A 288358-nucleotide genomic window follows, 5' to 3' on the forward strand; every position below is an offset into this window, starting at 1 on the left:
ACAGCACACAAAGCTGTACTTGACAAATACAAGAGTACAAAGAGATATTGCAACACTGTACCCGTGAATCAGCAGCCAAGGAACAAAAAAAAATTCTAACCGCCCTCTGCGACATTCTGGCGACTTGAATGTTCGCGGGAGGGTCCGACCCGAAGACTATCTTCGGTTCCCTAGATCATTCGTGGCTCGCAGACAGACTTGTCGCTGCGGAAGTCGTGCGGTAGAGCTTTCTTTTAGGTAGCACTCATACGTGTATACGGATTTTATGCGTGTATAGAGATTTTTCTTAGCGGTATAATTTTTAGCAGTGTCATAGGAACAGCACAGTAAATCAGGCTTGGAAACTCATGTTCTCATCACATATGGGAAATTTGCTCAGCGTGTTTTTATCTTTTTGCTCGGGTAAAGAGCGGGTTTCTTTCCGCATTCAACCTTCTGAGTCGTGAATACTATTCTCTAATGTTTCACAAAACGTTACGTCTGAATTCTGAACTCTTGAATGCGCCTTTGTGAGGTGCCTTGAGCGCTTTAATTAAAATTCTCAAGAATTTTCATAACCTCAAGAGAATTTCCTACCATGGATAATATGGCTTCTCTGGCTATATCGTAGTTTTTCGAAGTTTAGAGAACGGCTATGTATATGACCACCAAGTTGAGTAGTTGAGTCCGATCAGCCACACCATTCGCCCTGGCATCGTCGTTTCGTAGTACGTAGGTACACGAAGCAGAGGCCTGCATTTGTGGATAAAACGCAAACTTGAGAGCAGTTATTTCGTCAGATGGTGTTGTGTACATATTTCAAGGCAACTCTTCTGTTTACGCAGAAAATATCTCCTTTCCCTTAAGCTTGTACTTCACTCGCTCTTTGACACCTAACTGAAGTGGATGCATATTTCCAACTCATATAAATCACGTGTATTCTTTGCGTACGCTTCTCTCTTTGTTTTTTGTTGTATTATTGGTGATAATTTGGATAGTTCTTATAAGCACTTGTACAGTGTATTTTTGGCTTTCATTCATATCGACAGTGTAAAGTTTTCTTTTTATGAATGGCTTGGCTGCAATTTTTTTTATTTCTGAGATCGTGTATTACAGCATTTCACACGAATTTCTGACGCCTCTTAGTTTTGTGCGAAGTGCGTAGACATATTGATCTACTCAGATGAAATACTGATTTCAAAAGTGGCGATCTGAATAATGTGGTGTTAATATAGAATGAATTCTAATGTTCTCTAGTAACTGCGCCACCGCGGTTGCACAGCAGATGTGGAGCTCGGCTGCGGCTACGTTCAAATCGACGCTGGTCGCATTTCTATGGGGGCGGAGTGATACAGGCCCTTGGACTGCCTGATGTCAGTGCACGTTGATCAACCCCAGGTGACCGAAATTATCCGCAGCCCCTCACTACTGCATCCCTCATAACACGAGTCGCATCGGCATGTGAACCCCATAAGACAAAACAAAACTGATGGGCTTCGAAACGATACAACCATTGTACGGTCTAAATTTAAAGGGTGGCCAGAGAAGAGAGTAACCGCGTTCTAATCGGCATACATGTAGCCTGGGGCTACACAGAGTGCGCAAACATCAGACGCTGCCACAGCTATATATTTGCGTTATGCACAATGGGACGAAAAAAGCTATCCACTTCCGAGGGCTATCAGAGCTGCATTTGAAAGCCGGGCAGCCCAAATCGCATTACCGATTGTACGCGTATCGCGGCTTAAAATGCATTGTCCTCGCTTGAAATTTTTTTGATAGTTTGAGTATTCGTCGATGTGGTGCATTTTCTCACTGTGTCTACATACTGTGTGTTGTTTAGTACCAGTTTGTTACAGTGCGTTGTGCCAAATGGTGTGGCATTTTTGAACCATTGCACGAAAATGTCTAATGTGGTGGTACTAAACATCAGATCTTCCCTAAAGTACACTTTTTACCAACGTTGATTTCAGATGTTGCATCCAATCCGGAATACCCTCCTGCGAGTTCTGTTCTACAATCGCCGTCTACCTCTCGGCCCGGATGTGTGATGCATGGAAATTGGAAGCACCAGGGCTCTTCGATGGCTACGAATGAAGAAAACTCTGTTCAGTATCAGAACCCTGGCATAACAGGAGAGCCCTTACGATGCCCCCATTGCCCGTACACTTCTACGAAACACGCCGATGTTAAGAGACACATCAATACGCACGCCCCAGGAGAGAAATTTAAATGCCCCCTGTGCTTAAAGGCGTTCGCTACGTCCAGCAACCTTAAAAGGCATATGTCCTCCCACACTGGGGAAAAACCTTACAAGTGCGAAAACTGCCTTTTTGCAGCTGTTACAAATAGCCAGCTTGTTCGGCACAGGCGTATGCACACAGGCGATAAACCTTACAAGTGCGACAACTGCCCGTTTTCAGCGGTTACAAGTGGCGACCTAGTTCGGCACATGCGTAGGCACACAGGTGAAAGACCCTACAAGTGCGACAGGTGCCCTTATGCAGCAGCTAGAAGTGACGACCTTCTTCGGCACATGCGTGGGCATACAGGCGAAAAACCCCACAAATGTGAAGTGTGTTCGTATTCGACGATTCAGAAAGGGCATTTAGACCGTCACATGCTTACGCATAAAAGCGCTGAAGGCTTTCATTGTAGTCTATGTTCTTTAGTGTTTTCAAGTATCCAGAGCCTCAAACAGCACATCTCCGGCCACAGGCTGTGAATTGTTTAATAATACGCGCGTGTGATGATGAAACTGGGTAGAGGCACAACACTCCACGCAGAAATAATTATCCATTCATTGCAGACACGAGGGAAGTATTAGGTTATATGTGAAATATAAAGTTTACATCCACCGTTTTTGAACGACATTGTTACCACGAGGCGGTGTTAGCAAGAGCTTTGCAGGTTCGAGTCATTAACATCTAATTAATCTGAGCTATTGTAGCCTTAGACAGAGCGCATTAAGTGCACCGATTTTTCTGCAGAACAGCTGTTGGTGTGTATTGTGGATAATTTTGATACCAATAAAGTGGAGACTTCGAATACCACCGTCGTTCAGCGCAAACTCTTTCAAAATTTGACAGTGCAACTTATCGAAAAACATATTCCTCTTTATTTAGAACATTTATTCATTAAATTCAGTATATTTATGGCGTACCATATGCCCTGTGGTAAGGAAGTTTAAAAGCAACCCATAAAGCATTTAGCGCAGTTAATGTTCAACCAGATAAAGCGTTTGGCAAGCCGCTACTGCAGTAGATGTGCTTCTTTCAGCCGCTGCCGCGTCCGGCTAGATTTTCGGTCATATGATAGGAAACATTATTTGCAAACTAGGTAAGCCGATTAACAGATGCTCACTCTACTCCTGCGCGCATAATGTTCTTGCCGAACCAGTCCTATTCATCGCATGCCTTCGTTGTGCAAGGGCCCCTGGCCTTCCCAGATGGCATATTGCGTGTACAAAATTTAGCTCGAATACTTATATTTTGAAAGTCATTGAATACCGCCATCTTTTTCGATAGTGCTGCGCGCGTTCATGCGTAGCGTTGACGAGTGCAGCAGGTGCTCTTCGTGACCTGAGGAGGCTCTAGTCTAAAGAAAAAATCCGGAGGAAAATTGCCCGACAAGTAGACGAGGAGTGAGCACGGACGCCTCGCAATCGTCAATTGATGTCAGATTTCTTTGTAATTAAAAAATTCTGCATCTATAGATATCGCAAATTGGGCTTTCAATATCATGGTACGTATATTCCGCGGGCTCGTAGCCAATGCCTTTGTTTGGAACTGAACTTATAAACACACGACATCGCGCCTGGCTGACTGCACAAGCGAAAGAGAAACAATCGTGTCCTGAGAAGAGCAACACCACAATGTTGCGAAGTACCAATTAAGGGCTGCATAACACAATGGAGACCAATGATTTCATTTAAACCGTCATTCGGGACACATTTTGACCGACTCCGACAAACCGATTGCCTCCTAAGGACAGTATCTTCGGCTTGTAAGGCAAGGGTTAAATGTCTAAGAACAATTCGGGAAAAGGTGTAAACGAGAAGAAAAATCAGCAGGTTCTTAGATTGAATTTTCAAAACAGTAAACTGGCGCCTGGATGGCGCCCTCCCTTTTATCTCGCCTCATTTCCCCCTTCGATCCCCCCTTTCCTATTGGGGGAGGGAGGGGTGGGCTAACCCTGTCGAAAAAGCTCAGATTCGCTATTATGCCCCTCTCCCTTCCTAACCCGATCTTTCCCAACATAAGCTCCCACTCCAGCTAGTCCCTTGCTTTCCCCCTCCCTTCATCTATTTCAGGCTGTTAATCTTGCTGTCAGCCGTCCTAGTCTCCGGGGAGGGATCAGGATTGATTTCAAAACGTAGCCTTGAAATAAGATGTTTGTTGAGCAGGACGCAGATTCCTATTAATTTATATAAAAATGTAACTTTTTCCTTAGGAGCTGTCTGCAGTCGAAGACACCACCACCGAACTTTTATGCGTCAAAACACAAGCTGTCAGTTGCTGACGCAAGGACTGCCGTGCCATCCAGGATAAACGCCTCCGAGGTTACCACCGATTAGGTGGCACATTTCTGAAAGTAGCTGCCATAATCCTTGATCGATTACGGTGTCTAATCTTTCGATTTGCACCGTTTATATGATCGAAGAAAACATGCGAGACTACAGCAGCGGCACACAAAGAAAAAATGCAATTCGTATCGACAGCGACATTCTAAGACTAATAGTTGAGCATGCTGGGCTTAAACGAATGCATTCCGTGAGCAGTTAATCTACACTCTATGCAATTTTTGGTCTTTGTGCAGACTTCAAACACCAAATGTAAAACTGTCAGTTTCAAGCAGACACAGTGAGGCACATATCACACTCTATTTATTCCTCCTGGTCTTCCTCTGCACCGGCGTAATTCTTCAGCTTTCATTTATGTTTGCTGCTCCTGCATTCGTGTTCCTTGTGAACAAAGTCGTCCACGGTGCACAAGAACTGAAACTGATAACCAAGTAATGTTGTTCACGAGCAAAAGCACGCCGCGGTGGCGCTCATTCCGCTTCCGGAAGCCGCAGCGTACGGTCGTGTGATGGGAAGCTCTGTGTGCGCTTTGTTATCGGTCATGCCTGGCCGAGGTTTCAGTGAGCGACGCCCACCAGTGGGCTATCGCTTAGTTTTACCTACGCTGCTTACGGGAGACGCATTGAAGACTACGGTTTTCCTTCACTTCGATATTTCCAAGCACCCTTATCGCATACAGGATTTTCGCGAGCCATTGGAAACTGCCGGTGCTCTACCCTTCGTGGCGGGCATTGGGCCCTTTCAAATGTCGCATGTGTGGATGTTGAAGCTGAAAACTGCGGAAGCGAAGGAACTACTGCTGACAGAAGGAGCACAAGAAGTGAAAAAAACGCTATTGTGCAGTCAATGAACCCAACAAACGCGAGTTGGCTTTCAGGGTGCACTGGGTGCCCTTCTATGTGTCGAATGAGTCTGTGTAGCAGGCTTTTGAAGACTTCGGAGATGTAACAGATGTCACTCGTGAGCAGTGGAACAGTCCGGGTTTGGAAGACGCCGAGTCGACAACCCGGCTGGTGCGTATGGTTCTGAAGGAGGGGCTCTCTATCGATGATTTACCACACATGTTCAAGTTTTACGGAAGGCAAGTGTTAGTGCTGGTGCCTGGTCCGCCAATATGCCTACGGTGCAAGAGGACGGGACATATTCGACGCGTCTGCCGCAAGCCGAGGTGCAGCTTATGTCGGTCCTTCGGACACGAAAGGGACGGATGCGTCCTCACGTATGCGCGTGTGGCTACGGGTACTGCTCCGCCGCATGACGACGGAAGCGAGCTGCTCATGGATCAGGAGGAACTTGAGAACGCCGGAGCCCCGCCCCCATCAGGACTCAGCAACGGCCCTGCTTTCGAGCAGCCGGAGCTGTCTGCTGGCAACGAGAAGTCACAAGGTGACCCCACTGCAGAAACGACTGGCAAGAAGGCGGATGCTGCTGCGCCGCCAGAAGAGCCAACGAAGGGCAGCACTACAGGCGACCACGACTCGGAGGAACCGATGGATACGACAGTCGCTTCCATTAAGCGATCTCGTGACTTCGAAAAGGCACCGGCTACGGACAGAGAACTTCGTCGGCTAGAAAGACATTGTATAGGGGAGTGAGCCAAGAAAGGCAGGTTAGCCTTGTCACGGTCCTCGTCGTGACGAGAGACCCAAGCAGTGAGCTTTGAAAGCACTGTTGTTTGTTTCCTGTGTGTACTCTATGGCTTACTTGAAGAAACCGCTAAAAGTAGGCACGCTGAACGTACGAGGACTTGCCTCGAAGCGTAAGCAAGTGCTGTTGAACCGACTGTTCGGCGAGTTAGATCTAGATATCGCGGCTATTCAAGAAACAAAAGTTGAGGACGACCAGCAAACAGATAACATGGTGCTTGGTTTTCGGTCGCGATTCAATGTTGCTGTAAGCCATGTGGATGGTTTGTCGCCGGGATGCTGTCTTTTCCTGAGGAAAAACATAGGCATATTAAAGGAAAAAATAACTTGTCCAAGGGGGCGGTTTATCGTGTGTTACTTCACATACGAAACACTCGCGGTGACGGTTTTTTCCTGTATGCTCCTACGACACAAAAGGAACGCCGCGGATTTTTTAAACAGTTAGGGTCGTTCCTTGAATGCAGTCGAATGCCCATATTATTGGGTGATTTCAATTGTGCGTTAGACCCTAGAGATCGTTCAAATATAAAGCATGTATAAGACCGGAGTGCTGATTTGTTGAAGCGTGTCCTGAACGAGTGCAGCTTAGAGGACGTAATGGGCCTGGCGAAAAGTCATAAACATGTGCATTTTACGCATTTTCAAGGACGTAGCCATGCACGACTTGACAGAATATAAGTCGCCGGAGTTTTCGCCTTCCTGTGAGCAGTATGAAGTGAAGCAAGTGTCCTTTAGTGACCACTGCCTTGTTACGGTAACTTTGGGAGGAAGGAAGCAGCGTAAAACAAGAATGAACCGGGATATGTGGGAGATAAACTCAAGGCTTATAGAAGACGGCATATGTTTAAGAAAAGTTAAGGAAGGCATGGTTATGTTTAATAATAGTGAAACAGGATGTATTGAATCTTGGGAACGCTTTAAGCAGGAGGTGAAAATTCGTGCCATTGAGCGTTCAAGCATAATAAAGTATGAGGAAAAAAAGAAGAAAAGCAACTGCGAGAGCTTCTGGCGAATTTATGGCGAGAAGAGGAACAAACGCAGGGCATGTACATGCATGACATAAAGGGCGCCAAAGTTAGTCTAGAAGCTTTAAATGCTCAGGAGTACAGAGGGCCAGCGATAAGAGCACGCACAGAAAAATGGCTTACTGGCGAAACGCCAACAAAACGCGCGCTCTCCAGTGAAAAGCGATACGCGCGCTCGAACCAGATCTCAGTTATCGAATACAAAGGGCAAATCCTGAGTGATCAAAGTGGAATTTTGAGTGCATTCGTGGAGCATTACCGTGAGCTGTTTACAAGCAAAGCACCAAGTGCGGAAAGGTTTCGGGAAAACTTTTTGCCTCTTATGCCAGTATTAAGAAATGAGATCACTGAAGAATTACAGAACGAATTAAGTATTGACGAAATAGTGACAGCAATTGGTGAACTGAATGCCGGAAAGTCGCCGGGACCTGACGGTTTGAGCGCGGCCTTTTATAATAGCTTTAAATATGACCTTGCCACTATGCTTTATAAGCTTTTCAAGGAGTGTTTTGAGGTCGGTAGGCTGCCACCTTCGTTTAGCAATGCTCATACGGTCTTAATTCCTAACGCAGATGACCCAGTCAAGCTAATAAAGGTTACAGGATATAGACCGATCACGTTAACAAACGTTGATTATAGAATTCTGATGAAAGTGTTAGCTAAGCAATTGCAATACGTCATTAAGGATATTGTTGGACCTCACCAAACGTGTGGAATAAAAACAAGAAGCATATTTAAAAATATTCATGTAGCACGCAGCGTGCTCGTGTGCTGCGATGCTCTAAATAAGAAAGTGGCTATGGTTCAAATTGACTTTGAAAAAGCGTTCGATCGCGTGTCTCATGAAATACTCTACTGTTTGTTGGAACATATTGGTATTGGTTCAGTTGTCCTCAAAGGGATAAAAATGGCTTATGCATGTTGTTTGACACGTCTTATGATAAATAAACTGTTATGTGAAAGAATTGATGTAAGGGCATCTGTTCGACACGGATGCCCCACTGTCCCCTCTACTTTTTGCAATTTATTTGGAGCCTTTTTGTAGGATGATAACTGCGAGTGGGCACATGCGAGGTTTTAGGTTGGGAGCGTGTGAGGTGAGAATACTGGCATACGCTGATGACGTAGCGCTCTTTCGTGAAGACCGTAAAAGTGTTGTATAAGTGTTACAAATAACCAAAAGGTTTTGCAGGCAAACTGGCAGCGTTGTTAACTTAGACAAATGTCTCTGAGTCTGGCATGGGCAATGGGACTTACAACCAGAATTCTTCTGCGGAGTACGTTGGGCTACAACTTCCGGGGTCTATTTGGGAGTCCCGCTGAACAAATATGGGGAGAATACCAATTACAGGAATGAAAAAGCAGAAGAAATGCTAGACAGGACGAAAGGGTGAATGGGCCGTAATCTTTCCATTTTCGCGTATGCAACTGTATGTCACACCTTTCTTGTTGCAAGGATCATGTATTTACTCCAATAATATATTGTGCACGAAACAATATCCAAAGGTTCCATCGGGGATTTGCTGTTTTCATTTGGGCGTCCGATTGGAAACGAATTCGCAGAGATAATCTCTTCCGGAGAGTAAAGGTTGGCGGACTGCCTCTTATGCATCTATATGTACGGCAGGTGGTTTTAAGGTTTTGTTTCTTGCGTGACGAAAATGACGCCTTCTTGCGAACATTCATACAAACCATGCTGACAGTGCACTTCCAGAATTCCTTGTCTCTTCGTGCAATGCTCGGAGGTACACAGTGTCTCGCTTCCTGTGAGAGGTGGTCTGGTCGTTCAGGTTTTTGCAAGAGCGGTTCTCTCTAGAGTATTTAGCGAGTGTAACGCCGAAGCGACTATAGAAGGTCTTATTGAGCAGTTGTTTCCAGCTCCACTGTACAGAACCTTATAATGTGAAGGCCCTGGAAAAGGCGTTCTCAGGCCAGTTAAGAAGATGACACTTGCACCTGGCGTTAAAACATTATTTTTCGAATTGCATACAGGAACCCTACCAGTAAAAACATGGTTAAAGGAAAAGGGCCTTTTTGTTCTTTGGGGCTCAAACTGTCTCTTGTGTAGAAAGCTAGAGACGGTAGAACACTTGTTCTTGGACTGTTGGGATGCGGTGTTCTTCTGGGACGTTTTGCAAAGAACCCTAAAAAAGACTTGTCATTGACACCGCGCGGAATTCGGTACCTGAACACTGAAAGTGATGTTGCGCAGTATGACCAGATTATGTTATGGGCCTTCACAGCATTTGCAGGAGTAAAATGGCTTTCAGATATTGTGACTTGGATGCACGATCGGTATGTGATTATTTTGTCGAACATATGTATAAATTAAGAGAAGTCCTGAAGCAGTAGGACTATGCAGATGATGTATTGACTCTGATAGACCAACTTGTAATGAAAGTCGATTAGACACGGTTGTCTGCCAAGGGGCATGTCCACTATGATATTTTATTGATGTGTATATTCATGCATTAAGGAAAAAAGCCGTGGTGGCGCTCTGGTTATGGTGCCCGCCTGCCGACTCAAACACGCGGGTTCGATACCCGCCGTGGCGGTCGAATTTCGATGCAGGCAAAATTCTAGCTGCCCGTCTACAATGCGATGTCAGTATACGGTGAAGAACCGCAGGTGACCCCCATAAACCCAGTCGCTTTGGCACGTTCAACCCCCATAAGCCAAACCAAACGAAAAAAACCTTCGTCTCCAAGTAGCACAATGTGGACTCCGAATTGGGGCCCCTTGTCGGCCCCAAGTGATCAGCCCATATGGACCCCATGTGGGATTTGCAACCCGTGCCCAGGAGGAGCCCAAATGGGCAGCCCACTTGGGCTAACCTAAAGAAGCCAGAAGAGAACCAGTTGGGGCAGCCCATTTCGCTTGCCAGAAAAAAAAAACAGATCTGGCCCAACGTGGGCAGCCCATTTCAATGCACTGGTGGGGCTCTTGTTGGGCCCGATTGGGCAGCCCACTTTCAATGTGCTGTTGGGGCCCGTGTTGGGCCCGAGTGGACAGGCCATTTTCAAAGCCCTGGTGGGGCCCTTGTTGCGCCTGAGTGGGCAGCCTACTTTCAATGCCCTTGTGAGGCCCTTGTTGGGCCCGAGTGGGCAGCCCTTATGCAGCCCAGTTCGGCACAAAGTGGGCAGCCCTCTTTAGTTGCCCAGATGTAGCCCAGTCTGGGCACAAGTGCGCTGCCCAATTTGGCCCAGACCAGCATTTATAAGGGCAACCAAACTGAGCTGCCCTGATGAAACCCAGTTTGGGCAACTCATTTCAACTCTACAAAATACTGGCTGCACACACATTATTCATGCATAAACAGGTCAAATTATACAAAATCCCATGTATTCAAAGCAACATCTTATGCAGATGCACCAATATCTTAAGCTTCTCTGCATTAAATTGGCCAGAGTCAGACTCTGGTATGGCAGTGCAAAGCTGAAGTATGATATATCAAATTGAAAAGTAGTTTTCTTGCACGTTTTATTGCATTATTTCACAAAAGCTCCATCAGTGGTCAGGATGGAGTGCCCGCGTAAAGATCATCCTGACCTTCCGGCCACCGTCCCGGTCCCTGGCGCCACACAAAAAGCTTAGAATACGGGAGTTCATGCGGGCCACATCTGCATCAGGCACCCTCCGCTCCACAGCAGCTGTAATCAGACACTTAATTACAAACTGTGGAAAACATGAATTCTCAGCTATGTGGCCAAACCTTGTAATAACATAGAGAATACTGCAGCAAAAACACATTAAGTGTATTTGCATTACCCACAAAAGTAGGCACGAAATTTGTGCAAATCTGAGAAGGCGTGGAAGCTGCACAAACCAAATTGAAGAGCACAATGTTGCTAGCGACTCACAAAATGGACTGTTTTCTGAGAAAGCAAAAGAAAAGGGAAAAATCACAGCATGCTCTATTCAAAATTACGGCAAATTAACTCTACCTCGAAAACTTGAAAGCATTGTTCCATTCGAATGTGCACCATACTTTTTCGTTATGTAAACCAAATAAAACAAATTTGACCAGCTGTCTGTAGCTTCCCAATTATTAGCACATCTTTGTAAACATGACAATAAATTTCAGCAAATGCTAATAAACAATGAGCAGAAATCAGTAAATAAATTTTGCTTCTCGCAAACATGTACTTTTATGTTATAGCCTGTGTATCATACCTTTTATTTCGAACCAGAATATTCAGCTAGAGTCGCATATCATCTATATTATATGTATCTGCTCTACTAAGCCTGTGAAAGAATGTAATTCCAGTTTCCTGTAGTGGCATCACTTTACCTAGAGAACGCTACTGTTAGCCTGTTTGAATAAGTAATGCATGCTGATCCCAAAAAACTCATCCCACTGAAAACAACCTTGGTAAGCTAAAAATAGCCACAAATTAAAATACAGGTACCACTGCTGCTCACTAATTACACAGCTGAAAGCAGCACTAACCAATTTTTAGCACATATTCTACATGCTATGTTACACGGCAACTTGAAGATGGTGACCATGGGATCTTTTCTATTGTAAACATCACAAACTTGGAACAAGAGGTGGAAAAACTTTAAATTTAAATTCGATATTTTCTGCATTCAATGCATTTTTCCATCTCACAGGCATCAACATACCAATGAGTCCCGCAAACTTTTTACTGTTAACAAAAAAAGAACAATGTCCTTAAAGGGTGTACTTCTGCGCGCCAATTTAATGCTGGATTATATACTACAGTAATTACTAATAAAAGATGAGGCTGAATGAAAATGCTATTCTACATTCTCCAGCGGCTGCTCATCATGCATCCACAAAACTATTCACCCATACGACATCTTGGAACTAGACAATGTTATAAGTACTTTGCTATTGGCAGTTTCCACAGAACCAATGCCATACTGTGGCAGTGCACAGGCGATCAATCAGTCTAGAACATTTTCTCTGATGCATAAGTAGTTAACAGTCCATTTGTACATTGTCAGTATTCCAAGGCGGAACTAAATATAGTAAGGGGTACCTTTCACATCGGCATTAGGCAAGCAAGTGACAAGTTGAGTGCCGCTGCACAATTTGTCTAGTGCCAGCATCGCATAGCACGGAAAGTTTCTAGGAGGTAGTGTAACACTGACAGGGTTTTCATTGACAATGTGGCCTGCCACAGATTACCCCAATCTACCGTATTTACTCGAATGTAACGCTAGTTTTTTTACCGAAAGTAGAAAGAAAATGTCATCCCCCGCGTTACCATCGAATACTAGGATTAAAAACGCTATGAAGAGCACCAAACACACACTATTAAAATCATTTCATGTGTCAAACGTGTGCGTTGATCGTACTGGTCATTCGAAATCACGCAGTCCAACTCGCCGGTCAACCAGTACGCGAACCACAGGTCGCAACTGCTAGGAAAAAGCGGCAACCTAATCGCAAACGCAAAAAAAACGACGTCAATGAGAACGAGCCAACAGGAGTTGACGCCAGCTAGTCACTGGCGCGATAAGAGGGCACCACCTCTTGACGAATGCTCGCAACCTGTAGCGAGGTTGTCTAGGAACCATGACCGCAAAATGGAACAGCCATCTCGGAGGCACTGAGCGCTCGCAATCGCCGCCAAGATGCCGGCAAAGGAGCGAGCGATCCCATCGCCATCTGTCTGTTAATCCTTGCAACTGATCCAAAGACGTGGCCACGTGACTAACATGCAGCAAGGCATGGAGCAGCGCGCTTTGTTCGCTGTTTCTCGTGTTTGGTGCCAGTGCGTGCAGTTGTGCGTTCCGTGCTTCGAGTCTTAGGCCTATCCCCATAAAACGGTCGAGTTGTCTTCAAGCGGAATGACGTGCTCACACGTTCAGTATACAGCTGGCATCAAGTGCAACGCTATTGCGCTTGCTGAGAGAAATTCAGCGGCTTCAAGACATTTTTGACGTCAACGAATTGACGATCAGGGGATGGAGGAAACATCGCGAGGAATTGTTTAACTGCAACAGCCTGCGAAAAGGCTTTCAGGGGCCCAAGAAAGGCCGCTTCCCGGCGTTGTAGCGTCGCGTTGCAGAGTTCATTAGCGAGCAACGTTCTTGACTACTTAGAGTAAGCATTGAAATGCTTCAGTGCAATGCACAGGAGTTTGCGCGAAACACGGGTTTGACCCAAAACCAGTTTAAGGCATCACGAGGCTGGGTGCAGAAGTTTATGCGAAGGGCCGGGTTCTCCCTTCGACGCACGACTTCTATTTGCCAGAAGCTGCACGGGGACTTCGAATCAAAACTTCGAGAGTTCCAGCGCTACGTCGTCAATCTTCGTCGTTCTCCCAACATGCCACTTGGACATATCGGCAATGCCGACCAGACCCCCGTGTATCTGGACATGCCTATGTCCAGAACAGTGCACAATTCTGGTGAGCATGAAGTTCGCCTTAGAAGCACAGGCAACGAAAAAAATTGGATTACCATTATGCTGGCATGTTTAGCTGACGGCCGCAAGCTCCCTCCATCATTTTTCGCCGGAAGACGATCCCAAAGGAAACTTCCGAAAGACGTTATCGTGAGCTCTTACGAAAAAGGTTGAATGGACTCGAATCTTGTCATAGATTTGATTCAATGCGTGTGGGACCGAAGGCCAGGCGCATTGCTGCATCTGGAAGCAATATTGGTTCTGGACTCTTTCTAAGGTCACCTGCCACCCGGCGTCAAACAAAAGCTACAGCGTGACTGAACGCATCTCGTTGTTATACCGGGTGGCAAGACCTCCATTCTCCAGCCTCTGGACGTTTGCATGAACAAGCCCTTCAAGGATGGCTTGCGACAATTATACTGGGAGTGGATTGAAAGCGGGTCAACAACACCTGCAGGTAGGCTGAAATGCCCAAGCGCGTCTACCGTTGCCCACTGGGTTTCAGCAGCCTGGTACGGGCTGCCTGATGATTTGGGTTACCGCGCATTTAATAAATGCTCAATTTCAAATGCTCTAGACGGAAGCGAGGACGACCTGCTGTGGGAGGCAGCTAGTGACAAAGAAGAGTCAAGCTATGATGATGAGAGTGACGGCGACAACTGCCGTGAGGAAGAGGGTGTATAGGAACGCCTGTTTGGCTTGTATTTCAATAAAGTTGTCTTTGACCCTCAGAACTATGCGATGTCAGTTCCTCGCGTCATATTCTGGTTCTTTCAGTTTTTCTGTCGCACGCCCGAAGTCCAAGCTCGCCTTACAAACGTAGTTTTTTTCCCCCTTTTCACACCCTAAAAGTCGACCATCGGGTTACAATCATGGTCGCGTTACATTCGAGTAAATACGGAAGAATGCTGCTTCGCCCAATGGTTTACCCCTAATTAGGTTCATCATTGTCATCACGCTAAGAAGAACCTTAGTAGTGCACGCATTTACGCTTAGCCGCATTCTATACGCAACCCCATATCTCAAATTGAACCGCACGGAAATCGAACGCGTGAACGCAATCATCCGCCTTGCGACTAAGGCAGCCCTAAACCTACCTCGTAGCGCTAGCACAGCCAAACTTCTTGCACTAGGCATGCATAATACCATTCAGGAACTAGTTGACGCGCACCTTCAGACACAGTACCTTAGACTTGCCACGAGCGCCACTGGCTGCCATATACTCTCCTCCCTTCACATCAACATACCGCTAACCAGTCAACCCTTATAGCCATCCCTCGACACATCCATTCACCTCTCGTTGTGAAACCCCTTCCTCGAAACGTCCATCCCCAATATCACATCCCTCGCCGCGTACCTCGCTCTAATGCCCTCCATAAGTATTATGGGCAAGCCCACGATGCCGTTTGGGTAGACGCCGCATGTACAGCGCATGAAGCTGTAGCAGTTGCCTACAATCCAACCCTACCTCACCCCCTAACTCACCGTCTTCCCTCGAGCTCTACGCCTGAGGAGGCAGAGGAGACCGCCATCGCCCTAGCCCTTGCACATTCTTACGCCCCAATACATCTTCAGCGACTCCAAAACGGCTCTGTCCAACTTTACCAGGGGCAGGATTCACGCCCCTGCCTGGCAATTGTTGAACACCCCTACCAAAAATTTACCACGCAGGGTAGAGCTTCAGTGGCTGCCGGCTCACTCTGGGAACCATGGAAATGAGGCTGCCGATAAATTGGCCCGAGGTCTGATTTCCCGGGCTCGGGACAGTCTCGATCCAGGATTCTCGAGCGAGCGGGCGCACACATTTGCGGAGCTCACGCAAATACCCCGTTTGGACCGTCGGACTTACCCTCCTCCCCACCCCTCTCTTAAGCATTCCCAACAGATGCTCTTCAGACGCCTCCAGACCCGCTCGTTGTCATCCCCTCAGCTTTTATCCCACTACTGCGGCACATCCCCTGCATGCTCCCTATGCGGTGACCTCCACGCCACACTCTCCCATATCCTTTTCGGCTGCCCTGCTGACCCTCCCCCGCGAGAACAGCACGCCATCTCGAGCTGGGAGGACTGGGAGGTCCTGCTTATGTCTGCAGACCCGACATCGCAGCTTGCTGCGGTGACTCGGGCTGCCGACGACATGTCCCGGCATGACCTACTTGATGCAGTGCGGGACCGCGCAGTGGCCCAGGCACCCAGCTGGGTCTAAAACTCACCTGCTCAATAAAGTTTTTCTGTCTGTCTGTCTGTGTAGTTTTTCACACGATATGTGACAGGCTTACCTCGACCACAAAAGGAAGGAGCAAACAACTGAAACGTTATAAAAAATTTCAAAGCCAATAAAAAGAGGGGGTTGTACCAATACAGGGCCTGATCCCAGAACTGGCCCAGCTAAAAGAGGGCTGGGCAAATGCTAGAAAATATTAGCTAACAAATGTCAGTGTCAAAATTCTTGTGTGCGACTCTCTCAACTGCTGTTTGCATTTTGCAGGGTTTTTTTCGCAAATTACTTTTCTGGCCTCTAACTTAAGGGTGTCCACTTGGAATCGAAGGTGGTCTAGATGTGAGTAACGTTGAAAATTAAAGAGCTCAAATTTAAGCTATAGGGTCGCAAAAGGGGGGGTTGAAAAAGTGGGAATCAAATATGTGCATTATATAGTGGAAATGCCACTGAGCGTTCTTGTCACGTACAAGTCCTCGAGAGCAAGCTGGTAAATTGCAAGACATTTTCGAAAATTCGCGCTCTTGCGCCGCAACTCATGTCACCAGATGTTCGCCAGAGATTGCGCGCATTGCATTGGCTAACGCAAATGACGTCATGATGCAGAGTGCTATCACTGGTTCGCGAGCAATACAGAGAAAAAGGACGGTTGCTTGCCCGGCCCCGAAGGTGACTGCACCATCTCCCCCTTTGTATTCCCTCCTCTGTCTGTAGCTGTGGCGGCTGGTGTACGAGTTGAGAGGTAAAACGTAGAGGCAGTACTTAATTGCAAATATCTCTGCTTTACATAAGCTATAATGAAAATTTTTTGCAGGAGGCTGATAGGCCATTCAGTATCTACCAGTTTCATCAGCATTTCTTACCCTCATTGGGCCCCTCCCCTTTCAGTGCCTTTTTAAGGCTCGAACAAGAATGCCACAATTTGGTGCTTGGTTTTGGTCAGATGATAATCATTTCCTGATAACGAAACAAGCTTGTAAATTCAACAGACCATTAAGCTATGATAATTAAGATTTAGTGTTTTAGAGCAATTCTCAAGAAAAGCATACAAAAAATTTATTTTAGTAATAATCGAAATAAAAAGCTCTTTTAATGCACTGCAAGTTGAGAGAACCAAAGTAATAGTTCAGAGAAATCAAAATTCAAATTAAAGAGTTCTTTTACTTTTTGTTGTCCAGTAAAGCAACTACAGTGGCCCTAAAAGAAATATCAATCATCTCTTCAAGCAGATAATTCTGAAGGCCAAATGCTTGCTGCCAGTTAAATTGAACCAGAAGTACCAGGAAAAAGGGTGCATCTATGGATCATTTCTTCTCAAAACAATTGAATTTACTGCTTAGCACATAAAATCAAAGCCACAGTGAATCAAGCAACCAGTTAAACACAATGCTTAAAGAGAATGCGAGGGACCAGAAACATCACAAAGTGCAAACAAGGACAAACAAACATGGCATGCGAAAACTCCCCAACAACAACACTATACAGGCAAAGCTTCCTAAAAGGTCGCCTGTGCCTTCCACCTTCCAGCGTAAACTGCAAGGCGACTGGAGTCTTTACAAAATTTTTCAGGATGAGGTGTGTAGCCTCGTCCACTGTGTCGCCTCCGATCAAAGAGAAGCCGCTTGATGCGAAAACCATTATAGCACAAATTATAATAAGATGTGGAGTACAAATAAAGAATGAATGAGCATTTATAAATTGTCATATTTATTGCATACAAGGCACAGCAAATAAGGCCTCTATCTATGCTTGGCACCCAGAAATTGTTATACCCTTTTTTCCCCAAAGAATAGCTATTTCATGCACATGATGAAAAAAAAATGCATGTGCAGCCATAATAAATGCAGCGTTACACCTGCCTTCACTGCATTGCTTAGAAGAATGTGCTGGTACCAAGCTGATCGAAACATGCTCAAGCCATGAGCGACAGCTTTTCAGTGTGATGCGACAAAGCATGCCCTATTAACCCCTCAACCCCCTCCCCGAATATTCCTTAACTGTACCGGAAACCTAAGATTCTTTTCATAAAATTTCATGCAAGCAAACTGCAAGACATTGATCAAGAGTGACAAAGGTAAAAAAAGGCACAGCAAAGAGATGAAGACCATGCTGAAACTTCCAAAAAATGCAAATCTGTGAGAACAATACAAATACACTTATCTCGCACTCCATATTTTCATGCCTGCAGGTTCCCGCAAAAGTTCAATTTTCTAGGCGGGTACTTTTAATTTTCGTTACTTCGAGCAGCCATAAATTTAAGTTCAAGCATACTGCATAACTGATAACCTGGCGACATCAAAAATCAGGAAATTTTATTCGTGCTATCCTGGGAGTGGGGGGAGGCACTGCATCAATCTGTGTCGAGACCTTCACGGCACGGACTGTGCTGTCTACACTAGCACCGTGCCATGGCAGCCAATTCGGAAGGCTCACAGGGAAAGCTACACCTCCTCAACTGAAAACTAAACATATTGACAGATTTGCCTGTCTGGTTGGGTTTGAAGACATAACAAACTCACAACTCCAACCAAAATTCAAATTTTTTTCAGGATTCGGGCGACAGCATCGCCCAAATCCTGAAAAAATCGAGCATCCAGGTTACGCACGAGCCCACAAACACTGTTGGGCTTTGCCTACCTGTTCTCAAAGACCAGCCGCGGAGAGAAAGAGCCCAAGGCATTGTCTACAAAATTCCATGCGCCAACTGCGACGCAAGCTACATCGGCAACACCAAAAATTTCAGAAAGAATACGGCAACATAAAAACGACGTCCGCAAATTCGCAAGAGAACGCAATCCAGTAGCCGAACATTCCGAGGACTCCGACCATAGAATCAACCTCGAAGAAACCCGCATCCTCGGAACCGAAACAAATTACCACAAAAGGCTCCTTCTGGAATCCTGGCATATACCGCACAAAATGAAACCTGCCCCCAGTATATGCCCAGGGACTTCGCTCTTCAACCACCTCAATGCAATGCGCCAGCTTGACTAACAGCCTAAACCCCCTCCCCCTCCCCTCCATACATAAAAGACGCTAGCTATACTGCCCTCAGTCACCCCTGATGATGGAGCCGAGTCGGCTTCGAAACGCCGGGTTAAAGTTGAAATTTTCGGTTGGAGTTGTGCAGTTTATTATAAACTTCCTCTGCTGCAGCCTTCTAGAATGCTGTACCCATGCTGTCCCACAAAATAAGCCATAGCCACTTCAGCTTTGGCTTAAAGCTGTACTCAAGGTGATTGTGAGCTCATCTTTTCACCGCGTGAACTCAAGCACCAAGTAACCACATAATTTTGAATAACCAGTGAACACTGCCGACAGATACAATGCTGATTGCAGAATTTCCATGTTTACGAATCAGATTATAAAACTTGCAATGAGAAAAACATTTCTTTACAACAACCACTGAAAAGCCTGGCTTACCAGAACAGCGCTTCTGTCAGGGTCTTCAAGGATTTCTTCTAGCTCCTCAACATCTCCCATGGAACTCAATGGGATCAGCTCTTCTCCAAGACAATGCTACAGACCAGCTGCGTGATTCCCTTTGAGCTCTTTGATGCCAGCTCTGATCTCCATCAGGAGCTGCACTGTCCGACTTTTGAAGCCTGAAATGTTCAAAATCCATGATTAGAGAAAGACTGCTTATATCCCTCTGAGTTCTTTGGTATGACTAAAGGTATCACAATTTGGTTTAGACCAAACACTGATTGCATAGCACAGAAATAATTTTTTTTTAATTCGGTGCCACTTGAAAATGGTCAGTATCCCCGAGATGAACGCACTAGTTGCTGCACTACAAAGTACAAGTTGTCGAGTGTTTTGAAGGAAAAAAAAGTAGAACACGACTGCATTACTGGGTCCCATTCGCATCACGCATTTATTAGGTCTACCTTTATCCAACTTGAACCCAACAAGCTTCTCAGCTTGATAGAGCCGCTGTGTATTCTGAAAAGGTTCGAGGTTTTTGATATGAGCGAAACGCATGTCCACTCATGATTTTGAGAGCGCACTGCACAACATAATCTGTTTGTGACCTGTAGTAAACTGTCAAAACATGCATCAGAGCAAAAAAGAGAAAGCTTCATGGCCTGTGGGTAGCGCGCCTGTCTCACAGGATTCAATTTCCACTACCACCTCTTAAAGAAATTTGGTGTATCTGAACATTGCTGAGCTGTTCCTGAATTTTTTTGTCTATCTGTTTCATTAGGATTTTCCACCCTTGGCCAACGCCACTGCAGAGTTTTCTGTGACAAAGGATCGATAACACTGTTGCATTAAAATTCAGAAATAATGTGGGGCCTGGACAGCAGTTAATGTGGTCACTGTGATGACAGCATTACATGTTATAGCCTTATGCTCCGGGTACTATCAGCAGATATGCCAATCAGTTGTTTTTAAAAACCATAACTTTTAAATTTCTGAGACTGACAAATTGCCCACATATTCACATTTTATGGAACTTCTCTGGAACTGCAATGCCACGACTAAGGGTGATGTCATAGGAAACGACAGGCTATCTCACACAGCCATTCACAGCAGTCATGACATTCTTGACAGTTGTCTGGAAATGAAACAGCACTATACAAAATTGAATGTGGCCCACTCACGTTGCGAACATGGAGTGTCCATATCTCGTGGATATAAAAAATCAATTCAATGATATATTGCCAAATTCATTATATAATCAGCATATAACTTTCCTTCCACTGCTATTGTAGACAAGCAAGCAAGACTGAAGCAAGAAATATTAGAGGTAAGAAAATTCATATTCAAAATTCTGACTAAATTTCAGACAGCATTTGGTATTCGATTCGCACTTTCACTATAGTTTATTCTCGTTATAACGAACATGAATACAGCGACTTATCAGTATAATGAAATGAACAGTGCATAATCTGACACTCTATTGGTTTTAATGGAGCTGTTTTTGTATTCGCATAGCTCAAAATGCACAAGGAGTCGTAAAAACTTCAAGCAATGCAATATTTTGATCATCTGAATAGTCCGCGGTAGTTGTGTGAATGAATTGAGCGTGCATTCACATGCCGCACCATAGAGGGGCAGTACGAACTAGCATCAAGCTGACAGACGCATGACCGGCACGTGATCGAACCATCTTGCCGCACTCCCCTGCCACATGTGCAGACCTGCGCGCAAGTGGGCTGCACTCCATGACTCAATCAACTCCGTTGCGCAAAATGGCAATGCAGAAGCATAAAGTATTCTCATTTGAGTCGATGTTTTGGTAGTCCACAGCGAGCGCAAAAGGCCACATTACTGAGCAATACAGTGTTGCATCTAGCACTCAGTCGGCAATTGTGAACGCAAGACAGAAGATTGCATTTGTTGACAACTGTTCCAAAGGAGACATGAAGAATGATCACCTTGTCATCATGTCGACTGGTGCTTCTGAATGTTACGTTTGAGAACTTAGTCTCTGCTTATGACAAATTGGTGGTGGCACCTGAACTGACCGACCAAGAAATCGCTGACGAGGCCGGTTCTTGCAGATGATGCAAGTAGGGTTGATGACAGTGAACCGGAAAGTGAAAAATGAGCTCTAAAAATTGCAGAGGCTGCCGACACGGAAAGGAAATTGAAGGGCTACCTTGAGAAAGTACCTGTGGCCTGATGTGGAGAAAGCTCTACATTTAATTGATTTCATAGAGAATTTAGTCCTCTGAAATACTGCTCAGTGCCACCAAGCAAAGATTGCATTGTTTCTTAAATAAATCTGGGCGGAGCCAGCATCCCCATCTAGTGTTCATTTCTGCTCTACAACACAGAACAAAGCGATATTTCGCATGCTTATAGCAAGCTCTGAATTCAACAATTGTGCGTTATTACACCTTTCTGTTGTCCCCCTGCGAGAAGCCTTTGCTTGGGTTTATTTGCAGACTTTTGCAGATTTTTAGAACGATTGTTTAGTATAACAAAGTTTAGGCCAAAATTAGGCTTAGTTATAACGGGATTTGACTCTATTCGAAACTCTTTGACCAGAAATTATGAATTTCTGGTTCATCTAAACTACCAGTGAAACATCGCGACATTCTCAGACAGAAGTATCTTGCACTTTTGAATGGAGCCTAGAGACATTGACATCAATGAAAGCATAGGAAATTTTTTTATGTTGATCATTTTAAAATAATAATGTAATCATTGAGATAATTGATTAGAAAGAAAGTGGGATGCATACCTATGAGCGCCGTATCATGTTCTTCGTTCCAACTGCCCGGCGGAAAAAGGGAGCCATCCTGGCGACTCAAGGAGAGGAGACTACGCGGGGGCTATAATACGGCTTCAAGCGGCTGACGTGAACGACGTCGCGGCCACGGCGGCGATGGTCCGAAGAAGGTGTCACCGGTTCGATAATGTAGTTGACCGGTGACGCTCCAAGATGCGGTAAGGGCCGATGTGCTTGGCCGAAAATTTGGACGTATTCGGAACAGAGAGCCAGACTAGTGAGCCAGTGGAGAAGTGAACCGCGAGCGTGTCTTGATCGGAAGCATGGGTACGACGGAGACCTTGACGTTCGGCGGTGAAGGAGCGAGCCAACTGGCGGCACTGCTCAGCATGGCGGGTGATGTCAGAGAGGGAAGCATGTTCCGAGCTGTCGGGGTTGTAGGGAAGGATTGTATCCAACATACAAGAAGGTTCGCGTCCGAATAAAAGAACTGTTTACTGTTTTGAAAGCTGGGCATAGAATATAAACACGCGTACAAAAACAAACCCAGAGACATCATTGGTATTTTTTAAATATGTTTTCAAACATTCTTAGCTGCATCTATCTGGCTTTATTGCTTTACTTTTTGATCTTGGATAGCACTGCAATCGCAGGACCTGATTCTCATAGGCCTTTGTGGTGCCCGTGTGACAGGGGTATTATATGGGCAGGTATGACCAAAACGTAATCAACCAATCCAGGCAACTTGCACAGCTAGCGGAAATAAGCTAAATAACATAGAGAATTAGACGGCGAAAATATTTAATTATTAAAACAAACACTTTAAGAATATCGCTTGTTACATATACAAGGGGGGCTCAGCAAGCATCTATTGAAGTACCTTCTGTCAGCATTACAGAGTTCAGCTTTTTTGTGCTGATTGTGACAAGTCTAAAAATAAACAGATTAGCGGCACAGTCTAATTAAAATATTGGAAGTGACAGGACAGCAAGTGCAGTGAAATATCGGCTACGTGGAAAGGAAACCCCATTTTGCAAGTCAATTGTTTTCAAAGAAAAGAATAAAAATGAAATCTATGAAAGGAACACTCCTGAACGTTCATAAATCGAGGAGGCATCCAATCTTGCATTGTTGTGGGAGATGGAACATGAGTCACACACCATGATCCATAGTCCAAACACGAGTGCACGCTATGGAAAAAGGGTCATCAACTCCAAGAAATTTCATGAGGCATTGTCAGCTGGAAAAACTAGGCAAACAGAAATCCAGATAATAGGAAGTGTCTTTTTTTACTAAAGTTTACGCCACACAAGCAATTAACAGATACTCCTATGCTTCATAACTAAACCTAGGCATTGTGTGGGCAGTCAAAGTGAAATTCTGGGAAGTTGTCAGAAAATTTGCTGCTCTTTCACAACAATGCCCTAACTCACAAGTCTTTCAAATTGCACTATCTGGGAATATGACTACGAAGCTCAACCACTGAACCTGCTGTGCAGGCCTGTGTCCCGGTGGTTACTTTTTCTTCCGTAACATGAAGAAACCTCTGCACAGGCTACAATTGCCTGTTGATAATGCAGTCAAGGATGCAGTAACAGGTTTTCTCCTGCAGCAGAAACACATTTCTTTCTGTTGCAAGAGAAACAATATGTGGTGAATTGAAATTGGCGCGCTAATGTCAAGAAGGTTAGACTGATAAGTGGAAAGTTTAATTTTCGACTAAATACTTTTTATACATTTTGGCAGACAACTAACTGAGTACCCTTTGTAGTAGCCTGGTCAGGAAATAACCGCGTGTATGCAGTCAGTGAATGGCTCCACTAACGCAGATTGTGTATGGAGTAAGAAAAAAAAAAGAAATTTTCTCTTCTTCTGTCCTGGCTTTCAAGCTGATGATTGCTTCTTAAAGGACTGTAGACACCAAATTTTGGTTGCACGTTTCAGTGCTTTTAATGATGCACAAGCTTTTATTATACACAGATCCCCATGTCATATTTGCCTAAGACCGTTTAATAGTTTTTAACCAAGTTTTTTGCTCGTCTGTCTAGGTTTCGATGCGAACAATTCAGCGATGGCTATGATGTCAAAGTCTAGGTCATGTGACGGATAAAAAACTGCGATATATTTGCTGCTTCTTCACTCCTTGCGATTCTTGTTTTTGAAGTAGGCTGGCTTTAGAAATTTAGTGAATCAAAACGGCGAAGCAGCGATTAGATTGCGGCGAATCTTTGCAGTGTTTGTTTGTTTGGTCATTCTTCAATGCTGCCAGCGCGCCGCTTTATCGATTTGTTTGCGATGCAAGACACGACAAGAATTATCTCGATTGATCGCATCCAGGCAGAGCTGATTCTATGTTGTTCCGGATTGTTCTAGTAACTTTGCCCGCTTCATCTCGAATGTTCGTTATCATCTTTAAAATGAGCACGGCCGAGAGCGGCGGGCATTCTGTTCGACGATTGCCGAGCACGCATATTGCTACGCCGCCGCCGTTTGATTCAGTCCATTGTGGGCGCAAGTCGGCCCCAATAAAAAACTTTGTTTAGACGCCATTTTCGCTGCCGTTCTGCTTCCCGTAATGCAGTCACTACTTCGTGACAATATTGCAGTTTTTCATCTGTCACTAGCCCTAGACGTGAAAGCCATCGCTCGGCTGTTGAAACCAAAACCAAAACAGGTGAGCTGAAATTCGATTACAAGTTATACAGCAGCTGTAGGCAAATACCACATGATGATCTTCGTATAGTAAAGTATTGTGCATTGTGATAGCGCGACGCTGTGCTGTGACGTTATCGCGGCCTATGACGAACCATGATTCCGTGCTCTGTTATCACGCCGCTCGGGCCTTTAAATATATATATATCCTGTGTGCGTTTGAATAAACGTTCTTCGCTCGTCGTCCACGTCTGGCGTCAGTCATATCATCTGGCGACGAGGCACTTCGGCCACGCGGGGGAGGCCGGCTCGGCACGGCGGCAGCAACGTTCTGCACGAAGAAAACCAGCGGAAGGAACCGGCACGTTTGTCGAGAGCCTGACCGTGGACTAGCAGTACGTGTTCAAGGAGCACGACAGCGAGCGAAAGCATCGACAGACGCCCAGCGGAACTGCCGACGGAGGAAAGTGACAACGGACGCAACGTGTGATGAGTATTGCCAAAAATGCCTTCGTACGGAAAGATAGCGGAGTTTGATGCTAAGACGCAGAACTTTGAATCATACGTGGAACGTTTTGAACTTTTTGTTGGCGCGAACGAAATCACTGAGGAGAAGAAACTGTCTGTGTTTTTGACTGTTATTGGCGCGGAAGCTTATGAGGTGCTAAAGAGTCTTAGTGTTCCGAAAACGCCCGCTGAACACACGTATACTGAGGTAAAGCGCTTGCTTCAAACCCATTACTGCCCGAAAAGCTCTGTGATTGGCGAACGTTGCAGATTCAATCGCCGCGTGCAACTAGAGCATGAAGGTGTGGAAGAGTTTATTGTTGAATTGAAACACTTGGCCAGGAAGTGCGACTTTGGCACATTCTTGCACAAGATGCGCTGCGGGACAGGTTAGTTGCAGGATTGCGGAACGAGGAAAGCCAGCGCGCATTGTTCGCTGCCGAGAATTTAACGTTCGAGGGGGCGTGCAAAATTGCATTGGACCGGGAACTGGCTGCAAAAGACGCCGCGACAATGCAAGCGAAGGAAGCAAACTTATCGTTGCATTCCTTGCAGGCTAAGAGCAAGAGCGCAAGGAACGAAAGATTGCCGAGATCGACTCCTGACCAAGTGCCAGTGAATTCGTCCTGTGAAAGATGCGGCAGGAAGCATGAATCACAGAAGTGCTGGTACAAAAATTTTAAGTGCCATAAGTGTTCAAAAGTTGGTCACTTGCAGAAAATGTGCCCGAAGGCAAAGCGCGTGAATGCAATGGATGATACTGAGAACGAGGAAGAGGAGTTAGACGTGTACTATTTTAAAAACTTGACGCGATCAAGTTACGAAGTGAATGTTGAAGTGGAAGGCAAGCCATTGAAAATGCAGATCGACACAGGCGTGGCTGTTTCAATTGTTCCAGAGAGTGTGTACTCAGACACCCGGCTCAATGTCAGGTTCCGCTTTGTGGCCTTAGCAACTTCCGCAGCATTTAACGGCAGGCTCTCGAATACTGCTAAGCATTCTTCCGAGACATCAGGGGCGCGATTACGGATCAGTCTCAAAAAACTGTCTCAATATTGAGACAGTGACGTCAAAATGACGACACCGAGAAATGCCGACCGCCGAATCGGCCAATGCGGAGCAAGGAGGCGGTGGGCTCCGCCCCGAAACCACTAATCGCACGACAAGGGACCGTAGACTAATGTTTTGCAGTAAAAACGCAGTGAATAAAAACGAGTAATGTTTTATTTTGCTAAGTAACTGTATTTCAAACCCAACAGCACCAAGCAAAAGAACCAGTGTTTTCATTTTTGCAATTAAGTTTGCTGTTCAGTCACTTTTTTTGCCGCGAAGGTGTGCTGTCAGCGGTATAGCGTGAACATGTTAGTCTGAAAATGAACAAAAACGCAATGAAGAAAACAAGCAATGTTTTATTTTGGTAGTAAACTGTGTTGCAATCTCAACAACACGAGGGAAAATTAGAAGCATTCTCAGTTTTGCAATGAAATTTGCTGCAGGTTAACTTCTTTTGCCATGAGGGCGCGCTGGCAGCGGCATAACGTGAACATGGCGGCCTGCAAGAAAACAGCTGATTCCATGGCTAGTTCCAGTTTTTTCGCGTGTCGTCTAAAATCAAGGCACTTTGCGGATGTCTGAAGTGTGCAGAAAAATCTGATTGAAGGCAGTGAATGCTACGGGCCTGCCGAGATCAACTTACAAGCAGCGCTCGGCTCGAAAATCGACGAAGACAACTTTAGTGTGTGTTCTCGGTCGGCGCCTATCGATCACCGAGTGACGTGTGGTTCTGTTTATTTTCTTTAGAAAATACCAGAAAACCATGAATCATCACATAGAAGCAACTGCCGACAGACAGGTGCAGCTGCTGATAGCTTGCAATCTCGGTGCGGGAAATGAGAGCCGACACGGCCTGCCTCTGTGGCAGCACTCTTCTGCCTCGTAACCAAGTGTTGCCGCCCACATCGGGCTAAGCACTTGATGTTCCGTTTGTATTTTTGTAGCTCCGTTCGGTTTATGTTCAGTTGTTGCCGTAGTTTCTTTTTTTTTTCCTGTGCAAGATGCAGAAATTGTGATGTTTATGCTCCACTTTGTTTAGAGAGAAAGGAAGCACTTGACTTGATAACTTTGCTATTGTCACCGAGGAGAGAACGAGCTTGTTCCATTAACGTTATTTACTGATCATGTAGTAGATCCAGGGTCAACCAGGAAAGAAGTAGTTTGCTTGTATAGAGGCTAATTGCAACTGGGCAGAAAGTTGAGCAAGTTTGTTCATGTTTGCTGGTACACAGCGCTTGAATTGCATATGATCCAGGGCAGTGAGGTAGGTAGGACAGGGCAGTGATGTGTAATATTGTATTTTGCTCAGCAGGCGAAGTGATGTTGGTATAACTGGGTTTGGTGAGGGCAGTGTTTGAAGGGCTTTAAATACTTTGCATAGCTTCTAACATGCACTTTCTTTCAGGTCGGAAGACCACTTTTTTTTTTTAAATTATGGTCCATCATATCTGAGACACCCTGTATACAGGCCACTCCAGTTTGAAAGGGAACAGCCAGTTGAAAATAACTAGGACATTAAATACCTAGGCGAAAAGTAGCTTGAAAGCAGTTGCACTTATCACACATATTATATGATAGCACAAGGAGCTTGTCCGGCCATTCGGCATTGTCACCGTCTCGTGTCATCATGGACAAGACTTCATAGCCCTGTGTTACGCAAACCAAGCTAGGTGTCAGTTACGGGGCAATAACAGAGTGCTCAAAATTTCCCACAATGGAGCTGCCTGTATATTCTTAGAGCTGTAGAGCATTTCCAGTAAAGGTGTTGCATGATTTGTGATTGTAAACTAACCTCTAATCACACACCATCTCCTTGATGATGTGTCTGTGATGTTTACACATCTTTGTCTATCAGTGAAGATGTTCTAGTCATTCAGCAGTCATTGTAGCCACTGCACCTTACAATCTTTATTATGCATTGTTGTACAGCGGTTTCCTTGCAGTAGGTACAGCTTTTAGCACAGAGCGAAACCCCTAGCCACACACCATTACGCTAAAAGCTTAGCTTTGGTATTTACACTACTTATATGTGCCAAAATGTTTTGTAGTCCGGAAAATGCATCATGTACACTGTACTATGCCATATTTATTGTACAGGTAGCCTCTGTATGAAAGAAAACATGCACTTTGAACTCAATTTTTCAGATTTTTTTTCTTAACTGCACTCAGAAATGCCATACGGTAATTGTACATCAAGGTAAAGTATGCTTGTATGTACACTGCCTTTTCTGCAATAGAAACACTCGTGTCAAATGCTGTGCCTAAAAAAATAAACGCGCTTACTGAATGTATGATGCAATAAAAAACAGCTTTTTGATTCCAACAAGCATCACAAATATTTCATGCCTTATTCCAGCACTACACGTTTGGTTCATGCATGTTCGTCACACAGGTAATGACCACAGGCACTCCACCAAGCTGGAAGGAGACAGCAGAGAAGGGGCAGGTGGGCTGACATAAGCATTGACAAAAGAGAGTTCAAAATGATGCTTTTCAGAAATTGGGCGAGCTGCTTCAACACCTTTTCCGTCTTCAGGAAGAGACTGTGCAACACGCTGCTGAGGGACTGGAAGATATACTAGCAAACACACTGAAAATGAAGTGGCAGCCGGTGGGGGGCACTTGTTTGTCACTGCTGGCTTCTCGCTGCACACAGGTTGGCCAAGGGCACAACCACATCACACAATTGCTCACACACTTGCAGATGTGTGTTGTGCAATGACACAAGGAAATGACAGTGGCAACAGGGGAAGAGTGCCTGATATGACTCTCTATGCCAGCATGGTGAGTCATCTCTGGACGCTAGATTTTCCATCGCAACTGCCGCTACACCATCCCTCGGTACGCCTTCCTCTGGAGACGGGTCGTCCTAGAGAGGCCAAAAGTACAGCACCGCATGCTCTTCTCAGGAGGCAGGTGAGGAGGGATCCCGTCTGTACGAGGCAGCCACCATTTAGAGGTGGCCCGTTGTTATCTGGGTCAGAGGCAGTGTCGCCTGCACCCTCTGCTGATATGGGCACATCCAAACAGAGGCTGTGAAGTGCAGCACGTGCGGTGATGATGCGCACTGTCCACTTCCACTGGCACTGGTGCATCCGGTGCCCTTGAAAGCAACGGAAGCAGCTCTTCGGCACACCAATACAGCGCTCAGCCACAAATTGTGTGAAAGCATGTGGCGTGTTGTACAGGCCTTCTGCTGAGTCAGGTCTGTAATGTCATGCAACTGGTGCAGGCAGTCATGGCTCCAGTGGGTAGACATAGTCTCCTGCATAACAAAAAATGATGCGGCTAAGCATGTCCTTTCTCAGTGATCTCAACAGCATTACAGGACACTCTGCTATACAGTAGAAGACTCACGCCAAGTAGCCCACATCCAGGCTTTGCTGAATATGACATTCAAGAGCATACATACATGCAGGATTTAGATGTATAAGTGAGCACTACTGTAAGGTCAGTCTTTTACCACCATATTCATATAAATGATGCGCTATGATTGCCTACAAAACACAAGCGCTGTCAGGTGCATTTTGCTTTGGTTTCTTCAACAGGAAAGGCTATGCATTTCAACAATGTAATATGTGTCCTGTGTTTCTGCTGCAATTATATGTAACAAAAGGAAAGGGTGGCAATACACTGTATCATACTGTAAAGTGTCTGCATTTGTGTAACTGTCCAGACTGATTCTTGTAGCTTTAGCAGATCCGGCCAAATGCATAGTGCTGGAGCTCAATAGATGTGACTGAGTTCGCCCGACGGGTGACACGGCTATTTTACTGCTTACCCAGAAAAAAAATCACCGTCGTCCAGCAGGCCTTCCTCCGCCTCGGAATGCCGCCAGACAAACGCGTCGCGGAAGGATCCGGGTCAGCGCGAGTCCACGGCCAGGATGCACATGTTCGCGCCACAGATCTGAGAAAAAACAAGCACAGCCCGTACTCACTCTCGCTGCCGAGGCCCGCACTTGTAGCTCATGCACTTGTAGCACTTGAACTCATGCGGTCAAAAACAGTGGCCGAGGTATACTCACTATTACGTCCGCAGCGTAGAACCGCTTGCGGCTCGTTCGCAGCACTGCCCCCAGACTCCTTGATAGTGATGAGTGCCCAATCGACACACCCGACGACGCCGGAGATGCTGCCGCGGCAAACGTTTAGGCAAAGGACGCCCTCCTTCGCCGCCGCCTTCTCCTCGGGTCTCCTCGGAAAGCAAACACCCCCCTTCTGTTACCCAACGTTGACATTGGTCTCCGCTGCCCGCCGCAAAGGCTTGTTCACAGTCGGTTGGGCTGCGCCGACGTTTTCTTCATTTCCAACGGCGCCTTGAAACCCACCGGAGCGCGAGGCGAAGAAGCGCAGCGCGCACAGCACCTGCCGCTCCACTGACAGCGCACTCACCCGCGCACTTCCCACTTCAACGGCGAGTTCGTCGCACAGACACTGCGCAGTCTCCTCGAAATAACTCTCCCGCGCGTCAAAGTCGTCTTCATGCACCCTCCGACACCGTTGCTCGCGCGGTCACCCGCGTATACGACGATGTAAACAGCCGCCATTTTCTGTCTCAAACGTGCTGATACTACTTTTTCCAGTCTCAAAAAATCGTCTCAATCTGCCCGCATAATTAGATGGCCAACGTCACCACTTCTGCGCCATTTACGACGTCAGTCAGTGACGAAAAAAATCAAAATGGCCGCCGACCAATAGGAGAGAGGCAAATGATATACTTTTTGAGACAGTTTCGATTGAGACTGATCCGTAATCGCGCCCCAGTTGCCTTCTCTGCCTGCGGTAATCTGGACAGCGCGTCCGCTACTTCCAGGTATCGCAAGGGCAAGAACCTGGAAGTAGCGGACGCGCTGTCCAGATTACCGCAGGCAGAGAAGGCAACTGATGTCTCGGAAGAATGCTTAGCAGTATTCGAGAGCCTGCCGTTAAATGCTGCAGAAGTTGCTAAGGCCACAAAGCGGAACCTGACATTGAGCCGTGTGTCTGAGTACACACTGAATGGTTGGCCAAATCAATACCCTGAAGAAATGAAGGCATATCACGTGCGCCGTTATGAGTTGTCTCTTGAGCAAGGGTGCTTAACATGGGGCACTCGAGTAGTAATACCGGATCAGCTGCGGGAACGTGTATTGGACTTGCTTCGTGACGAACATCCAGGCAGCACACGCATGAAAATGCTAGCTAGAAGCTTTGTATGGTGGCCTGGTATGGATCAAGCTGTCGAGATGTACGTCCGAAAGTGCAAAATCTGTCAGGCAGTTCAACCAGCTGCTCAACCCGTGCCGCTCCATCCGTGGAGCTACCCGTCGAGGTGTTGGGAGCGGGTTCACGTTGATTTTTCTTGCAAACGTTCTAGTGTGTTCCTTGTTTTAGTTGATTCTTTTTCCAAATGGGTGGAAGTTTGGCCGATGTTATCATCGTCTACCACGAAGACAATTGAGAAATTAAGCAATGTGTTTGCGGCCTACGGGCTGCCTGAAACGTTGGTCAGCGACAACGGGCCGCAGTTCACATCTACAGAATTCTCGGATTTCCTGGAGAGCAATGGTGTGAAGCATGTCCGTACCCCGCCATATCACCCCGCGTCCAATGGTGCGGCTGAGCGCACCGTGCAGACGGTCAAACGAGCGCTGTTAAAGCAGGTCATGGAACGCGACGTCACTCGCGTGCGTTCGCTTCAGGAGTGTATTGATAGTTTTCTTTTTGCCTACAGAAATACGCCAAGTTGTGTGACGGGGCAAACACCGGCGCAGTTGTTGCTAAAGCGTCAACCGCGCACGAAGCTTTCTTTGCTCAAGCCCAGCTTTGTCGGGGACATGCAGCAAAAACAAATTGACATGAAAAAGAAGCGTGACGTGGCGCGTGGTGCTGAGCGCGTGTTTTGCGAAGGTGATCGCGTGAACGTGAAAACGGTGCGCGGGGAACATGCCTCTTGGGAGGCAGGTGTGGTGCACCAAGTTGTGAGTGCTGTGACGTATATTGTGGAAGTGCACGGGCACCTTCGATTCACCCACGCTGACCATCTACGGCCACACCATGCGGACCCTGCGGCAGCCTCAGAGCGACCATTTGCAACAGAAACACTGAATGGACGGTCGCCACTCAGCGGTCCTCTGCTTGATGAGGGGGCACAATCATCTCAACTGTCAGCAGAACAGAATCCGACCCCTCTTCCACCGCCTCTAGTGAATGACGCAGTGCCAACCTCTGCTAGTGCAGACCTGCCACCGCAGCAAAGCCCAGGGCGGCTACCAGCATCAGAGCCGACGCCATCCACTGCGAGGGAGGAGCCACCACTTCGTAGAGGCACTCGTTTGCGCAAGCAACCGGACTGGTTCACACATGAGAACTTTAAGTAGAGCCTGTGGGGGGGAAGAAATGTGATAGCGCGACGCTGTGTTGTGACGTTATCGCGGCCTATGACGAACCATGATTCCGTGCTCTGTTATCACGCCGCTCGGGCCTATATATATCCTGTGTGCGTTTGAATAAACGTTCTTCGCTCGTCGTCCACGTCTGGCGTCAGTCATATCATGCATCATTAAAAACAATAAAACAAGCAACCAAAAATTAGGTGTCTATAGAACTTTAAACAAAGATACTTTTTCGCTGTTCGCTAACATATAATACTGCAAGGCCTGAGAACCTAGACATGTAACCATAGTAGAATTCAAATAGGTTATAAGTTTTAAATTAGAACCCCCTGCCCCATCTCTTCATGCCAGAGACAGGAATTATCCTCAAGAACATTTGCAGGTGTAGTGAAAAGGTTGTGTGTGAAACAAAATCCGGATGATTTATGTATCGTCCTGGTCACTTCAACGCCATTACCTGCTGCTCGGTGGTGTCTTCATACCAAATGAAACAGAAGAATGAGAGTTTCGGACTTGAAACAATGAGTTCATACAGAGTTAAGCAAGACCTTTCCACAAGTGCAGTGTCACCACCACTGTCACCGCCCCCCCACTCCTGTGGTGCACTGTATCTCCTTGAGCCATATACCCCTCACCCCTCTAATGTGATGCCACTGCATTAAAACAGTAACATACAGACTCGGATGTTGAACACAGAAAACACAATATGATACTATAGTTGGATGCAACTCAAGCAACAACGCAGCTTTTTCCCATCAAAGGACTTCCCTGCAGCTAGTGGTGTCAGCGGATTCTCATTATGTCATAGATAGTAATCCCCTTAGACCTGCTAGCTTGACACCACAGGGTATGACAGATGATAGAGGGTTCATCATCATCAACCTGACTACGCCCACTTCAGCAAAAACATCTTTTCCTGTATCCGTCCAATTAACCCGGCCTTGTGCCAGCTGCATCCACATAATCCCCGCAAAATTCCTAACCTCATCCTAACACCTGTCTTTCTGCAGCCCCCTCCTACACTTCCCTTCCCTTGGAATTCAGACCATTACCCTTGCCTTCACATCACATGCCCTGCCCACTTCTTCTCGAGTGCAACTATATTATCAGAAACGTACGTTTGTTCCCTGACCCACTCTGCACGTTTGATGTCTCTTAACATTACACCTATCATTTCCCGTTCCATAGCTTTCGGCGTTGACTTCAATTTAAGCAGAACCCGTTTTGTTATGTTGCCCTTCACTTTATGCCCCACATGCGAGTACCGGTAAGACAGAGCTGTCATGTGCTTTCCTCTTAAGTGATACTGATAACTTGCCATTCATGATCTCAGAGTATGTGACAAACGCACTCCATCTCAATCTGATCAGTCTAGTCATTTCCATTTCATGACCTGGCTCTGCGGTCACTACCTGCCCTAAGTAGACGTATTCCCTTACCACTTCCAGTACCTCGCTACCTATCGCAAACTGCTGTTTCCTTCGGAGGCTGTTGAACATTAACGTTACATTAGATAATCATAGATTCCTCAGGCGTTCTCCACTGAAAGGGGGTTCACCATGACTTACTCGGATTAACCGCGACATCACGAAAGTCACAAGACACCAATGGCAGAAGGGCCTTGTTCTAAAGGGCATCTGCTTCTTTTTTCTTGAGTTGTACACAACTACACTGCATTATATATATATATATATATATATATATATATATATATATATATATATATATATATATATATATATATATATATATATATATATATATATATATATATATATATATATATATATATATATATATATATATATGTGTGTGAAGAAGAAGGGCATCATCCCAGCCGCACTGCCATCGCTCAGAGCGAGCGCCTGCTGACCTGAACAGACGAGAGACTCGGTCGCCGTCGTGGTTTCGCTACCGCCTGAACGTTAACCTAAGCCCCCGTTACATTTGGTGGAGGTGCGAGGTACCTAAAACACCGCCATGACGACGGTCAGCTTGATCCGGATTTCCAACCCGGTTCACTCGTCTAGCTGTGGATCCCTTCCACTGCTTCCGGCCTCTCAAAGAAACTTCTTTCGAAATACCATGGCCCCTACTGCGTCCTGGAGCGCACATCCTTCGTGAACTACCTTACTGATCCCCTCGCACCGTCTGCCGACCTCCGCCGACGTGATCGCGAGGCTGTGCATGTCCAACGACTCAAGCCATACTATGACCCGGTTGTGTTGTCGGCACCATGGTCTGCGCTAAGATGGCTCCTTTTCTTCCTGGGGCCATTGTGAAGAAGGGCATCACCCTAGCCGCACTGCCATCGCTCAGAGCGAGCGCATGCTAACCTTAACAAACGAGAGACTGTCGCCGCCGTGGTTTCGCCGCAGCCCGAGTGTTAACCTAAGCTCCCGTTATAGCGCCTACAGTCTACACTCAAGCAAATTTTGATAAATGCACAAAACTTAAAAAAGAAAAAAGATACCCATTCTTGGCGAACACAATCCTCGCCACTAGAGTCTGCAGACTTCAAGTGTGAAGTCTGTTCGGCTAGTGCCATTTTTTCGCAGGCTTTCGCATAGGAGACTAGGTTGTAGGAGATACAAGGCAGCAAAATTAGGCATGGAAAGCATCAAGGGGTGTATTTAAGTAACACTTGGGGCACACTAAACCCAATACCAACCCTGCTGGTTTCCAACACAGCTTGCCTCGCAGAAACTCATGAATTACAGAAACCGGAATTTGTCAGTAATTTGAATTCGGAACTCAGGCAAGAAAAAAAATTGAAAACTGCAGACTCGCTCTCTCTTTTTAAAGTATTCTCCATGCCTACAACTCCATTGAGAATGCCTTCCCAGTTGGTGACTTGTTGCATTAACATTTCAATCAAAAGGGACGAAAGAAATAACATTTGGGTATATGGCGCTGTGGATGATACTTCTGAGCAACTAGCCTGCGGTTTATAATGAATAAAAAGGTGGTTTCCTGGGTCCTAATCTAGGCAGAAATTTTGGTAACAGGCAATCTGCAATGGGTACATGCACAGGGAATAGTGCAAATGAACATAGCTTTGATACCTCGACTACTCTCTCTTTTGCTGAAAACGAAAAAAACCTACAAATGAATTATTAACCAGCTAACTTACTTTATTATGATCCCAGGGGTTACAGTGCCATTTCAGAACTGCATCTGAACTTCAGCTCGGTCTTTCTTCCCAATTACATATCCAAGACATCGTGATGTGGATATAAACTTAATCCAACCCAATTTTTGTGGCTTATGTTTTATTGTCATGAACAAACAGCCACAAATTTATCACGAAAAAGCAAGCAATTCATGTTCCAGCTTAACAATAATAAATGGGTTGAATCGCCAAGGCTCAAACACAATAATAATGCTTACTTAAAATGTAAGGCCTAGGCATCTTGTTTTTTTTAGATTTTAGTTTCGAATGTGGCTAAAAATACATCCTGCAGATCCAGCACATTCATATTTAAGACACGTTTCAGCGATCTGAAGGCTCAGGCTAAAGGCATGCCGGTTGTACCCAGTAACCCAGTACATTTGTTTTTCTTCAAGAGACAGCGAGACTGATTCCATCCTATCTGTGTTTTCTCAAAGAATTGATCCCACAATATTTTCCTAGCAATTTTGACTATGTGAAGCGGATACGTTAGCAACCCTAATCCAGTATGAGTTGTAGCAAAGAAATGAAGTTGATACGCTTTGGTAGCGCGAGTGGTGGCACCACTTCTTGGATATGCCCTGGGCATTTAATCCTTGCACATCTGCTCGATTTTACCCTAAGTTTCCTTCTAGCTGCTTCTTTCACTGTGGCAGTTATATCTCTGATTTGAGAATATTTACCTGCTACCCGGAATGAAGCTACTGGTGTTGAGTATGCAAGCTTCGAGTGTATGCTACGCGCCCTGTTGCACTTACACGGCAAATAACTGGTTACCTGTTGTAGAGCTTGCTTTCCGCTGTTAGTTCCAATGGGATAAATGCAGAACCACTCCTGGTTAACCGCATGTAATCATGATGTGCATGTGTTTGCCCGTGTTTACACTTCAAGCAGGCGACTACTGCTCTGCTATGTCTCCAACTCTTCTGGTGTCTTCGACTGGTAGCTTTAGTTTGCTCTAGGTTGCTCTGAGAGGCGACCGCACATTCCGCTGGTCGAAACTGGCCGCTCTGACGCGCTCCGAGAAAAAAGTCGGAGCGGCTCCGAGATGAGTCCACGTGACAGAGCCACTTCCGCCATTTCGCAAAAGCGGTGCGAGGCCTCGGCGTCCCCTGCGCGTAGGCAGAAGCAAGTGTAGGCTTTTTACGCAGTAGTAGCGTCCTTGCTGTGTTGTGTTTTGCGGGCGCCGCGCTGTGCGAGGCAAAATGTCCAGCAGACGCCGGATAACTACGCAAGGAACGCGGTCTGTGTTGCTGTCGCATGACAACAGCGACTCCAGTAGCAGCACAGACGAGGCCGACAGTGCTATCCACAAGGCGAGGTCAAAAAATGAGTGTCCCGTGGGACGGAAAGCTGGGGTAGCGATTTATACAGGCTAAGCGGCGACAGCCATGCAAACTGTGTGCGGCCACGTGCGGCTAAAGGTAATCAAGGGATCTTACGTGCGGCTACTGTTCACATCAGCAGCGGTGCCACGTAGTGGCTCCGGAAGTTGCGTGCCCCTTCTGCCTCCTGTGCTCCCGCTCTAAAAACTCGCTGACCATTCGACTTGACTAGTCTCGCTATGCGCTCAGAGCGAGAGCGGCTCCCACTCTGCCAGATCCTAACCGGATGACGGGAGCGACCAGTCGAAGACACAATTTTTGAAGTCCATAACTTAAATTTTTTATTCAGCTCTGTGACTAGGGAAGAAAAAACCGAAAAAGAATGTTCTGAGTTTCTCGAAAGCACATCTCTTTTCTTACCTGCATATCCCAACATCTTACAAGGGCATCGCTGCCAGTCCAGTAGTGGCTCTACCCTCTTCCTCGCCATGTGCTCAGTGGCAGACTGTAGTGCCTTGAGGTGGCCACAAGCACCTTTGTCTTGACTTCGTCAGCCAGTTAGTCGGCACTGCACCGACTGAATCCATTTCTTTCGCGAACGCTACCACGCAGAAAACGTACTGCGGTTTTGGCCTCTTCCTTTTTCTGAAACGCAATTATGCAAGGTAAAGCCACAAATATGTAGAGCAAGCTTATGCTTGACTCGTTCCATACTGCTTTTGTCGACACTCGCGAAAATTTTACACGCGTTAGGCGTATTCACTCTCGCTAAAAAATTTACGTTCCCGACAGGATTACTACAGTCCAGCATGACTACTAGGATGAAAAATACGGGTTATGGGGGCCTAACGTCCTTAAGGTTCCAGCTGGTCAGACGTAAGTTATCGTTGCTGTCGACTAATCTAGAAAACGGCCAACCGCTTCACAGCAAAACGCGGCACTACGGTTGCAATATACCGCGTTGTCAGAGCCCGCGGTTGAAAGCAAGGCGGTGGTCACATGTTAGGATTGTCAGCATGCAAACAACGCTAGTCATAATGCACCCGAGAAGTGCAAGAGAGATTTATGTATAACTAGAAATTGCACACAAGCTGATAGTTTAACCACTTGAGAAAGGCACTCGAGCGCATCGGTGCTGCTCCATTGCAGTGCCTGGGTATACATACATATGCGTGTGGTCCCATTTTTACGTGTAGCATCCAAAGTGGCTACTTAAATCCAGCGCTAGTACTGACAAAAATTTACTTACCTATCTTGGCGAGCAGTCTTCCACAAAACGGATGATAAAGCCGACAAAGCTGGTGTTTCACGCTGGACTGCACGCACCTATTCAAGCTCCAACACGGGCACGGCGAGCACACGGGGAAGAAATTTCAAATACGAGCCGTGTTTTTACATGTCACTGCGCTTAGTAGTCCGGGCCGGAAGTTCCTGTTTGTTTCCTTACTGCTGGGCACTGAAGACCAAACGGTTGTCATCACAATTTCTTGAGCATATAGAGTTTTCCATCAGTATTTTAATTTATCGGCATAAAGTGACGCAAACTGTTCTGTACAAATTTCTCAGCTAGGTATTCATCCCCGTCATTATTCGGATTATATTCTGCCACGGAATGACATTGCGCTTCGGTCTTCCAACCTGGTATATGTGGATAGATGATATGTTTGCTTTTTTTTTTAAACAGAGCAGTCGCTGGCGCCACCGTGACTACACTGTGCCATGACCATTCTCTGAAACCATTTTTAATGATTTCTTTCTTAATCTGGATAATCATTCTCATGAAATCCTATACTGATATTAGTTATTTGCTGGCGTCTAAGATTTCTTGACCTGGTAGTGGTGGCTTATCAAAGCAACACCAAATAGAATGAAATAATGTGGCTGGCTGCGGCATTCAGTGCAGAAACCAAATTTTGGCTGCATATTTTCTTCTTGTTAGTGATGCGCAAGACATCTTAGCGATGTAGTAAATCACAACGACGAAGGCGTGATTACACCGCAGTCTTTTCATTCCTAGCATCACCAGTACTGAACTTGGAAGACGTACACTTTTTTTCATCACTCCGCTGTGTAAACCGAAACATAAGAATGGCGAATGCCAAATGGTGATCAGTGTATAGTTATTTGCTTTACGCATCATTGCAAAGAATAAAACGCAATTAAAAGCTATCTATCTATTCTCACTATCAGCCTGACTACACCCACTGCAAAGGCCTCTTCCGTGCTTCTCCAATTAACGCGGTCCTTTGCCGGCTGCGCCCACCCTATTCCTGCAAATTTCTTAACCTCATCCGCCCACCTAACCTTCTGCCGCCCCCTGTTACGCTTACTTTCTCTTGGAATCCACTCCGTTACCCTTAAGGAGCAGCGGTTATCTTGCCTGCGCATTATATGCCCTGCCCAAGCCTATTTCTTCCTCTCGATTTCGACTAGGATATCATTAACCTGCGTTTGTTCCCTCACCTGCTCTGCCGCTTCCGGTCTCATAACGTTACACCAATCATTTTTACATATTTCGAACAAATATAACCAGCAGAAGGACGCAGACAGACACACAGCACGACGCTGGATCGTCCTGTGCGCCTCTCTCTGTGCGATGTTTTTTTTTTATCTTGCCTTTAATAAAAGCTCTCTATATATTCCTTTAAGCACACGAGCTACTGCCTATAGTGTACTACCAGGGTCAGGGAAAGAACGAGAAATACACCAGTGATACAAAAATTGCTTTTTCAGGAAAGGAAAGCGCAGTATATCTCTCTCAATTCTACGTGGACACTTGAACCGCGATGTAAGGAAATTGCCCCGCCGCGGTGGCTCAGTGGTTAGGGCGCTCGACTACTGATCCGGAGTTCCCGGGTTCGAACCCGACCGCGGCGGCTGCGTTTTTATGGAGGAAAAACGGTAAGGCGCCCGTGTGCTGTGCGATGTCAGTGCACGTTAAAGATCCCCAGGTGGTCGAAATTATTCCGGAGCCCTCTACTACAGCACCTATTCTTCCTTTCTTCTTTCACTCCCTCCTTTATCCCTTCCCTTACGGTGCGGTTCAGGTGTCCAAAGATATATGAGACAGATACTTCGCCATTTCCTTTCCCCAAAAAACCAATTATAATTATATAATGTAAGGAAAGAGAGGAAGGTGGGAGTGAAAGAGGCGCCGTAATGGAGGGCTCTGGAATAATTTCGACCACCTGCGGACGTTCATCTTGCACTGATACCGTTTTGGGTTTCGCCTTCATCGAAACACAACCGCCGCTGTCGGGCTGGAACCTGGGTACTCTGGTCAATAGCCCACAGCGTCAGCCACCGTGGTGGTGCAAGTAGACCTAGACCGGCGGTGCAAGAACTCCAGACCGTATAGGGACACTGATCTGGCTGGCATCGACATACCAAAGCGTCTCAATAAAATATATGTTCAGTCATATCTTCCTGGGTATATTTTTCCTGGGTATATTTTCGCTCCTGCATGTCGATCCTCTTTCTCTTCTCTGCGGCTCCTCTACGAAAATTGAGGGTGAGCTTAAGTGCGCGAGGCGAAAGCCATTCTGCACCCACTTTGGCTAATTAATGACTAATTTCTAATTAATGAACGCTTGTTGGGCAGGACGGCTACAAATTCAGGAACACTAAAGGGGACGTTAACGATCGTTTCTTTTTAATTCTTATTTGTTCTTTTTATTTTTATTTCTTTTACCTTTTCCTTTAACGCATCTGCAGCTCCCTTGAAGACCAGGCCATTGATTTTCAAACTATACGACAAGAACTTTCAAGCAACAACTACCCGACCTCATTTGTGCAATCCGTGGAAAAACAGTTATGTCGCCCAGCAAGCGATACTCCTCTGTCACCCTTGAAACGTGCTGCCGTGCCCTATGCTCCCGGACTAAGCGAGGCTTTAGCACGCATCATGCGCACCTTTGGTGTTCATATCGCCCACGTTCCGACAAGAAAACTGCGCCATGCGTTGGTAAATGTCAAAGACCCCCTTCCCAAAGAAAAATATCCAGGCGTAGTGTACAAGGTTCCTTGTTCCGACTGTGACTACGCATACATTGGCGAAACCGGAAATTTCGAGAGGCGGCTAAAGGAACATAGTAACGATGTACGCAACAAAAAAGTGGATTCAAATGCTATCGCCGAGCACGCAGTATCTACAGGCCATGACATCGACTGGGGTCGGGCACACGTGCTTTCAACCGAAAAGAAGCTATACCCTCGCCTGCACTTGGAATCATTAATCATCCAAACTACTAGTCACACCCTAAACCGCAACGATGGAAATCTTAACCCAATCTACGCACGCTCCCTGCGCCCTCTTTTCAAGCATATGTAATGCCACTGAGCTGCTTGCTTCATTTCAATGTGAACAAGGCTCCCGTACGGGAGCCGAAACGTCTGTTTATGTTTTTTTTCTTTGGTCGGCGCTCCTTCTTCTTCGTCAGTATATGCATTATAGCAATTATGCTATTGATAACGTCATAGTGTGACAGAATTCGCAGACGGAGGGACAACGATGAGCTATTAAGGGCTTTCGCCTTAAAAAAAATTACAGGAATGCACTTCAGTCTGTTTAAGAGCGGAAATGCGAAGGCCTTTCTTTTTCGCTTCTCCCTGAATTTTTCATTTTTTAATTTGTTTTCTTTATTACTAGAAGTTTTGTTGGTTTGTTTTATTTATTTTTATTATTTTCCCGTTCTTTACTTTAGTTTTATTTTATTTTTATTATGTTCATTTCCTTTTTTATGCTTGATAAGCCTTTTCACGCGTTTACATCGTTTTTGATCCAATCAGTCACAGAAAACCTCCTTCAAACACAAAACATAAATACCTGAAGAGCGCGCTCAAACTAAGCATTGCCGAGTACCGTAATCGTCGGTCAGTTCCTGGTCGCCAGAAAACGTTATGGAGGGCTTTAAGCACATGTATCACTGAAGAACTTTAAGTAGCCTACAATTTGCGATTTACTCATTTGAGCGTGATCTGAATTTTGCTCATTAATTGTGAGCATAAACAATGCACGTTTCGTCTGGAGCCCAGCACTGGATATTTGCCAGCTTGCTCGTCTAGTAACTCAGTTACAGTCATGGTGGAAGAAAATAATTTAGTAGTAGTAGCTCCGTTAACTTATTGAAAGTGATCACTCAAGTCCTCTTATGAGAGGTCATCATGTTTGACGAAAACATTCCAAAAGCTGAATTTAAGTTTGCCGCTTTAACTTCGCTTCCCAGGTACCTCAGTCCACCCACACGTACTTCCGCCACTTCCGCTTCTACCACTTTTCTTTTTTCGCGCAAGCCGATGACAGCTGAGCCGGCTGAGGAGAAGAGCCGATCGACTCGCCTACCTTCGAAGAGCTCCAGCTCGTTGCGCACTCAGGTTGAGTCTTCTCGATAGCACTCGTTCTCATTTTGAATGGCCAGTAAGTGGCAAAAATACGGGCGGCTGAACCGGGAGGTCACCGAATTTTTACCGCGACATTTCCTCTCCCGCCGAGGGCGGCCTTGGGCCTTCCACGACTGCACGCGAAGACAGTGAAATCGATGCCGACAATGCGGACACACGCAGAAGGCCCGAAGAATGCTCTGAAGCATCCGCAGGACGAATCGGAGTTTCTGAATGGCCTCACTTGCCAGCCGATTCTGATGACAGTGCCAAATATTCGTGGTCGTCCGAGAAGGATCCGTCTACCGCGCAAAAAAGCACAGAAGCAAGCCCCTCAACGACAGAAGCTGCACGAGAGCTAGCGGACATAGCTCAGAAGCATTCACTCACCCATTCGGCAGTCAATGACCTCTGTCTGCTTTTGTGTCGCCTTGTCCATCCATTACCTCGTGGCGCTCGCACGTTACTGACGTCTGAGCGAAAAGCTGATGTTCTTAAAGACTACGGGCATTTTCCCCTACGAAGTCAGATGATCTAAAGAGTGAAGAACGGTCTTCGCGATGTTGCAGGTACTATCGTTGACCTCCACGTGAACATCGACGGATTACCTGTATTCAAGGGCTCTTCGCTGGTCTTCTGGGTTTTGCTGTGTTCAGTGGCGAATGCAGTTGACAGCCGACCATTTGCTGTCTCTATATTGTGGCAAAAAAGAAGCTTACAAATATTGCATAGTTTTTGCGGCCATCTCTATAAGAAATGAAAAATATGGAAACTTCTGGTGTCATCATCAAAGGTGTATGTCACAGTGTTTCACTTGCTGCAGTAATCTGTGATGCGCCAGCCTGTTCGTATGTCAAATGTACCAACTGGTACTGGTTATTAGGTTGTGACCGCTGCACACAGAAAGGAGAAAGAATTGAGCACAGGCAAAGAATCCCATGTGTGCTGCTTTCAAAAATGGAATAGGAGATATGATTCTTGCCGCACAATGGCCGACGCTGGCCACCACAACGCTGCAAGTCCACTTTTGGAGTTGCATGTGGACGTGGTGAAACACTTTCCGCTGGATTAAATACACACGGTGTGCTTGGGAGTGGTCTGTAAGTTGCTGCAGACGTGGACTTTGAACCATTACTGCATTGTCTCGGAGCACAGCAGCAGAGCATTATGAGTTCAAAGACTGCAGCAAACAAGTCTGCCGTCAGAATTTGCTTGGCACCCCAGACACCTTGATGAATTGGACCGACGGAAGGCAGTGGAGTTTAGGTCCTTCCTTCACTACAATGGTCCTGTCGTGCTGCGCGGTTTGCTGGACAACAACCAATACAAACACTTCCTGTGCCTTCATGTGACGATGTGCATTCTGCTCAGTGATGTTCTTGCGACAGAGATGAACAAGTTTGCCTCAGATCTCCTGAAGTATTTTTCACAGCAGTGTGGGGTGCTTTATGAACGTGAGTTTCTGATCTACAATGTACACATGCTGTGTCACATTGCGGAAGACGCCTTAATTTATGGGCCGCTGGAAAATGTTAGTGCCTTCCCATTTGAGCACTGTTTGTGGTGAGTTAAACGGTTGTTGTGCACCAGCAGAAAGCCACTTGGACAGGTGAGCCGCAGAATTTCCGAGTTGGCTTATTCACCGAGAGAACTCCCACCGACTGTGCGCTTGACAGAAGTATCATCCTTGAAAGGAGGTGTAGAGAACGACTCGTGTTGCTTAATAAGCAGTGGCAGCATTGTCAGTCTGACAGAGGTGTCTCCGAAGTTTCTTCTTGGCCGTGAGTTTCTTCATGCAACGAACCTCTATGCTCCGCTTCCATCAGAACAGCTCAAGATTTTCCGCACAGATAATGCTTCACGTGAGATAAGGATGTGGCCTGTGGGTTCATTTCGCTTGAAATGTGTGAAAGTTGTATGGAAGACTGGGTTTATTTTGTTTCCTCTACTTCGTCATAATTAATCGCTAAGACTATATTACAGTTTATCTTGAGCATTGTGTTCCATCTTCATATCCAGCAGAAGTCTATCATGGCAGAAGTGTATTCTCAGTGTTGTTTTTCCGCTCCATTATCATATTTAGCAGAAGTTTATCTTGGCTTAGTGTTTCATAGGTAGTAGCTGTGTACTTTGAGTGTTGTTATATCATAGCTGAATTATCTGAGTGTTTTTCTTAACTGAGTGTTGGGGGTTGCAGGAAGTAAAAATAGCAATTATTGTTCTGTTCAAGCACAATAGCTACTTTTGTGTATCTTCTTCATGAGTTGTAGTGATAACGGTGGGGTACACATGTTACCTGTGCTCTTTCTGTTGCAGACACATGCTTCATGTCTTTCTAATGTCTACTGAACTGAGGACGTCTTCTGGCTAGTGTTCACAGATATGCTATCTCGGTCTGGCCTACATAGGTGTGTTTGAGGTGAACACACTGATGGTTTGTAGAGAAAAAAGACCACAACTTCAGACAGGACGTAAGACCACTTCTCTGTCTTGCGTCCGGTCTGAAGTTGCAGTTTCTTTTTCCTCTACATCATTTCTGACCAAGTGGCCCAAAACTTCCCCTTGTGAAACATGGGTCAGCTGCATAGCAAAATGAGAGGCGACACGCTGAGTAATGTGGGCTGTCTGCTTAGTGTTAACCGCGGTTGCAGGTCGATGCGCATGGCACGTTGCTTCGCTCAAATTGCAACACGGCCGATGCACTGTTGGTGTAGCTGGGACTATCTATGAAGGTTTCTCGTGCCAGAAATAAAAAGCCTCGTCTCTTAGGGTTGTTATCTCTATCTCCAGAGCTTCGGGTAGCACAGCCCTAATATGTCTTGCCTCTGCTATTATTTGGCAGCATCAGTTTGCACAAAATCGGTGTTCAATACCCCTTGTCTGGATTGCCAGTGCCCCTTGTGTTACTACTGTACTGTGATAGTGCCTTCTCTTCTAGTACAAGTGATGATGCATGATTTCCCCTGTTTCACTTTATATGCTACGTGATTGAAGTGCTTTGGTGGTGCGCGTTGCCGCTTTTTGTACTCGGTGATTTTGTGCTTATTGCAGGCTCTGCGTTTTTTGCCTATGCACTGCGTCACAGTGGTCACGGTGTCATTCGCCACTTAACATAGTTGGTGGAGGAGCCGGTTGTATGATTGAGCCATGAAGCTTGAAGTAGTCAGACAGGCACAGAGTCACATAGGATGGCTAGCGCTCCTTTAGTAGTTATGGTGTCACCCTGATACCCCGGCATGTTTGGGATTGACGACACAGGTGTTGATGACTCGCTCTGCTCATACGTGCCAGTCATCATCTATAACATGTAGGACCCTACACCGATGCCGGCGAATGTCATCTTTTACCTTACCGGCACTGCCAGGGTGTAATATGAAACACATGAGAATGAACTCATGAGCCGGGACACCTGTGAGGAAAAACTACGCATATTCAAATTCAAATTCACTTTATTTCTGGTAGAAAGCAAGTATACATCATGAGCAAGAGAGTTTAAAAGAGGATTATTCTACCAAGGAAGACGAGGCAAAAGGCGTTTCATCTACGCCTGACAAGGCCTCGCCTCCTGGCGAGATACATTGCACTCTCTATGCTACAAAAGCCGTTGTAAAAAATATATTGTACCATTCATTACGTGTAGAAAACAGAAGCATTGTGAACAAGCATTATATGAAATTAAAACCGTAAGTACTACAAAAAACAAGAGAAATTTTCTTCAAAAAAAAGAAAAAAAAAGAAAAAAGCTTACTTCACAACCTGTTAGTTATTATTGTGTCAGAAGGTAAGAACCGCAGTTGCATAAATATTTATCTCAACAAAAGATTAGCTCCTAACCAGAAAATTATTACAGAGTCAAAAGCCTGAAGAAGCAACATTTGTAAGGATATATTTCAAGAATCTAACAAGGAACACAGCAATACAAACGAAACACAAACCTAAATGAGATAACAAGGAGACAGGTCATTTTTTTTCTACCAGGAGTACTTTTTTTATCCGTGCTTTATAAGTATACGGTGACTGTACATTCACTGCGATGTCAATAAGCTCTGGAAACAAATTTAAAAGGACAGGAATCTGGTAGTCTAACGATTGTGTACCATAGGAAGTTCTGACTTTTTTCTTAAATGAATTTGCCCTAAAGTTATAGCCGCATTCTTGACGTCGGTACTTCCCAAGAAATGAATTTGCAAGACCTGATGCATGGAAGGTAACCTCGAAACAACAACTGTCGTCGCGCGCCCAGTCCGCCACAGAGGGCTACATACCTATATTCTGGATGTCCTGGCGCTTCGCCACAAAGTGGACGTTGCTTTGACTCAATCAGACAGCGTGGGCTGCAATGGCATTGTGTATGATGCTTTTCATTTGTTTCTCTGCAAGGACTGCACTATATTTGACACCATCAAGGAGTGCCATCGCTTCGAGCAAATTGAAAGCTGCTGCATTCCGCAGCTGTTTTCTCGGCTTCCTAAAACAGTAGCAACCCCTTCCTTTGAGGACCAGCAGCTCCACCACGTCCACTCTTTGAAATGCCTGCCTTCGCAGACGCAGTCGCAAGGATTGTGTGACTTAAATTCTAGGCCTTTGTGCCTATCCCAGTCATATGTCTCTGCCTATCGTGTTGCTTATCCAGGCATTCGTGTAGCAAGAAGTTAGCAATTGGAACCTCAATCCAGCAGTGTGTGTGATCTTGGTTGCTCAGCTGGCACTGAGGTTCCAACCACCAGTATCCACCCCCACTGTTTCTCCGGAATCCCGCAGACAACCGACAAAACCGCTTTTACTACTCTCACATAGCCTATATGGGCAGCTTTGGTAGTCCAAAAATTATGCTTAGTCTATGAAGGATATTGTAGTAAAGTGTTTCTGATAAGACAAGCTGGAGCCCTATAAAGTGCATCAAAATTGCAGGGCAAATGGTTGCTATTGGACTTTGCCTCTATAAAAATTCTGCTACCATATCTGGACTCCATCCCACGATCTTAAGCTTTTCTACTACTTGACATACACGGACAAAATTTATCGCTGAGGATAGTAGTTAGGCAAGACAACTGCACATATTAACCAGCCTGCACTCTTTCTACCTTCCTTCGATCCATCTTTTCTTTCCGGGAAGTATTTACTCATGAAAGAGATGACTAAAATCAATGATTTGCAAACTGACCAGCACATGCTCATAGCAAATGCACCCTTGAGTTAATTTTTAATCTGTGACCTGGTTTGGCTCCACTGCGCAGCAAATTTAGCGAAGTATAGCCAAATTTTTGAGGGACTAAAGTTTTTCATGTATTTCTGCCATGTTAATATGAAAATTTGCAGTGTAGACTATGGCAAAGTGGAAATTCACAGATCCTTTTAGTGTTAATTTATTCCCGCCATGTCACCATAGGCAATGATCAAGACAAAACCTCATTTCCCCCAGCCATATGTTTCCTTTCCTGTACATTGAAATTTTAATGAAAGTATGTATAAACGCGATGATGATGCCTTCATTTTATGTTTTGTGCTTTCCAATGCGAAAGTGGTCCGTCGATGCGGCTTACCATTTGTTACATTGTAAGAATGACTGTGAAGGAAACTTTCTATGCAGAATTTGCCATATCAAACGCCACCTTCAGCACGTATTCGTCGACTGAGTACAAATATGCAGTACCAGCTAGCTTACAGTACATTACCATTCATACTAGAAAATACATATGTTACATGATGAGACGTCATTGTGCATCTTATTACCCGCTCAGCACTTCAGAAAGCATCAAATTACGATAAATAAAATGACCTTCCTGGTGGCGCAGTTGGGCCTTCCAAAATTTTAACCAATTACAACTTCACTGCAAACTACTGTACACAGAAGTGACCTGAAAATTTTTTTGTGAGCATATTTATTGTTTTTTCTCACAATTATTTATTGCAGACAACTTGATTTATGAAGTTTTTTTGAGGAACCTAGTGTACATTATTAAGAAGCCACAACTGTTTATAATATTTATTTTGCATACAGCAGAAACAGATCATTGTTTCGCTGCTGTCTTTATAACTTTTCCTTTATTTTTTGTTCACATCTATGTCATTGCTTCGCAATGCCATTACCTTGATATGCCATTGCCAGCCTTATTCTAATATTCTTGATGGTTTGAAGGAGACTGCACATTGCAAATCTAGAAACTCACTGAAACACCCAGGTTAGGGAAGTAAATACTTAGGTATAATATATAGTTTGGCGCCAGCAGCTCTCGAGAAATATGGCTAGCTGTCTTGCGATCTATGACAGTGTAGCGGCACTAAATTGCCATCATAAGTGTTGCGCCGTCTCGGCTTGCAACACGCGCTAGCTCCGGCTGCGCGGAGCCACGCGCTAAGGAAAATAAGAGCAGTTTCACACCTGGTTCTTAGCTTATTTTCTTCGTCCGCGTCGCACTCGTCTAATTTGTAGGGGTCTCTACAGTCTCCGCCGCCCTAAACTATATAGAGACGGACCCTCCAGCACACCTGTCACAGTGGTTCTCTTGGATAAATTTTAACACATAATATGATTCACATTTCCGTTTTCTATACTGCGTGAACATCACTGAGTACATTCTGAATATAAGGTGTGAACTAGCCTCTAAGAACATTTATTTTCATGCAATTGAGTGCTGCAAACGGAGCTGTTCATTCTGCAATTTTGCCATGCTTAGTATGCTTATATTATTTTTTTTGTAATAATCTACTTAATCTGATTAGCATCTGCCGAGCAGTGTTTCTAAGCACCTCATGCTATTATAGGAACAATGAATAACTGCGCAAAAAGGACGGGACAAGAGAGAAGAATCATACAAAAAGAGCGTGAAGTTATCGAAGCCTTAAAAATCACGAGATTAGGGCCTGACAAATGTGTTAGCCAGGCTTCCATACACCTGTACCGCGAGGGGTTGGAGATTCTTGGTTTGACGTGATGATTATGGCTTTTGTCTTTGCGGTTGGTGCGCATGCGCTTTGTTGCCGAAGGAAGGAGGCGTTGGTGCAATAAACCAGTTGTTAGTCTGCGCTTGCCTCGTGTGATTCTTCTCTCTTGTCCCGTCCTTTTGGCGCAGTTATTCATTGTCTCCATAATTTCGTACCAACTAGCCCCTCACCGCACTCTTTTAGATTACACCTCATGCTGCAGTGAAAGTAGCAGTAATCATCTGCGCCACCCCAAGTGGCATCCTATCCATTTCTGTTCATCTGTTGTTTTTGTTCAGTTGCTGGGCTATCATTGCGGCATATTTAACACACAAATTTTGTCAGCTCTGATTGCTCATTAAAATTTTGAGTAGTGGAGTACACGTCTTGTTGACAACTAGAAAAGACTGAAAAATCACAGCTGAATTGAGATCATGCTACAGATTTCTGAATTATTATTCTGTGCATTGACTTAATGGCTTACCGTGTCAACTGTTGACGAAGATATGACCGTTATGTAACATCTTTGCGGAGAGTTAGTGCATGATCCTGCAAACTGCCCGGATTCTGCAAATAGTATGCAAAATGATTTCCTTACCCCATACAAAGCAAACACAGTTAACAAAATTTGCACTTTGGCGTTTGAGCGAGGAGCTTGCTACAAATTGGTGTTTCAGTCAATCTAACATCCTAAATGATCGTAGGCAAGCCCAACTTGGGCGGCCCCTGTGATACCCCAGTGGATGCCACAAGGGCTCTGCACGGGCTATACAAGCTGGGCTGAGGCCCTATAATACACGCATAGGGTCTCGGTGAAGTAGCTGGGCTGCCTGCAGAAAGAACGCGGGCAGGCCCAACTTGCATGGCCCACTTAATACCCTTGCGGGTCTCACATGGGTCCTGGAGGGGCAAACCGGTGCATGTTTCCATGTAATACACATACATGGCGCTTTGGTAGGTATATGCTTGGGCTAACTTGGTGTGGACCAGCGCTGTGGGATGATAGGCGGAATGCCGAAGTTGGGCTTTCCCCTAGTTTTCCTGCACTGAGCCCAACTCGTTTTCAAGTTTGAATTGTTGCTGGCAAGGGACATATGCGGGCTGAACTTGGCAGCATGGCTCACATTGCCCCATAATTACCAATATGGGGCCCTAGTTGGCTTCTCATGGGCCAGCCCAAATTGTCTGCCCACATGATGCCCACAAGGGTCCAAGCTGGGCACAAGATGGGCTGTCCAAATTAGGGCTGCTCGTCATGTTTCTCTGTATAGCCCAGTTCTGCATCAAATCAGCCCGATCATAGCCGCTTAAGGCCCCATTCGGGTTCTTTTGGGGATGAAAACAAGTTTAGCCCCTTTAAAGCCCATGTTGGACCAATTGTGGTGATAGGCGGGCTGCCCAAGTTGGGCTTGGCCCCAGTTTTCTTGCACTGAGCCCAACTCGTTTTCAAGTTTGCCCTAATGTTGCCGGGAAGGAACCTGTGCGGGCTGAACTTGGCAGCTTGGGCTCACATTGCCCCAAAATTACCAATATGGGGCCCTAATTCGCTTGTCATGGGCCAGCCCAAATTGTCATTGCCCACATGATGCCCGCAAGGGTCCAAGCTGGGTTAAAAATGGGTTTCCCAAGCCCACGATGCCCACATGGGGCCCAGATGGGCCCTAAACGCTGTGCTACTTGGGTCGTTATCAGTACGAGGGCAACACTTGTGTGTAACTGGAGCGATCGGTAGCTAAGCAGGCAGCGGTATGTAGAGGACGATTTTTCGAAACCTGTGTGAGGGGAGGCTGCACCCTGCGAGCAAAGGATATGTGCAATTTCATTCTTTTGTGCTAGGCTCGTGTTTTCTTTTTTTTGCTATCTGAAAGCGAAGTAATGCTTTGATGCTGAGAAGGTGGATGTTCGTCGTGGCATCGAGCATTCGACGGCACCCGGCGCGCTTGTTTATTCTACCTGCATGCACCTTTTTAGAAATGCTGAATTGATTGTAGCGCTAGTAACATTTTTTTATGTCACTGTTAGTTTCAAGCCAAAGGTGCACAACTAATAGGATTGGAAACACACTTCACACGATATAAAACAGCCGAAAACAGGAAGCAGTTGTTGAATTGGTCAACAGGATGTCGAGATCCCTTAACTGTGTGCGTGGTGAGGGGTTCCAAATGATATAGCCACAATGGTATGGGATTGAATTATCTCTAATCGCCGACTCGCCTTGACTGTACTCCCCGACTCCTGCAAATATTCCAGGTGTCGAGCTCCTCGAAGAGCACATGGCCGGTCACTGGCAGTGAGTTCTTCTTTGGTTAAAGCGATATGTGATGATCATGATACTGACAAGTGGCTTGCGACTTGCCTCGAATAACCATTCTCTTAGCCGACATGAAAGTAGTTTTGTCTGAAATTCGGCCGACATCTGTTTTGTACATCCAATTTCTTACTGACTAAAGCTCAGCGGAAGGACTTTGTATTTTTATGTTATTAAAGCGCATCGATAGAGTCATACTTCGTTAACAGTCATTATTTTCGGATTAGATTCAGCATCAACCGCTTCAGTTTTTACCAGTACAGGCACGTTTCCATGGCACATGCAGAAAAAAATACTCACGTGGGAGAAAAGATGTTCAAATGCGCCCAGAGCATACCGGCGTTTTAGGGTTGAAGGATATGTTAAAAGCGGAATACGCACTGCGATACTACAGAAGGACAATACAGACGGACAAGCCATTCTCAAGAGGCGCTAGTGCTAGTTCACAGGAGCCTGGATCCGACGCGGCAATGCTTCATTCTATTTCTTTAGGAAAATGCACCGCCACAAAAGGCAACACGCCGACGTGCTATACCGCTCCTACCGAAATGACCTTTTTATCGGCTTCGCTGATACACGGCCGTATCACGTGACTCATCAGCACCAGTGGGTTCAATACGTGCTGTTATCTAATACAGTGAAGAAAAGGTAACATGAAAATAATATATATTATCAAGGTTTCTTCGGTGCAATAAAAACAAGCGCCCCTTTTATCTTTGGTTGCTTTCTTCAGGCTTCGAACGCAGTAAGTTCAGCTTTGACATTTTCAGAAGCGCTAAAACACCGAGGACGCAGAGGGAACAGACAGGGACGAGCGCTACTTCCAACTGTTTATTTCGTAAAACCGCAAGTGCTTTAAACAGTTCTCGAACGCTTTTATGACACGGCAGTAAACTACACGTGCGAGAATACACAGTATAGCTACCGAGACTAAAAGAACCAAGGAGATAAGTGCACGATTACGTTGATACCCTGAGGAAGGCAAGTTCTTTTTTTGACAATGAAATGGACGGTGAGCTTACACAAGTGCTACCCAGTGATGCTATGTTCTGTGCTTCTATAATCTCTCGGGTTAGTTGATCACGACTACGTCCGATGATGTGGCACTGATTTAACAATGGAGCACAATTGCGGCACTTACTGCAGTGAATGGCTAGGTTGCTTCCGAAGGAATTTTTAACATTGTTGTTGTGATGGCGTAGCCGGTCATTGAGACAACAGCCCGTTTGCCGAACATACTTTTTGCCACAAGATAGAGGGATGCAGTACACAACACAGTCTACACAGTCCACGTACGCTGTTTGGTGTTTGGTACCACATAATTGTTTGACAGAAGAGTAGGGTTTCGTCAGCTTGCAAAGCTTGTTTAGCTTGTTAGGGGCCGTGAAAACAACTCTAACATCTGCTTTCTGCGCTACCTTTTTTGGGTTGTGTGAAACAGTGTGCACGTAAGGGAGCACAGCAACCTTTTTTCTCTCACTAGACTTATTTGCGATTTCGTCGCGACCGTTCAGGTTCCTAAGGACGCGTTCTGCTACCGAGATCTGAAGTGGAACCGGGTAACCAGCGGCGGATGACCGGTTCACTTGTTTATGAAAACTACGGGGCATGCAGTGGTGGCAAGATTTCGTCAACGCATTCCTGAAACAAAGTGCAATCACTCCTCGCTTAACCAGCTTAGAGTGGGCGGAGCGGAAAGCTAAGAGGGGTTTATTGCCGCGAGGTTCGTAGCTCCAGCAAACGTGGTTGTCGGTGAGTGAGAAGTTTATATCAAGGAAGCGGATTTCCCCGCCAGATGGTAGTTCATGGGTTAGTTTTAGTGGGCTGAGATTATTCTGGAAGGCTACTAAAGTCTGGCTAGCTTCGTGTTGAAGGGATTTCTGGTCACAGTCAATAAAAACTAAAAAATCATCCACAAATCTAAACACCTTAAAATCCTTTGACCCCTCCAGGTACCGCTGGAGGGCTCTGTCATGGTAGCTTAAAAACAGATCGCTGAGCACCGGTGCTATACAGGAGCCTATACATACGCCTTCCTTTTGTAGGAAGGGTTGGTTGTTCCAGGAAATAAAAGTATTTTTCAGGTAAAACTGCAAAAGTTCAAGAAAGCCACTACATGAAACCCCGGCATCATTTTGTAAGGGGACAACACCGAAGTGGTCGATGCTGTCTTGAACATATTCTAGTAAAGAAGCATGTGGCAGTGAGTCAAACAATTATGTGGTACCAAACATCAAACAGCGTACGTGGACTGTGTAGACTGTGTTGTGTACTGCATCCCTCTATCTTGTGGCAAAAAGTATGTTGGGCAAACGGGCTGTTGTCTCAATGACCGGCTACGCCAGCACAACAACAATGTTAAAAATTCCTTCGGAAGCAACCTAGCCATTCACTGCAGTAAGTGCCGCAATTGTGCTCCATTGTTAAATCAGTGCCACATCATCGGACGTAGTCGTGATCAACTAACCCGAGAGATTATAGAAGCACAGAACATAGCATCACTGGGTAGCCCTTGTGTAAGCTCACCGTCCATTTCATTGTCAAAAAAAGAACTTGCCTTCCTCAGGGTATCAACGTAATCGTGCACTTATCTCCTTGGTTCTTTTAGTCTCGGTAGCTATACTGTGCATTCTCGCACGTGTAGTTTACTGCCGTGTCATAAAAGCGTTCGCGAACTGTTTAAAGCACTTGCGGTTTTACGAAATAAACAGTTGGAAGTAGCGCTCGTCCCTGTCTGTTCCCTCTGCGTCCTCGGTGTTTTAGCGCTTCTGAAAATGTCAAATCTGCACCAACTAGCCCGATCCGCTACCCTTCTGAAGTTCAGCTTCAAACGTCTGTTATGATTTATGGTTTAGGAGGTTTAACGTCCCAAAGTGACTGAGGTTATGAGAGACGCCGTAGTGAAGGGCTCACGAATTTTTGACCACCTGGGGTTCTTTAACGTGCACTGACATCGCACAGTACACGGACCTCTAGAATTTCGCCTGCATCGAAATTCGACAGCCGCGGCAGGGATCGAACCCGCGTGTTTTGGACCAGCAGGCGAGCGCCATAACCACTCAGCCACCGCGGCGGCTCCAAACGTCGCTTAATCACTGTCCATTGCAAATAACTGTGGCTTTCCGAAGCGCATGGAGCTTCTGCTATTCAGTACAGGACAAAGGCAGAGGCAATCGAATAAATGCTGCACCAACAAACGAAAATAGTTAAGAACAGCTTTGACTTTATTGCTATGTAGTCAAGTTCTCACTCAGGTTTCTCGCTTAGGTAATAATCCATGACCCATGATTAGAATCCATGATACAGTATCGAGTATCCCGGGCTTGTAACTGATATATTTTTCAGGAGTACAATTCTTTATGGAATCGGCTTACGGTATTGAAAGCAGTTTTTTTTACGTATCGCGCCCAGTACTTCATCAAGGAATGCGTGTGCTGAAAGAAAGCATCGCAAGCAGGGAATATTATCAAGAAAGAACTTAACGTGCACTAGTCCCTAGGCATGCGTATAATACAGCGCGGGAATACCGCACCTATGTAAAGAAGACAGACAAGCTACCGCCAGCAATGTGCAGCTAGTTGCTTAATAGTGGCCCGAAAATCGGTTTTTATCAATATTGAAGAAATAAAAAAATTAGTTCCAATAAATTACATCACTTGAGCTTATAAAAGCAATATACTTTAAAGTTTCCTTTTTTTTCTGTGGAAGGTGCAGGGCAACAGGCTTGTACAGCATGACCCATTGGCGAAGCGAATTATACTAACGCTTCACTAGCATTTTCCAGGCTAGGGTTGTTTGCAAGAAATTTTCGACGAAATTAACGGCTCAGCATGAAAACAAAGTTTAATAACGATATGAACAAAACTTGTAAAAGTCTTTTGAACAAACTGAGGTGCTGTATTTACAGAGATGGGCCCTTTGGTAAATTTTGGAAATAGCTCAATTAAGGTTAGCCTTCATGCAGCGTCACATTTCGGTTCTTGTGGACCCCAGTAGGCGGTGTCACGTGAAATGCAAAGCAGCATGGGCGTGACCTTGCAGTGGCAGGAGGGGGGAAATTCGAGCCGTTCGCATTAGCAGGAGTACCCAGCCGCTCCGAAACCGTTACGCGCTCGAGCGGCTTTTAAGTGTCGGGAAGCCCTCAATTCAAGCTGAAGGACCAGGCGGGACCAGGACACCAAGGAGGAAATTCTGAGGAGACCACGTGTGAGTACCGCAGCTTTTCACAGCTCACTTACCTTCGCGTCGTTTGGGTTCCACTTGCGGCCTAGAGCCTTCGAGTTGCTGCGCAATTCTGTAGGAAGAAATAACATCCACAGTTACGAACTGCGTGGAAAAGGCTGCAAAAAACGGGGGGAGAGTCCTGAAACATGCGTCATCATTTTATTTTATGACTCGTGTTTGAAGTACTCTACCGTCAACTCAATGCATGCTCTAAACCTGTGGCGGCAAGAGTAAGAGAAACAATCAAAGCTCTTTCGCGTGCACCCGCTATAATTATCATGTTTAATACCGCCGTCGCCATCGTCCGAACCAGTAAAAGCTTGCCCGCTACTGTGAAGCGCGTAGTTCGCAAGTGGGACTGCCTGAATCGTTGCACCTATCGGAAATAAAGTGAGAATAAAATTAAAAGCTGACAAATATCGAGTCTTGTAGAAAAAAATAATTGAGGAGAACGCATACAGTTTTGTAGTGCACCGGTGACTCGAACCTAAGTGATGAATGGGTGCGTAAAACCCGCATTGCTTTAAGGTGTGAAAGTAAAAGTGCGTTTGTTGATACTACAATAATTGAAGCCGATGTCGAGTGAGCCGCATCAAACCACGCATTTTTTTCTGTTAGGTAAACGCGCCTATGTTTTTCTTTTCGCTGTGGATGGACAAGAGAAAATTTCATGCTATACAGACGTTTTTATTTCTATAATGTACTGGATCACACCAAGAGTAGAAAAGCCTTTCGATTTGGTCAACGACTACGTAAGCACTGGGTGGGGTGTTAACATTGGCAATATTAAAACCCAAGTTATTCAGCCATCGCGTGCCAGCTTACACAAATATTGTGCGAATAAATGTTGAGACAGGTAAGAACAAGGTTTAAAATGGGGTGTGTTAAGAAGTAACTTCAACGAATGTTATAAGAGATACGCGTTATCTCGAATTGGTTTTCCTTCCACTTGCGCAATCCAGGAATTTTGAAACCCGCCGAGTCCTATCATTAGCCAAGAATACCTATGCTAGGGTAGTAGTACAGTCCATCCTCACGATAGCTGAAGTATTGACGTCGACATAAGAGAAATAACTAAGGAATGACGATTCTTGTTGGACGCTCGGCTAACACTGGCTATAACGAATCTGCGGCTATCATGAAGGAATCACTGGTCCCTATTGTCTTCGCTATGAGGTTGACTGTATTTTCTTTATACCCCAGTGCGATTACGAAAGTAGAAGAAGTGGTTGAGACCAATCTATTCAGTATTTTCGGCGGCAACGTAGTTTCTGTTATTTGTTTTCACAGCAATTTAAAAAAAAAAGATTGTAGAATATCAAAGAGATCTCGTGCACTATGCGCTACAGTACTGCAGCCTGCGAAACCGAGTTTTGAATGACTTAACGGGTGTGCTGACCGCGTCGATGTGAGCGCCCGCTACTGAATCCAAATTTGTCCACCAGTGGTATACGCACAAAGAAAAAGTTGCTATGGCAGACTTCAACAACTGAACTGCACCCATTTGGTTTCGCCTTCTCTTTTAGTATATGCGATCGCCGAATAAATTCTACGCTGCAGCCGGCTTTACATTTCCTTGCGGTAATTCTTCTTCTATGGTGTCTGAAAAACCGCGAAAAGCGCTCGACAGCAAGTAGCTGGCAGGTCCGAAACAAACCATGAAAGTCATGAAGGGGCCCGAGGTAGCCGACGCCGGGTTCGTTTTTTCTGTCTCCGGAGGTCGGAGCCCGTTGCGTTTGGTGGATGGTCGGGCATCCCTTCATCAGGGCCGCCCCATTGGGCCATCTTGACGCCCTCCCTGTCCTGGAAGGCAGGCCAGTAATGGAGTCGAGGTATATTAAGGGTCAGAGCAAAAAACTCGCTGTCCCCATTTCCATCCCAATACCCATCACGCAGTTAACCTATCCTCTCCGCTACGTCGCAGGGGAGATCAGGGGAGTATCCCCGGCCCACTTCCCTTGGGCTTGGGTCGCTACCTAGCTTCCCCCCACCCCCTCATTCTTCGATTTTCGCCACATACGGGTGGTAAAAATAAATCCTTGCCTTCGGGCCTTTCCATTTGTCTTCAGATGGCATTAAGCATTGTGCACGTTAGTGGTGTAAGCAGGGGCTTATTTGTCAATCTTTTTAGGTTGCCCCAACCTAACGAATGTAGAGATAGTTGGTTCATGCTATAAAATTGAATGGCGCGAAGGGTTAAATCACTGGAAATACAAGGGCTCAAACAGTGCCTCTTTCTGCCCTTCCTGGTTCCTTTGATCGTGTGTATCGGGGCGTTGAAATTTACCAGTTGCCTACTTATCACTTATCAGGGGCGACGGCACGCATTGTCATTGTCCCTGAGGAAGGCGCCTGCTTATTTCGACATAGCACGTACACTTCTTCCAAGACATGGTTCACAGCATTGTGACGTTGCGTAATGGTGTGCATTTACGTCGGGGTTTTTCTTCACATTTTTGTGGTTCATCTAACGGGAAGAAAAAAAAACAGTAGGCCCCCGCTAAAAATTCAGTAATAACGCGTGGTGTAAAATAATTTGTGAAATATCTGCATTATTATTCTTAAGTAGTAAATAATTCCCCGAAACTGACAAGCAGTATGTATTGCGCAAGCCCACTTCAAGGAACTTAAGAAGCCTCGGTTCCTGTCGCGGGAAATGCGCGATATATCTTAGGCTTGAGCGGCCATGGAATCTTGAATCCGTACACTCAAGCTTATCTCCAGCGATGCCAACAATTTTCCTACGCTTCAACACACCCTTCTCCGCTTCAGTAATAAATCGAAGCCTAAAAACGTATTTCCATATCCGATATTAGATCTGGTAATGTTTTATCGAAGCCTACATATCATACTTCAAGCGCGTCAGTCGCTCGCCCGCTCTTTTTTTGTGAGAAACGTTGAAGGGGATTCAAAGGCTGCTCAGGAGATACGTCTCGAATATCAGGGATATGAGTAGTGAGCGATATCAAATATGTGGCACGTTTCATTCGAAAAGAACTGTAAAAGGCGATGAACAGCTGACAGGAAACTGTCATAAGTAGAAGAGCACTTCAGCGATAAAAGCAAAATACGCTTCCACGTAGACGCCTGTTCTGTCGCGCGTAGGCACAATACGTATAGAAACTTTTTTGCGATAATGTAAAACTTGAAAGTCTTAGAGCATCGCCATATTTTTCCAGATTGCCGCATGTGTAGATGCGTATCATATATGAGTGCAGCAGGCGCACCGTGGGCTTAGGTGACTGTAATCAAGAGAAGGAAGGCAGTGGAAAAATGCTCGACAATTATGCGGGGAGTGAACGCGGACGCATGAAAATTGTCAACTCATTTCCGATTTTTTTGAAAAAAAAAGTTCGGCTTTTATAGATATCTGAAAGTGGGCTTTCACAATCATGGTATGTATATACGGCGGGTTCACAGCGATTGTCTTTGCAACTTTCAGTCATTTAAACAAATTGCCACTGTTGTTTACTTTGTTATTACTCGTTATTTTAGGAATACATACAACATCAAATGCTGCCGTTTTCTGAAAAACAGCCACGTTTTCATTCAGCATGACGTCGAAATCACTAATGTGGAGTCTGTGCATGCCACGGTAGTGCAGCCTATGTACCTCTGTGCCTGAGAGCTTTCCTTTTTGAAAAAATGCAATACCATCGCACCCATGAGGACCGGTGGTAATTTCCCTGAACCGTGCCGTCCTGAACGCTAATTTGTAAATTCTCGGCGATTACCAACTTCCTTGCTGTAATGTATAGGCCTTATGGATGGAAATTCGAAAATGGAAGCAATAGCTTGTCGTAAAGGATTCAACAGCACTTCAGCTGAGAGAAGAACGCCGGCGACGCGACGAGCCATTCGTCTCTAAGCACCCACTAGTAAGTTTAGGGTAAGGAGATATTGCACTTTCGCCGCTATAGACCTATCCAGAAATTATTCTGAGCAGTTTGTTGCTCCTAACGTAGTTGAGCATAACCCATTTAACGCCAACTGAAGATAGGAAACCAATTTAGAATCGATACTTTTCGTTATCAACCATGATGCGCCAAGACGAGTGCAATACATAGGCTAATGACCACACGTTCAACACCCTCAAATCAGACTGCAAATCAAACCACCCTTTCCCGAAAAAGGTTCCTTGAAATCCAGAAGTGTTGCTTGTTAGGCGAGTTGGTGATCCATGAAAATAGAGCAGCGCGTAACAAAACAGGACACAAGGGAGAGACACAGAACGACACGAGCGCTAACTATCAACTGTTTATTTCTTGCTGTCGCTACGTATAAATACATGAGCCACAACTCGAAACGAAAAACAAAAAAGATTGATGAGTCAGCCTTTCGCTGGTTTCCATCGTTCTAGATAGGAGAGCTCTTTAGCTGACAATGCCACTGATGCCACGCTCACACACTTGTTACCAGCACGCAAAATACTACGAGCCTCAATAATCTCTCGAACAATCTTATCATTGTGGCGGGTTATGATTTGGCTCTTCTTAAAAAGTGGCATGCACGAATTTGGAAGGTCCCGTTTCTCAGCCTCGACCTTGCAGTGACGACAGTGTTGGCTTAGGTGGCCCGATTTGCTTTCATTAACATTGTAGTCATGTTCTTTTAGCCTGCTATTCACACATCTCCCTGTTTGCCCAATATACTCATGGCCACAAGACAACGGTACGCGATAGACAACACCCTCCTCACAAGTGACAAATCGTTTCTGATGGTCTATTACACATCTTTTTTTCTCCTGGATACCGCACGGATTGGTCTTTTTGCAAAGCATAGACAGTTTTACGGGTGCTGAAAATACAACTTCAACGCCTGCTCGTTTTCCTAGTTTCTTTAGGTTGTGGGATGTATGATGAATGTAAGGGATGACAGCTACTTTCTTGCGATCCTGCTGTTCATTGGTACCTGCCTGCTTGTTGAACAATCGTGCTTTTTTCATTTTTTGCAGCGGGCCTTCAGCCACAGAAACAATTAGTGGCCCAGGATACCCAGAATCAGACAGTCGTCTAATCTGTGATGCTAAGCATTCTTGCATCATGTGCTCACATGAGCTTTTGAGCGCATTTGTCAGGCAATACTTGATAATGCCTCTCTTTACCAGTTTCGAATGCGCCGATACCGCTGGCAGTAGGCCTTTTTTTTTTGCACGAGGTTCATGCACGAGGTTTTAGGTTGGGGCAACCTAAAAAGATTGACAAATAAGCCCCTGCTTACACCACTAACGTGCACAATGCTTAATGCCATCTGAAGACAAATGGAAAGGCCCGAAGGCAAGGATTTATTTTTACCACCCGTATGTGGCGAAAATCGAAGAATGAGGGGGTGGGGGGAAGCTAGGTAGCGACCCAAGCCCAAGGGAAGTGGGCCGGGGATACTCCCCTGATCTCCCCTGCGACGTAGCGGAGAGGATAGGTTAAATGCGTGATGGGTATTGGGATGGAAATGGGGACAGCGAGTTTTTTGCTCTGACCCTTAATATACCTCGACTCCATTACTGGCCTGCCTTCCAGGACAGGTAGGGCGTCAAGATGGCCCAATGGGGCGGCCCTGATGAAGGGATGCCCGACCATCCACCAAACGCAACGGGCTCCGACCTCCGGAGACAGAAAAAACGAACCCGGCGTCGGCTACCTCGGGCCCCTTCATGACTTTCATGGTTTGTTTCGGACCTGCCAGCTACTTGCTGTCGAGCGCTTTTCGCGGTTTTTCAGACACCATAGAAGAAGAATTACCGCAAGGAAATGTAAAGCCGGCTGCAGCGTAGAATTTATTCGGCGATCGCATATACTAAAAGAGAAGGCGAAACCAAATGGGTGCAGTTCAGTTGTTGAAGTCTGCCATAGAAACTTTTTCTTTGTGCGTATACCACTGGCGGACAAATTTGGATTGAGTAGCGTGCGCTCACATCGACGCGGTCAGCACACCCGTTAAGTCATTCAAAACTCGGTTTCGCAGGCTGCAGTACTGTAGCGCATAGTGCACGAGATCTCTTTGATATTCTACAATCTTTTTTTTTAAATTGCTGTGAAAACAAATAACAGAAACTACGTTGCCGCCGAAAATACTGAATAGATTGGTCTCAACCACTTCTTCTACTTTCGTAATCGCACTGGGGTATAAAGAAAATACAGTCAACCTCATTATAGCGAAGACAATAGGGACCAGTGATTCCTTCATGATAGCCGCAGATTCGTTATAGCCAGTGTTAGCCGAGCTTCCAACAAGAATCGTCATTCCTTAGTTATTTCTCTTATGTCGATGTCAATACTTCAGCTATCGTGAGGATGGACTGTACTACTACCCTAGCATAGGTATTCTTGGCTAATGATAGGACTCGGCGGGTTTCAAAATTCCTGGATTGCGCAAGTGGAAGGAAAACCAATTCGAGATAACGCGTATCTCTTATAACATTCGTTGAAGTTACTTCTTAACACACCCCATTTTAAACCTTGTTCTTACCTGTCTCAACATTTATTCGCACAATATTTGTGTAAGCTGGCACGCGATGGCTGAATAACTTGGGTTTTAATATTGCCAATGTTAACACCCCACCCAGTGCATACGTAGTCGTTGACCAAATCGAAAGGCTTTTCTACTCTTGGTGTGATCCAGTACATTATAGAAATAAAAACGTCTGTATAGCATGAAATTTTCTCTTGTCCATCCACAGCGAAAAGAAAAACATAGGCGCGTTTACCTAACAGAAAAAAATGCGTGGTTTGATGCGGCTCACTCGACATCGGCTTCAATTATTGTAGTATCAACAAACGCACTTTTACTTTCCCACCTTAAAGCAATGCGGGTTTTACGCACCCATTCATCACTTAGGTTCGAGTCACCGGTGCACTACAAAACTGTATGCGTTCTCCTCAATTATTAGTTTCTACAAGACTCGATATTTGTCAGCTTTTAATTTTATTCTCACTTTATTTCCGATAGGTGCAACGATTCAGGCAGTCCCACTTGCGAACTACGCGCTTCACAGTAGCGGGAAAGCTTTTACTGGTTCGGACGATGGCGACGGCGGTATTAAACATGATAATTATAGCGGGTGCACGCGAAAGAGCTTTGATTGTTTCTCTTACTCTTGCCGCCACAGGTTTAGAGCATGCATTGAGTTGACGGTAGAGTACTTCAAACACGAGTCATAAAATAAAATGATGACGCATGTTTCAGGACTCTTCCTCCGTTTTTTGCAGCCTTTTCCACGCAGTTCGTAACTGTGGATGTTATTTCTTCCTACAAAATTGCGCAGCCACTCGAAGGCTCTAGGCCGCAAGTGGAACCCAAACGACGCGAAGGTAAGTGAGCTGTGAAAAGCTGCGGTACTCACACGTGGTCTCCTCAGAATTTCCTCCTTGGTGTCCTGGTCCCGCCTGGTCCTTCAGCTTGAATTGAGGGCTTCCCGACACTTAAAAGCCGCTCGAGCGCGTAACGGTTTCGGAGCGGCTGGGTACTCCTGCTAATGCGAACGGCTCGAATTTCCCCCCTCCTGCCACTGCAAGGTCACGCCCATGCTGCTTTGCATTTCACGTGTCACCGCCTACTGGGGTCCACAAGAACCGAAATGTGACGCTGCATGAAGGCTAACCTTAATTGAGCTATTTCCAAAATTTACCAAAGGGCCCATCTCTGTAAATACAGCACCTCAGTTTGTTCAAAAGACTTTTACAAGTTTTGTTCATATCGTTATTAAACTTTGTTTTCATGCTGAGCCGTTAATTTCGTCGAAAATTTCTTGCAAACAACCCTAGCCTGGAAAATGCTAGTGAAGCGTTAGTATAATTCGCTTCGCCAATGGGTCATGCTGTACAAGCCTGTTGCCCTGCACCTTCCACAGAAAAAAAGGAAACTTTAAAGTATACTGCTTTTATAAGCTCAAGTGATGTAATTTATTGGAACTAATTTTTTTATTTCTTCAATATTGATAAAAACCGATTTTCGGGCCACTATTAAGCAACTAGCTGCACATTGCTGGCGGTATCTTGTCTGTCTTCTTTCGATGGAGGCGGAATTCTAGAGGTCCGTGTACTGTGCGAAGTCAGTGCACGTTAAAGAACCCCAGGTGGTCAAAAATTCGTGAGCCCTTCACTACGGCGTCTCTCATAACCTCAGTCACTTTGGGACGTTAAACCTCCTAAACCATAAATCATAACACACGTTTGAAGCCGAACTTACTGCGTTCGAAGCTTGAAGAAAACAATCAAAGATAAAAGGGGTGCTTGTTTTTATTGCACTGAGGAAACCTTGATAATATATATTATTTTCATGTTACCTTTTCTTCACTGTATTAGATAACAGCACGTATTGAACCCACTGGTCCTGAAGAGTCACGTGATACGGCCGTGTATCAGCGAAGCCGATAAAAAGGTCATTTCGGTAGGAGCGGTAGAGCACGTCGGCGTGTTGCCTTTTGTGGCGGTGCATTTTCCTAAAGAAATAGAATGAAGCATTGCCGCGTCGGATCCAGGCTCCTGTGAACTAGCACTAGCGCCTCTTGAGAATGGCTTGTCCGTCTGTATTGTCCTTCTGTAGTATCGCAGTGCGTATTCCGCTTTTAACATATCCTTCAACCCTAAAACGCCGGTATGCTCTGGGCGCATTTGAACATCTTTTCTCCCACGTGAGTATTTTTTTCTGCATGTGCCATGGAAACGTGGCTGTACTGGTAAAAACTGAAGCGGTTGATGCTGAATCTAATCCAAAAATAATGACCGTTAACGAAGTATGACTCTATCGATGCGCTTTAATAACATAAAAATACAAAGTCCTTCCGCTGAGCTTTAGTCAGTAAGAAATTGGATGTACAAAACAGATGTCGGCCGAATTTCAGACAAAACTACTTTCATGTCGGCTAAGAGAATGGTTATTCGAGGCAAGTCGCAAGCCACTTGTCAGCATCATGATCATCACATATCGCTTTAACCAAAGAAGAACTCACTGCCAGTGACCGGCCATGTGCTCTTCGAGGAGCTCGAAACCTGGAATATTTGCAGGAGTCGGGGAGTACAGTCAAGTCGAGTCGGCGATTAGAGATAATTCAATCCCATACCATTGTGGCTATATCATTTGGAACCCCTCACCACGCACGCAGTTAAGGGATCTCGACATCCTGTTGACCAATTCAACAACTGCTTCCTGTTTTCGGCTGTTTTATATCGTGTGAAGTGTGTTTCCAATCCTATTAGTTGTGCACCTTTGGCTTGAAACTAACAGTGACCTAAAAAAATGTTACCAGCGCTACAATCAATTCAGCATTTCTAAAAAGGTGCATGCAGGTAGAATAAACAAGCGCGCCGGGTGCCGTCGAATGCTCGATGCCACGACGAACATCCACCTTCTCAGCATCAAAGCATTACTTCGCTTTCAGACAGCAAAAAAAAAAAAAGAAAACATGAGCCTAGCACAAAAGAATGAAATTGCACATATCCTTTGCTCGCAGGGTGCAACCTGCCCTCACACAGGTTTCGAAAAATCGTCCTCTACATACCGCTGCCTGCTTAGCTACCGATCGCTCCAGTTACACACAAGTGTTGCCCTCGTACTGATAAGGACCCAAGTAGCACAGCGTTTAGGGCCCATCTGGGCCCCATGTGGGCATCGTGGGCTTGGGAAACCCCTTTTTAACCCAGCTTGGACCCTTGCGGGCATCATGTCGGCAAAGACAATTTGGGCTGGCCCATGACAAGCCACTTAGGGCCCCATATTGGTAATTTTGGGGCAATGTGAGCCCAAGCTGCCAAGTTCAGCCCGCACAGGTTCCTTCCCGGCAACATTAGGGCAAACTTGAAAACGAGTTGGGCTCAGTGCAAAAAAACTGGGGCCAAGCCCAACTTGGGCAGCCCGCCTATCACCACAATTGGTCCAACATGGGCTTTAAAGGGGCTAAACATGTTTTCATCCCCAAAAGAACCCGAATGGGGCCTTAATCGGCTATGATCGGGCTGATTTGATGCAGAACTGGGCTATACAGAGAAATATGACGGGCAGCCCTAATTTGGACAGCCCATCTTGTGCCCAGCTTGGACCCTTGTGGGCATCATGTGGGCAGACAATTTGGGCTGGCCCATGAGAAGCCAACTAGGGCCCCATATTGGTAATTATGGGGCAATGTGAGCCATGCTGCCAAGTTCAGCCCGCATATGTCCCTTGCCAGCAACAATTCAAACTTGAAAACGAGTTGGGCTCAGTGCAGGAAAACTAGGGGAAAGCCCAACTTCGGCATTCCGCCTATCATCCCATAGCGCTGGTCCACACCAAGTTAGCCCAAGCATATACCTACCAAAGCGCCATGTATGTGTATTACATGGAAACATGCACCGGTTTGCCCCTCCAGAACCCATGTGAGACCCGCAAGGGTATTAAGTGGGCCATGCAAGTTGGGCCTGCCCGCGTTCTTTCTGCAGGCAGCCCAGCTACTTCACCGAGACCCTATGCGGGTATTATAGGGCCTCAGCCCAGCTTGTATAGCCCGTGCAGAGCCCTTGTGGCATCCACTGGGGTATCACAGGGGCCGCCCAAGTTGGGCTTGCCTACGATCATTTAGGATGTTAGATTGACTGAAACACCAATTTGTAGCAAGCTCCTCGCTCAAACGCCAAAGTGCAAATTTTGTTAACTGTGTTTGCTTTGTATGGGGTAAGGAAATCATTTTGCATGCTATTTGCAGAATCCCGGCAGTTTGCAGGATCATGCACTAACTCTCCGCAAAGATGTTACATAACGGTCATATCTTCGTCAACAGTTGACACGGTAAGCCATTAAGTCAATGCACAGAATAATAATTCAGAAATCTGTAGCATGATCTCAATTCAGCTGTGATTTTTCAGTCTTTTCTAGTTGTCAACAAGACGTGTACTCCACTACTCAAAATTTTATTGAGCAATCAGAGCTGACAAAATTTGTGTGTTAAATATGCCGCAATGATAGCCCAGCAACTGAACAAAAACAACAGATGAACAGAAATGGATAGGATGCCACTTGGGGTGGCGCAGATGATTACTGCTACTTTCACTGCAGCATGAGGTGTAATCTAAAAGAGTGCGGTGAGGGGCTAGTTGGTACGAAATTATGGAGACAATGAATAACTGCGCCAAAAGGACGGGACAAGAGAGAAGAATCACACGAGGCAAGCGCAGACTAACAACTGGTTTATTGCACCAACGCCTCCTTCCTTCGGCAACAAAGCGCATGCGCACCAACCGCAAAGACAAAAGCCATAATCATCACGTCAAACCAAGAATCTCCAACCCCTCGCGGTACAGGTGTATGGAAGCCTGGCTAACACATTTGTCAGGAACTAATCTCGTGATTTTTAAGGCTTCGATAACTTCACGCTCTTTTTGTATGATTCTTCTCTCTTGTCCCGTCCTTTTTGCGCAGTTATTCATTGTTCCTATAATAGCATGAGGTGCTTAGAAACACTGCTCGGCAGATGCTAATCAGATTAAGTAGATTATTACAAAAAAAATAATATAAGCATACTAAGCATGGCAAAATTGCAGAATGAACAGCTCAGTTTGCAGCACTCAATTGCATGAAAATTAATGTTCTTAGAGGCTAGTTCACACCTTATATTCAGAATGTACTCAGTGATGTCCACGCAGTATAGAAAACGCAAATGTGAATCATATTATGTGTTAAAATTTATCCAAGAGAACCACTGTGACAGGTGTGCTGGAGGGTCCGTCTCTATATAGTTTAGGGCGGCGGAGACTGTAGAGTCCCCTACAAATTAGACGAGTGCGACGCGGACGAAGAAAATAAGCTAAGAACCAGGTGTGAAACTGCTCTTATTTTCCTTAGCGCGTGGCTCCGCGCAGCCGGAGCTAGCGCGTGTTGCAAGCCGAGACGGCGCAACACTTATGATGGCAATTTAGTGCCGCTACACTGTCATAGATCGCAAGACAGCTAGCCATATTTCTCGAGAGCTGCTGGCGCCAAACTATATATTATACCTAAGTATTTACTTCCCTAACCTTCTTGAACAAACAGCGCGAACAAAGACGAGCACAAAAGACAAGAAAGCGAACGACACGGCGCTGTGTCTTTCTTGTCTTTTGTGCTCGTCTTTGTTCGCGCTGTTTGTTCAAGATGCTTAACCAACTAGCCCGCCAAAACGTGTTAACGCAACTTATTCCCTAACCTGGGTGTTTCAGTGAGTTTCTAGATTTGCAATGTGCAGTCTCCTTCAAACCATCAAGAATATTAGAATAAGGCTGGCAATGGCATATCAAGGTAATGGCATTGCGAAGCAATGACATAGATGTGAACAAAAAATAAAGGAAAAGTTATAAAGACAGCAGCGAAACAATGATCTGTTTCTGCTGTATGCAAAATAAATATTATAAACAGTTGTGGCTTCTTAATAATGTACACTAGGTTCCTCAAAAAAACTTCATAAATCAAGTTGTCTGCAATAAATAATTGCGAGAAAAAACAATAAATATGCTCACAAAAAAATTTTCAGGTCGCTTCTGTGTACAGTAGTTTGCAGTGAAGTTGTAATTGGTTAAAATTTTGGAAGGCCCAACTGCGCCACCAGGAAGGTCATTTTATTTATCGTAATTTGATGCTTTCTGAAGTGCTGAGCGGGTAATAAGATGCACAATGACGTCTCATGATGTAACATATGTATTTTCTAGTATGAATGGTAATGTACTGTAAGCTAGGTGGTACTGCATATTTGTACTCAGTGGACGAATACGTGCTGAAGGTGGCGTTCGATATGGCAAATTCTGCATAGAAAGTTTCCTTCACAGTCATTCTTACAATGTAACAAATGGTAAGGCGCATCGACGGACCACTTTCGCATTGGAAAGCACAAAACATAAAATGAAGGCATCATCATCGCGTTTATACATACTTTCATTAAAATTTCAATGTACAGGAAAGGAAACATATGGCTGGGGAAAATGAGGTTTTGTCTTGATGATTGCCTATGGTGACATGGCGGGAATAAATTAACACTAAAAGGATCTGTGAATTTCCACTTTGCCATAGTCTACACTGCAAATTTTCATATTAACATTGCAGAAATACATGAAAAACTTTAGTCCCTCAAAAATTTGGCTATACTTCGCTAAATTTGCTGCGCAGTGGAGCCAAACCAGGTCACAGATTAAAAATTAACTCAAGGGTGCATTTGCTATGAGCATGTGCTGGTCAGTTTGCAAATCATTGATTTTAGTCATCTCTTTCATGAGTAAATACTTCCCGGAAAGAAAAGATGGATTGAAGGAAGGTAGAAAGAGTGCAGGCTAGTTAATATGTGCAGTTGTCTTGCCTAACTACTATCCTCAGCGCTAAATTTTGTCCGTGTATGTCAAGTAGTAGAAAAGCTTAAGATCGTGGGATGGAGTCCAGATATGGTAGCAGAATTTTTATAGAGGCAAAGTCCATTACCAACCATTTGCCCTGCAATTTTGATGCACTTTATAGGGCTCCAGCTTGTCTTATCTGAAACACTTTACTACAATATCCTTCATAGACTAAGCATAATTTTTGGACTACCAAAGCTGCCCATATTGCATATATCTGAATAGCATAAATATCATTCTATAATGAAAGATTACCACTTCAGATGGGGACGAAGAAATACAGACCGGAGGTGCAGTAAAAAGATAACTGAATTTATTACCTTGATGAAAGACCCTCAAGTAGAGTTCATTTGAACATGTGTTCACTGCACTGGAATTAACCGAAAAACAAGAAAAATACAAGTGATATTGCTTTCTAAACACATAAGGCAGACTGCCACTGACATATCCCAACTCCTTTCGTGACAAAGTAATATATCGCTTGCTAAACAATCTTCACCTTCCCTATAATGTGGAAGGTTTTACAGATTTCACATTGTAACTAGGCGCCTCCGTACCAAGCAGATGTGTAGCACCGTTGGTCGGCTCAAACTCACAGTGCCTGCAATTTTGTGCCAGAAATCCACACGTTGTTAATGAATCAATGCCTGTGCTGTGCTCTCGGAGTCCATGATTTAAGCTCTGTCCTGAATACGCGTTTTTCAAGCATTAGGTTTGTTCTTCAGGTCTTGGTGTTGGCACGTTTGACTTGAGTGCAAGCCACGTGCTTCGTCAATCATGATAAGATCTCCGGTCTACAAAAAATTTGGTGTTTATTCACTGCAGGCCGCGCATTATTTTTGTTGAAGAAACAAAACGTTCACGAGTGGCCACCAGTTCAACGTTTCTGAATGGGTGGTGTGTGGGCGTGGCGGCGGTAGTGGCGCAAAATTTTCGACTGTGATGCCATGCGATGAGATTTCCGTGGGACAAAATCTGGACGCTTTTTTGAAGGCAGAGAAGTTACGCCAATAGGGTGATTGAACACACCCTCACGGGCGGCTGTGTGCGGGTGGATACTCTCGGCATGGGCAGCTGTTCCACGTGATGTCATGATACAGTTGTTTGCAAAGTGTGGAATTTCACTCAATGACGAATGTGTTGTGGGCCGCTGCAGTGATGACAAGAGCACTACCAGTGAGGACAACGACACAAGTGGGGAGCTTCTGGATAATAAATTTTCATTGTGGAACGTCCTTTTTTTTCTTTCGGACATTAAATTTCGCGGCTGGGAGGTCGACTTACATTCAAGTTGACTTACTACAGTAAACACGGTACGTGACGCAAGATGCAGTGATGATGCAGGCAATGAACAAAGAACCCGCACTGAGCACAAAAGCAGCGAGCACTGAGAGCAGGAACATGGCCACTGAAACACTACGGTCACTTCGATGTCACTGATTATCCGCAGCATAGCCTTCCGGGCACAAAACATAGTCGCAGTGTAGTCAGATTGGGGCACATCAGGGCACAGCGATTGGTAGGGTCTGAGGCACAAGAGGTGCGCAATATCAGGTTGAGGTAGGTCGAAGGTAGTCTCCAAGAAGGCCGGAGTGATCTCATAGGTGACGGCAGTGACCTAGCACCGCACAGAGAGCTTGATGCAGCGAGATAGTGACCAAAGCAGGACAAGGTAGCTAGGGGTGAAAGAAACCATGTGGTGAAGGCGTTTGTAATAGTCCTGCTGTGATTTCTGCGAGGCGGGTAGTCGGGAGCATGCTAGATGGTGGGCTTGGTCGTAACTGGCAATCACGTCGTGGGCATATTCAGAAAGTACACCAGTAAAGATAGGAAGCAGTGCCCACAGGTAACGGGGGCTCTTCGCCGTACAAAAGATAGACTAGGGAGCAACCAAAGTGCAATGAAGGGAAGAGTTCTTTGCAAATGTTACGTAAGAGAAAGCAGTATTCCCGTCTCGAAGATCCAGTGAAATGTATATTGCGAGCATAACGGTAAGAGTGCTGCTAAGGCGCTAGGTGGGGCTATTTGTGCATATCATGTGTTTGAAGCTGGCAGGGGCATTGCATGAGCCGAAAGGTATAACCTTAAATTCATACAGCCCAGCAGGCACAACAAATGCCATCTTCTCGCGGTCTTGTTCACCCATGGCGATTTGCCTACAGCCAGAGCACAGGCCAGTGGAGGAGAAAAGGAGAAAAATTTGGCACCTTAAGACTATCAAGGGTGCAATTGATTAGTGGCAATGGCTAGACATCTTTTTTGGTTAATATTATTGAGGTATTGGTAATCCGAGCAGAACTGCTAAGAGCCATATTTTTTAGAGGATCATTGGTTAGTCCCAAGAGCTTCGGGAAGGCTCAATAATGTTCTTGGCAAATATCTTTACTAGCTCGTTTCAGATAACCTGGCGCTTGGGGTGAGACATACGGTAGGAGTGCCAGCAGTCAGGAGGGGCACCACCAGTTCCTATGTGACGTGTGACAGCTTGACCGAGGGCAGCTTTATGCAGATTAAAAGCGTGAGAAGCTGGGAAGATTAGGCAGGTGAGGGGTCAGTGGCTTACATGGTAGTGAACACGTCTGTTGAGAAAGGGAAATGCTGGCGGGTGGCATCGGGGCCGCGAACTAGGGTAGCATCTAATGCAGCGACTTGGCAACAAGAAAGGCGAGAAAGCATGGTCACACAGATTGCGGATGGAAGTACTAAAGGGCAGACGCTGAAATTCAGAACTGGTAGGAACAGTGTGTTGGCCTTGACAGCAGCAAACGTAAGGGGCAGCGCAGCGTTGCAGATGAGCAGTATATCGAGAATAGGTAATCTTTCAGATAATCTTTCATGGGCCACACACATTCAATCCATCTGTGCCAAAGCTTCAAGATCACTTGGGTACCTGCGCCGGAACTTGCGAAACGCCCCTAATAACGTGAGAAAAGTCGCTTACTTAACAATCGTGCGTCCTCAACTAGAATTTGCTTCACCTATGTGGTCCCCTTATCAAAATTACCTGATCAACAAGCTTGAATCCGTACAAAATAGAGCCGCTCGTTTCATCACACAAAAGTACCACCCCCAGTCCAGTATCACTAAGATTAAACTTGATATCTCCCTCGAACCATTACATATTCGTCGCTCCATCGCTCTTTTATGCTTACTTCATAAATATCGTCATAGCACCAGGCCATCTCCCTTGCCCCTCGAAGAGCCTTCACGCATTTCACGCCGCCTACATAATCAGTATAGCATTACACGCATTTACGGAAGAACCTTAGCATTCAATTCATCTGCACTTCCACGTGCCATTATTCCTTGGAATGATCTTCCCAACTGTATCGCATCTATCGGCAACCACCAATCATTTCAAGACCAACTGCACAAACATTTTCTTTAACGACATTGTGTCTTGCTTCAGGTTGTTCTGTGTCCTTGGTCCCCTTTTCTTCTCGTTGGTATTTTACAAAGTTTTGGTTTCTTGTGCAATTTCAGCCATCTGTATGTTTTTTATGACTACTGCTTTTTCTTTTTGATGCCTATTGGGCACTTGCGATGCATTCTTGCTACTAATTTAATTTTTGTTGCTCGCGGTGATGTATGTCTTTTAGTTACGTTTTGCCCTGTATATTTATAATTGTGTTTAATTTTTGCCTTGTATCACGCGTTGTTTTTAATTTATTCTTCCTATTTGCTTAATCTATTGTTTTGCCCCCCTTACTCAATGCCCTTCTGGGCCCTGTAAGGTATTTTGAAAAAAAAAAAACAAACCATATAGTCACCATCAGGAACCGGCCGCAATGGGAACAGGGCAACAAAAGATGCAGTTTCAGATGGCAGGAAAACATTATCTTCAGAGAATATTAGAGGTGGGAAGCCCACAAGGAAGTTATCGAATAATGAGACCTCAAGATGGTACTCCTATAACCAGCCAATGAGAAGCGAATATTCCGACAGGAAATCTAAACCGAGAATCAGATCATGGGCGCACATGTGTCAAACGGCCAAACAAGCTGGGGTGCCGTGGCCAGCAGTAGCAGCACGAGCGCTGCATTGGCCGTCAGAAACAAGAAATCCAGTATCCACAATGCACAGACAAAATGTCGCAGAAATAAGGACATTGCGATGACAGAGGTGAAAGTTGGAGCTTATCACGGACTCATGCATGCCAGTGTCCATGAAAGCATATATGCAGCGTCACCTTTGGGGGCTGCATCAGCTAGTTTTCCAGATCGGAGCGCGATGAGGCGACTGTGGGGATTGAGAGCAACAGCCTAGAAGCGACAACAAGAGGAAATATCGGCGAGAAGCATGCCTCCGAGGTGTGTGGTGGAGCTTGTGATGAGAAGCGGCAGGAAAAGTCTGGGCGGGAGCTAGGGGTGAAGACACTGTGGGGAGGTGAAAGGCATGGAGAGCGACTAGTGGAGTTGCCATAAGGATGCGACTAGGGTCTGCAGCAGTGCCGAGCAATGTAGCCTATGTGAGAGTAGTGAAAGCGGTTTTGTCGGTTGTCTGCGGGATTCCGGAGAAACAGTGGGGGTGGATACTGGTGGTTGGAACCTCAGTGCCAGCTGAGCAACCAAGAACACACACACTGCTGGATTGAGGTTCCAATTGCTAACTTCTTGCTACACGAATGCCTGGATGAGCAACACAATAGGCAGAGACATATGACTGGGATAGGCACAAAGGCCTCTAATTTAAGACACACAATCCTTGCGACTGCGTCTGCGAAGGCAGGCATTTCAAAGAGTGGACGTGGTGGTAGCTGCTGGGCCTCAGAGGAAGGGGTTCCTACTGTTTTAGGAAGCCATGAAAACAGCTGCGGAATACAGCAGCTTTCAATTTGCTCGAAGCGATGGCACTCCTTGATGGTGCCAAAGATAGTGCAGTCCTTGCAGAGAAACAAATGAAAAGCATCATACACAATGCCATTGCAGCCCACGCTGTCTGATTGAGTCAAAGCAACGTCCACTTTGTGGCGAAGCGCCAGGACATCCAGAATATAGGTATGTAGAGTTCTGTGTGAATTCGTCGGTTATGTGCGCGCGTTCTGTGCCCGCGTGTATCTATTCTGCGCATTTTAGTCGTGTAGTAAAATCATCGACTGAACTCCCGATTGCACTTTTCACGTGTCTATAACTAAACGAGCTAGATGTAACAGCACAAAATAATGTCAAAACCTAAGCGACCATGCAAAGAGACGCATTCGAGTGCCGCTGTGCAAAGGCGGTTACCGCTCGAACAAGGAGCGTGTATCCTTATGTTTAATGCACAACCTTATGGTACAGGTCTTGCAGAATGGAAACGAAACTTCAAAAGAGAAAAGAGAAGGCATAGGCCGGCAAAATCACTCGTGAATCGGCTCACTCGTCCTCACTCACGTTAATATCAGATCATGATCTGAGCCGTGGAGTAAGTCCGGACTAACATCAGATCACGTTCTGAGCCGCGGGATGAGCCCGGACTCATGTGCATATCATGATCTAAGTTGGGAGTTCGGGCTCGCGTTCAATACAATATACAATACTGCCAGTCTCAGTAAGAGACCGTGGCAGGTGGGCAACCAGTACAATATAATGTTCAAAACACAAAAGAGAAATTACAAGCAGATCAACAAAAAGAACTCTTACAATACATGTTGCATAACTACTAGTAGGCAGGTTACTAAAGAATACCTTTAAGAGTCAGAGCTGTAACAAAAAAGAAAACAAGTACAGCAGCAGCCATTCATGCCAGCAAGCATGCTGGTATTCGAAATATTTAACAATAGGAACTTGAAGAAAGCGATAAAAAGGCAACGGGTGGCAATAGACAATGCAATCATCCTTAAAAGTAACATAGTATCAAGAGATGTAATTGTTGGGCAGTCATCTGGTAAGATGTGGGCCTATTGGCACATTACTGATTCTTGTTACATTCTACTAATCTTGAAGCGAAGGAAGATAGTGAGTCCGACATGGTAATCGATGGATCGAGTCGATTCCATTTGCTGATGGCTAAAGGAAAGAAAGAATGCTTGAGAGTGTTCGTTCGGCATGAGTATTCAGCTAGCGTGTGCGCATGTTTGTGCCGGGATTGTCGTGACTGTGAGAAACATACGTATTTAAACACATCTATACTGTAATTGTTGTGTAGTAATTGATATAAAAACTTCAGGCGGGATTCTTTTGCCCCAGATAATAGTGATGGAAGGCCAGATGATGCGGCAAGATCGGTAGGTGAAACAGAGGGTTTGTATTTGTTATGAATGAACCTTACAGCTTTTCGTTGCACCTTGTCAAGCCGAGTGATGTTAGTGATTGATTGTGGGAACCAAACAGTGCTTGCGTATTCTAAACTTGGCCTTACGAGGGTAGTGTAGGCAAACAGTTTGGTGTTTGAGGGGCCAGACGTAGGCATCTTCTAAGAAAGAACAGCTTTCGCAAAGCCGCAGAGGTAATATTGGCTATATGTGCGTCCCATCTTAGGTCAGGAGTTAAAGTTAACCCTAGGTATTTATGTTCAGAAACCCTTGAAAGAGTTGATTCCTTGATACTGTAGGCATAGTTATGTGGCTGTTTTTTCCTGGTGACTGTCATGCAAGCGGATTTTTTATTGTTTAATGTCATCTGCCAAGTTTTACAACATTCAACAATTGTGTTAAGAGAGCTGCTTAGCATAAAGTAGTCTTCAGGATTTTTTATCGTTTTGTACAGAATGCAATCATCGGCGAAAAGTTTTATGTTACACTCAATATTGTTGGCAATATCGTTGATGAAAACTAAGAACAACACTCGGTCCTAGGACAGATCCTGCGGGACTCCTGATGTAACGGGAACTGGTCTTCATTGAACTTGTTCGAAATTTACAAATTGTGAGCGGTTCGTCAAAAAATCTGTGATCCAGTGTAACACTTGGCATCTCCAATTATGATGCCTAGTTTTGTTATTAGTTTGTTGTGGCTTACACTGTCAAATGCTTTAGAGAAGTCTAGTAGTATTATATCTGTTGGTCTGCAGTCGTCAATACTAAGGGCTAGGTCATGCACAACCTCTGTTAGTTGGGTGACGGTTGATAAGCCACGACGAAAGCCATGTTGATGGGGTGATAATAGGTTTTCCGTCTCCAGAAAGTGCTTTAAGTGTTTTGCTATAATGTGCTCCATGATTTTGCACGACGTACTGGTGAGGAAATGGGTCGATAGTTAGAGGGTGAGTTTGTATCTCTGGATTTATGAATGGGTAGAACCTTTGCTTTTTTCCAATCGTCGGGTAGCTTCGAAGTTGATAAACGTGCTCACATTCAGAGCCTAGGCCAGGCTGTGTGTGTGTGTGTGTGTGTGTCTGTGTGTGTGCGTGTGCGTGTGCGTGTGCGTGTGCGTGCGTGTGCGTGTGCGTGTGTCTGTCTGTCTGTCTGTCTGTCTGTCTGTCTGTCTGTCTGTCTGTCTGTCTGTCTGTCTGTCTGTCTGTCTGTCTGTCTGTCTGTCTGTCTGTCTGTCTGTCTGTCTGTCTGTCTGTCTGTCTGTCTGTCTGTCTGTCTGTCTGTCTGTCTGTCTGTCTGTCTGTCTGTCTTTCTGTCTGTCTGTCTGTCTGTCTGTCCTGTCTGTCTGTCTGTCTGTCTGTCTGTCTGTCTGTCTGTCTGTCTGCGCCTGCGCCTGCGCCTGCGCCTGCGCGTGTGACTGTTTAGGATAGCTGCAGTTAAAAGCTCACCGCATCATCGTGTCTTCGGCATTGTAGGCGCGCAACTTGGGCGGTTGGGAGTAAAACCTATTCATCTGTCCTTGTGCGAGTTTATAGGAGTCCTGCGTCAAGGGGAGCATGGGTTAGTTATGAGTTGAAATGTGCAAGTCTGCAGGAAATAGTGATGCGTAGGTGAGTCACAGGCGAGCTTATCTACCTGAGGAGGATAGAGGAGCCAAAACATATGCCATCACAATTAACTTGCAAAAAGGCCGAATCCTTGATCATGGAGGTTTCCTTCAAAAATTTTAGTGGTGGATGCGGCGTATATAAAGCCGACCTCAGGGAAGAACACAGGGAAGGAGTGTTTATTATCTACGAGGCCCGAAGCAGAGCCCTGAGCTTTCTGTAAGTACCAAATAATTGTGGCTCAAAACCGTACACTCACAACACCTAAATAAAAGCCCATAAAACTAACTGACGCGTTTCACTTGCTTCGTTAGAGAAAATGCTACCGAAAGAGTACTTTTGTAATCGCGTCTAGAAAACAAATTTCCTGTTTCCTTCGGAAGCGCCAGGTGTTCGAACCTCGAAGATGTTCTGAACTTCATAAAGACTTTCTCGCAAGCGACAAGCACAAAATGTGAAGCTTATTGTGGGAGACTCAAAAGAGACACTGAAACCTGCAATCAGCTGCCTCTATGGCAGCTGTGGTCGCTTACGACTTAACAAAAGCAAATTCACAGCGCGCCTTTACCTCATGTCACAAGAGCGAGGCAGCGCGGCCCACACCCTCCCGTCCCGCAGTTCTCCACGCCACGCCGCAGCGGTCCACGCGCTTCGGCCGTCGGCATTCATCGCTTGCGGTGCCACCAGGGAGGCCCCGGTCGGCTCACTAGTCAGTATATTCTAGGCACTAAAACTAGGCCGCCATTTCGTCCCCTGACGTCATACTCACATAGTTGCACTCTATCCACCATATTAGACCTTGACGTGATCATTGGCACGCGGCAGGTGCTTGCTTCTACAATGCTATTGTAGATGTCCCTACAATTCTCAGTGCAAGATGCGGTGTTTTCTAGTTGCTGCCACCGATTGCGCTGTGATCTTTGGGTGGTAGCAGACCCCACGACAACTCGAAATCTGATGAGTAAGAGCTCACTCTCTTAAAATTAGATTGATGAATTCTAATTAGTTAATTAAATAAACTGCGAAACTAATACTTTGGCGTCACAGGAGACAAGTGTACATGTCTCATGTTTCGTCACGATTACGTCGTTCTGTGAAAATAAATGTGCAAATGTTTGATTGTGGTAATGCGTGATGAGATCTTGCTGTGCGAACATTTGGTTGATGAATTGCAATTAGTTAATTACACTTCGACGACACAATAGCTACGCATATGGACATAGCACATGGATGTGAAAACAGCTATGAACGTCGACATAGAATGTGGTCATGAAAATAAAAGCAAAAACAAAGAAAGAAGCAACAATTACAAATTAATAAAAATAAAGATTAAAAAAGAATACATAAAAAGAAACTAAAAAACGAAGAATTAACAATTCCGTTCTGCCGTCGTGGAAAACAACCGCATTCAAGAAGTTCGTGCTTTCGCATTTCTCCCCGTAAGAAAACTTAAGTCCCTTGGTAATTATTGACCATTGACTACGGATATCGTGACGGCATATAGAACAAACATGGTGACACGAGATGGGAACAGGAAGCAGAGTTCTTAAACCTGCGGCAATTATTTTAGCCAGTAACTTGTAATATGAAGTTAACAAAGTGACGGAATGCCAGTCTTGAGAGCAAGACGGGGAATGACTATTTTTAGGGATCAGTAATAGGCTTGTTTTGCGCTCGTGTGTGTGTGTGCGTGTTTCTCCCTCCCGTCCTGTGTTATTCTGCGCAAAGTTTTTAAATATGTCGCTACGCCAACTGGCCCAACGTCCTACCCTAATAGGCTACCTAATAGGCTAAAATGAAAATTGATTGTTGGGGAACGGAAATGGCGCATTATCTGTCTAATGTCGCTGGACATCTGAACTGCGCTGTAATGGAAGATAACTTCGGGAAGGAAATGGCGCAGTATCTGCCTGATGAGGAGAGAATGAAAGAAAGGAAAAATTTGGTGCCGTATTGGAGAGCTCTGGAATTATTTCGTCCACCTGGGGATCTTTGACGTGCACTGACATCGCACAGTACACGGGCGCCTTAGCGTTTTGCCTCCCCAAAAACGCAGCCGCCTCAGGCGTGTTCCAACCCGGGAACTCCGGATCAGTAGCCGAGCACCCTAATCACTGAGCCACGACGGCGGGTCTGTAAGGGACGAGATTTTTTAATTTCAGTTTTCAAACGCAAAACGCGGCCGTGTGCTGTGGCGGTGGCGAAAGACACGCGCAGAGGGCACGCGCAGAGAGGCACGCGCAGAGAGGTATGATTGGACTCACTACTAAGAGGCCGTCCCTAACAAATACTAGGTGGGGCCCCTAGCACGGGACCCCAGTGGCGTCGGCCACGAGCCGCGCGCGCTCAACTAGGGTATTTTGAGCCTGTAGGTCAGAGCAGCCGAGCAGGGCCGCCTCCCAGTCCTCCCGGGTGGAGTTGGTGTGAGGGAGATAACAGGGTTGAAGGGGAGGCAGACACCATCTGAGAGATGTCCAAAGACTTCACCGCACAGTGCGGACAGCTGCCGGAGAAAGCAGACCTGCCGGATGTCAGTGTAACGAAACAATTCAAGGGGGCACTTTGTTGACCTAAATTGCGGTAAGGCAAAAGCCTTTATCGAGCTGTGGCTGCTTGGTCGCTGCTGTTCCTTAGCGCGCGCGCTTGGCTGCTGGAGACACAAGAGAGCGTTTAAACGGCATCCTTCCTTATCGGCGTTCGGGAGGCGTCCGGTAAACTGCCTGGGGAGCGCTCCTCTAGAACGACTGTGGCGCTACTCAGTGACGTCACACGCATGCGCAGTAGGCTAAAGCACAGATGCGTTACTCTGCTTAGGTGTAAGAATGCGAAAGCATGTATCTTGAGGAAAGGAAAGGTTGTTTAGGGAAGGAAAGGACGCCGTAAATCTCAGATTTCGACATCTCAGTGGACACCTCAACCGTGCCTTATACCACGCAACTGAAGGTGTATATAATTCAATAAAGGCCGAGTTTGGGCGAGTTGGTTTACCATGCTGAACGTAAAAGTGCAAAAAACAAGGAAGTAGAATAAGACACGTCCTTGTTTTTTGCGCTTTTACGTTCAGCATAAAGGTGCATATATCATTGGTCCAAACCACTGTCGCAAGCTAGCCCGGAACTTGGCTAAAACATGCAGACTATCATGATGATGATAATATCCAAAGAGATATTCTAAGACACTACTCGGATACCTGCCGCGGAGGCTCAGAGGTTAGAGCGCTCGGCTACTGATCAGGACTACCCGGGTTCGAACCCGACCGCTGCGGCCGCGTTTCGATGGAGGCGAAACGCAAAGGCGCCCCTGTGGTCGAAATTGGTCGAAGATGGTCGAAATTATTCCGGAGCCCTCCACTACGGCACCTCATTCTCCCTTTCACTCCCTCCTTTATCCATTTCCTTGCGCAGAGGTTCAGGTGCCCGCCGATATGAGAGACAGATACTGCGCCATTTCCTTTCCACAAACACCAATTTCCATTTCACTCAGAATGCAGTAGTACGAATGGTTGCTCAAGATTTTGGTGAATGCATTCAGGAATAATGCCACGACATTGAGGTAACCAGTGCCGACATCGCTGGGACTTCGTATGCACTTGCGATATCTGTTGCTCAAGCCAGCGTCGGCGCTGAGGGAGACGCGGTTATGCGCCGTGCCTCTGTTTCCATCATTCAACTTTTGATAAAGATTTCTTTATCGAGTTAATTTAGTCATCGGTGTGACACGATTTGAGACCGGGCATGACCTGAGACCGGACAAGGTCATGGCCGCCACTATCAGCCATTAAATGCTTTCGCCCTAATAGTGCAATTGGTTGCGGACTTGCATATTTCAGTTTTTGCGGCATCTTACTCTCTGGTTTTTTTTTCGCAGCATTTTAAAGAAAAGCTTGAAAAATATGAAGGAAGTGTCATGTTGTTTACGTTGGAGTATTGTAGCCTGCGCAACTGACTTTTTAGACGAACATGGCAGGTGCGCTAAGCGCATTGATGTGGGCCGCCGCCACCGACGTCGAAGATTGCGCAGTGGTGCACACAAAAAAAAAACAAGAAATTACTACGCCTGCCTTGACAACTTCAGCTCACCCACTCAGCTTCTTTCTTTTTGTATATGTGATCACTAAACAAAATCGACGTTTAGGCTGGCTTTATGTTGCCTTGAAGAATTTCATGCTGGACTTCATGCTGGATTTTCAGAGAATTTTTCAGAGGATTTTCAGAGGACTTTCAGAAATAGTGCAATTAAGAAAAGCACACATGCAGCGTCACCTTTCGGTTCACGCGGACTTTACTAGGTGGCGACACATGAAACTCAAAGTGGCATGGGCGTAACCTAGCAGTCCCAGGAGTGTGGCGCATTCGAGCCGTGCGCATTAGCACTAGTGCCCACCCACTCCAAAGCATTTACGCACTCTAGCGGCTTGTAAGCGTCGTGAAGTGCTCATTTCACGTGAAGGACCAGGCGAGATCAGACTACCTAGGAGGAAATTCTGAGGACACCACGTGTAAGTACTGCAGCTCTTCCCAGCTCATCTGCTTCGCGTCCTTTCAGTTCCACTTACAGCCGAGCACCTTCGAATTGCTCCGTATTCGTTTACCAAGAATTTTAATCCACAGTTACGACTTGCGTGCAACAGCTCCCGCTGACACAGGTTGCACAAAACAGTAGAAGTCTCCTGACACATGCGGCCGTTTTGATTTTCTTACTCGCGTTTAGACTATTTTACCGTCAACCTGTTGCATGCAAGCAGATTCCTAGGAGTCCATGATATGAACCTGCGGCAGCAAGTGAAAGAAAAAAGTCAACGCTATTTCGCGTGGACACGCAATAATTAGAAAGTTGAATGTCTCCGTCTACCAACGTCATAACAACTAAAAGCTAACCCGCTATTGTGAAGCTCGTAACTCGCATTAGGACACATAAACAATATCCCATCTGCATTATTTTACCTTGGGAACGCCCGCGTCCGGCGGAGCGAGCGGACGCATCGCGCCTGGGCTCCGTGTTTTTCTTGCGTGAGCCGGAGGGTCGGCGTTCCTGGCTTGGTGTGCAGAGGTGTGTGCGTATGGGCTCCGGCCATTTTTCTTATTTTCACCAACTTTTTACATTCCGCTGAATTTTATTGTGTCTCCCGAAGTTCAAGAAAGTGCCCGGCACCTTCCCAGCCCATTTTCGACTCCGGCACTCTGTTTCTGTGGCGCACATGGACGCTTGTTTCCACTGAGCCCAAGGCAAGCCTCTCTAAGCCTACCGCCGCTGGCGATAGGCTCCGCTTCGCATCCGGGCCCACTGCTTCTCCAAACGTGGACGTCGTCACCGTGAAGGGGAGGATCTAGCTCCTGAACAGTATATACCCACAAACTGGACCTACGTAGACCACTGATATGAACGAGGCTTCGCCACTCCATCATCTTCAAAACGCACTCCCAAGACACCGCTGACGGCGTCACCTTCCGCGTCCGCACAGCATTCCGCGTCCCAACAGCCATCTCCCTCCTCAACACGTAAGCTGCCTCGCCACGCTGCGTCACTGCCACGTCTTCCTCTTGAAGACTTTTAAGTCATCATTCGTCCTCGCGCGGGGGTCAGTCTGCGTGCCTGGGACAGAACTGTCTTCGCAGAGCGATCATCTCAAGCCTTCATTTGACCTAATCCGACACTGCAGACGACAGCCATCGGGTGAATTTCGTTCACAACACCCTCACCTTTAGCACCCCGAACCGGGACCGCGCCATCACCTATGCGAAGCTCCAACCAATCATCCTGCGTTCGACAAGCTACACTGTTGCCGCCTCTTTTGCCCCACCAGGCGCATACGCCCGAGGTATCATTCACCATCAATACGTGGATCAGACACAGAAGGAAATCATAGACTACTGATACCCCAAAATCGAGAACTCTGGATTCTCTCCGCCCGCCGTTTAGGCAAGACCGAATCTGTTCTCATCACTTTCGCAGGGATCAAGTTCCCCCGCCATATCTCCTACGCCAGCAGTGCTGTGCACCGCTACATCTTCAACAACAATGTGGAAGCCTGCCTTAACTGTCGAAAAACGGGACACCGAGACGACGCTTGCCCGTCTCCTATGCACTCCAAGTCTCCTCACTGCGGAGCTCGCGACCATGACGAGGCCCATAAATGCAACCCCCTTTTTTAGTTTGTTCTGTGCCTCACCAGACTGCTTCCTCCAAGTGCAAACGCCGCTACAATGTGTCTGCTGTCGTACTGCAACGCCAGCTACACGCTGCGAACTAAGACAGTGCCCCCACCTCCCGTCGTTCCCGATCCCGGACACGACGCTAAGGGGCGGGGAACACCTAATCCGGCGAGCACAGCTGGCAGCGGCATCAAGCGGAGCCCTGGATTAGGGGCAGACGACCATTGCTAAGAAGACGGACGACACACCTGACTCCGCCAAATTGCTCACCTACTCTCTAGAGCTATATAATTATAATTGGTTTTTTGGGGAAAGGAAATGGCGCAGTATCTGTCTCATATATCGTTGGACACCTGAACCGCGCCGTAAGGGAAGGGATAAGGGAGGGAGTGAAAGAAGAAATGAAGAAAGGGGTGCCGTAGTGGAGGGCTCCGGAATAATTTCGACCACCTGGGGATCTTTAACGTGCACTGACATCGCACAGCGCACGGGCGCCTTAGCGTTTTTCCTCCATAAAAACGCAGCCGCCGCGGTCGGGTTCGAACCCGGGAACTCCGGATCAGTAGTCGAGCGCCCTAACCACTGAGCCACCGCGGCGGGTAATCTCTCTCTAGAGCTCAATAAACGTTTTCCTTCCTTCTTTCCTTCCTTCCATCCTTCCTTCGGCCAAAATGGATTCCGACCACTCCTCCTCCTCTTACCGGCGCTCCAGCCGGAATCCCTCCAGGTCCTTCCCACCCCTGGACTCCAGGTTGTCTCTCACCGAGAGTTCTTCACGAAAATTCAGGTGAGCCGGGCAGTCGCGGCTGCTCACTCTCAGCAGTCTCAGTCTCGCGATTCAGAACAGCATACCCTCCGCGACAAGATAACACCGTTAAAGCTGGCAACCATAGACGACAACAAGAGAACGCTTCTTTAAAGCGTCCACTGTTTGGATCCGATCCACCATCTCAAATAAATTCTACTCTACCCGTTCGACCTGTTTCCACCACCTCGCCTCAGGCGCCCACATCTACTCCCTCGCAACCCAAAGATACTACCTCGAGTCCTCCCTCTAAGCGGAAAGCTATCTGCCGCTCAGAAAGATACGTTAATTTTGATGACTTCGAGGAATGTGGGGCTCGTCTAGAACACAAATTAGGGGCTAAAATTGATCCTCAGCTCGTAGCGAAATGTGCTGAGTTCTCCCGATAAATCCAACAGCAAATGCACCAGTTCCACCAACAAATGCAGCAGCAAATCGAAAATCGAATTAACACCCTCATGCAGCAACTCCAAACACGTGTCACAGGTCTTGAAGCTAGGGTAGACGCACCGGCCGCCCTCCCCACTATGCGAGTTAAACCATACGATTCTAGTCTCGCTAACCTTTTCCTATTAATCTTGGTCACCGTACCTACGAGTATATACGCACCTTCCTCTCTCGTTGTAAAGCTGAAATTAGCTTTGGCTCTCTTCCCTCTTACCATATAGCCTTCGTTAGCAATGACACCCCCGAAGGATCCGTTCTCTCCCCCTTTCTTTTCAATGTCGCCTTGCTCATGCTACCTTCAACATTAGACGCTATCCCCCTGCTGTCCCACACCTTATACGCAGAAGATATCACCCTCTGGGTTTCAACAGGCAACGATGCTGAGGTTGAATCCCCACTTCAACAAGCGGTGGATGTCATTGAGCGCCACGTAGCCGGAGCCGAACTCTCTTGCTCACCACAGCAGTCCGAGCTGCTCTTTCGAGGTCAACCCGGCATCCACGGCCATCCTCCCATCTGCATTACTGCTAGTGGCCAGCCCATACGCGAAGTATCCGCCATTAGGTTATTGGGGCTTCTCATCCAGAGCAATCAGAAAAACCCCGACATTCTGGCTAAACTCATAGCCTCTGTCTCGCAGACCATTCTTCTAATTCGTCGCATTGCTAATAAACATAAAGGCATGCGAGAGATGGACTTACGATGTTTTGTTCAGGCGTTTGTTATCAGTCGCCTGGCATATACCGTCCCTTACCTCTACCTTAGCTGCCAGGAACGGAACCGCGTTGACTGCCTTATTAGACAGGCATACAAGGCTGCTCTCCATCTCCTCCACCGGACCCTCACGTATAAACTAGTGTCATTAGGGGTCTACAACACTGTTACAGAGCTCTCGAAAGCTCATCTCACCTCTCACTAGGAGCGTCTCAACCACATCTCCACGGGACGTCACATACTCGACAAGCTTGGAATAAGCTTGGAAACGACCTTCGCCGACAAGGCCCAGCTTTCGTCCCATATCCGCAGCAACCTTATCGTTACACCTCAACCGAGAAACATGCACCCAGGGTATCATGCCGTTCGCCGCAAGGACAGGGCGAAGTCTCTGCATAAAGAGTATTTAACAGATCAGACAGCGGTCTACGTCGACGCTGTCGAATACTCCGATCGCGATGTTTTTTTGCTCGCGCTTGTAAACTACTGTGGACGGCCTTTGGTTGCGTGCTCCATTCCGTTTAGATCATCTGAAGAATCCGATGAGGCGGCCATAGCCATGGCGATGGTCTCCACTTCTGCAGGAATTATCTTCAGCGACTCTAAATATGCGATTCGCAATTTCACCAAAGGTCGGGTCTCCCCCACCACCCTATCTCTCCTCTGCTCCACCAAGGACCAAATCCGCCCGATCCATTTGATCTGGGTAACTGAGCTCTCATCCCAGACAGGGAACAAGGTGGCCCGAAATCATGTCCGTGGATTCGTCGACCGCGATGTGGTGTCGCCCGTCCTGCGTGCGGCGAGAGATCGTATGGTTACATTTCATGACATGACCATGCACTACCGCTTAGGTAGACTTCTATATGCCCCCGCACATATTTCTCTAATCAAGCCCCAAGAGGGTGCGTGGAGGCAACTCCAAACGAACTCCTTCCCCAGCCCCCCGCGATATATGCCCGCATATACCCTGGACTCTACTCTCCCTCCTGTCAACTATGTAGCCAACATGCCACTCTATTCCACATACTCTGGGCTTGCCTTCAGGTCTCCCCTCCGCGAGGTTTTCAGCTCTCGAATCTAGACCAGCGGGAGGCCGCATTGCTCAGTTCCTACTCGGACACATATATCCGGGTTGTCACAAAAGCCCTAGAAGTCGCCGAACGCCACGGACTCATGGCCACTTAGTGAGGCTATAACTCCAAACCAACTGCTACCTTGGTGGATGAAAATAAAGTTTATCCTCCTTTTCCTCCTCCTGTATCGTGCGCAACTCTGGCCGAGACTGCGCAGTTTCACGTAATTCCTGGAGAGCCATGCTGCGCATGCGCGAGGAGCCCTCCACTACGGCGCCTCTTTCTTCCGGAGTCCTTCCTTTATCTCTTCCTTTTCTTTATTAAAGTTTACCTCCTCCTTCTCCTTCTCCTCCTCCCTTATGGCGCGCTTCAGGTGTCCGCCGACATGTGAGAGAGGTACTGCGCCATTTCCTTTCCTGAAAACCAATTTAAGTTTTTTTATTTATTTAATATAAACCTTAATTTCATTGTTTTTATTTTATTTAATTTAATTTAACGATGGATCAGTGGCCAGGGCGCTCGGCTACTCACCTGGAGTTCCCGGGTTCGAACCCGACCGCGGCGGCTGCGTTTTTATAGAAGCAAAACGCTAAGGCGCCGTGTCCTGTGCGAGATGTCAGTGCACGTTAATGATCCTCAGGTGGTCGAAATTATTCCGGAGCCCTCCACTACGGCACCTATTTCTTCCTTTCTTCTTTCACTCTCTCCTCTATCGCTCCCCTTACGGCGTGGTTCAGGTGCCCAACGATATATCAGACAGATGCTGCGCCGTTTCCTTTCCACCACAACCAATTATTGCGGCCACGGTCCGCGGTGTGGGTCTCCACGGCAGGCGTCGCATGGATCACACCTACCGTTCCGCTGAACGCACGAAAGTGCACCGGCGTGGTGGTGGTGGTGGTAGTGGTTTTATTAAAAATAATAGCAAAAAGGAAGGAAAACATTTTTGCTAGCCCCGGCATCTGCCATCGATACTGAAGCACCTGAGCTGGGGCTGCGGAAATAAACGATAGCAGGCAGAATGGAGAAATGAAATGAAACAGGTGAGGGGAGAGGAAGAGAGGTTAGGGGGAGAAGTAATATTGCCGCGAATATTTGCAGTGTGTTCGTTTTTCAAATCTGCCGCCACATCACTTTATCGCTTTGTTTGCGACGCATGACGCGACTAGATTTATCTCGATTGATCGCAGCCAGGCAGAGCTGATTCTACGTTGTTCCGGAATGTTCTAGTAACTTTGCGCTCTTTATCTCGAAAGTTCGCTATCAGCTTTAAATTGAGCACGGCCGACAGCAGCCGGCATTCAGTTCGACGACCGCCGAGCACGCTTGTCGCTTCGCCGCCGCCGAGTGATTCAGTCCATTTTGGGTGCAAGTCAGCCCAATAAACAGTTCTTTTAGAAGACCCTTTCGTCCGTCTTCATCGCTGCTTCGACTGCCGTCACCGCTACGTGACATTTGGCGGAGGTGCTGGGTAGCCTTCCATGTTCCGGACGCTCCCTTCTAGTCGTGAAGCCAGCCCTGAGCGCTTCGCACCCGAGGACGAGCCAGCCGACGTCTCCAGGGAGAGGAGCCTGAGTTCGGGAAACTGCCGGACCGCACAAGACAGCGAAAAGACGCGGCTACGAGCACCGCAACATCGCCGAAAATGTCGACACCGAGACATACTGCAGCAGCCGCGGGTGCCGCCAACTTTCAATGGATCCCTAGGCGAAGACCCTGAAGAATGGTTGGATCAATTTGAGCGCGTGGCGTCATTCAACGGGTGGGATGATGCGGCAAAAATTGGACACCTGTTCTTCTCATTGGATGGCTCCGCACGCACGTGGTACAAAAACTACGAGTCGTCCCTTACGACATGGGTGTTATTCAAGAGAGAACTATTGAAGGTATTCACCAGTGTCGTGAGGAAAGAAAGAGCCGAACGACTCCTCGAGTCCAGGATCCAGCTTCCGAATGAGCCCGTCCGCGGTTACGTCGAGGAGATGAAGCGCCTATTTCGCCGCGCCGACCCCGGGATGACCGAGGAAAAGAAAGTTCAGTTTTTAATGCGCGGCGTAAAAGAACAACTCTTTGCATGCCTCGTCCGCCACCCGCCAAAAACAGTCGAGGAATTCATGCAAGAAGCATGCACGATTGAGAAGACCCTCGACGTCCGAGCTCGGCAGTACAATCGTCCTTCCTCTGCCGGTGCAATCCTTTCGGACACGCCGGCCACCACCAGCGACAGCTTGCGGGAAGTTATCCGCGAAATCGTCAGAGAGGAGCTACGCCGATTACTGCCATCCTCCCCACAGCGCACAAGCAGCGACTCTGATGGACGTGGTACGGGAAGAAGTGCAACAAGCACTTGGCACCCGACGGCCACAGAACCCCGGGTCATGACCTACGCCGCTGCAGTAAGAACTGCCCAGCCCCAACGACAACCCCCACGTCCTCCCCGAGATGAGCCACTTGTACCACAACGCCGCCTCCCAGCCCCCGCCTGCCCAGCCTATGACCGACGCCCCAGGAAATGCGACGCCTGGAGGACTTCCGACAACCGGCCGTTGTGATTCCATTGCGGTGAGGCCGGCCATATCTTCGTCACTGCCCGTACCGACGTATCGGTCTTCGAGGATTTGCCATTAACGCCCCACGACCACGCTTCCGGCAACGCCCGCAGGAAATCGACGAGTACCTGCTTCGAGAAGAGTACACGCCAAACCGCTTTTCGTGCTCACCATTGCCGTCAACCTCGCGCTTTGCGTCGGCATGCCGCAGCTACGCAGCCGCGGTACGAGGAAGATCTCCCAGCCCCCGTAGGGGAAACTGAAGGCAGCAACCTCTGTAGGTGAGGTTGCTAAAGAGCGAAACGCCGAAGATCCTCCACCGACCACGCCCCATGAAGACGCTGCACCCGCGACGCCACATGAAGAACCGACACTCGCTGCACCGATGCCGCACACAATGAGAACCCCGACCACGACGCAGGCTGCCTTGAAAACGACGCCGCCACCCAGAAGAGCTTCGACCATACGCCCCACCCGCGACTCGCATACGCGACGAAGCCGTGACCCGACGCCAAGAGCGACGTGCAATGCAAGAGCCAGGACCTCTGACTTAAAAGTGACTATCGACGGCCGGAAAGTTACCGCTCTAGTCGACACAGGAGCCGATTACTCGGTGATGAATGGAACATTCGCTGCGCAGCTGAGAAAAGTCACAACGGCTTGGGACGGCCCACAAATTCGCACCGCAGGGGGACACCTCATTACGCCATCAGGACGATGCACAGCGCGAGTGACTGTCAAAGGACATACCTATCCTGCGACCTTTGTTGTGCTACCGCAATGCTCCCGCGAAGTGATCTTGGGTATGGATTTATTTAATGAGCATCAGGCGATCATCGGCCTGCGATGCAAGCTGATCACGCTTTCGACGGACGAAGCCAACGCTTCGATGGAAACTCGGGAAAATCACGTTGCCCTGAGTGTCCTGGAGGAAGAAGTGAGCGTCCTACCCCGATCAAGCGTTATCCTGACCGTAGGCGCCGCGAAAGCCATTAACGCTGAAGCCATCATCGAGGGCAACATGCAGTTGCTCCTAGACCGAGGAATCAGCATCGCAAGAGGCATCGCACATTTACGCAATGGCCAGGCCGAAGTACTGCTGACTAACTTCAGCGAAGAATACCGGCACATTAACAGAGGAACGGCGATTGCTTTCTTCGACGAAATATCTGACGTACGAGACTCCTCCGCCCTCTCCGACCCCTTCGCAGAAGATTCGCCTGACCAAGAGAACTCGCCCACTTTGGACATCAACCCAGCCCTGCACCGGAACAGACAAGACCAGATCCGCAATCTGCTTCAAAGCTACAGCGAGTGTTTTTCGACATCGCCGAAGGTGCGACAGACGCCAATTGCCAAGCATCGCATCATAACGGATCAACACGCTCGACCTCTCCGTCAAAGCCCCTACCGTGTGTCCCCGCGAGAACGACAAGCCATCCGGGACCAAGTCGAAGAAATGCTTCGCGGCGACGTCATCCAGCCTTCAAACAGCCCATGGGCGGCACCGGTTGTTCTAGTGAGAAAGAAAGACGGCTGACTTCGATTCTGCGTGGATTACCGCCGCTTGAACAACATAACAAAGAAGGACGTCTACCCCCTCCCCCGCATCGACGACACACTGGACCGCCTCTGCAATGCCAAATATTTCTCATCGATGGACCTCAATAGCGGCTACTGGCAAATTGAGGTCGACGAAAGAGATCGCGAAAAGACAGCATTCATCACTCCGGATGGGCTGTTTGAATTCAAGGTGATGCCATTTGGTCTCTGTTCCGCACCAGCGACGTTTCAGCGAGTAATGGATGCAGTGCTGGCAGGCCTGAAGTGGCAAATTTGTCTGGTATATTTAGATGACGTTGTTGTCTTCGCCTCAAACTTTGAAGAGCACCTCAAAAGACTTCGAACAGTACTAGACGCAATCAAGTCGTCTGGCCTAACGTTGAAAGCAGAAAAATTCCACTTTGCTTAAGAAGAGCTGCGGTTTATAGGCCACATCGTTAGCAAGGAAGGAGTACGCCCAGGCCAGCAGAAAACAGATGCTATTGAACAGTTTCCACCGCCGGCCGATAAGAAAGCAGTGCGCAGATTTCTCGGACTGTGCGCATACTAACGACGATTTGTGAAAAACTTTTCGCGCATCGCCGTGCCCCTGACCCAACTGACGAAGGCAGACGTGCCGTTTAAATGGGAAGCGCCGCAAGCAGAAGCCTTCAAGGAACTTCAGCGTTGATTACAGTCCCCACCGATCCTTGCGCATTTTGATGAAAACGCCGATACTGAAGTTCATACCGACGCAAGCAGCGTGGGACTAGGCGCCGTCCTCGTTCAAAAAAGTGACAGGCTGGAAAAAGTCATCGCATACGCTAGCCGTTCCCTTTCCAAGGCCGAGGCTAACTATTCGACAACTGAGAAGGAGTGCCTTGCCATCATCTGGGCTACGTCAAAATTCCGCCCCTATCTCTACGGACGGCAGTTCAAGGAGGTCAGCGACCACCACGCGCTCTGCTGGCTTGCCAATTTGAAGGACCCCTCTGGCCGACTCGCTCGATGGAGTCTGCGTCTCCACGAGTTTGACGTCACCGTCGTTTGCAAGTCCGGACGCAAGCACTCTGATGCCGATTGCCTCTCACGAGCCCCTGTAGATGCACCGCCGCCGGACGACGATGAGGACGCCTTCCTGGGACCCATCAGCCCCAGCTCTTTTGCTCAGCAGCAACGCTCGGACCCCGACCTAAGAGGCTCTCATCGAGTACCTGGAAGGCAAGGTTTCTTCACCCCCCGCTTCATTCAAGCGAGGACTGTCTTCCTTCTGTGTGCAGAATGAGGTCCTTGTGAAGAAGAACTTTACAGCGAACAAAACAGCCTACCTCCTTGTTGTACCTACTTGTCTCCGCGAAGAAGTTCTACAGGCTTCACACGACGAGCCGACAGCTAGACATCTCGGGATTACTCGCACCCTCCGCCGCATTTAAGACAAGTATTACTGGCTCCGACTGTCTGCCGATGTCGCACACTATGTGAAAACCTGCCGAGATTGTCAGCGACTAAAGCCTCCTCTCACACGACCAGCAGGATTTCTGAGCCCCATTGAACCTGCCTCAAGGCCCTTTCAGCAGATCGCCATGGACTTGCTTGGCCCTTTTCGAACGTCAACATCTGGAAATAAGTGGATCATCATAGCGACCGACTACCTGGCCCGCTACGCCGAGGGGATAGCCCTACCGAACGGAACAGCAGTAGAAGTCGCCAAATTTTTCGTGGAGTGCATTCTTCTTCGACACAGAGCCCCCGATGCGCTCACCACGGAAAGAGGAACTGCATTCACGGCGGAACTAACGCAAGCCATCCTGCGGTACAGCCAAACCAGCCACCGAAGGATAACTGCATACCATCCGCAGACCAACGGACTGACCGAGCGCCTGAACAAAACCATCGCCGATATGCTCGCTATGTATGTCGATGCCGAACACAAAACCTGGGATGTCATCCTGCCTTACGTCGTTTTCGCCTACAACACCGCAGTGCAGGAGACCACCCAGATGACGCCTTTTAGGCTCGTCCATGACAGGGAGGCCACGACCACGCTAGACGCCATGCTGCCCAACGTTACAGAAGAAGAGAACGTCGACGTTGCCGCCTACCTTCAACGCGCAGAAGAAGCTCGAAGGCTTGCCCGATTACGGATCAAAGATCAGCAGCGGTCCGACGCCAGACGCTACAACCTACGAAGACGCAACGCGGAATACAATCCTGGAGACTAGGTCTGGGTGTGGACGCCCATTCGCCGCCGTGGATTGAGTGAAAAGCTTTTGAGACGCTATTTCGGCCCGTACAAGGTTCTTCGTCGGCTGGGTGAACTGGATTATGGAGTCATCCCTGACGCAATGACAGCATCCCAGCGACGCCGCGTACGACCAGAAGTTGTCCATGTTGTCCGTCTGAAGCCGTATTATGCGCGCTAAAGGCCGCTGCATTTCCATGCTCTATTTTCGCAAGATCCGTTTTTTTTTTCCTTACTAGTCGCATTATTTGTTTTAATGCATCTGGTCGATGCTTCTTTGAGAGGGCAGTAATGCCGCGAATATTTGCAGTGTGTTCGTTTTTCAAATCTGCCGCCACATCACTTTATCGCTTTGTTTGCGACGCAGGACGCGACCAGATTTATCTCGATTGATCGCAGCCAGGCAGAGCTGATTCTACGTTGTTCCGGAATGTTCTAGTAACTTTGCGCTCTTTATCTCGAAAGTTCGCTATCAGCTTTAAATTGAGCACGGCAGACAGCGGCCGGCATTCTGTTCGACGACCGCCGAGCACGATTGTCGCTTCGCCGCCGCCCAGTGATTCAGTCCATTTTGGGTGCAAGTCAGCCCAATAAAAAGTTCTTTTAGAAGGTCCTTTCGTCCGTCTTCATCGCTGCTTCGACTGCCGTCACCACTACGTGACAATATGTACAAACTCTTTACACAATAAGAAATGTGTCGAGGTTGTGCGTGTGATTAGTTCATTTTAGAGGAATTAAATCACACATGCGCACAGCACTGTGTTGGTTACCACTGGAGAGGAGCGCCCAGTTATTAATCGTTCAAGGTAGAACTCGCGGAGCGTTCGGTCACTGCGTGTAACTACCTGACGGAGAACAGGCGGGACGTCAAGCCCGTGTGTTCGAGGAATGAACAGAGGCTAACCAAAGTTCGCTCACGAGTGCGCGCAATGCCCTGCGGCCACAATAGCGTCTTGATGGAGTCTGGTAGTATGCCCTGCGCCCTATAGGCCGCGAGAATATCGCGACGAGCATCGGCGAACGCGGCACAGTGAAGCAGCATGTGTTCTAGTGTTTCCACTGCACCGCATCCGTCACACACATCACTCGTCGCGATTCCGTGACGCAACCGTCGTTCCCCGGGCCACACGCAGCCAATAAGCGCGCGGAGGATCATTGCACGATGTGGCCGTGTAAGTGCGCGACAGCCGGTCACACTGTCGATGCGCTCACCTCCCGCAATGCTTGGGTCGGGGTGCAGCTTTCGGAGATGGTCATGGATGGCCGCACGCACGTCCTCCAGCGCAAGGGGCAGATCGCTGGCAGGTAGTTGGTGTGCAGCGGTCGCGAGGTCGTCAGCTTCTTCGTTGCCTGCGATGCTGCAGTGACCGGGTACCCACTGTGCACGCACGGCACAACCTCTCTGCGCGAGGCGCTCGATGCGCGAGCGAATTTCCCGCACTAGTGGGGTACCGCGGCCGTTAGATTGCAGGCGGCTGAGGGCGGCGCGGGAGTCGCACAGCAGAGCACTCCTGGGCGGCGGAGGGCCGAGGGTGAGCAGCAGGTCCAGCCCGAGCCGGATCCCCATCAACTCCGCCGTGGTGGAGGAGCCCAGGAATGCTGCATGCTGCTGGCTGTGCCGTCGCAGGGCGGGATGGTGGCCGCCGCAGCAAGGGAGCAGCTGTCGCGGGCCGCTGAGCCGTCGGTGTACACGAGGAGATGGTCCTGGAGCTCCTCGTGTATGACGGCTCTGGCCAGCTGCTGCACAGCACAGAGGGGTGTGCTCCGCTTTCCCGCAATGCCGACGATCTCTCGCTGTACCTCCGAGGCAGCAGGCCAGGGCGCGTAGGAGCCGGAGGGGTGTGGGCCTTGTGTCAATTGCTCATACTCAAACAGCGCCGCGCCCATTTGTGATCGCGGGTGCGAGCGCATACGCTGCAGCAGCGAGCCGCCGTCCGGTGCGCGGTGAAGCCGGTCGATGTGATTCAATGCCCTGCGCGCTGCTTGGAGCTCAAGTGGCCACGCTCCTGCCTCGGCCAACGTTGCGGCGCATTGCGAGTTTTTGGGCAGGCCTAGGCACACGCGCAGGGACTTGCGGTGCTGAAGCTCGAGTTTCTTCCAGCACGGCTTGCGCACCATGACGAGCTGCAGCGCATAGAGCACCGCCCCCAAATCTGCGGCATTGTATAGACGCAGCGCGGCTTGCTGAGAGATGCGCTGGCCTCGAGCGGTGAGCTTGTGCACGGCTGCGGTGATCCTCTTCAACTGCAGACAGGCCTTGGTCGCCGCGGGGCGGAAGGAAAGGCGCCAGTCGATGTCCAGGCCAAGGTACCGCACCGATTTACGCCACGGAATCGGAGTCCCGTCCAGTGACAGTGGCGCAAGGTGCACGCGCGAGCTCGAAACGCAGGCCATGGCAACCGATTTGTCCGCGCTCAGCGATAGACCAAGGCCGCGCAAGCTGGCATCGATTGTGGTCAGGGCTCCCTGAAGGCACCCCCGCACGCGGAACGCCTCGCCCGGTGGTCCCCGGCACCACAGAGCTATGTCGTCTGCATATATGGACATGTATACATGATGTCGCCCGCTCGTGTTGAGGGAGGCCGGCACCACCGACATGGCCACATTAAACAGAAATGGTGATAGGAGAGAGCCCTGCGGCACGCCCATGTCGACCGGGCGAGACTTGGAGAGCTTACTCCCTACTCGTACACGCATGGTGCGCCCGCTCAGGAAGCCATGAACGTATCGCAAAAGGCGCCCGCTCACACCAGCCCCCTTAAGCACCGCGAGAATTGGTGCGCGGTGAACGTTGTCAAAAGCGCCCGATACGTCCAGTAGTAGCAGCAGCGCAACCTGGCCTGCCGCCCTGGCATGCTCCAGCGCTGTAACAACGTCCGATATAGAATCAGCCGTGCACCGCATCCCACGGAAACCCGTCTGCCGCTCGTCAAACAAATCAGCCTCCGCAGCCCGCTCGTTCAGACGCTGCAACGCCATATGCTCCATGAGCTTACCTGCCGCCGATGTTAATGCCACTGGCCGGTATCCGCTCAGCTCCATAGGTGGGCGCCCTGCCTTTCGGATGGGACAAACGACCGCGGTTCGCCAATCCTCCGGTAGCTCCCCTCGTTCCCACACCAGGTTGATCTGCGCAGGAGGTTGCTGCGCATCCAGGTTTCGCAGCATCTGGTATGTCACCCCGTCCGGTCCGGGGTGACGCGCACCTTGATTTCCCGGGGCGATGAGATGTGACACAACAGGGCACTGCGGCACAGGTGGGTTCCTCGCACGTGGTGGCTGAGTGGTAGCCAGTGTAGCCAGGTAGCCGCATCTGGGGCTCCCCATCATGTGAACCTACGTCTCCTGCAGCGCGATAACTTCTGGCGAATCCTGTGCGATGCGAACTCGCATTTCGGCGTACCGCGCTGCAAGTGAGCGCACGTTCCACTGCAGGATGGATGGTATGAGGGAGGGATTTCGGCGGCTAGCCATCATGCTGGCTTATCTGTGCGGGAGCACCCGCTGCTTCTAAGCAAGCCCGATGTCCATCGGTGCCCTCCGGGAAAAGTGCGCTGAGGGCGCGCAATGCCAGCTTTAGGCGCGCGATCTCCGCGTCCCGTGCGTCAGGGGGCTGGCCATGAGAAGCGGCCGCAGGCTCGGGCCACGCTGTACGGGACGCCAGGCAACCGGATCGCCGCTGCCGCTGCCGGCGCTGCCGTTGCTTCGGTGACTGCTGCTGCTGGGGTGTTCCCCTGACGGCCTGCGCATAAGAAAGCGCGCGGGGCGTCAGCTGATGTTGCTGGGCTGGGGCCGCTGTCTCAGCCTAGACGACGGTTCGGACAACCTGTCTGGACATCGGTGCCATGGACGTGGCCATTAAAGTGGCAACGTGACGCTCTCGCTGCCAGTGCGGGCACGCTTGGTCAATGGCTGCATGCCGCCCCCCGCAGTTAATGCAGCGGGGCTTCCTCGCGCAGGTACCAGGCTCGTGCGGCCCGCCGCTGCTCGTGCATCGGGCAGGAGCACGACACACCTCAGTGGCATGCCCCAGGCTGGTGCACTTGGCACACTGGAGCGGCCGGGGACGGCAGGGGCGGACCGCGAGCCTGCGCTTGAATATGGTGATGAACGCCGGGGGTGTCGGCGCCGCAAAACGGAGAGCGAGTTTGCTGCCCGACAGAGACGCCGACACCATCGGTACCGTTGACTCCGCCGCCGCTAGCAGCTACTCCGCCGTCCTGCGCCCGTCCACACCGAAGACCAGGCTGGAGCTTTGATTCCGAGGAGGAGGCTCCTTGGCGCAGACCGGCACGCCGCAGATGACGGCTGTGGCTAGCAGGGCCTGGAGAGCATCGCTGCTCCCCGCGTCCACTGCCACCACATTCCGCCGAATGTTTACCCGGAGGGCGAGGACGCCCGGGCGGGATCCGATCTCCTCGGCCAACTCCTAGCCCTGTTCCCTGGTGAAGGCAGTGCCCCGGTTCGCCGGCCGAAACAGCACCGTCCCCACCAGGCTGGACGGGACCTCCACGGCGGCCGCGGCTCGCTCCAGGGCAGCTCTCCGACGCCGCTGCGCCTTGGTAGTGATAATGCGCCACGGGACCAGGCTGACCCCAGCATCAGCGTCGCCGCTGTCTGCGGCGCATTGCTGCGGCGCGCCGCGGAGTTGGGCGCGCTCGCTGCCAGCAGACGAAGCCCCAGCCGCAGCCTGATCTCGTGCTCCGGGATTTGATGAGGTCGCATCCGGTTTTCTTCCGGACGCCGTCGCCCCAGCAGCAACAGCAGCAGCATCAGCAGCAGGCTGGAGGTGGGCTCCATGGGGCTCGTGCTGGGAAGGCCCTGCTCCTTCGAGTGTGGAGGGAGAGGGAACAGTGACGATGGGGGGGCTTCGGGCTTCCCGCTTTGCCACCGCGATGTCCCTTTTGGTTTCCGAGTCCCTCGCCTCCTCGGACCCCGTTGAGCGTCGCCGTTTCCGGAGAGCAGACTTGTCCATTGGGGAGCAGATGCTCTCCTCGGCTGAGTTGTCCGCAGTGTGCCTGCAGCAGCAGCATCAGGGGGAGAGGGCATCACAGCCGGTTCCCCAGGTGTAGCAATGGCGGCAGTAAGCGCAGGGGTGGCCAGAGGTGGGGAGGGAGCCGCCGTGGAGTTCTGCGTCTGGTGAGCGAGCGCCATGGCGTCCCTCAAGGCTAGAACGCGTGGGTCCGCCGGCGACACGTCCAAGGTCCCGATGACGGACTCGAGGTTCTCCGAGGTGGTGATGAGCGCCGCCGTCAGGCACCTCACCGTGTCCCGCAGATCAGCGATCTCGGCCTGCATTCGCCGAATGGTGCTGGACGACCTTGTTCTGGATGGCGTTCGTCTCCGTGATCGTCAGCATGAGCGGCCTGCCCTGCGTTGCTCATTGTCACCGCCGAACACAGGTCTTCGCTCGTTCACGGTGTGTATGGCCTCCATGGGGAGACCCCGCAACGCCGCGAAGCTTTAGGCCCAGCGTCCGAAGGAGCAGAGAGCTAAAAAACGTGTCCGCTCGCTTCAAGCGCCCGCCGAAGAATCCCACCGGCGTTTGATGAAAATTTGGTTTTTGGGGAAAAATGGCGCAGTATCTGTCTCACTGTAACGGCAGACACCTGAACCATGCCGTAATGGAAGGGATGGAGGAGAGACTGAGAGAAGAAAGGAAGAAAGAGGGGCCGTAGTGGAGTGCTACGGAAAAATTTCGACCACCTGGGGATCTTTAACCTGCACTGACATGGCACAGCGCACTGGCGCCGTAACGTTTGGCCTCCATTGAAAGGCAGCCGCCGAGGTCGGGTTCGGACCTACGTACTCCTCCGCATCCTGGGCTGGAACGATTGACCTTGTGTACGCAGCATTGATACAACTGCGTGTTACTTTACCGATCATCGGGCAGTGTTTATCTCTGTCAAATCAATTCAATAAATAACGTGTCTCACCGCATACTTTTTGAATGCTTAACATTTTAATCACCACAACCTCAACAGCATGTGTAACCTGCGGGGAACTTCAGCTCTCGCTACGTATATCCTTGCATAGCTTAGCTAAGCCACTGCTAATGTTTTTAAAGCGAAAGCTATACTATGACAGCCAGCGAGCCATTTCTGCTCGGCGAGCCGTATGCCGTATGCGCTAGCCGACGAATGACCTTGAGCCGCCGTTGCCTAGCAACGCCGCAGCCGCGCTCCAACAGATGACGCCGCCGTCAACGCCGCTGCCGTCACGCTCGCTCCACCAGATGTTCTCCACTGAGGTAGAGAGAGAGGAGGTGTTACCTCCCGGTGATGTATATATATGCGCTTCGCGTCAGTGTAGGAGGTGGCTCTGACACCACCATGATATCTGATACTTGATTTAATATCTGATGCGGGTCCTTGGACTCAAGATATTAAACTTATTTTCGAATATCTCCGAGTGCTGGGCTTGAAGCACTCCGGCACGGGTCTGTCCGGTACTGCACTGCTTCCCGGATTGGCCCTGGGCATATTAGCGCGCGCCTTTTTTTCTATCGTTGCTCTTCTATCCTTTAACTCTCCTACTTCCAGCACGCAGCAGCGACTGTGGCTGGGCTTGAGCCAGTAGGCAGGAACGTGCACTTTCCTTTTGTTCCTTCCTATCAACAACAGCAGCACCAGAAGTGTATGGTAGGCCAGTGGCATTAACATCGGCGGCAGGTAAGCTCATGGAGCATATGGCGTTGCAGCGTCTGAACGAGCGGGCTGCGGAGGCTCATTTGTTTGACGAACGGCAGACGGGTTTCCGTGGGATGCGGTGCACGGCTGACTCTATATCGGACGTTGTTACAGCGCTGCAGCATGCCAGGGCAGCAGGCCAGGTTGCGCTGCTGCTGCTACTGGACGTCTCGGGCGCTTTTGACAACGTTCACCGCGCACCAATTCTCGCGGTGCTTGAGGGGGCTTGTGTGAGCGGGCGCCTTTTGCGATACGTTCATGGCTTCCTGAGCGGGCGCACCATGCGTGTACGAGTAGGGAGTAAGCTCTCCAAGTCTCGCCCGGTCGACGTGAGCGTGCCGCAGGGCTCTCTCCTATCACCATTTCTGTTTAATGTGGCCATGTCGGTGGTGCCGGCCTCCCTCAACACGAGCGGGCGACATCATGTATACATGTCCATATATGCAGACGACATAGCTCTGTGGTGCCGGGGACCACCGGGCGAGGCGTTCCGCGTGCGGGGGTGCCTTCAGAGAGCCCTGACCGCAATCGATGCCAGCTTGCGCGGACTTGGTCTGTCGCTGAGCGCCGACAAATCGGTGGCCATGGCCTGCGTTTCGCGCTCGCGCGCGCACCTTGCGCCACTGTCACTGGACGGGACTCCGATTCCTTGGCGTAAATCGGTGCGGTAAGTTGGCCTGGACATCTACTGGCGCCTTTCCTTCCGCCCCGCGGCGACCAAGGCCTGTCTGCAGATGAAGAGGATCACCGCCGCCGTGCACAAGCTCACCGCTCGAGGCCAGGGCATCTCCCAGCAAGCCGCGCTGCGTCTATACAATACCGCAGCTTTGGGGGCGGTGCTCTATGCGCTGCCGCTCGTCACGGTGCGCAAGCCGTGCTGGAAGAAGCTCGAGCTTCAGCACCGCAAGTCCCTGCGCGTGTGCCTAGGCCTGCCCAAAAACTCGCAGTGCGCCGCAACGTTGGCCGAGGCAGGAGCGTGGCCCCTTGAGCTCCAAGCAGCGCGCAGGGCACTGAATCACATCCACCGGCTTCACCGCGCACCGGACGGCGGCTCGCTGCTGCAGCGTATGCGCTCTCACCCGCGCTCACGAATGGGCGCGGCGATGCCCGAGTATGAGCAATTGACCCAAGGCCCACCCCCCTACGGCTCCTGCGCGCCCTGGCCTGCTGCCTCGGAGGTACAGCGAGAGATCGTCGGCATCGCAGGAAAGCGGAGCACACCCCTCTGCGGTGTGCAGCAGCTGGCCAGAGCCGTCATACACGAGGAGCTCCAGGACCATCTCCTCGTGTACACCGACGGCTAAGTGGCCCGCGACAGCTGCTCCCTTGCTGCGGCGGCCACCATCCCCGCCCTGCGACTGCACAGCCAGCAACACGCAGCCTTCCTGGGCTCCTCCACCACAGCGGAGTTGATGGGGATCCGGCTCGGGCTGGACCTGCTGCTCACCCTCGGCCCTCCGCCGCCCAGGAGTGCTCTGCTGTGCGACTCCCGCGCCGCCCTCAGCCGCCTGCAATCTAACGGCCGCGGTACCCCACTTGTGCGGGAAATTCGCTCGAGCATCGAGCGCCTCGCGCAGAGAGGTTGTGCCGTGCGTGCACAGTGGGTGCCCGGTCACTGCGGCATCGCCGGCAACGAAGAAGCTGACGACCTCGCGACCGCTGCACACCAACTACCTGCCAGCGATCTGCCCCTTGCGCTGGAGGACGTGCGTGCGGCCATTCACGACCGTCTCCGAAAGCAGCACCCCGACCCACGCATCGCGGGAGGTGAGCGCATCGACAGTGTCACCGGCTGTCGCGCACTTACACGGTCACAACGTGCAATGATCCTCCGCGCGCGCATTGGCTGCGTGTGGCCCGTGGAACGACGGGTGCGTCACGGAATCGCGACGAGTGATGTGTGTGACGGATGCGGTGCAGTGGAAACACTAGAACATCTGCTCCTTCGCTGCTCCGCGTTCGCCGATGCTCCTCGCGATATGCTCGCGGCCTATAGGGCGCAGGGCATACTACCAGACTCCATCAAGACGCTATTGTGGCCGCAGGGCAGTGCGCGCACTCGTGAGCGAACTTTAGTGAGCCTCTGTGCATTCCTCGAACACACGGGCTTGACGTCCCGTCTGTTCTCCGTCAGGTAGTTACACGCAGTGACCGAACGCTCCGCGAGCTCTACCTTGAACGATTAATAACTGGACGCCCCACTCCAGTTGTAACCTACACAGTGCTGTGCGCGTGTGTGATTTAATTCCTCTAAATTGAACTAATCACGCGCACAACCTGGACACATTTCTTATTGTGTAAATAGTTTGTACATATTACTTCTCCCCCTCTCCTCTATTCCTGTCCCCTCACCTCTTTCATTTCATTTCTCCATTCTGCCTGCTGTCCTTTATTTCCGCTGCCCCAGCTCAGGTGCTTCAGTATCGATGGCAGATGCCGGGGCTAGCAAAAATTTTTTCCTTCCTTTTTACTATTATTTTTAATAAAACCACTACCACCACCAGTCGTTTTGGAGAGCGTTAAAGAGACGCGAGAACGGCAGAACGAGGAAGAGACAACGCGCTTAACAGATGCAAGAAGAACGCGGCGCACGACTCGAGAAGCGTCGTAACGAAGATGCGGCTGGAAGTCATGCCACGTCCCGGAGTGACTCCTCAACTGTGGAAGAGACCAGCTTGAATTCTCGAAAGCGTGGGAATGAGACGCTGCGTAAACGACGGGCAGAGGAAAGGAAGTTTCCGCAATTCAACTAGGGTTAACCAGCGCTAAACCATAGCCAATTTTTTTTCTTCTTTTAACTTCCGCTTTTTTTAGTCAAACCTTAAAGTGCATCGACCGGATACATGAAGTTTTGTGGACCACCGGGAACCCAAATTCCGACGTAGAGGACCGCTTTTCCCGAATTTAGAGGACTTTGTCTGCCGAGAGGAGCGTCCGCTGCTGGGCCTAACGTCGACTTCGGCCTTAGCGGGGGAGTGATAGGCCCAGCCCGAGCCTCGGTGAAGCAGCCAGCGGAACATCGAACCATCGGAGATTAGGCAAGTGAGCATTGACCTAAGATGATTACCAGTATGTGTGTAGAGGTGGACGGCATCGAAACTCCGCCAGACCAGTGCACAAGATTACAAGGCTGGAAAACTGCCTGGAAAATCCCGTGCTTCAAACGAGCCAAGATGGCGCCAAGGCCACGGCTGATGTCAACTGCCGAAGCAACAGCCACGGCGGTGGCGCCACTGGCAGCGATAACTTCACTTAAGGCCGGAACGTGTAAATAAGGGCAAATTGATGAAGGGCGCGCGCATGTCAGACTCCGCGCGGCGACATAAAGATTGTGTTAAAACCACGAGGCGGGCTTCGCGTGAGCGACGTGACCCGCGTTGAACTAAGTCGTGCAATTGCGGCCGCGACACAGATACCGGCCAATGAAGCATGTCAGGACGTCATGTGCCCCAACCTCCAGCAGAATACCGTCGTGGTGAGCATCTCCAAAAAGAGAGCATTCCGACCTGTACGCTCGAGCAGGAATAATCGACATACGCGGCACGGTGCACGAAACAAGTACCTACGAAGCGGCCCCCCACGGCATGATGAAGGGCATCATAAAGGGCATCCCGCACGACTATACGGCCCAGGAGAATCAGGGCAATGTAGTGCGCAAGCTTCACCCAACAGCCCTACAGGCGAACCGAATCGGTAAGACCCGATCAGTCGTCATTGCCTTCTAAGGGCAAAAAGTACACATTATGTGAGATACGGTAATCTGCTCACGGAGTGCACGTTGCGCAGAAAAGAAGTCGACGTATGCTATGCGTGCGGAAGAGTGGGCCACAAAATGGACGTGTGCGCGGATCCTTCGAACACGATCTGCAGAGGGTGCGGAGTCTCCAACCCCGCCGAAGAGCACGCGTGTGTCCCGAAGTGTGGCTTGTGCGGAGGAAAACACCAGACCGCGAATAAGGCCTGCAAAGCACGCTTCAAGATGCCCTACGTCGTCCGCCATCGTAGCTGGAAACGGCGCCGAGCGGAGGAACACAGCGCTTTGTATGTCTCCTTCTATGCCGCGTCCTTCGTGCCCTGTGCCTTCAGTTAATACCATGTACCGACTAGACCATACAAACACCTTATCGGAGGAAGAACACGCCGGGAGAAGGAACCGAGACAATAGAGGTCCTTCAGGCGGACCCCGATGTAGCTCTTTGAAATAACTGGACGGTCACACACGCCAGGCTACAGCAGCAAAAACAGTGGCGGCGAAAACGGCCGCCACAGTCGCTCCGATCGAATACACTATCCGGGGGCGGCAACGGCTGCGGCAACCGGCGCTCGCGCTTCCGGGCCAGTTCGAGATCCGGGCCAGTTCGAGGGCCCCGAGCGAGTCAACCGGACGCCGAGAGATCACCGAGAAAAGCGTGGGCTGGAGACAACTGGTCGCCCGTCGCTCGAACCAGCGACACCGAATTCAAAGCCCTCATTGCTCTCAATCCCTTTTCCCACAAGCGAATCCGCAAAAGACCGTAGCGAAGTGATATAGCTTAACAGGTTCATAGAGCGCCAAAACGCTAAGATCCAGGAGCAGTACGCCCGAATACGCATATGAATCAGATCAAAACGCTGGAGAGTAACGGCAGCTCGGCAAATGCAAGACCTCAAAACAACCGCACGGCGGCAAGCAACGCCGCAGGCTTGCGCAGGGGGCCGCGGAGGGGCCCCCTCGCCCCGTCTAGAGCGGGCAGCGGGAGAGGCTGGGGCCACACAGCGTTCATCAAATAATCAAGAGGGGATGGACGCCGAAGAGAACCCCGCGAGCGGTGAGGAAGCGCCGACCGCAGAAATCGCGACCACGACAACGGCACAGATCCCGCGAGAAGAGCTGACGGCCATTTTGGTTGCAATTTCCCAACATAACACAAGGCTAGGCAAAATGGACGCCCGAATCGAAGCTTTAGAAAGTCAGCCTGACAAGCCATCGGTGAGACGCAAGCTCCTAGCGACAAAAGTAGGCTCAACATCGGTAAGGAACCGCTTCGCGTCCGTGAAAAATGAGCGGACCAAAAAAATCAAAGACGCGATCGCGAGAAGGCGCAATCGACTCAAGACGTCCAAGAAGTATGATTCAGAGGCCAAGTAAAAGACACAAGAAGAAGACCGGGGGGGGGGGGGGGGGGGACGCCACCGTAGTTTACCAATGAAACTGCCGTGGGGCTTGCAACAAAGAAGCAGAAATAATGTTACACGTTGACGGGCAAGAAAACAAGCCCGATGTAATTGCTCTACAGGAAACAAACAGGAAATCAAGACTCCCAGGGTACGTCACTTACACGGACCCCACGGAGAACGGAACGGCGATGCTCGTACGCAGTAAGGTGGCGGCAACTGAACATATCAAGGCGCAGGGAGGGTGCGAGCACACGCTGGTCGAAATGCATGCCAGAAAATTTGGCAGCTCGGACAATTTATTTGTAATCAGCGCGTACTGCCGGCCGTCACAGCGGCAGTACGAATTTGACCGCATCCTGAGCCAGGCGAACGGGCTGGAGGGGACAAGGCCGCTCCTGTTCCTCGGTGACTTTAATGCCCGTCACACAGCGTGGGGCTGTATGGTTAAGTCCAAGAGAGGAAAAGCATCGGCCAAAGCAATGGAGTATCACGAGATGGCGCTCCTGAACGAGCCGGACGTAACCAGCAGAAGAGGCAACAGTGCCACGAGGGACAACACGCCAGACCTGTCGTGGTTGTCGGGCACGCTAGATGTCTCCTGGAAAAGCGAAGATGTGGACCTGCGGTCTGACTGCAGCTTGATCGGCATCACGATCCGAGGCTCTCGTGATCATGCTGTTATGGGGACTGCGCGGATCACGGATTCGGGCAAGATGACAAAGTTTACTCAAGATCAAGAAGAGGCGTCTGAGGAAGGAACACAACAGACCTACACCTAATGGGCGAAGGACCAGAAGATGGCCCTCCAAACATTTATCCAAGAAATTGCAACGACGTCACAGACACCGTATGTGGACGCCAGACTCGCCCACATGTGGGCGGCCCGGCACTCGTTAACGCGGGAGTGGCAGCGTCAGAGACACAACAGAAAGCTGGTGAAGCGCATTGCAGTCTTGAACAAACAGATCGCCGAGCACGCGGCCAAACTATGTAGGGAGAATTGGCTGAAGACCTGCGATGGTCCGCAGGGCAAGCTCTCGACGTGCTAGACGTGGTGTCTGTTGAGGCATCTGATCGACCCGCTGATTAGCAAAACTGGGACCAATCGCGCCCTCGCGAAAGTATTGAACACGTACAAGGGAGACGGCCGCAGACTCCTGAAAGACTCATGACTGAAGAAAAAGGAACGCCGACCAAAAGGTTGTTGTTTAAAACGAAGACGTTTCGGCTTCCATACGGAAGCCTTGATCATTCCTGGAGGCGAACTACCCAAAGATAGAGAAGGGCCAGTACCCGGTGCCCGAGAGGTACGACGGACACGACAACGAGCAGCTGGACCGGCCGTTTACCATGACGGAACTGTGGACAGCGTTAGATGAAAGTAACAAGACAAGTTCACCCGGAAGCGACGCCATGTCTAACAAACTACTCAACAACATGAGCGGACAAGCGCACCCTCTTAGAGCACATCAAGGAAGCCTGGGAGAGCTCGCGGTTGCCGCAGGAATGGAAAGACGCCCAGGTCCGCTTCACTCCAAACCTCGGCAAGGCCCTCACGATAGACAACATGCGGCCCATCTCCCTCACGTCGTTCGTGGGAAAGGTGATGGAGCGCATCTTTCTTCGCCGGCTGCAGAAGCACCTTGAAGGAACGGATCAGATGACGGAGGTGATGTACGGCTTCAGGCAACATTTCAGCACTCAAGACGCGATGATCCCACTCCACGAACTGGTCGTCAAACCGGCAATGAGGCACGCGAAGCGCGGGATACACGCCCTCAACCTGAAGGGAGCGTTTGACAATGTGTCCCACGTGAGCGTGTTGCAGTCTGAATAAGACCAGGTGTGGCCGAAAGACATTAGGAGCACATAAAATATTTTCTGTCAAACCCAACGGCGACCATCAGGATAGGGAGGAGAAGTCGGACCCTGTAAAGGTCGGCAATAGGGGCACCCCTCAGGGATCGGTCTTGTCGCCCCTGCTCTTTAATCTGGCCCTCCTGATCTCCTCAAGCGAATAGAAGGCATGGACCACACTTTCTACGCCGACGATATTACTGTGTGGACGGCCCGAGCCGGGTTCCATGCCTGTATGGATGAAGCCTTGCAGTGGGAGGCAACTACCGTGCACGAGTACGCAAAGTTGTGCGGACTGAGCTGCGCTCCCCAGAAATCAGAGCTGCTCATGATCCAACCGGGAAAATTCAAGGAGCTGCCGCCGAACGTGATCATCACCATCGGCGGAGCGGCCATCAAGCCAACACAACAGATTAGGCTTCTCGGCCGACTACTTCAGAACGACGTTAAGGCACACACCGCAGTCACAAATATCAAGATGACAACCGAACAGATATTTAGTATCATTCGGAGGGTATCTAACAGAAACCGAGGCCTTAAAGAAGACGATGCCATGCGCCCGGTACGCGCGTTCGTCATGTCGCGGGTTACCTACTCCGCTCCGTACCTCTAGCTGACGAAGGCGAAAAGGGACACCCTAAGCACGATTCTTCGTAAGGCGACGAAGTAAGCACTGGGCATGCCCATACACTCGTCCACGCAAAGACCGCTAGACATGGGCGCCCACAACAAGGTGGAGGAGCTCATCGAAGCCCACCTCTCTAATCAGAGAATCCAACTGAGTCACACGGAACACGGACGAGCCGTCCTACCCAAGATAGGATGGCAGATCGAGCCAGTACCCATTAACGCGGCCCTTCCGGATGCCTGGAAAACAACCATTCCGACTAAACTCCTTCCCCGGAACATGACGCCGGGGGAGGACGACGAGAGGCGCACCGCGCGGGCCAGAGCCATAGCTCCAAAGCTGAAAGAGAACCCCAGGGTCCTCTACGCGGAGGCTTCGCTCCGAAAACACAGTCACCGTGCAGCGGTGGTGCCTACGACAAAAAACAGGCTGATCGTCAGCGCGTCCCTGAAGAAAACAGACCCCGCAGTTGCCGAAGAAGCGGCCATGGCCCTCGCACTCGCAGAGCCGATCCTGGACACCGTGGTCACCGACTCAAAGACTGCCTACGGAAGCTTCCGCAGGGGGATAATCTTATCTGCGGCCCGAGTCATTCTATCCAAGTGCAAGCCTCCGGGTAGAGCCATATAGCTCGTGCTGGTCCCGGCTCAGTCGCAAGTAGCAGGCAACATCATCGCCGACTACCATGACCGAGAAATGTCAACCGGGCCGAGCACGAGCCGGAAGAGCAGCCGCACCCGGTTATCAGCTTTCGGGACATTACCCGATTGTACCGAGATTAAAGGTGCAGACTGCCAGAAGCACACCCTAAACTCACCAGGCAAGAACAGACGATCCTGCGTCGAGCGCAGACGGGATCGCTTGCGCATGCGTACTGATGAACCGCACGTACCCTGCGGAACACGATATGTTCTGTCCTTTCTGGAAAAGAGAAAAGGACACCCAGCCGCACGTCTTGGCAGAGTGCACGGAAATCAAGACCCCCCTCCTCCCTTCCCGCCAGCACCACCAATCGTCAACCCCTTGAGCGATGGGAGACCTTGTTATCCAGCCCCGCCCTACCGATTCAGCTCGCACTGACGGACAGGGGCTAGCAGCCGCATGGAATATATGGGTCCCGTAAATAGGGAACCACCCCGTCTAGCACCTGCGTGCACCACCGATTTATTTAGGGCCCAGCAAAAGTTGATTCATCATCCTCATTATTTTAGCTTTCGGAAATTGTGTACGACCAAAAAAATCTTTACAAAGATCAAGTCGTTACAAAAAGGGAATTGAGGGGAACGCTCGCAGTTTTCTAGTGCACCACTGACTCGAACCTAAGTGATAAATGTTTACGTAAGAACCGCATTGCTTGAAGGCATAGAAGCAAAAAAGCGTTGCTTGTATTACAATTACTGACGCCAGTGTTCAGAGAGGCGCATGAATTCACGAATTTTTTCCCTTTCATAAAAGGGTCTACTTTTTCTTCTGAATGCGGATGAACCAGATTGATTTTCATGATATGCAGACCTTTCTTTCGTGTATATTGTACTGGATCCAATCAAAAGCAGTGGAGCCTTTCGGTTTTGTGAACCAGTACGTAAGCACTGGGTGGGGTGTTAAAATTGGCAAACCAAGAGGCAAGTGATCCACCAATAGCGTGCCAGCTTACGTAAAACTTGTACGAATAAATGTAGAGACAGCTGAGAACGCAGTGTAAAATGCGGATTTATTAACAAGTTACTTGAACCAAAGTTATAAAATAAGAGATATGCGTTATCTGGAATAGGTTTTCCTTCCACTTGCGCCATCCAAGGAAATTATAAATCCCACCGAGTCATATCATTAGCTAAGAACACCTTTGCGAAGGTAGTACTACAGTTGATCCTCATGATAACGTAACGGCTTACAACGAAATAACATAAATAACAAAGGAACGACGCCTCTCCCTAGAAGCTCGGCTAACACTGCCTATAACGAAGATGGGGCTATAACGAAGGAATCGCAGCTCCCCTTTGACTTCGTTATAACGAGGCCTAACTTTACTTTCTTAATGCCCCAGTGCACGTATTGAAATAGTAGATGTGGTTGAGACCTGTCGATTCAGTATTTCTGGCGGCAACATACTTTCTGCGCGTTTTTTCCACAGCAAATTAATAAAGATAGCAAAATATGAAGGAAATCTCGCGCATTCTGCGCTACACAATTGCAGCCTGCGCAACCGTGTTCTGAAGTTGTGCTGAGTGTGCGATATATCGCACAGTACACGGACCTCTAAAATTTCGGCTTCCATCAAAATTCAGCCGCTACGGCAGGGATCGAACCCGCGTCTTTTGTGCCAACAGCCCAGCGCCATAACCACTGAGCCACCGCGGCGGGTTCAAGGTTTACTGTCGCTACAGTAGACTTGTTAAAATAAAACAAAAATTTGGTTTTATTTTGATTAAGCTTAGGTTTCTTGCAACCAGAATACATCTTCCTGCATGCGGAAATCCTTCCGCGAGCTTTATGTGCCAAACGCGTTTCGTCTTCCTATTTGAAACTGCGCAAGGCGATGAAATAACACTTCTTAGCTCGCTGCTTTTTAATATTCGTTTGACGCTACTTGTTCTGATGTGGTGTTTTCATCCCTATTCTATGATTACAGGTTTTATGCTTCCTTTTCAAGATACCCGGTGAGAGTTGAGGAGACACTGCACAGCTAGCCTTTCATTTCGTGTCCTCCAGCGTATCGAGCGAGGCGTCCACTTATCGTTAGAAGTTTATGTAGTCGCGAATCTTTGCAGTGTTTGTCCATTCTTCAAAGCTACTGTAGCACCGCTTTATCTCTTTTTTGCGATGCAAGACGCGACCAGATTTATCTCCACTGATCGCATGCAGGCAGACGTGACTCTACTTTGTTCCAGAATAATCTAGTAACTTTGCACACCGTATCTTGAAAATTCGCTATCAGCTTTAAATTGAGCACGGCTGACAGCGGCGGGTATTCTGTTCGACGACTTCCGAGAACCCTTGTTGCTACGCCGTCGCTGAGTGATTGTCTATTGCGGGAGCAATTTAACCCAAATGAAGAGTTTTGTTAAGGCACGATTTTCGCAGCCTTTCTCCTCTACGGACTGCAGTCACAACTTCATGACAATATCGAAGGAAATTCTTGCACTTTTAAGTGAGCATTTCTCAGCACGACAGGATTTGTCAGTGTATGGTCACCTTTATGTAATTTCTTCGGCGGCTCCATCATTATTCTGAGAGTGAGGACTGTATTAAAAGGGCCTAACGCCAGCACATGGCCTCTCCACCACCTACCCTATTTCTGCGAGACATCAGAGCATATTGTCATTTCTTTCCCATTGGCATCTGGATAAATGGTGGTTGATCTTTTGATGGGATTCACCACCAGCGCAACTGTTTAGAGCTGGAGAATGTGGAGGCTACATGTGAGAGACTGATGGGGTTTGCAACTTTTGCAGAAGTTCCTGCGCTAGCCCGCTCTTGGCAAGAATGGCCCTGTGGATGCTTTAAAGAGGCGCCACTCCCACTTCTTGAAGGAGCGTTTCTATTTCGCCTATACGGTGGGCTTTTCGTTTGGACAATGACGCACTCTGTTTAAAGCCTTTTTACAGCTGAGGCCGCCGCTGTGGCTCAGTGGTTATGTAACTATGCTTCTGACCCCAAAAACGCGGATTCGATCCCGGCTACGGCGGTCGCATTTCGATGAAGGCGAAGTACTAGAGGACCGTGCACTGTGATTATTTCAGTGTACGATAACGAATCTAAGGTGGTCGTAATTATCCGAAGCCCTCCACTACGACGCCCTCATATCCTGAGCTGCTTTGGGATGATAACCCTATAAAGCAAAAACCACCTTTGCGCAGATAACTACAATGACAGCGCGCTCTGCAGCGGTTGCGTTTTAAGAGGAGGGAAAGTTAATCACTTAAAAAGACAGTGGTGTCTTCCTGTGATTATGTGCTCCTGGTGTCACCAATTTACGGGTACACCAGACCCTAAAAAGATTTTACCTCCCCATTAAAAAAGGATCGTGAAATCAAGCTCAGACAGAAACGCGGGACCACGAAAGGATTTTTCAGGTTCTTCGCGGGCAACGCGAGAAAATATATTTCAGGCAATCGCGTGCCGCCTAAACATTTCGTTCCTGGTTTACATCGCAAAGATTTAAATTTTCAAAACATATCATTTTCATTCTTGCAGGTGTTCACAAGGCGTAATCTGAAGAGATCATCGGGGATTTTCGCCATACGGACGGGTGGTGAAGTTAACCAGCAACCCTTAGGCCGAATCAGCCACGCCTCCCCCCCCCCCTCCTCCATAAGCCCTAATTGGAATTACCATGGACTTTCAGCAGGAACCTAACCACCAAGTGAAAAACGGTGAGGGGGATTTGGGGGGAAGTCGCTTTCGCCGCTTCCGGCCTCGAGAATGGGTCGCAGTGAACGAGTTCACTGAACCGCGCTTTCTACACATGGGACGCGGTTCAGAGATTTTACAGATTTGTCATATTTCTACAAAACAGAGCGACAGCACACAAAGCTGTACTTGACAAATACAAGAGTACAAAGAGATATTGCAACACTGTACCCGTGAATCAGCAGCCAAGGAACAAAAAAAAATTCTAACCGCCCTCTGCGACATTCTGGCGACTTGAATGTTCGCGGGAGGGTCCGACCCGAAGACTATCTTCTGTTCCCTAGATCATTCGTGGCTCGCAGACAGACTTGTCGCTGCGGAAGCCGTGCGGTAGAGCTTTCTTCTAGGTAGCACTCATACGTGTATACGGATTTTATGCGTGTACAGAGATTTTTCTTAGCGGTATAATTTTTAGCAGTGTCATAGGAACAGCACAGTAAATCAGGCTTGGAAACTCATGTTCTCATCACATATGGGAAATTTGCGCAGCGTGTTTTTATCTTTTTGCTCGGGTAAAGAGCGGGTTTCTTTCCGCATTCAACCTTCTGAGTCGTGAATACTATTCTCTAATGTTTCACAAAACGTTACGTCTGAATTCTGAACTCTTGAATGCGCCTTTGTGAGGTGCCTTGAGCGCTTTAATTAAAATTCTCAAGAATTTTCATAACCTCAAGAGAATTTCCTACCATGGATAATATGCTTCTCTGGCTATATCGTAGTTTTTCGAAGTTTAGAGAACGGGTATGTATATGACCACCAAGTTGAGTAGTTGAGTCCGATCAGCCACACCATTCGCCCTGGCATCGTCGTTTCGTAGTACGTAGGTACACGAAGCAGAGGCCTGCATTTGTGGATAAAACGCAAACTTGAGAGCAGTTATTTCGTCAGATGGTGTTGTGTACATATTTCCAGGCAACTCTTCTGTTTACGCAGAAAATATCTCCTTTCCCTTAAGCTTGTACTTCACTCGCTCTTTGACACCTAACTGAAGTGGATGCATATTTCCAACCCAGATAAATCACGTGTATTCTTTGCGTACGCTTCTCTCTTTGTTTTTTGTTGCATTATTGGTGATAATTTGGATAGTTCTTATAAACACTTGTACAGTGTATTTTTGGCTTTCATTCATATCGACAGTGTAAAGTTTTCTTTTTATGAATGGCTTGGCTGCAATTTTTTTTATTTCTGAGATCGTGTATTACAGCATTTCACACGAATTTCTGACGCCTCTTAGTTTTGTGCGAAGTGCGTAGACATATTGATCTACTCAGATGAAATACTGATTTCAAAAGTGGCGATCTGAATAATGTGGTGTTAATATAGAATGAATTCTAATGTTCTCTAGTAACTGCGCCACCGCGGTTGCACAGCAGATGTGGAGCTCGGCTGCGGCTACGTTCAAATCGACGCTGGTCGCATTTCTATGGGGGCGGAATGATACAGGCCCTTGGTCTGCCTGATGTCAGTGCACGTTGATCAACCCCAGGTGACCGAAATTATCCGCAGCCCCTCACTACTGCATCCCTCATAACACGAGTCGCATCGGCATGTGAACCCCATAAGACAAAACAAAACTGATGGGCTTCGAAACGATACAACCATTGTACGGTCTAAATTTAAAGGGTGGCCAGAGAAGAGAGTAACCGCGTTTTAATCGGCATACATGTAGCCTGGGGCTACACAGAGTGCGCAAACATCAGACGCTGCCACAGCTATATATTTGCGTTATGCACAATGGGACGAAAAAAGCTATCCCCTTCCGAGGGCTATCAGAGCTGCATTTGAAAGCCGGGCAGCCCAAATCGCATTACCGATTGTGCGCGTATCGCGGCTTAAAATGCATTGTCCTCGCTTGAAATTTTTTTGATAGTTTGAGTATTCGTCGATGTGGTGCATTTTCTCACTGTGTCTACATACTGTGTGTTGTTTAGCACCAGTTTGTTACAGTGCGTTGTGCCAAATGGTGTGGCATTTTTGAACCATTGCACGAAAATGTCTAATGTGGTGGTACTAAACATCAGATCTTCCCTAAAGTACACTTTTTACCAACGTTGATTTCAGATGTTGCATCCAATCCGGAATACCCTCCTGCGAGTTCTGTTCTACAATCGCCGTCTACCTCTCGGCCCGGATGTGTGATGCATGGAAATTGGAAGTACCAGGGCTCTTCGATGGCTACGAATGAAGAAAACTCTGTTCAGTATCAGAACCCTGGCATAACAGGAGAGCCCTTACGATGCCCCCATTGCCCGTACACTTCTACGAAACACGCCGATGTTAAGAGACACATCAATACGCACGCCCCAGGAGAGAAATTTAAATGCCCCCTGTGCTTAAAGGCGTTCGCTACGTCCAGCAACCTTAAAAGGCATATGTCCTCCCACACTGGGGAAAAACCATACAAGTGCGAAAACTGCCTTTTTGCAGCTGTTACAAATAGCCAGCTTGTTCGGCACAGGCGTATGCACACAGGCGATAAACCTTACAAGTGCGACAACTGCCCGTTTTCAGCGGCTACAAGTGGCGACCTAGTTCGGCACATGCGTAGGCACACAGGTGAAAGACCCTACAAGTGCGACAGGTGCCCTTATGCAGCAGCTAGAAGTGACGACCTTCTTCGGCACATGCGTGGGCATACAGGCGAAAAACCCCACAAATGTGAAGTGTGTTCGTATTCGACGATTCAGAAAGGGCATTTAGACCGTCACATGCTTACGCATAAAAGCGCTGAAGGCTTTCATTGTAGTCTATGTTCTTTAGTGTTTTCAAGTATCCAGAGCCTCAAACAGCACATCTCCGGCCACAGGCTGTGAATTGTTTAATAATACGCGCGTGTGATGATGAAACTGGGTAGAGGCACAACACTCCACGCAGAAATAATTATCCATTCATTGCAGACACGAGGGAAGTATTAGGTTATATGTGAAATATAAAGTTTACATCCACCGTTTTTGAACGACATTGTTACCACGAGGCGGTGTTAGCAAGAGCTTTGCAGGTTCGAGTCATTAACATCTAATTAATCTGAGCTATTTTAGCCTTAGACAGAGCGCATTAAGTGCACCGATTTTTCTGCAGAACAGCTGTTGGTGTGTATTGTGGATGATTTTGATACCAATAAAGTGGAGACTTCGAATACCACCGTCGTTCAGCGCAAACTCTTTCAAAATTTGACAGTGCAACTTATCGCAAAACATATTCCTCTTTATTTAGAACATTTATTCACTAAATTCAGTATATTTATGGCGTACCATATGCCCTGTGGTAAGGAAGTTTAAAAGCAACCCATAAAGCATTTAGCGCAGTTAATGTTCAACCAGATAAAGCGTTTGGCAAGCCGCTACTGCAGTAGATGTGCTTCTTTCAGCCGCTGCCGCGTCCGGCTAGATTTTCGGTCATATGATAGGAAACATTATTTGCAAACTAGGTAAGCCGATTAACAGATGCTCACTCTACTCCTGCGCGCATAATGTTCTTGCCGAACCAGTCCTATTCATCGCATGCCTTCGTTGTGCAAGGGCCCCTGGCCTTCCCAGATGGCATATTGCGTGTACAAAATTTAGCTCGAATACTTATATTTTGAAAGTCATTGAATACCGCCATCTTTTTCGATAGTGCTGCGCGCGTTCATGCGTAGCGTTGACGAGTGCAGCAGGTGCTCTTCGTGACCTGAGGAGGCTCTAGTCTAAAGAAGAAATCCGGAGGAAAATTGCCCGACAAGTAGACGAGGAGTGAGCACGGACGCCTCGCAATCGTCAATTGATGTCAGATTTCTTTGTAATTAAAAAATTCTGCATCAATAGATATCGCAAATTGGGCTTTCAATATCATGGTACGTATATTCCGCGGGCTCGTAGCCAATGCCTTTGTTTGGAACTGAACTTATAAACACACGACATCGCGCCTGGCTGACTGCACAAGCGAAAGAGAAACAATCGTGTCCTGAGAAGAGCAACACCATAATGTTGCGAAGTACCAATTAAGGGCTGCATAACACAATGGAGACCAATGATTTCATTCAAACCGTCATTCGGGACACATTTTGACCGACTCCGACAAACCGATTGCCTCCTAAGGACAGTATCTTCGGCTTGTAAGGCAAGGGTTAAATGTCTAAGAACAATTCGGGAAAAGGTGTAAACGAGAAGAAAAATCAGCAGGTTCTTAGATTGAATTTTCAAAACAGTAAACTGGCGCCTGGATGGCGCCCTCCCTTTTATCTCGCCTCATTTCCCCCTTCGATCCCCCCTTTCCTATTGGGGGAGGGAGGGGTGGGCTAACCCTGTCGAAAATGCTCAGATTCGCTATTATGCCCCTCTCCCTTCCTAACCCGATCTTTCCCAACATAAGCTCCCACTCCAGCTAGTCCCTTGCTTTCCCCCTCCCTTCATCTATTTCAGGCTGTTAATCTTGCTGTCAGCCGTCTTAGTCTCCGGGGAGGGATCAGGATTGATTTCAAAACGTAGCCTTGAAATAAGATGTTTGTTGAGCAGGACGCAGATTCCTATTAATTTATATAAAAATTTAACTTTTTCCTTAGGAGCTGTCTGCAGTCGAAGACACCACCACCGAACTTTTATGCGTCAAAACACAAGCTGTCAGTTGCCGACGCAAGGACTGCCGTGCCATCCAGGATAAACGCCTCCGAGGTTACCACCGATTAGGTGGCACATTTCTGAAAGTAGCTGCCATAATCCTTGATCGATTACGGTGTCTAATCTTTCGATTTGCACCGTTTATATGATCGAAGAAAACATGCGAGACTACAGCAGCGGCACACAAAGAAAAAATGCAATTCGTATCGACAGCGACATTCTAAGACTAATAGTTGAGCATGCTGGGCTTAAACGAATGCATTCCGTGAGCAGTTAATCTACACTCTATGCAATTTTTGGTCTTTGTGCAGACTTCAAACACCAAATGTAAAACTGTCAGTTTCAAGCAGACACAGTGAGGCACATATCACACTCTATTTATTCCTCCTGGTCTTCCTCTGCACCGGCGTAATTCTTCAGCTTTCATTTAAGTTTGCTGCTCCTGCAATCGTGTTCCTTGTGAACAAAGTCGTCGACGGGGCACAAGAACTGAAACTGATAACCAAGTAATGTTGTTCACGAGCAAAAGCACGCCGCGGTGGCGCTCATTCCGCTTCCGGAAGCCGCAGCGTACGGTCGTGTGATGGGAAGCTCTGTGTGCGCTTTGTTATCGGTCATGCCTGGCCGAGGTTTCAGTGAGCGACGCCCACCAGTGGGCTATCGCTTAGTTTTACCTACGCTGCTTACGGGAGACGCATTGAAGACTACGGTTTTCCTTCACTCCGATATTTCCGGGCGCCCTTATCGCATACAGGATTTTCGCGAGCCATTGGAAACTGCCGGTGCTCTACCCTTCGTGGCGGGCATTGGGCCCTTTCAAATGTCGCATGTGTGGATGTTGAAGCTGAAAACTGCGGAAGCGAAGGAACTACTGCTGACAGAAGGAGCACAAGAAGTGAAAAAAACGCTATTGTGCAGTCAATGAACCCAACAAACGCGAGTTGGCTTTCAGGGTGCACTGGGTGCCCTTCTATGTGTCGAATGAGACTTCGGAGATGTAACAGATGTCACTCGTGAGCAGTGGAACAGTCCGGGTTTGGAAGACGCCGAGTCGACAACCCGGCTGGTGCGTATGGTTCTGAAGGAGGGGCTCTCTATCGATGATTTACCACACATGTTCAAGTTTTACGGAGGGCAAGTGTTAGTGCTGGTGCCTGGTCCGCCAATATGCCTACGGCGCAAGAGGACGGGACATATTCGACGCGTCTGCCGCAAGCCGAGGTGCAGCTTGTGTCGGTCCTTCGGACACGAAAGGGACGGATGCGTCCTCACGTATGCGCGTGTGGCTACGGGTACTGCTCCGCCGCATGACGACGGAAGCGAGCTGCTCATGGATCAGGAGGAACTTGAGAACGCCGGAGCCCCGCCCCCATCAGGACTCAGCGACGGCCCTGCTTTCGAGCAGCCGGAGCTGTCTGCTGGCAACGAGAAGTCACAAGGTGACCCCACTGCAGAAACGACTGGCAAGAAGGCGGATGCTGCTGCGCCGCCAGAAGAGCCAACGAAGGGCAGCACTACAGGCGACCACGACTCGGAGGAACCGATGGATACGACAGTCGCTTCCATTAAGCGATCTCGTGACTTCGAAAAGGCACCGGCTACGGACAGAGAACTTCGTCGGCTAGAAAGACATTGTATAGGGGAGTGAGCCAAGAAAGGCAGGTTAGCCTTGTCACGGTCCTCGTCGTGACGAGAGACCCAAGCAGGGAACTTTGAAAGCACTGTTGTTTGTTTCCTGTGTGTACTCTATGGCTTACTTGAAGAAACCGCTAAAAGTAGGCACGCTGAACGTACGAGGACTTGCCTCGAAGCGTAAGCAAGTGCTGTTGAACCGACTGTTCGGCGAGTTAGATCTAGATATCGCGGCTATTCAAGAAACAAAAGTTGAGGACGACCAGCAAACAGATAACATGGTGCTTGGTTTTCGGTCGCGATTCAATGTTGCTGTAAGCCATGTGGATGGTTTGTCGCCGGGATGCTGTCTTTTCCTGAGGAAAAACATAGGCATATTAGAGGAAAAAATAACTTGTCCAAGGGGGCGGTTTATCGTGTTACTTCAGATACGAAACACTCGCGGTGACGGTTTTTTCCTGTATGCTCCTACGACACAAAAGGAACGCCGCGGATTTTTTAAACAGTTAGGGTCGTTCCTTGAATGCAGTCGAATGCCCATATTATTGGGTGATTTCAATTGTGCGTTAGACCCTAGAGATCGTTCAAATGTAAAGGATGTATAAGACCGGAGTGCTGATTTGTTGAAGCGTGTCCTGAACGAATGCAGCTTAGAGGACGTAATGGGCCTGGCGAAAAGTCATAAACATGTGCATTTTACGCATTTTCAAGGACGTAGCCGTGCACGACTTGACAGAATATAAGTCGCCGGAGTTTTCGCCTTCCTGTGAGCAGTATGAAGTGAAGCAAGTGTCCTTTAGTGACCACTGCCTTGTTACGGTAACTTTGGGAGGAAGGAAGCAGCGTAAAACAAGAATGAACCGGGATATGTGGGAGATAAACTCAAGGCTTATAGAACACGGCATATGTTTAAGAAAAGTTAAGGAAGGCATGGTTATGTTTAATAATAGTGAAACAGGATGTATTGAATCTTGGGAACGCTTTAAGCAAGAGGTGAAAATTCATGCCATTGAGCGTTCAAGCATAATAAAGTATGAGGAAAAAAAGAAGAAAAGCAACTGCGAGAGCTTCTGGCGAATTTATGGCGAGAAGAGGAACAAACGCAGGGCATGTACATGCATGACATAAAGGGCGTCAAAGTTAGTCTAGAAGCTTTAAATGCTCAGGAGTACAGAGGGGCAGCGATAAGAGCACGCACAGAAAAATGGCTTACTGGCGAAACGCCAACAAAACGCGCGCTCTCCAGTGAAAAGCGATACGCGCGCTCGAACCAGATCTCAGTTATCGAATACAAAGGGCAAATCCTGAGTGATCAAAGTGGAATTTTGAGTGCATTCGTGGAGCATTACCGTGAGCTGTTTACAAGCAAAGCACCAAGTGCGGAAAGGTTTCGGGAAAACTTTTTGCCTCTTATGCCAGTATTAAGAAATGAGATCACTGAAGAATTACAGAACGAATTAAGTATTGACGAAATAGTGACAGCAATTGGTGAACTGAATGCCGGAAAGTCGCCGGGACCTGACGGTTTGAGCGCGGCCTTTTATAATAGCTTTAAATATGACCTTGCCACTATGCTTTATAAGCTTTTCAAGGAGTGTTTTGAGGTCGGTAGGCTGCCACCTTCGTTTAGCAATGCTCATACGGTCTTAATTCCTAACGCAGATGACCCAGTCAAGCTAATAAAGGTTACAGGATATAGACCGATCACGTTAACAAACGTTGATTATAGAATTCTGATGAAAGTGTTAGCTAAGCAATTGCAATACGTCATAAAGGATATTGTTGGACCTCACCAAACGTGTGGAATAAAAACAAGAAGCATATTTAAAAATATTCATGTAGCACGCAGCGTGCTCGTGTGCTGCGATGCTCTAAATAAGAAAGTGGCTATGGTTCAAATTGACTTTGAAAAAGCGTTCGATCGCGTGTCTCATGAAATACTCTACTGTTTGTTGGAACATATTGGTATTGGTTCAGTTGTCCTCAAAGGGATAAAAATGGATTATGCATGTTGTTTGACACGTCTTATGATAAATAAACTGTTATGTGAAAGAATTGATGTAAGGGCATCTGTTCGCCACGGATGCCCCACTGTCCCCTCTACTTTTTGCAATTTATTTGGAGCCTTTTTGTAGGATGATAACTGCGAGTGGGCACATGCGAGGTTTTAGGTTGGGAGCGTGTGAGGTGAGAATACTGGCATACGCTGATGACGTAGCGCTCTTTCGTGAAGACCGTAAAAGTGTTGTATAAGTGTTACAAATAACCAAAAGGTTTTGCAGGCAAACTGGCAGCGTTGTTAACTTAGACAAATGTCTCTGAGTCTGGCATGGGCAATGGGACTTACAACCAGAATTCTTCTGCGGAGTACGTTGGGCTACAACTTCCGGGGTCTATTTGGGAGTCCCGCTGAACAAATATGGGGAGAATACCAATTACAGGAATGAAAAAGCAGAAGAAATGCTGGACAGGACGAAAGGGTGAATGGGCCGCAATCTTTCCATTTTCGCGCATGCAACTGTATGTCACACCTTTCTTGTTGCAAGGATCATGTATTTACTCCAATAATATATTGTGCACGAAACAATATCCAAAGGTTCCATCGGGGTTTGCTGTTTTCATTTGGGCGTCCGATTGGAAACGAATTCGCAGAGATAATCTCTTCCGGAGAGTAAAGGTTGGCGGACTGCCTCTTATGCATCTATATGTACGGCAGGTGGTTTTAAGGTTTTGTTTCTTGCGTGACGAAAATGACGCCTTCTTGCGAACATTCATACAAACCATGCTGACAGTGCACTTCCAGAATTCATTGTCTCTTCGTGCAATGCTCGGAGGTACACAGTGTCTCGCTTCCTGTGAGAGGTGGTCTGGTCGTTCAGGTTTTTGCAAGAGCGGTTCTCTCTAGAGTATTTAGCGAGTGTAACGCCGAAGCGACTATAGAAGGTCTTATTGAGCAGTTGTTTCCAGCTCCACTGTACAGAACCTTATAATGTGAAGGCCCTGGAAAAGGCGTTCTCAGGCGAGTTAAGAAGATGACACTTGCACCTGGCGTTAAAACATTATTTTTCGAATTGCATACAGGAACCCTACCAGTAAAAACATGGTTAAAGGAAAAGGGCCTTTTTGTTCTTTGGGGCTCAAACTGTCTCTTGTGTAGAAAGCTAGAGACGGTAGAACACTTGTTCTTGGACTGTTGGGATGCGGTGTTCTTCTGGGACGTTTTGCAAAGAACCCTAAAAAAGACTTGTCATTGACACCGCGCGGAATTCGGTACCTGAACACTGAAAGTGATGTTGCGCAGTATGACCAGATTATGTTATGGGCCTTCACAGCATTTGCAGGAGTAAAATGGCTTTCAGATATTGTGACTTGGATGCACGATCGGTATGTGATTATTTTGTCGAACATATGTATAAATTAAGAGAAGTCCTGAAGCAGTAGGACTATTCAGATGATGTATTGACTCTGATAGACCAACTTGTAATGAAAGTCGATTAGACACGGTTGTCTGCCAAGGGGCATGTCCACTATGATATTTTATTGATGTGTATATTCATGCATTAAGGAAAAAAGCCGTGGTGGCGCTCTGGTTATGGTGCCCGCCTGCCGACTCAAACACGCGGGTTCGATACCCGCCGTGGCGGTCGAATTTCGATGCAGGCAAAATTCTAGCTGCCCGTCTACAATGCGATGTCAATATACGGTAAAGAACCGCAGGTGACCCCCATAAACCCAGTCGCTTTGGCACGTTCAACCCCCATAAGCCAAACCAAACGAAAAAAACCTTCGTCTCCAAGTAGCACAATGTGGACTCCGAATTGGGGCCCCTTGTCGGCCCCAAGTGATCAGCCCATATGGACCCCATGTGGGATTTGCAACCCGTGCCCAGGAGGAGCCCAAATGGGCAGCCCACTTGGGCTAACCTAAAGAAGCCAGAAGAGAACCAAATTGGGCAGCCCATTTCGCTTGCCAGAAAAAAAAAACAGATCTGGCCCAACGTGGGCAGCCTATTTCAATGCACTGGTGGGGCCCTTGTTGGGCCCGATTGGGCAGCCCACTTTCAATGTGCTGTTGGGGCCCGTGTTGGGCCCGAGTGGACAGGCCATTTTCAAAGCCCTGGTGGGGCCCTTGTTGCGCCTGAGTGGGCAGCCTACTTTCAATGCCCTTGTGAGGCCCTTGTTGGGACCGAGTGGGCAGCCCTTATGCAGCCCAGTTCGGCCCAAAGTGGGCAACCCTCTTTAGTTGCCCAGATGTAGCCCAGTCTGGGCACAAGTGCGCTGCCCAATTTGGCCCAGACCAGCATTTATAAGGGCAACCAAACTGAGCTGCCCTGATGAAACCCAGTTTGGGCAACTCATTTCAACTCTACACAATACTGGCTGCACACACATTATTCATGCATAAACAGGTCAAATTATACAAAATCCCATGTATTCAAAGCAACATCTTATGCAGATGCACCAATATCTTAAGCTTCTCTGCATTAAATTGGCCAGAGTCAGACTCTGGTATGGCAGTGCAAAGCTGAAGTATGATATATCAAATTGAAAAGTAGTTTTCTTGCACGTTTTATTGCATTATTTCACAAAAGCTCCATCAGTGGTCAGGATGGAGTGCCCGCGTAAGGATCATCCTGACCTTCCGGCCACCGTCCCGGTCCCTGGCGCCACACAAAAAGCTTAGAATACGGGAGTTCATGCGGGCCACATCTGCATCAGGCACCCTCCGCTCCACAGCAGCTGTAATCAGACACTTAATTACAAACTGTGGAAAACATGAATTCTCAGCTATGTGGCCAAACCTTGTAATAACATAGAGAATACTGCAGCAAAAACACATTAAGTGTATTTGCATTACCCACAAAAGTAGGCACGAAATTTGTGCAAATCTGAGAAGGCGTGGAAGCTGCACAAACCAAATTGAAGAGCACAATGTTGCTAGCGACTCACAAAATGGACTGTTTTCTGAGAAAGCAAAAGAAAAGGGAAAAATCACAGCATGCTCTATTCAAAATTACGGCAAATTAACTCTACCTCGAAAACTTGAAAGCATTGTTCCATTCGAATGTGCACCATACTTTTTCGTTATGTAAACCGAATAAAACAAATTTGACCAGCTGTCTGTAGCTTCCCAATTATTAGCACATCTTTGTAAACATGACAATAAATTTCAGCAAATGCTAATAAACAATGAGCAGAAATCAGTAAATAAATTTTGCTTCTCGCAAACATGTACTTTTATGTTATAGCCTGTGTATCATACCTTTTATTTCGAACCAGAATATTCAGCTAGAGTCGCATATCATCTATATTATATGTATCTGCTCTACTAAGCCTGTGAAAGAATGTAATTCCAGTTTCCTGTAATGGCATCACTTTACCTAGAGAACGCTACTGTTAGCCTGTTTGAATAAATAATGCATGCTAATCCCAAAAAACTCATCCCACTGAAAACAGCCTTCGTAAGCTAAAAATAGCCACAAATTAAAATACAGGTACCACTGCTGCTCACTAATTACACAGCTGAAAGCAGCACTAACCAATTTTTAGCACATATTCTACATGCTATGTTACACGGCAACTTGAAGATGGTGACCATGGGATCTTTTCTATTGTAAACATCACAAACTTGGAACAAGAGGTGGAAAAACTTTAAATTTAAATTCGATATTTTCTGCATTCAATGCATTTTCCCATCTCACAGGCATCAACATACCAATGAGTCCCGCAAACTTTTTACTGTTAACAAAAAAAGAACAATGTCCTTAAAGGGTGTACTTCTGCGCGCCAATTTAATGCTGGATTATATACTACAGTAATTACTAATAAAAGATGAGGCTGAATGAAAATGCTATTCTACATTCTCCAGCGGCTGCTCATCATGCATCCACAAAACTATTCACCCATACGACATCTTGGAACTAGACAATGTTATAAGTACTTTGCTATTGGCAGTTTCCACAGAACCAATGCCATACTGTGGCAGTGCACAGGCGATCAATCAGTCTAGAACATTTTCTCTGATGCATAAGTAGTTAACAGTCCATTTGTACATTGTCAGTATTCCAAGGCGGAACTAAATATAGTAAGGGGTACCTTTCACATCGGCATTAGGCAAGCAAGTGACAAGTTGAGTGCAGCTGCACAATTTGTCTAGTGCCAGCATCGCATAGCACGGAAAGTTTCTAGGAGGTAGTGTAACACTGACAGGGTTTTCATTGACAATGTGGCCTGCCACAGATTACCCCAATCTACCGTATTTACTCGAATGTAACGCTAGTTTTTTTACCGAAAGTAGAAAGAAAATGTTATCCCCCGCGTTACCATCGAATACTAGGATTAAAAACGTTATGAAGAGCACCAAACACACACTATTAAAATCATTTCATGTGTCAAACGTGTGCGTTGATCGTACTGGTCATTCGAAATCACGCAGTCCAACTCGCCGGTCAACCAGTACGCGAACCACAGGTCACAACTGCTAGGAAAAAGCGGCAACCTAATCGCAAACGCAAAAAAAAACGACGTCAATGAGAACGAGCCAACAGGAGTTGACGCCAGCTAGTCACTGGCGCGATAAGAGGGCACCACCTCTTGACGAATGCTCGCAACCTGTAGCGAGGTTGTCTAGAAACCATGACCGCAAAATGGAACGGCCATCTCGGAGGCACCGAGCGCTCGCAATCGCCGCCAAGATGCCGGCAAAGGAGCGAGCGATCCCATCGCCATCTGTCTGTTAATCCTTGCAACTGATCCAAAGACGTGGCCCCGTGACTAACATGCAGCAGGGCATGGAGCAGCGCGCTTTGTTCGCTGTTTCTCGTGTTTGGTGCCAGTGCGTGCAGTTGTGCGTTCCGTGCTTCGAGTCTTAGGCCTATCCCCATAAAACGGTCGAGTTGTCGTCAAGCGGAATGACGTGCTCACACGTTCAGTATACAGCTGGCATCAAGCGCAACGCTATTTCGCTTGCTGAGAGAAATTCAGCGGCTTCAAGACATTTTTGACGTCAACGAATTGACGATCAGGGGATGGAGGAAACATCGCGAGGAATTGTTTAACTGCAACAGCCTGCGAAAAGGCTTTCAGGGGCCCAAGAAAGGCCGCTTCCCGGTGTTGTAGCGTCGCGTTGCAGAGTTCATTAGCGAGCAACGTCCTTGACTACTTGGAGTAAGCATTGAAATGCTTCAGTGCAATGCACAGGAGTTTGCGCGAAACACGGATTTGACCCAAAACCAGTTTAAGGCATCACGAGGCTGCGTGCAGACGTTTATGCGAAGGGCCGGGTTCTCCCTTCGACGCACGACTTCTATTTGCCAGAAGCTGCCCGGGGACTTCGAATCAAAACTTCGAGAGTTCCAGCGCTACGTCGTCAATCTTCGTCGTTCTCCCAACATGCCACTTGGACATATCGGCAATGCCGACCAGACCCCCGTGTATCTGGACATGCCTGTGTCCAGAACAGTGCACAATTCTGGTGAGCATGAAGTTCGCCTTAGAAGCACAGGCAACGAAAAAAATTGGATTACCATTATGCTGGCATGTTTAGCTGACGGCCGCAAGCTCCCTCCATCATTTTTCGCCGGAAGACGATCCCAAAGGAAACTCCCGAAAGACGTTATCGTGAGCTCTTACGAAAAAGGTTGAATGGACTCGAATCTTGTCATAGATTTGATTCAATGCGTGTGGGACCGAAGGCCAGGCGCATTGCTGCATCTGGAAGCAATATTGGTTCTGGACTCTTTCCAAGGTCACCTGCCACCCGGCGTCAAACAAAAGCTACAGCGTGACTGAACGCATCTCGTTGTTATACCGGGTGGCAAGACCTCCATTCTCCAGCCTCTGGACGTTTGCATGAACAAGCCCTTCAAGGATGGCTTGCGACAATTATACTGGGAGTGGATTGAAAGCGGGTCAACAACACCTGCAGGTAGGCTGAAAAGCCCAAGCGCGTTGCCCACTGGGTTTCAGCAGCCTGGTACGGGCTGCCTGATGATTTGGGTTACCGCGCATTTAATAAATGCTCAATTTCAAATGCTCTAGACGGAAGCGAGGACGACCTGCTGTGGGAGGCAGCTAGTGACAAAGAAGAGTCAAGCTATGATGATGAGAGTGACGGCGACAACTGCCGTGAGGAAGAGGGTGTATAGGAACGCCTGTTTGGCTTGTATTTCAATAAAGTTGTCTTTGACCCTCAGAACAATGCGATGTCAGTTCCTCGCGTCATATTCTGGTTCTTTCAGTTTTTCTGTCGCACGCCCGAAGTCCAAGCACGCCTTACAAACGTAGTTTTTTTCCCCCTTTTCACACCCTAAAAGTCGACCATCGGGTTACAATCATGGTCGCGTTACATTCGAGTAAATACGGAAGAATGCTGCTTCGCCCAATGGTTTACCCCTAATTAGGTTCATCATTGTCATCACGCTAAGAGGAACCTTAGTAGTGCACGCATTTACGCTTAGCCGCATTCTATACGCAACCCCATATCTCAAATTGAACCGCACGGAAATCGAACGCGTGAACGCAATGATCCGCCTTGCGACTAAGGCAGCCCTAAACCTACCTCGTAGCGCTAGCACAGCCAAACTTCTTGCACTAGGCATGCATAATACCATTCAGGAACTAGTTGACGCGCACCTTCAGACACAGTACCTTAGACTTGCCACGAGCGCCACTGGCCGCCATATACTCTCCTCCCTTCACATCAACATACCGCTAACCAGTCAACCCTTATAGCCATCCCTCGACACATCCATTCACCTCTCGTTGTGAAACCCCTTCCTCGAAACGTCCATCCCCAATATCACATCCCTCGCCGCGTACCTCGCTCTAATGCCCTCCATAAGTATTATGGGCAAGCCCACGATGCCGTTTGGGTAGACGCCGCATGTACAGCGCATGAAGCTGTAGCAGTTGCCTACAATCCAACCCTACCTCACCCCCTAACTCACCGTCTTCCCTCGAGCTCTACGCCTGAGGAGGCAGAGGAGACCGCCATCGCCCTAGCCCTTGCACATTCTTACGCCCCAATACATCTTCAGCGGCTCCAAAACGGCTCTGTCCAACTTTACCAGGGGCAGGATTCACGCCCCTGCCTGGCAATTGTTGAACACCCCTACCAAAAATTTACCACGCAGGGTAGAGCTTCAGTGGCTGCCGGCTCACTCTGGGAACCATGGAAACGAGGCTGCCGATAAATTGGCCCGAGGTCTGATTTGCCGGGCTCAGGACAGTCTCGATCCAGGATTCTCGAGGGAGCGGGCGCACACATTTGCGGAGCTCACGCAAATACCCCGTTTGGACCGTCGGACTTACCCTCCTCCCCACCCCTCTCTTAAGCATTCCCAACAGATGCTCTTCAGACGCCTCCAGACCCGCTCGTTGTCATCCCCTCAGCTTATATCCCACTACTGCGGCACATCCCCTGCATGCTCCCTATGCGGTGACCTCCACGCCACACTCTCCCATATCCTTTTCGGCTGCCCTGCTGACCCTCCCCCGTGAGAACAGCACGCCATCTCGAGCTGGGAGGACTGGGAGGTCCTGCTTATGTCTGCAGACCCGACATCGCAGCTTGCTGCGGTGACTCGGGCTGCCGACGACATGTCCCGACATGACCTACTTGATGCAGTGCGGGACCGCGCAGTGGCCCAGGCACCCAGCTGGGTCTAAAACTCACCTGCTCAATAAAGTTTTTCTGTCTATCTGTCTGTGTAGTTTTTCACACGATATGTGACAGGCTTACCTCGACCACAAAAGGAAGGAGCAAACAACTGAAACGTTATAAAAAATTTCAAAGCCAATAAAAAGAGGGGGCTGTACCAATGCAGGGCCTGATCCCAGAACTGGCCCAGCTAAAAGAGGGCTGGGCAAATGCTAGGTAATATTAGCTAACAAATGTCAGTGTCAAAATTCTTGTGTGCGACTCTCTCAACTGCTGTTTGCATTTTGCAGGGTTTTTTTCGCAAATTACTTTTCTGGCCTCTAACTTAAGGGTGTCCACTTGGAATCGAAGGTGGTCTAGATGTGAGTAACGTTGAAAATTAAAGAGCTCAAATTTAAGCTATAGGGTCGCAAAAGGGGGGTTGAAAAAGTGGGAATCAAATATGTGCATTATATAGTGGAAATGCCACTGAGCGTTCTTGTCACGTACAAGTCCTCGAGAGCAAGCTGGTAAATTGCAAGACATTTTCGAAAATTCGCGCTCTTGCTCCGCAACCCATGTCACCAGATGTTCGCCAGAGATTGCGCGCATTGCATTGGCTAACGCAAATGACGTCATGATGCAGAGTGCTATCACTGGTTCGCGAGCAATACAGAGAAAAAGGACGGTTGCTTGCCCGGCCCCGAAGGTGACTGCACCATCTCCCCCTTTGTATTCCCTCCTCTGTCTGTAGCTGTGGCGGCTGGTGTACGAGTTGAGAGGTAAAACGTAGAGGCAGTACTTAATTGCAAATATCTCTGCTTTACATAAGCTATAATGAAAATTTTTTGCAGGAGGTTGATAGGCCATTCAGTATCTACCAGTTTCATCAGCATTTCTTACCCTCATTGGGCCCCTCCCCTTTCAGTGCCTTTTTAAGGCTCGAACAAGAATGCCACAATTTGGTGCTTGGTTTTGGTCAGATGATAATCATTTCCTGATAACGAAACAAGCTTGTAAATTCAACAGACCATTAAGCTATGATAATTAAGATTTAGTGTTTTAGAGCAATTCCCAAGAAAAGCAGACAAAAAATTTATTTTAGTAATAATCGAAATAAAAAGCTCTTTTAATGCACTGCAAGTTGAGAGAACCAAAGTAATAGTTCAGAGAAATCAAAATTCAAATTAAAGAGTTCTTTTACTTTTTGTTGTCCAGTAAAGCAACTACAGTGGCCCTAAAAGAAATATCAATCATCTCTTCAAGCAGATAATTCTGAAGGCCAAATGCTTGCTGCCAGTTAAATTGAACCAGAAGTACCAGGAAAAAGGGTGTATCTATGGATCATTTCTTCTCAAAACAATTGAATTTACTGCTTAGCACATAAAATCAAAGCCACAGTGAATCAAGCAACCAGTTAAACACAATGCCTAAAGAGAATGCGAGGGACCAGAAACATCACAAAGTGCAAACAAGGACAAACAAACATGGCATGCGAAAACTCCCCAACAACAACACTATACAGGCAAAGCTTCCTAAAAGGTCGCCTGTGCCTTCCACCTTCCAGCGTAAACTGCAAGGCGACTGGAGTCTTTACAAAATTTTTCAGGATGAGGTGTGTAGCCTCGTCCACTGTGTCGCCTCCGATCAAAGAGAGGACCCCTTGATGCGAAAACCATTATAGCACAAATTATAATAAGATGTTGATAACAAATAAAGAATGAATGAGCATTTATAAATTTTCATATTTATTGCATACAAGGCACAGCAAATAAGGCCTCTATCTATGCTTGGCACCCAGAAATTGTTATACCCTTTTTTCCCCAAAGAATAGCTATTTCATGCACATGATGAAAAAAAAAATGCATGTGCAGCCATAATAAATGCAGCGTTACACCTGCCTTCACTGCATTGCTTAGAAGAATGTGGCTGGTACCAAGCTGATCGAAACATGCTCAAGCCATGAGCGACAGCTTTTCAGTGTGATGCGACAAAGCATGCCCTATTAACCCCTCAACCCCCTCCCCGAATATTCCTTAACTGTACCGGAAACCTAAGATTCTTTTCATAAAATTTCATGCAAGCAAACTGCAAGACATTGATCAAGAGTGACAAAGGTAAAAAAAGGCACAGCAAAGAGATGAAGACCATGCTGAAACTTCCAAAAAATGCAAATCTGTGAGAACAATACAAATACACTTATCTCGCGCTCCATATTTTCATGCCTGCAGGTTCCCGCAAAAGTTCAATTTTCTAGGCGGGTACTTTTAATTTTCGTTACTTCGAGCAGCCATAAATTTAAGTTCAAGCATACTGCATAACTGATAACCTGGCGACATCAAACATCAGGAAATTTTATTCGTGCTATCCTGGGAGGGGGGGGGGAGGCACTGCATCAATCTGTGTCGAGACCTTCACGGCACGGACTGTGCTGTCTACACTAGCACCGTGCCATGGCCGCCAATTCGGAAGGCTCACAGGAAAAGCTACACCTCCTCAACTGAAAACTAAACATATTGACAGATTTGCCTGTCTGGTTGGGTTTGAAGACATAACAAACTCACAACTCCAACCAAAATTCAAATTTTTTTCAGGATTCGGGCGACAGCATCGCCCAAATCCTGAAAAAATCGAGCATCCAGGTTACGCACGAGCCCACAAACACTGTTGGGCTTTGCCTACCTGTTCTCAAAGACCAGCCGCGGAGAGAAAGAGCCCAAGGCATTGTCTACAAAATTCCATGCGCCAACTGCGACGCAAGCTACATCGGCAACACCAAAAATTTCAGAAAGAATACGGCAACATAAAAACGACGTCCGCAAATTCGCAAGAGAACGCAATCCAGTAGCCGAACATTCCGAGGACTCCGACCATAGAATCAACTTCGAAGAAACCCGCATCCTCGGAACCGAAACAAATTACCACAAAAGGCTCCTTCTGGAATCCTGGCATATACCGCACAAAATGAAACCTGCCCCCAGTATATGCCCAGGGACTTCGCTCTTCAACCACCTCAATGCAATGCGCCAGCTTGACTAACAGCCTAAACCCCCTCCCCCCGCGCCTTTTGCGTCACAGCTGTCGTTCCTTTGACCCCCCCCCCCTCCCCTCCATACATAAAAGACGCTAGCTATACTGCCCTCAGTCACCCCTGATGATGGAGCCGAGTCGGCTTCGAAACGCCGGGTTAAAGTTGAAATTTTCGGTTGGAGTTGTGCAGCTTATTATAAACTTCCTCTGCTGCAGCCTTCTAGAATGCTGTACCCATGCTGTCCCACAAAATAAGCCATAGCCACTTCAGCTTTGGCTTAAAGCTGTACTCAAGGTGATTGTGAGCTCATCTTTTCACCGCGTGAACTCAAGCACCAAGTAACCACATAATTTTGAATAACCAGTGAACACTGCCGACAGATACAATGCTGATTGCAGAATTTCCATGTTTACGAATCAGATTATAAAACTTGCAATGAGAAAAACATTTCTTTACAACAACCACTGAAAAGCCTGGCTTACCAGAACAGCGCTTCTGTCAGGGTCTTCAAGGATTTCTTCTAGCTCCTCAACATCTCCCATGGAACTCAATGGGATCAGCTCTTCTCCAAGACAATGCTACAGACCAGCTGCGTGATTCCCTTTGAGCTCTTTGATGCCAGCTCTGATCTCCATCAGGAGCTGCACTGTCCGACTTTTGAAGCCTGAAATGTTCAAAATCCATGATTAGAGAAAGACTGCTTATATCCCTCTGAGTTCTTTGGTATGACTAAAGGTATCACAATTTGGTTTGGACCAAACACTGATTGCATAGCACAGAAATTATTTTTTTTTAATTCGGTGCCACTTGAAAATGGTCAGTATCCCCGAGATGAACGCACTAGTTGCTGCACTACAAAGTACAAGTTGTCGAGTGTTTTGAAGGAAAAAAAAGTAGAACACGACTGCATTACTGGGTCCCATTCGCATCACGCATTTATTAGGTCTACCTTTATCCAACTTGAACCCAACAAGCTTCTCAGCTTGATAGAGCAGCTGTGTATTCTGAAAAGGTTCGAGGTTTTTGATATGAGCGAAACGCATGTCCACTCATGATTTTGAGAGCGCACTGCACAACATAATCTGTTTGTGACCTGTAGTAAACTGTCAAAACATGCATCAGAGCAAAAAAGAGAAAGCTTCATGGCCTGTGGGTAGCGCGCCTGTCTCACAGGATTCAATTTCCACTACCACCTCTTAAAGAAATTTGGTGTATCTGAACATTGCTGAGCTGTTCCTGAATTTTTTTGTCTATCTGTTTCATTAGGATTTTCCACCCTTGGCCAACGCCACTGCAGAGTTTTCTGTGACAAAGGATCGATAACACTGTTGCATTAAAATTCAGAAATAATGTGGGGCCTGGACAGCAGTTAATGTGGTCACTGTGATGACAGCATTACATGTTATAGCCTTATGCTCCGGGTACTATCAGCAGATATGCCAATCAGTTGTTTTTAAAAACCATAACTTTTAAATTTCTGAGACTGACAAATTGCCCACATATTCACATTTTATGGAACTTCTCTGGAACTGCAATGCCACGACTAAGGGTGATGTCATAGGAAACGACAGGGTATCTCACACAGCCATTCACAGCAGTCATGACATTCTTGACAGTTGTCTGGAAATGAAACAGCACTATACAAAATTGAATGTGGCCCACTCACGTTGCGAACATGGAGGGTCCATATCTCGTGGATATAAAAAATCAATTCAATGATATATTGCCAAATTCATTACATAATCAGCATATAACTTTCCTTCCACTGCTATTGTAGACAAGCAAGCAAGACTGAAGCAAGAAATATTAGAGGTAAGAAAATTCATATTCAAAATTCTGACTAAATTTCAGACAGCATTTGGTATTCGATTCGCACTTTCACTATAGTTTATTCTCGTTATAACGAACATGAATACAGCGACTTATCAGTATAATGAAATGAACAGTGCATAATCTGACACTCTATTGGTTTTAATGGAGCTGTTTTTTGTATTCGCATAGCTCAAAATGCACAAGGAGTCGTAAAAACTTCAAGCAATGCAATATTTTGATCATCTGAATAGTCCGCGGTAGTTGTGTGAATGAATCGAGCGTGCATTCACATGCCGCACCATAGAGGGGCAGTACGAACTAGCATCAAGCTGACAGACGCATGACCGGCACGTGATCGAACCATCTTGCCGCACTCCCCTGCCACATGTGCAGACCTGCGCGCAAGTGGGCTGCACTCCATGACTCAATCAACTCCGTTGCGCAAAATGGCAATGCAGAAGCATAAAGTATTCTCATTTGAGTCGATGTTTTGGTAGTCCACAGCGAGCGCAAAAGGCCACATTACTGAGCAATACAGTGTTGCATCTAGCACTCAGTCGGCAATTGTGAACGCAAGACAGAAGATTGCATTTGTTGACAACTGTTCCAAAGGAGACATGAAGAATGATCACCTTGTCATCATGTCGACTGGTGCTTCTGAATGTTACGTTTGAGAACTTAGTCTCTGCTTATGACAAATTGGTGGTGGCACCTGAACTGACCGACCAAGAAATCGCTGACGAGGCCGGTTCTTGCAGATGATGCAAGTAGGGTTGATGACAGTGAACCGGAAAGTGAAAAATGAGCTCTAAAAATTGCAGAGGCTGCCGACACGGAAAGGAAATTGAAGGGCTACCTTGAGAAAGTACCTGTGGCCTGATGTGGAGAAAGCTCTACATTTAATTGATTTCATAGAGAATTTAGTCCTCTGAAATACTGCTCAGTGCCACCAAGCAAAGATTGCATTGTTTCTTAAATAAATCTGGGCGGAGCCAGCATCCCCATCTAGTGTTCATTTCTGCTCTACAACACAGAACAAAGCGATATTTCGCATGCTTATAGCAAGCTCTGAATTCAACAATTGTGCGTTATTACACCTTTCTGTTGTCCCCCTGCGAGAAGCCTTTGCTTGGGTTTATTTGCAGACTTTTGCAGATTTTTAGAACGATTGTTTAGTATAACAAATTTTAGGCCAAAATTAGGCTTAGTTATAACGGGATTTGACTCTATTCGAAACTCTTTGACCAGAAATTATGAATTTCTGGTTCATCTAAACTACCAGTGAAACTTCGCGACATTCTCAGACAGAAGTATCTTGCACTTTTGAATGGAGCCTAGAGACATTGACATCAATGAAAGCATAGGAAATTTTTTTATGTTGATCATTTTAAAATAATAATGTAATCATTGAGATAATTGATTAGAAAGAAAGTGGGATGCATACCTATGAGCGCCGTATCATCTTCTTCATTCCAAGTGCCCCGGCGGAAAGAGGGAGCCATCCTGGCGACTCAAGGAGAGGAGACTACGAGGGGGCTATAATACGGCTTCAAGCGGCTGACGTGAACGACGTCGCGGCCACGGCGGCCATGGTCCGAAGAAGGTGTCACCGGTTCGATAATGTCGTTGACCGGTGACGTACGCTCCAAGATGCGGTAAGGGCCGATGTGCTTGGCCGAAAATTTGGACGTATTCGGAAGAGAGAGCCAGACCAGTGAGCCAGTGGAGAAGTGAACCGCGGGCGTGTCTTGATCGGAAGCATGGGTACGACGGAGACCTTGACGTTCGGCGGTGAAGGAGCGAGCCAACTGGCGGCACTGCTCAGCATGGCGGGCGATGTCAGAGAGGGAAGCATGTTCCGAGCTGTCGGGGTTGTAGGGAAGGATTGTATCCAACATACAAGAAGGTTCGCGCCCGAATAAAAGAACTGTTTACTGTTTTGAAAGCTGGGCATAGAATATAAACACGCGTACAAAAACAAACCCAGAGACATCATTGGTATTTTTTAAATATGTTTTCAAACATCCTTAGCTGCATCTATCTGGTTTTATTGCTTTACTTTTTGATCTTGGATAGCACTGCAATCGCAGGACCTGATTCTCATAGGCCTTTGTGGTGCCCGTGTGACAGGGGTATTATATGGGCAGGTATGACCAAAACGTAATCAACCAATCCAGGCAACTTGCACAGCTAGCGGAAATAAGCTAAATAACATAGAGAATTACACGGTGCAAATATTTAATTATTAAAACAAACACTTTAAGAATATCGCTTGTTACATATACAAGGGGTGCTCAGCAAGCATCTACTGAAGTACCTTCTGTCAGCATTACAGAGTTCAGCTTTTTTGTGCTGATTGTGACAAGTCTAAAAATAAACAGATTAGCGGCACAGTCTAATTAAAATATTGGAAGTGACAGGACAGCAAGTGCAGTGAAATATCGGCTACGTGGAAAGGAAACCCCATTTTGCAAGTCAATTGTTTTCAAAGAAAAGAATAAAAATGAAATCTATGAAAGGAACACTCCTGAACGTTCATAAATCGAGGAGGCATCCAATCTTGCATTGTTATGGGAGATGGAACATGAGTCACACACCATAATCCATAGTCCAAACAAGAGTGCACGCTATGGAAAAAGGGTCATCAACTCCAAGAAATTTCATGAGGCATTGTCAGCTGGAAAAACTAGGCAAACAGAAATCCAGATAATAGGAAGTGTCTTTTTTTACTAAAGTTTACGCCACACAAGCAATTAACAGATACTCCTATGCTTCATAACTAAACCTAGGCATTGTGTGGGCAGTCAAAGTGAAATTCTGGGAAGTTGTCAGAAAATTTGCTGCTCTTTCACAACAATGCCCTAACTCACAAGTCTTTCAAATTGCACTATCTGGGAATATGACTACGAAGCTCAACCACTGAACCTGCTGTGCAGGCCTGTGTCCCGGTGGTTACTTTTACTTCCGTAACATGAAGAAACCTCTGCACAGGCTACAATTGCCTGTTGATGATGCAGTCAAGGATGCAGTAACAGGTTTCCTCCTGCAGCAGAAACACATTTCTTTCTGTTGCAAGAGAAACAATATGTGGTGAATTGAAATTAGCGCGCTAATGTCAAGAAGGTTAGACTGATAAGTGGAAAGTTTAATTTTCGGCTAAATACTTTTTATACATTTTGGCAGACAACTAACTGAGTACCCTTTGTAGTAGCCTGGTCAGGAAATAACCGCGTGTATGCAGTCAGTGAATGGCTCCACTAACGCAGATTGTGTATGGAGTAAGAAAAAAAAAGAAATTTTCTCTTCTTCTGTCATGGCTTTCAAGCTGATGATTGCTTCTTAAAGGACTGTCGACACCAAATTTTGGTTGCACGTTTCAGTGCTTTTAATGATGCACAAGCTTTTATTATACACAGATCCCCATGTCATATTTGCCTAAGACCGTTTAATAGTTTTTAACCAAGTTTTTTGCTCGTCTGACTAGGTTTCGATGCGAACAATTCAGCGATGGCTATGATGTCAAAGTCTAGGTCATGTGACGGATAAAAAACTGCGATATATTTGCTGCTTCTTCACTCCTTGCGATTCTTGTTTTTGAGGTAGGCTGGCTTTAGAATTTTAGTGAATCAAAACGGCGAAGCAGCGATTAGATTGCGGCGAATCTTTGCAGTGTTTGTTTGTTTGGTCATTCTTCAATGCTGCCAGCGCGCCGCTTTATCGATTTGTTTGCGATGCAAGACACGACAAGAATTATCTCGATTGATCGCATCCAGGCAGAGCTGATTCTATGTTGTTCCGGATTGTTCTAGTAACTTTGCCCGCTTCATCTCGAATGTTCGTTATCATCTTTAAAATGAGCACGGCCAAGAGCGGCGGGCATTCTGTTCGACGATTGCCGAGCACGCATATTGCTACGACGCCGCCGTTTGATTCAGTCCATTGTGGGCGCAAGTCGGCCCCAATAAAAAACTTTGTTTAGACGCCATTTTCGCTGCCGTTCTGCTTCCCGTAATGCAGTCACTACTTCGTGACAATATTGCAGGTTTTCATCTGTCACATGCCCTAGACGTGAAAGCCATCGCTCGGCTGTTGAAACCAAAACCAAAACAGGTGAGCTGAAATTCAAATACAAGTTATACAGCAGCTGTAGGCAAATACCACATGATGATCTTCGTATAGTAAAGTATTGTGCATTGTGATAGCGCGACGCTGTGCTGTGACGTTATCGCGGCCTATGACGAACCATGATTCCGTGCTCTGTTATCACGCCGCTCGAGCCTATATATATATATATATATATATATATATATATATATATATATATATATATATATATATATATATATATATATATATATATATATATATATATATATATATATATATATATATATATCCTGTGTGCGTTTGAATAAACGTTCTTCGCTCGTCGTCCACGTCTGGCGTCAGTCATATCATCTGGCGACGAGGCACTTCGGCCACGCGGGGGAGGCCGGCTCGGCACGGCGGCAGCAACGTTCTGCACGAAGAAAACCAGCGGAAGGAACCGGCACGTTTGTCGAGAGCCTGACCGTGGACTAGCAGTACGTGTTCAAGGAGCACGACAGCGAGCGAAAGCATCGACAGACGCCCAGCGGAACTGCCGACGGAGGAAAGTGACAACGGACGCAACGTGTGATGAGTATTGCCAAAAATGCCTTCGTACGGAAAGATAGCGGAGTTTGATGCTAAGACGCAGAACTTTGAATCATACGTGGAACGTTTTGAACTTTTTGTTGGCGCGAACGAAATCGCTGAGGAGAAAAAACTGTGTTTTTGACTGTTATTGGCGCGGAAGCTTATGAGGTGCTAAAGAGTCTTAGTGTTCCGAAAACGCCCGCTGAACACACGTATACTGAGGTAAATCGCTTGCTTCAAACCCATTACTGCCCGAAAAGCTCTGTGATTGCCGAACGTTGCAAATTCAATCGCCGCGTGCAACTAGAGCATGAAGGTGTGGAAGAGTTTATTGTTGAATTGAAACACTTGGCCAGGAAGTGCGACTTTGGCACATTCTTGCACAAGATGCGCTGCGGGACAGGTTAGTTGCAGGATTGCGGAACGAGGAAAGCCAGCGCGCATTGTTCGCTGCCGAGAATTTAACGTTCGAGGGGGCGTGCAAAATTGCATTGGACCGGGAACTGGCTGCAAAAGACGCCGCGACAATGCAAGCGAAGGAAGCAAACTTATCGTTGCATTCCTTGCAGGCTAAGAGCGCAAGGAACAAAAGATTGCCGAGATCGACTCCTGACCAAGTGCCAGTGAATTCGTCCTGTGAAAGATGCGGCAGGAAGCATGAATCACAGAAGTGCTGGTACAAAAATTTTAAGTGCCATAAGTGTTCAAAAGTTGGTCACTTGCAGAAAATGTGCCCGAAGGCAAAGCGCGTGAATGCAATGGATGATACTGAGAACGAGGAAGAGGAGTTACACGTGTACCATTTTAAAAACTTGACGCGATCAAGTTACGAAGTGAATGTTGAAGTGGAAGGCAAGCCATTGAAAATGCAGATCGACGCAGGCGCGGCTGTTTCAATTGTTCCAGAGAGTGTGTACTCAGACACCCGGCTCAATGTCAGGTTCCGCTTTGTGGCCTTAGCAACTTCCGCAGCATTTAACGGCAGGCTCTCGAATACTGCTAAGCATTCTTCCGAGACATCAGTTGCCTTCTCTGCCTGCGGTAATCTGGACAGCGCGTCCGCTACTTCCAGGTATCGCAAGGGCAAGAACCTGGAAGTAGCGGACGCGCTGTCCAGATTACCGCAGGCAGAGAAGGCAACTGATATCTCGGAAGAATGCTTAGCAGTATTCGAGAGCCTGCCGTTAAATGCTGCAGAAGTTGCGAAGGCCACAAAGCGGAACCTGACATTGAGCCGTGTGTCTGAGTACACACTGAATGGTTGGCCAAATCAATACCCTGAAGAAATGAAGGCATATCACATGCGCCGTTATGAGTTGTCTCTTGAGCAAGGGTGCTTAACATGGGGCACTCGAGTGGTAATACCGGATCAGCTGCGGGAACGTGTATTGGACTTGCTTCGTGACGAACATCCAGGCAGCACACGCATGAAAATGCTAGCTAGAAGCTTTGTATGGTGGCCTGGTATGGATCAAGCTGTCGAGATGTACGTCCGAAAGTGCAAAATCTGTCAGGCAGTTCAACCAGCTGCTCAACCCGTGCCGCTCCATCCGTGGAGCTACCCGTCGAGGTGTTGGGAGCGGGTTCACGTTGATTTTGCTTGCAAACATTCTAGTGTGTTCCTTGTTTTAGTTGATTCTTTTTCCAAATGGGTGGAAGTTTGGCCGATGTTATCATCGTCTACCACGAAGACAATTGAGAAATTAAGCAATGTGTTTGCGGCCTACGGGCTGCCTGAAACGTTGGTCAGCGACAACGGGCCGCAGTTCACATCTACAGAATTCTCGGATTTCCTGGAGAGCAATGGTGTGAAGCATGTCCGTACCCCGCCATATCACCCCGCGTCCAATGGTGCGGCTGAGCGCACCGTGCAGACGGTCAAACGAGCGCTGTTAAAGCAGGTCATGGAACGCGACGTCACTCGCGTGCGTTCGCTTCAGGAGTGTATTGATAGTTTTCTTTTTGCCTACAGAAATACGCCAAGTTGTGTGACGGGGCAAACACCGGCGCAGTTGTTGCTAAAGCGTCAACCGCGCACGAAGCTTTCTTTGCTCAAGCCCAGCTTTGTCGGGGACATGCAGCAAAAACAAATTGACATGAAAAAGAAGCGTGACGTGGCGCGTGGTGCTGAGCGCTTGTTTTGCGAAGGTGATCGCGTGAACGTGAAAACGGTGCGCGGGGAACATGCCTCTTGGGAGGCAGGTGTGGTGCACCAAGTTGTGAGTGCTGTGACGTATATTGTGGAAGTGCACGGGCACCTTCGATTCACCCACGCTGACCATCTACGGCCACACCATGCGGACCCTGCGGCAGCCTCAGAGCGACCATTTGCAACAAACACTGAATGGACGGTCGCCACTCAGCGGTCCTCTGCTTGATGAGGGAGCACAATCATCTCAACTGTCAGCAGAACAGAATCCGACCCCTCTTCCACCGCCTCTAGTGGATGACGCAGTGCCAACCTCTGCTAGTGCAGACCTGCCACCGCAGCAAAGCCCAGGGCGGCTACCAGCATCAGAGCCGACGCCATCCACTGCGAGGGAGGAGCCACCACTTCGTAGAGGCACTCGTTTGCGCAAGCAACCGGACTGGTTCACACATGAGAACTTTAAGTAGAGCCTGTGGGGGGGAAGAAATGTGATAGCGCGACGCTGTGCTGTGACGTTATCGCGGCCTATGACGAACCATGATTCCGTGCTCTGTTATCACGCCGCTCGGGCCTATATATATATATATATATATCCTGTATGCGTTTGAATAAACGTTCTTCGCTCGTCGTCCACGTCTGGCGTCAGTCATATCATGCATCATTAAAAACAATAAAACAAGCAACCAAAAATAGGTGTCTATAGAACTTTAAACAAAGATACTTTTTCGCTGTTCGCTAACATATAATACTGCAAGGCCTGAGAACCTAGACATGTAACCATAGTAGAATTCAAATAGGTTATAAGTTTTAAATTAGAACCCCCTGCCCCATCTCTTCATGCCAGAGACAGGAATTATCCTCAAGAACATTTGCAGGTGTAGTGAAAAGGTTGTGTGTGAAACAAAATCCGGATGATTTATGTATCGTCCTGGTCACTTCAACGCCATTACCTGCTGCTCGGTGGTGTCTTCATACCAAATGAAACAGAAGAATGAGAGTTTCGGACTTGAAACAATGAGTTCATACAGAGTTAAGCAAGACCTTTCCACAAGTGCAGTGTCACCACCACTGTCACCGCCCCCCCACTCCTGTGGTGCACTGTATCTCCTTGAGCCATATACCCCTCACCCCTCTAATGTGATGCCACTGCATTAGAACAGTAACATACAGACTCGGATGTTGAACACAGGAAACACAATATGATACTATAGTTGGATGCAACTCAAGCAACAACGCAGCTTTTTCCCATCAAAGGACTTCCCTGCAGCTAGTGGTGTCAGCGGATTCTCATTATGTCATAGATAGTAATCCCCTTAGACCTGCTAGCTTGACACCACAGGGTATGACAGATGATAGAGGGTTCATCATCATCAACCTGACTACACCCACTTCAGCAAAAACATCTTTTCCTGTATCCGTCCAATTAACCCGGCCTTGTGCCAGCTGCATCCACATAATCCCCGCAAAATTCCTAACCTCATCCTAACACCTGTCTTTCTGCAGCCCCCTCCTACACTTCCCTTCCCTTGGAATTCAGACCATTACCCTTGGCTTCACATCACATGCCCTGCCCACTTCTTCTCGAGTGCAACTATATTATCAGAAACGTACCTTTGTTCGCTGACCCACTCTGCACGTTTGATGTCTCTTAACATTACACCTATCATTTCCCGTTCCATAGCTTTCGGCGTTGACTTCAATTTAAGCAGAACCCGTTTTGTTATGTTGCCCTTCACTTTATGCCCCACATGCGAGTACCGGTAAGACAGAGCTGTCATGTGCTTTCCTCTTAAGTGATACTGATAACTTGCCATTCATGATCTCAGAGTATGTGACAAACGCACTCCATCTCAATCTGATCAGTCTAGTCATTTCCATTTCATGACCTGGCTCTGCGGTCACTACCTGCCCTAAGTAGACGTATTCCCTTACCACTTCCAGTACCTCGCTACCTATCGCAAACTGCTGTTTCCTTCGGAGGCTGTTGAACATTAACGTTACATTAGATAATCATCGAGTAAGTCATGGTGAACCCCCTTTCAGTGGAGAACGCCTGAGGAATCTGATTAACCGCGACATCACGAAAGTCACAAGACACCAATGGCAGAAGGGCCTTGTTCTAAAGGGCATCTGCTTCTTTTTTCTTGAGTTGTACACAACTACACTGCATTATATATATATATATATATATATATATATATATATATATATATATATATATATATATATATATATATATGTGAAGAAGAAGGGCATCATCCCAGCCGCACTGCCATCGCTCAGAGCGAGCGCCTGCTGACCTGCACAGACGAGAGACTCGGTCGCCGTCGTGGTTTCGCTACCGCCTGAACGTTAACCTAAGCCCCCGTTACATTTGGTGGAGGTGCGAGGTACCTAAAACACAGCCATGACGACGGTCAGCTTGATCCGGATTTCCAACGCGGTTCACTCGTCTAGCTGTGGATCCCTTCCACTGCTTCCGGCCTCTCAAAGAAACTTCTTTCGAAATACCATGGCCCCTACTGCGTCCTGGAGCGCACATCCTTCGTGAACTACCTTACTGATCCCCTCGCACCGTCTGCCGACCTCCGCCGACGTGATCGCGAGGCTGTGCATGTCCAACGACTCAAGCCATACTATGACCCGGTTGTGTTGTCGGCACCATGGTCTGCGCTAAGATGGCTCCTTTTCTTCCTGGGGCCATTGTGAAGAAGGGCATCACCCTAGCCGCACTGCCATCGCACAGAGCGAGCGCATGCTAACCTTAACAAACGAGAGACTGTCGCCGCCCTGTTTTCGCCGCAGCCCGAGTGTTAACCTAAGCTCCCGTTATAGCGCCTACAGTCTACACTCAAGCAAATTTTGATAAATGCACAAAACTTAAAAAAGAAAAAAGATACCCATTCTTGGCGAACACAATCCTCGCCACTACAGTCTGCAGACTTCAAGTGTGAAGTCTGTTCGGCTAGTGCCATTTTTTCGCAGGCTTTCGCATAGGAGACTAGGTTTTAGGAGATACAAGGCAGCAAAATTAGGCATGGAAAGCATCAAGGGGTGTATTTAAGTAACACTTGGGGCACACTAAACCCAATACCAACCCTGCTGGTTTCCAACACAGCTTGCCTCGCAGAAACTCATGACTTACAGAAACCGGAATTTGTCAGTAATTTGAGTTCGGAACTCAGGCAAGAAAAAAATTGAAAACTGCAGACTCGCTCTCTCTTTTTAAAGTATTCTCCATGCCTACAACTCCATTGAGAATGCCTTCCCAGTTGGTGACTTGCTGCATTAACATTTCAATCAAAAGGGACGAAAGAAATAACATTTGGGTATATGGCGCTGTGGATGATACTTCTGAGCAACTAGCCTGCGGTTTATAATGAATAAAAAGGTGGTTTCCTGGGTCCTAATCTAGGCAGAAATTTTGGTAACAGGCAATCTGCAATGGGTACATGCACAGGGAATAGTGCAAATGAACATAGCTTTGATACCTCGACTACTCTCTCTTTTGCTGAAAACGAAAAAAAACCTACAAATGAATTATTAACCAGCTAACTTACATTATTATGATCCCAGGGGTTACAGTGCCATTTCAGAACTGCATCTGAACTTTAGCTCGGTCTTTCTTCCCAATTACATATCCAAGACATCGTGATGTGGATATGAACTTAATCTAGTCCAATTTTTGTGGCATACTTTTCTGTCACGTGCAAGACATCACGATGTGGATATAAACTTAATCCAACCCAATTTTTGTGGCTTATGTTTTATTGTCATGAACAAACAGCCACAAATTTATCACGGAAAAGCAAGCAATTCATGTTCCAGCTTAACAATAATAAATGGGTTGAATCGCCAAGGCTCAAACACAATAATAATGCTTACTTGAAATGTAAAACCTAGGCATCTTGTTTTTTTTCGATTTTAGTTTCGAATGTGGCTAAAAATACATCCTGCAGATCCAGCACATTCATATTTAAGACACGCTTCAGCGATCTGAAGGCTCAGGCTAAAGGCATGCCGGTTGTACCCAGTAACCCAGTACATTTGTTTTTCTTCAAGACACAGCGAGACTGATTCCATCCTATCTGTGTTTTCTCAAAGAATTGATCCCACAATACTTTCCTAGCAATTTTGACTATGTGAAGCGGATACGTTAGCAACCCTAATCCAGTATGAGTTGTAGCAAAGAAATGAAGTTGATACGCTTTGGTAGCGCGAGTGGTGGCACCACTTCTTGGATATGCCCTGGGCATTTAATCCTTGCACATCTGCTCGATTTTACCCTAAGTTTCCTTCTAGCTGCTTCTTTCACTGTGGCAGTTATATCTCTGATTTGAGAATATTTACCTGCTACCCGGAATGAAGCTACTGGTGTTGAGTATGCAAGCTTCGAGTGTATGCTACGCGCCCTGTTGCACTTACACGGCAAACACCTGGTTACCTGTTGTAGAGCTTGCTTTCCGCTGTTAGTTCCAATGGGATAAATGCAGAACCACTCCTGGTTAACCGCATGTAATCATGATGTGCATGTGTTTGCCCGTGTTTACACTTCAAGCAGGCGACTACTGCTCTGCTATGTCTCCAACTCTTCTGGTGTCTTCGACTGGTAGCTTTAGTTTGCTCTAGGTTGCTCTGAGAGGCGACCGCACATTCCGCTGGTCGAAACTGGCCGCTCTGACGCGCTCCGAGAAAAAAGTCGGAGCGGCTCCGAGATGAGTCCACGTGACAGAGCCACTTCCGCCATTTCGCAAAAGCGGTGCGAGGCCTCGGCGTCCCCTGCGCGTAGGCAGAAGCAAGTGTAGGCTTTTTACGCAGTAGTAGCGTCCTTGCTGTGTTGTGTTTTGCGGGCGCCGCGCTGTGAGAGGCAAAATGTCCAGCAGACGCCGGATAACTACGCTAGGAATGCGGTCTGTGTTGCTGTCGCATGACAACAGCGACTCCAGTAGCAGCACAGACGAGGCCGACAGTGCTATCCACAAGGCGAGGTCAAAAAATGAGTGTCCCGTGGGACGGAAAGCTGGGGTAGCGATTTATACAGGCTAAGCGGCGACAGCGATGCAAACCGTGTGCGGCCACGTGCGGCTAAAGGTAATCAAGGGACCTTACGTGCGGCTACTGTTCACATCAGCAGCGGTGCCACGTAGTGGCTCCGGAAGTTGCGTGCCCCTTCTGCCTCCTGTGCTCCCGCTCTAAAAACTCGCTGACCATTCGACTTGACTAGTCTCGTTATGCGCTCAGAGCGAGAGCGGCTCCCACTCTGCCAGATCCTAACCGGATGACGGGAGCGACCAGTCGAAGACACAATTTTTGAAGTCCATAACTTAAATTTTTTATTCAGCTCTGTGACTAGGGAAGAAAAAACCGAAAAAGAATGTTCTGAGTTTCTCGAAAGCACATCTCTTTTCTTACCTGCATATCCCAACATCTTACAAGGGCATCGCTGCCAGTCCAGTAGTGGCTCTACCCTCTTCCTCGCCATGTGCTCAGTGGCAGACTGTAGTGCCTTGAGGTGGCCACAAGCACCTTTGTCTTGACTTCGTCAGCCAGTTAGTCGGCACTGCACCGACTGAATCCATTTCTTTCGCGAACGCTACCACGCAGAAAACGTACTGCGGTTTTGGCCTCTTCCTTTTTCTGAAACGCAATTATGCAAGGTAAAGCCACAAATATGTAGAGCAAGCTTATGCTTGACTCGTTCCATACTGCTTTTGTCGACACTCGCGAAAATTTTACACGCGTTAGGCGTATTCACTCTCGCTAAAAAATTTACGTTCCCGACAGGATTACTACAGTCCAGCATGACTACTAGGATGAAAAATACGGGTTATGGGGGCCTAACGTCCTTAAGGTTCCAGCTGGTCAGACGTCAGTTATCGTTGCTGTCGACTAATCTAGAAAACGGCCAACCGCTTCACAGCAAAACGTGGCACTACGGTTGCAATATACCGCGTTGTCAGAGCCCGCGGTTGAAAGCAAGGCGGTGATCACATGTTAGGATTGTCAGCATGCAAACAACGCTAGTCATAATGCACCCGAGAAGTGCAAGAGAGATTTATGTATAACTAGAAATTGCACACAAGCTGATAGTTTAACCACTTGAGAAAGGCACTCGAGCGCATCGGTGCAGCTCCATTGCAGTGCCTGGGTATACATACATATGCGTGTGGTCCCATTTTTACGTGTAGCATCCAAAGTGGCTACTGAAATCCAGCGCTAGTACTGACAAAAATTTACTTACCTATCTTGGCGAGCAATCTTCCACAAAACGGATGATAAAGCCGACAAAGCTGGCGTTTCACGCTGGACTGCACGCACCTATTCAAGCTCCAACACGGGCACGGCGAGCACACGGGGAAGACATTTCAAATACGAGCCGTGTTTTTACATGTCACTGCGCTTAGTAGTCCGGGCCGGAAGTTCCTGTTTGTTTCCTTACTGCTGGGCACTGAAGACCAAACGGTTGTCATCACAATTTCTTGAGCATATAGAGTTTTCCATCAGTATTTTAATTTATCGGCATAAAGTGACGCAAACTGTTCTGTACAAATTTCTCAGCTAGGTATTCATCCCCGTCATTATTCGAATTATATTCTGCCACGGAATGACATTGCGCTTCGGTCTTCCAACCTGGTATATGTGGATAGATGATATGTTTGCTTTTTTTTTTTAAACAGAGCAGTCGCTGGCGCCACCGTGACTACACTGTGCCATGACCATTCTCTGAAACCATTTTTAATGATTTCTTTCTTAATCTGGATAATCATTCTCATGAAATCCTATATTGATATTAGTTATTTGCTGGCGTCTAAGATTTCTTGACCTGGTAGTGGTGGCTTATCAAAGCAACACCAAATAGAATGAAATAATGTGGCTGGCTGCGGCATTCAGTGCAGAAACCAAATTTTGGCTGCATATTTTCTTCTTGTTAGTGATGCGCAAGACATCTTAGCGATGTAGTAAATCACAACGACGAAGGCGTGATTACACCGCAGTCTTTTCATTCCTAGCATCACCAGTACTGAACTTGGAAGACGTACACTTTTTTTCATCACTCCGCTGTGTAAACCGAAACATAAGAATGGCGAATGCCAAATGGTGATCAGTGTATAGTTATTTGCTTTACGCATCATTGCAAAGAATAAAACGCAATTAAAAGCTATCTATCTATTCTCACTATCAGCCTGACTACACCCACTGCAAAGGCCTCTTCCGTGCTTCTCCAATTAACGCGGTCCTTTGCCGGCTGCGCCCACCCTATTCCTGCAAATTTCTTAACCTCATCCGCCCACCTAACCTTCTGCCGCCCCCTGTTACGCTTACTTTCTCTTGGAATCCACTCCGTTACCCTTAAGGAGCAGCGGTTATCTTGCCTGCGCATTATATGCCCTGCCCAAGCCTATTTCTTCCTCTCGATTTCGACTAGGATATCATTAACCTGCGTTTGTTCCCTCACCTGCTCTGCCGCTTCCGGTCTCATAACGTTACACCAATCATTTTTACATATTTCGAACAAATATAACCAGCAGAAGGACGCAGACAGACACACAGCACGACGCTGGATCGTCCTGTGCGCCTCTCTCTGTGCGATGTTTTTTTTTTTTTATCTTGCCTTTAATAAAAGCTCTCTATATATTCCTTTAAGCACACGAGCTACTGCCTATAGTGTACTACCAGGGTCAGGGAAAGAACGAGAAATACACCAGTGATACGAAAATTGCTTTTTCAGGAAAGGAAAGCGCAGTATATCTCTCTCAATTCTACGTGGACACTTGAACCGCGATGTAAGGAAATTGCCCCGCCGCGGTGGCTCAGTGGTTAGGGCGCTCGACTACTGATCCGGAGTTCCCGGGTTCGAACCCGACCGCGGCGGCTGCGTTTTTATGGAGGAAAAACGGTAAGGCGCCCGTGTGCTGTGCGATGTCAGTGCACGTTAAAGATCCCCAGGTGGTCGAAATTATTCCGGAGCCCTCCACTACGGCACCTATTCTTCCTTTCTTCTTTCACTCCCTCCTTTATCCCTTCCCTTACGGTGCGGTTCAGGTGTCCAAAGATATATGAGACAGATACTTCGCCATTTCCTTTCCCCAAAAAACCAATTATAATTATATAATGTAAGGAAAGAGAGGAAGGTGGGAGTGAAAGAGGCGCCGTAATGGAGGGCTCTGGAATAATTTCGACCACCTGCGGACGTTCATCTTGCACTGATACCGTTTTGGGTTTCGCCTTCATCGAAACACAACCGCCGCTGTCGGGCTGGAACCTGGGTACTCTGGTCAACAGCCCACAGCGTCAGCCACCGTGGTGGTGCAAGTAGACCTAGACCGGCGGTGCAAGAACTCCAGACCGTATAGGGACACTGATCTGGCTGGCATCGACATACCAAAGCGTCTCAATAAAATATATGTTCAGTCATATCTTCCTGGGTATATTTTTCCTGGGTATATTTTCGCTCCTGCATGTCGATCCTCTTTCTCTTCTTTGCGGCTCCTCTACGAAAATTGAGGGTGAGCTTAAGTGCGCGAGGCGAAAGCCATTCTGCACCCACTTTGGCTAATTAATGACTAATTTCTAATTAATGAACGCTTGTTGGGCAGGACGGCTACAAATTCAGGAACACTGAAGGGGACGTTAACGATCGTTTCTTTTTAATTCTTATTTGTTCTTTTTATTTTTATTTCTTTTAACTTTTCTTTTAACGCATCTGCAGCTCCCTTGAAGACCAGGCCATTGATTTTCAAACTATACGACAAGAACTTTCAAGCAACAACTACCCGACCTCATTTGTGCAATCCGTGGAAAAACAGTTATGTCGCCCAGCAAGCGATACTCCTCTGTCACCCTTGAAACGTGCTGCCGTGCCCTATGCTCCCGGACTAAGCGAGGCTTTAGCACGCATCATGCGCACCTTTGGTGTTCATATCGCCCACGTTCCGACAAGAAAACTGCGCCATGCGTTGGTAAATGTCAAAGACCCCCTTCCCAAAGAAAAATATCCAGGCGTAGTGTACAAGGTTCCTTGTTCCGACTGTGACTACGCATACATTGGCGAAACCGGAAATTTCGAGAGGCGGCTAAAGGAACATAGTAACGATGTACGCAACAAAAAAGTGGATTCAAATGCTATCGCCGAGCACGCAGTATCTACAGGCCATGACATCGACTGGGGTCGGGCACACGTGCTTTCAACCGAAAAGAAGCTATACCCTCGCCTGCACTTGGAATCATTAATCATCCAAACTACTAGTCACACCCTAAACCGCAACGATGGAAATCTTAACCCAATCTACGCACGCTCCCTGCGCCCTCTTTTCAAGCATATGTAATGCCACTGAGCTGCTTGCTTCATTTCAATGTGAACAAGGCTCCCGTACGGGAGCCGAAACGTCTGTTTATGTTTTTTGTTTTCTTTGGTCGGCGCTCCTTCTTCTTCGTCAGTATATGCATTATAGCAATTATGCTATTGATAACGTCATAGTGTGACAGAATTCGCGGACGGAGGGACAACGATGAGCTATTAAGGGCTTTCGCCTTAAAAAAAATTACAGGAATGCACTTCAGTCTGTTTAAGAGCGGAAATGCGAAGGCCTTTCTCTTTCGCTTCTCCCTGAATTTTTCATTTTTTAATTTGTTTTCTTTATTACTAGAAGTTTTGTTGGTTTGTTTTATTTATTTTTATTATTTTCCCGTTCTTTACTTTAGTTTTATTTTATTTTTATTATGTTCATTTCCTTTTTTATGCTTGATAAGCCTTTTCACGCGTTTACATCGTTTTTGATCCAATCAGTCACAGAAAACCTCCTTCAAACACAAAACATAAATACCTGAAGAGCGCGCTCAAACTAAGCATTGCCGAGTACCGTAATCGTCGGTCAGTTCCTGGTCGCCAGAAAACGTTATGGAGGGCTTTAAGCACATGTATCACTGAAGAACTTTAAGTAGCCTACAATTTGCGATTTACTCATTTGAGCGTGATCTGAATTTTGCTCATTAATTGTGAGCATAAACAATGCACGTTTCGTCTGGAGCCCAGCACTGGATATTTGCCAGCTTGCTCGTCTAGTAACTCAGTTACAGTCATGGTGGAAGAAAATAATTTAGTAGTAGTAGCTCCGTTAACTTATTGAAAGTGATCACTCAAGTCCTCTTATGAGAGGTCATCATGTTTGACGAAAACATTCCAAAAGCTGAATTTAAGTTTGCCGCTTTAACTTCGCTTCCCAGGTACCTCAGTCCACCCACACGTACTTCCGCCACTTCCGCTTCTACCACTTTTCTTTTTTCGCGCAAGCCGATGACAGCTGAGCCGGCTGAGGAGAAGAGCCGATCGACTCGCCTACCTTCGAAGAGCTCCAGCTCGTTGCGCACTCAGGTTGAGTCTTCTCGATAGCACTCGTTCTCATTTTGAATGGCCAGTAAGTGGCAAAAATACGGGCGGCTGAACCGGGAGGTCACCGAATTTTTACCGCGACATTTCCTCTCCCGCCGAGGGCGGCCTTGGGCCTTCCACGACTGCACGCGAAGACAGTGAAATCGATGCCGACAATGCGGACACACGCAGAAGGCCCGAAGAATGCTCTGAAGCATCCGCAGGACGAATCGGAGTTTCTGAATGGCCTCACTTGCCAGCCGATTCTGATGACAGTGCCAAATATTCGTGGTCGTCCGAGAAGGATCCGTCTACCGCGCAAGAAAGCACAGAAGCAAGCCCCTCAACGACAGAAGCTGCACGAGAGCTAGCGGACATAGCTCGGAAGCATTCACTCACCCATTCGGCAGTCAATGACCTCTGTTTGCTTTTGTGTCGCCTTGTCCATCCATTACCTCGTGACGCTCGCACGTTACTGACGTCTGAGCGAAAAGCTGATGTTCTTAACGACTACGGGCATTTTCCCCTACGAAGTCAGATGATCTAAAGAGTGAAGAACGGTCTTCGCGATGTTGCAGGTACTATCGTTGACCTCCACGTGAACATAGACGGATTACCTGTATTCAAGGGCTCTTCGCTGGTCTTCTGGGTTTTGCTGTGTTCAGTGGCGAATGCAGTTGACAGCCGACCATTTGCTGTCTCTATATTGTGGCAAAAAAGAAGCTTACAAATATTGCATAGTTTTTGCGGCCATCTCTATAAGAAATGAAAAATATGGAAACTTCTGGTGTCATCATCAAAGGTGTATGTCACAGTGTTTCACTTGCTGCAGTAATCTGTGATGCGCCAGCCTGTTCGTATGTCAAATGTACCAACTGGTACTGGTTATTAGGTTGTGACCGCTGCACACAGAAAGGAGAAAGAATTGAGCACAGGCAAACAATCCCATGTGTGCTGCTTTCAAAAATGGAATAGGAGATATGATTCTTGCCGCACAATGGCCGACGCTGGCCACCACAACGCTGCAAGTCCACTTTTGGAGTTGCATGTGGACGTGGTGAAACACTTTCCGCTGGATTAAATACACACGGTGTGCTTGGGAGTGGTCTGTAAGTTGCTGCAGACGTGGACTTTGAACCATTACTGCATTGTCTCGGAGCACAGCAGCAGAGCATTATGAGTTCAAAGACTGCAGCAAACAAGTCTGCCGTCAGAATTTGCTTGGCACCCCAGACACCTTGATGAATTGGACCGACGGAAGGCAGTGGAGTTTAGGTCCTTCCTTCACTACAATGGTCCTGTCGTGCTGCGCGGTTTGCTGGACAACAACCAATACAAACACTTCCTGTGCCTTCATGTGACGATGTGCATTCTGCTCAGTGATGTTCTTGCGACAGAGATGAACAAGTTTGCCTCAGATCTCCTGAAGTATTTTTCACAGCAGTGTGGGGTGCTTTATGAACGTGAGTTTCTGATCTACAATGTACACATGCTGTGTCACATTGCGGAAGACGCCTTAATTTATGGGCCGCTGGAAAATGTTAGTGCCTTCCCATTTGAGCACTGTTTGTGGTGAGTTAAACGGTTGTTGTGCACCAGCAGAAAGCCACTTGGACAGGTGAGCCGCAGAATTTCCGAGTTGGCTTATTCACCGAGAGAACTCCCACCGACTGTGCGCTTGACAGAAGTATCATCCTTGAAAGGAGGTGTAGAGAACGACTCGTGTTGCTTAATAAGCAGTGGCAGCATTGTCAGTCTGACAGAGGTGTCTCCGAAGTTTCTTCTTGGCCATGAGTTTCTTCATGCAACGAACCTCTATGCTCCGCTTCCATCAGAACAGCTCAAGATTTTCCGCACAGATAATGCTTCACGTGAGATAAGGATGTGGCCTGTGGGTTCATTTCGCTTGAAATGTGTGAAAGTTGTATGGAAGACTGGGTTTATTTTGTTTCCTCTACTTCGTCATAATTAATCGCTAAGACTATATTACAGTTTATCTTGAGCATTGTGTTCCATCTTCATATCCAGCAGAAGTCTATCATGGCAGAAGTGTATTCTCAGTGTTGTTTTTCCGCTCCATTATCATATTTAGCAGAAGTTTATCTTGGCTTAGTGTTTCATAGGTAGTAGCTGTGTACTTTGAGTGTTGTTATATCATAGCTGAATTATCTGAGTGTTTTTCTTAACTGAGTGTTGGGGGTTGCAGGAAGTAAAAATAGCAATTATTGTTCTGTTCAAACACAATAGCTACTTTTGTGTATCTTCTTCATGAGTTGTAGTGATAACGGTGGGGTACACATGTTACCTGTGCTCTTTCTGTTGCAGACACATGCTTCATGTCTTTCTAATGTCTACTGAACTGAGGACGTCTTCTGGCTAGTGTTCACAGATATGCTATCTCGGTCTGGCCTACATAGGTGTGTTTGAGGTGAACACACTGATGGTTTGTAGAGAAAAAAGACCACAACTTCAGACAGGACGTAAGACCACTTCTCTGTCTTGCGTCCGGTCTGAAGTTGCAGTTTCTTTTTCCTCTACATCATTTCTGACCAAGTGGCCCAAAACTTCCCCTTGTGAAACATGGGTCAGCTGCATAGCAAAATGAGAGGCGACACGCTGAGTAATGTGGGCTGTCTGCTTAGTGTTAACCGCGGTTGCAGGTCGATGCGCATGGCACGTTGCTTCGCTCAAATTGCAACACGGCCGATGCACTGTTGGTGTAGCTGGGACTATCTATGAAGGTTTCTCGTGCCAGAAATAAAAAGCCTCGTCTCTTAGGGTTGTTATCTCTATCTCCAGAGCTTCGGGTAGCACAGCCCTAATATGTCTTGCCTCTGCTATTATTTGACAGCATCAGTTTGCACAAAATCGGTGTTCAATACCCCTTGTCTGGATTGCCAGTGCCCCTTGTGTTACTACTTTACTGTGATAGTGCCTTCTCTTCTAGTACAAGTGATGATGCATGATTTCCCCTGTTTCACTTTATATGCTACGTGATTGAAGTGCTTTGGTGGTGCGCGTTGCCGCTTTTTGTACTCGGTGATTTTGTGCTTATTGCAGGCTCTGCGTTTTTTGCCTATGCACTGTGTCACAGTGGTCACGGTGTCATTCGCCACTTAACATAGTTGGTGGAGGAGCCGGTTGTATGATTGAGCCATGAAGCTTGAAGTAGTCAGACCGGCACAGAGTCACATAGGATGGCTAGCGCTCCTTTAGTAGTTATGGTGTCACCCTGATACCCCGGCATGTTTGGGATTGACGACACAGGTGTTGATGACTCGCTCTGCTCATACGTGCCAGTCATCATCTATAACATGTAGGACCCTACACCGATGCCGGCGAATGTCATCTTTTACCTTACCGGCACTGCCAGGGTGTAATATGAAACACATGAGAATGAACTCATGAGCCGGGACACCTGTGAGGAAAAACTACGCATATTCAAATTCAAATTCACTTTATTTCTGGTAGAAAGCAAGTATACATCATGAGCAAGAGAGTTTAAAAGAGGATTATTCTACCAAGGAAGACGAGGCAAAAGGCGTTTCATCTACGCCTGACAAGGCCTCGCCTCCTGGCGAGATACATTGCACTCTCTATGCTACAAAAGCCGTTGTAAAAAATATATTGTACCATTCATTACGTGTAGAAAACAGAAGCATTGTGAACAAGCATTATATGAAATTAAAACCGTAAGTACTACAAAAAACAAGAGAAATTTTCTTCAAAAAAAAGAAAAAAAAGAAAAAAGTTTACTTCACAACCTGTTAGTTATTATTGTGTCAGAAGGTAAGAACCGCAGTTGCATAAATATTTATCTCAACAAAAGATTAGCTCCTAACCAGAAAATTATTACAGAGTCAAAAGCCTGAAGAAGCAACATTTGTATCGATATATTTCAAGAATCTAACAAGGAAGATAACAAGGAGACAGGTCATTTTTTTTCTACCAGGAGTACTTTTTTTATCCGTGCTTTATAAGTATACGGTGACTGTACATTCATTGCGATGTCAATAAGCTCTGGAAACAAATTTAAAAGGACAGGAATCTGGTAGTCTAACGATTGTGTACCATAGGAAGTTCTGACTTTTTTCTTAACAAATGAATTTGCCCTAAAGTTATAGCCGCATTCTTGACGTCGGTACTTCCCAAGAAATGAATTTGCAAGACCTGATGCATGGAAGGTAACCTCGAAACAACAACTGTCGTCGCGCGCCCAGTCCGCCACAGAGGGCTACATACCTATATTCTGGATGTCCTGGCGCTTCGCCACAAAGTGGACGTTGCTTTGACTCAATCAGACAGCGTGGGCTGCAATGGCATTGTGTATGATGCTTTTCATTTGTTTCTCTGCAAGGACTGCACTATATTTGACACCATCAAGGAGTGCCATCGCTTCGAGCAAATTGAAAGCTGCTGCATTCCGCAGCTGTTTTCTCGGCTTCCTAAAACAGTAGCAACCCCTTCCTTTGAGGACCAGCAGCTCCACCACGTCCACTCTTTGAAATGCCTGCCTTCGCAGACGCCGTCGCAAGGATTGTGTGACTTAAATTCGAGGCCTTTGTGCCTATCCCAGTCATATGTCTCTGCCTATCGTGTTGCTCATCCAGGCATTCGTGTAGAAAGAAGTTAGCAATTGGAACCTCAATCCAGCAGTGTGTGTGATCTTGGTTGCTCAGCTGGCACTGAGGTTCCAACCACCAGTATCCACCCCCACTGTTTCTCCGGAATCCCGCAGACAACCGACAAAACCGCTTTTACTACTCTCACATAGGCTATATGGGCAGCTTTGGTAGTCCAAAAATTATGCTTAGTCTATGAAGGATATTGTAGTAAAGTGTTTCTGATAAGACAAGCTGGAGCCCTATAAAGTGCATCAAAATTGCAGGGCAAATGGTTGCTATTGGACTTTGCCTCTATAAAAATTCTGCTACCATATCTGGACTCCATCCCACGATCTTAAGCTTTTCTACTACTTGACATACACGGACAAAATTTATCGCTGAGGATAGTAGTTAGGCAAGACAACTGCACATATTAACTAGCCTGCACTCTTTCTACCTTCCTTCGATCCATCTTTTCTTTCCGGGAAGTATTTACTCATGAAAGAGATGACTAAAATCAATGATTTGCAAACTGACCAGCACATGCTCATAGCAAATGCACCCTTGAGTTAATTTTTAATCTGTGATCTGGTTTGGCTCCACTGCGCAGCAAATTTAGCGAAGTATAGCCAAATTTTTGAGGGACTAAAGTTTTTCATGTATTTCTGCCATGTTAATATGAAAATTTGCAGTGTAGACTATGGCAAAGTGGAAATTCACAGATCCTTTTAGTGTTAATTTATTCCCGCCATGTCACCATAGGCAATGATCAAGACAAAACCTCATTTCCCCCAGCCATATGTTTCCTTTCCTGTACATTGAAATTTTAATGAAAGTATGTATAAACGCAATGATGATGCCTTCATTTTATGTTTTGTGCTTTCCAATGCGAAAGTGGTCCGTCGATGCGCCTTACCATTTGTTACATTGTAAGAATGACTGTGAAGGAAACTTTCTATGCAGAATTTGCCATATCAAACGCCACCTTCAGCACGTATTCGTCGACTGAGTACAAATATGCAGTACCAGCTAGCTTACAGTACATTACCATTCATACTAGAAAATACATATGTTACATGATGAGACGTCATTGTGCATCTTATTACCCGCTCAGCACTTCAGAAAGCATCAAATTACGATAAATAAAATGACCTTCCTGGTGGCGCAGTTGGGCCTTCCAAAATTTTAACCAATTACAACTTCACTGCAAACTACTGTACACAGAAGTGACCTGAAAATTTTTTTGTGAGCATATTTATTGTTTTTTCTCACAATTATTTATTGCAGACAACTTGATTTATGAAGTTTTTTTGAGGAACCTAGTGTACATTATTAAGAAGCCACAACTGTTTATAATATTTATTTTGCATACAGCAGAAACAGATCATTGTTTCGCTGCTGTCTTTATAACTTTTCCTTTATTTTTTGTTCACATCTATGTCATTGCTTCGCAATGCCATTACCTTGATATGCCATTGCCAGCCTTATTCTAATATTCTTGATGGTTTGAAGGAGACTGCACATTGCAAATCTAGAAACTCACTGAAACACCCAGGTTAGGGAAGTAAATACTTAGGTATAATATATAGTTTGGCGCCAGCAGCTCTCGAGAAATATGGCTAGCTGTCTTGCGATCTATGACAGTGTAGCGGCACTAAATTGCCATCATAAGTGTTGCGCCGTCTCGGCTTGCAACACGCGCTAGCTCCGGCTGCGCGGAGCCACGCGCTATGGAAAATAAGAGCAGTTTCACACCTGGTTCTTAGCTTATTTTCTTCGTCCGCGTCGCACTCGTCTAATTTGTAGGGGTCTCTACAGTCTCCGCCGCCCTAAACTATATAGAGACGGACCCTCCAGCACACCTGTCACAGTGGTTCTCTTGGATAAATTTTAACACATAATATGATTCACATTTCCGTTTTCTATACTGCGTGAACATCACTGAGTACATTCTGAATATAAGGTGTGAACTAGCCTCTAAGAACATTAATTTTCATGCAATTGAGTGCTGCAAACTGAGCTGTTCATTCTGCAATTTTGCCATGCTTAGTATGCTTATATTATTTTTTTTGTAATAATCTACTTAATCTGATTAGCATCTGCCGAGCAGTGTTTCTAAGCACCTCATGCTATTATAGGAACAATGAATAACTGCGCAAAAAGGATGGGACAAGAGAGAAGAATCATACAAAAAGAGCGTGAAGTTATCGAAGCCTTAAAAATCACGAGATTAGGGCCTGACAAATGTGTTAGCCAGGCTTCCATACACCTGTACCGCGAGGGGTTGGAGATTCTTGGTTTGACGTGATGATTATGGCTTTTGTCTTTGCGGTTGGTGCGCATGCGCTTTGTTGCCGAAGGAAGGAGGCGTTGGTGCAATAAACCAGTTGTTAGTCTGCGCTTGCCTCGTGTGATTCTTCTCTCTTGTCCCGTCCTTTTGGCGCAGTTATTCATTGTCTCCATAATTTCGTACCAACTAGCCCCTCACCGCACTCTTTTAGATTACACCTCATGCTGCAGTGAAAGTAGCAGTAATCATCTGCGCCACCCCAAGTGGCATCCTATCCATTTCTGTTCATCTGTTGTTTTTGTTCAGTTGCTGGGCTATCATTGCGGCATATTTAACACACAAATTTTGTCAGCTCTGATTGCTCATTAAAAATTTGAGTAGTGGAGTACACGTCTTGTTGACAACTAGAAAAGACTGAAAAATCACAGCTGAATTGAGATCATGCTACAGATTTCTGAATTATTATTCTGTGCATTGACTTAATGGCTTACCGTGTCAACTGTTGACGAAGATATGACCGTTATGTAACATCTTTGCGGAGAGTTAGTGCATGATCCTGCAAACTGCCCGGATTCTGCAAATAGTATGCAAAATGATTTCCTTACCCCATACAAAGCAAACACAGTTAACAAAATTTGCACTTTGGCGTTTGAGCGAGGAGCTTGCTACAAATTGGTGTTTCAGTCAATCTAACATCCTAAATGATCGTAGGCAAGCCCAACTTGGGCGGCCCCTGTGATACCCCAGTGGATGCCACAAGGGCTCTGCACGGGCTATACAAGCTGGGCTGAGGCCCTATAATACACGCATAGGGTCTCGGTGAAGTAGCTGGGCTGCCTGCAGAAAGAACGCGGGCAGGCCCAACTTGCATGGCCCACTTAATACCCTTGCGGGTCTCACATGGGTCCTGGAGGGGCAAACCGGTGCATGTTTCCATGTAATACACATACATGGCGCTTTGGTAGGTATATGCTTGGGCTAACTTGGTGTGGACCAGCGCTGTGGGATGATAGGCGGAATGCCGAAGTTGGGCTTTCCCCTAGTTTTCCTGCACTGAGCCCAACTCGTTTTCAAGTTTGAATTGTTGCTGGCAAGGGACATATGCGGGCTGAACTTGGCAGCATGGCTCACATTGCCCCATAATTACCAATATGGGGCCCTAGTTGGCTTCTCATGGGCCAGCCCAAATTGTCTGCCCACATGATGCCCACAAGGGTCCAAGCTGGGCACAAGATGGGCTGTCCAAATTAGGGCTGCCCGTCATGTTTCTCTGTATAGCCCAGTTCTGCATCAAATCAGCCCGATCATAGCCGCTTAAGGCCCCATTCGGGTTCTTTTGGGGATGAAAACAAGTTTAGCCCCTTTAAAGCCCATGTTGGACCAATTGTGGTGATAGGCGGGCTGCCCAAGTTGGGCTTGGCCCCAGTTTTCTTGCACTGAGCCCAACTCGTTTTCAAGTTTGCCCTAATGTTGCCGGGAAGGAACCTGTGCGGGCTGAACTTGGCAGCTTGGGCTCACATTGCCCCAAAATTACCAATATGGGGCCCTAATTGGCTTGTCATGGGCCAGCCCAAATTGTCATTGCCCACATGATGCCCGCAAGGGTCCAAGCTGGGTTAAAAATGGGTTTCCCAAGCCCACGATGCCCACATGGGGCCCAGATGGGCCCTAAACGCTGTGCTACTTGGGTCGTTATCAGTACGAGGGCAACACTTGTGTGTAACTGGAGCGATCGGTAGCTAAGCAGGCAGCGGTATGTAGAGGACGATTTTTCGAAACCTGTGTGAGGGCAGGTTGCACCCTGCGAGCAAAAGATATGTGCAATTTCATTCTTTTGTGCTAGGCTCATGTTTTCTTTTTTTTTTTTTGCTGTCTGAAAGCGAAGTAATGCTTTGATGCTGAGAAGGTGGATGTTCGTCGTGGCATCGAGCATTCGACGGCACCCGGCGCGCTTGTTTATTCTACCTGCATGCACCTTTTTAGAAATGCTGAATTGATTGTAGCGCTGGTAACATTTTTTTATGTCACTGTTAGTTTCAAGCCAAAGGTGCACAACTAATAGGATTGGAAACACACTTCACACGATATAAAACAGCCGAAAACAGGAAGCAGTTGTTGAATTGGTCAACAGGATGTCGAGATCCCTTAACTGTGTGCGTGGTGAGGGGTTCCAAATGATATAGCCACAATGGTATGGGATTGAATTATCTCTAATCGCCGACTCGACTTGACTGTACTCCCCGACTCCTGCAAATATTCCAGGTTTCGAGCTCCTCGAAGAGCACATGGCCGGTCACTGGCAGTGAGTTCTTCTTTGGTTAAAGCGATATGTGATGATCATGATACTGACAAGTGGCTTGCGACTTGCCTCGAATAACCATTCTCTTAGCCGACATGAAAGTAGTTTTGTCTGAAATTCGGCCGACATCTGTTTTGTACATCCAATTTCTTACTGACTAAAGCTCAGCGGAAGGACTTTGTATTTTTATGTTATTAAAGCGCATCGATAGAGTCATACTTCGTTAACAGTCATCATTTTCGGATTAGATTCAGCATCAACCGCTTCAGTTTTTACCAGTACAGCCACGTTTCCATGGCACATGCAGAAAAAAATACTCACGGGGGAGAAAAGATGTTCAAATGCGCCCAGAGCATACCGGCGTTTTAGGGTTGAAGGATATGTTAAAAGCGGAATACGCACTGTGATACTACAGAAGGACAATACAGACGGACAAGCCATTCTCAAGAGGGGCTAGTGCTAGTTCACAGGAGCCTGGATCCGACGCGGCAATGCTTCATTCTATTTCTTTAGGAAAATGCACCGCCACAAAAGGCAACACGCCGACGTGCTATACCGCTCCTACCGAAATGACCTTTTTATCGGCTTCGCTGATACACGGCCGTATCACGTGACTCATCAGCACCAGTGGGTTCAATACGTGCTGTTATCTAATACAGTGAAGAAAAGGTAACATGAAAATAATATATATTATCAAGGTTTCTTCGGTGCAATAAAAACAAGCGCCCCTTTTATCTTTGGTTGCTTTCTTCAGGCTTCGAACGCAGTAAGTTCAGCTTTGACATTTTCAGAAGCGCTAAAACACCGAGGACGCAGAGGGAACAGACAGGGACGAGCGCTACTTCCAACTGTTTATTTCGTAAAACCGCAAGTGCTTTAAACAGTTCTCGAACGCTTTTATGACACGGCTGTAAACTACACGTGCGAGAATACACAGTATAGCTACCGAGACTAAAAGAACCTAGGAGATAAGTGCACGATTACGTTGATACCCTGAGGAAGGCAAGTTCTTTTTTTGACAATGAAATGGACGGTGAGCTTACACAAGTGCTACCCAGTGATGCTATGTTCTGTGCTTCTATAATCTCTCGGGTTAGTTGATCACGACTACGTCCGATGATGTGGCACTGATTTAACAATGGAGCACAATTGCGGCACTTACTGCAGTGAATGGCTAGGTTGCTTCCGAAGGAATTTTTAACATTGTTGTTGTGCTGGCGTAGCCGGTCATTGAGACAACAGCCCGTTTGCCGAACATACTTTTTGCCACAAGATAGAGGGATGCAGTACACAACACAGTCTACACAGTCCACGTACGCTGTTTGGTGTTTGGTACCACATAATTGTTTGACAGAAGAGTAGGGTTTCGTCAGCTTGCAAAGCTTGTTTAGCTTGTTAGGGGCCGTGAAAACAACTCTAACATCTGCTTTCTGCGCTACCTTTTTTGGGTTGTGTGAAACAGTGTGCACGTAAGGGAGCACAGCAACCTTTTTTCTCTCACTAGACTTATTTGCGATTTCGTCGCGACCGTTCAGGTTCCTAAGGACGCGTTCTGCTACCGAGATCTGAAGTGGAACCGGGTAACCAGCGGCGGATAACCGGTTCACTTGTTTATGAAAACTACGGGGCATGCAGTGGTGGCAAGATTTCGTCAACGCATTCCTGAAACAAAGTGCAATCACTCCTCGCTTAACCAGCTGAGAGTGGGCGGAGCGGAAAGCTAAGAGGGGTTTATTGCCGCGAGGTTCGTAGCTCCAGCAAACGTGGTTGTCGGTGAGTGAGAAGTTTATATCAAGGAAGCGGATTTCCCCGCCAGATGGTAGTTCATGGGTTAGTTTTAGTGGGCTGAGATTATTCTGGAAGGCTACTAAAGTCTGGCTAGCTTCGTGTTGAAGGGATTTCTGGTCACAGTCAATAAAAACTAAAAAATCATCCACAAATCTAAACACCTTAAAATCCTTTGACCCCTCCAGGTACCGCTGGAGGGCTCTGTCATGGTAGCTTAAAAACAGATCGCTGAGCACCGGTGCTATACAGGAGCCTATACATACACCTTCCTTTTGTAGGAAGGGTTGGTTGTTCCAGGAAATAAAAGTATTTTTCAGGTAAAACTGCAAAAGTTCAAGAAAGCCACTACATGAAACCCCGGCATCATTTTGTAAGGGGACAACACCGAAGTGGTCGATGCTGTCTTGAACATATTCTAGTAAAGAAGCATGTGGCAGTGAGTCAAACAATTATGTGGTACCAAACATCAAACAGCGTACGTGGACTGTGTAGACTGTGTTGTGTACTGCATCCCTCTATCTTGTGGCAAAAAGTATGTTGGGCAAACGGGCTGTTGTCTCAATGACCGGCTACGCCAGCACAACAACAATGTTAAAAATTCCTTCGGAAGCAACCTAGCCATTCACTGCAGTAAGTGCCGCAATTGTGCTCCATTGTTAAATCAGTGCCACATCATCGGACGTAGTCGTGATCAACTAACCCGAGAGATTATAGAAGCACAGAACATAGCATCACTGGGTAGCCCTTGTGTAAGCTCACCGTCCATTTCATTGTCAAAAAAAGAACTTGCCTTCCTCAGGGTATCAACGTAATCGTGCACTTATCTCCTTGGTTCTTTTAGTCTCGGTAGCTATACTGTGCATTCTCGCACGTGTAGTTTACTGCCGTGTCATAAAAGCGTTCGCGAACTGTTTAAAGCACTTGCGGTTTTACGAAATAAACAGTTGGAAGTAGCGCTCGTCCCTGTCTGTTCCCTCTGCGTCCTCGGTGTTTTAGCGCTTCTGAAAATGTCAAATCTGCACCAACTAGCCCGATCCGCTACCCTTCTGAAGTTCAGCTTCAAACGTCTGTTATGATTTATGGTTTAGGAGGTTTAACGTCCCAAAGTGACTGAGGTTATGAGAGACGCCGTAGTGAAGGGCTCACGAATTTTTGACCACCTGGGGTTCTTTAACGTGCACTGACATCGCACAGTACACGGACCTCTAGAATTTCGCCTGCATCGAAATTCGACAGCCGCGGCAGGGATCGAACCCGCGTCTTTTGGACCAGCAGGCGAGCGCCATAACCACTCAGCCACCGCGGCGGCTCCAAACGTCGCTTAATCACTGTCCATTGCAAATAACTGTGGCTTTCCGAAGCGCATGGAGCTTCTGCTATTCAGTACAGGACAAAGGCAGAGGCAATCGAATAAATGCTGCACCAACAAACGAAAATAGTTAAGAACAGCTTTGACTTTATTGCTATGTAGTCAAGTTCTCACTCAGGTTTCTCGCTTAGGTAATAATCCATGACCCATGATTAGAATCCATGATACAGTATCGAGTATCCTGGGCTTGTAACTGATATATTTTTCAGGAGTACAATTCTTTATGGAATCGGCTTACGGTATTGAAAGCAGTTTTTTTTACGTATCGCGCCCAGTACTTCATCAAGGAATGCGTGTGCTGAAAGAAAGCATCGCAAGCAGGGAATTTTATCAAGAAAGAACTTAACGTGCACTTGTCCCTAGGCATGCGTATAATACAGCGCGGGAATACCGCACCTATGTAAAGAAGACAGACAAGCTACCGCCAGCAATGTGCAGCTAGTTGCTTAATAGTGGCCCGAAAATCGGTTTTTATCAATATTGAAGAAATAAAAAAAATTAGTTCCAATAAATTACATCACTTGAGCTTATAAAAGCAATATACTTTAAAGTTTCCTTTTTTTCTGTGGAAGGTGCAGGGCAACAGGCTTGTACAGCATGACCCATTGGCGAAGCGAATTATACTAACGCTTCACTAGCATTTTCCAGGCTAGGGTTGTTTGCAAGAAATTTTCGACGAAATTAACGGCTCAGCATGAAAACAAAGTTTAATAACGATATGAACAAAACTTGTAAAAGACTTTTGAACAAACTGAGGTGCTGTATTTACAGAGATGGGCCCTTTGGTAAATTTTGGAAATAGCTCAATTAAGGTTAGCCTTCATGCAGCGTCACATTTCGGTTCTTGTGGACCCCAGTAGGCGGAGACACGTGAAATGCAAAGCAGCATGGGCGTGACCTTGCAGTGGCAGGAGGGGGGAAATTCGAGCCGTTCGCATTAGCAGGAGTACCCAGCCGCTCCGAAACCGTTACGCGCTCGAGCGGCTTTTAAGTGTCGGGAAGCCCTCAATTCAAGCTGAAGGACCAGGCGGGACCAGGACACCAAGGAGGAAATTCTGAGGAGACCAGGTGTGAGTACCGCAGCTTTTCACAGCTCACTTACCTTCGCGTCGTTTGGGTTCCACTTGCGGCCTAGAGCCTTCGAGTTGCTGCGCAATTTTGTAGGAAGAAATAACATCCACAGTTACGAACTGCGTGGAAAAGGCTGCAAAAAACGGAGGAAGAGTCCTGAAACATGCGTCACCATTTTATTTTATGACTCGTGTTTGAAGTACTCTACCGTCAACTCAATGCATGCTCTAAACCTGTGGCGGCAAGAGTAAGAGAAACAATCAAAGCTCTTTCGCGTGCACCCGCTATAATTATCATGTTTAATACCGCCGTCGCCATCGTCCGAACCAGTAAAAGCTTGCCCGCTACTGTGAAGCGCGTAGTTCGCAAGTGGGACTGCCTGAATCGTTGCACCTATCGGAAATAAAGTGAGAATAAAATTAAAAGCTGACAAATATCGAGTCTTGTAGAAAATAATAATTGAGGAGAACGCATACAGTTTTGTAGTGCACCGGTGACTCGAACCTAAGTGATGAATGGGTGCGTAAAACCCGCATTGCTTTAAGGTGTGAAAGTAAAAGTGCGTTTGTTGATACTACAATAATTGAAGCCGATGTCGAGTGAGCCGCATCAAACCACGCATTTTTTTCTGTTAGGTAAACGCGCCTATGTTTTTCTTTTCGCTGTGGATGGACAAGAGAAAATTTCATGCTATACAGACGTTTTTATTTCTATAATGTACTGGATCACACCAAGAGTAGAAAAGCCTTTCGATTTGGTCAACGACTACGTAAGCACTGGGTGGGGTGTTAACATTGGCAATATTAAAACCCAATTTATTCAGCCATCGCGTGCCAGCTTACACAAATATTGTGCGAATAAATGTTGAGACAGGTAAGAACAAGGTTTAAAATGGGGTGTGTTAAGAAGTAACTTCAACGAATGTTATAAGAGATACGCGTTATCTCGAATTGGTTTTCCTTCCACTTGCGCAATCCAGGAATTTTGAAACCCGCCGAGTCCTATCATTAGCCAAGAATACCTATGCTAGGGTAGTAGTACAGTCCATCCTCACGATAGCTGAAGTATTGACATCGACATAAGAGAAATAACTAAGGAATGACGATTCTTGTTGGAAGCTCGGCTAACACTGGCTATAACGAATCTGCGGCTATCATGAAGGAATCACTGGTCCCTATTGTCTTCGCTATGAGGTTGACTGTATTTTCTTTATACCCCAGTGCGATTACGAAAGTAGAAGAAGTGGTTGAGACCAATCTATTCAGTATTTTCGGCGGCAACGTAGTTTCTGTTATTTGTTTTCACAGCAATTTAAAAAAAAAGATTGTAGAATATCAAAGAGATCTCGTGCACTATGCGCTACAGTACTGCAGCCTGCGAAACCGAGTTTTGAATGACTTAACGGGTGTGCTGACCGCGTCGATGTGAGCGCACGCTACTGAATCCAAATTTGTCCACCAGTGGTATACGCACAAAGAAAAAGTTGCTATGGCAGACTTCAACAACTGAACTGCACCCATTTTGTTTCGCCTTCTCTTTTAGTATATGCGATCGCCGAATAAATTCTACGCTGCAGCCGGCTTTACATTTCCTTGCGGTAATTCTTCTTCTATGGTGTCTGAAAAACCGCGAAAAGCGCTCGACAGCAAGTAGCTGGCAGGTCCGAAACAAACCATGAAAGTCATGAAGGGGCCCGAGGTAGCCGACGCCGGGTTCGTTTTTTCTGTCTCCGGAGGTCGGAGCCCGTTGCGTTTGGTGGATGGTCGGGCATCCCTTCATCAGGGCCGCCCCATTGGGTCATCTTGACGCCCTCCCTGTCCTGGAAGGCAGGCCAGTAATGGAGTCGAGGTATATTAAGGGTCAGAGCAAAAAACTCGCTGTCCCCATTTCCATCCCAATACCCATCACGCATTTAACCTATCCTCTCCGCTACGTCGCAGGGGAGATCAGGGGAGTATCCCCGGCCCACTTCCCTTGGGCTTGGGTCGCTACCTAGCTTCCCCCCACCCCCTCATTCTTCGATTTTCGCCACATACGGGTGGTAAAAATAAATCCTTGCCTTCGGGCCTTTCCATTTGTCTTCAGATGGCATTAAGCATTGTGCACGTTAGTGGTGTAAGCAGGGGCTTATTTGTCAATCTTTTTAGGTTGCCCCAACCTAACGAATGTAGAGATAGTTGGTTCATGCTATAAAATTGAATGGCGCGAAGGGTTAAATCACTGGAAATACAAGGGCACAAACAGTGCCTCTTTCTGCCCTTCCTGGTTCCTTTGATCGTGTGTATCGGGGCGTTGAAATTTACCAGTTGCCTACTTATCACTTATCAGGGGCGACGGCACGCATTGTCATTGTCCCTGAGGAAGGCGCCTGCTTATTTCGACATAGCACGTACACTTCTTCCAAGACATGGTTCACAGCATTGTGACGTTGCGTAATGGTGTGCATTTACGTCGGGGTTTTTCTTCACATTTTTGTGGTTCATCTAACGGGAAGAAAAAAAAAACAGTAGGCCGCCGCTAAAAATTCAGTAATAACGCGTGGTGTAAAATAATTTGTGAAATATCTGCATTATTATTCTTAAGTAGTAAATAATTCCCCGAAACTGACAAACAGTATGTATTGCGCAAGCCCACTTCAAGGAACTTAAGAAGCCTCGGTTCCTGTCGCGGGAAATGCGCGATATATCTTAGGCTTGAGCGGCCATGGAATCTTGAATCCGTACACTCAAGCTTATCTCCAGCGATGCCAACAATTTTCCTACGCTTCAACACACCCTTCTCCGCTTCAGTAATAAATCGAAGCCTAAAAACTTATTTCCATATCCGATATTTAGATCTGGTAATGTTTTATCGAAGCCTACATATCATACTTCAAGCGCGTCAGTCGCTCGCCCGCTCTTTTTTTGTGAGAAACGTTGAAGGGGATTCAAAGGCTGCTCAGGAGATACGTCTCTAATATCAGGGATATGAGTAGTGAGGGATATCAAATATGTGGCACGTTTCATTCGAAAAGAACTGTAAAAGGCGATGAACAGCTGACAGGAAACTGTCATAAGTAGAAGAGCACTTCAGCGATAAAAGCAAAATACGCTTCCACGTAGACGCCTGTTCTGTCAACGATGGGGCTCGTACAGAGGCCCAAGCCTACAGATAGTATACCGCGTCGCGCGTAGGCACAATACGTATAGAAACTTTTGTGCGATAATGTAAAACTTGAAAGTCTTAGAGCATCGCCATATTTTTCCAGATTGCCGCATGTGTAGATGCGTATCATATATGAGTGCAGCAGGTGCACAGTGGGCTTGGGTGACTGTAATCAAGAGAAGGAAGGCAGTGGAAAAATGCTCGACAATTATGCGGGGAGTGAACGCGGACGCATGAAAATTGTCAACTCATTTCCGATTTTTTTGAAAAAAAAAGTTCGGCTTTTATAGATATCTGAAAGTGGGCTTTCACAATCATGGTATGTATATACGGCGGGTTCACAGCGATTGTCTTTGCAACTTTCAGTCATTTAAACAAATTGCCACTGTTGTTTACTTTGTTATTACTCGTTATTTTAGGAATACATACAACATCAAATGCTGCCGTTTTCTGAAAAACAGCCACGTTTTCATTCAGCATGACGTCGAAATCACTAATGTGGAGTCTGTGCATGCCACGGTAGTTCAGCCTATGTACCTCTGTGCCTGAGAGCTTTCCTTTTTGAAAAAATGCAATACCATCGCACCCATGAGGACCGGTGGTAATTTCCCTGAACCGTGCCGTCCTGAACGCTAATTTGTAAATTCTCGGTGATTACCAACTTCCTTGCTGTAATGTATAGGCCTTATGGATGGAAATTCGAAAATGGAAGCAATAGCTTGTCGTAAAGGATTCAACAGCACTTCAGCTGAGAGAAGAACGCCGGCGACGCGACGAGCCATTCGTCTCTAAGCACCCACTAGTAAGTTTAGGGTAAGGAGATATTGCACTTTCGCCGCTATAGACCTATCCAGAAATTAATCTGAGCAGTTTGTTGCTCCTAACGTAGTTGAGCATAACCCATTTAACGCCAACTGAAGATAGGAAACCAATTTAGAATCGATACTTTTCGTTATCAACCATGATGCGCCAAGACGAGTGCAATACATAGGCTAATGACCACACGTTCAACACCCTCAAATCAGACTGCAAATCAAACCACCCTTTCCCGAAAAAGGTTCCTTGAAATCCAGAAGTGTTGCTTGTTAGGCGAGTTGGTGATCCATGAAAATAGAGCAGCGCGTAACAAAACAGGACACAAGGGAGAGACACAGAACGACACGAGCGCTAACTATCAACTGTTTATTTCTTGCTGTCGCTACGTATAAATACATGAGCCACAACTCGAAACGAAAAACAAAAAAGATTGATGAGTCAGCCTTTCGCTGGTTTCCATCGTTCTAGATAGGAGAGCTCTTTAGCTGACAATGCCACTGATGCCACGCTCACACACTTGTTACCAGCACGCAAAATACTACGAGCCTCAATAATCTCTCGAACAATCTTATCATTGTGGCGGGTTATGATTTGGCTCTTCTTAAAAAGTGGCATGCACGAATTTGGAAGGTCCCGTTTCTCAGCCTCGACCTTGCAGTGACGACAGTGTTGGCTTAGGTGGCCCGATTTGCTTTCATTAACATTGTAGTCATGTTCTTTTAGCCTGCTATTCACACATCTCCCTGTTTGCCCAATATACTCATGGCCACAAGACAACGGTACGCGATAGACAACACCCTCCTCACAAGTGACAAATCGTTTCTGATGGTCTATTACACATCTTTTTTTCTCCTGGATACCGCACGGATTGGTCTTTTTGCAAAGCATAGACAGTTTTACGGGTGCTGAAAATACAACTTCAACGCCTGCTCGTTTTCCTAGTTTCTTTAGGTTGTGGGATGTATGATGAATGTAAGGGATGACAGCTACTTTCTTGCGATCCTGCTGTTCATTGGTACCTGCCTGCTTGTTGAACAATCGTGCTTTTTTCATTTTTTGCAGCGGGCCTTCAGCCACAGAAACAATTAGTGGCCCAGGATACCCAGAATCAGACAGTCGTCTAATCTGTGATGCTAAGCATTCTTGCATCATGTGCTCACATGAGCTTTTGAGCGCATTTGTCAGGCAATACTTGATAATGCCTCTCTTTACCAGTTTCGAATGCGCCGATACCGCTGGCAGTAGGCCTTTTTTTTTTGCACGAGGTTCATGCACGAGGTTTTAGGTTGGGGCAACCTAAAAAGATTGACAAATAAGCCCCTGCTTACACCACTAACGTGCACAATGCTTAATGCCATCTGAAGACAAATGGAAAGGCCCGAAGGCAAGGATTTATTTTTACCACCCGTATGTGGCGAAAATCGAAGAATGAGGGGGTGGGGGGAAGCTAGGTAGCGACCCAAGCCCAAGGGAAGTGGGCCGGGGATACTCCCCTGATCTCCCCTGCGACGTAGCGGAGAGGATAGGTTAAATGCGTGATGGGTATTGGGATGGAAATGGGGACAGCGAGTTTTTTGCTCTGACCCTTAATATACCTCGACTCCATTACTGGCCTGCATTCCAGGACAGGTAGGGCGTCAAGATGGCCCAATGGGGCGGCCCTGATGAAGGGATGCCCGACCATCCACCAAACGCAACGGGCTCCGACCTCCGGAGACAGAAAAAACGAACCCGGCGTCGGCTACCTCGGGCCCCTTCATGACTTTCATGGTTTGTTTCGGACCTGCCAGCTACTTGCTGTCGAGCGCTTTTCGCGGTTTTTCAGACACCATAGAAGAAGAATTACCGCAAGGAAATGTAAAGCCGGCTGCAGCGTAGAATTTATTCGGCGATCGCATATATTAAAGAGAAGGCGAAACAAAATGGGTGCAGTTCAGTTGTTGAAGTCTGCCATAGCAACTTTTTCTTTGTGCGTATACCACTGGCGGACAAATTTGGATTCAGTAGCGTGCGCTCACATCGACGCGGTCAGCACACCCGTTAAGTCATTCAAAACTCGGTTTCGCAGGCTGCAGTACTGTAGCGCATAGTGCACGAGATCTCTTTGATATTCTACAATCTTTTTTTTTAATTGCTGTGAAAACAAATAACAGAAACTACGTTGCCGCCGAAAATACTGAATAGATTGGTCTCAACCACTTCTTCTACTTTCGTAATCGCACTGGGGTATAAAGAAAATACAGTCAACCTCATAGCGAAGACAATAGGGACCAGTGATTCCTTCATGATAGCCGCAGATTCGTTATAGCCAGTGTTAGCCGAGCTTCCAACAAGAATCGTCATTCCTTAGTTATTTCTCTTATGTCGATGTCAATACTTCAGCTATCGTGAGGATGGACTGTACTACTACCCTAGCATAGGTATTCTTGGCTAATGATAGGACTCGGCGGGTTTCAAAATTCCTGGATTGCGCAAGTGGAAGGAAAACCAATTCGAGATAACGCGTATCTCTTATAACATTCGTTGAAGTTACTTCTTAACACACCCCATTTTAAACCTTGTTCTTACCTGTCTCAACATTTATTCGCACAATATTTGTGTAAGCTGGCACGCGATGGCTGAATAACTTGGGTTTTAATATTGCCAATGTTAACACCCCACCCAGTGCTTACGTAGTCGTTGACCAAATCGAAAGGCTTTTCTACTCTTGGTGTGATCCAGTACATTATAGAAATAAAAACGTCTGTATAGCATGAAATTTTCTCTTGTCCATCCACAGCGAAAAGAAAAACATAGGCGCGTTTACCTAACAGAAAAAAATGCGTGGTTTGATGCGGCTCACTCGACATCGGCTTCAATTATTGTAGTATCAACAAACGCACTTTTACTTTCACACCTTAAAGCAATGCGGGTTTTACGCACCCATTCATCACTTAGGTTCGAGTCACCGGTGCACTACAAAACTGTATGCGTTCTCCTCAATTATTATTTTCTACAAGACTCGATATTTGTCAGCTTTTAATTTTATTCTCACTTTATTTCCGATAGGTGCAACGATTCAGGCAGTCCCACTTGCGAACTACGCGCTTCACAGTAGCGGGCAAGCTTTTACTGGTTCGGACGATGGCGACGGCGGTATTAAACATGATAATTATAGCGGGTGCACGCGAAAGAGCTTTGATTGTTTCTCTTACTCTTGCCGCCACAGGTTTAGAGCATGCATTGAGTTGACGGTAGAGTACTTCAAACACGAGTCATAAAATAAAATGGTGACGCATGTTTCAGGACTCTTCCTCCGTTTTTTGCAGCCTTTTCCACGCAGTTCGTAACTGTGGATGTTATTTCTTCCTACAAAATTGCGCAGCAACTCGAAGGCTCTAGGCCGCAAGTGGAACCCAAACGACGCGAAGGTAAGTGAGCTGTGAAAAGCTGCGGTACTCACACGTGGTCTCCTCAGAATTTCCTCCTTGGTGTCCTGGTCCCGCCTGGTCCTTCAGCTTGAATTGAGGGCTTCCCGACACTTAAAAGCCGCTCGAGCGCGTAACGGTTTCGGAGCGGCTGGGTACTCCTGCTAATGCGAACGGCTCGAATTTCCCCCCTCCTGCCACTGCAAGGTCACGCCCATGCTGCTTTGCATTTCACGTGTCACCGCCTACTGGGGTCCACAAGAACCGAAATGTGACGCTGCATGAAGGCTAACCTTAATTGAGCTATTTCCAAAATTTACCAAAGGGCCCATCTCTGTAAATACAGCACCTCAGTTTGTTCAAAAGACTTTTACAAGTTTTGTTCATATCGTTATTAAACTTTGTTTTCATGCTGAGCAGTTAATTTCGTCGAAAATTTCTTGCAAACAACCCTAGCCTGGAAAATGCTAGTGAAGCGTTAGTATAATTCGCTTCGCCAATGGGTCATGCTGTACAAGCCTGTTGCCCTGCACCTTCCACAGAAAAAAAGGAAACTTTAAAGTATACTGCTTTTATAAGCTCAAGTGATGTAATTTATTGGAACTAATTTTTTTATTTCTTCAATATTGATAAAAACCGATTTTCGGGCCACTATTAAGCAACTAGCTGCAAATTGCTGGCGGTATCTTGTCTGTCTTCTTTCGATGGAGGCGAAATTCTAGAGGTCCGTGTACTGTGCGAAGTCAGTGCACGTTAAAGAACCCCAGGTGGTCAAAAATTCGTGAGCCCTTCACTACGGCGTCTCTCATAACCTCAGTCACTTTGGGACGTTAAACCTCCTAAACCATAAATCATAACACACGTTTGAAGCCGAACTTACTGCGTTCGAAGCTTGAAGAAAACAATCAAAGATAAAAGGGGTGCTTGTTTTTATTGCACTGAGGAAACCTTGATAATATATATTATTTTCATTTTACCTTTTCTTCACTGTATTAGATAACAGCACGTATTGAACCCACTGGTCCTGAAGAGTCACGTGATACGGCCGTGTATCAGCGAAGCCGATAAAAAGGTCATTTCGGTAGGAGCGGTAGAGCACGTCGGCGTGTTGCCTTTTGTGGCGGTGCATTTTCCTAAAGAAATAGAATGAAGCATTGCCGCGTCGGATCCAGGCTCCTGTGAACTAGCACTAGCGCCTCTTGAGAATGGCTTGTCCGTCTGTATTGTCCTTCTGTAGTATCGCAGTGCGTATTCCGCTTTTAACATATCCTTCAACCCTAAAACGCCGGTATGCTCTGGGCGCATTTGAACATCTTTTCTCCCACGTGAGTATTTTTTTCTGCATGTGCCATGGAAACGTGGCTGTACTGGTAAAAACTGAAGCGGTTGATGCTGAATCTAATCCAAAAATAATGACTGTTAACGAAGTATGACTCTATCGATGCGCTTTAATAACATAAAAATACAAAGTCCTTCCGCTGAGCTTTAGTCAGTAAGAAATTGGATGTACAAAACAGATGTCGGCCGAATTTCAGACAAAACTACTTTCATCTCGGCTAAGAGAATGGTTATTCGAGGCAAGTCGCAAGCCACTTGTCAGCATCATGATCATCACATATCGCTTTAACCAAAGAAGAACTCACTGCCAGTGACCGGCCATGTGCTCTTCGAGGAGCTCGAAACCTGGAATATTTGCAGGAGTCGGGGAGTACAGTCAAGTCGAGTCGGCGATTAGAGATAATTCAATCCCATACCATTGTGGCTATATCATTTGGAACCCCTCACCACGCACGCAGTTAAGGGATCTCGACATCCTGTAGACCAATTCAACAACTGCTTCCTGTTTTCGGCTGTTTTATATCGTGTGAAGTGTGTTTCCAATCCTATTAGTTGTGCACCTTTGGCTTGAAACTAACAGTGACCTAAAAAAATGTTACCAGCGCTACAATCAATTCAGCATTTCTAAAAAGGTGCATGCAGGTAGAATAAACAAGCGCGCCGGGTGCCGTCGAATGCTCGATGCCACGACGAACATCCACCTTCTCAGCATCAAAGCATTACTTCGCTTTCAGACAGCAAAAAAAAAAAAGAAAACATGAGCCTAGCACAAAAGAATGAAATTGCACATATCCTTTGCTCGCAGGGTGCAACCTGCCCTCACACAGGTTTCGAAAAATCGTCCTCTACATACCGCTGCCTGCTTAGCTACCGATCGCTCCAGTTACACACAAGTGTTGCCCTCGTACTGATAAGGACCCAAGTAGCACAGCGTTTAGGGCCCATCTGGGCTCCATGTGGGCATCGTGGGCTTGGGAAACCCCTTTTTAACCCAGCTTGGACCCTTGCGGGCATCATGTGGGCAAAGACAATTTGGGCTGGCCCATGACAAGCCACTTAGGGCCCCATATTGGTAATTTTGGTACAATGTGAGCCCAAGCTGCCAAGTTCAGCCCGCACAGGTTCCTTCCCGGCAACATTAGGGCAAACTTGAAAACGAGTTGGGCTCAGTGCAAAAAAACTGGGGCCAAGCCCAACTTGGGCAGCCCGCCTATCACCACAATTGGTCCAACATGGGCTTTAAAGGGGCTAAACATGTTTTCATCCCCAAAAGAACCCGAATGGGGCCTTAATCGGCTATGATCGGGCTGATTTGATGCAGAACTGGGCTATACAGAGAAACATGACGGGCAGCCCTAATTTGGACAGCCCATCTTGTGCCCAGCTTGGACCCTTGTGGGCATCATGTGGGCAGACAATTTGGGCTGGCCCATGAGAAGCCAACTAGGGCCCCATATTGGTAATTATGGGGCAATGTGAGCCATGCTGCCAAGTTCAGCCCGCATATGTCCCTTGCCAGCAACAATTCAAACTTGAAAACGAGTTGGGCTCAGTGCAGGAAAACTAGGGGAAAGCCCAACTTCGGCATTCCGCCTATCATCCCATAGCGCTGGTCCACACCAAGTTAGCCCAAGCATATACCTACCAAAGCGCCATGTATGTGTATTACATGGAAACATGCACCGGTTTGCCCCTCCAGAACCCATGTGAGACCCGCAAGGGTATTAAGCGGGCCATGCAAGTTGGGCCTGCCCGCGTTCTTTCTGCAGGCAGCCCAGCTACTTCACCGAGACCCTATGCGGGTATTATAGGGCCTCAGCCCAGCTTGTATAGCCCGTGCAGAGCCCTTGTGGCATCCACTGGGGTATCACAGGGGCCGCCCAAGTTGGGCTTCCCTACGATCATTTAGGATGTTAGATTGACTGAAACACCAATTTGTAGCAAGCTCCTCGCTCAAACGCCAAAGTGCAAATTTTGTTAACTGTGTTTGCTTTGTATGGGGTAAGGAAATCATTTTGCATGCTATTTGCAGAATCCCGGCAGTTTGCAGGATCATGCACTAACTCTCCGCAAAGATGTTACATAACGGTCATATCTTCGTCAACAGTTGACACGGTAAGCCATTAAGTCAATGCACAGAATAATAATTCAGAAATCTGTAGCATGATCTCAATTCAGCTGTGATTTTTCAGTCTTTTCTAGTTGTCAACAAGACGTGTACTCCACTACTCAAAATTTTATTGAGCAATCAGAGCTGACAAAATTTGTGTGTTAAATATGCCGCAATGATAGCCCAGCAACTGAACAAAAACAACAGATGAACAGAAATGGATAGGATGCCACTTGGGGTGGCGCAGATGATTACTGCTACTTTCACTGCAGCATGAGGTGTAATCTAAAAGAGTGCGGTGAGGGGCTAGTTGGTACGAAATTATGGAGACAATGAATAACTGCGCCAAAAGGACGGGACAAGAGAGAAGAATCACACGAGGCAAGCGCAGACTAACAACTGGTTTATTGCACCAACGCCTCCTTCCTTCGGCAACAAAGCGCATGCGCACCAACCGCAAAGACAAAAGCCATAATCATCACGTCAAACCAAGAATCTCCAACCCCTCGCGGTACAGGTGTATGGAAGCCTGGCTAACACATTTGTCAGGAACTAATCTCGTGATTTTTAAGGCTTCGATAACTTCACGCTCTTTTTGTATGATTCTTCTCTCTTGTCCCGTCCTTTTTGCGCAGTTATTCATTGTTCCTATAATAGCATGAGGTGCTTAGAAACACTGCTCGGCAGATGCTAATCAGATTAAGTAGATTATTACAAAAAAAATAATATAAGCATACTAAGCATGGCAAAATTGCAGAATGAACAGCTCAGTTTGCAGCACTCAATTGCATGAAAATTAATGTTCTTAGAGGCTAGTTCACACCTTATATTCAGAATGTACTCAGTGATGTCCACGCAGTATAGAAAACGGAAATGTGAATCATATTATGTGTTAAAATTTATCCAAGAGAACCACTGTGACAGGTGTGCTGGAGGGTCCGTCTCTATATAGTTTAGGGCGGCGGAGACTGTAGAGTCCCCTACAAATTAGACGAGTGCGACGCGGACGAAGAAAATAAGCTAAGAACCAGGTGTGAAACTGCTCTTATTTTCCTTAGCGCGTGGCTCCGCCCAGCCGGAGCTAGCGCGTGTTGCAAGCCGAGACGGCGCAACACTTATGATGGCAATTTAGTGCCGCTACACTGTCATAGATCGCAAGACAGCTAGCCATATTTCTCGAGAGCTGCTGGCGCCAAACTATATATTATACCTAAGTATTTACTTCCCTAACCTTCTTGAACAAACAGCGCGAACAAAGACGAGCACAAAAGACAAGAAAGCGAACGACACGGCGCTGTGTCTTTCTTGTCTTTTGTGCTCGTCTTTGTTCGCGCTGTTTGTTCAAGATGCTTAACCAACTAGCCCGCCAAAACGTGTTAACGCAACTTATTCCCTAACCTGGGTGTTTCAGTGAGTTTCTAGATTTGCAATGTGCAGTCTCCTTCAAACCATCAAGAATATTAGAATAAGGCTGGCAATGGCATATCAAGGTAATGGCATTGCGAAGCAATGACATAGATGTGAACAAAAAATAAAGGAAAAGTTATAAAGACAGCAGCGAAACAATGATCTGTTTCTGCTGTATGCAAAAGAAATATTATAAACAGTTGTGGCTTCTTAATAATGTACACTAGGTTCCTCAAAAAAACTTCATAAATCAAGTTGTCTGCAATAAATAATTGCGAGAAAAAAACAATAAATATGCTCACAAAAAAATTTTCAGGTCGCTTCTGTGTACAGTAGTTTGCAGTGAAGTTGTAATTGGTTAAAATTTTGGAAGGCCCAACTGCGCCACCAGGAAGGTCATTTTATTTATCGTAATTTGATGCTTTCTGAAGTGCTGAGCGGGTAATAAGATGCACAATGACGTCTCATCATGTAACATATGTATTTTCTAGTATGAATGGTAATGTACTGTAAGCTAGGTGGTACTGCATATTTGTACTCAGTGGACGAATACGTGCTGAAGGTGGCGTTCGTTATGGCAAATTCTGCATAGAAAGTTTCCTTCACAGTCATTCTTACAATGTAACAAATGGTAAGGCGCATCGACGGACCACTTTCGCATTGGAAAGCACAAAACATAAAATGAAGGCATCATCATCGCGTTTATACATACTTTCATTAAAATTTCAATGTACAGGAAAGGAAACATATGGCTGGGGAAAATGAGGTTTTGTCTTGATCATTGCCTATGGTGACATGGCGGGAATAAATTAACACTAAAAGGATCTGTGAATTTCCACTTTGCCATAGTCTACACTGCAAATTTTCATATTAACATTGCAGAAATACATGAAAAACTTTAGTCCCTCAAAAATTTGGCTATACTTCGCTAAATTTGCTGCGCAGTGGAGCCAAACCAGGTCACAGATTAAAAATTAACTCAAGGGTGCATTTGCTATGAGCATGTGCTGGTCAGTTTGCAAATCATTGATTTTAGTCATCTCTTTCATGAGTAAATACTTCCCGGAAAGAAAAGATGGATTGAAGGAAGGTAGAAAGAGTGCAGGCTAGTTAATATGTGCAGTTGTCTTGCCTAACTACTATCCTCAGCGCTAAATTTTGTCCGTGTATGTCAAGTAGTAGAAAAGCTTAAGATCGTGGGATGGAGTCCAGATATGGTAGCAGAATTTTTATAGAGGCAAAGTCCATTAGCAACCATTTGCCCTGCAATTTTGATGCACTTTATAGGGCTCCAGCTTGTCTTATCTGAAACACTTTACTACAATATCCTTCATAGACTAAGCATAATTTTTGGACTACCAAAGCTGCCCATATTGCATATATCTGAATAGCATAAATATCATTCTATAATGAAAGATTACCACTTCAGATGGGGACGAAGAAATACAGACCGGAGGTGCAGTAAAAAGATAACTGAATTTATTACCTTGATGAAAGACCCTCAAGTAGAGTTCATTTGAACATGTGTTCACTGCACTGGAATTAACAGAAAAACAAGAAAAATACAAGTGATATTGCTTTCTAAACACATAAGGCAGACTGCCACTGACATATCCCAACTCCTTTCGTGACAAAGTAATATATCGCTTGCTAAACAATCTTCACCTTCCCTATAATGTGGAAGGTTTTACAGATTTCACATTGTAACTAGGCGCCTCCGTACCAAGCAGATGTGTAGCACCGTTGGTCGGCTCAAACTCACAGTGCCTGCAATTTTGTGCCAGAAATCCACACGTTGTTAATGAATCAATGCCTGTGCTGTGCTCTCGGAGTCCATGATTTAAGCTCTGTCCTGAATACGCGTTTTTCAAGCATTAGGTTTGTTCTTCAGGTCTTGGTGTTGGCACGTTTGACTTGAGTGCAAGCCACGTGCTTCGTCAATCATGATAAGATCTCCGGTCTAAAAAACATTTGGTGTTTATTCACTGCAGGCCGCGCATTATTTTTGTTGAAGAAACAAAACGTTCACGAGTGGCCACCCGTTCAACGTTTCTGAATGGGTGGTGTGTGGGCGTGGCGGCGGTAGTGGCGCAAAATTTTCGACTGTGATGCCATGCGATGAGATTTCCGTGGGACAAAATCTGGACGCTTTTTTGAAGGCAGAGAAGTTACGCCAACAGGGTGATTGAACACACCCTCACGGGCGGCTGTGTGCGGGTGGATACTCTCGGCATGGGCAGCTGTTCCACGTGATGTCATGATACAGTTGTTTGCAAAGTGTGGAATTTCACTCAATGACGAATGTGTTGTGGGCCGCTGCAGTGATGACAAGAGCACTACCAGTGAGGACAACGACACAAGTGGGGAGCTTCTGGATAATAAATTTTCATTGTGGAACGTCCTTTTTTTTCTTTCGGACATTAAATTTCGCGGCTGGGAGGTCGACTTACATTCAAGTTGACTTACTACAGTAAACACGGTACGTGACGAAAGATGCAGTGATGATTTGGACATGGTGCGCAGGCAATGAACAAAGAACCCGCACTGAGCACAAAAGCAGCGAGCACTGAGAGCAGGAACATGGCCACTGAAACACTACGGTCACTTCGATGTCATTGATTATCCGCAGCATAGCCTTCCGGGCACAAAACATAGTCGCAGTGTAGTCAGATTGGGGCACATCAGGGCACAGCGATTGGTAGGGTCTGAGGCACAAGAGGTGCGCAATATCAGGTTGAGGTAGGTCGAAGGTAGTCTCCAAGAAGGCCGGAGTGATCTCATAGGTGACGGCAGTGACCTAGCACCGCACAAAGAGCTTGATGCAGCGAGATAGTGACCAAAGCAGGACAAGGTAGCTAGGGGTGAAAGAAACCATGTGGTGAAGGCGTTTGTAATAGTCCTGCTGTGATTTCTGCGAGGCGGGTAGTCGGGAGCATGCTAGATGGTGGGCTTGGTCGGAACTGGCAATCACGTCGTGGGCATATTCAGAAAGTACACCAGTAAAGATAGGAAGCAGTGCCCACAGGTAACGGGGGCTCTTCGCCGTACAAAAGATAGACTAGGGAGCAACCAAAGTGCAATGAAGGGAAGAGTTCTTTGCAAATGTTACGTTAGAGAAAGCAGTATTCCCGTCTCGAAGATCCAGTGAAATGTATATTGCGAGCATAACGGTAAGAGTGCTGCTAAGGCGCTAGGTGGGGCTATTTGTGCATATCATGTGTTTGAAGCTGGCAGGGGCATTGCATGAGCCGAAAGGTATAACCTTAAATTCATACAGCCCAGCAGGCACAACAAATGCCATCTTCTCGCGGTCTTGTTCACCCATGGCGATTTGCCTACAGCCAGAGCACAGGCCAGTGGAGGAGAAAAGGAGAAAAATTTGGCACCTTAGAGACTATCAAGGGTGCAATTGATTAGTGGCAATGGCTAGAAATCTTTTTTGGTTAATATTATTGAGGTATTGGTAATCCGAGCAGAACTGCTAAGAGCCATATTTTTTAGAGGATCATTGGTTAGTCCCAAGAGCTTCGGGAAGGCTCAATAATGTTCTTGGCAAATATCTTTACTAGCTCGTTTCAGATAACCTGGCGCTTGGGGTGAGACATACGGTAGGAGTGCCAGCAGTCAGGAGGGGCACCACCAGTTCCTATGTGACGTGTGACAGCTTGACCGAGGGCAGCTTTATGCAGATTAAAAGCGTGAGAAGCTGGGAAGATTAGGCAGGTGAGGGGTCAGTGGCTTACATGGTAGTGAACACGTCTGTTGAGAAAGGGAAATGCTGGCGGGTGGCATCGGGGCCGCGAACTAGGATAGCATCTAATGCAGCGACTTGGCAACAAGACAGGCGAGAAAGCATGGTCACACAGATTGCGGATGGAAGTACTAAAGGGCAGACGCTGAAATTCAGAACTGGTAGGAACAGTGTGTTGGCCTTGACAGCAGCAAACGTAAGGGGCAGCGCAGCGTTGCAGATGAGCAGTATATCGAGAATAGGTAATCTTTCAGATAATCTTTCATGGGCCACACACATTCAATCCATCTGTGCCAAAGCTTCAAGATCACTTGGGTACCTGCGCCGGAACTTGCGAAACGCCCCTAATAACGTGAGAAAAGTCGCTTACTTAACAATCGTGCGTCCTCAACTAGAATTTGCTTCACCTATGTGGTCCCCTTATCAAAATTACCTGATCAACAAGCTTGAATCCGTACAAAATAGAGCCGCTCGTTTCATCACACAAAAGTACCACCCCCAGTCCAGTATCACTAAGATTAAACTTGATATCTCCCTCGAACCATTACATATTCGTCGCTCCATCGCTCTTTTATGCTTACTTCATAAATATCGTCATAGCACCAGGCCATCTCTCTTGCCCCTCGAAGAGCCTTCACGCATTTCACGCCGCCTACATAATCAGTATAGCATTACACGCATTTACGGAAGAACCTTAGCATTCAATTCATCTGCACTTCCACGTGCCATTATTCCTTGGAATGATCTTCCCAACTGTATCGCATCTATCGGCAACCACCAATCATTTCAAGACCAACTGCACAAACATTTTCTTTAACGACATTGTGTCTTGTTTCAGGTTGTTCTGTGTCCTTGGTCCCCTTTTCTTCTCGTTGGTATTTTACAAAGTTTTGGTTTCTTGTGCAATTTCAGCCATCTGTATGTTTTTTATGACTACTGCTTTTTCTTTTTGATGCCTATTGGGCACTTGCGATGCATTCTTGCTACTAATTTAATTTTTGTTGCTCGCGGTGATGTATGTCTTTTAGTTACGTTTTGCCCTGTATATTTATAATTGTGTTTAATTTTTGCCTTGTATCACGCGTTGTTTTTAATTTATTCTTCCTATTTGCTTAATCTATTGTTTTGCCCCCCTTACTCAATGCCCTTCTGGGCCCTGTAAGGTATTTTGAAAAAAAAAAAACCATATAGTCACCATCAGGAACCGGCCGCAATGGGAACAGGGCAACAAAGGATGCAGTTTCAGATGGCAGGAAAACATTATCTTCAGAGAATATTAGAGGTGGGAAGCCCACAAGGAAGTTATCGAATAATGAGACCTCAAGATGGTACTCCTATAACCAGCCAATGAGAAGCGAATATTCCGACAGGAAATCTAAACCGAGAATCAGATCATGGGCGCACATGTGTCAAACGGCCAAACAAGCTGGGGTGCCGTGGCCAGCAGTAGCAGCACGAGCGCTGCATTGGCCGTCAGAAACAAGAAATCCAGTATCCACAATGCACAGACAAAATGTCGCAGAAATAAGGACATTGCGATGACAGAGGTGAAAGTTGGAGCTTATCACGGACTCATGCATGCCAGTGTCCATGAAAGCATATATGCAGCGTCACCTTTGGGGGCTGCATCAGCTAGTTTTCCAGATCGGAGCGCGATGAGGCGACTGTGGGGATTGAGAGCAACAGCCTAGAAGCGACAACAAGAGGAAATATCGGCGAGAAGCATGCCTCCGAGGTGTGTGGTGGAGCTTGTGATGAGAAGCGGCAGGAAAAGTCTGGGCGGGAGCTAGGGGTGAAGACACTGTGGGGAGGTGAAAGGCATGGAGAGCGACTAGTGGAGTTGCCATAAGGATGCGACTAGGGTCTGCAGCAGTGCCGAGCAATGTAGCCTATGTGAGAGTAGTGAAAGCGGTTTTGTCGGTTGTCTGCGGGATTCCGGAGAAACAGTGGGGGTGGATACTGGTGGTTGGAACCTCAGTGCCAGCTGAGCAACCAAGAACACACACACTGCTGGATTGAGGTTCCAATTGCTAACTTCTTGCTACACGAATGCCTGGATGAGCAACACAATAGGCAGAGACATATGACTGGGATAGGCACAAAGGCCTCTAATTTAAGACACACAATCCTTGCGACTGCGTCTGCGAAGGCAGGCATTTCAAAGAGTGGACGTGGTGGTAGCTGCTGGGCCTCAGAGGAAGGGGTTCCTACTGTTTTAGGAAGCCATGAAAACAGCTGCGGAATACAGCAGCTTTCAATTTGCTCGAAGCGATGGCACTCCTTGATGGTGCCAAAGATAGTGCAGTCCTTGCAGAGAAACAAATGAAAAGCATCATACACAATGCCATTGCAGCCCAGGCTGTCTGATTGAGTCAAAGCAACGTCCACTTTGTGGCGAAGCGCCAGGACATCCAGAATATAGGTATGTAGAGTTCTGTGTGAATTCGTCGGTTATGTGCGCGCGTTCTGTGCCCGCGTGTATCTATTCTGCGCATTTTAGTCGTGTAGTAAAATCATCGACTGAACTCCCGATTGCACTTTTCACGTGTCTATAACTAAACGAGCTAGATGTAACAGCACAAAATAATGTCAAAACCTAAGCGACCATGCAAAGAGACGCTTTCGAGTGCCGCTGTGCAAAGGCGGTTACCGCTCGAACAAGGAGCGTGTATCCTTATGTTTAATGCACAACCTTATGGTACAGGTCTTGCAGAATGGAAACGAAACTTCAAAAGAGAAAAGAGAAGGCATAGGCCGGCAAAATCACTCGTGAATCGGCTCACTCGTCCTCACTCACGTTAATATCAGATCATGATCTGAGCCGTGGAGTAAGTCCGGACTAACATCAGATCACGTTCTGAGCCGCGGGATGAGCCCGGACTCATGTGCATATCATGATCTAAGTTGGGAGTTCGGGCTCGCGTTCAATACAATATACAATACTGCCAGTCTCAGTAAGAGACCGTGGCAGGTGGGCAACCAGTACAATATAATGTTCAAAACACAAAAGAGAAATTACAAGCAGATCAACAAAAAGAACTCTTACAATACATGTTACATAACTACTAGTAGGCAGGTTACTAAAGAATACCTTTAAGAGTCAGAGCTGTAACAAAAAAGAAAACAAGTACAGCAGCAGCCATTCATGCCAGCAAGCATGCTGGTATTCGAAATATTTAACAATAGGAACTTGAAGAAAGCGATAAAAAGGCAACGGGTGGCAATAGACAATGCAATCATCCTTAAAAGTAACATAGTATCAAGAGATGTAATTGTTGGGCAGTCATCTGGTAAGATGTGGGCCTATTGGCACATTACTGATTCTTGTTACATTCTACTAATCTTGAAGCGAAGGAAGATAGTGAGTCCGACATGGTAATCGATGGATCGAGTCGATTCCATTTGCTGATGGCTAAAGGAAAGAAAGAATGCTTGAGAGTGTTCGTTCGGCATGAGTATTCAGCTAGCGTGTGCGCATGTTTGTGCCGGGATTGTCGTGACTGTGAGAAACATACGTATTTAAACACATCTATACTGTAATTGTTGTGTAGTAATTGATATAAAAACTTCAGGCGGGATTCTTTTGCCCCAGATAATAGTGATGGAAGGCCAGATGATGCGGCAAGATCGGTAGGTGAAACAGAGGGTTTGTATTTGTTATGAATGAACCTTACAGCTTTTCGTTGCACCTTGTCAAGCCGAGTGATGTTAGTGATTGATTGTGGGAACCAAACAGTGCTTGCGTATTCTAAACTTGGCCTTACGAGGGTAGTGTAGGCAAACAGTTTGGTGTTTTGAGGGGCCAGACGTAGGCATCTTCTAAGAAAGAACAGCTTTCGCAAAGCCGCAGAGGTAATATTGGCTATATGTGCGTCCCATCTTAGGTCAGGAGTTAAAGTTAACCCTAGGTATTTATGTTCAGAAACCCTTGAAAGAGTTGATTCCTTGATACTGTAGGCATAGTTATGTGGCTGTTTTTTCCTGGTGACTGTCATGCAAGCGGATTTTTTATTGTTTAATATCATCTGCCAAGTTTTACACCATTCAACAATTGTGTTAAGAGAGCTGCTTAGCATAAAGTAGTCTTCAGGATTTTTTATCGTTTTGTACAGAATGCAATCATCGGCGAAAAGTTTTATGTTACACTCAATATTGTTGGCAATATCGTTGATGAAAACTAAGAACAACACTGGTCCTAGGACAGATCCTGCGGGACTCCTGATGTAACGGGAACTGGTCTTCATTGAACTTGTTCGAAATTTACAAATTGTGAGCGGTTCGTCAAAAAATCTGTGATCCAGTGTAACACTTGGCATCTCCAATTATGATGCCTAGTTTTGTTATTAGTTTGTTGTGGCTTACACTGTCAAATGCTTTAGAGAAGTCTAGTAGTATTATATCTGTTGGTCTGCAGTCGTCAATACTAAGGGCTAGGTCATGCACAACCTCTGTTAGTTGGGTGACAGTTGATAAGCCACGACGAAAGCCATGTTGATGGGGTGATAATAGGTTTTCCGTCTCCAGAAAGTGCTTTAAGTGTTTTGCTATAATGTGCTCCATGATTTTGCACGACGTACTGGTGAGGGAAATGGGTCGATAGTTAGAGGGTGAGTTTGTATCTCCGGATTTATGAATGGGTAGAACCTTTGCTTTTTTCCAATCGTCGGGTAGCTTCGAAGTTGATAAACGTGCTCACATTCAGAGCCTGGCCAGGCTATGTGTGTGTGTGTGTGTCTGTGTGTGTGCGTGTGCGTGTGCGTGTGCGTGTGCGTGCGTGTGCGTGTGCGTGTGCGTGTGCGTGTGTCTGTGTCTGTCTGTCTGTCTGTCTGTCTGTCTGTCTGTCTATCTGTCTGTCTGTCTGTCTGTCTGTCTGTCTGTCTGTCTGTCTGTCTGTCTGTCTGTCTGTCTGTCTGTCTGTCTGTCTGTCTGTCTGTCTGTCTGTCTGTCTGTCTGTCTGTCTGTCTGTCTGTCTGTCTGTCTGTCTGTCTGTCTGTCTGTCTGTCTGTCTGTCTGTCTGTCTGTCTGTCTGTCTGTCTGTCTGTCTGTCTGTCTGTCTGTCTGTCTGTCTGTCTGTCTGTCTGTCTGTCTGTCTGTCTGCGCCTGCGCCTGCGCCTGCGCGTGTGACTGTTTAGGATAGCTGCAGTTAAAAGCTCACCGCATCATCGTGTCTTCGGCATTGTAGGCGCGCAACTTGGGCGGTTGGGAGTAAAACCTATTCATCTGTCCTTTGTGCGAGTTTATAGGAGTCCTGCGTCAAGGGGAGCATGGGTTAGTTATGAGTTGAAATGTGCAAGTCTGCAGGAAATAGTGATGCGTAGGTGAGTCACAGGCGAGCTTATCTACCTGAGGATGATAGAGGAGCCAAAACATATGCCATCACAATTAACTTGCAAAAAGGCCGAATCCTTGATCATGGAGGTTCCCTTCAAAAATTTTAGTGGTGGATGCGGCGTATATAAAGCCGACCTCAGGGAAGAACACAGGGAAGGAGTGTTTCTTATCTACGAGGCCCGAAGCAGAGCCCTGAGCTTTCTGTATGTACCAAATAATTGTGGCTCAAAACCGAACACTCACAACACCTAAATAAAAGCCCATAAAACTAACTGACGCGTTTCACTTGCTTCGTTAGAGAAAATGCTACCGAAAGAGTACTTTTGTAATCGCGTCTAGAAAACAAATTTCCTGTTTCCTTCGGAAGCGCCAGGTGTTCGAACCTCGAAGATGTTCTGAACTTCATAAAGACTTTCGCGCAAGCGACAAGCACAAAATGTGAAGCTTATTGTGGGAGACTCAAAAGAGACACTGAAACCTGCAATCAGCTGCCTCTATGGCAGCTGTGGTCGCTTACGACTTAACAAAAGCAAATTCACAGCGCGCCTTTACCTCATGTCACAAGAGCGAGGCAGCGCGGCCCACACCCTCCCGTCCCGCAGTTCTCCACGCCACGCCGCAGCGGTCCACGCGCTTCGGCCGTCGGCATTCATCGCTTGCGGTGCCACCAGGGAGGCCCCGGTCGGCTCACTAGTCAGTATATTCTAGGCACTAAAACTAGGCCGCCATTTCGTCCCCTGACGTCATACTCACATAGTTGCACTCTATCCACCATATTAGACCTTGACGTGATCATTGGCACGCGGCAGGTGCTTGCTTCTACAATGCTATTGTAGATGTCCCTACAATTCTCAGTGCAAGATGCGGTGTTTTCTAGTTGCTGCCACCGATTGCGCTGTGATCTTTGGGTGGTAGCAGACCCCACGACAACTCGAAATCTGATGAGTAAGAGCTCACTCTCTTAAAATTAGATTGATGAATTCTAATTAGTTAATTAAATAAACTGCGAAACTAATACTTTGGCGTCACAGGAGACAAGTGTACATGTCTCATGTTTCGTCACGATTACGTCGTTCTGTGAAAATAAATGTGCAAATGTTTGATTGTGGTAATGCGTGATGAGATCTTGCTGTGCGAACATTTGGTTGATGAATTGCAATTAGTTAATTACACTTCGACGACACAATAGCTACGCATATGGACATAGCACATGGATGTGAAAACAGCTATGAACGTCGACATAGAATGTGGTCATGAAAATAAAAGCAAAAACAAAGAAAGAAGCAACAATTACAAATTAATAAAAATAAAGATTAAATAAGAATACATAAAAAGAAACTAAAAAACGAAGAATTAACAATTCCGTTCTGCCGTCGTGGAAAACAACCGCATTCAAGAAGTTCGTGCTTTCGCATTTCTTCCCGTAAGAAAACTTAAGTCCCTTGGTAATTATTGACCATTGACTACGGATATCGTGACGGCATATAGAACAAACATGGTGACACGAGATGGGAACAGGAAGCAGAGTTCTTAAACCTGCGGCAATTATTTTAGCCAGCAACTTGTAATATGAAGTTAACAAAGTGACGGAATGCCAGTCTTGAGAGCAAGACGGGGAATGACTATTTTTAGGGATCAGTAATAGGCTTGTTTTGCGCTCGTGTGTGTGTGTGCGTGTTTCTCCCTCCCGTCCTGTGTTATTCTGCGCAAAGTTTTTAAATATGTCGCTACGCCAACTGGCCCAACGTCCTACCCTAATAGGCTACCTAAAAGGCTAAAATGAAAATTGATTGTTGGGGAACGAAAATGGCGCATTATCTGTCTAATGTCGCTGGACATCTGAACTGCGCTGTAATGGAAGATAACTTCGGGAAGGAAATGGCGCAGTATCTGCCTGATGAGGAGAGAATGAAAGAAAGGAAAAATTTGGTGCCGTATTGGAGAGCTCTGGAATTATTTCGTCCACCTGGGGATCTTTGACGTGCACTGACATCGCACAGTACACGGGCGCCTTAGCGTTTTGCCTCCCCAAAAACGCAGCCGCCACAGGCGTGTTCCAACCCGGGAACTCCGGATCAGTAGCCGAGCACCCTAATCACTGAGCCACCACGGCGGGTCTGTAAGAGACGAGATTTTTTAATTTCAGTTTTCAAACGCAAAACGCGGCCGTGTGCTGTGGCGGTGGCGAAAGACACGCGCAGAGGGCACGCGCAGAGAGGCACGCGCAGAGAGGTATGATTGGACTCACTACTAAGAGGCCGTCCCTAACAAATACTAGGTGGGGCCCCTAGCACGGGACCCCAGTGGCGTCGGCCACGAGCCGCGCGCGCTCAACTAGGGTATTTTGAGCCTGTAGGTCAGAGCAGCCGAGCAGGGCCGCCTCCCAGTCCTCCCGGGTGGAGTTGGTGTGAGGGAGATAACAGGGTTGAAGGGGAGGCAGACACCATCTGAGAGATGTCCAAAGACTTCACCGCACAGTGCGGACAGCTGCCGGAGAAAGCAGACCTGCCGGATGTCAGTGTAACGAAACAATTCAAGGGGGCACTTTGTTGACCTAAATAGCGGTAAGGCAAAAGCCTTTATCGAGCTGTGGCTGCTTGGTCGCTGCTGTTCCTTAGCGCGCGCGCGCTTGGTTGCTGGAGACACAAGAGAGCGTTTAAACGGCATCCTTCCTTATCGGCGTTCGGGAGGCGTCCGGTAAACTGCCTGGGGAGCGCTCCTCTAGAACGACTGTGGCGCTACTCAGTGACGTCACACGCATGCGCAGTAGGCTAAAGCACAGATGCGTTACTCTGCTTAGGTGTAAGAATGCGAAAGCATGTATCTTGAGGAAAGGAAAGGTTGTTTAGGGAAGGAAAGGACGCCGTAAATCTCAGATTTCGACATCTCAGTGGACACCTCAACCGTGCCTTATACCACGCAACTGAAGGTGTATATAATTCAATAAAGGCCGAGTTTGGGCGAGTTGGTTTACCATGCTGAACGTAAAAGCGCAAAAAAACAAGGAAGTAGAATAAGACACGTCCTTGTTTTTTGCGCTTTTACGTTCAGCATAAAGGTGCATATATCATTGGTCCAAACCACTGTCGCAAGCTAGCCCGGAACTTGGCTAAAACATGCAGACTATCATGATGATGATAATATCCAAAGAGATATTCTAAGACACTACTCGGATACCTGCCGCGGAGGCTCAGAGGTTAGAGCGCTCGGCTACTGATCAGGACTACCCGGGTTCGAACCCGACCGCTGCGGCCGCGTTTCGATGGAGGCGAAACGCAAAGGCGCCCCTGTGATCGAAATTGGTCGAAGATGGTCGAAATTATTCCGGAGCCCTCCACTACGGCACCTCATTCTCCCTTTCACTCCCTCCTTTATCCATTTCCTTGCGCAGAGGTTCAGGTGCCCGCCGATATGAGAGACAGATACTGCGCCATTTCCTTTCCACAAACACCAATTTCCATTTCACTCAGAATGCAGTAGTACGAATGGTTGCTCAAGATTTTGGTGAATGCATTCAGGAATAATGCCACGACATTGAGGTAACCAGTGCCGACATCGCTGGGACTTCGTATGCACTTCCGATATCTGTTGCTCAAGCCAGCGTCGGCGCTGAGGGAGACGCGGTTATGCGCCGTGCCTCTGTTTCCATCATTCAACTTTTCATAAAGATTTCTTTATCGAGTTAATTTAGTCATCGGTGTGACACGATTTGAGACCGGGCATGACCTGAGACCGGACAAGGTCATGGCCGCCACTATCAGCCATTAAATGCTTTCGCCCTAATAGTGCAATTGGTTGCGGACTTGCATATTTCAGTTTTTGCGGCATCTTACTCTCTGGTTTTTTTTTCGCAGCATTTTAAAGAAAAGCTTGAAAAATATGAAGGAAGTGTCATGTTGTTTACGTTGGAGTATTGTAGCCTGCGCAACTGACTTTTTAGCCGAACTAGGCAGGTGCGCTAAGCGCATTGATGTGGGCCGCCGCCACCGACGTCGAAGATTGCGCAGTGGTGCACACAAAAAAAAAACAAGAAATTACTACGCCTGCCTTGACAACTTCAGCTCACCCACTCAGCTTCTTTCTTTTTGTATATGTGATGACTAAACAAAATCGACGTTTAGGCTGGCTTTATGTTGCCTTGAAGAATTTCATGCTGGACTTCATGCTGGATTTTCAGAGAATTTTTCAGAGGATTTTCAGAGGACTTTCAGAAATAGTGCAATTAAGAAAAGCACACATGCAGCGTCACCTTTCGGTTCACGCGGACTTTACTAGGTGGCGACACATGAAACTCAAAGTGGCATGGGCGTAACCTAGCAGTCCCAGGAGTGTGGCGCATTCGAGCCGTGCGCATTAGCACTAGTGCCCACCCACTCCAAAGCATTTACGCACTCTAGCGGCTTGTAAGCGTCGTGAAGTGCTCATTTCACGTGAAGGACCAGGCGAGATCAGACTACCTAGGAGGAAATTCTGAGGACACCACGTGTAAGTACTGCAGCTCTTCCCAGCTCATCTGCTTCGCGTCCTTTCAGTTCCACTTACAGCCGAGCACCTTCGAATTGCTCCGTATTCGTTTACCAAGAATTTTAATCCACAGTTACGACTTGCGTGCAACAGCTCCCGCTGACACAGGTTGCACAAAACAGTAGAAGTCTCCTGACACATGCGGCCGTTTTGATTTTCTGACTCGCGTTTAGACTATTTTACCGTCAACCTGTTGCATGCAAGCAGATTCCTAGGAGTCCATGATATGAACCTGCGGCAGCAAGTGAAAGAAAAAAGTCAACGCTATTTCGCGTGGACACGCAATAATTAGAAAGTTGAATGTCTCCGTCTACCAACGTCATAACAACTAAAAGCTAACCCGCTATTGTGAAGCTCGTAACTCGCATTAGGACACATAAACAATATCCCATCTGCATTATTTTACCTTGGGAACGCCCGCGTCCGGCGGAGCGAGCGGACGCATCGCGCCTGGGCTCCGTGTTTTTCTTGCGTGAGCCGGAGGGTCGGCGTTCCTGGCTTGGTGTGCAGAGGTGTGTGCGTATGGGCTCCGGCCATTTTTCTGATTTTCACCAACTTTTTACATTCCGCTGAATTTTATTGTGTCTCCCGAAGTTCAAGAAAGTGCCCGGCACCTTCCCAGCCCATTTTCGACTCCGGCACTCTGTTTCTGTGGCGCACATGGACGCTTGTTTCCACCGAGCCCAAGGCAAGCCTCTCTAAGCCTACCGCCGCTGGCGATAGGCTCCGCTTCGCATCCGGGCCCACTGCTTCTCCAAACGTGGACGTCGTCACCGTGAAGGGGAGGATCTAGCTCCTGAACAGTATATACCCACAAACTGGACCTACGTAGACCACTGATATGAACGAGGCTTCGCCACTCCATCATCTTCAAAACGCACTCCCAAGACACCGCTGACGGCGTCACCTTCCGCGTCCGCACAGCATTCCGCGTCCCAACAGCCATCTCCCTCCTCAACACGTAAGCTGCCTCGCCACGCTGCGTCACTGCCACGTCTTCCTCTTGAAGACTTTTAAGTCATCATTCGTCCTCGCGCGGGGGTCAGTCTGCGTGCCTGGGACAGAACTGTCTTCGCAGAGCGATCATCTCAAGCCTTCATTTGACCTAATCCGACACTGCAGACGACAGCCATCGGGTGAATTTCGTTCACAACACCCTCACCTTTAGCACCCCGAACCGGGACCGCGCCATCACTTATGCGAAGCTCCAACCAATCAACCTGCGTTCGACAAGCTACACTGTTGCCGCCTCTTTTGCCCCACCAGGCGCATACGCCCGAGGTATCATTCACCATCAATACGTGGATCAGACACAGAAGGAAATCATAGACTACTGATACCCCAAAATCGAGAACACTGGATTCTCTCCGCCCGCCGTTTAGGCAAGACCGAATCTATTCTCATCACTTTCGCAGGGATCAAGTTCCCCCGCCATATCTCCTACGCCAGCAGTGCTGTGCACCGCTACATCTTCAACAACAAAGTGGAAGCCTGCCTTAACTGTCGAAAAACGGGACACCGAGACGACGCTTGCCCGTCTCCTATGCACTCCAAGTCTCCTCACTGCGGAGCTCGCGACCATGACGAGGCCCATAAATGCAACCCCCTTTTTTAGTTTGTTCTGTGCCTCACCAGACTGCTTCCTCCAAGTGCAAACGCCGCTACAATGTGTCTGCTGTCGTACTGCAACGCCAGCTACACGCTGCGAACTAAGACAGTGCCCCCACCTCCCGTCGTTCCCGATCCCGGACACGACGCTAAGGGGCGGGGAACACCTAATCCGGCGAGCACAGCTGGCAGCGGCATCAAGCGGAGCCCTGGATTAGGGGCAGACGACCATTGCTAAGAAGACGGACGACACACCTGACTCCGCCAAATTGCTCACCTACTCTCTAGAGCTATATAATTATAATTGGTTTTTTGGGGAAAGGAAATGGCGCAGTATCTGTCTCATATATCGTTGGACACCTGAACCGCGCCGTAAGGGAAGGGATAAGGGAGGGAGTGAAAGAAGAAATGAAGAAAGGGGTGCCGTAGTGGAGGGCTCCGGAATAATTTCGACCACCTGGGGATCTTTAACGTGCACTGACATCGCACAGCGCACGGGCGCCTTAGCGTTTTTCCTCCATAAAAACGCAGCCGCCGCGGTCGGGTTCGAACCCGGGAACTCCGGATCAGTAGTCGAGCGCCCTAACCACTGAGCCACCGCGGCGGGTAATCTCTCTCTAGAGCTCAATAAACATTTTCCTTCCTTCTTTCCTTCCTTCCATCCTTCCTTCGGCCAAAATGGATTCCGACCACTCCTCCTCCTCTTACCGGCGCTCCAGCCGGAATCCCTCCAGGTCCTTCCCACCCCTGGACTCCAGGTTGTCTCTCACCGAGAGTTCTTCACGAAAATTCAGGTGAGCCGGGCAGTCGCGGCTGCTCACTCTCAGCAGTCTCAGTCTCGCGATTCAGAACAGCATACCCTCCGCGACAAGATAACACCGTTAAAGCTGGCAACCATAGACGACAACAAGAGAACGCTTCTTTAAAGCGTCCACTGTTTGGATCCGATCCACCATCTCAAATAAATTCTACTCTACCCGTTCGACCTGTTTCCACCACCTCGCCTCAGGCGCCCACATCTACTCCCTCGCAACCCAAAGATACTACCTCGAGTCCTCCCTCTAAGCGGAAAGCTATCTGCCGCTCAGAAAGATACGTTAATTTTGATGACCTCGAGGAATGTGGGGCTCGTCTAGAACACAAATTAGGGGCTAAAATTGATCCTCAGCTCGTAGCGAAATGTGCTGAGTTCTCCCGATAAATCCAACAGCAAATGCACCAGTTCCACCAACAAATGCAGCAGCAAATCGAAAATCGAATTAACACCCTCATGCAGCAACTCCAAACACGTGTCACAGGTCTTGAAGCTAGGGTAGACGCACCGGCCGCCCTCCCCACTATGCGAGTTAAACCATACGATTCTAGTCTCGCTAACCTTTTCCTATTAATCTTGGTCACCGTACCTACGAGTATATACGCACCTTCCTCTCTCGTTGTAAAGCTGAAATTAGCTTTGGCTCTCTTCCCTCTTACCATATAGCCTTCGTTAGCAATGACACCCCCGAAGGATCCGTTCTCTCCCCCTTTCTTTTCAATGTCGCCTTGCTCATGCTACCTTCAACATTAGACGCTATCCCCCTGCTATCCCACACCTTATACGCAGAAGATATCACCCTCTGGGTTTCAACAGGCAACGATGCTGAGGTTGAATCCCCACTTCAACAAGCGGTGGATGTCATTGAGCGCCACGTAGCCGGAGCCGAACTCTCTTGCTCACCACAGCAGTCCGAGCTGCTCTTTCGAGGTCAACCCGGCATCCACGGCCATCCTCCCATCTGCATTACTGCTAGTGGCCAGCCCATACGCGAAGTATCCGCCATTAGGTTATTGGGGCTTCTCATCCAGAGCAATCAGAAAAACCCCGACATTCTGGCTAAACTCATAGCCTCTGTCTCGCAGACCATTCTTCTAATTCGTCGCATTGCTAATAAACATAAAGGCATGCGAGAGATGGACTTACGATGTTTTGTTCAGGCGTTTGTTATCAGTCGCCTGGCATATACCGTCCCTTACCTCTACCTTAGCTGCCAGGAACGGAACCGCGTTGACTGCCTTATTAGACAGAAGTACTTTGATTTGGGCTAGTTGGTTCATATCTTGAAAGAAGTTAGGACGGCGCTAAAACGACAAAGACAAAGAGGCACGAACACAACAGGACGGGCGCCATACAAGGCATACAAGGCTGCTCTCCATCTCCTCCACCGGACCCTCACGTATAAACTAGTGTCATTAGGGGTCTACAACACTGTTACAGAGCTCTCGAAAGCTCATCTCACCTCTCACTAGGAGCGTCTCAACCACATCTCCACGGGACGTCACATACTCGACAAGCTTGGAATAAGCTTGGAAACGACCTTCGCCGACAAGGCCCAGCTTTCGTCCCATATCCGCAGCAACCTTATCGTTACACCTCTACCGAGAAACATGCACCCAGGGTATCATGCCGTTCGCCGCAAGGACAGGGCGAAGTCTCTGCATAAAGAGTATTTAACAGATCAGACAGCGGTCTACGTCGACGCTGTCGAATACTCCGATCGCGATGTTTTTTTGCTCGCGCTTGTAAACTACTGTGGACGGCCTTTGGTTGCGTGCTCCATTCCGTTTAGATCATCTGAAGAATCCGAGGAGGCGGCCATAGCCATGGCGATGGTCTCCACTTCTGCAGGAATTATCTTCAGCGACTCTAAATATGCGATTCGCAATTTCACCAAAGGTCGGGTCTCCCCCACCACCCTATCTCTCCTCTGCTCCACCAAGGACCAAATCCGCCCGATCCATTTGATCTGGGTAACTGAGCTCTCATCCCAGACAGGGAACAAGGTGGCCCGAAATCATGTCCGTGGATTCGTCGACCGCGATGTGGTGTCGCCCGTCCTGCGTGCGGCGAGAGATCGTATGGTTACATTTCATGACATGACCATGCACTACCGCTTAGGTAGACTTCTATATGCCCCCGCACATATTTCTCTAATCAAGCCCCAAGAGGTTGCGTGGAGGCAACTCCAAACGAACTCCTTCCCCAGCCCCCCGCGATATATGCCCGCATATACCCTGGACTCTACTCTCCCTCCTGTCAACTATGTAGCCAACATGCCACTCTATTCCACATACTCTGGGCTTGCCTTCAGGTCTCCCCTCCGCGAGGTTTTCAGCTCTCGAATCTAGACCAGCGGGAGGCCGCATTGCTCAGTTCCTACTCGGACACATATATCCGGGTTGTCACAAGAGCCCTAGAAGTCGCCGAACGCCATGGACTCATGGCCACTTAGTGAGGCTATAACTCCAAACCAACTGCTACCTTGGTGGATGAAAATAAAGTTTATCCTCCTTTTCCTCCTCCTGTATCGTGCGCAACTCTGGCCGAGACTGCGCAGTTTCACGTAATTCCTGGAGAGCCATGCTGCGCATGCGCGAGGAGCCCTCCACTACGGCGCCTCTTTCTTCCGGAGTCCTTCCTTTATCTCTTCCTTTTCTTTATTAAAGTTTACCTCCTCCTTCTCCTTCTCCTCCTCCCTTATGGCGCGCTTCAGGTGTCCGCCGACATGTGAGAGAGGTACTGCGCCATTTCCTTTCCTGAAAACCAATTTAAGTTTTTTTATTTATTTAATATAAACCTTAATTTCATTGTTTTTATTTTATTTTTTTAACTTAACGATGGATCAGTGGCCAGGGCGCTCGGCTACTCACCTGGAGTTCCCGGGTTCGAACCCGACCGCGGCGGCTGCGTTTTTATAGAAGCAAAACGCTAAGGCGCCGTGTCCTGTGCGAGATGTCAGTGCACGTTAATGATCCTCAGGTGGTCGAAATTATTCCGGAGCCCTCCACTACGGCACCTATTTCTTCCTTTCTTCTTTCACTCTCTCCTTTATCGCTCCCCTTACGGCGTGGTTCAGGTGCCCAACGATATATCAGACAGATGCTGCGCCGTTTCCTTTCCACCACAACCAATTATTGCGGCCACGGTCCGCGGTGTGGGTCTCCACGGCAGGCGTCGCATGGATCACACCTACCGTTCCGCTGAACGCACGAAAGTGCACCGGCGTGGTGGTGGTGGTGGTAGTGGTTTTATTAAAAATAATAGCAAAAAGGAAGGAAAACATTTTTGCTAGCCCCGGCATCTGCCATCGATACTGAAGCACCTGAGCTGGGGCAGCGGAAATAAACGATAGCAGGCAGAATGGAGAAATGAAATGAAACAGGTGAGGGGAGAGGAAGAGAGGTTAGGGGGAGAAGTAATATTGCCGCGAATATTTGCAGTGTGTTCGTTTTTCAAATCTGCCGCCACATCACTTTATCGCTTTGTTTGCGACGCATGACGCGACTAGATTTATCTCGATTGATCGCAGCCAGGCAGAGCTGATTCTACGTTGTTCCGGAATGTTCTAGTAACTTTGCGCTCTTTATCTCGAAAGTTCGCTATCAGCTTTAAATTGAGCACGGCCGACAGCAGCCGGCATTCAGTTCGACGACCGCCGAGCACGCTTGTCGCTTCGCCGCCGCCGAGTGATTCAGTCCATTTTGGGTGCAAGTCGGCCCAATAAACAGTTCTTTTAGAAGACCCTTTCGTCCGTCTTCATCGCTGCTTCGACTGCCGTCACCACTACGTGACATTTGGCGGAGGTGCTGGATAGCCTTCCATGTTCCGGACGCTCCCTTCTAGTCGTGAAGCCAGCCCTGAGCGCTTCGCACCCGAGGACGAGCCAGCCGACGTCTCCAGGGAGAGGAGCCTGAGTTCGGGAAACTGCCGGACCGCACAAGACAGCGAAAAGACGCGGCTACGAGCACCGCAACCTCGCCGAAAATGTCGACACCGATCATACTGCAGCAGCCGCGGGTGCCGCCAACTTTCAATGGATCCCTAGGCGAAGACCCTGAAGAATGGTTGGATCAATTTGAGCGCGTGGCGTCATTCAACGGGTGGGATGATGCGGCAAAAATTGGACACCTGTTCTTCTCATTGGATGGCTCCGCACGCACGTGGTACAAAAACTACGAGTCGTACCTTACGACATGGGTGTTATTCAAGAGAGAACTATTGAAGGTATTCACCAGTGTCGTGAGGAAAGAAAGAGCCGAACGACTCCTCGAGTCCAGGATCCAGCTTCCGAATGAGCCCGTCCGCGGTTACGTCGAGGAGATGAAGCGCCTATTTCGCCGCGCCGACCCCGGGATGACCGAGGAAAAGAAAGTTCAGTTTTTAATGCGCGGCGTAAAAGAACAACTCTTTGCATGCCTCGTCCGCCACCCGCCAAAAACAGTCGAGGAATTCATGCAAGAAGCATGCACGATTGAGAAGACCCTCGACGTCCGAGCTCGGCAGTACAATCGTCCTTCCTCTGCCGGTGCAATCCTTTCGGACACGCCGGCCACCACCAGCGACAGCTTGCGGGAAGTTATCCGCGAAATCGTCAGAGAGGAGCTACGCCGATTACTGCCATCCTCCCCACAGCGCACAAGCAGCGACTCTGATGGACGTGGTACGGGAAGAAGTGCAACAAGCACTTGGCACCCGACGGCCACAGAACCCCGGGTCATGACCTACGCCGCTGCAGTAAGAACTGCCCAGCCCCAACGACAACCCCCACGTCCTCCCCGAGATGAGCCACTTGTACCACAACGCCGCCTCCCAGCCCCCGCCTGCCCAGCCTATGACCGACGCCCCAGGAAATGCGACGCCTGGAGGACTTCCGACCACCGGCCGTTGTGATTCCATTGCGGTGAGGCCGGCCATATCTTCGTCACTGCCCGTACCGACGTATCGGTCTTCGAGGATTTGCCATTAACGCCCCACGACCACGCTTCGGGCAACGCCCGCAGGAAATCGACGAGTACCTGCTTCGAGAAGAGTACACGCCAAACCGCTTTTCGTGCTCACCATTGCCGTCAACCTCGCGCTTTGCGTCGGCATGCCGCAGCTACGCAGCCGCGGTACGAGGAAGATCTCCCAGCCCCCGTAGGGGAAACTGAAGGCAGCAACCTCTGTAGGTGAGGTTGCTAAAGAGCGAAACGCCGAAGATCCTCCACCGACCACGCCCCATGAAGACGCTGCACCCGCGACGCCACATGAAGAACCGACACTCGCTGCACCGATGCCGCACACAATGAGAACCCCGACCACGACGCAGGCTGCCTTGAAAACGACGCCGCCACCCAGAAGAGCTTCGACCATACGCCCCACCCGCGACTCGCATACGCGACGAAGCCGTGACCCGACGCCAAGAGCGACGTGCAATGCAAGAGCCAGGACCTCTGACTTAAAAGTGACTATCGACGGCCGGAAAGTTACCGCTCTAGTCGACACAGGAGCCGATTACTCGGTGATGAATGGAACATTCGCTGCGCAGCTGAGAAAAGTCACAACGGCTTGGGACGGCCCACAAATTCGCACCGCAGGGGGACACCTCATTACGCCATCAGGACGATGCACAGCGCGAGTGACTGTCAAAGGACATACCTATCCTGCGACCTTTGTTGTGCTACCGCAATGCTCCCGCGAAGTGATCTTGGGTATGGATTTCCTTAATGAGCATCAGGCGATCATCGGCCTGCGATGCAAGCTGATCACGCTTTCGACGGACGAAGCCAACGCTTCGATGGAAACTCGGGAAAATCACGTTGCCCTGAGTGTCCTGGAGGAAGAAGTGAGCGTCCTACCCCGATCAAGCGTTATCCTGACCGTAGGCGCCGCGAAAGCCATTAACGCTGAAGCCATCATCGAGGGCAACATGCAGTTGCTCCTAGACCGAGGAATCAGCATCGCAAGAGGCATCGCACATTTACGCAATGGCCAGGCCGAAGTACTGCTGACTAACTTCAGCGAAGAATACCGGCACATTAACAGAGGAACGGCGATTGCTTTCTTCGACGAAATATCTGACGTACGAGACTCCTCCGCCCTCTCCGACCCCTTCGCAGAAGATTCGCCTGACCAAGAGAACTCGCCCGCTTTGGACATCAACCCAGCCCTGCACCGGAACAGACAAGACCAGATCCGCAATCTGCTTCAAAGCTACAGCGAGTGTTTTTCGACATCGCCGAAGGTGCGACAGACGCCAATTGCCAAGCATCGCATCATAACGGATCAACACGCTCGACCTCTCCGTCAAAGCCCCTACCGTGTGTCCCCGCGAGAACGACAAGCCATCCGGGACCAAGTCGAAGAAATGCTTCGCGACGACGTCATCCAGCCTTCAAACAGCCCATGGGCGGCACCGGTTGTTCTAGTGAGAAAGAAAGACGGCTGACTTCGATTCTGCGTGGATTACCGCCGCTTGAACAACATAACAAAGAAGGACGTCTACCCCCTCCCCCGCATCGACGACACACTGGACCGCCTCTGCAATGCCAAATATTTCTCATCGATGGACCTCAATAGCGGCTACTGGCAAATTGAGGTCGACGAAAGAGATCGCGAAAAGACAGCATTCATCACTCCGGATGGGCTGTTTGAATTCAAGGTGATGCCATTTGGTCTCTGTTCCGCACCAGCGACGTTTCAGCGAGTAATGGATGCAGTGCTGGCAGGCCTGAAGTGGCAAATTTGTCTGGTATATTTAGATGACGTTGTTGTCTTCGCCTCAAACTTTGAAGAGCACCTCAAAAGACTTCGAACAGTACTAGACGCAATCAAGTCGTCTGGCCTAACGTTGAAAGCAGAAAAATTCCACTTTGCTTAAGAAGAGCTGCGGTTTATAGGCCACATCGTTAGCAAGGAAGGAGTACGCCCAGGCCAGCAGAAAACAGATGCTATTGAACAGTTTCCACCGCCGGCCGATAAGAAAGCAGTGCGCAGATTTCTCGGACTGTGCGCATACTAACGACGATTTGTGAAAAACTTTTCGCGCATCGCCGTGCCCCTGACCCAACTGACGAAGGCAGACGCGCCGCAAGCAGAAGCCTTCAAGGAACTTCAGCGTTGATTACAGTCCCCACCGATCCTTGCGCATTTTGATGAAAACGCCGATACTGAAGTTCATACCGACGCAAGCAGCGTGGGACTAGGCGCCGTCCTCGTTCAAAAAAGTGACAGGCTGGAAAAAGTCATCGCATACGCTAGCCGTTCCCTTTCCAAGGCCGAGGCTAACTATTCGACAACTGAGAAGGAGTGCCTTGCCATCATCTGGGCTACGTCAAAATTCCGCCCCTATCTCTACGGACGGCAGTTCAAGGAGGTCAGCGACCACCACGCGCTCTGCTGGCTTGCCAATTTGAAGGACCCCTCTGGCCGACTCGCTCGATGGAGTCTGCGTCTCCACGAGTTTGACGTCACCGTCGTTTGCAAGTCCGGACGCAAGCACTCTGATGCCGATTGCCTCTCACGAGCCCCTGTAGATGCACCGCCGCCGGACGACGATGAGGACGCCTTCCTGGGACCCATCAGCCCCAGCTCTTTTGCTCAGCAGCAACGCTCGGACCCCGACCTAAGAGGCTCTCATCGAGTACCTGGAAGGCAAGGTTTCTTCACCCCCCGCTTCATTCAAGCGAGGACTGTCTTCCTTCTGTGTGCAGAATGAGGTCCTTGTGAAGAAGAACTTTACAGCGAACAAAACAGCCTACCTCCTTGTTGTACCTACTTGTCTCCGCGAAGAAGTTCTACAGGCTTCACACGACGAGCCGACAGCTAGACATCTCGGGATTACTCGCACCCTCCGCCGCATTCAAGACAAGTATTACTGGCTCCGACTGTCTGCCGATGTCGCACACTATGTGAAAACCTGCCGAGATTGTCAGCGACGAAAGCCTCCTCTCACACGACCAGCAGGATTTCTGAGCCCCATTGAACCTGCCTCAAGGCCCTTTCAGCAGATCGCCATGGACTTGCTTGGCCCTTTTCGAACGTCAACATCTGGAAATAAGTGGATCATCATAGCGACCGACTACCTGGCCCGCTACGCCGAGGGGATAGCCCTACCGAACGGAACAGCAGTAGAAGTCGCCAAATTTTTCGTGGAGTGCATTCTTCTTCGACACAGAGCCCCCGATGCGCTCACCACGGAAAGAGGAACTGCATTCACGGCGGAACTAACGCAAGCCATCCTGCGGTACAGCCAAACCAGCCACCGGAGGATAACTGCATACCATCCGCAGACCAACGGACTGACCGAGCGCCTGAACAAAACCATCGCCGATATGCTCGCTATGTATGTCGATGCCGAACACAAAACCTGGGATGTCATCCTGCCTTACGTCGTTTTCGCCTACAACACCGCAGTGCAGGAGACCACCCAGATGACGCCTTTTAGGCTCGTCCATGACAGGGAGGCCACGACCACGCTAGACGCCATGCTGCCCAACGTTACAGAAGAAGAGAACGTCGACGTTGTCGCCTACCTTCAACGCGCAGAAGAAGCTCGAAGGCTTGCCCGATTACGGATCAAAGATCAGCAGCGGTCCGACGCCAGACGCTACAACCTACGAAGACGCAACGCGGAATACAATCCTGGAGACTAGGTCTGGGTGTGGACGCCCATTCGCCGCCGTGGATTGAGTGAAAAGCTTTTGAGACGCTATTTCGGCCCGTACAAGGTTCTTCGTCGGCTGGGTGAACTGGATTATGGAGTCATCCCTGACGCAATGACAGCATCCCAGCGACGCCGCGTACGACCAGAAGTTGTCCATGTAGTCCGTCTGAAGCCGTATTATGCGCGCTAAAAGCCGCTGCATTTCCATGCTCTATTTTCGCAAGATCCGTTTTTTTTTCCTTACTAGTCGCATTATTTGTTTTAATGCATCTGGTCGATGCTTCTTTGAGAGGGCAGTAATGCCGCGAATATTTGCAGTGTGTTCGTTTTTCAAATCTGCCGCCACATCACTTTATCGCTTTGTTTGCGACGCAGGACGCGACCAGATTTATCTCGATTGATCGCAGCCAGGCAGAGCTGATTCTACGTTGTTCCGGAATGTTCTAGTAACTTTGCGCTCTTTATCTCGAAAGTTCGCTATCAGCTTTAAATTGAGCACGGCAGACAGCGGCCGGCATTCTGTTCGACGACCGCCGAGCACGCTTGTCGCTTCGCCGCCGCCCAGTGATTCAGTCCATTTTGGGTGCAAGTCAGCCCAATAAAAAGTTCTTTTAGAAGATCCTTTCGTCCGTCTTCATCGCTGCTTCGACTGCCGTCACCACTACGTGACAATATGTACAAACTCTTTACACAATAAGAAATGTGTCGAGGTTGTGCGTGTGATTAGTTCATTTTAGAGGAATTAAATCACACATGCGCACAGCACTGTGTTGGTTACCACTGGAAAGGAGCGCCCAGTTATTAATCGTTCAAGGTAGAACTCGCGGAGCGTTCGGTCACTGCGTGTAACTACCTGACGGAGAACAGGCGGGACGTCAAGCCCGTGTGTTCGAGGAATGAACAGAGGCTAACCAAAGTTCGCTCACGAGTGCGCGCAATGCCCTGCGGCCACAATAGCGTCTTGATGGAGTCTGGTAGTATGCCCTGCGCCCTATAGGCCGCGAGAATATCGCGACGAGCATCGGCGAACGCGGCACAGTGAAGCAGCATGTGTTCTAGTGTTTCCACTGCACCGCATCCGTCACACACATCACTCGTCGCGATTCCGTGACGCAACCGTCGTTCCCCGGGCCACACGCAGCCAATAAGCGCGCGGAGGATCATTGCACGATGTGGCCGTGTAAGTGCGCGACAGCCGGTGACTCTGTCGATGCGCTCACCTCCCGCAATGCTTGGGTCGGGGTGCAGCTTTCGGAGATGGTCATGGATGGCCGCACGCACGTCCTCCAGCGCAAGGGGCAGATCGCTGGCAGGTAGTTGGTGTGCAGCTGTCGCGAGGTCGTCAGCTTCTTCGTTGCCTGCGATGCTGCAGTGACCGGGTACCCACTGTGCACGCACGGCACAACCTCTCTGCGCGAGGCGCTCGATGCGCGAGCGAATTTCCCGCACTAGTGGGGTACCGCGGCCGTTAGATTGCAGGCGGCTGAGGGCGGCGCGGGAGTCGCACAGCAGAGCACTCCTGGGCGGCGGAGGGCCGAGGGTGAGCAGCAGGTCCAGCCCGAGCCGGATCCCCATCAACTCCGCCGTGGTGGAGGAGCCCAGGAATGCTGCATGCTGCTGGCTGTGCCGTCGCAGGGCGGGATGGTGGCCGCCGCAGCAAGGGAGCAGCTGTCGCGGGCCGCTGAGCCGTCGGTGTACACGAGGAGATGGTCCTGGAGCTCCTCGTGTATGACGGCTCTGGCCAGCTGCTGCACAGCACAGAGGGGTGTGCTCCGCTTTCCCGCAATGCCGACGATCTCTCGCTGTACCTCCGAGGCAGCAGGCCAGGGCGCGTAGGAGCCGGAGGGGTGTGGGCCTTGTGTCAATTGCTCATACTCAAACAGCGCCGCGCCCATTTGTGATCGCGGGTGCGAGCGCATACGCTGCAGCAGCGAGCCGCCGTCCGGTGCGCGGTGAAGCCGGTCGATGTGATTCAATGCCCTGCGCGCTGCTTGGAGCTCAAGTGGCCACGCTCCTGCCTCGGCCAACGTTGCGGCGCACTGCGAGTTTTTGGGCAGGCCTAGGCACACGCGCAGAGACTTGCGGTGCTGAAGCTCGAGTTTCTTCCAGCACGGCTTGCGCACCATGACGAGCTGCAGCGCATAGAGCACCGCCCCCAAATCTGCGGCATTGTATAGACGCAGCGCGGCTTGCTGAGAGATGCGCTGGCCTCGAGCGGTGAGCTTGTGCACGGCTGCGGTGATCCTCTTCAACTGCAGACAGGCCTTGGTCGCCGCGGGGCGGAAGGAAAGGCGCCAGTCGATGTCCAGGCCAAGGTACCGCACCGATTTACGCCACGGAATCGGAGTCCCGTCCAGTGACAGTGGCGCAAGGTGCACGCGCGAGCTCGAAACGCAGGCCATAGCAACCGATTTGTCCGCGCTCAGCGATAGACCAAGGCCGCGCAAGCTGGCATCGATTGTGGTCAGGGCTCCCTGAAGGCACCCCCGCACGCGGAACGCCTCGCCCGGTGGTCCCCGGCACCACAGAGCTATGTCGTCTGCATATATGGACATGTATACATGATGTCGCCCGCTCGTGTTGAGGGAGGCCGGCACCACCGACATGGCCACATTAAACAGAAATGGTGATAGGAGAGAGCCCTGCGGCACGCCCATGTCGACCGGGCGAGACTTGGAGAGCTTACTCCCTACTCGTACACGCATGGTGCGCCCGCTCAGGAAGCCATGAACGTATCGCAAAAGGCGCCCGCTCACACCAGCCCCCTTAAGCACCGCGAGAATTGGTGCGCGGTGAACGTTGTCAAAAGCGCCCGATACGTCCAGTAGTAGCAGCAGCGCAACCTGGCCTGCCGCCCTGGCATGCTCCAGCGCTGTAACAACGTCCGATATAGAATCAGCCGTGCACCGCATCCCACGGAAACCCGTCTGCCGCTCGTCAAACAAATCAGCCTCCGCAGCCCGCTCGTTCAGACGCTGCAACGCCATATGCTCCATGAGCTTACCTGCCGCCGATGTTAATGCCACTGGCCGGTATCCGCTCAGCTCCATAGGTGGGCGCCCTGCCTTTCGGATGGGACAAACGACCGCGGTTCGCCAATCCTCCGGTAGCTCCCCTCGTTCCCACACCAGGTTGATCTGCGCAGGAGGTTGCTGCGCATCCAGGTTTCGCAGCATCTGGTATGTCACCCCGTCCGGTCCGGTGTGACGCGCACCTTGATTTCCCGGGGCGATGAGATGTGACACAACAGGGCACTGCGGCACAGGTGGGTTCCTCGCACGTGGTGGCTGAGTGGTAGCCAGTGTAGCCAGGTAGCCGCATCTGGGGCTCCCCATCATGTGAACCTACGTCTCCTGCAGCGCGATAACTTCTGGCGAATCCTGTGCGATGCGAACTCGCATTTCGGCGTACCGCGCTGCAAGTGAGCGCACGTTCCACTGCAGGATGGATGGTATGAGGGAGGGATTTCGGCGGCTAGCCATCATGCTGGCTTATCTGTGCGGGAGCACCCGCTGCTTCTAAGCAAGCCCGATGTCCATCGGTGCCCTCCGGGAAAAGTGCGCTGAGGGCGCGCAATGCCAGCTTTAGGCGCGCGATCTCCGCGTCCCGTGCGTCAGGGGGCTGGCCATGAGAAGCGGCCGCAGGCTCGGGCCGCGCTGTACGGGACGCCAGGCAACCGGATCGCCGCTGCCGCTGCCGGCGCTGCCGTTGCTTCGGTGACTGCTGCTGCTGGGGTGTTCCCCTGACGGCCTGCGCATAAGAAAGCGCGCGGGGCGTCAGCTGATGTTGCTGGGCTGGTGCCGCTGTCTCAGCCTAGACGACGGTTCGGACAACCTGTCTGGACATCGGTGCCATGGACGTGGCCATTAAAGTGGCAACGTGACGCTCTCGCTGCCAGTGCGGGCACGCTTGGTCAATGGCTGCATGCCGCCCCCCGCAGTTAATGCAGCGGGGCTTCCTCGCGCAGGTACCAGGCTCGTGCGGCCCGCCGCAGCGCGTGCATCGGGCAGGAGCACGACACACCTCAGTGGCATGCCCCAGGCTGGCGCACTTGGCACACTGGAGCGGCCGGGGACGGCAGGGGCGGACCGCGAGCCTGCGCTTGAATATGGTGATGAACGCCGGGGGTGTCGGCGCCGCAAAACGGAGAGCGAGTTTGCTGCCCGACAGAGACGCCGACACCATCGGTACCGTTGACTCCGCCGCCGCTAGCAGCTACTCCGCCGTCCTGCGCCCGTCCACACCGAAGACCAGGCTGGAGCTTTGATTCCGAGGAGGAGGCTCCTTGGCGCAGACCGGCACGCCGCAGATGACGGCTGTGGCTAGCAGGGCCTGGAGAGCATCGCTGCTCCCCGCGTCCACTGCCACCACATTCCGCCGAATGTTTACCCGGAGGGCGAGGACGCCCAGGCGGGATCCGATCTCCTCGGCCAACTCCTAGCCCTGTTCCCTGGTGACGGCAGTGCCCCGGTTCGCCGGCCGAAACAGCACCGTCCCCACCAGGCTGGACGGGACCTCCACGGCGGCCGCGGCTCGCTCCAGGGCAGCTCTCCGACGCCGCTGCGCCTTGGTAGTGATAATGCGCCACGGGACCAGGCTGACCCCAGCATCAGCGTCGCCGCTGTCTGCGGCGCATTGCTGCGGCGCGCCGCGGAGTTGGGCGCGCTCGCTGCCAGCAGACGAAGCCCCAGCCGCAGCCTGATCTCGTGCTCCGGGATTTGATGAGGTCGCATCCGGTTTTCTTCCGGACGCCGTCGCCCCAGCAGCAACAGCAGCAGCATCAGCAGCAGGCTGGAGGTGGGCTCCATGGGCCTCGTGCTGGGAAGGCCCTGCTCCTTCGAGTGTGGAGGGAGAGGGAACAGTGACGATGGGGGGGCTTCGGGCTTCCCGCTTTGCCACCGCGATGTCCCTTTTGGTTTCCGAGTCCCTCGCCTCCTCGGACCCCGTTGAGCGTCGCCGTTTCCGGAGAGCAGACTTGTCCATTGGGGAGCAGATGCTCTCCTCGGCTGAGTTGTCCGCAGTGTGCCTGCAGCAGCAGCATCAGGGGGAGAGGGCATCACAGCCGGTTCCCCAGGTGTAGCAATGGCGGCAGTAAGCGCAGGGGTGGCCAGAGGTGGGGAGGGAGCCGCCGTGGAGTTCTGCGTCTGGTGAGCGAGCGCCATGGCGTCCCTCAAGGCTAGAACGCGTGGGTCCGCCGGCGACACGTCCAAGGTCCCGATGACGGACTCGAGGTTCTCCGAGGTGGTGATGAGCGCCGCCGTCAGGCACCTCACCGTGTCCCGCAGATCAGCGATCTCGGCCTGCATTCGCCGAATGGTGCTGGACGACCTTGTTCTGGATGGCGTTCGTCTCCGTGATCGTCAGCATGAGCGGCCTGCCCTGCGTTGCTCATTGTCACCGCCGAACACAGGTCTTCGCTCGTTCACGGTGTCTATGGCCTCCATGGGGAGACCCCGCAACGCCGCGAAGCTTTAGGCCCAGCGTCCGAAGGAGCAGAGAGCTAAAAAACGTGTCCGCTCGCTTCAAGCGCCCGCCGAAGAATCCCACCGGCGTTTGATGAAAATTTGGTTTTTGGGGAAAAATGGCGCAGTATCTGTCTCACTGTAACGGCAGACACCTGAACCATGCCGTAATGGAAGGGATGGAGGAGAGACTGAGAGAAGAAAGGAAGAAAGAGGGGCCGTAGTGGAGTGCTACGGAAAAATTTCGACCACCTGGGGATCATTAACCTGCACTGACATGGCACAGCGCACTGGCGCCGTAGCGTTTGGCCTCCATTGAAAGGCAGCCGCCGAGGTCGGGTTCGGACCTACGTACTCCTCCGCATCCTGGGCTGGAACGATTGACCTTGTGTACGCAGCATTGATACAACTGCGTGTTACTTTACCGATCATCGGGCAGTGTTTATCTCTGTCAAATCAATTCAATAAATAACGTGTCTCACCGCATACTTTTTGAATGCTTAACATTTTAATCACCACAACCTCAACAGCATGTGTAACCTGCGGGGAACTTCAGCTCTCGCTACGTATATCCTTGCATAGCTTAGCTAAGCCACTGCTAATGTTTTTAAAGCGAAAGCTATACTATGACAGCCAGCGAGCCATTTCTGCTCGGCGAGCCGTATGCCGTATATAGGCAGCCGTATGCCGTATGCGCTAGCCGACGAATGACCTTGAGCCGCCGTTGCCTAGCAACGCCGCAGCCGCGCTCCAACAGATGACGCCGCCGTCAACGCCGCTGCCGTCACGCTCGCTCCACCAGATGTTCTCCACTGAGGTAGAGAGAGAGGAGGTGTTACCTCCCGGTGATGTATATATATGCGCTTCGCGTCAGTGTAGGAGGTGGCTCTGACACCACCATGATATCTGATACTTGATTTAATATCTGATGCGGGTCCTTGGACTCAAGATATTAAACTTATTTTCGAATATCTCCGAGTGCTGGGCTTGAAGCACTCCGGCACGGGTCTGTCCGGTACTGCACTGCCTCCCGGATTGGCCCTGGGCATATTAGCGCGCGCCTTTTTTTCTATCGTTGCTCTTCTATCCTTTAACTCTCCTACTTCCAGCACGCAGCAGCGACTGTGGCTGGGATTGAGCCAGTAGGCAGGAACGTGCACTTTCCTTTTGTTCCTTCCTATCAACAACAGCAGCACCAGAAGTGTATGGTAGGCCAGTGGCATTAACATCGGCGGCAGGTAAGCTCATGGAGCATATGGCGTTGCAGCGTCTGAACGAGCGGGCTGCGGAGGCTGATTTGTTTGACGAACGGCAGACGGGTTTCCGTGGGATGCGGTGCACGGCTGACTCTATATCGGACGTTGTTACAGCGCTGCAGCATGCCAGGGCAGCAGGCCAGGTTGCGCTGCTGCTGCTACTGGACGTCTCGGGCGCTTTTGACAACGTTCACCGCGCACCAATTCTCGCGGTGCTTGAGGGGGCTTGTGTGAGCGGGCGCCTTTTGCGATACGTTCATGGCTTCCTGAGCGGGCGCACCATGCGTGTACGAGTAGGGAGTAAGCTCTCCAAGTCTCGCCCGGTCGACATGAGCGTGCCGCAGGGCTCTCTCCTATCACCATTTCTGTTTAATGTGGCCATGTCGGTGGTGCCGGCCTCCCTCAACACGAGCGGGCGACATCATGTATACATGTCCATATATGCAGACGACATAGCTCTGTGGTGCCGGGGACCACCGGGCGAGGCGTTCCGCGTGCGGGGGTGCCTTCAGAGAGCCCTGACCGCAATCGATGCCAGCTTGCGCGGACTTGGTCTGTCGCTGAGCGCCGACAAATCGGTGGCCATGGCCTGCGTTTCGCGCTCGCGCGCGCACCTTGCGCCACTGTCACTGGACGGGACTCCGATTCCTTGGCGTAAATCGGTGCGGTAAGTTGGCCTGGACATCTACTGGCGCCTTTCCTTCCGCCCCGCGGCGACCAAGGCCTGTCTGCAGATGAAGAGGATCACCGCCGCCGTGCACAAGCTCACCGCTCGAGGCCAGGGCTTCTCCCAGCAAGCCGCGCTGCGTCTATACAATACCGCAGCTTTGGGGGCGGTGCTCTATGCGCTGCCGCTCGTCACGGTGCGCAAGCCGTGCTGGAAGAAGCTCGAGCTTCAGCACCGCAAGTCCCTGCGCGTGTGCCTAGGCCTGCCCAAAAACTCGCAGTGCGCCGCAACGTTGGCCGAGGCAGGAGCGTGGCCCCTTGAGCTCCAAGCAGCGCGCAGGGCACTGAATCACATCGACCGGCTTCACCGCGCACCGGACGGCGGCTCGCTGCTGCAGCGTATGCGCTCGCACCCGCGCTCACGAATGGGCGCGGCGATGCCCGAGTATGAGCAATTGACCCAAGGCCCACCCCCCTACGGCTCCTGCGCGCCCTGGCCTGCTGCCTCGGAGGTACAGCGAGAGATCGTCGGCATCGCAGGAAAGCGGAGCACACCCCTCTGCGCTGTGCAGCAGCTGGCCAGAGCCGTCATACACGAGGAGCTCCAGGACCATCTCCTCGTGTATACCGACGGCTAAGTGGCCCGCGACAGCTGCTCCCTTGCTGCGGCGGCCACCATCCCCGCCCTGCGACTGCACAGCCAGCAACACGCAGCCTTCCTGGGCTCCTCCACCACAGCGGAGTTGATGGGGATCCGGCTCGGGCTGGACCTGCTGCTCACCCTCGGCCCTCCGCCGCCCAGGAGTGCTCTGCTGTGCGACTCCCGCGCCGCCCTCAGCCGCCTGCAATCTAACGGCCGCGGTACCCCACTTGTGCGGGAAATTCGCTCGAGCATCGAGCGCCTCGCGCAGAGAGGTTGTGCCGTGCGTGCACAGTGGGTGCCCGGTCACTGCGGCATCGCCGGCAACGAAGAAGCTGACGACCTCGCGACCGCTGCACACCAACTACCTGCCAGCGATCTGCCCCTTGCGCTGGAGGACGTGCGTGCGGCCATTCACGACCGTCTCCGAAAGCAGCACCCCGACCCACGCATCGCGGGAGGTGAGCGCATCGACAGTGTCACCGGCTGTCGCGCACTTACACGGTCACAACGTGCAATGATCCTCCGCGCGCGCATTGGCTGCGTGTGGCCCGGGGAACGACGGGTGCGTCACGGAATCGCGACGAGTGATGTGTGTGACGGATGCGGTGCAGTGGAAACACTAGAACATCTGCTCCTTCGCTGCTCCGCGTTCGCCGATGCTCCTCGCGATATGCTCGCGGCCTATAGGGCGCAGGGCATACTACCAGACTCCATCAAGACGCTATTGTGGCCGCAGGGCAGTGCGCGCACTCGTGAGCGAACTTTAGTGAGCCTCTGTGCATTCCTCGAACACACGGGCTTGACGTCCCGTCTGTTCTCCGTCAGGTAGTTACACGCAGTGACCGAACGCTCCGCGAGCTCTACCTTGAACGATTAATAACTGCACGCCCCACTCCAGTTGTAACCTACACAGTGCTGTGCGCGTGTGTGATTTAATTCCTCTAAATTGAACTAATCACGCGCACAACCTGGACACATTTCTTATTGTGTAAATAGTTTGTACATATTACTTCTCCCCCTCTCCTCTATTCCTGTCCCCTCTCCTCTTTCATTTCATTTCTCCATTCTGCCTGCTGTCCTTTATTTCCGCTGCCCCAGCTCAGGTGCTTCAGTATCGATGGCAGATGCCGGGGCTAGCAAAAATTTTTTCCTTCCTTTTTACTATTATTTTTAATAAAACCACTACCACCACCAGTCGTTTTGGAGAGCGTTAAAGAGACGCGAGAACGGCAGAACGAGGAAGAGACAACGCGCTTAACAGATGCAAGAAGAACGCGGCGCACGACTCGAGAAGCGTCGTAACGAAGATGCGGCTGGAAGTCATGCCACGTCCCGGAGTGACTCCTCAGCTGTGGAAGAGACCGGCTTGAATTCTCGAAAGCGTGGGAATGAGACGCTGCGTAAACGACGTGCAGAGGAAAGGAAGTTTCCGCAATTCAACTAGGGTTAACCAGCGCTAAACCATAGCCAATTTTTTTTCTTCTTTTAACTTCCGCTTTTTTTAGTCAAACCTTAAAGTGCATCGACCGGATACATGAAGTTTTGTGGACCACCGGGAAACCAAATTCCGACGTAGAGGACCGCTTTTCCCGAATTTAGAGGACTTTGTCTGCCGAGAGGAGCGTCCGCTGCTGGGCCTAACGTCGACTTCGGCCTTAGCGGGGGAGCGATAGGCCCAGCCCGAGCCTCGGTGAAGCAGCCAGCGGAACATCGAACCATCGGAGATTAGGCAAGTGAGCATTGACCTAAGATGATTACCAGTATGTGTGTAGAGGTGGACGGCATCGAAACTCCGCCAGACCAGTGCACAAGATTACAAGGCTGGAAAACTGCCTGGAAAATCCCGTGCTTCAAACGAGCCAAGATGGCGCCAAGGCCACGGATGATGTCAACTGCCGAAGCAACAGCCACGGCGGTGGCGCCACTGGCAGCGATAACTTCACTTAAGGCCGGAACGTGTAAATAAGGGCAAATTGATGAAGGGCGCGCGCATGTCAGACTCCGCGCGGCGACATAAAGATTGTGTTAAAACCACGAGGCGGGCTTCGCGTGAGCGACGTGACCCGCGTTGAACTAAGTCGTGCAATTGCGGCCGCGACACAGATACCGGCCAATGAAGCATGTCAGGACGTCATGTGCCCCAACCTCCAGCAGAATACCGTCGTGGTGAGCATCTCCAAAAAGAGAGCATTCCGACCTGTACGCTCGAGCAGGAATAATCGACATACGCGGCACGGTGCACGAAACAAGTACCTACGAAGCGGCCCCCCACGGCATGATGAAGGGCATCATAAAGGGCATCCCGCACGACTATACGGCCCAGGAGAATCAGGGCAATGTAGTGCGCAAGCTTCACCCAACAGCCCTACAGGCGAACCGAATCGGTAAGACCCGATCAGTCGTCATTGCCTTCTAAGGGCAAAAAGTACACATTATGTGAGATACGGTAATCTGCTCACGGAGTGCACGTTGCGCAGAAAAGAAGTCGACGTATGCTATGCGTGCGGAAGAGTGGGCCACAAAATGGACGTGTGCGCGGATCCTTCGAACACGATCTGCAGAGGGTGCGGAGTCTCCAACCCCGCCGAAGAGCACAAGTGTGTCCCGAAGTGTGGCTTGTGCGGAGGCAAACACCAGACCGCGAATAAGGCCTGCAAAGCACGCTTCAAGATGCCCTACGTCGTCCGCCATCGTAGCTGGAAACGGCGCCGAGCGGAGGAACACAGCGCTTTGTATGTCTCCTTCTATGCCGCGTCCTTCGTGCCCTGTGCCTTCAGTTAATACCATGTACCGACTAGACCATACAAACACCTTATCGGAGGAAGAACACGCCGGGAGAAGGAACCGAGACAATAGAGGTCCTTCAGGCGGACCCCGATGTAGCTCTTTGAAATAACTGGGCGGTCACACACGCCAGGCTACAGCAGCAAAAACAGTGGCGGCGAAAACGGCCGCCACAGTCGCTCCGATCGAATACACTATCCGGGGGCGGCAACGGCTGCGGCAACCGGCGCTCGCGCTTCCGGGCCAGTTCGAGATCCGGGCCAGTTCGAGGGCCCCGAGCGAGTCAACCGGACGCCGAGAGATCACCGAGAAAAGCGTGGGCTGGAGACAACTGGTCGCCCGTCGCTCGAACCAGCGACACCGAATTCAAAGCCCTCATTGCTCTCAATCCCTTTTCCCACAAGCGAATCCGCAAAAGACCGTAGCGAAGTGATATAGCTTAACAGGTTCATAGAGCGCCAAAACGCTAAGATCCAGGAGCAGTACGCCCGAATACGCATATGAATCAGATCAAAACGCTGGAGAGTAACGGCAGCTCGGCAAATGCAAGACCTCAAAACAACCGCACGGCGGCAAGCAACGCCGCAGGCTTGCGCAGGGGGCCGCGGAGGGGCCCCCTCGCCCCGCCTAGAGCGGGCAGCGGGAGAGGCTGGGGCCACACAGCGTTCATCAAATAATCAAGAGGGGATGGACGCCGAAGAGAACCCCGCGAGCGGTGAGGAAGCGCCGACCGCAGAAATCGCGACCACGACAACGGCACAGATCCCGCGAGAAGAGCTGACGGCCATTTTGGTTGCAATTTCCCAACATAACACAAGGCTAGGCAAAATGGACGCCCGAATCGAAGCTTTAGAAAGTCAGCCTGACAAGCCATCGGTGAGACGCAAGCTCCTAGCGACAAAAGTAGGCTCAACATCGGTAAGGAACCGCTTCGCGTCCGTGAAAAATGAGCGGACCAAAAAAATCAAAGACGCGATCGCGAGAAGGCGCAATCGACTCAAGACGTCCAAGAAGTATGATTCAGAGGCCAAGTAAAAGACACAAGAAGAAGACCGGGGGGGGGGGGGGGGACGCCACCGTAGTTTACCAATGAAACTGCCGTGGGGCTTGCAACAAAGAAGCAGAAATAATGTTACACGTTGACGGGCAAGAAAACAAGCCCGATGTAATTGCTCTACAGGAAACAAACAGGAAATCAAGACTCCCAGGGTACCTCACTTACACGGACCCCACGGAGAACGGAACGGCGATGCTCGTACGCAGCAAGGTGGCGGCAACTGAACATATCAAGGCGCAGGGAGGGTGCGAGCACACGCTGGTCGAAATGCATGCCAGAAAATTTGGCAGCTCGGACAATTTATTTGTAATCAGCGCGTACTGCCGGCCGTCACAGCGGCAGTACGAATTTGACCGCATCCTGAGCCAGGCGAACGGGCTGGAGGGGACAAGGCCGCTCCTGTTCCTCGGTGACTTTAATGCCCGTCACACAGCGTGGGGCTGTATGGTTAAGTCCAAGAGAGGAAAAGCATCGGCCAAAGCAATGGAGTATCACGAGATGGCGCTCCTGAACGAGCCGGACGTAACCAGCAGAAGAGGCAACAGTGCCACGAGGGACAACACGCCAGACCTGTCGTGGTTGTCGGGCACGCTAGATGTCTCCTGGAAAAGCGAAGATGTGGACCTGCGGTCTGACTGCAGCTTGATCGGCATCACGATCCGAGGCTCTCGTGATCATGCTGTTATGGGGACTGCGCGGATCACGGATTCGGGCAAGATGACAAAGTTTACTCAAGATCAAGAAGAGGCGTCTGAGGAAGGAACACAACAGACCTACACCTAATGGGCGAAGGACCAGAAGATGGCCCTCCAAACATTTATCCAAGAAATTGCAACGACGTCACAGACACCGTATGTGGACGCCAGACTCGCCCACATGTGGGCGGCCCGGCACTCGTTAACGCGGGAGTGGCAGCGTCAGAGACACAACAGAAAGCTGGTGAAGCGCATTGCAGTCTTGAACAAACAGATCGCCGAGCACGCGGCCAAACTATGTAGGGAGAATTGGCTGAAGACCTGCGATGGTCCGCAGGGCAAGCTCTCGACGTGCTAGACGTGGTGTCTGTTGAGGCATCTGATCGACCCGCTGATTAGCAAAACTGGGACCAATCGCGCCCTCGCGAAAGTATTGAACACGTACAAGGGAGACGGCCGCAGACTCCTGAAAGACTCATGACTGAAGAAAAAGGAACGCCGACCAAAAGGTTGTTGTTTAAAACGAAGACGTTTCGGCTTCCATACGGAAGCCTTGATCATTCCTGGAGGCGAACTACCCAAAGATAGAGAAGGGCCAGTACCCGGTGCCCGAGAGGTACGACGGACACGACAACGAGCAGCTGGACCGGCCGTTTACCATGACGGAACTGTGGACAGCGTTAGATGAAAGTAACAAGACAAGTTCACCCGGAAGCGACGCCATGTCTAACAAACTACTCAACAACATGAGCGGACAAGCGCACCCTCTTAGAGCACATCAAGGAAGCCTGGGAGAGCTCGCGGTTGCCGCAGGAATGGAAAGACGCCCAGGTCCGCTTCACTCCAAACCTCGGCAAGGCCCTCACGATAGACAACATGCGGCCCATCTCCCTCACGTCGTTCGTGGGAAAGGTGATGGAGCGCATCTTTCTTCGCCGGCTGCAGAAGCACCTTGAAGGAACGGATCAGATGACGCAGGTGATGTACGGCTTCAGGCAACATTTCAGCACTCAAGACGCGATGATCCCACTCCACGAACTGGTCGTCAAACCGGCAATGAGGCACGCGAAGCGCGGGATACACGCCCTCAACCTGAAGGGAGCGTTTGACAATGTGTCCCACGTGAGCGTGTTGCAGTCTGAATAAGACCAGGTGTGGCCGAAAGACATTAGGAGCACATAAAATATTTTCTGTCAAACCCAACGGCGACCATCAGGATAGGGAGGAGAAGTCGGACCCTGTAAAGGTCGGCAATAGGGGCACCCCTCAGGGATCGGTCTTGTCGCCCCTGCTCTTTAATCTGGCCCTCCTGATCTCCTCAAGCGAATAGAAGGCATGGACCACACTTTCTACGCCGACGATATTACTGTGTGGACGGCCCGAGCCGGGTTCCATGCCTGTATGGATGAAGCCTTGCAGTGGGAGGCAACTACCGTGCACGAGTACGCAAAGTTGTGCGGACTGAGCTGCGCTCCCCAGAAATCAGAGCTGCTCATGATCTAACCGGGAAAATTCAAGGAGCTGCCGCCGAACGTGATCATCACCATCGGCGGAACGGCCATCAAGCCAACACAACAGATTAGGCTTCTCGGCCGACTACTTCAGAACGACGTTAAGGCACACACCGCAGTCACAAATATAAAGATGACAACCGAACAGATATTTAGTATCATTCGGAGGGTATCTAACAGAAACCGAGGCCTTAAAGAAGACGATGCCATGCGCCCGGTACGCGCGTTCGTCATGTCGCGGGTTACCTACTCCGCTCCGTACCTCTAGCTGACGAAGGCGAAAAGGGACACCCTAAGCACGATTCTTCGTAAGGCGACGAAGTAAGCACTGGGCATGCCCATACACTCGTCCACGCAAAGACCGCTAGACATGGGCACCCACAACAAGGTGGAGGAGCTCATCGAAGCCCACCTCTCTAATCAGAGAATCCAACTGAGTCACACGGAACACGGACGAGCCGTCCTACCCAAGATAGGATGGCAGATCGAGCCAGTACCCATTAACGCGGCCCTTCCGGATGCCTGGAAAACAACCATTCCGACTAAACTCCTTCCCCGGAACATGACGCCGGGGGAGGACGACGAGAGGCGCACCGCGCGGGCCAGAGCCATAGCTCCAAAGCTGAAAGAGAACCCCAGGGTCCTCTACGCGGAGGCTTCGCTCCGAAAACACAGTCACCGTGCAGCGGTGGTGCCTACGACAAAAAACAGGCTGATCGTCAGCGCGTCCCTGAAGAAAACAGACCCCGCAGTTGCCGAAGAAGCGGCCATGGCCCTCGCACTCGCAGAGCCGATCCTGGACACCGTGGTCACCGACTCAAAGACTGCCTACGGAAGCTTCCGCAGGGGGATAATCTTATCTGCGGCCCGAGTCATTCTATCCAAGTGCAAGCCTCCGGGTAGAGCCATATAGCTCGTGCTGGTCCCGGCTCAGTCGCAAGTAGCAGGCAACATCATCGCCGACTACCATGACCGAGAAATGTCAACCGGGCCGAGCACGAGCCGGAAGAGCAGCCGCACCCGGTTATCAGCTTTCGGGACATTACCCGGATGTACCGAGATTAAAGGTGCAGACTGCCAGAAGCACACCCTAAACTCACCAGGCAAGAACAGACGATCCTGCGTCGAGCGCAGACGGGATCGCTTGCGCATGCGTACTGATGAACCGCACGTACCCTGCGGAACACGATATGTTCTGTCCTTTCTGGAAAAGAGAAAAGGACACCCAGCCGCACGTCTTGGCAGAGTGCACGGAAATCAAGACCCCCCTCCTCCCTTCCCGCCAGCACCACCAATCGTCAACCCCTTGAGCGATGGGAGACCTTGTTATCCAGCCCCGCCCTACCGATTCAGCTCGCACTGACGGAGAGGGGCTAGCAGCCGCATGGAATATATGGGTCCCGTAAATAGGGAACCACCCCGTCTAGCACCTGCGTGCACCACCGATTTATTTAGGGCCCAGCAAAAGTTGATTCATCATCCTCATTATTTTAGCTTTCGGAAATAGTGTACGACCAAAAAAATCTTTACAAAGATCAAGTCGTTACAAAAAGGGAATTGAGGGGAACGCTCGCAGTTTTCTAGTGCACCACTGACTCGAACCTAAGTGATAAATGTTTACGTAAGAACCGCATTGCTTGAAGGCATAGAAGCAAAAAAGCGTTGCTTGTATTACAATTACTGACGCCAGTGTTCAGAGAGGCGCATGAATTCACGAATTTTTTCCCTTTCATAAAAGGGTCTACTTTTTCTTCTGAATGCGGATGAACCAGATTGATTTTCATGATATGCAGACCTTTCTTTCGTGTATATTGTACTGGATCCAATCAAAAGCAGTGGAGCCTTTCGGTTTTGTGAACCAGTACGTAAGCACTGGGTGGGGTGTTAAAATTGGCAAACCAAGAGGCAAGTGATCCACCAATAGCGTGCCAGCTTACGTAAAACTTGTACGAATAAATGTAGAGACAGCTGAGAACGCAGTGTAAAATGCGGATTTATTAACAAGTTACTTGAACCAAAGTTATAAAATAAGAGATATGCGTTATCTGGAATAGGTTTTCCTTCCACTTGCGCCATCCAAGGAAATTATAAATCCCACCGAGTCATATCATTAGCTAAGAACACCTTTGCGAAGGTAGTACTACAGTTGATCCTCATGATAACGTAACGGCTTACAACGAAATAACATAAATAACAAAGGAACGACGCCTCTCCCTAGAAGCTCGGCTAACACTGCCTATAACGAAGATGGGGCTATAACGAAGGAATCGCAGCTCCCCTTTGACTTCGTTATAACGAGGCCTAACTTTACTTTCTTAATGCCCCAGTGCACGTATTGAAATAGTAGATGTGGTTGAGACCTGTCGATTCAGTATTTCTGGCGGCAACATACTTTCTGCGCGTTTTTTCCACAGCAAATTAATAAAGATAGCAAAATATGAAGGAAATCTCGCGCATTCTGCGCTACACAATTGCAGCCTGCGCAACCGTGTTCTGAAGTTGTGCTGAGTGTGCGATATATCGCACAGTACACGGACCTCTAAAATTTCGGCTTCCATCAAAATTCAGCCGCTACGGCAGGGATCGAACCCGCGTCTTTTGTGCCAACAGCCCAGCGCCATAACCACTGAGCCACCGCGGCGGGTTCAAGGTTTACTGTCGCTACAGTAGACTTGTTAAAATAAAACAAAAATTTGGTTTTATTTTGATTAAGCTTAGGTTTCTTGCAACCAGAATACATCTTCCTGCATGCGGAAATCCTTCCGCGAGCTTTATGTGCCAAACGCGTTTCGTCTTCCTATTTGAAACTGCGCAAGGCGATGAAATAACACTTCTTAGCTCGCTGCTTTTTAATATTCGTTTGACGCTACTTGTTCTGATATGGTGTTTTCATCCCTATTCTATGATTACAGGTTTTATGCTTCCTTTTCAAGATACCCGGTGAGAGCTGAGGAGACACTGCACAGCTAGCCTTTCATTTCGTGTCCTCCAGCGTATCGAGCGAGGCGTCCACTTATCGTTAGAAGTTTATGTAGTCGCGAATCTTTGCAGTGTTTGTCCATTCTTCAAAGCTACTGTAGCACCGCTTTATCTCTTTTTTGCGATGCAAGACGCGACCAGATTTATCTCCACTGATCGCATGCAGGCAGACGTGACTCTACTTTGTTCCAGAATAATCTAGTAACTTTGCACACCGTATCTTGAAAATTCGCTATCAGCTTTAAATTGAGCACGGCTGACAGCGGCGGGTATTCTGTTCGACGACTTCCGAGAACCCTTGTTGCTACGCCGTCGCTGAGTGATTGTCTATTGCGGGAGCAATTTAACCCAAATGAAGAGTTTTGTTAAGGCACGATTTTCGCAGCCTTTCTCCTCTACGGACTGCAGTCACAACTTCATGACAATATCGAAGGAAATTCTTGCACTTTTAAGTGAGCATTTCTCAGCACGACAGGATTTGTCAGTGTATGGTCACCTTTATGTAATTTCTTCGGCGGCTGCATCATTATTCTGAGAGTGAGGACTGTATTAAAAGGGCCTAACGCCAGCACATGGCCTCTCCACCACCTACCCTATTTCTGCGAGACATCAGAGCATATTGTCATTTCTTTCCCATTGGCATCTGGATAAATGGTGGTTGATCTTTTGATGGGATTCACCACCAGCGCAACTGTTTAGAGCTGGAGAATGTGGAGGCTACATGTGAGAGACTGATGGGGTTTGCAACTTTTGCAGAAGTTCCTGCGCTAGCCCGCTCTTGGCAAGAATGGCCCTGTGGATGCTTTAAAGAGGCGCCACTCCCACTTCTTGAAGGAGCGTTTCTATTTCGCCTATACGGTGGGCTTTTCGTTTGGACAATGACGCACTCTGTTTAAAGCCTTTTTACAGCTGAGGCCGCCGCTGTGGCTCAGTGGTTATGTAACTATGCTTCTGACCCCAAAAACGCGGATTCGATCCCGGCTACGGCGGTCGCATTTCGATGAAGGCGAAGTACTAGAGGACCGTGCACTGTGATTATTTCAGTGTACGATAACGAATCTAAGGTGGTCGTAATTATCCGAAGCCCTCCACTACGACGCCCTCATATCCTGAGCTGCTTTGGGATGATAACCCTATAAAGCAAAAACCACCTTTGCGCAGATAACTACAATGACAGCGCGCTCTGCAGCGGTTGCGTTTTAAGAGGAGGGAAAGTTAATCACTTAAAAAGACAGTGGTGTCTTCCTGTGATTATGTGCTCCTGGTGTCACCAATTTACGGGTACACCAGACCCTAAAAAGATTTTACCTCCCCATTAAAAAAGGATCGTGAAATCAAGCTCAGACAGAAACGCGGGACCACGAAAGGATTTTTCAGGTTCTTCGCGGGCAACGCGAGAAAATATATTTCAGGCAATCGCGTGCCGCCTAAACATTTCGTTCCTGGTTTACATCGCAAAGATTTAAATTTTCAAAACATATCATTTTCATTCTTGCAGGTGTTCACAAGGCGTAATCTGAAGAGATCATCGGGGATTTTCGCCATACGGACGGGTGGTGAAGTTAACCAGCAACCCTTAGGCCGAATCAGCCACGCCTCCCCCCCCCTCCTCCATAAGCCCTAATTGGAATTACCATGGACTTTCAGCAGGAACCTAACCCCCAAGTGAAAAACGGTGAGGGGGATTGGGGGGGAAGTCGCTTTCGCCGCTTCCGGCCTCGAGAATGGGTCGCAGTGAACGAGTTCACTGAACCGCGCTTTCTACACATGGGACGCGGTTCAGAGATTTTACAGATTTGTCATATTTCTACAAAACAGAGCGACAGCACACAAAGCTGTACTTGACAAATACAAGAGTACAAAGAGATATTGCAACACTGTACTCGTAAATCAGCAGCCAAGGAACAAAAAAAAAATTCTAACCGCCCTCTGCGACATTCTGGCGACTTGAATGTTCGCGGGAGGGTCCGACCCGAAGACTATCTTCTGTTCCCTAGATCATTCGTGGCTCGCAGACAGACTTGTCGCTGCGGAAGTCGTGCGGTAGAGCCTTCTTCTAGGTAGCACTCATACGTGTATACGGATTTTATGCGTGTATAGAGATTTTTCTTAGCGGTATAATTTTTAGCAGTGTCATAGGAACAGCACAGTAAATCAGGCTTGGAAACTCATGTTCTCATCACATATGGGAAATTTGCGCAGCGTGTTTTTATCTTTTTGCTCGGGTAAAGAGCGGGTTTCTTTCCGCATTCAACCTTCTGAGTCGTGAATACTATTCTCTAATGTTTCACAAAACGTTACGTCTGAATTCTGAACTCTTGAATGCGCCTTTGTGAGGTGCCTTGAGCGCTTTAATTAAAATTCTCAAGAATTTTCATAACCTCAAGAGAATTTCCTACCATGGATAATATGCTTCTCTGGCTATATCGTAGTTTTTCGAAGTTTAGAGAACGGGTATGTATATGACCACCAAGTTGAGTAGTTGAGTCCGATCAGCCACACCATTCGCCCTGGCATCGTCGTTTCGTAGTACGTAGGTACACGAAGCAGAGGCCTGCATTTGTGGATAAAACGCAAACTTGAGAGCAGTTATTTCGTCAGATGGTGTTGTGTACATATTTCCAGGCAACTCTTCTGTTTACGCAGAAAATATCTCCTTTCCCTTAAGCTTGTACTTCACTCGCTCTTTGACACCTAACTGAAGTGGATGCATATTTCCAACCCAGATAAATCACGTGTATTCTTTGCGTACGCTTCTCTCTTTGTTTTTTGTTGCATTATTGGTGATAATTTGGATAGTTCTTATAAACACTTGTACAGTGTATTTTTGGCTTTCATTCATATCGACAGTGTAAAGTTTTCTTTTTATGAATGGCTTGGCTGCAATTTTTTTTATTTCTGAGATCGTGTATTACAGCATTTCACACGAATTTCTGACGCCTCTTAGTTTTGTGCGAAGTGCGTAGACATATTGATCTACTCAGATGAAATACTGATTTCAAAAGTGGCGATCTGAATAATGTGGTGTTAATATAGAATGAATTCTAATGTTCTCTAGTAACTGCGCCACCGCGGTTGCACAGCAGATGTGGAGCTCGGCTGCGGCTACGTTCAAATCGACGCTGGTCGCATTTCTATGGGGGCGGAATGATACAGGCCCTTGGTCTGCCTGATGTCAGTGCACGTTGATCAACCCCAGGTGACCGAAATTATCCGCAGCCCCTCACTACTGCATCCCTCATAACACGAGTCGCATCGGCATGTGAACCCCATAAGACAAAACAAAACTGATGGGCTTCGAAACGATACAACCATTGTACGGTCTAAATTTAAAGGGTGGCCAGAGAAGAGAGTAACCGCGTTTTAATCGGCATACATGTAGCCTGGGGCTACACAGAGTGCGCAAACATCAGACGCTGCCACAGCTATATATTTGCGTTATGCACAATGGGACGAAAAAAGCTATCCCCTTCCGAGGGCTATCAGAGCTGCATTTGAAAGCCGGGCAGCCCAAATCGCATTACCGATTGTGCGCGTATCGCGGCTTAAAATGCATTGTCCTCGCTTGAAATTTTTTTGATAGTTTGAGTATTCGTCGATGTGGTGCATTTTCTCACTGTGTCTACATACTGTGTGTTGTTTAGCACCAGTTTGTTACAGTGCGTTGTGCCAAATGGTGTGGCATTTTTGAACCATTGCACGAAAATGTCTAATGTGGTGGTACTAAACATCAGATCTTCCCTAAAGTACACTTTTTACCAACGTTGATTTCAGATGTTGCATCCAATCCGGAATACCCTCCTGCGAGTTCTGTTCTACAATCGCCGTCTACCTCTCGGCCCGGATGTGTGATGCATGGAAATTGGAAGTACCAGGGCTCTTCGATGGCTACGAATGAAGAAAACTCTGTTCAGTATCAGAACCCTGGCATAACAGGAGAGCCCTTACGATGCCCCCATTGCCCGTACACTTCTACGAAACACGCCGATGTTAAGAGACACATCAATACGCACGCCCCAGGAGAGAAATTTAAATGCCCCCTGTGCTTAAAGGCGTTCGCTACGTCCAGCAACCTTAAAAGGCATATGTCCTCCCACACTGGGGAAAAACCATACAAGTGCGAAAACTGCCTTTTTGCAGCTGTTACAAATAGCCAGCTTGTTCGGCACAGGCGTATGCACACAGGCGATAAACCTTACAAGTGCGACAACTGCCCGTTTTCAGCGGCTACAAGTGGCGACCTAGTTCGGCACATGCGTAGGCACACAGGTGAAAGACCCTACAAGTGCGACAGGTGCCCTTATGCAGCAGCTAGAAGTGACCACCTTCTTTGGCACATGCGTGGGCATACAGGCGAAAAACCCCACAAATGTGAAGTGTGTTCGTATTCGACGATTCAGAAAGGGCATTTAGACCGTCACATGCTTACGCATAAAAGCGCTGAAGGCTTTCATTGTAGTCTATGTTCTTTAGTGTTTTCAAGTATCCAGAGCCTCAAACAGCACATCTCCGGCCACAGGCTGTGAATTGTTTAATAATACGCGCGTGTGATGATGAAACTGGGTAGAGGCACAACACTCCACGCAGAAATAATTATCCATTCATTGCAGACACGAGGGAAGTATTAGGTTATATGTGAAATATAAAGTTTACATCCACCGTTTTTGAACGACATTGTTACCACGAGGCGGTGTTAGCAAGAGCTTTGCAGGTTCGAGTCATTAACATCTAATTAATCTGAGCTATTTTAGCCTTAGACAGAGCGCATTAAGTGCACCGATTTTTCTGCAGAACAGCTGTTGGTGTGTATTGTGGATAATTTTGATACCAATAAAGTGGAGACTTCAAATACCACCGTCGTTCAGCGCAAACTCTTTCAAAATTTCACAGTGCAACTTATCGCAAAACATATTCCTCTTTATTTAGAACATTTATTCACTAAATTCAGTATATTTATGGCGTACCATATGCCCTGTGGTAAGGAAGTTTAAAAGCAACCCATAAAGCATTTAGCGCAGTTAATGTTCAACCAGATAAAGCGTTTGGCAAGCCGCTACTGCAGTAGATGTGCTTCTTTCAGCCGCTGCCGCGTCCGGCTAGATTTTCGGTCATATGATAGGAAACATTATTTGCAAACTAGGTAAGCCGATTAACAGATGCTCACTCTACTCCTGCGCGCATAATGTTCTTGCCCAACCAGTCCTATTCATCGCATGCCTTCGTTGTGCAAGGGCCCCTGGCCTTCCCAGATGGCATATTGCGTGTACAAAATTTAGCTCGAATACTTATATTTTGAAAGTCATTGAATACCGCCATCTTTTTCGATAGTGCTGCGCGCGTTCATGCGTAGCGTTGACGAGTGCAGCAGGCGCTCTTAGTGACCTGAGGAGGCTCTAGTCTAAAGAAGAAATCCGGAGGAAAATTGCCCGACAAGTAGACGAGGAGTGAGCACGGACGCCTCGCAATCGTCAATTGATGTCAGATTTCTTTGTAATTAAAAAATTCTGCATCAATAGATATCGCAAATTGGGCTTTCAATATCATGGTACGTATATTCCGCGGGCTCGTAGCCAATGCCTTTGTTTGGAACTGAACTTATAAACACACGACATCGCGCCTGGCTGACTGCACAAGCGAAAGAGAAACAATCGTGTCCTGAGAAGAGCAACACCACAATGTTGCGAAGTACCAATTAAGGGCTGCATAACACAATGGAGACCAATGATTTCATTTAAACCGTCATTCGGGACACATTTTGACCGACTCCGACAAACCGATTGCCTCCTAAGGACAGTATCTTCGGCTTGTAAGGCAAGGGTTAAATGTCTAAGAACAATTCGGGAAAAGGTGTAAACGAGAAGAAAAATCAGCAGGTTCTTAGATTGAATTTTCAAAACAGTAAACTGGCGCCTGGATGGCGCCCTCCCTTTTATCTCGCCTCATTTCCCCCTTCGATCCCCCCTTTCCTATTGGGGGAGGGAGGGGTGGGCTAACCCTGTCGAAAATGCTCAGATTCGCTATTATGCCCCTCTCCCTTCCTAACCCGATCTTTCCCAACATAAGCTCCCACTCCAGCTAGTCCCTTGCTTTCCCCCTCCCTTCATCTATTTCAGGCTGTTAATCTTGCTGTCAGCCGTCTTAGTCTCCGGGGAGGGATCAGGATTGATTTCAAAACGTAGCCTTGAAATAAGATGTTTGTTGAGCAGGACGCAGATTCCTATTAATTTATATAAAAATGTAACTTTTTCCTTAGGAGCTGTCTGCAGTCGAAGACACCACCACCGAACTTTTATGCGTCAAAACACAAGCTGTCAGTTGCCGACGCAAGGACTGCCGTGCCATCCAGGATAAACGCCTCCGAGGTTACCACCGATTAGGTGGCACATTTCTGAAAGTAGCTGCCATAATCCTTGATCGATTACGGTGTCTAATCTTTCGATTTGCACCGTTTATATGATCGAAGAAAACATGCGAGACTACAGCAGCGGCACACAAAGAAAAAATGCAATTCGTATCGACAGCGACATTCTAAGACTAATAGTTGAGCATGCTGGGCTTAAACGAATGCATTCCGTGAGCAGTTAATCTACACTCTATGCAATTTTTGGTCTTTGTGCAGACTTCAAACACCAAATGTAAAACTGTCAGTTTCAAGCGGACACAGTGAGGCACATATCACACTCTATTTATTCCTCCTGGTCTTCCTCTGCACCGGCGTAATTCTTCAGCTTTCATTTGTGTTTGCTGCTCCTGCAATCGTGTTCCTTGGGAACAAAGTCGTCGACGGTGCACAAGAACTGAAACTGATAACCAAGTAATGTTGTTCACGAGCAAAAGCACGCCGCGGTGGCGCTCATTCCGCTTCCGGAAGCCGCAGCGTACGGTCGTGTGATGGGAAGCTCTGTGTGCGCTTTGTTATCGGTCATGCCTGGCCGAGGTTTCAGTGAGCGACGCCCACCAGTGGGCTATCGCTTAGTTTTACCTACGCTGCTTACGGGAGACGCATTGAAGACTACGGTTTTCCTTCACTCCGATATTTCCGGGCGCCCTTATCGCATACAGGATTTTCGCGAGCCATTGGAAACTGCCGGTGCTCTACCCTTCGTGGCGGGCATTGGGCCCTTTCAAATGTCGCATGTGTGGATGTTGAAGCTGAAAACTGCGGAAGCGAAGGAACTACTGCTGACAGAAGGAGCACAAGAAGTGAAAAAAAACGCTATTGTGCAGTCAATGAACCCAACAAACGCGAGTTGGCTTTCAGGGTGCACTGGGTGCCCTTCTATGTGTCGAATGAGTCTGTGTAGCAGGCTTTTGAAGACTTCGGAGATGTAACAGATGTCACTCGTGAGCAGTGGAACAGTCCGGGTTTGGAAGACGCCGAGTCGACAACCCGGCTGGTGCGTATGGTTCTGAAGGAGGGGCTCTCTATCGATGATTTACCACACATGTTCAAGTTTTACGGAGGGCAAGTGTTAGTGCTGGTGCCTGGTCCGCCAATATGCCTACGGCGCAAGAGGACGGGACATATTCGACGCGTCTGCCGCAAGCCGAGGTGCAGCTTGTGTCGGTCCTTCGGACACGAAAGGGACGGATGCGTCCTCACGTATGCGCGTGTGGCTACGGGTACTGCTCCGCCGCATGACGACGGAAGCGAGCTGCTCATGGATCAGGAGGAACTTGAGAACGCCGGAGCCCCGCCCCCATCAGGACTCAGCGACGGCCCTGCTTTCGAGCAGCCGGAGCTGTCTGCTGGCAACGAGAAGTCACAAGGTGACCCCACTGCAGAAACGACTGGCAAGAAGGCGGATGCTGCTGCGCCGCCAGAAGAGCCAACGAAGGGCAGCACTACAGGCGACCACGACTCGGAGGAACCGATGGATACGACAGTCGCTTCCATTAAGCGATCTCGTGACTTCGAAAAGGCACCGGCTACGGACAGAGAACTTCGTCGGCTAGAAAGACATTGTATAGGGGAGTGAGCCAAGAAAGGCAGGTTAGCCTTGTCACGGTCCTCGTCGTGACGAGAGACCCAAGCAGGGAACTTTGAAAGCACTGTTGTTTGTTTCCTGTGTGTACTCTATGGCTTACTTGAAGAAACCGCTAAAAGTAGGCACGCTGAACGTACGAGGACTTGCCTCGAAGCGTAAGCAAGTGCTGTTGAACCGACTGTTCGGCGAGTTAGATCTAGATATCGCGGCTATTCAAGAAACAAAAGTTGAGGACGACCAGCAAACAGATAACATGGTGCTTGGTTTTCGGTCGCGATTCAATGTTGCTGTAAGCCATGTGGATGGTTTGTCGCCGGGATGCTGTCTTTTCCTGAGGAAAAACATAGGCATATTAGAGGAAAAAATAACTTGTCCAAGGGGGCGGTTTATCGTGTTACTTCAGATACGAAACACTCGCGGTGACGGTTTTTTCCTGTATGCTCCTACGACACAAAAGGAACGCCGCGGATTTTTTAAACAGTTAGGGTCGTTCCTTGAATGCAGTCGAATGCCCATATTATTGGGTGATTTCAATTGTGCGTTAGACCCTAGAGATCGTTCAAATGTAAAGGATGTATAAGACCGGAGTGCTGATTTGTTGAAGCGTGTCCTGAACGAATGCAGCTTAGAGGACGTAATGGGCCTGGCGAAAAGTCATAAACATGTGCATTTTACGCATTTTCAAGGACGTAGCCGTGCACGACTTGACAGAATATAAGTCGCCGGAGTTTTCGCCTTCCTGTGAGCAGTATGAAGTGAAGCAAGTGTCCTTTAGTGACCACTGCCTTGTTACGGTAACTTTGGGAGGAAGGAAGCAGCGTAAAACAAGAATGAACCGGGATATGTGGGAGATAAACTCAAGGCTTATAGAAGACGGCATATGTTTAAGAAAAGTTAAGGAAGGCATGGTTATGTTTAATAATAGTGAAACAGGATGTATTGAATCTTGGGAACGCTTTAAGCAGGAGGTGAAAATTCATGCCATTGAGCGTTCAAGCATAATAAAGTATGAGGAAAAAAAGAAGAAAAGCAACTGCGAGAGCTTCTGGCGAATTTATGGCGAGAAGAGGAACAAACGCAGGGCATGTACATGCATGACATAAAGGGCGTCAAAGTTAGTCTAGAAGCTTTAAATGCTCAGGAGTACAGAGGGGCAGCGATAAGAGCACGCACAGAAAAATGGCTTACTGGCGAAACGCCAACAAAACGCGCGCTCTCCAGTGAAAAGCGATACGCGCGCTCGAACCAGATCTCAGTTATCGAATACAAAGGGCAAATCCTGAGTGATCAAAGTGGAATTTTGAGTGCATTCGTGGAGCATTACCGTGAGCTGTTTACAAGCAAAGCACCAAGTGCGGAAAGGTTTCGGGAAAACTTTTTGCCTCTTATGCCAGTATTAAGAAATGAGATCACTGAAGAATTACAGAACGAATTAAGTATTGACGAAATAGTGACAGCAATTGGTGAACTGAATGCCGGAAAGTCGCCGGGACCTGACGGTTTGAGCGCGGCCTTTTATAATAGCTTTAAATATGACCTTGCCACTATGCTTTATAAGCTTTTCAAGGAGTGTTTTGAGGTCGGTAGGCTGCCACCTTCGTTTAGCAATGCTCATACGGTCTTAATTCCTAACGCAGATGACCCAGTCAAGCTAATAAAGGTTACAGGATATAGACCGATCACGTTAACAAACGTTGATTATAGAATTCTGATGAAAATGTTAGCTAAGCAATTGCAATACGTCATAAAGGATATTGTTGGACCTCACCAAACGTGTGGAATAAAAACAAGAAGCATATTTAAAAATATTCATGTAGCACGCAGCGTGCTCGTGTGCTGCGATGCTCTAAATAAGAAAGTGGCTATGGTTCAAATTGACTTTGAAAAAGCGTTCGATCGCGTGTCTCATGAAATACTCTACTGTTTGTTGGAACATATTGGTATTGGTTCAGTTGTCCTCAAAGGGATAAAAATGGATTATGCATGTTGTTTGACACGTCTTATGATAAATAAACTGTTATGTGAAAGAATTGATGTAAGGGCATCTGTTCGACACGGATGCCCCACTGTCCCCTCTACTTTTTGCAATTTATTTGGAGCCTTTTTGTAGGATGATAACTGCGAGTGGGCACATGCGAGGTTTTAGGTTGGGAGCGTGTGAGGTGAGAATACTGGCATACGCTGATGACGTAGCGCTCTTTCGTGAAGACCGTAAAAGTGTTGTATAAGTGTTACAAATAACCAAAAGGTTTTGCAGGCAAACTGGCAGCGTTGTTAACTTAGACAAATGTCTCTGAGTCTGGCATGGGCAATGGGACTTACAACCAGAATTCTTCTGCGGAGTACGTTGGGCTACAACTTCCGGGGTCTATTTGGGAGTCCCGCTGAACAAATATGGGGAGAATACCAATTACAGGAATGAAAAAGCAGAAGAAATGCTGGACAGGACGAAAGGGTGAATGGGCCGCAATCTTTCCATTTTCGCGCATGCAACTGTATGTCACACCTTTCTTGTTGCAAGGATCATGTATTTACTCCAATAATATATTGTGCACGAAACAATATCCAAAGGTTCCATCGGGGTTTGCTGTTTTCATTTGGGCGTCCGATTGGAAACGAATTCGCAGAGATAATCTCTTCCGGAGAGTAAAGGTTGGCGGACTGCCTCTTATGCATCTATATGTACGGCAGGTGGTTTTAAGGTTTTGTTTCTTGCGTGACGAAAATGACGCCTTCTTGCGAACATTCATACAAACCATGCTGACAGTGCACTTCCAGAATTCATTGTCTCTTCGTGCAATGCTCGGAGGTACACAGTGTCTCGCTTCCTGTGAGAGGTGGTCTGGTCGTTCAGGTTTTTGCAAGAGCGGTTCTCTCTAGAGTATTTAGCGAGTGTAACGCCGAAGCGACTATAGAAGGTCTTATTGAGCAGTTGTTTCCAGCTCCACTGTACAGAACCTTATAATGTGAAGGCCCTGGAAAAGGCGTTCTCAGGCGAGTTAAGAAGATGACACTTGCACCTGGCGTTAAAACATTATTTTTCGAATTGCATACAGGAACCCTACCAGTAAAAACATGGTTAAAGGAAAAGGGCTTTTTTGTTCTTTGGGGCTCAAACTGTCTCTTGTGTAGAAAGCTAGAGACGGTAGAACACTTGTTCTTGGACTGTTGGGATGCGGTGTTCTTCTGGGACGTTTTGCAAAGAACCCTAAAAAAGACTTGTCATTGACACCGCGCGGAATTCGGTACCTGAACACTGAAAGTGATGTTGCGCAGTATGACCAGATTATGTTATGGGCCTTCACAGCATTTGCAGGAGTAAAATGGCTTTCAGATATTGTGACTTGGATGCACGATCGGTATGTGATTATTTTGTCGAACATATGTATAAATTAAGAGAAGTCCTGAAGCAGTAGGACTATGCAGATGATGTATTGACTCTGATAGACCAACTTGTAATGAAAGTCGATTAGACACGGTTGTCTGCCAAGGGGCATGTCCACTATGATATTTTATTGATGTGTATATTCATGCATTAAGGAAAAAAGCCGTGGTGGCGCTCTGGTTATGGTGCCCGCCTGCCGACTCAAACACGCGGGTTCGATACCCGCCGTGGCGGTCGAATTTCGATGCAGGCAAAATTCTAGCTGCCCGTCTACAATGCGATGTCAATATACGGTAAAGAACCGCAGGTGACCCCCATAAACCCAGTCGCTTTGGCACGTTCAACCCCCATAAGCCAAACCAAACGAAAAAAACCTTCGTCTCCAAGTAGCACAATGTGGACTCCAAATTGGGGCCCCTTGTCGGCCCCAAGTGATCAGCCCATATGGACCCCATGTGGGATTTGCAACCCGTGCCCAGGAGGAGCCCAAATGGGCAGCCCACTTGGGCTAACCTAAAGAAGCCAGAAGAGAACCAAATTGGGCAGCCCATTTCGCTTGCCAGAAAAAAAAAAACAGATCTGGCCCAACGTGGGCAGCCTATTTCAATGCACTGGTGGGGCCCTTGTTGGGCCCGATTGGGCAGCCCACTTTCAATGTGCTGTTGGGGCCCGTGTTGGGCCCGAGTGGACAGGCCATTTTCAAAGCCCTGGTGGGGCCCTTGTTGCGCCTGAGTGGGCAGCCTACTTTCAATGCCCTTGTGAGGCCCTTGTTGGGACCGAGTGGGCAGCCCTTATGCAGCCCAGTTCGGCCCAAAGTGGGCAACCCTCTTTAGTTGCCCAGATGTAGCCCAGTCTGGGCACAAGTGCGCTGCCCAATTTGGCCCAGACCAGCATTTATAAGGGCAACCAAACTGAGCTGCCCTGATGAAACCCAATTTGGGCAACTCATTTCAACTCTACACAATACTGGCTGCACACACATTATTCATGCATAAACAGGTCAAATTATACAAAATCCCATGTATTCAAAGCAACATCTTATGCAGATGCACCAATATCTTAAGCTTCTCTGCATTAAATTGGCCAGAGTCAGACTCTGGTATGGCAGTGCAAAGCTGAAGTATGATATATCAAATTGAAAAGTAGTTTTCTTGCACGTTTTATTGCATTATTTCACAAAAGCTCCATCAGTGGTCAGGATGGAGTGCCCGCGTAAGGATCATCCTGACCTTCCGGCCACCGTCCCGGTCCCTGGCGCCACACAAAAAGCTTAGAATACGGGAGTTCATGCGGGCCACATCTGCATCAGGCACCCTCCGCTCCACAGCAGCTGTAATCAGACACTTAATTACAAACTGTGGAAAACATGAATTCTCAGCTATGTGGCCAAACCTTGTAATAACATAGAGAATACTGCAGCAAAAACACATTAAGTGTATTTGCATTACCCACAAAAGTAGGCACGAAATTTGTGCAAATCTGAGAAGGCGTGGAAGCTGCACAAACCAAATTGAAGAGCACAATGTTGCTAGCGACTCACAAAATGGACTGTTTTCTGAGAAAGCAAAAGAAAAGGGAAAAATCACAGCATGCTCTATTCAAAATTACGGCAAATTAACTCTACCTCGAAAACTTGAAAGCATTGTTCCATTCGAATGTGCACCATACTTTTTCGTTATGTAAACCGAATAAAACAAATTTGACCAGCTGTCTGTAGCTTCCCAATTATTAGCACATCTTTGTAAACATGACAATAAATTTCAGCAAATGCTAATAAACAATGAGCAGAAATCAGTAAATAAATTTTGCTTCTCGCAAACATGTACTTTTATGTTATAGCCTGTGTATCATACCGTTTATTTCGAACCAGAATATTCAGCTAGAGTCGCATATCATCTATATTATATGTATCTGCTCTACTAAGCCTGTGAAAGAATGTAATTCCAGTTTCCTGTAATGGCATCACTTTACCTAGAGAACGCTACTGTTAGCCTGTTTGAATAAATAATGCATGCTAATCCCAAAAAACTCATCCCACTGAAAACAGCCTTCGTAAGCTAAAAATAGCCACAAATTAAAATACAGGTACCACTGCTGCTCACTAATTACACAGCTGAAAGCAGCACTAACCAATTTTTAGCACATATTCTACATGCTATGTTACACGGCAACTTGAAGATGGTGACCATGGGATCTTTTCTATTGTAAACATCACAAACTTGGAACAAGAGGTGGAAAAACTTTAAATTTAAATTCGATATTTTCTGCATTCAATGCATTTTTCCATCTCACAGGCATCAACATACCAATGAGTCCCGCAAACTTTTTACTGTTAACAAAAAAAGAACAATGTCCTTAAAGGGTGTACTTCTGCGCGCCAATTTAATGCTGGATTATATACTACAGTAATTACTAATAAAAGATGAGGCTGAATGAAAATTCTATTCTACATTCTCCAGCGGCTGCTCATCATGCATCCACAAAACTATTCACCCATACGACATCTTGGAACTAGACAATGTTATAAGTACTTTGCTATTGGCAGTTTCCACAGAACCAATGCCATACTGTGGCAGTGCACAGGCGATCAATCAGTCTAGAACATTTTCTCTGATGCATAAGTAGTTAACAGTCCATTTGTACATTGTCAGTATTCCAAGGCGGAACTAAATATAGTAAGGGGTACCTTTCACATCGGCATTAGGCAAGCAAGTGACAAGTTGAGTGCCGCTGCACAATTTGTCTAGTGCCAGCATCGCATAGCACGGAAAGTTTCTAGGAGGTAGTGTAACACTGACAGGGTTTTCATTGACAATGTGGCCTGCCACAGATTACCCCAATCTACCGTATTTACTCGAATGTAACGCTAGTTTTTTTACCGAAAGTAGAAAGAAAATGTCATCCCCCGCGTTACCATCGAATACTAGGATTAAAAACGCTATGAAGAGCACCAAACACACACTATTAAAATCATTTCATGTGTCAAACGTGTGCGTTGATCGTACTGGTCATTCGAAATCACGCAGTCCAACTCGCCGGTCAACCAGTACGCGAACCACAGGTCACAACTGCTAGGAAAAAGCGGCAACCTAATCGCAAACGCAAAAAAAAACGACGTCAATGAGAACGAGCCAACAGGAGTTGACGCCAGCTAGTCACTGGCGCGATAAGAGGGCACCACCTCTTGACGAATGCTCGCAACCTGTAGCGAGGTTGTCTAGAAACCATGACCGCAAAATGGAACGGCCATCTCGGAGGCACTGAGCGCTCGCAATCGCCGCCAAGATGCCGGCAAAGGCGCGAGCGATCCCATCGCCATCTGTCTGTTAATCCTTGCAACTGATCCAAAGACGTGGCCCCGTGACTAACATGCAGCAGGGCATGGAGCAGCGCGCTTTGTTCGCTGTTTCTCGTGTTTGGTGCCAGTGCGTGCAGTTGTGCGTTCCGTGCTTCGAGTCTTAGGCCTATCCCCATAAAACGGTCGAGTTGTCGTCAAGCGGAATGACGTGCTCACACGTTCAGTATACAGCTGGCATCAAGCGCAACGCTATTTCGCTTGCTGAGAGAAATTCAGCGGCTTCAAGACATTTTTGACGTCAACGAATTGACGATCAGGGGATGGAGGAAACATCGCGAGGAATTGTTTAACTGCAACAGCCTGCGAAAAGGCTTTCAGGGGCCCAAGAAAGGCCGCTTCCCGGTGTTGTAGCGTCGCGTTGCAGAGTTCATTAGCGAGCAACGTCCTTGACTACTTGGAGTAAGCATTGAAATGCTTCAGTGCAATGCACAGGAGTTTGCGCGAAACACGGGTTTGACCCAAAACCAGTTTAAGGCATCACGAGGCTGCGTGCAGACGTTTATGCGAAGGGCCGGGTTCTCCCTTCGACGCACGACTTCTATTTGCCAGAAGCGCCCGGGGACTTCGAATCAAAACTTCGAGAGTTCCAGCGCTACGTCGTCAATCTTCGTCGTTCTCCCAACATGCCACTTGGACATATCGGCAATGCCGACCAGACCCCCGTGTATCTGGACATGCCTGTGTCCAGAACAGTGCACAATTCTGGTGAGCACGAAGTTCGCCTTAGAAGCACAGGCAACGAAAAAAATTGGATTACCATTATGCTGGCATGTTTAGCTGACGGCCGCAAGCTCCCTCCATCATTTTTCGCCGGAAGACGATCCCAAAGGAAACTCCCGAAAGACGTTATCGTGAGCTCTTACGAAAAAGGTTGAATGGACTCGAATCTTGTCATAGATTTGATTCAATGCGTGTGGGACCGAAGGCCAGGCGCATTGCTGCATCTGGAAGCAATATTGGTTCTGGACTCTTTCCAAGGTCACCTGCCACCCGGCGTCAAACAAAAGCTACAGCGTGACTGAACGCATCTCGTTGTTATACCGGGTGGCAAGACCTCCATTCTCCAGCCTCTGGACGTTTGCATGAACAAGCCCTTCAAGGATGGCTTGCGACAATTATACTGGGAGTGGATTGAAAGCGGGTCAACAACACCTGCAGGTAGGCTGAAAAGCCCAAGCGCGTCTACCGTTGCCCACTGGGTTTCAGCAGCCTGTTACGGGCTGCCTGATGATTTGGGTTACCGCGCATTTAATAAATGCTCAATTTCAAATGCTCTAGACGGAAGCGAGGACGACCTGCTGTGGGAGGCAGCTAGTGACAAAGAAGAGTCAAGCTATGATGATGAGAGTGACGGCGACAACTGCCGTGAGGAAGAGGGTGTATAGGAACGCCTGTTTGGCTTGTATTTCAATAAAGTTGTCTTTGACCCTCAGAACTATGCGATGTCAGTTCCTCGCGTCATATTCTGGTTCTTTCAGTTTTTCTGTCGCACGCCCGAAGTCCAAGCTCGCCTTACAAACGTAGTTTTTTTCCCCCTTTTCACACCCTAAATGTCGACCATCGGGTTACAATCATGGTCGCGTTACATTCGAGTAAATACGGAAGAATGCTGCTTCGCCCAATGGTTTACCCCTAATTAGGTTCATCATTGTCATCACGCTAAGAAGAACCTTAGTAGTGCACGCATTTACGCTTAGCCGCATTCTATACGCAACCCCATATCTCAAATTGAACCGCACGGAAATCGAACGCGTGAACGCAATGATCCGCCTTGCGACTAAGGCAGCCCTAAACCTACCTCGTAGCGCTAGCACAGCCAACCTTCTTGCACTAGGCATACATAATACCATTCAGGAACTAGTTGACGCGCACCTTCAGACACAGTACCTTAGACTTGCCACGAGCGCCACTGGCCGCCATATACTCTCCTCCCTTCACATCAACATACCGCTAACCAGTCAACCCTTATAGCCATCCCTCGACACATCCATTCACCTCTCGTTGTGAAACCCCTTCCTCGAAACGTCCATCCCCAATATCACATCCCTCGCCGCGTACCTCGCTCTAATGCCCTCCATAAGTATTATGGGCAAGCCCACGATGCCGTTTGGGTAGACGCCGCATGTACAGCGCATGAAGCTGTAGCAGTTGCCTACAATCCAACCCTACCTCACCCCCTAACTCACCGTCTTCCCTCGAGCTTTACGCCTGAGGAGGCAGAGGAGACCGCCATCGCCCTAGCCCTTGCACATTCTTACGCCCCAATACATCTTCAGCGGCTCCAAAACGGCTCTGTCCAACTTTACCAGGGGCAGGATTCACGCCCCTGCCTGGCAATTGTTGAACACCCCTACCAAAAATTTACCACGCAGGGTAGAGCTTCAGTGGCTGCCGGCTCACTCTGGGAACCATGGAAACGAGGCTGCCGATAAATTGGCCCGAGGTCTGATTTGCCGGGCTCAGGACAGTCTCGATCCAGGATTCTCGAGGGAGCGGGCGCACACATTTGCGGAGCTCACGCAAATACCCCGTTTGGACCGTCGGACTTACCCTCCTCCCCACCCCTCTCTTAAGCATTCCCAACAGATGCTCTTCAGACGCCTCCAGACCCGCTCGTTGTCATCCCCTCAGCTTTTATCCCACTACTGCGGCACATCCCCTGCATGCTCCCTATGCGGTGACCTCCACGCCACACTCTCCCATATCCTTTTCGGCTGCCCTGCTGACCCTCCCCCGCGAGAACAGCACGCCATCTCGAGCTGGGAGGACTGGGAGGTCCTGCTTATGTCTGCAGACCCGACATCGCAGCTTGCTGCGGTGACTCGGGCTGCCGACGACATGTCCCGGCATGACCTACTTGATGCAGTGCGGGACCGCGCAGTGGCCCAGGCACCCAGCTGGGTCTAAAACTCATCTGCTCAATAAAGTTTTTCTGTCTATCTGTCTGTGTAGTTTTTCACACGATATGTGACAGGCTTGCCTCGACCACAAAAGGAAGGAGCAAACAACTGAAACGTTATAAAAAATTTCAAAGCCAATAAAAAGAGGGGGCTGTACCAATACAGGGCCTGATCCCAGAACTGGCCCAGCTAAAAGAGGGCTGGGCAAATGCTAGAAAATATTAGCTAACAAATGTCAGTGTCAAAATTCTTGTGTGCGACTCTCTCAACTGCTGTTTGCATTTTGCAGGGTTTTTTTCGCAAATTACTTTTCTGGCCTCTAACTTAAGGGTGTCCACTTGGAATCGAAGGTGGTCTAGATGTGAGTAACGTTGAAAATTAAAGAGCTCAAATTTAAGCTATAGGGTCGCAAAAGGGGGGTTGAAAAAGTGGGAATCAAATATGTGCATTATATAGTGGAAATGCCACTGAGCGTTCTTGTCACGTACAAGTCCTCGAGAGCAAGCTGGTAAATTGCAAGACATTTTCGAAAATTCGCGCTCTTGCTCCGCAACCCATGTCACCAGATGTTCGCCAGAGATTGCGCGCATTGCATTGGCTAACGCAAATGACGTCATGATGCAGAGTGCTATCACTGGTTCGCGAGCAATACAGAGAAAAAGGACGGTTGCTTGCCCGGCCCCGAAGGTGACTGCACCATCTCCCCCTTTGTATTCCCTCCTCTGTCTGTAGCTGTGGCGGCTGGTGTACGAGTTGAGAGGTAAAACGTAGAGGCAGTACTTAATTGCAAATATCTCTGCTTTACATAAGCTATAATGAAAATTTTTTGCAGGAGGCTGATAGGCCATTCAGTATCTACCAGTTTCATCAGCATTTCTTACCCTCATTGGGCCCCTCCCCTTTCAGTGCCTTTTTAAGGCTCGAACAAGAATGCCACAATTTGGTGCTTGGTTTTGGTCAGATGATAATCATTTCCTGATAACGAAACAAGCTTGTAAATTCAACAGACCATTAAGCTATGATAATTAAGATTTAGTGTTTTAGAGCAATTCCCAAGAAAAGCAGACAAAAAATTTATTTTAGTAATAATCGAAATAAAAAGCTCTTTTAATGCACTGCAAGTTGAGAGAACCAAAGTAATAGTTCAGAGAAATCAAAATTCAAATTAAAGAGTTCTTTTACTTTTTGTTGTCCAGTAAAGCAACTACAGTGGCCCTAAAAGAAATATCAATCATCTCTTCAAGCAGATAATTCTGAAGGCCAAATGCTTGCTGCCAGTTAAATTGAACCAGAAGTACCAGGAAAAAGGGTGTATCTATGGATCATTTCTTCTCAAAACAATTGAATTTACTGCTTAGCACATAAAATCAAAGCCACAGTGAATCAAGCAACCAGTTAAACACAATGCTTAAAGAGAATGCGAGGGACCAGAAACATCACAAAGTGCAAACAAGGACAAACAAACATGGCATGCGAAAACTCCCCAACAACAACACTATACAGGCAAAGCTTCCTAAAAGGTCGCCTGTGCCTTCCACCTTCCAGCGTAAACTGCAAGGCGACTGGAGTCTTTACAAAATTTTTCAGGATGAGGTGTGTAGCCTCGTCCACTGTGTCGCCTCCGATCAAAGAGAAGCCGCTTGATGCGAAAACCATTATAGCACAAATTATAATAAGATGTTGAGTACAAATAAAGAATAAATGAGCATTTATAAATTGTCATATTTATTGCATACAAGGCACAGCAAATAAGGCCTCTATCTATGCTTGGCACCCAGAAATTGTTATACCCTTTTTTCCCCAAAGAATAGCTATTTCATGCACATGATGAAAAAAAAATGCATGTGCAGCCATAATAAATGCAGCGTTACACCTGCCTTCACTGCATTGCTTAGAAGAATGTGGCTGGTACCAAGCTGATCGAAACATGCTCAAGCCATGAGCGACAGCTTTTCAGTGTGATGCGACAAAGCATGCCCTATTAACCCCTCAACCCCCTCCCCGAATATTCCTTAACTGTACCGGAAACCTAAGATTCTTTTCATAAAATTTCATGCAAGCAAACTGCAAGACATTGATCAAGAGTGACAAAGGTAAAAAAAGGCACAGCAAAGAGATGAAGACCATGCTGAAACTTCCAAAAAATGCAAATCTGTGAGAACAATACAAATACACTTATCTCGCACTCCATATTTTCATGCCTGCAGGTTCCCGCAAAAGTCCAATTTTCTAGGCGGGTGTTTTTAATTTTCGTTACTTCGAGCAGCCATAAATTTAAGTTCAAGCATACTGCATAACTGATAACCTGGCGACATCAAACATCAGGAAATTTTATTCGTGCTATCCTGGGAGGGGGGGGAGGCACTGCATCAATCTGTGTCGAGACCTTCACGGCACGGACTGTGCTGTCTACACTAGCACCGTGCCATGGCCGCCAATTCGGAAGGCTCACAGGAAAAGCTACACCTCCTCAACTGAAAACTAAACATATTGACAGATTTGCCTGTCTGGTTGGGTTTGAAGACATAACAAACTCACAACTCCAACCAAAATTCAAATTTTTTTCAGGATTCGGGCGACAGCATCGCCCAAATCCTGAAAAAATCGAGCATCCAGGTTACGCACGAGCCCACAAACACTGTTGGGCTTTGCCTACCTGTTCTCAAAGACCAGCCGCGGAGAGAAAGAGCCCAAGGCATTGTCTGCAAAATTCCATGCGCCAACTGCGACGCAAGCTACATCGGCAACACCAAAAATTTCAGAAAGAATACGGCAACATAAAAACGACGTCCGCAAATTCGCAAGAGAACGCAATCCAGTAGCCGAACATTCCGAGGACTCCGACCATAGAATCAACTTCGAAGAAACCCGCATCCTCGGAACCGAAACAAATTACCACAAAAGGCTCCTTCTGGAATCCTGGCATATACCGCACAAAATGAAACCTGCCCCCAGTATATGCCCAGGGACTTCGCTCTTCAACCACCTCAATGCAATGCGCCAGCTTGACTAACAGCCTAAACCCCCTTCCCCTCCCCCCGCGCCTTTTGCGTCACAGCTGTCGTTCCTTTGACCCCCCCCCCCTCCCCTCCATACATAAAAGACGCTAGCTATACTGCCCTCAGTCACCCCTGATGATGGAGCCGAGTCGGCTTCGAAACGCCGGGTTAAAGTTGAAATTTTCGGTTGGAGTTGTGCAGCTTATTATAAACTTCCTCTGCTGCAGCCTTCTAGAATGCTGTACCCATGCTGTCCCACAAAATAAGCCATAGCCACTTCAGCTTTGGCTTAAAGCTGTACTCAAGGTGATTGTGAGCTCATCTTTTCACCGCGTGAACTCAAGCACCAAGTAACCACATAATTTTGAATAACCAGTGAACACTGCCGACAGATACAATGCTGATTGCAGAATTTCCATGTTTACGAATCAGATTATAAAACTTGCAATGAGAAAAACATTTCTTTACAACAACCACTGAAAAGCCTGGCTTACCAGAACAGCGCTTCTGTCAGGGTCTTCAAGGATTTCTTCTAGCTCCTCAACATCTCCCATGGAACTCAATGGGATCAGCTCTTCTCCAAGACAATGCTACAGACCAGCTGCGTGATTCCCTTTGAGCTCTTTGATGCCAGCTCTGATCTCCATCAGGAGCTGCACTGTCCGACTTTTGAAGCCTGAAATGTTCAAAATCCATGATTAGAGAAAGACTGCTTATATCCCTCTGAGTTCTTTGGTATGACTAAAGGTATCACAATTTGGTTTGGACCAAACACTGATTGCATAGCACAGAAATAATTTTTTTTTTTAATTCGGTGCCACTTGAAAATGGTCAGTATCCCCGAGATGAACGCACTAGTTGCTGCACTACAAAGTACAAGTTGTCGAGTGTTTTGAAGGAAAAAAAAGTAGAACACGACTGCATTACTGGGTCCCATTCGCATCACGCATTTATTAGGTCTACCTTTATCCAACTTGAACCCAACAAGCTTCTCAGCTTGATAGAGCAGCTGTGTATTCTGAAAAGGTTCGAGGTTTTTGATATGAGCGAAACGCATGTCCACTCATGATTTTGAGAGCGCACTGCACAACATAATCTGTTTGTGACCTGTAGTAAACTGTCAAAACATGCATCAGAGCAAAAAAGAGAAAGCTTCATGGCCTGTGGGTAGCGCGCCTGTCTCACAGGATTCAATTTCCACTACCACCTCTTAAAGAAATTTGGTGTATCTGAACATTGCTGAGCTGTTCCTGAATTTTTTTGTCTATCTGTTTCATTAGGATTTTCCACCCTTGGCCAACGCCACTGCAGAGTTTTCTGTGACAAAGGATCGATAACACTGTTGCATTAAAATTCAGAAATAATGTGGGGCCTGGACAGCAGTTAATGTGGTCACTGTGATGACAGCATTACATGTTATAGCCTTATGCTCCGGGTACTATCAGCAGATATGCCAATCAGTTGTTTTTAAAAACCATAACTTTTAAATTTCTGAGACTGACAAATTGCCCACATATTCACATTTTATGGAACTTCTCTGGAACTGCAATGCCACGACTAAGGGTGATGTCATAGGAAACGACAGGGTATCTCACACAGCCATTCACAGCAGTCATGACATTCTTGACAGTTGTCTGGAAATGAAACAGCACTATACAAAATTGAATGTGGCCCACTCACGTTGCGAACATGGAGGGTCCATATCTCGTGGATATAAAAAATCAATTCAATGATATATTGCCAAATTCATTATATAATCAGCATATAACTTTCCTTCCACTGCTATTGTAGACAAGCAAGCAAGACTGAAGCAAGAAATATTAGAGGTAAGAAAATTCATATTCAAAATTCTGACTAAATTTCAGACAGCATTTGGTATTCGATTCGCACTTTCACTATAGTTTATTCTCGTTATAACGAACATGAATACAGCGACTTTCCTTAATAGAAATGCTTTCACTAATCAATCCATTCTTTCCGTTTCATATAACGCTATCAGAAATATGTTCTTACAAAACAATGAATCATATCCAACGGTGAAATAAACTAAGTATCCATGTGCTGTGATTAAACTATCATTTGCGTGTGTGTAACAGTACCGAGACTATTCTGGTGATCTGTTATAAAGATATTGTACATATTTGTTATTTCATTCATTCTCTTGTTATTGTTTTACTGCTGCCTGTCATCGCCGTGCCAAGCCGCTACGGGAGATGGGAGCTTTGTCAAGCCGCGTGCGCGGCTTTTTTTCCTTTCTCCTCAGCCATTGTACATGACTGAAATAAATGCAAAATGAAATGAAATGAAAATGAAATCAGTATAATGAAATGAACAGTGCATAATCTGACACTCTATTGGTTTTAATGGAGCTGTTTTTTGTATTCGCATAGCTCAAAATGCACAAGGAGTCGTAAAAACTTCAAGCAATGCAATATTTTGATCATCTGAATAGTCCGCGGTAGTTGTGTGAATGAATCGAGCGTGCATTCACATGCCGCACCATAGAGGGGCAGTACGAACTAGCATCAAGCTGACAGACGCATGACCGGCACGTGATCGAACCATCTTGCCGCACTCCCCTGCCACATGTGCAGACCTGCGCGCAAGTGGGCTGCACTCCATGACTCAATCAACTCCGTTGCGCAAAATGGCAATGCAGAAGCATAAAGTATTCTCATTTGAGTCGATGTTTTGGTAGTCCACAGCGAGCGCAAAAGGCCACATTACTGAGCAATACAGTGTTGCATCTAGCACTCAGTCGGCAATTGTGAACGCAAGACAGAAGATTGCATTTGTTGACAACTGTTCCAAAGGAGACATGAAGAATGATCACCTTGTCATCATGTCGACTGGTGCTTCTGAATGTTACGTTTGAGAACTTAGTCTCTGCTTATGACAAATTGGTGGTGGCACCTGAACTGACCGACCAAGAAATCGCTGACGAGGCCGGTTCTTGCAGATGATGCAAGTAGGGTTGATGACAGTGAACCGGAAAGTGAAAAATGAGCTCTAAAAATTGCAGAGGCTGCCGACACGGAAAGGAAATTGAAGGGCTACCTTGAGAAAGTACCTGTGGCCTGATGTGGAGAAAGCTCTACATTTAATTGATTTCATAGAGAATTTAGTCCTCTGAAATACTGCTCAGTGCCACCAAGCAAAGATTGCATTGTTTCTTAAATAAATCTGGGCGGAGCCAGCATCACCATCTAGTGTTCATTTCTGCTCTACAACACAGAACAAAGCGATATTTCGCATGCTTATAGCAAGCTCTGAATTCAACAATTGTGCGTTATTACACCTTTCTGTTGTCCCCCTGCGAGAAGCCTTTGCTTGGGTTTATTTGCAGACTTTTGCAGATTTTTAGAACGATTGTTTAGTATAACAAATTTTAGGCCAAAATTAGGCTTAGTTATAACGGGATTTGACTCTATTCGAAACTCTTTGACCAGAAATTATGAATTTCTGGTTCATCTAAACTACCAGTGAAACATCGCGACATTCTCAGACAGAAGTATCTTGCACTTTTGAATGGAGCCTAGAGACATTGACATCAATGAAAGCATAGGAAATTTTTTTATGTTGATCATTTTAAAATAATAATGTAATCATTGAGATAATTGATTAGAAAGAAAGTGGGATGCATACCTATGAGCGCCGTATCATCTTCTTCATTCCAAGTGCCCCGGCGGAAAGAGGGAGCCATCCTGGCGACTCAAGGAGAGGAGACTACGAGGGGGCTATAATACGGCTTCAAGCGGCTGACGTGAACGACGTCGCGGCCACGGCGGCCATGGTCCGAAGAAGGTGTCACCGGTTCGATAATGTCGTTGACCGGTGACGTACGCTCCAAGATGCGGTAAGGGCCGATGTGCTTGGCCGAAAATTTGGACGTATTCGGAACAGAGAGCCAGACCAGTGAGCCAGTGGAGAAGTGAACCGCGGGCGTGTCTTGATCGGAAGCATGGGTACGACGGAGACCTTGACGTTCGGCGGTGAAGGAGCGAGCCAACTGGCGGCACTGCTCAGCATGGCGGGCGATGTCAGAGAGGGAAGCATGTTCCGAGCTGTCGGGGTTGTAGGGAAGGATTGTATCCAACATACAAGAAGGTTCGCGCCCGAATAAAAGAACTGTTTACTGTTTTGAAAGCTGGGCATAGAATATAAACACGCGTACAAAAACAAACCCAGAGACATCATTGGTATTTTTTAAATATGTTTTCAAACATCCTTAGCTGCATCTATCTGGTTTTATTGCTTTACTTTTTGATCTTGGATAGCACTGCAATCGCAGGACCTGATTCTCATAGGCCTTTGTGGTGCCCGTGTGACAGGGGTATTATATGGGCAGGTATGACCAAAACGTAATCAACCAATCCAGGCAACTTGCACAGCTAGCGGAAATAAGCTAAATAACATAGAGAATTACACGGTGCAAATATTTAATTATTAAAACAAACACTTTAAGAATATCGCTTGTTACATATACAAGGGGTGCTCAGCAAGCATCTACTGAAGTACCTTCTGTCAGCATTACAGAGTTCAGCTTTTTTGTGCTGATTGTGACAAGTCTAAAAATAAACAGATTAGCGGCACAGTCTAATTAAAATATTGGAAGTGACAGGACAGCAAGTGCAGTGAAATATCGGCTACGTGGAAAGGAAACCCCATTTTGCAAGTCAATTGTTTTCAAAGAAAAGAATAAAAATGAAATCTATGAAAGGAACACTCCTGAACGTTCATAAATCGAGGAGGCATCCAATCTTGCATTGTTATGGGAGATGGAACATGAGTCACACACCATGATCCATAGTCCAAACAAGAGTGCACGCTATGGAAAAAGGGTCATCAACTCCAAGAAATTTCATGAGGCATTGTCAGCTGGAAAAACTAGGCAAACAGAAATCCAGATAATAGGAAGTGTCTTTTTTTACTAAAGTTTACGCCACACAAGCAATTAACAGATACTCCTATGCTTCATAACTAAACCTAGGCATTGTGTGGGCAGTCAAAGTGAAATTCTGGGAAGTTGTCAGAAAATTTGCTGCTCTTTCACAACAATGCCCTAACTCACAAGTCTTTCAAATTGCACTATCTGGGAATATGACTACGAAGCTCAACCACTGAACCTGCTGTGCAGGCCTGTGTCCCGGTGGTTACTTTTTCTTCCGTAACATGAAGAAACCTCTGCACAGGCTACAATTGCCTGTTGATGATGCAGTCAAGGATGCAGTAACAGGTTTCCTCCTGCAGCAGAAACACATTTCTTTCTGTTGCAAGAGAAACAATATGTGGTGAATTGAAATTAGCGCGCTAATGTCAAGAAGGTTAGACTGATAAGTGGAAAGTTTAATTTTCGACTAAATACTTTTTATACATTTTGGCAGACAACTAACTGAGTACCCTTTGTAGTAGCCTGGTCAGGAAATAACCGCGTGTATGCAGTCAGTGAATGGCTCCACTAACGCAGATTGTGTATGGAGTAAGAAAAAAAAAGAAATTTTCTCTTCTTCTGTCATGGCTTTCAAGCTGATGATTGCTTCTTAAAGGACTGTAGACACCAAATTTTGGTTGCACGTTTCAGTGCTTTTAATGATGCACAAGCTTTTATTATACACAGATCCCCATGTCATATTTGCCTAAGACCGTTTAATAGTTTTTAACCAAGTTTTTTGCTCGTCTGTCTAGGTTTCGATGCGAACAATTCAGCGATGGCTATGATGTCAAAGTCTAGGTCATGTGACGGATAAAAACTGCGATATATTTGCTGCTTCTTCACTCCTTGCGATTCTTGTTTTTGAGGTAGGCTGGCTTTAGAATTTTAGTGAATCAAAACGGCGAAGCAGCGATTAGATTGCGGCGAATCTTTGCAGTGTTTGTTTGGTCATTCTTCCATGCTGCCAGCGCGCCGCTTTATCGATTTGTTTGCGATGCAAGACACGACAAGAATTATATCGATTGATCGCATCCAGGCAGAGCTGATTCTATGTTGTTCCGGATTGTTCTAGTAACTTTGCCCGCTTCATCTCGAATGTTCGTTATTTATTTATTTATTTATTCAAGTTACCCCTAAAGGCCCTCCAGAAGAGGGTATTACATAGGGGGGGGGGGGGGGTACAATCATAAGTAATCGCGATACATTTCAACAAGTAATTAAAACATAAGGCATCACACAAAGAAAAATTGAACACTAACAAAAACAGCAAACATTTACACATTTCCGTCACAGCGAAGAAGCTCTTGGAATTTTTTATTGTCAGTTTCTGTGGCGATGACTGATGGCAAACTATTCCATTCAGTGATAGTACGGGGAATAAATGAATTGGCATAAGACGATGAATGACAGTTTACGCGTTTAACTTTGAAAGAATGATCACGGCGTGGAAAGAGAGCATCAGGTGACTGAAACAAATCACGGCGAAGGGATGGGTGGTGATAAAGCTTATGGAAAAGGGTTAAGCGAGCAAGTTTACGGCGATATGACAAATCTTCCAGTTCGGCACGTTTTTTTAATGCTGAAAGGCTTGTGAAGGGTGAGTAGTCTGAAAATATGAAACGAACAGCACGGTTTTGCAAGGATTCAATGTTAGTGATAACGTAGGCTTGAATAGGGTCCCAAATGGCCGCAGCATATTCGATTTTAGGGCGTATTAGAGTTATATAAGCAAGCTTTTTAACGTGTATAGTGGCGTATCTGAGGTTACGTTTAAGAAAACCAAGTGAGCGGTTAGCAGATGCTAGGGTGAGGTCGATATGGTCATGCCATGTTAGGTCAAACTGAAGGTGCACCCCAAGGTACTTGTATGTTGATGTTAGTTCCACAGTATTGTCATTTAGAATCATCTTTAAAATGAGCACGGCCGAGAGCGGCGGGCATTCTGTTCGACGATTGCCGAGCACGCATATTGCTACGCCGCCGCCGTTTGATTCAGTCCATTGTGGGCGCAAGTCGGCCCCAATAAAAAACTTTGTTTAGACGCCATTTTCGCTGCCGTTCTGCTTCCCGTAATGCAGTCACTACTTCGTGACAATATTGCAGTTTTTCATCTGTCACATGCCCTAGACGTGAAAGCCATCGCTCGGCTGTTGAAACCAAAACCAAAACAGGTGAGCTGAAATTCGATTACAAGTTATACAGCAGCTGTAGGCAAATACCACATGATGATCTTCGTATAGTAAAGTATTGTGCATTGTGATAGCGCGACGCTGTGCTGTGACGTTATCGCGGCCTATGACGAACCATGATTCCGTGCTCTGTTATCACGCCGCTCGGGCCTATATATATATATATATCCTGTGTGCGTTTGAATAAACGTTCTTCGCTCGTCGTCCACGTCTGGCGTCAGTCATATCATCTGGCGACGAGGCACTTCGGCCACGCGGGGGAGGCCGGCTCGGCACGGCGGCAGCAACGTTCTGCACGAAGAAAACCAGCGGAAGGAACCGGCACGTTTGTCGAGAGCCTGACCGTGGACTAGCAGTACGTGTTCAAGGAGCACGACAGCGAGCGAAAGCATCGACAGACGCCCAGCGGAACTGCCGACGGAGGAAAGTGACAACGGACGCAACGTGTGATGAGTATTGCCAAAAATGCCTTCGTACGGAAAGATAGCGGAGTTTGATGCTAAGACGCAGAACTTTGAATCATACGTGGAACGTTTTGAACTTTTTGTTGGCGCGAACGAAATCGCTGAGGAGAAAAAACTGTGTTTTTGACTGTTATTGGCGCGGAAGCTTATGAGGTGCTAAAGAGTCTTAGTGTTCCGAAAACGCCCGCTGAACACACGTATACTGAGGTAAAGCGCTTGCTTCAAACCCATTACTGCCCGAAAAGCTCTGTGATTGCCGAACGTTGCAAATTCAATCGCCGCGTGCAACTAGAGCATGAAGGTGTGGAAGAGTTTATTGTTGAATTGAAACACTTGGCCAGGAAGTGCGACTTTGGCACATTCTTGCACAAGATGCGCTGCGGGACAGGTTAGTTGCAGGATTGCGGAACGAGGAAAGCCAGCGCGCATTGTTCGCTGCCGAGAATTTAACGTTCGAGGGGGCGTGCAAAATTGCATTGGACCGGGAACTGGCTGCAAAAGACGCCGCGACAATGCAAGCGAAGGAAGCAAACTTATCGTTGCATTCCTTGCAGGCTAAGAGCGCAAGGAACGAAAGATTGCCGAGATCGACTCCTGACCAAGTGCCAGTGAATTCGTCCTGTGAAAGATGCGGCAGGAAGCATGAATCACAGAAGTGCTGGTACAAAAATTTTAAGTGCCATAAGTGTTCAAAAGTTGGTCACTTGCAGAAAATGTGCCCGAAGGCAAAGCGCGTGAATGCAATGGATGATACTGAGAACGAGGAAGAGGAGTTACACGTGTACCATTTTAAAAACTTGACGCGACCAAGTTACGAAGTGAATGTTGAAGTGGAAGGCAAGCCATTGAAAATGCAGATCGACACAGGCGCGGCTGTTTCAATTGTTCCAGAGAGTGTGTACTCAGACACCCGGCTCAATGTCAGGTTCCGCTTTGTGGCCTTAGCAACTTCCGCAGCATTTAACGGCAGGCTCTCGAATACTGCTAAGCATTCTTCCGAGACATCAGTTGCCTTCTCTGCCTGCGGTAATCTGGACAGCGCGTCCGCTACTTCCAGGTTCACACATGAGAACTTTAAGTAGAGCCTGTGGGGGGGAAGAAATGTGATAGCGCGACGCTGTGCTGTGACGTTATCGCGGCCTATGACGAACCATGATTCCGTGCTCTGTTATCACGCCGCTCGGGCCTATATATATATCCTGTGTGCGTTTGAATAAACGTTCTTCGCTCGTCGTCCACGTCTGGCGTCAGTCATATCATGCATCATTAAAAACAATAAAACAAGCAACCAAAAATTACGTGTCTATAGAACTTTAAACAAAGATACTTTTTCGCTGTTTGCTAACATATAATACTGCAAGGCCTGAGAACCTAGACATGTAACCATAGTAGAATTCAAATAGGTTATAAGTTTTAAATTAGAACCCCCTGCCCCATCTCTTCATGCCAGAGACAGGAATTATCAAGAACATTTGCAGGTGTAGTGAAAAGGTTGTGTGTGAAACAAAATCCGGATGATTTATGTATCGTCCTGGTCACTTCAACGCCATTACCTGCTGCTCGGTGGTGTCTTCATACCAAATGAAACAGAAGAATGAGAGTTTCGGACTTGAAACAATGAGTTCATACAGAGTTAAGCAAGACCTTTCCACAAGTGCAGTGTCACCACCACTGTCACCGCCCCCCCACTCCTGTGGTGCACTGTATCTCCTTGAGCCATATACCCCTCACCCCTCTAATGTGATGCCACTGCATTAAAACAGTAACATACAGACTCGGATGTTAAACACAGGAAACACAATATGATACTATAGTTGGATGCAACTCAAGCAACTACGCAGCTTTTTCCCATCAAAGGACTTCCCTGCAGCTAGTGGTGTCAGCGGATTCTCATTATGTCATAGATAGTAATCCCCTTAGACCTGCTAGCTTGACACCACAGGGTATGACAGATGATAGAGGGTTCATCATCATCAACCTGACTACACCCACTTCAGCAAAAACATCTTTTCCTGTATCCGTCCAATTAACCCGGCCTTGTGCCAGCTGCATCCACATAATCCCCGCAAAATTCCTAACCTCATCCTAACACCTGTCTTTCTGCAGCCCCCTCCTACACTTCCCTTCCCTTGGAATTCAGACCATTACCCTTGGCTTCACATCACATGCCCTGCCCACTTCATCTCGAGTGCAACTATATTATCAGAAACGTACGTTTGTTCGCTGACCCACTCTGCACGTTTGATGTCTCTTAACATTACACCTGTCATTTCCCGTTCCATAGCTTTCGGCGTTGACTTCAATTTAAGCAGAACCCGTTTTGTTATGTTGCCCTTCACTTTATGCCCCACATGCGAGTAACGGTAAGACAGAGCTGTCATGTGCTTTCCTCTTAAGTGATACTGATAACTTGCCATTCATGATCTCAGAGTATGTGACAAACGCACTCCATCTCAATCTGATCAGTCTAGTCATTTCCATTTCATGACCTGGCTCTGCGGTCACTACCTGCCCTAAGTAGGCGTATTCCCTTACCACTTCCAGTACCTCGCTACCTATCGCAAACTGCTGTTTCCTTCGGAGGCTGTTGAACATTAACGTTACATTAGATAATCATAGATTCCTCAGGCGTTCTCCACTGAAAGGGGGTTCACCATGACTTACTCGGATTAACCGCGACATCACGAAAGTCACAAGACACCAATGGCAGAAGGGCCTTGTTCTAAAGGGCATCTGCTTCTTTTTTCTTGAGTTGTACACAACTACACTGCATTATATATATATATATTTATATATATATATATATATATATATATATATATATATATATATATATATATATATATATATATATATATATATATATATATATATATATATATATATATATATATATATATATATATATATATGAAGAAGAAGGGCATCATCCCAGCCGCACTGCCATCGCTCAGAGCGAGCGCCTGCTGACCTGAACAGACGAGAGACTCGGTCGCCGTCGTGGTTTCGCTACCGCCTGAACGTTAACCTAAGCCCCCGTTACATTTGGTGGAGGTGCGAGGTACCTAAAACACCGCCATGACGACGGTCAGCTTGATCCGGATTTCCAACGCGGTTCACTCGTCTAGCTGTGGATCCCTTCCACTGCTTCCGGCCTCTCAAAGAAACTTCTTTCGAAATACCATGGCCCCTACTGCGTCCTGGAGCGCACATCCTTCGTGAACTACCTTACTGATCCCCTCGCACCGTCTGCCGACCTCCGCCGACGTGATCGCGAGGCTGTGCATGTCCAACGACTCAAGCCATACTATGACCCGGTTGTGTTGTCGGCACCATGGTCTGCGCTAAGATGGCTCCTTTTCTTCCTGGGGCCATTGTGAAGAAGGGCATCACCCTAGCCGCACTGCCATCGCTCAGAGCGAGCGCATGCTAACCTTAACAAACGAGAGACTGTCGCCGCCCTGGTTTCGCCGCAGCCCGAGTGTTAACCTAAGCTCCCGTTATAGCGCCTACAGTCTACACTCAAGCAAATTTTGATAAATGCACAAAACTTAAAAAAGAAAAAAGATACCCATTCTTGGCGAACACAATCCTCGCCACTAGAGTCTGCAGACTTCAAGTGTGAAGTCTGTTCGGCTAGTGCCATTTTTTCGCAGGCTTTCGCATAGGAGACTAGGTTTTAGGAGATACAAGGCAGCAAAATTAGGCATGGAAAGCATCAAGGGGTGTATTTAAGTAACACTTGGGGCACACTAAACCCAATACCAACCCTGCTGGTTTCCAACACAGATTGCCTCGCAGAAACTCATGACTTACAGAAACCGGAATTTGTCAGTAATTGGAGTTCGGAACTCAGGCAAGAAAAAAAATTGAAAACTGCAGACTCGCTCTCTCTTTTTAAAGTATTCTCTATGCCTACAACTCCATTGAGAATGCCTTCCCAGTTGGTGACTTGTTGCATTAACATTTCAATCAAAAGGGACGAAAGAAATAACATTTGGGTATATGGCGCTGTGGATGATACTTCTGAGCAACTAGCCTGCGGTTTATAATGAATAAAAAGGTGGTTTCCTGGGTCCTAATCTAGGCAGAAATTTTGGTAACAGGCAATCTGCAATGGGTACATGCACAGGGAATAGTGCAAATGAACATAGCTTTGATACCTCGACTACTCTCTCTTTTGCTGAAAACGAAAAAAACCTACAAATGAATTATTAACCAGCTAACTTACATTATTATGATCCCAGGGGTTACAGTGCCATTTCAGAACTGCATCTGAACTTCAGCTCGGTCTTTCTTCCCAATTACATATCCAAGACATCGTGATGTGGATATGAACTTAATCTAGTCCAATTTTTGTGGCATACTTTTCTGTCACGTGCAAGACATCACGATGTGGATATAAACTTAATCCAACCCAATTTTTGTGGCTTATGTTTTATTGTCATGAACGAACAGCCACAAATTTATCACGAAAAAGCAAGCAATTCATGTTCCAGCTTAACAATAATAAATGGGTTGAATCGCCAAGGCTCAAACACAATAATAATGCTTACTTGAAATGTAAGACCTAGGCATCTTGTTTTTTTTTAGATTTTAGTTTCGAATGTGGCTAAAAATACATCCTGCAGATCCAGCACATTCATATTTAAGACACGTTTCAGCGATCTGAAGGCTCAGGCTAAAGGCATGCCGGTTGTACCCAGTAACCCAGTACATTTGTTTTTCTTCAAGACACAGCGAGACTGATTCCATCCTATCTGTGTTTTCTCAAAGAATTGATCCCACAATACTTTCCTAGCAATTTTGACTATGTGAAGCGGATACGTTAGCAACCCTAATCCAGTATGAGTTGTAGCAAAGAAATGAAGTTGATACGCTTTGGTAGCGCGAGTGGTGGCACCACTTCTTGGATATGCCCTGGGCATTTAATCCTTGCACATCTGCTCGATTTTACCCTAAGTTTCCTTCTAGCTGCTTCTTTCACTGTGGCAGTTATATCTCTGATTTGAGAATATTTACCTGCTACCCGGAATGAAGCTACTGGTGTTGAGTATGCAAGCTTCGAGTGTATGCTACGCGCCCTGTTGCACTTACACGGCAAACACCTGGTTACCTGTTGTAGAGCTTGCTTTCCGCTGTTAGTTCCAATGGGATAAATGCAGAACCACTCCTGGTTAACCGCATGTAATCATGATGTGCATGTGTTTGCCCGTGTTTACACTTCAAGCAGGCGACTACTGCTCTGCTATGTCTCCAACTCTTCTGGTGTCTTCGACTGGTAGCGTTAGTTTGCTCTAGGTTGCTCTGAGAGGCGACCGCACATTCCGCTGGTCGAAACTGGCCGCTCTGACGCGCTCCGAGAAAAAAGTCGGAGCGGCTCCGAGATGAGTCCACGTGACAGAGCCACTTCCGCCATTTCGCAAAAGCGGTGCGAGGCCTCGGCGTCCCCTGCGCGTAGGCAGAAGCAAGTGTAGGCTTTTTACGCAGTAGTAGCGTCCTTGCTGTGTTGTGTTTTGCGGGCGCCGCGCTGTGAGAGGCAAAATGTCCAGCAGACGCCGGATAACTACGCTAGGAATGCGGTCTGTGTTGCTGTCGCATGACAACAGCGACTCCAGTAGCAGCACAGACGAGGCCGACAGTGCTATCCACAAGGCGAGGTCAAAAAATGAGTGTCCCGTGGGACGGAAAGCTGGGGTAGCGATTTATACAGGCTAAGCGGCGACAGCGATGCAAACCGTGTGCGGCCACGTGCGGCTAAAGGTAATCAAGGGACCTTACGTGCGGCTACTGTTCACATCAGCAGCGGTGCCACGTAGTGGCTCCGGAAGTTGCGTGCCCCTTCTGCCTCCTGTGCTCCCGCTCTAAAAACTCGCTGACCATTCGACTTGACTAGTCTCGCTATGCGCTCAGAGCGAGAGCGGCTCCCACTCTGCCAGATCCTAACCGGATGACGGGAGCGACCAGTCGAAGACACAATTTTTGAAGTCCATAACTTAAATTTTTTATTCAGCTCTGTGACTAGGGAAGAAAAAACCGAAAAAGAATGTTCTGAGTTTCTCGAAAGCACATCTCTTTTCTTACCTGCATATCCCAACATCTTACAAGGGCATCGCTGCCAGTCCAGTAGTGGCTCTACCCTCTTCCTCGCCATGTGCTCAGTGGCAGACTGTAGTGCCTTGAGGTGGCCACAAGCACCTTTGTCTTGACTTCGTCAGCCAGTTAGTCGGCACTGCACCGACTGAATCCATTTCTTTCGCGAACGCTACCACGCAGAAAACGTACTGCGGTTTTGGCCTCTTCCTTTTTCTGAAACGCAATTATGCAAGGTAAAGCCACAAATATGTAGAGCAAGCTTATGCTTGACTCGTTCCATACTGCTTTTGTCGACACTCGCGAAAATTTTACACGTGTTAGGCGTATTCACTCTCGCTAAAAAATTTACGTTCCCGACAGGATTACTACAGTCCAGCATGACTACTAGGATGAAAAATACGGGTTATGGGGGCCTAACGTCCTTAAGGTTCCAGCTGGTCAGACGTCAGTTATCGTTGCTGTCGACTAATCTAGAAAACGGCCAACCGCTTCACAGCAAAACGTGGCACTACGGTTGCAATATACCGCGTTGTCAGAGCCCGCGGTTGAAAGCAAGGCGGTGATCACATGTTAGAATTGTCAGCATGCAAACAACGCTAGTCATAATGCACCCGAGAAGTGCAAGAGAGATTTATGTATAACTAGAAATTGCACACAAGCTGATAGTTTAACCACTTGAGAAAGGCACTCGAGCGCATCGGTGCAGCTCCATTGCAGTGCCTGGGTATACATACATATGCGTGTGGTCCCATTTTTACGTGTAGCATCCAAAGTGGCTACTGAAATCCAGCGCTAGTACTGACAAAAATTTACTTACCTATCTTGGCGAGCAGTCTTCCACAAAACGGATGATAAAGCCGACAAAGCTGGCGTTTCACGCTGGACTGCACGCACCTATTCAAGCTCCAACACGGGCACGGCGAGCACACGGGGAAGAAATTTCAAATACGAGCCGTGTTTTTACATGTCACTGCGCTTAGTAGTCCGGGCCGGAAGTTCCTGTTTGTTTCCTTACTGCTGGGCACTGAAGACCAAACGGTTGTCATCACAATTTCTTGAGCATATAGAGTTTTCCATCAGTATTTTAATTTATCGGCATAAAGTGACGCAAACTGTTCTGTACAAATTTCTCAGCTAGGTATTCATCCCCGTCATTATTCGAATTATATTCTGCCACGGAATGACATTGCGCTTCGGTCTTCCAACCTGGTATATGTGGATAGATGATATGTTTGCTTTTTTTTTTTAAACAGAGCAGTCGCTGGCGCCACCGTGACTACACTGTGCCATGACCATTCTCTGAAACCATTTTTAATGATTTCTTTCTTAATCTGGATAATCATTCTCATGAAATCCTATATTGATATTAGTTATTTGCTGGCGTCTAAGATTTCTTGACCTGGTAGTGGTGGCTTATCAAAGCAACACCAAATAGAATGAAATAATGTGGCTGGCTGCGGCATTCAGTGCAGAAACCAAATTTTGGCTGCATATTTTCTTCTTGTTAGTGATGCGCAAGACATCTTAGCGATGTAGTAAATCACAACGACGAAGGCGTGATTACACCGCAGTCTTTTCATTCCTAGCATCACCAGTACTGAACTTGGAAGACGTACACTTTTTTTCATCACTCCGCTGTGTAAACCGAAACATAAGAATGGCGAATGCCAAATGGTGATCAGTGTATAGTTATTTGCTTTACGCATCATTGCAAAGAATAAAACGCAATTAAAAGCTATCTATCTATTCTCACTATCAGCCTGACTACACCCACTGCAAAGGCCTCTTCCGTGCTTCTCCAATTAACGCGGTCCTTTGCCGGCTGCGCCCACCCTATTCCTGCAAATTTCTTAACCTCATCCGCCCACCTAACCTTCTGCCGCCCCCTGTTACGCTTACTTTCTCTTGGAATCCACTCCGTTACCCTTAAGGAGCAGCGGTTATCTTGCCTGCGCATTATATGCCCTGCCCAAGCCTATTTCTTCCTCTCGATTTCGACTAGGATATCATTAACCTGCGTTTGTTCCCTCACCTGCTCTGCCGCTTCCGGTCTCATAACGTTACACCAATCATTTTTACATATTTCGAACAAATATAACCAGCAGAAGGACGCAGACAGACACACAGCACGACGCTGGATCGTCCTGTGCGCCTCTCTCTGTGCGATGTTTTTTTTTTTTATCTTGCCTTTAATAAAAGCTCTCTATATATTCCTTTAAGCACACGAGCTACTGCCTATAGTGTACTACCAGGGTCAGGAAAAGAACGAGAAATACACCAGTGATACGAAAATTGCTTTTTCAGGAAAGGAAAGCGCAGTATATCTCTCTCAATTCTACGTGGACACTTGAACCGCGATGTAAGGAAATTGCCCCGCCGCGGTGGCTCAGTGGTTAGGGCGCTCGACTACTGATCCGGAGTTCCCGGGTTCGAACCCGACCGCGGCGGCTGCGTTTTTATGGAGGAAAAACGGTAAGGCGCCCGTGTGCTGTGCGATGTCAGTGCACGTTAAAGATCCCCAGGTGGTCGAAATTATTCCGGAGCCCTCCACTACGGCACCTATTCTTCCTTTCTTCTTTCACTCCCTCCTTTATCCCTTCCCTTACGGTGCGGTTCAGGTGTCCAAAGATATATGAGACAGATACTTCGCCATTTCCTTTCCCCAAAAAACCAATTATAATTATATAATGTAAGGAAAGAGAGGAAGGTGGGAGTGAAAGAGGCGCCGTAATGGAGGGCTCTGGAATAATTTCGACCACCTGCGGACGTTCATCTTGCACTGATACCGTTTTGGGTTTCGCCTTCATCGAAACACAACCGCCGCTGTCGGGCTGGAACCTGGGTACTCTGGTCAATAGCCCACAGCGTCGGCCACCGTGGTGGTGCAAGTAGACCTAGACCGGCGGTGCAAGAACTCCAGACCGTATAGGGACACTGATCTGGCTGGCATCGACATACCAAAGCGTCTCAATAAAATATATGTTCAGTCATATCTTCCTGGGTATATTTTTCCTGGGTATATTTTCGCTCCTGCATGTCGATCCTCTTTCTCTTCTTTGCGGCTCCTCTACGAAAATTGAGGGTGAGCTTAAGTGCGCGAGGCGAAAGCCATTCTGCACCCACTTTGGCTAATTAATGACTAATTTCTAATTAATGAACGCTTGTTGGGCAGGACGGCTACAAATTCAGGAACACTGAAGGGGACGTTAACGATCGTTTCTTTTTAATTCTTATTTGTTCTTTTTACTTTTCTTTTAACGCATCTGCAGCTCCCTTGAAGACCAGGCCATTGATTTTCAAACTATACGACAAGAACTTTCAAGCAACAACTACCCGACCTCATTTGTGCAATCCGTGGAAAAACAGTTATGTCGCCCAGCAAGCGATACTCCTCTGTCACCCTTGAAACGTGCTGCCGTGCCCTATGCTCCCGGACTAAGCGAGGCTTTAGCACGCATCATGCGCACCTTTGGTGTTCATATCGCCCACGTTCCGACAAGAAAACTGCGCCATGCGTTGGTAAATGTCAAAGACCCCCTTCCCAAAGAAAAATATCCAGGCGTAGTGTACAAGGTTCCTTGTTCCGACTGTGACTACGCATACATTGGCGAAACCGGAAATTTCGAGAGGCGGCTAAAGGAACATAGTAACGATGTACGCAACAAAAAAGTGGATTCAAATGCTATCGCCGAGCACGCAGTATCTACAGGCCATGACATCGACTGGGGTCGGGCACACGTGCTTTCAACCGAAAAGAAGCTATACCCTCGCCTGCACTTGGAATCATTAATCATCCAAACTACTAGTCACACCCTAAACCGCAACGATGGAAATCTTAACCCAATCTACGCACGCTCCCTGCGCCCTCTTTTCAAGCATATGTAATGCCACTGAGCTGCTTGCTTCATTTCAATGTGAACAAGGCTCCCGTACGGGAGCCGAAACGTCTGTTTATGTTTTTTGTTTTCTTTGGTCGGCGCTCCTTCTTCTTCGTCAGTATATGCATTATAGCAATTATGCTATTGATAACGTCATAGTGTGACAGAATTCGCGGACGGAGGGACAACGATGAGCTATTAAGGGCTTTCGCCTTAAAAAAAATTACAGGAATGCACTTCAGTCTGTTTAAGAGCGGAAATGCGAAGGCCTTTCTCTTTCGCTTCTCCCTGAATTTTTCATTTTTTAATTTGTTTTCTTTATTACTAGAAGTTTTGTTGGTTTGTTTTATTTATTTTTATTATTTTCCCGTTCTTTACTTTAGTTTTATTTTATTTTTATTATGTTCATTTCCTTTTTTATGCTTGATAAGCCTTTTCACGCGTTTACATCGTTTTTGATCCAATCAGTCACAGAAAACCTCCTTCAAACACAAAACATAAATACCTGAAGAGCGCGCTCAAACTAAGCATTGCCGAGTACCGTAATCGTCGGTCAGTTCCTGGTCGCCAGAAAACGTTATGGAGGGCTTTAAGCACATGTATCACTGAAGAACTTTAAGTAGCCTACAATTTGCGATTTACTCATTTGAGCGTGATCTGAATTTTGCTCATTAATTGTGAGCATAAACAATGCACGTTTCGTCTGGAGCCCAGCACTGGATATTTGCCAGCTTGCTCGTCTAGTAACTCAGTTACAGTCATGGTGGAAGAAAATAATTTAGTAGTAGTAGCTCCGTTAACTTATTGAAAGTGATCACTCAAGTCCTCTTATGAGAGGTCATCATGTTTGACGAAAACATTCCAAAAGCTGAATTTAAGTTTGCCGCTTTAACTTCGCTTCCCAGGTACCTCAGTCCACCCACACGTACTTCCGCCACTTCCGCTTCTACCACTTTTCTTTTTTCGCGCAAGCCGATGACAGCTGAGCCGGCTGAGGAGAAGAGCCGATCGACTCGCCTACCTTCGAAGAGCTCCAGCTCGTTGCGCACTCAGGTTGAGTCTTCTCGATAGCACTCGTTCTCATTTTGAATGGCCAGTAAGTGGCAAAAATACGGGTGGCTGAACCGGGAGGTCACCGAATTTTTACCGCGACAATTCCTCTCCCGCCGAGGGCGGCCTTGGGCCTTCCACGACTGCACGCGAAGACAGTGAAATCGATGCCGACAATGCGGACACACGCAGAAGGCCCGAAGAATGCTCTGAAGCATCCGCAGGACGAATCGGAGTTTCTGAATGGCCTCACTTGCCAGCCGATTCTGATGACAGTGCCAAATATTCGTGGTCGTCCGAGAAGGATCCGTCTACCGCGCAAGAAAGCACAGAAGCAAGCCCCTCAACGACAGAAGCTGCACGAGAGCTAGCGGACATAGCTCGGAAGCATTCACTCACCCATTCGGCAGTCAATGACCTCTGTTTGCTTTTGTGTCGCCTTGTCCATCCATTACCTCGTGACGCTCGCACGTTACTGACGTCTGAGCGAAAAGCTGATGTTCTTAACGACTACGGGCATTTTCCCCTACGAAGTCACATGATCTAAAGAGTGAAGAACGGTCTTCGCGATGTTGCAGGTACTATCGTTGACCTCCACGTGAACATAGACGGATTACCTGTATTCAAGGGCTCTTCGCTGGTCTTCTGGGTTTTGCTGTGTTCAGTGGCGAATGCAGTTGACAGCCGACCATTTGCTGTCTCTATATTGTGGCAAAAAAGAAGCTTACAAATATTGCATAGTTTTTGCGGCCATCTCTATAAGAAATGAAAAATATGGAAACTTCTGGTGTCATCATCAAAGGTGTATGTCACAGTGTTTCACTTGCTGCAGTAATCTGTGATGCGCCAGCCTGTTCGTATGTCAAATGTACCAACTGGTACTGGTTATTAGGTTGTGACCGCTGCACACAGAAAGGAGAAAGAATTGAGCACAGGCAAACAATCCCATGTGTGCTGCTTTCAAAAATGGAATAGGAGATATGATTCTTGCCGCACAATGGCCGACGCTGGCCACCACAACGCTGCAAGTCCACTTTTGGAGTTGCATGTGGACGTGGTGAAACACTTTCCGCTGGATTAAATACACACGGTGTGCTTGGGAGTGGTCTGTAAGTTGCTGCAGACGTGGACTTTGAACCATTACTGCATTGTCTCGGAGCACAGCAGCAGAGCATTATGAGTTCAAAGACTGCAGCAAACAAGTCTGCCGTCAGAATTTGCTTGGCACCCCAGACACCTTGATGAATTGGACCGACGGAAGGCAGTGGAGTTTAGGTCCTTCCTTCACTACAATGGTCCTGTCGTGCTGCGCGGTTTGCTGGACAACAACCAATACAAACACTTCCTGTGCCTTCATGTGACGATGTGCATTCTGCTCAGTGATGTTCTTGCGACAGAGATGAACAAGTTTGCCTCAGATCTCCTGAAGTATTTTTCACAGCAGTGTGGGGTGCTTTATGAACGTGAGTTTCTGATCTACAATGTACACATGCTGTGTCACATTGCGGAAGACGCCTTAATTTATGGGCCGCTGGAAAATGTTAGTGCCTTCCCATTTGAGCACTGTTTGTGGTGAGTTAAACGGTTGTTGTGCACCAGCAGAAAGCCACTTGGACAGGTGAGCCGCAGAATTTCCGAGTTGGCTTATTAACCGAGAGAACTCCCACCGACTGTGCGCTTGACCGAAGTATCATTCTTGAAAGGAGGTGTAGAGAACGACTCGTGTTGCTTAATAAGCAGTGGCAGCATTGTCAGTCTGACAGAGGTGTCTCCGAAGTTTCTTCTTGGCCATGAGTTTCTTCATGCAACGAACCTCTATGCTCCGCTTCCATCAGAACAGCTCAAGATTTTCCGCACAGATAATGCTTCACGTGAGATAAGGATGTGGCCTGTGGGTTCATTTCGCTTGAAATGTGTGAAAGTTGTATGGAAGACTGGGTTTATTTTGTTTCCTCTACTTCGTCATAATTAATCGCTAAGACTATATTACAGTTTATCTTGAGCATTGTGTTCCATCTTCATATCCAGCAGAAGTCTATCATGGCAGAAGTGTATTCTCAGTGTTGTTTTTCCGCTCCATTATCATATTTAGCAGAAGTTTATCTTGGCTTAGTGTTTCATAGGTAGTAGCTGTGTACTTTGAGTGTTGTTATATCATAGCTGAATTATCTGAGTGTTTTTCTTAACTGAGTGTTGGGGGTTGCAGGAAGTAAAAATAGCAATTATTGTTCTGTTCAAACACAATAGCTACTTTTGTGTATCTTCTTCATGAGTTGTAGTGATAACGGTGGGGTACACATGTTACCTGTGCTCTTTCTGTTGCAGACACATGCTTCATGTCTTTCTAATGTCTACTGAACTGAGGACGTCTTCTGGCTAGTGTTCACAGATATGCTATCTCGGTCTGGCCTACATAGGTGTGTTTGAGGTGAACACACTGATGGTTTGTAGAGAAAAAAGACCACAACTTCAGACAGGACGTAAGACCACTTCTCTGTCTTGCGTCCGGTCTGAAGTTGCAGTTTCTTTTTCCTCTACATCATTTCTGACCAAGTGGCCCAAAACTTCCCCTTGTGAAACATGGGTCAGCTGCATAGCAAAATGAGAGGCGACACGCTGAGTAATGTGGGCTGTCTGCTTAGTGTTAACCGCGGTTGCAGGTCGATGCGCATGGCACGTTGCTTCGCTCAAATTGCAACACGGCCGATGCACTGTTGGTGTAGCTGGGACTATCTATGAAGGTTTCTCGTGCCAGAAATAAAAAGCCTCGTCTCTTAGGGTTGTTATCTCTATCTCCAGAGCTTCGGGTAGCACAGCCCTAATATGTCTTGCCTCTGCTATTATTTGACAGCATCAGTTTGCACAAAATCGGTGTTCAATACCCCTTGTCTGGATTGCCAGTGCCCCTTGTGTTACTACTTTACTGTGATAGTGCCTTCTCTTCTAGTACAAGTGATGATGCATGATTTCCCCTGTTTCACTTTATATGCTACGTGATTGAAGTGCTTTGGTGGTGCGCGTTGCCGCTTTTTGTACTCGGTGATTTTGTGCTTATTGCAGGCTCTGCGTTTTTTGCCTATGCACTGTGTCACAGTGGTCACGGTGTCATTCGCCACTTAACATAGTTGGTGGAGGAGCCGGTTGTATGATTGAGCCATGAAGCTTGAAGTAGTCAGACCGGCACAGGGTCACATAGGATGGCTAGCGCTCCTTTAGTAGTTATGGTGTCACCCTGATACCCCGGCATGTTTGGGATTGACGACACAGGTGTTGATGACTCGCTCTGCTCATACGTGCCAGTCATCATCTATAACATGTAGGACCCTACACCGATGCCGGCGAATGTCATCTTTTACCTTACCGGCACTGCCAGGGTGTAATATGAAACACATGAGAATGAACTCATGAGCCGGGACACCTGTGAGGAAAAACTACGCATATTCAAATTCAAATTCACTTTATTTCTGGTAGAAAGCAAGTATACATCATGAGCAAGAGAGTTTAAAAGAGGATTATTCTACCAAGGAAGACGAGGCAAAAGGCGTTTCATCTACGCCTGACAAGGCCTCGCCTCCTGGCGAGATACATTGCACTCTCTATGCTACAAAAGCCGTTGTAAAAAATATATTGTACCATTCATTACGTGTAGAAAACAGAAGCATTGTGAACAAGCATTATATGAAATTAAAACCGTAAGTACTACAAAAAACAAGAGAAATTTTCTTCAAAAAAAAGAAAAAAAAGAAAAAAGCTTACTTCACAACCTGTTAGTTATTATTGTGTCAGAAGGTAAGAACCGCAGTTGCATAAATATTTATCTCAACAAAAGATTAGCTCCTAACCAGAAAATTATTACAGAGTCAAAAGCCTGAAGAAGCAACATTTGTATCGATATATTTCAAGAATCTAACAAGGAACACAGCAATACAAACGAAACACAAACCTAAATGAGATAACAAGGAGACAGGTCATTTTTTTTCTACCAGGAGTACTTTTTTTATCCGTGCTTTATAAGTATACGGTGACTGTACATTCACTGCGATGTCAATAAGCTCTGGAAACAAATTTAAAAGGACAGGAATCTGGTAGTCTAACGATTGTGTACCATAGGAAGTTCTGACTTTTTTCTTAACAAATGAATTTGCCCTAAAGTTATAGCCGCATTCTTGACGTCGGTACTTCCCAAGAAATCAATTTGCAAGACCTGATGCATGGAAGGTAACCTCGAAACAACAACTGTCGTCGCGCGCCCAGTCCGCCACAGAGGGCTACATACCTATATTCTGGATGTCCTGGCGCTTCGCCACAAAGTGGACGTTGCTTTGACTCAATCAGACAGCGTGGGCTGCAATGGCATTGTGTATGATGCTTTTCATTTGTTTCTCTGCAAGGACTGCACTATATTTGACACCATCAAGGAGTGCTATCGCTTCGAGCAAATTGAAAGCTGCTGCATTCCGCAGCTGTTTTCTCGGCTTCCTAAAACAGTAGCAACCCCTTCCTTTGAGGACCAGCAGCTCCACCACGTCCACTCTTTGAAATGCCTGCCTTCGCAGACGCAGTCGCAAGGATTGTGTGACTTAAATTCGAGGCCTTTGTGCCTATCCCAGTCATATGTCTCTGCCTATCGTGTTGCTCATCCAGGCATTCGTGTAGAAAGAAGTTAGCAATTGGAACCTCAATCCAGCAGTGTGTGTGATCTTGGTTGCTCAGCTGGCACTGAGGTTCCAACCACCAGTATCCACCCCCACTGTTTCTCCGGAATCCCGCAGACAACCGACAAAACCGCTTTTACTACTCTCACATAGGCTATATGGGCAGCTTTGGTAGTCCAAAAATTATGCTTAGTCTATGAAGGATATTGTAGTAAAGTGTTTCTGATAAGACAAGCTGGAGCCCTATAAAGTGCATCAAAATTGCAGGGCAAATGGTTGCTATTGGACTTTGCCTCTATAAAAATTCTGCTACCATATCTGGACTCCATCCCACGATCTTAAGCTTTTCTACTACTTGACATACACGGACAAAATTTATCGCTGAGGATAGTAGTTAGGCAAGACAACTGCACATATTAACTAGCCTGCACTCTTTCTACCTTCCTTCGATCCATCTTTTCTTTCCGGGAAGTATTTACTCATGAAAGAGATGACTAAAATCAATGATTTGCAAACTGACCAGCACATGCTCATAGCAAATGCACCCTTGAGTTAATTTTTAATCTGTGATCTGGTTTGGCTCCACTGCGCAGCAAATTTAGCGAAGTATAGCCAAATTTTTGAGGGACTAAAGTTTTTCATGTATTTCTGCCATGTTAATATGAAAATTTGCAGTGTAGACTATGGCAAAGTGGAAATTCACAGATCCTTTTAGTGTTAATTTATTCCCGCCATGTCACCATAGGCAATGATCAAGACAAAACCTCATTTCCCCCAGCCATATGTTTCCTTTCCTGTACATTGAAATTTTAATGAAAGTATGTATAAACGCAATGATGATGCCTTCATTTTATGTTTTGTGCTTTCCAATGCGAAAGTGGTCCGTCGATGCGCCTTACCATTTGTTACATTGTAAGAATGACTGTGAAGGAAACTTTCTATGCAGAATTTGCCATATCAAACGCCACCTTCAGCACGTATTCGTCGACTGAGTACAAATATGCAGTACCAGCTAGCTTACAGTACATTACCATTCATACTAGAAAATACATATGTTACATGATGAGACGTCATTGTGCATCTTATTACCCGCTCAGCACTTCAGAAAGCATCAAATTACGATAAATAAAATGACCTTCCTGGTGGCGCAGTTGGGCCTTCCAAAATTTTAACCAATTACAACTTCACTGCAAACTACTGTACACAGAAGTGACCTGAAAATTTTTTTGTGAGCATATTTATTGTTTTTTCTCACAATTATTTATTGCAGACAACTTGATTTATGAAGTTTTTTTGAGGAACCTAGTGTACATTATTAAGAAGCCACAACTGTTTATAATATTTATTTTGCATACAGCAGAAACAGATCATTGTTTCGCTGCTGTCTTTATAACTTTTCCTTTATTTTTTGTTCACATCTATGTCATTGCTTCGCAATGCCATTACCTTGATATGCCATTGCCAGCCTTATTCTAATATTCTTGATGGTTTGAAGGAGACTGCACATTGCAAATCTAGAAACTCACTGAAACACCCAGGTTAGGGAAGTAAATACTTAGGTATAATATATAGTTTGGCGCCAGCAGCTCTCGAGAAATATGGCTAGCTGTCTTGCGATCTATGACAGTGTAGCGGCACTAAATTGCCATCATAAGTGTTGCGCCGTCTCGGCTTGCAACACGAGCTAGCTCCGGCTGCGCGGAGCCACGCGCTATGGAAAATAAGAGCAGTTTCACACCTGGTTCTTAGCTTATTTTCTTCGTCCGCGTCGCACTCGTCTAATTTGTAGGGGTCTCTACAGTCTCCGCCGCCCTAAACTATATAGAGACGGACCCTCCAGCACACCTGTCACAGTGGTTCTCTTGGATAAATTTTAACACATAATATGATTCACATTTCCGTTTTCTATACTGCGTGGACATCACTGAGTACATTCTGAATATAAGGTGTGAACTAGCCTCTAAGAACATTAATTTTCATGCAATTGAGTGCTGCAAACTGAGCTGTTCATTCTGCAATTTTGCCATGCTTAGTATGCTTATATTATTTTTTTGTAATAATCTACTTAATCTGATTAGCATCTGCCGAGCAGTGTTTCTAAGCACCTCATGCTATTATAGGAACAATGAATAACTGCGCAAAAAGGATGGGACAAGAGAGAAGAATCATACAAAAAGAGCGTGAAGTTATCGAAGCCTTAAAAATCACGAGATTAGGGCCTGACAAATGTGTTAGCCAGGCTTCCATACACCTGTACCGCGAGGGGTTGGAGATTCTTGGTTTGACGTGATGATTATGGCTTTTGTCTTTGCGGTTGGTGCGCATGCGCTTTGTTGCCGAAGGAAGGAGGCGTTGGTGCAATAAACCAGTTGTTAGTCTGCGCTTGCCTCGTGTGATTCTTCTCTCTTGTCCCGTCCTTTTGGTGCAGTTATTCATTGTCTCCATAATTTCGTACCAACTAGCCCCTCACCGCACTCTTTTAGATTACACCTCATGCTGCAGTGAAAGTAGCAGTAATCATCTGCGCCACCCCAAGTGGCATCCTATCCATTTCTGTTCATCTGTTGTTTTTGTTCAGTTGCTGGGCTATCATTGCGGCATATTTAACACACAAATTTTGTCAGCTCTGATTGCTCATTAAAAATTTGAGTAGTGGAGTACACGTCTTGTTGACAACTAGAAAAGACTGAAAAATCACAGCTGAATTGAGATCATGCTACAGATTTCTGAATTATTATTCTGTGCATTGACTTAATGGCTTACCGTGTCAACTGTTGACGAAGATATGACCGTTATGTAACATCTTTGCGGAGAGTTAGTGCATGATCCTGCAAACTGCCCGGATTCTGCAAATAGTATGCAAAATGATTTCCTTACCCCATACAAAGCAAACACAGTTAACAAAATTTGCACTTTGGCGTTTGAGCGAGGAGCTTGCTACAAATTGGTGTTTCAGTCAATCTAACATCCTAAATGATCGTAGGCAAGCCCAACTTGGGCGGCCCCTGTGATACCCCAGTGGATGCCACAAGGGCTCTGCACGGGCTATACAAGCTGGGCTGAGGCCCTATAATACACGCATAGGGTCTCGGTGAAGTAGCTGGGCTGCCTGCAGAAAGAACGCGGGCAGGCCCAACTTGCATGGCCCACTTAATACCCTTGCGGGTCTCACATGGGTCCTGGAGGGGCAAACCGGTGCATGTTTCCATGTAATACACATACATGGCGCTTTGGTAGGTATATGCTTGGGCTAACTTGGTGTGGACCAGCGCTGTGGGATGATAGGCGGAATGCCGAAGTTGGGCTTTCCCCTAGTTTTCCTGCACTGAGCCCAACTCGTTTTCAAGTTTGAATTGTTGCTGGCAAGGGACATATGCGGGCTGAACTTGGCAGCATGGCTCACATTGCCCCATAATTACCAATATGGGGCCCTAGTTGGCTTCTCATGGGCCAGCCCAAATTGTCTGCCCACATGATGCCCACAAGGGTCCAAGCTGGGCACAAGATGGGCTGTCCAAATTAGGGCTGCCCGTCATGTTTCTCTGTATAGCCCAGTTCTGCATCAAATCAGCCCGATCATAGCCGCTTAAGGCCCCATTCGGGTTCTTTTGGGGATGAAAACAAGTTTAGCCCCTTTAAAGCCCATGTTGGACCAATTGTGGTGATAGGCGGGCTGCCCAAGTTGGGCTTGGCCCCAGTTTTCTTGCACTGAGCCCAACTCGTTTTCAAGTTTGCCCTAATGTTGCCGGGAAGGAACCTGTGCGGGCTGAACTTGGCAGCTTGGGCTCACATTGCCCCAAAATTACCAATATGGGGCCCTAATTGGCTTGTCATGGGCCAGCCCAAATTGTCATTGCCCACATGATGCCCGCAAGGGTCCAAGCTGGGTTAAAAATGGGTTTCCCAAGCCCACGATGCCCACATGGGGCCCAGATGGGCCCTAAACGCTGTGCTACTTGGGTCGTTATCAGTACGAGGGCAACACTTGTGTGTAACTGGAGCGATCGGTAGCTAAGCAGGCAGCGGTATGTAGAGGACGATTTTTCGAAACCTGTGTGAGGGCAGGTTGCACCCTGCGAGCAAAGGATATGTGCAATTTCATTCTTTTGTGCTAGGCTCATGTTTTCTTTTTTTTTTTTTGCTGTCTGAAAGCGAAGTAATGCTTTGATGCTGAGAAGGTGGATGTTCGTCGTGGCATCGAGCATTCGACGGCACCCGGCGCGCTTGTTTATTCTACCTGCATGCACCTTTTTAGAAATGCTGAATTGATTGTAGCGCTGGTAACATTTTTTTATGTCACTGTTAGTTTCAAGCCAAAGGTGCACAACTAATAGGATTGGAAACACACTTCACACGATATAAAACAGCCGAAAACAGGAAGCAGTTGTTGAATTGGTCAACAGGATGTCGAGATCCCTTAACTGTGTGCGTGGTGAGGGGTTCCAAATGATATAGCCACAATGGTATGGGATTGAATTATCTCTAATCGCCGACTCGACTTGACTGTACTCCCCGACTCCTGCAAATATTCCAGGTTTCGAGCTCCTCGAAGAGCACATGGCCGGTCACTGGCAGTGAGTTCTTCTTTGGTTAAAGCGATATGTGATGATCATGATACTGACAAGTGGCTTGCGACTTGCCTCGAATAACCATTCTCTTAGCCGACATGAAAGTAGTTTTGTCTGAAATTCGGCCGACATCTGTTTTGTACATCCAATTTCTTACTGACTAAAGCTCAGCGGAAGGACTTTGTATTTTTATGTTATTAAAGCGCATCGATAGAGTCATACTTCGTTAACAGTCATTATTTTCGGATTAGATTCAGCATCAACCGCTTCAGTTTTTACCAGTACAGCCACGTTTCCATGGCACATGCAGAAAAAAATACTCACGGGGGAGAAAAGATGTTCAAATGCGCCCAGAGCATACCGGCGTTTTAGGGTTGAAGGATATGTTAAAAGCGGAATACGCACTGCGATACTACAGAAGGACAATACAGACGGACAAGCCATTCTCAAGAGGGGCTAGTGCTAGTTCACAGGAGCCTGGATCCGACGCGGCAATGCTTCATTCTATTTCTTTAGGAAAATGCACCGCCACAAAAGGCAACACGCCGACGTGCTATACCGCTCCTACCGAAATGACCTTTTTATCGGCTTCGCTGATACACGGCCGTATCACGTGACTCATCAGCACCAGTGGGTTCAATACGTGCTGTTATCTAATACAGTGAAGAAAAGGTAACATGAAAATAATATATATTATCAAGGTTTCTTCGGTGCAATAAAAACAAGCGCCCCTTTTATCTTTGGTTGCTTTCTTCAGGCTTCGAACGCAGTAAGTTCAGCTTTGACATTTTCAGAAGCGCTAAAACACCGAGGACGCAGAGGGAACAGACAGGGACGAGCGCTACTTCCAACTGTTTATTTCGTAAAACCGCAAGTGCTTTAAACAGTTCTCGAACGCTTTTATGACACGGCTGTAAACTACACGTGCGAGAATACACAGTATAGCTACCGAGACTAAAAGAACCTAGGAGATAAGTGCACGATTACGTTGATACCCTGAGGAAGGCAAGTTCTTTTTTTGACAATGAAATGGACGGTGAGCTTACACAAGTGCTACCCAGTGATGCTATGTTCTGTGCTTCTATAATCTCTCGGGTTAGTTGATCACGACTACGTCCGATGATGTGGCACTGATTTAACAATGGAGCACAATTGCGGCACTTACTGCAGTGAATGGCTAGGTTGCTTCCGAAGGAATTTTTAACATTGTTGTTGTGCTGGCGTAGCCGGTCATTGAGACAACAGCCCGTTTGCCGAACATACTTTTTGCCACAAGATAGAGGGATGCAGTACACAACACAGTCTACACAGTCCACGTACGCTGTTTGGTGTTTGGTACCACATAATTGTTTGACAGAAGAGTAGGGTTTCGTCAGCTTGCAAAGCTTGTTTAGCTTGTTAGGGGCCGTGAAAACAACTCTAACATCTGCTTTCTGCGCTACCTTTTTTGGGTTGTGTGAAACAGTGTGCACGTAAGGGAGCACAGCAACCTTTTTTCTCTCACTAGACTTATTTGCGATTTCGTCGCGACCGTTCAGGTTCCTAAGGACGCGTTCTGCTACCGAGATCTGAAGTGGAACCGGGTAACCAGCGGCGGATAACCGGTTCACTTGTTTATGAAAACTACGGGGCATGCAGTGGTGGCAAGATTTCGTCAACGCATTCCTGAAACAAAGTGCAATCACTCCTCGCTTAACCAGCTTAGAGTGGGCGGAGCGGAAAGCTAAGAGGGGTTTATTGCCGCGAGGTTCGTAGCTCCAGCAAACGTGGTTGTCGGTGAGTGAGAAGTTTATATCAAGGAAGCGGATTTCCCCGCCAGATGGTAGTTCATGGGTTAGTTTTAGTGGGCTGAGATTATTCTGGAAGGCTACTAAAGTCTGGCTAGCTTCGTGTTGAAGGGATTTCTGGTCACAGTCAATAAAAACTAAAAAATCATCCACAAATCTAAACACCTTAAAATCCTTTGACCCCTCCAGGTACCGCTGGAGGGCTCTGTCATGGTAGCTTAAAAACAGATCGCTGAGCACCGGTGCTATACAGGAGCCTATACATACACCTTCCTTTTGTAGGAAGGGTTGGTTGTTCCAGGAAATAAAAGTATTTTTCAGGTAAAACTGCAAAAGTTCAAGAAAGCCACTACATGAAACCCCGGCATCATTTTGTAAGGGGACAACACCGAAGTGGTCGATGCTGTCTTGAACATATTCTAGTAAAGAAGCATGTGGCAGTGAGTCAAACAATTATGTGGTACCAAACATCAAACAGCGTACGTGGACTGTGTAGACTGTGTTGTGTACTGCATCCCTCTATCTTGTGGCAAAAAGTATGTTGGGCAAACGGGCTGTTGTCTCAATGACCGGCTACGCCAGCACAACAACAATGTTAAAAATTCCTTCGGAAGCAACCTAGCCATTCACTGCAGTAAGTGCCGCAATTGTGCTCCATTGTTAAATCAGTGCCACATCATCGGACGTAGTCGTGATCAACTAACCCGAGAGATTATAGAAGCACAGAACATAGCATCACTGGGTAGCCCTTCTGTAAGCTCACCGTCCATTTCATTGTCAAAAAAAGAACTTGCCTTCCTCAGGGTATCAACGTAATCGTGCACTTATCTCCTTGGTTCTTTTAGTCTCGGTAGCTATACTGTGCATTCTCGCACGTGTAGTTTACTGCCGTGTCATAAAAGCGTTCGCGAACTGTTTAAAGCACTTGCGGTTTTACGAAATAAACAGTTGGAAGTAGCGCTCGTCCCTGTCTGTTCCCTCTGCGTCCTCGGTGTTTTAGCGCTTCTGAAAATGTCAAATCTGCACCAACTAGCCCGATCCGCTACCCTTCTGAAGTTCAGCTTCAAACGTCTGTTATGATTTATGGTTTAGGAGGTTTAACGTCCCAAAGTGACTGAGGTTATGAGAGACGCCGTAGTGAAGGGCTCACGAATTTTTGACCACCTGGGGTTCTTTAACGTGCACTGACATCGCACAGTACACGGACCTCTAGAATTTCGCCTGCATCGAAATTCGACAGCCGCGGCAGGGATCGAACCCGCGTCTTTTGGACCAGCAGGCGAGCGCCATAACCACTCAGCCACCGCGGCGGCTCCAAACGTCGCTTAATCACTGTCCATTGCAAATAACTGTGGCTTTCCGAAGCGCATGGAGCTTCTGCTATTCAGTACAGGACAAAGGCAGAGGCAATCGAATAAATGCTGCACCAACAAACGAAAATAGTTAAGAACAGCTTTGACTTTATTGCTATGTAGTCAAGTTCTCACTCAGGTTTCTCGCTTAGGTAATAATCCATGACCCATGATTAGAATCCATGATACAGTATCGAGTATCCTGGGCTTGTTACTGATATATTTTTCAGGAGTACAATTCTTTATGGAATCGGCTTACGGTATTGAAAGCAGTTTTTTTTACGTATCGCGCCCAGTACTTCATCAAGGAATGCGTGTGCTGAAAGAAAGCATCGCAAGCAGGGAATTTTATCAAGAAAGAACTTAACGTGCACTTGTCCCTAGGCATGCGTATAATACAGCGCGGGAATACCGCACCTATGTAAAGAAGACAGACAAGCTACCGCCAGCAATGTGCAGCTAGTTGCTTAATAGTGGCCCGAAAATCGGTTTTTATCAATATTGAAGAAATAAAAAAAATTAGTTCCAATAAATTACATCACTTGAGCTTATAAAAGCAATATACTTTAAAGTTTCCTTTTTTTCTGTGGAAGGTGCAGGGCAACAGGCTTGTACAGCATGACCCATTGGCGAAGCGAATTATACTAACGCTTCACTAGCATTTTCCAGGCTAGGGTTGTTTGCAAGAAATTTTCGACGAAATTAACGGCTCAGCATGAAAACAAAGTTTAATAACGATATGAACAAAACTTGTAAAAGACTTTTGAACAAACTGAGGTGCTGTATTTACAGAGATGGGCCCTTTGGTAAATTTTGGAAATAGCTCAATTAAGGTTAGCCTTCATGCAGCGTCACATTTCGGTTCTTGTGGACCCCAGTAGGCGGAGACACGTGAAATGCAAAGCAGCATGGGCGTGACCTTGCAGTGGCAGGAGGGGGGAAATTCGAGCCGTTCGCATTAGCAGGAGTACCCAGCCGCTCCGAAACCGTTACGCGCTCGAGCGGCTTTTAAGTGTCGGGAAGCCCTCAATTCAAGCTGAAGGACCAGGCGGGACCAGGACACCAAGGAGGAAATTCTGAGGAGACCAGGTGTGAGTACCGCAGCTTTTCACAGCTCACTTACCTTCGCGTCGTTTGGGTTCCACTTGCGGCCTAGAGCCTTCGAGTTGCTGCGCAATTTTGTAGGAAGAAATAACATCCACAGTTACGAACTGCGTGGAAAAGGCTGCAAAAAACGGAGGAAGAGTCCTGAAACATGCGTCACCATTTTATTTTATGACTCGTGTTTGAAGTACTCTACCGTCAACTCAATGCATGCTCTAAACCTGTGGCGGCAAGAGTAAGAGAAACAATCAAAGCTCTTTCGCGTGCACCCGCTATAATTATCATGTTTAATACCGCCGTCGCCATCGTCCGAACCAGTAAAAGCTTGCCCGCTACTGTGAAGCGCGTAGTTCGCAAGTGGGACTGCCTGAATCGTTGCACCTATCGGAAATAAAGTGAGAATAAAATTAAAAGCTGACAAATATCGAGTCTTGTAGAAAATAATAATTGAGGAGAACGCATACAGTTTTGTAGTGCACCGGTGACTCGAACCTAAGTGATGAATGGGTGCGTAAAACCCGCATTGCTTTAAGGTGTGAAAGTAAAAGTGCGTTTGTTGATACTACAATAATTGAAGCCGATGTCGAGTGAGCCGCATCAAACCACGCATTTTTTTCTGTTAGGTAAACGCGCCTATGTTTTTCTTTTCGCTGTGGATGGACAAGAGAAAATTTCATGCTATACAGACGTTTTTATTTCTATAATGTACTGGATCACACCAAGAGTAGAAAAGCCTTTCGATTTGGTCAACGACTACGTAAGCACTGGGTGGGGTGTTAACATTGGCAATATTAAAACCCAATTTATTCAGCCATCGCGTGCCAGCTTACACAAATATTGTGCGAATAAATGTTGAGACAGGTAAGAACAAGGTTTAAAATGGGGTGTGTTAAGAAGTAACTTCAACGAATGTTATAAGAGATACGCGTTATCTCGAATTGGTTTTCCTTCCACTTGCGCAATCCAGGAATTTTGAAACCCGCCGAGTCCTATCATTAGCCAAGAATACCTATGCTAGGGTAGTAGTACAGTCCATCCTCACGATAGCTGAAGTATTGACGTCGACATAAGAGAAATAACTAAGGAATGACGATTCTTGTTGGAAGCTCGGCTAACACTGGCTATAACGAATCTGCGGCTATCATGAAGGAATCACTGGTCCCTATTGTCTTCGCTATGAGGTTGACTGTATTTTCTTTATACCCCAGTGCGATTACGAAAGTAGAAGAAGTGGTTGAGACCAATCTATTCAGTATTTTCGGCGGCAACGTAGTTTCTGTTATTTGTTTTCACAGCAATTTAAAAAAAAAAAGATTGTAGAATATCAAAGAGATCTCGTGCACTATGCGCTACAGTACTGCAGCCTGCGAAACCGAGTTTTGAATGACTTAACGGGTGTGCTGACCGCGTCGATGTGAGCGCACGCTACTGAATCCAAATTTGTCCACCAGTGGTATACGCACAAAGAAAAAGTTGCTATGGCAGACTTCAACAACTGAACTGCACCCATTTGGTTTCGCCTTCTCTTTTAGTATATGCGATCGCCGAATAAATTCTACGCTGCAGCCGGCTTTACATTTCCTTGCGGTAATTCTTCTTCTATGGTGTCTGAAAAACCGCGAAAAGCGCTCGACAGCAAGTAGCTGGCAGGTCCGAAACAAACCATGAAAGTCATGAAGGGGCCCGAGGTAGCCGACGCCGGGTTCGTTTTTTCTGTCTCCGGAGGTCGGAGCCCGTTGCGTTTGGTGGATGGTCGGGCATCCCTTCATCAGGGCCGCCCCATTGGGCCATCTTGACGCCCTCCCTGTCCTGGAAGGCAGGCCAGTAATGGAGTCGAGGTATATTAAGGGTCAGAGCAAAAAACTCGCTGTCCCCATTTCCATCCCAATACCCATCACGCATTTAACCTATCCTCTCCGCTACGTCGCAGGGGAGATCAGGGGAGTATCCCCGGCCCACTTCCCTTGGGCTTGGGTCGCTACCTAGCTTCCCCCCACCCCCTCATTCTTCGATTTTCGCCACATACGGGTGGTAAAAATAAATCCTTGCCTTCGGGCCTTTCCATTTGTCTTCAGATGGCATTAAGCATTGTGCACGTTAGTGGTGTAAGCAGGGGCTTATTTGTCAATCTTTTTAGGTTGCCCCAACCTAACGAATGTAGAGATAGTTGGTTCATGCTATAAAATTGAATGGCGCGAAGGGTTAAATCACTGGAAATACAAGGGCACAAACAGTGCCTCTTTCTGCCCTTCCTGGTTCCTTTGATCGTGTGTATCGGGGCGTTGAAATTTACCAGTTGCCTACTTATCACTTATCAGGGGCGACGGCACGCATTGTCATTGTCCCTGAGGAAGGCGCCTGCTTATTTCGACATAGCACGTACACTTCTTCCAAGACATGGTTCACAGCATTGTGACGTTGCGTAATGGTGTGCATTTACGTCGGGGTTTTTCTTCACATTTTTGTGGTTCATCTAACGGGAAGAAAAAAAAAACAGTAGGCCGCCGCTAAAAATTCAGTAATAACGCGTGGTGTAAAATAATTTGTGAAATATCTGCATTATTATTCTTAAGTAGTAAATAATTCCCCGAAACTGACAAACAGTATGTATTGCGCAAGCCCACTTCAAGGAACTTAAGAAGCCTCGGTTCCTGTCGCGGGAAATGCGCGATATATCTTAGGCTTGAGCGGCCATGGAATCTTGAATCCGTACACTCAAGCTTATCTCCAGCGATGCCAACAATTTTCCTACGCTTCAACACACCCTTCTCCGCTTCAGTAATAAATCGAAGCCTAAAAACTTATTTCCATATCCGATATTTAGATCTGGTAATGTTTTATCGAAGCCTACATATCATACTTCAAGCGCGTCAGTCGCTCGCCCGCTCTTTTTTTGTGAGAAACGTTGAAGGGGATTCAAAGGCTGCTCAGGAGATACGTCTCTAATATCAGGGATATGAGTAGTGAGGGATATCAAATATGTGGCACGTTTCATTCGAAAAGAACTGTAAAAGGCGATGAACAGCTGACAGGAAACTGTCATAAGTAGAAGAGCACTTCAGCGATAAAAGCAAAATACGCTTCCACGTAGACGCCTGTTCTGTCAACGATGGGGCTCGTACAGAGGCCCAAGCCTACAGATAGTATACCGCGTCGCGCGTAGGCACAATACGTATAGAAACTTTTGTGCGATAATGTAAAACTTGAAAGTCTTAGAGCATCGCCATATTTTTCCAGATTGCCGCATGTGTAGATGCGTATCATATATGAGTGCAGCAGGTGCACAGTGGGCTTGGGTGACTGTAATCAAGAGAAGGAAGGCAGTGGAAAAATGCTCGACAATTATGCGGGGAGTGAACGCGGACGCATGAAAATTGTCAACTCATTTCCGATTTTTTTGAAAAAAAAAGTTCGGCTTTTATAGATATCTGAAAGTGGGCTTTCACAATCATGGTATGTATATACGGCGGGTTCACAGCGATTGTCTTTGCAACTTTCAGTCATTTAAACAAATTGCCACTGTTGTTTACTTTGTTATTACTCGTTATTTTAGGAATACATACAACATCAAATGCTGCCGTTTTCTGAAAAACAGCCACGTTTTCATTCAGCATGACGTCGAAATCACTAATGTGGAGTCTGTGCATGCCACGGTAGTTCAGCCTATGTACCTCTGTGCCTGAGAGCTTTCCTTTTTGAAAAAATGCAATACCATCGCACCCATGAGGACCGGTGGTAATTTCCCTGAACCGTGCCGTCCTGAACGCTAATTTGTAAATTCTCGGTGATTACCAACTTCCTTGCTGTAATGTATAGGCCTTATGGATGGAAATTCGAAAATGGAAGCAATAGCTTGTCGTAAAGGATTCAACAGCACTTCAGCTGAGAGAAGAACGCCGGCGACGCGACGAGCCATTCGTCTCTAAGCACCCACTAGTAAGTTTAGGGTAAGGAGATATTGCACTTTCGCCGCTATAGACCTATCCAGAAATTAATCTGAGCAGTTTGTTGCTCCTAACGTAGTTGAGCATAACCCATTTAACGCCAACTGAAGATAGGAAACCAATTTAGAATCGATACTTTTCGTTATCAACCATGATGCGCCAAGACGAGTGCAATACATAGGCTAATGACCACACGTTCAACACCCTCAAATCAGACTGCAAATCAAACCACCCTTTCCCGAAAAAGGTTCCTTGAAATCCAGAAGTGTTGCTTGTTAGGCGAGTTGGTGATCCATGAAAATAGAGCAGCGCGTAACAAAACAGGACACAAGGGAGAGACACAGAACGACACGAGCGCTAACTATCAACTGTTTATTTCTTGCTGTCGCTACGTATAAATACATGAGCCACAACTCGAAACGAAAAACAAAAAAGATTGATGAGTCAGCCTTTCGCTGGTTTCCATCGTTCTAGATAGGAGAGCTCTTTAGCTGACAATGCCACTGATGCCACGCTCACACACTTGTTACCAGCACGCAAAATACTACGAGCCTCAATAATCTCTCGAACAATCTTATCATTGTGGCGGGTTATGATTTGGCTCTTCTTAAAAAGTGGCATGCACGAATTTGGAAGGTCCCGTTTCTCAGCCTCGACCTTGCAGTGACGACAGTGTTGGCTTAGGTGGCCCGATTTGCTTTCATTAAGATTGTAGTCATGTTCTTTTAGCCTGCTATTCACACATCTCCCTGTTTGCCCAATATACTCATGGCCACAAGACAACGGTACGCGATAGACAACACCCTCCTCACAAGTGACAAATCGTTTCTGATGGTCTATTACACATCTTTTTTTCTCCTGGATACCGCACGGATTGGTCTTTTTGCAAAGCATAGACAGTTTTACGGGTGCTGAAAATACAACTTCAACGCCTGCTCGTTTTCCTAGTTTCTTTAGGTTGTGGGATGTATGATGAATGTAAGGGATGACAGCTACTTTCTTGCGATCCTGCTGTTCATTGGTACCTGCCTGCTTGTTGAACAATCGTGCTTTTTTCATTTTTTGCAGCGGGCCTTCAGCCACAGAAACAATTAGTGGCCCAGGATACCCAGAATCAGACAGTCGTCTAATCTGTGATGCTAAGCATTCTTGCATCATGTGCTCACATGAGCTTTTGAGCGCATTTGTCAGGCAATACTTGATAATGCCTCTCTTTACCAGTTTCGAATGCGCCGATACCGCTGGCAGTAGGCCTTTTTTTTTTGCACGAGGTTCATGCACGAGGTTTTAGGTTGGGGCAACCTAAAAAGATTGACAAATAAGCCCCTGCTTACACCACTAACGTGCACAATGCTTAATGCCATCTGAAGACAAATGGAAAGGCCCGAAGGCAAGGATTTATTTTTACCACCCGTATGTGGCGAAAATCGAAGAATGAGGGGGTGGGGGGAAGCTAGGTAGCGACCCAAGCCCAAGGGAAGTGGGCCGGGGATACTCCCCTGATCTCCCCTGCGACGTAGCGGAGAGGATAGGTTAAATGCGTGATGGGTATTGGGATGGAAATGGGGACAGCGAGTTTTTTGCTCTGACCCTTAATATACCTCGACTCCATTACTGGCCTGCATTCCAGGACAGGTAGGGCGTCAAGATGGCCCAATGGGGCGGCCCTGATGAAGGAATGCCCGACCATCCACCAAACGCAACGGGCTCCGACCTCCGGAGACAGAAAAAACGAACCCGGCGTCGGCTACCTCGGGCCCCTTCATGACTTTCATGGTTTGTTTCGGACCTGCCAGCTACTTGCTGTCGAGCGCTTTTCGCGGTTTTTCAGACACCATAGAAGAAGAATTACCGCAAGGAAATGTAAAGCCGGCTGCAGCGTAGAATTTATTCGGCGATCGCATATATTAAAGAGAAGGCGAAACAAAATGGGTGCAGTTCAGTTGTTGAAGTCTGCCATAGCAACTTTTTCTTTGTGCGTATACCACTGGCGGACAAATTTGGATTCAGTAGCGTGCGCTCACATCGACGCGGTCAGCACACCCGTTAAGTCATTCAAAACTCGGTTTCGCAGGCTGCAGTACTGTAGCGCATAGTGCACGAGATCTCTGATATTCTACAATCTTTTTTTTTTAATTGCTGTGAAAACAAATAACAGAAACTACGTTGCCGCCGAAAATACTGAATAGATTGGTCTCAACCACTTCTTCTAATTTCGTAATCGCACTGGGGTATAAAGAAAATACAGTCAACCTCATTATAGCGAAGACAATAGGGACCAGTGATTCCTTCATGATAGCCGCAGATTCGTTATAGCCAGTGTTAGCCGAGCTTCCAACAAGAATCGTCATTCCTTAGTTATTTCTCTTATGTCGATGTCAATACTTCAGCTATCGTGAGGATGGACTGTACTACTACCCTAGCATAGGTATTCTTGGCTAATGATAGGACTCGGCGGGTTTCAAAATTCCTGGATTGCGCAAGTGGAAGGAAAACCAATTCGAGATAACGCGTATCTCTTATAACATTCGTTGAAGTTACTTCTTAACACACCCCATTTTAAACCTTGTTCTTACCTGTCTCAACATTTATTCGCACAATATTTGTGTAAGCTGGCACGCGATGGCTGAATAACTTGGGTTTTAATATTGCCAATGTTAACACCCCACCCAGTGCTTACGTAGTCGTTGACCAAATCGAAAGGCTTTTCTACTCTTGGTGTGATCCAGTACATTATAGAAATAAAAACGTCTGTATAGCATGAAATTTTCTCTTGTCCATCCACAGCGAAAAGAAAAACATAGGCGCGTTTACCTAACAGAAAAAAATGCGTGGTTTGATGCGGCTCACTCGACATCGGCTTCAATTATTGTAGTATCAACAAACGCACTTTTACTTTCACACCTTAAAGCAATGCTGGTTTTACGCACCCATTCATCACTTAGGTTCGAGTCACCGGTGCACTACAAAACTGTATGCGTTCTCCTCAATTATTATTTTCTACAAGACTCGATATTTGTCAGCTTTTAATTTTATTCTCACTTTATTTCCGATAGGTGCAACGATTCAGGCAGTCCCACTTGCGAACTACGCGCTTCACAGTAGCGGGCAAGCTTTTACTGGTTCGGACGATGGCGACGGCGGTATTAAACATGATAATTATAGCGGGTGCACGCGAAAGAGCTTTGATTGTTTCTCTTACTCTTGCCGCCACAGGTTTAGAGCATGCATTGAGTTGACGGTAGAGTACTTCAAACACGAGTCATAAAATAAAATGGTGACGCATGTTTCAGGACTCTTCCTCCGTTTTTTGCAGCCTTTTCCACGCAGTTCGTAACTGTGGATGTTATTTCTTCCTACAAAATTGCGCAGCAACTCGAAGGCTCTAGGCCGCAAGTGGAACCCAAACGACGCGAAGGTAAGTGAGCTGTGAAAAGCTGCGGTACTCACACGTGGTCTCCTCAGAATTTCCTCCTTGGTGTCCTGGTCCCGCCTGGTCCTTCAGCTTGAATTGAGGGCTTCCCGACACTTAAAAGCCGCTCGAGCGCGTAACGGTTTCGGAGCGGCTGGGTACTCCTGCTAATGCGAACGGCTCGAATTTCCCCCCTCCTGCCACTGCAAGGTCACGCCCATGCTGCTTTGCATTTCACGTGTCACCGCCTACTGGGGTCCACAAGAACCGAAATGTGACGCTGCATGAAGGCTAACCTTAATTGAGCTATTTCCAAAATTTACCAAAGGGCCCATCTCTGTAAATACAGCACCTCAGTTTGTTCAAAAGACTTTTACAAGTTTTGTTCATATCGTTATTAAACTTTGTTTTCATGCTGAGCCGTTAATTTCGTCGAAAATTTCTTGCAAACAACCCTAGCCTGGAAAATGCTAGTGAAGCGTTAGTATAATTCGCTTCGCCAATGGGTCATGCTGTACAAGCCTGTTGCCCTGCACCTTCCACAGAAAAAAAGGAAACTTTAAAGTATACTGCTTTTATAAGCTCAAGTGATGTAATTTATTGGAACTAATTTTTTTATTTCTTCAATATTGATAAAAACCGATTTTCGGGCCACTATTAAGCAACTAGCTGCAAATTGCTGGCGGTATCTTGTCTGTCTTCTTTCGATGGAGGCGAAATTCTAGAGGTCCGTGTACTGTGCGAAGTCAGTGCACGTTAAAGAACCCCAGGTGGTCAAAAATTCGTGAGCCCTTCACTACGGCGTTTCTCATAACCTCAGTCACTTTGGGACGTTAAACCTCCTAAACCATAAATCATAACACACGTTTGAAGCCGAACTTACTGCGTTCGAAGCTTGAAGAAAACAATCAAAGATAAAAGGGGTGCTTGTTTTTATTGCACTGAGGAAACCTTGATAATATATATTATTTTCATTTTACCTTTTCTTCACTGTATTAGATAACAGCACGTATTGAACCCACTGGTCCTGAAGAGTCACGTGATACGGCCGTGTATCAGCGAAGCCGATAAAAAGGTCATTTCGGTAGGAGCGGTAGAGCACGTCGGCGTGTTGCCTTTTGTGGCGGTGCATTTTCCTAAAGAAATAGAATGAAGCATTGCCGCGTCGGATCCAGGCTCCTGTGAACTAGCACTAGCGCCTCTTGAGAATGGCTTGTCCGTCTGTATTGTCCTTCTGTAGTATCGCAGTGCGTATTCCGCTTTTAACATATCCTTCAACCCTAAAACGCCGGTATGCTCTGGGCGCATTTGAACATCTTTTCTCCCACGTGAGTATTTTTTTCTGCATGTGCCATGGAAACGTGGCTGTACTGGTAAAAACTGAAGCGGTTGATGCTGAATCTAATCCAAAAATAATGACCGTTAACGAAGTATGACTCTATCGATGCGCTTTAATAACATAAAAATACAAAGTCCTTCCGCTGAGCTTTAGTCAGTAAGAAATTGGATGTACAAAACAGATGTCGGCCGAATTTCAGACAAAACTACATTCATCTCGGCTAAGAGAATGGTTATTCGAGGCAAGTCGCAAGCCACTTGTCAGCATCATGATCATCACATATCGCTTTAACCAAAGAAGAACTCACTGCCAGTGACCGGCCATGTGCTCTTCGAGGAGCTCGAAACCTGGAATATTTGCAGGAGTCGGGGAGTACAGTCAAGTCGAGTCGGCGATTAGAGATAATTCAATCCCATACCATTGTGGCTATATCATTTGGAACCCCTCACCACGCACGCAGTTAAGGGATCTCGACATCCTGTTGACCAATTCAACAACTGCTTCCTGTTTTCGGCTGTTTTATATCGTGTGAAGTGTGTTTCCAATCCTATTAGTTGTGCACCTTTGGCTTGAAACTAACAGTGACCTAAAAAAATGTTACCAGCGCTACAATCAATTCAGCATTTCTAAAAAGGTGCATGCAGGTAGAATAAACAAGCGCGCCGGGTGCCGTCGAATGCTCGATGCCACGACGAACATCCACCTTCTCAGCATCAAAGCATTACTTCGCTTTCAGACAGCAAAAAAAAAAAAAAGAAAACATGAGCCTAGCACAAAAGAATGAAATTGCACATATCCTTTGCTCGCAGGGTGCAACCTGCCCTCACACAGGTTTCGAAAAATCGTCCTCTACATACCGCTGCCTGCTTAGCTACCGATCGCTCCAGTTACACACAAGTGTTGCCCTCGTACTGATAAGGACCCAAGTAGCACAGCGTTTAGGGCCCATCTGGGCTCCATGTGGGCATCGTGGGCTTGGGAAACCCCTTTTTAACCCAGCTTGGACCCTTGCGGGCATCATGTGGGCAAAGACAATTTGGGCTGGCCCATGACAAGCCACTTAGGGCCCCATATTGGTAATTTTGGTACAATGTGAGCCCAAGCTGCCAAGTTCAGCCCGCACAGGTTCCTTCCCGGCAACATTAGGGCAAACTTGAAAACGAGTTGGGCTCAGTGCAAAAAAACTGGGGCCAAGCCCAACTTGGGCAGCCCGCCTATCACCACAATTGGTCCAACATGGGCTTTAAAGGGGCTAAACATGTTTTCATCCCCAAAAGAACCCGAATGGGGCCTTAATCGGCTATGATCGGGCTGATTTGATGCAGAACTGGGCTATACAGAGAAACATGACGGGCAGCCCTAATTTGGACAGCCCATCTTGTGCCCAGCTTGGACCCTTGTGGGCATCATGTGGGCAGACAATTTGGGCTGGCCCATGAGAAGCCAACTAGGGCCCCATATTGGTAATTATGGGGCAATGTGAGCCATGCTGCCAAGTTCAGCCCGCATATGTCCCTTGCCAGCAACAATTCAAACTTGAAAACGAGTTGGGCTCAGTGCAGGAAAACTAGGGGAAAGCCCAACTTCGGCATTCCGCCTATCATCCCATAGCGCTGGTCCACACCAAGTTAGCCCAAGCATATACCTACCAAAGCGCCATGTATGTGTATTACATGGAAACATGCACCGGTTTGCCCCTCCAGAACCCATGTGAGACCCGCAAGGGTATTAAGCGGGCCATGCAAGTTGGGCCTGCCCGCGTTCTTTCTGCAGGCAGCCCAGCTACTTCACCGAGACCCTATGCGGGTATTATAGGGCCTCAGCCCAGCTTGTATAGCCCGTGCAGAGCCCTTGTGGCATCCACTGGGGTATCACAGGGGCCGCCCAAGTTGGGCTTCCCTACGATCATTTAGGATGTTAGATTGACTGAAACACCAATTTGTAGCAAGCTCCTCGCTCAAACGCCAAAGTGCAAATTTTGTTAACTGTGTTTGCTTTGTATGGGGTAAGGAAATCATTTTGCATGCTATTTGCAGAATCCCGGCAGTTTGCAGGATCATGCACTAACTCTCCGCAAAGATGTTACATAACGGTCATATCTTCGTCAACAGTTGACACGGTAAGCCATTAAGTCAATGCACAGAATAATAATTCAGAAATCTGTAGCATGATCTCAATTCAGCTGTGATTTTTCAGTCTTTTCTAGTTGTCAACAAGACGTGTACTCCACTACTCAAAATTTTATTGAGCAATCAGAGCTGACAAAATTTGTGTGTTAAATATGCCGCAATGATAGCCCAGCAACTGAACAAAAACAACAGATGAACAGAAATGGATAGGATGCCACTTGGGGTGGCGCAGATGATTACTGCTACTTTCACTGCAGCATGAGGTGTAATCTAAAAGAGTGCGGTGAGGGGCTAGTTGGTACGAAATTATGGAGACAATGAATAACTGCGCCAAAAGGACGGGACAAGAGAGAAGAATCACACGAGGCAAGCGCAGACTAACAACTGGTTTATTGCACCAACGCCTCCTTCCTTCGGCAACAAAGCGCATGCGCACCAACCGCAAAGACAAAAGCCATAATCATCACGTCAAACCAAGAATCTCCAACCCCTCGCGGTACAGGTGTATGGAAGCCTGGCTAACACATTTGTCAGGAACTAATCTCGTGATTTTTAAGGCTTCGATAACTTCACGCTCTTTTTGTATGATTCTTCTCTCTTGTCCCGTCCTTTTTGCGCAGTTATTCATTGTTCCTATAATAGCATGAGGTGCTTAGAAACACTGCTCGGCAGATGCTAATCAGATTAAGTAGATTATTACAAAAAAAATAATATAAGCATACTAAGCATGGCAAAATTGCAGAATGAACAGCTCAGTTTGCAGCACTCAATTGCATGAAAATTAATGTTCTTAGAGGCTAGTTCACACCTTATATTCAGAATGTACTCAGTGATGTCCACGCAGTATAGAAAACGGAAATGTGAATCATATTATGTGTTAAAATTTATCCAAGAGAACCACTGTGACAGGTGTGCTGGAGGGTCCGTCTCTATATAGTTTAGGGCGGCGGAGACTGTAGAGTCCCCTACAAATTAGACGAGTGCGACGCGGACCAAGAAAATAAGCTAAGAACCAGGTGTGAAACTGCTCTTATTTTCCTTAGCGCGTGGCTCCGCGCAGCCGGAGCTAGCGCGTGTTGCAAGCCGAGACGGCGCAACACTTATGATGGCAATTTAGTGCCGCTACACTGTCATAGATCGCAAGACAGCTAGCCATATTTCTCGAGAGCTGCTGGCGCCAAACTATATATTATACCTAAGTATTTACTTCCCTAACCTTCTTGAACAAACAGCGCGAACAAAGACGAGCACAAAAGACAAGAAAGCGAACGACACGGCGCTGTGTCTTTCTTGTCTTTTGTGCTCGTCTTTGTTCGCGCTGTTTGTTCAAGATGCTTAACCAACTAGCCCGCCAAAACGTGTTAACCCAACTTATTCCCTAACCTGGGTGTTTCAGTGAGTTTCTAGATTTGCAATGTGCAGTCTCCTTCAAACCATCAAGAATATTAGAATAAGGCTGGCAATGGCATATCAAGGTAATGGCATTGCGAAGCAATGACATAGATGTGAACAAAAAATAAAGGAAAAGTTATAAAGACAGCAGCGAAACAATGATCTGTTTCTGCTGTATGCAAAATAAATATTATAAACAGTTGTGGCTTCTTAATAATGTACACTAGGTTCCTCAAAAAAACTTCATAAATCAAGTTGTCTGCAATAAATAATTGCGAGAAAAAAACAATAAATATGCTCACAAAAAAATTTTCAGGTCGCTTCTGTGTACAGTAGTTTGCAGTGAAGTTGTAATTGGTTAAAATTTTGGAAGGCCCAACTGCGCCACCAGGAAGGTCATTTTATTTATCGTAATTTGATGCTTTCTGAAGTGCTGAGCGGGTAATAAGATGCACAATGACGTCTCATAATGTAACATATGTATTTTCTAGTATGAATGGTAATGTACTGTAAGCTAGGTGGTACTGCATATTTGTACTCAGTGGACGAATACGTGCTGAAGGTGGCATTCGTTATGGCAAATTCTGCATAGAAAGTTTCCTTCACAGTCATTCTTACAATGTAACAAATGGTAAGGCGCATCGACGGACCACTTTCGCATTGGAAAGCACAAAATATAAAATGAAGGCATCATCATCGCGTTTATACATACTTTCATTAAAATTTCAATGTACAGGAAAGGAAACATATGGCTGGGGAAAATGAGGTTTTGTCTTGATCATTGCCTATGGTGACATGGCGGGAATAAATTAACACTAAAAGGATCTGTGAATTTCCACTTTGCCATAGTCTACACTGCAAATTTTCATATTAACATTGCAGAAATACATGAAAAACTTTAGTCCCTCAAAAATTTGGCTATACTTCGCTAAATTTGCTGCGCAGTGGAGCCAAACCAGGTCACAGATTAAAAATTAACTCAAGGGTGCATTTGCTATGAGCATGTGCTGGTCAGTTTGCAAATCATTGATTTTAGTCATCTCTTTCATGAGTAAATACTTCCCGGAAAGAAAAGATGGATTGAAGGAAGGTAGAAAGAGTGCAGGCTAGTTAATATGTGCAGTTGTCTTGCCTAACTACTATCCTCAGCGCTAAATTTTGTCCGTGTATGTCAAGTAGTAGAAAAGCTTAAGATCGTGGGATGGAGTCCAGATATGGTAGCAGAATTTTTATAGAGGCAAAGTCCATTAGCAACCATTTGCCCTGCAATTTTGATGCACTTTATAGGGCTCCAGCTTGTCTTATCTGAAACACTTTACTACAATATCCTTCATAGACTAAGCATAATTTTTGGACTACCAAAGCTGCCCATATTGCATATATCTGAATAGCATAAATATCATTCTATAATGAAAGATTACCACTTCAGATGGGGACGAAGAAATACAGACCGGAGGTGCAGTAAAAAGATAACTGAATTTATTACCTTGATGAAAGACCCTCAAGTAGAGTTCATTTGAACATGTGTTCACTGCACTGGAATTAACAGAAAAACAAGAAAAATACAAGTGATATTGCTTTCTAAACACATAAGGCAGACTGCCACTGACATATCCCAACTCCTTTCGTGACAAAGTAATATATCGCTTGCTAAACAATCTTCACCTTCCCTATAATGTGGAAGGTTTTACAGATTTCACATTGTAACTAGGCGCCTCCGTACCAAGCAGATGTGTAGCACCGTTGGTCGGCTCAAACTCACAGTGCCTGCAATTTTGTGCCAGAAATCCACACGTTGTTAATGAATCAATGCCTGTGCTGTGCTCTCGGAGTCCATGATTTAAGCTCTGTCCTGAATACGCGTTTTTCAAGCATTAGGTTTGTTCTTCAGGTCTTGGTGTTGGCACGTTTGACTTGAGTGCAAGCCACGTGCTTCGTCAATCATGATAAGATCTCCGGTCTAAAAAACATTTGGTGTTTATTCACTGCAGGCCGCGCATTATTTTTGTTGAAGAAACAAAACGTTCACGAGTGGCCACCCGTTCAACGTTTCTGAATGGGTGGTGTGTGGGCGTGGCGGCGGTAGTGGCGCAAAATTTTCGACTGTGATGCCATGCGATGAGATTTCCGTGGGACAAAATCTGGACGCTTTTTTGAAGGCAGAGAAGTTACGCCAACAGGGTGATTGAACACACCCTCACGGGCGGCTGTGTGCGGGTGGATACTCTCGGCATGGGCAGCTGTTCCACGTGATGTCATGATACAGTTGTTTGCAAAGTGTGGAATTTCACTCAATGACGAATGTGTTGTGGGCCGCTGCAGTGATGACAAGAGCACTACCAGTGAGGACAACGACACAAGTGGGGAGCTTCTGGATAATAAATTTTCATTGTGGAACGTCCTTTTTTTTCTTTCGGACATTAAATTTCGCGGCTGGGAGGTCGACTTACATTCAAGTTGACTTACTACAGTAAACACGGTACGTGACGAAAGATGCAGTGATGATTTGGACATGGTGCGCAGGCAATGAACAAAGAACCCGCACTGAGCACAAAAGCAGCGAGCACTGAGAGCAGGAACATGGCCACTGAAACACTACGGTCACTTCGATGTCATTGATTATCCGCAGCATAGCCTTCCGGGCACAAAACATAGTCGCAGTGTAGTCAGATTGGGGCACATCAGGGCACAGCGATTGGTAGGGTCTGAGGCACAAGAGGTGCGCAATATCAGGTTGAGGTAGGTCGAAGGTAGTCTCCAAGAAGGCCGGAGTGATCTCATAGGTGACGGCAGTGACCTAGCACCGCACAGAGAGCTTGATGCAGCGAGATAGTGACCAAAGCAGGACAAGGTAGCTAGGGGTGAAAGAAACCATGTGGTGAAGGCGTTTGTAATAGTCCTGCTGTGATTTCTGCGAGGCGGGTAGTCGGGAGCATGCTAGATGGTGGGCTTGGTCGGAACTGGCAATCACGTCGTGGGCATATTCAGAAAGTACACCAGTAAAGATAGGAAGCAGTGCCCACAGGTAACGGGGGCTCTTCGCCGTACAAAAGATAGACTAGGGAGCAACCAAAGTGCAATGAAGGGAAGAGTTCTTTGCAAATGTTACGTTAGAGAAAGCAGTATTCCCGTCTCGAAGATCCAGTGAAATGTATATTGCGAGCATAACGGTAAGAGTGCTGCTAAGGCGCTAGGTGGGGCTATTTGTGCATATCATGTGTTTGAAGCTGGCAGGGGCATTGCATGAGCCGAAAGGTATAACCTTAAATTCATACAGCCCAGCAGGCACAACAAATGCCATCTTCTCGCGGTCTTGTTCACCCATGGCGATTTGCCTACAGCCAGAGCACAGGCCAGTGGAGGAGAAAAGGAGAAAAATTTGGCACCTTAGAGACTATCAAGGGTGCAATTGATTAGTGGCAATGGCTAGAAATCTTTTTTGGTTAATATTATTGAGGTATTGGTAATCCGAGCAGAACTGCTAAGAGCCATATTTTTTAGAGGATCATTGGTTAGTCCCAAGAGCTTCGGGAAGGCTCAATAATGTTCTTGGCAAATATCTTTACTAGCTCGTTTCAGATAACCTGGCGCTTGGGGTGAGACATACGGTAGGAGTGCCAGCAGTCAGGAGGGGCACCACCAGTTCCTATGTGACGTGTGACAGCTTGACCGAGGGCAGCTTTATGCAGATTAAAAGCGTGAGAAGCTGGGAAGATTAGGCAGGTGAGGGGTCAGTGGCTTACATGGTAGTGAACACGTCTGTTGAGAAAGGGAAATGCTGGCGGGTGGCATCGGGGCCGCGAACTAGGGTAGCATCTAATGCAGCGACTTGGCAACAAGAAAGGCGAGAAAGCATGGTCACACAGATTGCGGATGGAAGTACTAAAGGGCAGACGCTGAAATTCAGAACTGGTAGGAACAGTGTGTTGGCCTTGACAGCAGCAAACGTAAGGGGCAGCGCAGCGTTGCAGATGAGCAGTATATCGAGAATAGGTAATCTTTCAGATAATCTTTCATGGGCCACACACATTCAATCCATCTGTGCCAAAGCTTCAAGATCACTTGGGTACCTGCGCCGGAACTTGCGAAACGCCCCTAATAACGTGAGAAAAGTCGCTTACTTAACAATCGTGCGTCCTCAACTAGAATTTGCTTCACCTATGTGGTCCCCTTATCAAAATTACCTGATCAACAAGCTTGAATCCGTACAAAATAGAGCCGCTCGTTTCATCACACAAAAGTACCACCCCCAGTCCAGTATCACTAAGATTAAACTTGATATCTCCCTCGAACCATTACATATTCGTCGCTCCATCGCTCTTTTATGCTTACTTCATAAATATCGTCATAGCACCAGGCCATCTCCCTTGCCCCTCGAAGAGCCTTCACGCATTTCACGCCGCCTACATAATCAGTATAGCATTACACGCATTTACGGAAGAACCTTAGCATTCAATTCATCTGCACTTCCACGTGCCATTATTCCTTGGAATGATCTTCCCAACTGTATCGCATCTATCGGCAACCACCAATCATTTCAAGACCAACTGCACAAACATTTTCTTTAACGACATTGTGTCTTGTTTCAGGTTGTTCTGTGTCCTTGGTCCCCTTTTCTTCTCGTTGGTATTTTACAAAGTTTTGGTTTCTTGTGCAATTTCAGCCATCTGTATGTTTTTTATGACTACTGCTTTTTCTTTTTGATGCCTATTGGGCACTTGCGATGCATTCTTGCTACTAATTTAATTTTTGTTGCTCGCGGTGATGTATGTCTTTTAGTTACGTTTTGCCCTGTATATTTATAATTGTGTTTAATTTTTGCCTTGTATCACGCGTTGTTTTTAATTTATTCTTCCTATTTGCTTAATCTATTGTTTTGCCCCCCTTACTCAATGCCCTTCTGGGCCCTGTAAGGTATTTTGAAAAAAAAAAAACCATATAGTCACCATCAGGAACCGGCCGCAATGGGAACAGGGCAACAAAGGATGCAGTTTCAGATGGCAGGAAAACATTATCTTCAGAGAATATTAGAGGTGGGAAGCCCACAAGGAAGTTATCGAATAATGAGACCTCAAGATGGTACTCCTATAACCAGCCAATGAGAAGCGAATATTCCGACAGGAAATCTAAACCGAGAATCAGATCATGGGCGCACATGTGTCAAACGGCCAAACAAGCTGGGGTGCCGTGGCCAGCAGTAGCAGCACGAGCGCTGCATTGGCCGTCAGAAACAAGAAATCCAGTATCCACAATGCACAGACAAAATGTCGCAGAAATAAGGACATTGCGATGACAGAGGTGAAAGTTGGAGCTTATCACGGACTCATGCATGCCAGTGTCCATGAAAGCATATATGCAGCGTCACCTTTGGGGGCTGCATCAGCTAGTTTTCCAGATCGGAGCGCGATGAGGCGACTGTGGGGATTGAGAGCAACAGCCTAGAAGCGACAACAAGAGGATATATCGGCGAGAAGCATGCCTCCGAGGTGTGTGGTGGAGCTTGTGATGAGAAGCGGCAGGAAAAGTCTGGGCGGGAGCTAGGGGTGAAGACACTGTGGGGAGGTGAAAGGCATGGAGAGCGACTAGTGGAGTTGCCATAAGGATGCGACTAGGGTCTGCAGCAGTGCCGAGCAATGTAGCCTATGTGAGAGTAGTGAAAGCGGTTTTGTCGGTTGTCTGCGGGATTCCGGAGAAACAGTGGGGGTGGATACTGGTGGTTGGAACCTCAGTGCCAGCTGAGCAACCAAGAACACACACACTGCTGGATTGAGGTTCCAATTGCTAACTTCTTGCTACACGAATGTCTGGATGAGCAACACAATAGGCAGAGACATATGACTGGGATAGGCACAAAGGCCTCTAATTTAAGACACACAATCCTTGCGACTGCGTCTGCGAAGGCAGGCATTTCAAAGAGTGGACGTGGTGGTAGCTGCTGGGCCTCAGAGGAAGGGGTTCCTACTGTTTTAGGAAGCCATGAAAACAGCTGCGGAATACAGCAGCTTTCAATTTGCTCGAAGCGATGGCACTCCTTGATGGTGCCAAAGATAGTGCAGTCCTTGCAGAGAAACAAATGAAAAGCATCATACACAATGCCATTGCAGCCCACGCTGTCTGATTGAGTCAAAGCAACGTCCACTTTGTGGCGAAGCGCCAGGACATCCAGAATATAGGTATGTAGAGTTCTGTGTGAATTCGTCGGTTATGTGCGCGCGTTCTGTGCCCGCGTGTATCTATTCTGCGCATTTTAGTCGTGTAGTAAAATCATCGACTGAACTCCCGATTGCACTTTTCACGTGTCTATAACTAAACGAGCTAGATGTAACAGCACAAAATAATGTCAAAACCTAAGCGACCATGCAAAGAGACGCTTTCGAGTGCCGCTGTGCAAAGGCGGTTACCGCTCGAACAAGGAGCGTGTATCCTTATGTTTAATGCACAACCTTATGGTACAGGTCTTGCAGAATGGAAACGAAACTTCAAAAGAGAAAAGAGAAGGCATAGGCCGGCAAAATCACTCGTGAATCGGCTCACTCGTCCTCACTCACGTTAATATCAGATCATGATCTGAGCCGTGGAGTAAGTCCGGACTAACATCAGATCACGTTCTGAGCCGCGGGATGAGCCCGGACTCATGTGCATATCATGATCTAAGTTGGGAGTTCGGGCTCGCGTTCAATACAATATACAATACTGCCAGTCTCAGTAAGAGACCGTGGCAGGTGGGCAACCAGTACAATATAATGTTCAAAACACAAAAGAGAAATTACAAGCAGATCAACAAAAAGAACTCTTAC

This window comes from Amblyomma americanum, unplaced genomic scaffold, assembly GCF_052857255.1.
Source record: "Amblyomma americanum isolate KBUSLIRL-KWMA unplaced genomic scaffold, ASM5285725v1 scaffold_13, whole genome shotgun sequence".
Lineage (NCBI taxonomy): Eukaryota > Metazoa > Arthropoda > Arachnida > Ixodida > Ixodidae > Amblyomma > Amblyomma americanum.